Raw genomic sequence first — 263,410 nt, 5'->3', positions numbered from 1 at the left:
AGATCGAGAACATTCTGTTATCACTTTGAAAAACACCTGACTGTAACCTGTTAACTCTGAACCTTGTAACTAAAGATCACTGATACCAAAGTAATAGTAGGGGATCAAATTTAAAGTTAAACAGTCAAAATTCTGATATGTTTATGGATGAACGTTTACTTTTAACGCATTAAATCTGCGTGGTTACAGGGTTAGAATGAAAACAACTCAAAGTGTTAAGTTTAGGTATTCATTCCGAGTAAGGTTTGGGGATGGCTTACTACAAAATAATTTAAAACAACATGCTGTTTCCATCAAGTATAATCTATTCTCCTGGCTTGGTAGAGCACTATGAACTGCCATGGCGCAGTGGTCACAACAGCACGGGGCGAGCTCCGCCTCAAAGCATAATGAGTTCGGGCCAGTGGCAATAGTTTAACATTTTTGCGATGAGCCCTGTTCTCAGGACCTTTTCAGACGTCCGAAATCAGAGCCTATTTCTAGTGATCAGGCTGGTCTATTTAGTCCCCATGTTACACAATACATGTTTGTGTGCGTGCAAGAAGAAAACAAGCTAAGAGTATGTCAAGGGATAGGATGTGGGCCAGAGGCCATGCCTCCCAAGGGAGGGGTGAGTGGGATGCTAGCCAGCCAACACTGTCGAATCCCAGAAAGTTTTAGGTCAATAATTGTTCCCTTAAACCTCCATCTGTCCAAATATATGGGTACTCGTCCATAATATTCCAACCAAAAACATTCTGTGAACAGTGTACCAATGGTTTGGGTATCAATTGTATGTGTGTTGAACATCAAAACAGGATATAACGTAATATTTCCCTTTGACATATCCAATCCATTTTGGAACAAAATTCTTAGAACAGCTTCAAATAATACCTAAGCATATTATTCTACCGTTAAGTTGAGTTGAATCAGTTTGATAGTTAGGTGAGGTCCCCTTGTGCTCGCACACACACACACACACACACACACCACACACCACACACCACACACCACACACCACACACCACACACACACACACACACACACACACACACACACACACACACACACCACACACCACACACACACACACACACACACACACACACACACACACACACTCACACACACTCACACACACACACACCTAACAAACTGTGAAACACCAGGCAGCTCACTTCACTGATTGGGAAACAAAAAAAGGAAGGTAAAGAGAGAGGCACATTTGAATCTTAAATTCTCTGCATAACTAACAATGTGAACAGTGCAGCAACGATTTGATATCAATTGCGTGTGTCTTGAACATTAAGACAGGACACAACATAATATTTTCCTTTGACCTGTTAGATCCATTTTGGACCAAAATTCTCATAATGCCTAAGCATATTATTCTAGCTTTACCACCCAAATAGAAGTCAGACAAAAACATTAGGTCCTCTTATTAAATAGGTAGGCAGTGAGACATGTTTTTCCATTTGAGGGTGAGACCCGCTCTAAAATGCCTCCAGCTGTTCTGTATCTGGTGCTCCGTTGGCCCGCCAGAAATGTAAGTCAAGCTTGGCGGGCAATGTGATGATTGGTCCTCCCCTGACAGCTCAGGGGCAACCGGATTGGGCACAGTTTTTTTTAAATGTGAGTTAAGTAAGTTTGACAGTTGGCTATTTTTGTTTAACTCACAGACAGCACACACAAGCAGCACACACACACATCCCACCCGTAACGAACACTGTGGAATGCCGGGCAGGTCACTTGACTAATTAGGAAATAAAACAGGAGGATAAAGAGTCACATTTAAATCTCAACTGCTGCATAACTAACACATACTTTGCTGTAATTAATATACATGGATAATCTAAACAGCTTTTCAAGTATAAAACATTTAAGTACTTAGAACATGATGGTTAGAAAAGTTGTGCTAGAGTGGTATGTGTGTGCTAGAGTGGTGTGTGTGTGCTAGAGTGGTATGTGTGTGCTAGAGTGGTATGTGTGTGCTAGAGTGGTATGTGTGTGCTAGAGTGGTATGTGTGTGCTAGAGTGGTATGTGTGTGCTAGAGTGGTATGTGTGTGCTAGAGTGGTATGTGTGTGCTAGAGTGGTGTGTGTGTGCTAGAGTGGTGTGTGTGTGCTAGAGTGGTGTGTGTGTGCTAGAGTGGTATGTGTGTGCTAGAGTGGTATGTGTGTGCTAGAGTGGTAAGTGTGTGCTAGAGTGGTGTGTGTGTGCTAGAGTGGTGTGTGTGTGCTAGAGTGGTGTGTGTGTGCTAGAGTGGTGTGTGTGTGCTAGAGTGGTGTGTGTGTGCTAGAGTGGTATGTGTGTGCTAGAGTGGTATGTGTGTGCTAGAGTGGTATGTGTGTGCTAGAGTGAAAAGTTGTGCTAGAGTGGTATGTGTGTGCTAGAGTGGTATGTGTGTGCATGTGTGAAAAGTTGCGCTAGAGTGGTATGTGTGTGCTAGAGTGGTATGTGTGTGCTAGAGTGGTATGTGTGTGCTAGAGTGGTATGTGTGTGCTAGAGTGGTATGTGTGTGCTAGAGTGGTATGTGTGTGCTAGTGGTATGTGTGTGCTAGAGTGGTATGTGTGTGCTAGAGTGGTAAGTGTGTGCTAGAGTGGTAAGTGTGTGCTAGAGTGGTAAGTGTGTGCTAGAGTGGTATGTGTGTGCTAGAGTGGTATGTGTGTGCTAGAGTGGTATGTGTGTGCTAGAGTGGTATTGTGTGTGCTAGAGTGGTATGTGTGTGCATGTGTGAAAAGTTGTGCTAGAGTGGTATGTGTGTGCATGTGTGAAAAGTTGTGCTAGAGTGTTATGTGTGTGCATGTGTGAAAAGTTGTGCTAGAGTGTTATGTGTGTGCATGTGTGAAAAGTTGTGCTAGAGTGTTATGTGTGTGCATGTGTGGGCGTGTGTGTTGACGTGCGTGCGCGCAGGTGTTCCAACCCTGTTCTCTTTCTCCCCTATTGTGGGTGATCCCCAGAGGAAATTACTTTGGTGGGAACAAAAGCTCCCCTCTGACTGACAAAACAAAAACAACTCTATGGAAACAGCCGATACCAGTGAGCTTTAAAGACCTGCACACACACACACACACACACAAACACTGGGTGGTGGAGCCAGTTGGACAGCGTAAAGCACTCTAGGCTTACATTATTGATAACCTCTCTCTTTCTCTCATTCCCCCCCTTCTCTTTTACGTTCGCTATCTCTTTCTCTCTCCCTCACTCTCCTGGTGGGCAAAACTGGTAAAAACGGGTTAAAAATTACACAATTATGTCATTTCAACCGGTTTCATGTTGCAATTAGTAATTTCAACTAATGTTTCCCGCTTGTCTCTTTCTCTCTCTCTCTCTTTCTCATTGGCAGTATTGTCTGCACTGCAGGCCATTCTCTTGTGACTAGTCTCAGACCCTCACCGTAACATTATCTTGGTTAGAGACCCTTCTTTGGTCCTTTTGTTTAAAAAGTCTGCATGATAATACATAATACATGATAATATGTGTACAGTATAATACAAGAGGATGAGGGCTGGGGAGTAACTGAGAAATCAGCTATATGTAATAAGCACATGTAATCAGCTATATGTAATAAGCACATGTAATCAGCTATATGTAATAAGCACATGTAATCAGCTATATGTAATAAGCACATGTAATCAGCTATATGTAATCAGCTACATGTAATCAGCTATATGTAATCAGCTACATGTAATCAGTTACATGTAATCAGCTATATGTAATAAGCACATGTAATCAGCTATATGTAATCAGCTATATGTAATAAGCACATGTAATCAGCTACATGTAATCAGCTATATGTAATAAGCACATGTAATCAGTTACATGTAATCAGCTATATGTAATAAGCCCATGTAATCAGCTGGTAACGGTTTTCTGTATGTGAAGGAGAGTCGGACCAAAATGCAGCGTGTAGATTTCGATCCATGTTTAATAACACAACGTAAACACGAATCAATACAAAAACTACAAACCAATAAACGTAACGAAAACCAAAACAGCCTAATTCTCGTGCTCATAAACACGGAACACGGACATAATGACACTAAGGACAATCACCCACGAAACACCCAAAGAATATGGCTGCCTAAATATGGTTCCCAATCAGAGACAACGATAAACACCTGCCTCTGATTGAGAACCACTTCAGACAGCCATAGACTTCACTAGAACACCCCACTAAGCTACAAACCCAACACACCACATACAAAAACCCATGCCACACCCTGGCCTGACCAAATAAATGAAAATAAACACAAAATACTTCGACCAGGGCGTGACAGAACCTCCCCCCCAAGGTGCGGACTCCCGGACGCACACCAAAAACCATAGGGGAGGGTCCGGGTGGGCGTCTGTCCATGGTGGCGGCTCCGGCGCGGGACGTGGACCCCACTCTATCAAAGTCTTAGTCCCTCCTCCTCACGTCCTAGGATAGTCCACCCTCGCCGCCGACCATGGCCTAGTAGTCCTCACCCAGAACCCCACTGGACTGATGGGCAGCTCGGGACTGAGGGATAGCTCGGGACTGAGGGATAGCTCGGGACTGAGCGATAGCTCGGGACTGAGGGATAACTCGGCACTGAGGGGTAGCTCGGCACTGAGGGGTAGCTCGGCACTGAGGGGTAGCTCGGCACTGAGGGTTAGCTTGGCACTGAGGGGTAGCTCAGCACTGAGAGGAAGCTCAGCACTGAGAGGAATCTCAGCACTGAGAGGAAACTCAGGCAGGTAGTTGGATCCGGCAGATCCTGGCTGGCTGGTGGTTCTGGCAGATCCTGGCTGACTGGCGGATCTGGAAGAGTCTGGTTGACTGGCAGATCTGGAAGAGTCTGGCTGACTGGCAGATCTGGAAGAGTCTGGCTGACTGGCAGATCTGGAAGAGTCTGGTTGACTGGCAGATCTGGAAGAGTCTGGCAGACTGGCAGATCTGGAAGAGTCTGGCTGACTGGCAGATCTGGAAGAGTCTGGCTGACTGGCAGATCTGGAAGAGTCTGGTTGACTGGCAGATCTGGAAGAGTCTGGCTGACTGGCAGATCTGGCTGCTCCATGCTGACTGGCTGCTCTGGCTGCTCCATGCTGACTGGCTGCTCCATGCTGACTGGCAGCTCTGGCTGCTCCATGCTGACTGGCTGCTCTGGCTGCTCCATGCTGACTGGCTGCTCCATGCTGACTGGCGGCTCTGGCTGCTCCATGCTGACTGGCGGCCCTGGCTGCTCCATGCTGACTGGCGGCTCTGGCTGCTCCATGCCGACTGGCGGCTCTGGCTGCTTCATGCTGACTGGCGGCTCTGGCTGCTCCATGCTGACTGGCGGCTCTGGCTGCTCCATGCAGACTGGCGGCTCTGGCGGCTCCTTGCAGACTGGCAGCTCTGGCGGCTCCTTGCAGACTGGCAGCTCTGGCGGCTCCTTGCAGACTGGCAGCTCTGGCGGCATCCTGCAGACTGGCAGCTCTGGCGGCTCCTTGCAGACTGGCAGCTCCTTGCAGACTGGCAGCTCTATGCAGACTGGCAGCTCCTTGCAGACTGGCAGTTCTGAACAGGCGGGAGACTCCGGCAGCGCTGTAGAGGCGGAAGGCTCTGGCAGCGCTAAACAGGCGGGAGACTCCGGCAGCGCTGAAGAGGAGGAAGGCTCTGACAGCGCTAGATAGGTGGGAGACTCCGGCAGCGCTGGAGAGGCGAGGCGCACTGTAGGCCTGATGCGTGGTGCTGGCACTGGTGGTACTGGGCCGAGGACACGCACAGGAAGCCTGGTGCGGGGAGCTGCTACCGGAGGGCTGGGGTGTGGAGGTGGCACAGGATGGGTTAGACCGTGAAGGCGTACTGGAGATCTTGAGAGCGGTGCTGGCACAGGACGTGCAAGGCTAGGGAGGTGCACAGGAGGCCTGGTGCGTGAGACTGGCACCATCTTCACCAGCCGACTAACACGCACCTCAGGACGAGTATGGAGCGCTGACCCAGGTGCCATCAAATCCCCGACACGCTCCGTCGGGCGAATTCCATGTTTAAAACACCAACACAGCAACTCCCTCATTACTCTCTCCTCCAATTTCCCCATTAACTCCTTCACAGTCTCTGCTTCGCTCACCTCCAACACCGGCTCTGGTTCTGGTCTCCTCCTTGGCTCCTCACGATAAACAGGGGGAGTTGGCTCAGGTCTGCTACCTGGCGTAGCCATACTCCCTGTTAGCCCCCCCCCCAAGAAATTTTTGGGGCTGACTCTCTGGCTTCCGTCCGCGCCGCCGTGCTTGCTTCGCCAACTCCATTCTCTGATAACCCTCCGCGCACTGCTCCATCGAATCCCAGGCGGGCTCCGGCACTCTCCCTGGGTCGACTGCCCACCTGTCTATTTCCTCCCAAGTCGTATACTCCCGACTTCGTAGCTCCTGCTGCTGCTGCCTGTCATCACGCCGCTTGGTCCTGTTGTGGTGGGTGATTCTGTAACGGCTTTCTTCGGTAGAAGGAGAGTCGGACCAAAATGCAGCGTGTAGATTTCGATCCATGTTTAATAACACAACGTAAACACGAATCAATACAAAAACTACAAACCAATAAACGTAACGAAAACCAAAACAGCCTAATTCTCGTGCTCATAAACACGGAACACGGACATAATGACACTAAGGACAATCACCCACGAAACACCCAAAGAATATGGCTGCCTAAATATGGTTCCCAATTAGAGACAACGATAAACACCTGCCTCTGATTGAGAACCACTTCAGACAGCCATAGACTTCACTAGAACACCCCACTAAGCTACAAACCCAACACACCACATACAAAAACCCATGCCACACCCTGGCCTGACCAAATAAATGAAAATAAACACAAAATACTTCGACCAGGGCGTGACACAGCTACATGTAATCAGTTACATGTAATCAGCTATATGTAATAAGCTAAAGTTACCTGTCCAAAATTGTAATCGGTAATGTAACTAGTGACGGATTACATTCAGAAAGTAACATACCCATCCCTGAAGAGGATGACTATACATGAATATGGTCAACTTCGAAACATAAACATCGGGATAAATTAATAGACATTTACAGGGAAGTTACTGCTAAATTACTTATCTTCAGGTTGGCGTGTGTGTGTGTGTGTGTGTGTGTGTGTGTGTGCGTGTGCGTGTGTGATAATCTGAGTGTACTGTCTTACAGCAGCTCTTGTACCAGGTTGTCAACCCTACCCTTCTCAGATGAGTTGACTACATCCTACCCTTATCAGTTGAGTTGACAACCACCCTACCCATATCAGATGAGTTGACTACATCCCACCCTTATCAGATGAGTTGACAACAAACCTACCCATATCAGATGAGTTGACAACAACTCTACCCATATCAGATGAGTTGATAACAACTCTACCCATATCAGATGAGTTGACAACAACCCTACCCATATCAGATGAGTTGACAACAGTGGAGGCTGCTGAGGGAAGGACGGCTTATTATAATAGCTTGAATAGAGTCAATAGAACAGTATCAACCACATGGAAACCACATGTTTGACACCATTGCATTGACTCCATTCCAGCCATTTTTATGAGCTTTCCTCCCCTCTGCAGCCTCCACTGGTTGACAACAACCTACGCATATCAGATGAGTTGATAACAACCCTACCCATATCAGATGAGTTGACAACAACCCTACCCATATCAGATGAGTTGACAACAACCCTACCCATATCAGATGAGTTGATGACAACTTACCCATATCAGATGAGTTGATGACAACTTACCCATATCAGATGAGTTGATAACAACCTACCCATATCAGATGAGTTGACAACAACCCTACCCATATCAGATGAGTTGATGACAACTTACCCATATCAGATGAGTTGATAACAACCTACCCATATCAGATGAGTTGACAACAACCCTACCCATATCAGATGAGTTGATAACAACCTACCCATATCAGATGAGTTGACAAGTTCACTTCCATCCAAGCATGCGAACATGTGGCATATAATGCCTTCAATTACTTTATTACCTCTTGCCAGGACAGGTTTCTCTTCCCTTCTTTCATCTGATGCTGTGATGCGCCTGCTTAGGTCTCCTCCGCACCTGCTCTCCCTCACACACACGCACAAGTACGCACACACCCATCTCATGTTAGCTCTGAATAATGTAAGTGCTGCCTCACACTACGCTTCTGCCTTGAGGGGAAACCAAATGACACAGCAGAACCGACATGTACAACACAGCACTGGGACCTCCGGGGGTTGCCTAGGGGATCTCTCTGCGTTTACAATTAGCTCGCCAGCTAATAGTGGTATGGATCCTTAGCTCAATAAAACTGTGTTGGGGAAAGAGGGGATTGTCTGAAGGGGTGGTTCAGGTTCTAGTCATTGTGATAGTAAGGGATTCTATTTAAATGTCTTCAACTTTTTCACCGCTACAAGTACTTTACAGCAGTGGTTCCTAACCTTTTTCGGTTACTATACCACCAACTGAATTTTGCTCTGCCCTGTGTACCCCTGAAGTACGCCCTCAAGTCCATTCTACTCTATGGTCTCATGAGTCTTCTCAAGTACCCTCTGTGCATAGGCCAAGTACCCCTGGTTGGGAACCACTGATTTACATTGTGTGGGTCACTCACCCCACCCACCTCCAATGTGTATAGCAGCCAACTTGGTGATTAGCAGCCATTTTGTACTAGAGTGCTCAGCAGTTGTCCGGTAGTCCAGTATCTGGGATAATTATTTGCTTAGAAATCACTAGTGCACCAGTACTCCAACAAGGGTTGTCGATGAAAGTCTCAGGCCAGTGAAATGTGAAGTATGCCACACTAAATAGTAATCACTTTCAGGGAGGTCCTCCTTATGTAGTATTGTGCTGGATACGGTTTAAAGTACTTTGAGACATAAGTACAAAGAGTTATATACTTAATGTATTATTTTTCAACTCCTAGTGGAGCGAAGGCCCTTCAAACCTCTAACATTTTAAAGTGCTTTATAAAGGCAGTATTGTTCTCACCAATGAAATGAGGTACCCATACATATGGTGTGAAGATTAATATAGAAGGTACAGTCCTGTTGCAGTCTTGCCAAAATGTTCTACCACCACAACATTCAGTAGTGAGGTTTAAGCCAAGCTACTGAATTCAACTGTGTTCATCTCACTGACCTTCTGTAGTGGTGAATGTATTTATTTATTCATAATAAAAACCCTGGTAAAATATGGGTTAAACATCAACAAAAAGTGGTGACTCAAAGGAAGTCTGGTTAAATGAGGACAATAGAAACATCCTGGAATAGAAACAAAGGACGGCAAGTCAATTTTCCCATGTCCTCGTTTTGGAAAATGTTCTCCTCCACCCCTTGAAAGTGCTTTTACTGTGTGCATTCTGGAGCTGCATCACAATGGTCAATCCCTGCACTCCTTGTTAGCATAGCCGTGGTCATACGGGTGTCTTTTTGATAGGAAGTAAATACCTATAGGAAGAAGAGAAATGTGAGATGGTCAAGCATTGCTAATACTAGGCAGGCAGCAGGTAGCCTGCAGGTAGCTGCATCACTAGGCAGGTAGCCTAGTGGTTAGAGCGTTGGGCCAGTAACTGAAAGGATGCTGGATCAAATCCCTGAGCTGACAATTTAAAAATATGTCGTTCTTCCCCTGAACAAGGCAGTTAACCCACTGTTCCTAGGCCGTCATTGCAAATAAGAATTTGTTCTTAACTGACTTGCCTAGTTAAATAAAGGTAAAATACAAAAATAATGGGTTACTTTAGCTGTATTGTAGTTCATTCATATCCACTGGAAATCTCCATTGCTTGAATTACAAATGTATATCTAATAAACTTGATGTGTCTGAGTTGCATACAAATTACTTATACATTTATAGACTGTGGGCATAGAAAATCATTCTCCAGTGAAACTAAACTACCTTGATGATTCATAGTTTATTTGGAAAGTTGTTGTAAAAAGTAAAGAACTTCAATACTGCATGTCAAGTTATTATGCCGGGTGGACTCTGTCCAAAGTCAACGCAAACCTCCTCCATAGCTGTCATCACCATGACTATCACCATGGTCGCCATCAGCTCTCTCCAAACAAAACAAATACTTCATAGCCTAAATCACATTCCACTGGATATTGGGACAGCATTGGCCTCAGGAACCCTCAGTTATTTCCCAATGATGAACATTTTAGTCATGTTTTGTTAATCTAATGTTTTCCAGGTCTACTATTAGCAATATATTGCCATTGTGTTATTCACATCTCTCTCTATCTCTCTCAATGGCAGTAAAAGTGCTTTGAGGGTGTTAACTTGATGCAGCCTGTACGCAATGTTTAGAGAATGATAGAAAATAACTGGTCTTAAAACTACTAGGGAAATTCTGATATGAAATAAAACAAAAGCATATTACAAATAAAATGTATGATTATTATTATATATGCAAGTGGACTTGAATGTTTTTTCAATCATTATTGTTGCTCTTCTTATTTCATCAATGCAGCCACTAATGTCAATAAGTTTAGCCTATTGATGACTCAATTATTTATTTTTTTATAGCCCCTTTACTATTTTTTACTTCACAAAGTATTTGCAGGTAATACAAAGATAATATCTGGCACAATTTAAATGTCATTCCAGTCATAAATTATATTTTCTTTTCAAACATATCCCATGATGAATTGCTATGACCTTCTTATAGTTTTATACCTAGCAAGCATTAGTTTCATGTAATGCATTGTTTCAAAAGTGAAGAAATGGAGGCAGCCTTATCAAACTTTTAACATGTTTTTACATTAAAATGTAAATCTTGAGTGCTGTTTGGTTACATTTTGTGTGTAGCAATAAACCTTGTTGGCCAGCTTCGCATTCAATGATACCACCTGCAAGCTTTCCTAGTTACAAAGAATACAAAAGTATCCCCAAAGTCCACGAACATAAAGAGCCCAAAGTGTCCCAGCGACTCTCCAATGTTTCCATTTCTGTAACCATTGACAACAGGTTACTATATCGTGAGAGCCAATCAAAACTAGGAATCAACTTTTGTTATCCAATGAAATAGAGTTGTACTATGATTGACGGGTGTTTAAACCAATAGCATTCATAATCTTCCGTTGCCACTGATTATAAATCAGTCCTCCGATTTTGAATCGCGTATACTTCTTTCTTGTTTCAGAGTGTATCCGACAGCGGCAGTTATACTTCACCTGTTTAAAAAAATAAAATAATAATTCACTCAAAATGAGGGAAATTGTGCATTTGCAGGCTGGCCAGTGCGGCAACCAAATTGGAGCAAAGGTTGGTTCAACTTTCAGACTATTTCACCCTTCATTAAAGCTCAGTAACGTAGAGCCTTGCATTGTCTGTAATTTATCTATCTAATGTTAGTTCTAAATAAATGATCTAGCTAGGCTACTACTATTAGGCTACATACGCACGTTTTCTGTATTGTAATTGCTCTGTATTTGATTCATTCCCTGCAAATTGCTTCGCTGGCATATCTTTTGGGATGGCTATGGGATGTGAGTTGGAGCTAACACCTGTTCCATTTCTTTCCTCTAGTTCTGGGAAGTGATTAGTGACGAACATGGCATCGACCCCACTGGCACATACCATGGGGACAGTGACCTTCAGCTGGAGAGAATTAATGTGTATTACAATGAAGCCACGGGTAGGTCCTCTATTAGCCTACTAGTTCTATATATTCTCTAGTCATTTAAACAAAATAGGGTTGTAAGTGCTGCTAGATCACATTTTTTCAATTTGAGAATAGGGGCCTACACGAAGCTGGTAAAAATATTTTTGGAAAATGTATTCTGATAAATAATGAATATATTATACTGTAAGAAACAGACCCCCTGCCTGTCTCGAACCCTCGACCTTCTAGCCCGCTATCGGCCGTGCTGCAAAATCATGCTCAAGCGGTAGAGTCGATATCCGTACTTATAAACCCAGGGTCGTTATAATACTAAATTACCACAAAAATAACCAAAACTAGGCCGCGTATGGGAACGCGCTGGGTGGCGAGCTCTTTACTGGTCCAACTTCGAAGCGCTCTGCGCACACTTTGAGCTGACCAAATCCCACCTAATAACAACTCCACAGACAGAACTACGAGAGGTTGTCCTCAACAGTTTGTTATGGACTTGGGACTCATGTACGACGCTGTCCGAGTGTCTTGTAAGATCGCATAATGAGTAGTATGCCTATTTTCAGTGGTGTACTAATTAAGTAGTTTTTTGGGGGTATCTGTACTTTACTTTACTATTTATATTTTTCACAACTTTTACTTCTCTACATTCCTAACGAAAATGATGTACTTTTTACTCCATACATTTTCCCTGACATCCAAAAGTATTTGTTACATTTTGAATGCTTAGCAGGACAGGAAAATGGTTCAATTCGTGGTTGGCAATTCGTGGTTAGCAGATGTTAATGGAGTGTAGCGAAATGCTTGTGCTTCTAGTTCAGACAGAGCAGTAATATCTAACAACTACCTAATACACACATCTAAAGGGGTGAATGAGAATATGTAAGTATATGGATGAGCGATTGCCGAGCAGCATAGGCAAGGGGCAATAGATAATATAAAATACAGTATATATGAGTAACGTAAGATATGTAAACATTATTAAAGTGGCATTATTTAGAGTGCATTGTATAAAGTCACTATTGATCCATTTATTAAAATGGCAGGTGATTGGGTCTCAATGTAGACAGCAGCTTCTCTGAGTTAGTGATTGCTGTTTAGCAGTCTGATGGCCTTGAGAGAAAGCTGTTTTTCAGTCTCTCGGTCTGTACTGACCTCGCCTTCTGGATGGTAGCATTGTGAACAGGCAGTGGTTGATGTCCTTGATGATCTTTTTGGCCTTCCTGTGACATCGGGTGCTGTAGGTGTGTCATGGAGGGAAGGTAGTTTGACCCCAGTGATGCGTTGTGCAGACCGCACCACCACCCTCTGGAGAGCCTATCAAGAAAACATCCTTGGTCATCCCTACTGCCTCTGATCTGGCGGAATTATATCTTAGTGTTGCAGTGTACCCCTGGCACACTGCAAAGAAAGAAAAATAACAAGAAAATGAGCGTTTGCTTAATATAATACATTTTAAATTATTTATATTTTTGATATTTAAGTATTTTAGCAATTACATTTACTTTTGATACTTAAGTATTAAGTATTTTAGACTCTTACTCAAGTAGTATTTTACTGGGTGTCTTAATTTTTTAGTGTGTGTGTGTGTGTGTATATGTGTGTAATATTTATTTATTTATTTATTATTTTTTCCCTTATTTAGGAAAGACATTTTCAGCACCAGTAAGCCCCTGCATTAATCTGGCCCTGCCTATGCTTTGATTGAAACAAAATACAAGGGTAATAGTTTAATACCATATACTCTAATTTGCTCCCGAAACAGTAATTCAAGAAGATCTAATCGCATATTCCTATTAAACTATTTGAGATCAAATGATTAGCATGCAGATGCCGTTTGGACATTTCCCTGGTAAAACGTGAATAATTATAAATAATTTTATGCATATTCAATAATGATATTAAATCTGTCGGTACAAACGTTGAGAAATTATGATGATTTAAAAAAATGTAAAAAAAAGTATAATTGCGCTCCCGCACGTAACACCACTGGGTGAACTTGATTAGAAAATTAGTGACCAATGCATTTGGTGGTCGTTCATGGTTTCGTGGGCAATACAATGCCTCAAACGTTTCTCTTTTGCTTTGCAGGAGGCAAGTATGTCCCCCGTGCGGTGTTAGTGGACTTGGAGCCTGGTACAATGGACTCTGTGAGGTCGGGTCCCTTTGGACAGATCTTCCGACCAGACAACTTCGTCTTCGGTGAGCCCTGGCTTTCTGCTTTTGAGATTTTGAGAATGATATTTGATCCAACAACTTGTATTCATGAAATCTACATCCTAAGGAAGAAGCGTCTTAATATTGCTACAATGGATATTGTATTGATATTGTATTAATTTGGGGCATTACTATATGTTGTCAAAAGACCTGGTCCCTTTTGTTTGTCTGCAGGCCAAAGTGGAGCTGGAAACAACTGGGCCAAGGGCCACTACACAGAGGGAGCAGAGCTGGTGGACTCTGTTTTGGATGTGGTGAGGAAAGAGGCAGAGAGCTGTGACTGTCTACAGGGTTTCCAGCTCACCCACTCCCTGGGCGGGGGCACAGGCTCGGGCATGGGCACCCTGCTCATCAGCAAAATCCGTGAGGAGTACCCCGATCGTATCATGAACACGTTCAGTGTAGTGCCCTCGCCCAAAGTATCAGACACTGTGGTGGAGCCCTACAATGCCACCCTGTCAGTCCACCAGCTAGTAGAGAACACCGACGAGACCTACTGTATTGACAACGAGGCTCTGTATGACATCTGCTTCCGTACCCTTAAACTTACCACGCCCACCTATGGCGACCTCAACCACCTGGTGTCAGCCACCATGAGCGGGGTCACCACTTGCTTGCGCTTCCCTGGCCAGCTCAACGCTGACCTCCGTAAACTGGCTGTCAACATGGTGCCCTTCCCCCGTCTCCACTTCTTCATGCCGGGCTTCGCCCCCCTGACCAGCAGGGGGAGCCAGCAGTACAGGGCCCTCACTGTGCCTGAGCTCACCCAGCAGATGTTTGATGCCAAGAACATGATGGCAGCTTGCGACCCACGTCACGGCCGTTACCTCACCGTAGCTGCAGTGTTCAGGGGCCGCATGTCCATGAAGGAGGTGGATGAGCAGATGCTGAACGTCCAGAACAAGAACAGCAGCTACTTTGTCGAATGGATCCCCAACAACGTCAAGACCGCTGTCTGCGACATTCCTCCCCGCGGCCTCAAGATGGCCGCCACCTTCATCGGCAACAGCACGGCCATCCAGGAGCTGTTTAAGCGCATCTCCGAGCAGTTCACCGCCATGTTCCGTCGTAAGGCCTTCCTCCATTGGTACACCGGGGAGGGTATGGACGAGATGGAGTTCACTGAGGCTGAGAGCAACATGAACGACCTGGTGTCTGAGTACCAGCAGTACCAGGACGCCACCGCCGAGGAGGAGGGAGAGTTTGAGGAGGAAGGAGAGGAGGAGCTGGCGTAAAGATGTGTCATGTGTACTTACTTCACATGCCTTACTGACATTTTTCAGTGTCCTGTTTGTCTTGTCTGTCCCTTTTCACTGTGGCCTTCTCAAGCTGTTAAATTCCAACTTTTGAACCAAATCTCTATTAAAGGCATAACTTTGATAGCATTTTGTCTCCTGTACTCTATAAGTCAATCCATCTCAGTGTTCAAATCAATTATACAACACACTTTAGGTACAATCATTGCAAATGGTCCACTTCCACATAGAAATGTGACTTAAGGTTGTAAAGGGCTAAAACCATAGAATGAGTCACCTGCAAAAAAATCTTGAAGTCTTGAAAAATTGAGTGCTAATTTAATTTGGAGGGTGGATTTTAGCTCATTTATGCATAACTAACTTTTAAAAAAATATGGAATTGTTACCACTTGTAAGCCTTCATATTTATTCAACAGTCAAACTTGCCTAGTATTTGTTTCCAGGTATTTTGCCAATTGCTTTTTATCTGTCCAAGCATAGAGGAAGACTAAGTGGACATGGCTGAAGGGCAAAATCATATTTAATTTCAGAATAGTTTAAAGTTGGGTTAGGGTTTGGTTAAGGTTAGTGCCAGTTAACAAATTCTTATTTACAATGATGGCCTACCAAAAGGCAAAAAGCCTCCTGTGGGGATGGGGAATTAAAAATATAGGACAAAACCCAAATGACATAAAGAGAGACCTAAGACAACATGGTAGGAACAACACATAATAACACAGCATGGCAGCAACACCACATAACATGATATAAACACAATATGGAAGCATGGTAGCAGCACAAAACATGGTACAAACATTATTGGGCACAGACAACAGCACAAAGGCAAGAAGGTAGAGTGCCACGTTATCGACTGTGTCAGACTGACGGATTGGTGGAGTTCGTTTTGCATGGCCCAGTGCCCCGAGTGGAAGGCGATTTCTCTTATAGACCAATGGAATAGTCTAAAATTCGCAAACTCCGCCCACCTGGGGCACCAGACCACGTCGAAAGAACTCGACCATTGCTATAACATATGTGGTTAGATAAGTAAAATACCTATCCAGCCGTTGTAAGATTGGCATGCGTCAGCCACACCTGGGCAGAGGAACGTGCCCCAAGATTTTGGATAGTTTCCCCTGCTCCGACGTTGCACGCAATAACCAATGCTTGCGTGCCATTTCATCGACTGACAGGTTGCTGTAACATTTGTGGTTACCTGATACTTAAAATTCCCATCCAGGCGTTGTAAGATCTGGCATGTGTCAGCAAATGGACTGGGGTAAGAAACTCCCTTGCTCTAGCATACCAATCCAATGCCTTATCAATCATTGCGGTAGGGTTAGCAAGTGCACATTTCTATGAGAAGAGTAGAGAATTGGACTGCAGCAGCCCCAAAGAAGTGTAGAGACCACATCCAGCAGATGGCGCCATCACAATGTCGAACTACTCCAGACAAGAATGTGAATAATGAAGACATTGAATAGAATAGCATCTCTTCTACAGTTTCATTGACTAATGGGTAGGGTTCTTATGATTGGGCTGTTTATTATCAGTTTTCTTTTAATCTGTTTTATTTTCTTTATTTTCTGTGAAATCTGCATATCCTTCTGCCTTCAAAAGTCTACCTATGCAGCCTCAGCTTTCTAAATCAAATCACATGATATTGGTCACGTACAGGGATGTAAATTACTTAAGTAAAAATACTTGAAAGTCGTTTGTTTTGGTATCTGTACTTTACTTTACTATTTATATTTTCAACAACTTTATACTTTTACTTCACTACATTCCTAAAGAAAATGATTCACTTTTTACTCCATAGATTTTCCCTGACACCCAAAAGTGCTTGTTACATTTTGAATGCTTAGCAGGACAGGAAAATGGTCTAATCCACACACTTATCAGGAGAACATCCCTGGTCATTCCTACTGCCTCTGATCTGGTGGACACACTAAACACATGCTTGGTTTGTAAATTATGTCTGAGGGTTGGAGCGTGCCCCTAGCTATCCGTAATTTTAAAAAAGAAGAAAATTGTGCCGTCTGGTTTGCTTAAGGAATTTGAAATTATTTATACTTTTACTTTTGAAACTTAAGTATATTTAAAACCAAATACTTTAACTAAAGTAATAGTGACTGGGTGACTCACTTTTACTTGAGTCATTTTCTATTAAGGTATCTTTACTTTCACTCAAGTATGACAATTGGGTACTTTTTCCACCACTGGTCACATACACATATTTAGCAGATGTTATTGCTGGTGTAGCGAAATGCTTGTGTTCCTAGCTCCAACAGTGCAGTTGTATCTAACAATTCACAACAATACACACAAATATAAAAGTAAAAGAATGGAATGAAGAAATATTAGAACGAGCAATGTCGGCGTGGCATTGACTAAATGCAGTAGAATAGAATACAGTATATACAGTTGAAGCCGGAAGTTTACATACACTTTTAGGTTGGAGTTAATAAAACTTGTTTTTCAACCACTCCACAAATATCTTGTTAACAAACTATAGTGTTAGTAAGTCGGTTAGGACATCTACTTTGTGCATGACACAAAATGACACAAGTCATTTTTCCAACAATTGTTAACAGACAGATTATTTCACTTATAATTCACTGTATCACAATTCCAGTGGGTCAGAAGTTTACATACACTAAATTGACTGTGCCTTTAAACAGCTTGGAAAATTCCAGAAAATTATGTCATGGCTTTAGAAGCTTCTGATCGGCTAATTGACATCATGAGTCAATTGGAGGTGTACCTGTGGATGTATTTCAAGGCCTACCTTCAAACTCAGTGCCTCTTTGCTTGACATCATGGGAAAATCAAAATAAATCCGCTAAGACCTCAGATAAAGAATTGTAGACCTCCACAAGTCTAGTTCATCCTTGGGAGTAATTTCCAAATGCATGAAGGTACTACGTTCATCTGTACAAACAATAGTACGCAAGTATAAACACCATGGGATGACGCAGCCATCATACCGTTCAGGAAGGAGACGTGTTCTGTCTCCTAGAGATGAACGTACTTTGGTGCGAAAAGTGAAAATCCGTAAATACTAGGAATAGATTGTCCACCATCTATGCGTTATCCAGACAGAAAAAAGAAATGGGCAAAATAACATTTCGATTTAGAGCAATAAAGAAATTGAATAAATTAACTGAGCAAACTAGAAACCTTTCAATATATAAGTTTAAACATTATTTAAAAACAATTTAAATATAGTATATAGAAATGTTGTGGGACTATAGTAGATGAAGAATCAATATTATTATAATACTTTTTTTAAATTTTAGATTGAGTATTTATTGGGTCATTATGCTAGTGTATTATGTATGTTTGTAATTGTGTTATATGTGAAAGTGTGTTTGTATTATAAATTGCATTTTAATGTTAAGGACTCTTGGAAGATTAGTCCAAATGGGGACTAAAAGAGATCCTAATAAAATCAAAATCAAATCAAATCAAAATCAATACCAGAACAACAGCAAAGGACCTTGTGAAGATGCTGGAGGAAACAGGTGCAAAGGTATCTATATCCACAGTAAAACGAGTCCTATATCGACATGACCTGAAAGGCCGCTCAGCAAGGAAGAAGCCACTGTTCCAAAACCGCCATAAAAAAAGCCAGACTATGGTTTGCAACTGCACGTCTGCACATTTTGGAAAAGCATTCCAAGTGAAGCTGGTTGAGAGAAAGCTTTGCACACTCTTGGCAATCATCAAGGCAAAGGGTGGCTACTTTAAAGAATCTCAAATAGAAATATATTTTTGAAGTCTTCACTATTATTCTACAATGTAGAAAATAGTAAAAATAAAGAAAAACCCTGGAATGAGTAAGTGTGTCCAAACTTTTGACTGGTACTGTATGTAAGATCCCATAGCAGACAGTGCATGTCAGAGCAAAAACCAAGCCATGAGGTTGAAGGAATTGTCTATAGAGCTCAGAGAAAGGATTGTGTCAAAGCACAGATCTGGGGAAGGGTACCAAAAAATGTCTACAGCATTGAAGGTCCCCAAGAACACAGTGGCCTCCATCATTATTAAATGGAAGACGTTTGGAACCACCAAGGCTCTTCCTAGAGCTGGCTGCCCGGCCAAACTGAGCAATGGGGGAGAAGGGCCTCGGTCAGGGAGGTGACCAAGATCCCGATGGTCACTCTGACAGAGCTCCAGAGTTCCTCTGTGGAGATGGGAGAACCTTCCAGAAGGACAACCATCTCTGCAGCACTCCACCAATCAGGCCTTTATGGTAGAGTGGCTAGACGGAAACCAGTCCTCAGTAAAAGACACATGACAACCCGCTTGGGTTAGACCATGAGAAACAAGATTCTCTGGTCTGATGAAACCAAGATTGAACTCTTTGACATGAATGCCAAGCGTCACATCTAGAGGAAACCTGTCACCATCCCTACGGTGAAGCATGGTGGTGGCAGAATCATGCTGTGGGGATGTTTTTTAGCGGCAGATATTGGGAGACTAGTCAGGATTGAGGAAAAGAAGAATGGAGCAAAGTTCAGAGAGATCCTTGATGAAAACCTGCTCCAGAGCACTCAGGACCTCAGACTGGGGCGAAGGTTCACCTTCCAACAGGACAACGACCCTAAGCACACAGCCAAGACAACACTGGAGTGGCTTCGGGACAAGTCTCTGAACGTCCTTGATTGGCCCAGCCAGAGCCCTGACTAGAACACGATCGAACATCTCTGGAGACCTGAAAATAGCTGTGCAGCGACGCTCCCCATCCAACCTGACAGAGCTTGAGAGGATCTGCAGAGAAGAACGTGAGAAACTCCCCAAATACAGGTGTGCCAAGCTTGTAGCATCATACCCAAGAAGACTCTAGGCTGAAATCGCTACCAAATGGGCTTTAACAAAGTACTGAGTAAAGGGTCTGAATACTTATGTGAATGTGATATAAGTTTTTAATTTTTAATAAATGTGCAAAAATGTCTAAAAACCTGTTTTTCCTTTGTCATTATGCAGTATTGTGTGTAGATTGATGAGGGGGGAAAATATGTTTAATCCATTTTAGAATAAGGCTGCAATGGAACTAAATGTGGAAAAGTCTAGGGGTCTGAATACTTTCCGAATGTACTGTATGCAGTGTTTACTGTGAATGCAGTCTCCGCAAACGCGGGAACATTGTCCTTCAATTTCAATCTCGCTATAGTGCTGAACTGTCGCGATACAGATCGAATTGAGCCCTTAGTCTCTGTTGTTTAAAGCTGAAGTCACCTTCTCACTGGAAAAAAGAAAACAGATACTCTTTAAAAACATTTTTATGATGTGCGGTCATGCCTTGAGCATGTTTCGATGACACACTGTTCAATACAATGACCATCACATTGAAATACTTAATGAGACACATCCCTGACAAGTTCTTCCAAAATCTTTCTTCTGCATCACAACAAACTAGTAATTTCCCTGTATAAAATATCCAACCTGCAATGATGGTTCATGCATGGTAACTGCAGAAATGGTAGTCTTGGTACCAGTCTGTTTGTACCATCATTCCACTGCTTGCCACTCCTTTGGCACACAAGGAGCTGAAATGACACAGATTTGGGATCAGGCTACAGAAATGGTTACAAACATATAGTAGTCCATGCTAAGCCTTGACCACTACTTTTCTGTTTTTGACAGTATCAGATGTGGGAGTCTATTTGTATTTGTCATCAGATGTCTCCTATTTCTCTAGCGATCACCAATCACCTGAGGCCCCTTAGTTTTAATCTTCCCAGTGTTAACACACACACTGTTCTGCTCATGGTGTCAAAGTGGAGCTCTAAACGGATGATGGATTGCTCTTTTAGTGCCAGAGCTACTTTGCTGTCACTACCACTGAGGAGAGAGAGAAGGAGAGAGAGATGGGAAGGGATGTTGGATGTGGAGAGCAGTGACAACAACGACAACAACAGCTAACATAAATTAGGAAGCGTTCCGGTGGACAGATGGGGCTTACCATCACCCCCTCTGCATGCAAATGCCAACGACCAAAGAGTACCCCCCACCCTCCCCTCCCCTCCTACATCCCCCTCTTCCTACCTCGCCATGGAAACGGCACTATGGATTATCTCCACCAATGAGAGAGGCCAGGATGGAAAATGATGCCCACTGCTCACAAATGCCAGTGTTGGTGTTCTTCTTGTTGGGTCATTTGCTTTTCTGGTTGTGGGGTTGTTTCCATTTCACTGTAGTCAGTTCAGGAGATTCATTTGAAATTCCTTTTCCATGATCAAAAAGTTGCATTGATTTTTTTATGAGGATTTTTAATGCCATTTTTTTATTCAATTATTGAATTGAAATCTGTTCTCAAATGGAATGAATAAAATGGAGTTGAGCCCAATCATGTTAGCAGTGCAGCATCCCTGGAGAAGAAAGGAATTACGTACCTTGCTCAAGGGCACAACGGCAGAGGACGGCATCTAGGAGATTGATGCCAGAAACCATCACCGGCTCACTGCCGGACCTGAGGATTTGACCCGCTCTAACCTTTCCACTACCTACCATTCTAAAGGAATGTGAAAGAAAAGGTTCATTTGTACATGAACAGGATTAAATGTCACACACTTACTGTACCAGTAAAAAGTTTGGACACACCTACTCATTCAATGGTTTTTATTTATTTTTACTATTTTCTACGTTGTAGAATAATAGTGAAGACATCAAAACAATGAAATAACACATATGGAATCATGTAGTATTTGAGATGCTTCAAAGTAGCCACCCACTTCCTTTATGACAGCGCACACTCTTGGCATTCTCTCAACCAGCTTCACCTGGAATGCTTTTCTAACAGTCTTGAAGGAGTTCCTACATGCTGCTTTTCCTTCACTCTGCGGTCCAACTCATCCCAAACCATCTCAATTGGGTTGAGGTCGGGTGATTGTGGAGGCCAGGTTATCTGATGCAGCACTACATCACTCTCCTTCTTGGTCAAATAGCCCTTACACAGCCTGGAGGTGTTCAAACCAGATGGGATGGCGTATCTCTGCAGAATGCTGTGGTAGCCATGCTGGTTAAGTGTGGCTTGAATTCTAAATAAATCAGTCAGTTTCACCAGCAAAGCACCCTCACACCTCCTCCTCCATGCTTTATGGTGGGAACCACACATGTAGAGATAATTAGTTCCCCTACTCTGCGTCTCACAATTTCCACCGGCCTAATGTCCATTGTTCATGTTTCTTGGCCCAAGCAAGTGTCTTCTTCTTATTGGTGTCCTTTAGTAGTGGTTTCTTTGCAGCAATTCGACCATGACAGCCTGATACACGCAGTCTCCTCTGAACAGTTGATGTTGAGATGGGTCTGTTACTTGAACTCTTTGAAGCATTTATTTGGGCTGCAATTTCTGAGGCTGGTAATCTCTAACTTATCCTCTGCAGCAGAGGTAACTCTAGGTCTTCCTTTCCTGTGGCGGTCCTCATGAGAGCCAGTTTCATCATTGCACTTGACGGTTTTTGCGACTGCACTTAAGGAAACTTTCAAAGTTCATGACATTTTCCGCATTGACTAACCTTCATGTCTTAAAGTAATGATGGAGTGTCGTTTCTCTTTGCTTATGTGAGCTGTTCTTGCCATAATATGGACTTGGTATTTTACCAAATAGGGCTATCTTCTGTATACCACCCCTGCCTTGTTACAACACAACTGATTGGTTCAAATGCATTAAGAAGGAAAGAAATTTCACAAATGAACTTTTAAGAAGGCACACCTGTTAATTGAAATGCATTCCAGGTGACGACTACCTCATGAAGTTGGTTGAGAGAATGCCAAGAGTGTGCAAAGCTGTCATCAAGGCAAAGGGTAGCAACTTTGAAGAATCTCAAATAGAAAATATATTTTGATTAATTTAACTTATTTAACTACATGATTCCATATGTGTTATTTCATAGTTTTGATGTCTTCACTATTATTCTATGTAAAAAATAGTCAAAAATAAAGAAAAGCCCTAGAATGAGTGTGTCCAAACTTTTGACTGGTACTGTACATTTTAAGTATCTTCCCATGCTTCTTCTGAAAAATAAACCATAAAATGAGTCTCTCTGAGGATGCAATCATGTAATATTCTGTACTAATTCTGTGAAAAAGTTAATGAACTGAGCTCACACTTCTTCGGGGTGTTACAAAAAGAAGTTGGAGATAATACGCTAAGTCTCTCACATGCGCTACTTGCATTGTTCTTGACACCTCACTTTTGACAGTGGAGCCCAGCGAAGCAGGCAGGCACGCAGGACTCAAGAGGCTCTCTCCTCTCCTTTCTCTTTCCTCTCCTTTTTCTCCACCGTTTCACTCCTTGCCGGCGGCGGCTGTGTGTGGCTGATGGCATCCGGCGTGCGGGGCGCCACGCGCAAAAGGGGTCCTGTCACTCACTCGCGGCGGCCATATGTGTGCCTGCGTGAGCTCCGAGCCAGCGGCGGCCGCCCCTGCCAGAAGACATTAGGGGAGCAGCGGGACGTCATTAAGGCGGCGCGATGATTGATTAACCGCGAATCGTGAACGCGAACCTCCCGCCTCAAACCCTCCACCACCTCCTCCCCGACTTGCCCCTTCAAAAACGGGGGCCGGGGCAACAGAGAGGAGAGAGAGCCCCCTGCAGATGTGGGGGTGTAATTGCATTAGAGCCCAGTAGGGACAGAATGAGCGGGTTTATGCTGAAATGAACCCAGTCTGGGGCCATATGAGCCATTACCCACACATAATTCTTTATTTTTTATTTTTTGGGGCTCCAGAGGGGCACACACAGTCATACACATACGGCTTGTGTGGTGGAGCGGCATATATTATCATATTATGCCAGGCTTGGCTGGCTGAAGCTGTCCTTTCCACAGTGACAAAGAGAGTTGGGAGAGTGGAAGTGGTTGAATAGGGTCGAGATTTCATTTGAACTTTTATTTTCAGGAGACACTGGAATCAAGCAGGGCACTTTGTTCCTGTGCTTCTTGCCAATAAAGTAAAAAAATAAATAATAATAAATAAACCCAAAGCCCTCCTCTACAATTGCCCTATTAGCCGTGGCCCCTTTGCTAATAGGGGTTGGAGAACCACTCTGTTTGGCTAAACAAGAGAGTACCTCAAAACAGCAACTGAGAGGTCCTGAGGTGAAAAACAATAACCAAAACTCAGGTTGAAACCAGCTCCAGGAAAGAAGAACACATTCTCCACAGAATTTTCTGGGATTTTCCCTATCGGTGAAGCATCACAGAAGGAGATTATCATCCTCTAATGGCCCCCTGCCCTCCATCTCTCCATACCTCCTCCCTTCCTCCTTCTCATCTCTCCATCTCTACCCCTCCGTGTCCCGGAGCCATGCGGAGCGTTTGTTCGCCACAGAGAGATGACTAATGAAATCCGTGGAGAGGGAAGCAGCCCAGGGACTCTCAGGCTAATGTTTTGTTTGGTATTAAAATGCGTGCGGCAGCTAAACTCCCACTGATTTGGATGAAAAAACATTTGGAATGGGCTCATCAATCAAGGCCTGCCGCACTGGAGCTGTCGAAATCCTGGGGTTCAGTGTGTGTGTGTGTGTGTGTGTGTGTGTTATGCCAGACGTCTGTATCATACAGAGAAGATGTTGTCCAAGGCACTCTCTCTTACACTGACACACTTTCAGATGCTTCACAAACATTCAGACATATGAACACTGTACACAAACACAGACATGCAGCGCAATGTCATACACTCCAAATCTTGCAAACACAAAAAGCCTAACACAAAAAGACTAAAAAACTGGAACAATATATTGCATTGTAAGGCTTACTGTAAGCGTTATCCTAGTTCACAACTCGTATACTAACCTACATAAATGCATACATGTATTCCCAATGCATTACACACAGTTGGTTGATAGAAAGTGTTACTGAAATGCCCATGGTGTCACTGCAAGATTGGGACTCATGGGAGTAGGAGATTAAGATGGGAATATTGTGACACTCAAGAGCTTCAGGCAGAAGACTGCTCTTTCAATCCCTTCGGGTTGAAACCCACCTCCCTCTTGTTCAGTCAATCAGAATCATTGAGGCTAATGCTGCGTTCTTGTGCTACTCGGGAACTAGGAAACTCCAGGGGTACACGACGATATCTGAGTTTCCTACTGATATTTACCACTTGGAAGCACAGTATAAACTAAACCATTAAATGGAGTACTTCGGGTTCTCCGTTTCCGATAGCACATAAACGCCCACATTCAATCAAATGCAGATAAAGCAAAATAGCACCATGGTTCACTTAGAACATTGGTCACCAACCGGTTGTTCGCAAGGCATTCCTAGTCGATCAACAAACGTTTCTGTAGAAAAGCCAACGAAAGCCTTGCACTCCTATTTTTTTTTATTCGTCTTGCGCTGTTGTAGTAGGCATGCACTTCATTCAGAAGCCATGGCCATTGGATACGAAAAGTGTTCCCATTTTTAACTATTTCATTTAACTAAAGGGACAAACTCTGCCTCCCCGGCAGACCAGGAGAGCTAAATCAAGTGCGCCTACAGTGCTGGCCAACCGAATAGCTCAAATCACGATGCCTACAACTTCCACGAATCCCACAGCAAAGTTTCACACTAGCCTACATAATATCTAATAACTTTTAAAACCATGATCAGAAAGACACTATTAAAGAATAGAGCAAAGAGCTGCTGTTTTTACAATTTAGTTAATATTTACATTTTTATTCAGCATTGCCAACGCTGTTTTTATTCAACACTTTTACAAAACTTAAAACGTGCTTTACCTACTTCCACTTGCGCTGCAGCTGCAATGATTGAATAGTTAAGTGTATCAATAGTCTTGCATTTTTATTAATAGCAGCTTGTTCTTCCCGTCTCACTTTAATATCGAGGAAAATGTCATTTTCTCTGGTCAGAGGAACAACATGAATTTGTACATGAGGCAGAAATAATGTGGTGCGACTCAAGTTTTACCATCAGGTGGAAGACAGTGTCCCCTATCTCTGGTCAGTCCTACCTGAGGAAAGGAGAGAACAGCACAGAGAGGCTGCTGCCTACAGACAGACTTGAAATCATTGGCCACTTTAATAAATGGACTGGAATAATGTTCACATATCTTGCATTACTCATCTCATATGTATATACTGTATTATATACTATCTACTGTATCTTAGTCTGTGTGCTCTGAAATTGCACATCCATGTATTTATATATTCTTATTCCATTCCTTTACTTAGATGTGTGTGTATTAGGTATTTGTTGTGGAATTGTTAGATATTACTTATTAGATAATGCTGCACTGTCGGAACTAGAAGAACAAGCATTTCGCTACACTCACAATAACATCTGCTAAACCCATGTATGTGACCAATACAATTTGATTTGATTTGAACAGGGACCTTGAGAGGCGGACCCTCTGCTGCTCTCTCCCTCCCTCTGCTGAGACTGACCATCAGATGCAGGTACCATCAGTCCAGTAACATAACACATTTCCCCCATTTATGCTCAGCTGTGCCTTGCAAGTGATACAACAACTGATCTATTTTGTTATTAATGCTAGTGTTTTGAAATATAATATGGTCTGAGAAGAACATTATTGTCAGGACAAGCATAGCCAATATGCTGTGATAATGTATTAGGTGTACTGCACAAACCTCATTCCTACAGAACCGTTTTTATTAGGTTGATGTTGCATAAGTCGTGTATAATAAAATCTGAGCGGTAGATCTCGGCTTGCTTTTTAGCTCTAAAAGTGACCACTGACTTGGAATGTCCACTCTGTATAGGAAGGGGCAGACATGTTACTATACAACCAACACTCCCAACAAGCGTTCCCCTTGTGGACATTGCCATTGGATATTGACGTGAAACCACACCTGTCTTTAGAATGCAAACATTCTATGCAAACATTCTGAGTAAGGCTGCAGTGTGGCTTTACTTTATCTATGGTTTTCGTGGGATGTGGCTTATCCCAGAGATGGTACATTTGGTTGAGGGTCTTTCAAACCGTATTCTGGTATTCAAGTTTATTCTGGTGTTGAAGGGGAATGACCTCTGCAAGGATGAAGAAAGTGTGTATGTCTGTGTGTGTGTGTGTGTGTGTATCTTCACACATTTTACTTCCTCTCCCCTCTTTTACTCCTCTCATCTTTTCTCACCTCCTCTTTCCTTTTTCTTCTCGCCCTCTTCCCCTCTCTCTTCTATTTTTCCCCTCTCTTCTATTCTGTCTTTTCCCCTGGAGCGGCTTGTCAGTCACACTCTCCCTGCTCTGCCCCCTGCAGTTGGAAGGAGCTCTAGTGGAACGCTCCATCTGTCTCCAGGGAGGGGGGGGGGGGGGGAAGCGGGGTCTGCCCATCTCATGAACCCTCCCACGCCACCATGAGAAAAGAGGGAGGAATGAAAGGGAGAAGCGAGGAGAAATGACCCGTGCTGTTTTCAGAAGCACTGATCTTCTCTCGCCCATCAGGGCTCATCATCCCTCCCTCCATCCCCTTTTCCTTCCATCCCTCGTGTGGAGATGGCACATGCCGTCTCAGAGCACATATTCAGACTTATGCAGATTTTAATGCTGTTCATCAAAACAAGACAAAGTAACCGTGGTAACCGCATGTTACCTCACAAAGCGAGATTTAGAAAACAGTTAGAACTGTTTTCAAATAAGTTTTCTCATACATGGAGACAAGCAGAGTGGAGGGGTTTAAATGCCGTTCAGGCATGAGTGTGCTGACAGTCAAAAGGTTGGGAGCAATTCCATCAACATTCCAGTCAATTGCTCTCCCATGGAGACATTCCTGCTGAATTGACCTCAACTCTATAGTGTGACTAACAGGTGTTTCTTCCCACCAGGGGGCAGTGAAGGGTTAGAGAGTAAGCTTGGACACATACAGTAGCTAAAATGAAGGGTTAGTTTGTTGTCTACAATACTACATAATGCATCTCTATGTTTTATATTTGAAACCACTTGTCTGTTTTACAGTTAAAACTCCCTAGTCCCTTATCAACCTAGTGGGAATAAATTGGTACAAACTATCACTGTTTTCATGGTGAAACCGGAAGTCAAAACATATAGACATAGGTCGCTCAAGGCCTATCTGTCTCTATATCAAACCATACAGCAATGAAACCATGCACACAACAAAATATTTATGGACAACTGAGGTCTCCCAATGTTACATGTGACCCATCCTGCTTTGGCGCGATGTCTCTGAGCCTCTGAGACCCAGACGCTTCCTGTCATATCTCCCTTTATGTGATTCCTCAGCCAGGGTCCCCAGAGGGACTGACCTGCCAGCAGTCTGAGAAAGAGCCATTTGACTGGGCTTTGACTGGGCTTTTGAGCTGCTTAGCTGTAATGTCAGTGGCTGGGTCTTTTCAGATAGAATGGAGGGGGAAATGTCAGAGGAGATGATATCAGCTGGATTCAGTGAAGAGCGTCTCCTAGGTGGCCACCTTTTGCGACTTTGCTCCGAGGTCGGCGGAGGTCGCAAAGGGACAGAAAAGGGGATGATAACTCAGACGAATGCGAACATCTTCCAATTTACTGTACAACCCTCCCCTGAGGAAAAAGTGAGGGAAGGAGGGAGGACCTGACAGACGGACAGAGAGAAAGATGTAAAGGAGATTTGCTATCGCTCCAAAAACTTTTAGGCTTTATTTCCTGTATTATATTACCTAGATGTCACTGAAATGTGGAAAGAAGATGGCCTGATTTTGTCACCTCGGCCCTACCACCTACAGTAGGCTACTGCAGTACTTCAGATACGAAAGGACTTGTTAATCGGACACAGGGATGGAAGCTTCTCTTAAGGTATTAGGGCATTTTTTTTTTTTTTTACTGTAACTTTGTATGATTGATGATCTATTTTGGGTTTGCTTCAGCCAAAATTGCAATTTGCATTGCTCTTCTCATGCCAATAAAGCTTGTTTGAATTTGAGAGAGAGAGGGAGAGAGACAGGGACAGGAGGGCAGCTCTGTCCCAACCCTAACCTCAAACCCTAGATCATCCTTGGCCCTTGGCCACTCACTAGCTCGCACTCCCACGCTGATTACTTCCTGGTCTGAAGCCCCTGCGGTTTAGAAATGATTTAAAAATGGTTTTCATTTCCTGTGCAGGAGCAGGGCGGGCAAAGAGGAGGAGGTAGGGAGAAGGGGGTAGGATTAGGGGAGGAGAGGGGGTTTTTGATATGGAAAACGTGTGGGCGACAAGGGAGAAGAGGGCTGGAGCCATGTTTAAAGGGTGTGTTGTTTTGTAGGGTATTACGAGGGCTGGCGGTGCGGTCTTTGCCTGCGGGGTCGTGCAACGTTTTGCGGTGTTCTATTACAACGCTCATTTCCGACCGTGGTTCAGATTGGGATCAGACAGGGTTCTAGAAGTTTCCCCCTTACTCCTCTTTCTCCTCTTCCACAACTCCCTAGATCCCTTTGGACCTCTGAAATCACACACTACTCTGTGTTGGATGTGTAACGAAAATGAATGATGTAACATACTCTCACTACCCAGTTTTCAACTTCTTTTCAACTTATAGTTCATCATTTTATGATCTGTTCTCGTGAAAAAAAAACGTCATAAACAAAGCAACAACAACCTCATTGTCATAACTAACTACCACAAGTGCAAGTCAGACAGTTCGTCTGACCAATAACACATTTACATTTTTACTCAACAAAAAAAACTATATTGTGCAGAGAGCCGAAGAAACAACCCGAGACCAAGTATTTCTCTGTTTATTGTGCGGCGTCCGTTGGTGTCTCTCAGCTGCACTTGCTCTCCATGGAAAATGGAAGGGTCGGTGTGACATCACAATGCTCTTCCTAGGTCGCCGGGGAAATAGGAAGTGATAGAGTTGATAAGGGAAGCGGTATCAGTGCTGCCCAAATGCACCATCCGGCATCTGTGTGGAGAGGGGGAGACAGATACTGTACTCTGTAGTGGCCTGATTGTGTGCTCCGTCTCCTTCTCCTTTGTTGACCACTCACAATGAACAAAGCAGAGAAAGAAAGAGAGAGAGAGAGAGAGAGAGAGAGAGAGAGAGAGAGAGAGAGAGAGAGAGAGAGAGAGAGAGAGAGATTGTGCTCCTCATTGACTCAAATGGCAAATACATTCAAGAGGGTAAACTTTTTCACAAACACAAAGTGGCTAAACTCTGGTGCCCAAACAACAAGGCATGCCTTGGAGCTGTTGTCAGAGGACAGACTAGGGTCCCCCAGCCATATCATAATTCACACGGGCACAAATGACCTGAGGGCCCAGCAGGAAAGGGTGGCAACAGCACCAATAAAGGGAGTGATTGAAAAAGCTTCTTCCACTTTCCCCAACGCAAAAGTGGTTATTTCCACCCTGCTACCACAAAAATACTTTCACCCTGCCACCATACAGCGGGTGAATGCAATAATTTTGTGAGACTGTGCCTCAAAACCTAATGTCTACCTGGCCCACCACTCCACCCTGGCCTTTACGACCAGGCCCATCTCTACAAGGCAACAATCCCAACTTTTGCCAGGACCCTGAAGGACGTCACCCTCAACTGTAGCCCCAGCTCTTCAAACAGGAGCAAAAGAGCAACAGACACCCCGCCCAGACCAGCGAGACACCCTCCCAGACCTGCAAGACCCCCTCTCGAAGGACCTGCACCGAGAAAACCCACGCCAAGAGGCCCTACACCCAGACCACAGCACCACCAGCCACACCCCAACCAGCTAAGGCCACCCCAAGCAAACGCCGGCCAGACCATATATAGGCCCCCCCATATCAGACCTATGCCCCTTCCGCCCACCCCATGCCCCCCGTGACAAGGACCTCAACATGACAGCAGGACATATGCCTAGGCCGTGAGCAGAGCAACAGGCCCCAATCCCCACTATTACACCCGCCCAAGCCCCATCCTGCAACCTATGAGGTATGTACAGTATCAGATGCTCAACATGCTCTGCTCACACCTACTGTGATCGTCCAGGCCTAAACCACACAAAAACAACACTAGACACTATGGAACACAAATATTTTACTATCTCATCCCGGAATATAAAGTCTGAGGTCATCTGCCTTTGGCCTAAAGAGCAGGAACCCAGACCTCATCAAATACATTAGAAATACAGACATTGTCATCCTACAAGAAACATGGTATAAAGGAGACGGACCCACTGGTTTCCCTCTAGGTTACAGAGAGCTGGTAGTCCCATCCACCAAACTACCAGGTGTGAAACAAGGAAGAGACTCAGGGGGTGTGCTAATTTGGTATAGAGCAGACCTAACCCACTCTATTAAAATATTCACAACAGGAACATTTTACATCTGGCTAGAAATTAATAAGGAAATGATCTCAAAAGAGAAAAATGTCCTTATGAGTGCTACCTTTATCCCCCCCCAATAGAATCCCCATACTTTAACGATGACAGCTTCTCCATCCTAGAGTAGGAGATCAACACTTTCCAGGCCCAGGGACATGTACTAGTCTGTGGCAACCTAAATGCCAGAACTGGACAAGAACCTGGAGGTGACAGCATTCCTTCCACCATATGTCCCCCTAGACACAACTACGACAACATAACCAACAAAAACAGGTCACAACTCCTGTAGCTCTGTCGGACACTGGATATGTACAGTCAACGGTAGGCTTCGAGGGGACTCCTATGGTAGGTACACCTATAGCTCATCTCTTGGCAGTAGTACTGTAGACTTTATCACTGACCTCAACCCAGTCTCTTAGAGCGTTCACAGTCAGTCCACTGACACCCCTATCAGATCACAGTAAAATCACACTCTACTTGAACTGAGCTATGCTCGATCATGAGGCATCAAAGCCAAAGGAACTGAATAATATTAAGAAATGCTACAGAGGGAAGGAAAATAGTGTGTAAATCTACCAAAAAACAAATAGGCAACAACAAATTAAATACATTCTAGACAGTTTCCTGGACAACAGGTTTCACTGTAATAGTGAAGGTGTAAACTTGGCAGTAGAAAACCTAAACAGTATATTTGACCTCTCAGCTTCCCTATCAAATCTAACATTTCAAGCAGACAACCTAAGAAAACTAACAACAATGATAAACGGTTTGATGAAGAATGCAAAAACCTAAGAAAGAAATTGAGAAACCTATCCAATCAAAAGCATAGAGACCCAGAAAACCTGAGCCTACGCCTTCACTATGGTGAATCACTAAAACAATACAGAAAACCTGAGCCTACGCCTTCACTATGGTGAATCACTAAAACAATACAGAAAACCTGAGCCTACGCCTTCACTATGGTGAATCACTAAAACAATACAGAAAACCTGAGCCTATGCCTTCACTATGGTGAATCACTAAAACAATACAGAAAACCTGAGCCTATGCCTTCACTATGGTGAATCACTAAAACAATACAGAAAACCTGAGCCTATGCCTTCACTATGGTGAATCACTAAAACAATACAGAAAACCTGAGTCTACACCTTCACTATGGTGAATCACTAAAACAATACAGAAAACCTGAGCCTATGCCTTCACTATGGTGAATCACTAAAACAATACAGAAAACCTGAGCCTATGCCTTCACTATGGTGAATCACTAAAACAATACAGAAAACCTGAGCCTACGCCTTCACTATGGTGAATCACTAAAACAATACAGAAAACCTGAGCCTACGCCTTCACTATGGTGAATCACTAAAACAATACAGAAAACCTGAGCCTACGCCTTCACTATGGTGAATCACTAAAACAATACAGAAAACCTGAGCCTACGCCTTCACTATGGTGAATCACTAAAACAATACAGAAAACCTGAGCCTACGCCTTCACTATGGTGAATCACTAAAACAATACAGAAAACCTGAGCCTACGCCTTCACTATGGTGAATCACTAAAACAATACAGAAAACCTGAGCCTATGCCTTCACTATGGTGAATCACTAAAACAATACAGAAAACCTGAGCCTACGCCTTCACTATGGTGAATCACTAAAACAATACAGAAAACCTGAGCCTACGCCTTCACTATGGTGAATCACTAAAAAATACAGAAAACCTGAGCCTATGCCTTCACTATGGTGAATCACTAAAAAATACAGAAAACCTGAGCCTATGCCTTCACTATGGTGAATCACTAAAACAATACAGAAAACCTGAGCCTACGCCTTCACTATGGTGAATCACTAAAAAATACAGAAAACCTGAGCCTATGCCTTCACTATGGTGAATCACTAAAACAATACAGAAAACCTGAGCCTACGCCTTCACTATGGTGAATCACTAAAACAATACAGAAAACCTGAGCCTACGCCTTCACTATGGTGAATCACTAAAAAATACAGAAAACCTGAGCCTACGCCTTCACTATGGTGAATCACTAAAACAATACAGAAAACCTGAGCCTATGCCTTCACTATGGTGAATCACTAAAAAATACAGAAAACCTGAGCCTACGCCTTCACTATGGTGAATCACTAAAACAATACAGAAAACCTGAGCCTACGCCTTCACTATGGTGAATCACTAAAACAATACAGAAAACCTGAGCCTACGCCTTCACTATGGTGAATCACTAAAAAATACAGAAAACCTGAGTCTACGCCTTCACTATGGTGAATCACTAAAAAATACAGAAAACCTGAGCCTACGCCTTCACTATGGTGAATCACTAAAACAATACAGAAAACCTGAGCCTACGCCTTCACTATGGTGAATCACTAAAAAATACAGAAAACCTGAGCCTACGCCTTCACTATGGTGAATCACTAAAACAATACAGAAAACCTGAGCCTACGCCTTCACTATGGTGAATCACTAAAAAATACAGAAAACCTGAGCCTACGCCTTCACTATGGTGAATCACTAAAAAATACAGAAAACCTGAGCCTACGCCTTCACTATGGTGAATCACTAAAACAATACAGAAAACCTGAGCCTACGCCTTCACTATGGTGAATCACTAAAACAATACAGAAAACCTGAGCCTACGCCTTCACTATGGTGAATCACTAAAAAATACAGAAAACCTGAGCCTACGCCTTCACTATGGTGAATCACTAAAACAATACAGAAAACCTGAGCCTACGCCTTCACTATGGTGAATCACTAAAACAATACAGAAAACCTGAGCCTACGCCTTCACTATGGTGAATCACTAAAACAATACAGAAAACCTGAGCCTATGCCTTCACTATGGTGAATCACTAAAACAATACAGAAAACCTGAGCCTACGCCTTCACTATGGTGAATCACTAAAACAATACAGAAAACCTGAGCCTACGCCTTCACTATGGTGAATCACTAAAAAATACAGAAAACCTGAGCCTATGCCTTCACTATGGTGAATCACTAAAAAATACAGAAAACCTGAGCCTATGCCTTCACTATGGTGAATCACTAAAACAATACAGAAAACCTGAGCCTACGCCTTCACTATGGTGAATCACTAAAACAATACAGAAAACCTGAGCCTACGCCTTCACTATGGTGAATCACTAAAAAATACAGAAAACCTGAGCCTATGCCTTCACTATGGTGAATCACTAAAACAATACAGAAAACCTGAGCCTACGCCTTCACTATGGTGAATCACTAAAACAATACAGAAAACCTGAGTCTACGCCTTCACTATGGTGAATCACTAAAACAATACAGAAAACCTGAGTCTACGCCTTCACTATGGTGAATCACTAAAACAATACAGAAAACCTGAGTCTACGCCTTCACTATGGTGAATCACTAAAACAATACAGAAAACCTGAGTCTACGCCTTCACTATGGTGAATCACTAAAACAATACAGAAAACCTGAGCCTACGCCTTCACTATGGTGAATCACTAAAACAATACAGAAAACCTGAGTCTACGCCTTCACTATGGTGAATCACTAAAAAATACAGAAATACATTACGGAAAAGAAGGAACAGAAATCAGCTCAATGTAAATTAAGAATCCATAGAATCTAATCAATTCTGGGACAATTGGAAAACTCTAAACAAACAACAACATGAAGCGTTATCTATCCAAAATGGAGATGTATGGATAAACCACTTCTTCAATCTTTTTGGCACTATAACAAAGAACAAATAGCAAAAACATATACATGATCAAATTAAAATCTTAGAATTAACTACCAAAGACTACCAGAACCCACTGGATTATCCAATTACATTAAATTAACTACAGGAAAAAATCCAAACCCTCCAACCAAAAAAAGGCCTGTGGGGTTGATGGTATCCTGAATGAAATTATAAAATATACAGACCACAAATTCCAATTGGATATACTTAAACTCTTTAATATCATCCTCAGCTCTGGCATCTTCCCCAATATTTGGAACCAAGGACTGATAACCCCAAATCCACAAAAGTGGAGACAAATTTGACACTAATAACTACCGGGGGATATGTGTCAACAGCAACCGTGGCAAAATTCTCTGCATTACCTTTCCTCAGTGAAAAACAATGTACTGAGCAAATGGCTTTTTACCAAATTCCTGTACAAAAGACCACGTATTCACCCTGCACACACTAACTGACCAAAAAAACAAACCAAAACAAAGGTAAAGTCTTCTCATGCTTTGTTGATTTAAAAAAAAAAGCTTTCGACTCAATATGGCATGAGGGCCTGCTATACAAATTGATGGAAAGTGGTGTTGGGGGAAAAACATACAACATTATAAAATCCATGAATACAAACAACAAGTGGGCAGTTAAAGTTGGCAAAAAACAGGGCCGGGGAGTGAGACAGGGATGCAGCTTAAGCCCCACCCTCTTCAACATATATATCAATGAATTGGCGAGGGCACTAGAACAGTATGCAGCACCCGGCCTCACCCTACTAGAATCTGTCAAATGTCTACTGTTTGCTGATGATCTGGTGCTTCTGTCCCCAACCAAGGAGGGCCTACAGCAGCACCTAGATATTCTGCACAGATTCTGTCAGACCTGGGCCCTGACAGTAAATCTCAGTAAGACAAAAATAATTGTGTTCCACAAAAGGTCCAGTTGCAAGGACCACAAATACAAATTCCACCTAGACACCGTTGCCCTAGAGCACACCAAAATACATACCTCGGCCTAAACATCAGCGCCATATGAAACTTCCACAAAGCTGTGAACGATCTGAGAGACAAGGCAAGAAGGGCCTTCTACGCTATCAAAAGGAACATAAATTTGACATTTTAGGATCCGGCTAAAAAATACATGAATCAGTTATAGAACCCATTGCCCTTTATGGTTGTGAGGTCTGGGGTCCGCTCACCAACCATGAATTCACAAAATGGGAAAAACACCAAATTGAGACTGCATGCAGAATTCAGCAAAAATATCCTCTGTTTACAATGTAAAACACTAAATAATGCATGCAGAGCAGAATTAGGCCGATACCCGCTAATTATCAAAATCCAGAAAAGAGCTGTTATAGTCTATAACCACCTAAAAGGAAGCGATTCCCATACCTTCCATAACAAAGCCATCACATACAGAGAAATTAACCTGGAAGAGAGCCCCTTAAGCAAGCTAGTGCTGGGGCTTTGTTCACAAACACAAACAGACCCCACAGAGCCCCAGGACAGCAACACAATTAGACCCAACCAAATCATGAGAAAACTAAAAGATAATTACTTGACACATTGTAAAACATTTACAAAAAAACTGAGCAAACTATAATTTTATTTGGCCCTAAACAGGGAGTACACAGTGGCAGAATACCTAACCACTGTGACTGACTCAAAATTAAGAAAATCTTTGACTATATACAGACTCGGTGAGCATAGCCTTGCTATTGAGAAAGGCTGTCGAAGGCAGACCTGGCTCTCAAGAGAAGACAGGCTATGTGCACCACAAAATGAGATGGAAACTGAGCTGCACTTCCTGACCTCCTGCTAAATGTATGACCATATTAGACACATATTTCCCTCAGATTATGCAGACCCACAAAGAATTTGAAAAAAATACAATTTTAATAAACTGTCATATCTATCTTATGTTTATTTATTTTCCATTTTATTCTTGAACTATTTGCACATCATTACAACACTGTATATATACATAATATAACATTTGAAATGTCTTTATTCTTTTGGAACTTTTGTGAGTGTAATGTTTACTGTACATTTTTATTGTTTATTTCACTTTTGTTTATTATTGATGTCACTTGCTTTGGCAATGTAAACATATGTTTCTCATGCCAATAAAGCCGCTTAAATTGAAATTGAGGGAGAGAGAGAGAAGAGAGAGAGAGGAGAGAGAGAGAGAGAAGAGAGGGAGAGAGGAGAGACAGAGGAGAGAGTGAGAAGAGAGAGAGGAGAGAGAGAGAGAGAAGAGAGGGAGAGAGGAGAGACAGAGGAGAGAGTGAGAAGAGAGAGAGGAGGGAGAGAGTATGGTACTGTTAGAGGGCATGAGAAAGTGCTTGGGAGAGAAGGAAGAGGGGTTATACACTGCCATGAGACCGTTATGATGCTGTATTAAGAATGTCATGTCACCTGACATAACATGTGATAGTAAAAGAAAAACAGTTATGTACGCATGGGAGCGTACATAACACTTTCACAAACTGTCATTTACCTACACTGTTTTGCTTTTGTCAGTTTTAGTGTCATGACATTCACGTCATGTTATGAACGGTCATAGCTTCTTATGGCAGCCCTCATGCCATCCTTATGTCAAGGTTACGAGTATAATATGTCAACAACAGAATTCCGTGAGGGTCTTGCTATAACATGGGAGTCTTTAACGCCAGCTCAGTGGCCCCACAAAACATAGACCCACCCAGGACAAGTTAGAGACACACCAAGGACGAGTTAGAGACCCGCCCAGGACTAGTTAGAGACCCACTCAGAATTAGTTAGAGACCCACCCAGGACTAGTTAGAGACACACCCAAGACTAGTTAGTGACCCACCCAGGACAAGTTAGAGACCCACCCAGGACTAGTTAGAGACACACACAGGGCTAGAGACACATCCAAGACTAGTTAGAGACCCACCCAGGATTAGTTAGAGACCCACCCATGACTAGTTAGAGACACACCCAAGACTAGTTAGTGACCCACCCAGGACAAGTTAGAGACCCACCCAGGACTAGTTAGAGACCCACCCAGGACTAGTTAGAGACCCACCCAGGACTAGTTAGAGACACACACAGGGCTAGAGACACATCCAAGACTAGTTAGAGACCCACCCAGGATTAGTTAGAGACCCACCCATGACTAGTTAGAGACCCACCCAGGACTAGTTAGAGACCCACTCAGGACTAGTTAGAGACCCACCCAGGATTAGTTAGAGACCCACCCAGGACTAGTTAGAGACCCACCCAGGCCTAGTTATAGACACACCCAAGACTAGTTAGAGACCCACCCAGGACTAGTTAGAGACACACACAGGACTAGTTAGAGACACACACAGGGCTAGAGACACATCCAAGACTAGTTAGAGACCCACCCAGGACTAGTTAGAGACCCACCCAGGATTAGTTAGAGACCCACCCAGGATTAGTTATAGACACACCCAGGACTAGTTAGAGACCCACCCAGGACTAGTTAGAGACCCACCCAGGACTAGTTAGAGACACACCCAGGACTAGTTAGAGACCCACCCAGGACTAGTTAGAGACCCACCCAGGACTAGTTAGAGACCCACCCAGGACTAGTTAGAGACACACCCAGGACTAGTTAGAGACCCACCCAGGACTAGTTAGAGACACACCCAGGACTAGTTAGACACACACAGAACTAGTTAGAGATACACCTCAGACTGGTTAGAGACCCACCCAGGATTAGTTAGAGACTCACCCAGGACTAGTTAGAGACCCACCCAGGACTAGTTAGAGACCCACCCAGGACTAGTTAGAGACCCACCCAGGACTAGTTAGAGACACACCCAGGACTAGTTAGAGACACACCCAGGACTAGTTAGAGACACACCCAGGACTAGTTAGAGACACACCCAGGACTAGTTAGTGACCCACCCAGGACTAGTTAGAGACCCACCCAGGACTAGTTAGAGACCCACCCAGGACTAGTTAGTGACCCACCCAGGACTAGTTAGAGACACACCCAGGACTAGTTAGAGACCCACCCAGGATTAGTTAGAGACTCACCCAGGACTAGTTAGTGACCCACCCAGGATTAGTTAGAGACACACCCAGGACTAGTTAGAGACCCACCCAGGATTAGTTAGAGACTCACCCAGGACTGGTTAGAGACCCACCCAGGATTAGTTAGAGACTCACCCAGGACTAGTTAGTGACCCACCCAGGACTAGTTAGAGACCCACCCAGGACTAGTTAGAGACCCACCCAGGACTAGTTAGAGACCCACCCAGGACTAGTTAGAGACACACCCAGGACTAGTTAGAGACCCACCCAGGACTAGTTAGAGACACACCCAGGACTAGTTATCCACCCATCCAGAGCATTTCCGGACCACCAAGAATTACACGGCCCTCTAAAAGTTTGTGTGAAGACCCATGGCGCAAGAAAAATGTGAAAGTCATTTGGAGGCAGAAACAGAAAGGAGCTGTGAGAAAATTGTGTGAAAGATGCTATCCAAAATAGACTCAAAGTGCCTCAAGCTGTTTCATTATATTCATTTGATACATCTCCACACTTGAAATCAACTTCACAAATCAATCAAATACTCTTCCATTGCCTTTATTTGATAAATGCTCATAATTGAAACCATAAGGGGAGTCTTTTATGAAGATAGCATCTTCACAGATGGAATATCCACAGATGGGGTCTGCTCCCACTCTTCGCCTTTTACCAACCACATTGTGTGCAGTGTCCCAATACAATACTAGAGTAGCTTCCTTCCCTCATTTCTGCTCATCACTACTGTTCTAAAAGGACGTAAAGTAAAGGACATTATTTATAAGTATTGGGACAGAGCCCTTCCTTGTCTCCCTCTCTCTTAACGAGACCATTTTATACCCGAGAGGCTGACTAATTAGCTAACTCTGCTCGTTACCACCCCTCCACACAGATGTAGCATATGCAAATAATGCCTTATCACTTTACAGCCATGGGGAGGAGGTGGGGTTGCAGCACATCCTGTGAAGTGAAGACACACACATAAATGCATGCATGTGCACACACACACACACACACAGACACACACACACACACACACACACACACACACACACACACACACACACACACACACACACACACACACACACACACACACACACACACACACACACACACACACATGTACACTTGCATGCACACACAAACACATCTAACTGCCAACTGGTATGCTAAAACAGTTTTTTGTATGCATGCACACCTACAGACACGGACAAAATATGCACCAAACAACTATGGGGTGTATTTCATGAGACAGACTGATATTTGGCCCTTGACCTGAGACCTATGACATTCACAACAGTAGGACAGAAATACAGTGCCTTGCGAAAGTATTCGGCCCCCTTGAACTTTGCGACCTTTTGCCACATTTCAGGCTTCAAACATAAAGATATAAAACTGTATTTTTTTGTGAAGAATCAACAACAAGTGGGACACAATCATGAAGTGGAACGACATTTATTGGATATTTCAAACTTTTTTAACAAATCAAAAACTGAAAAATTGGGCGTGCAAAATTATTCAGCCCCTTTACTTTCAGTGCAGCAAACTCTCTCCAGAAGTTCAGTGAGGATCTCTGAATGATCCAATGTTGACCTAAATGACTAATGATGATAAATACAATCCACCTGTGTGTAATCAAGTCTCCGTATAAATGCACCTGCACTGTGATAGTCTCAGAGGTCCGTTAAAAGCGCAGAGAGCATCATGAAGAACAAGGAACACACCAGGCAGGTCCGAGATGCTGTTGTGAAGAAGTTTAAAGCCGGATTTGGATACAAAAATATTTCCCAAGCTTTAAACATCCCAAGGAGCACTGTGCAAGCGATAATATTGAAATGGAAGGAGTATCAGACCACTGCAAATCTACCAAGACCTGGCCGTCCCTCTAAACTTTCAGCTCATACAAGGAGAAGACTGATCAGAGATGCAGCCAAGAGGCCCATGATCACTCTGGATGAACTGCAGAGATCTACAGCTGAGGTGGGAGACTCTGTCCATAGGACAACAATCAGTCGTATATTGCACAAATCTGGCCTTTATGGAAGAGTGGCAAGAAGAAAGCCATTTCTTAAAGATATCCATAAAAAGTGTCGTTTAAAGTTTGCCACAAGCCACCTGGGAGACACACATGTGGAAGAAGGTGCTCTGGTCAGATGAAACCAAAATTGAACTTTTTGGCAACAATGCAAAACGTTATGTTTGGCGTAAAAGCAACACAGCTCATCACCCTGAACACACCATCCCTACTGTCAAACATGGTGGTGGCAGCATCATGGTTTGGGCCTGCTTTTCTTCAGCAGGGACAGGGAAGATGGTTAAAATTGATGGGAAGATGGATGGAGCCAAATACAGGACCATTCTGGAAGAAAACCTGATGGAGTCTGCAAAAGACCTGAGACTGGGACGGAGATTTGTCTTCCAACAAGACAATGATCCAAAACATAAAGCAAAATCTACAATGGAATGGTTCAAAAATAAACATATCCAGGTGTTAGAATGGCCAAGTCAAAGTCCAGACCTGAATCCAATCGAGAATCTGTGGAAAGAACTGAAAACTGCTGTTCACAAATGCTCTCCATCCAACCTCACTGAGCTCGAGCTGTTTTGCAAGGAGGAATGGGAAAAAATGTCAGTCTCTCGATGTGCAAAACTGATAGAGACATACCCCAAGCGACTTACAGCTGTAATCGCAGCAAAAGGTGGCGCTACAAAGTATTAACTTAAGGGGTCTGAATAATTTTGCACGCCCAATTTTTCAGTTTTTGATTTGTTAAAAAAGTTTGAAATATCCAATAAATGTCGTTCCACTTCATGATTGTGTCCCACTTGTTGTTGATTCTTCACAAAAAAATACAGTTTTATATCTTTATGTTTGAAGCCTGAAATGTGGCAAAAGGTCGCAAAGTTCAAGGGGGCCGAATACTTTCGCAAGGCACTGTACCTTTGACCACTCTTTGACCGCACTGGGAAAAATCCCTTTTGTAGCGGTCCTAAAAAAGCTGATGCCTCAAAACTCAAATCTCACGGCCCAGTCACATCCTCTCTTTGGTCCACAATCTCCTTATGACACACACACACACACACACACACACACACACACACACACACACACACACACACACACACACACACACACACACACACACACACACACACACACACACACACACACACACACACACACACACACGCGCACACACACACACCACACACACAATCTCCGTACAACAGCCTCTGGACTTCCCCAGGATGCCTCTGTTTGCACTCATGCTCCAGGGAGGGCAGCTCTGCTTGACCCGCTCGTCCTGTGGACCGCCACCGCCACACCGGTCGAACCCTCTGCTTTTGTCCTGCTGTGCCCAACCAGTTGGCGATTTCCTCTCCACGTAGATCCTGCAGCAAATAATATTTAAAGTTTGTGAGATAAAAGTCCACCTCTAAATGTGTTGTCGGACTCTCTGTTGTTGAATGTTTTTGGGTAAGTGTATGTGTGAGCATAAGTGTGTTATTAAAAGATGATTCCTTAGCTCGTCAGCTAGCCCTGGTTAGGTCCACTGCTAAAGTTATGCAGAAGTACTTCCAGAACAACTGGCTTTGCAATGTATTGTGGGATCAGTCGAAATGGACAATGAGTAACAAGGAGTGCATATCAAAACTGTGCATTGCAGTTAATGACCCCAAACAACAAAGACAAAACGCTTCCATAAGTAAACAAAAAAAACTGATTCCATGTTCTGGGCTGGAGGAAAGGTCTTCCTGAGACCTGCATAGGGTACTGGGTTAATTTAGGATGTCCTGTATGCACACTGCTATAGTAGACCTCTAGAGGGCGATAGTGCCGGAACTTACAATGGAGGGAACCTTCCACCACACAGGCACAATGGCCTCAGTCAGCCAGCCAGGGAGAAAGTGGGTGTATCTCAATAGTCTACAAACTCAGTTCCTTGGGTCCCCCCTGGGTGCACGTTTAGGTTTTTGCCCTAGCACTACACAGCTGATTCAAATAATCAACTCATCATCAAGCTTTGATTATTTTAATCAGCTGTGTAGTGCTAGGGGGGGGGGGGGGGGTTACCAGGACGGAGTTTGGGAAACCCTCAATCTTATGTATCTTCCTCTCCTTTCCTAAACTACTGTAAAAAAAACAACAAAAAAAATGTCTTGTTGACCGCAAATACCTGGTATGGATCCACCACATTGCCTTCACATATTCTGTTGTTATATCGGTGCAGATGAAAGAGAGAAGACGAGGAGAGAGAAGCCAGTTTAGACTATTGGGACGCACCCTGTGACTGTGTGAGTGGGTAAGAGAGGGAGCAGGATGGGAAAGGGAAAAGAAAGTGGGGGCCTTGGCTCCTCTCCTCTGGGCTTGATCAGCGTGGCTCAGTGGTAATCACACACGCGCTGATTAACAAGCTGCGCAAACACACCCAGCCTGATTGAGCTGCCCGGGTAAAGAAAATAACAGGCAATCTGCGAGGACGCCTGTGACACTAACCCCCCAAAGACCCCTCCACCACTATCACCCCATCCCATCCAGCCAGCCGTGGGCAGGCAACACCACATACAGATACAGACAGACCATCCCATCCAGCCAGCTAGCAGGCAACACCACATACAGATACAGACCATCCCATCCAGCCAGTCGTGGGCAGGCAACACCACATACAGATACAGACCATCTTATCCAGCCAGCCAGCTAGCAGGCAACACCACATACAGATACAGACCATTCCATCCAGCCAGTCGTGGGCAGGCAACACCACATACAGATACAGACAGACCATCCCATCCAGCCAGCCAGCAGGCAACACCACATAGAGATACAGACCATCCTATCCAGCCAGCCAGCAGGCAACACCACATACAGATACAGACCATCCCATCCAGCCAGTCGTGGGCAGGCAGCACCACATACAGATACAGACCATCCCATCCAGCCAGTCATGGGCAGGCAACACCACATACAGATACAGACCATCCTATCCAGCCAGTCGTGGGCAGGCAACACCACATACAGATACAGACCATCCCATCCAGCCAGCCAGCAGGCAACACCACATACAGATACAGACCATTCCATCCAGCCAGTCGTGGGCAGGCAACACCACATACAGATACAGACAGACCATCCCATCCAGCCAGCCAGCAGGCAACACCACATACAGATACAGACCATCCTGTCCAGCCAGTCGTGGGCAGGCAACATCACATACAGATACAGACCATCCCATCCAGCCAGTCGTGGGCAGGCAACATCACATACAGATACAGACCATCCCATCCAGCCAGTCGTGGGCAGGCAACATCACATACAGATACAGACCATCCTATCCAGCCAGCCATGGGCAGGCAACACCACATACAGGTACAGACAGACCATCCAGCCAGCCATGGGCAGGCAACACCACATACAGATACAGACAGACCAGAAAGCAGAGGGCAACACAGACCCTCCACTCTTTGGGACATCACTCGTCAGTGCATGCACAAGGCCTTCTGTCTGTGTCTCTCTCTCTCTCTCTTTACTCTCTCTTTTTCTTGCCAGGCCACGAAGCCATCGTCTCTCTAAACAGCTCAAGAGAGCATACATTACACACACACACACAGCGGCCATCTCCTGGAGGATCCTTCTGCAGGTTGGGGAGAGCGTGCCGTTCTGCTCAGTCCTCAACTCACCGAGGTGGGGGGGCTTTATAATGAGAAGGCCGCTCTGTTTTCAATGGCAGAGGCCCAGGCCTATCATCAGCCCTATACCCACCTCTGTTTCTCTCCTTGTCTGTCTTCCCCACTGTCTCTGTTTACCTCAGTCTCTCTGCCTCAGTCTCCCTGCCTCTCTCCTGTCTCCGTTTGTGCTTCTGTCTCTCTGCCTCTGTCTTTGTCTCTTCTACATCTCTCTGCCTCTCTCCCTATGCCTCTCTCCTGTCTCCGTTTGTGCTTCTGTCTCTCTGCCTCTGTCTTTCTCTTCTACATCTCTCTGCCTCTCTCTCTACCTCTCTCTCTGCCCCTCTCTCTCCTAATGTCTCTGTCTTTCCATCTATTCCTTTGTCTCTGTCTGCTTCTCTCGTCTCTGTAATGGTCTCTCTCTAGGTATCTGATAAGCCAGTTGGTTGCCACCACTCACAGTCACAAAGTAGATGACGTCTCCACACACGCACAGACCCTATGGTGGGCATGTGTGCAGAGAAAAAGCATGGATAGGGTTAAACTCAGCCCCCCCCCCCCCCCCCCCCCTGCCTCCGAGCTGCAAATTAAACCAGATGGACTCATTTATAGCCAATTAGCTCCAGCTCTATAAGTGGAGCCTCACCTACGCAATTAAATAGCTTTATTGAAACCTCCCAGCAACTCTCCAACACAACATTTCAATGTGAGAGCCCACGTCTGCCCCTAACCACAGATCTAGGATCAGATTACCAAACGCCCCAGTCCTAACCTTAACCAAGTGGGCTGGTGAAAAAAGTGCGGTTAAGGTACCTTCTATCTATATTCCCTCACCCACAAGGAGTATACACACCCAACAAAACCACACACTCACTAGTATGCATACAGGCACACTACATAAACACTACATAAACACTACTAGCTCAGGAGGTAGGTGGCACCTTAATTGGGTAGAATGGTCTCGTGGTAATGGCTGGAGCGGAACACGTGGAATGGTATCAAATCCACCAGACACATGGCTTCCATGTGTTTGATGCCATTCCATTTGTGTCGTTCCAGCCATTATTATGAGCCGTCCTCCCCACAGCAGCCTCCACTGACTACTAGGGCTGTCACACACATGCACACACACCTACCTGTGTAAAATTTTTTTGAGGTGTGCTCTCTCTCTCGCTCGCTCTCTCTCTCTAAGGGTTAAGGGTTTCAAATTTGGAGATATTACACTCTCTAATTGTTTTATATTTTGACATTTTGTCAGGAAATGCAGCTCCGTTTCAGGTTGTGTTGTTGTACAGTGGTTGTACAGCCTTTCCTCTACAGGGAGCCAGGTTGTGTTGTTGTGCAGTGGTTGTACAGCCTTTCCTCTACAGGGAGCCAGGTTCTGTTGTTGTGCAGTGGTTACACAGCCTTTCCTCTACAGGGAGCCAGGTTCTGTTGTTGTGCAGTGGTTGTACAGCCTTTCCTCTACAGGGAGCCAGGTTCTGTTGTTGTGCAGTGGTTGCACAGCCTTTCCTCTACAGGGAGCCAGGTTCTTTTGTTGTGCAGTGGTTGTACAGCCTTTCCTCTACAGGGAGCCAGGTTCTGTTGTTGTGCAGTGGTTGCACAGCCTTTCCTCTACAGGGAGCCAGGTTCTGTTGTTGTGCAGTGGTTGTACAGCCTTTCCTCTACAGGGAGCCAGGTTCTGTTGTTGTGCAGTGGTTGTACAGCCTTTCCTCTACAGGGAGCCAGGTTCTGTTGTTGTGCAGTGGTTGTACAGCCTTTCCTCTACATGGAGCCAGGTTCTGTTGTTGTGCAGTGGTTGTACAGCCTTTCCTCTACATGGAGCCAGGTTCTGTTGTTGTGCAGTGGTTGTACAGCCTTTCCTCTACATGGAGCCAGGTTCTGTTGTTGTGCAGTGGTTGCACAGCCTTTCCTCTACATGGAGCCAGGTTCTGTTGTTGTGCAGTGGTTGCACAGCCTTTCCTCTACAGGGAGCCAGGTTCTGTTGTTGTGCAGTGGTTGCACAGCCTTTCCTCTACAGGGAGCCAGGTTATGTTGTTGTACAGTGGTTGCACAGCCTTTCCTCTACATGGAGCCAGGTTCTGTTGTTGTGCTGTGGTTGCACAGCCTTTCCTCTACAGGGAGCCAGGTTTTCCTGTGTCTACCCTTTTAATGGCAAGGCTGTGCTCACTGAGCCTGTACTTTGTCAAGGTTTTTCCAAGGTTTTGACCAGTAACCATGGTCAAATATTTAGCCACAGTGTACTGTCGATTTAGGGCCAGATAGTACTGCATTTTGCTTTGTGTTTGTGCTTGTGTTTCCCAATAAGCAATGTAGTTTTGTTTTGACTGTGTTGTAATTTGGTTTATTCTGATTGATTGGGTGTTCTGGTCCTGGGGTTTCAGTGTGTTAGTAGAACAGGTTTGTGAACTCAGCCCCCGGACCAGCTGGATGGGGGGACTCTTTTCTTTGCTCAGCTCTTGGTATTGCAGGGCTTGGTAATGATATGAGAGGGGGTCGCTGTATTTTAGATGTTTCCAAAACTGAATTGCTATTTTTTGAGTTTTTATTATTAGTGGATATTGGCCTAATTCTGCCCTGCATGCATTGTTTGTAGTTTTCCTCTGGACATGTAGGGGAATCTTACAGAACTCTGCATTCAGGGTTTCAATGGGATGGTTGTCCCATTTGGTGAAATCTTGTTTTGCAAGTGGACCCCTCACCTCAAGTGCAATTGGTTCAATGACATATTCAATTCGTTTTAGCCAAAGTTTAATAGGTATTTAAATGTATATTTGTTTTTTAATGGCGTAGAATGCCCTGCGTGCTTTCTCTCTTAGTTCATTCACTGCATCATTAAGGTGTCCAGTTGAGCTTATTTTTAATTTTAGTGTGTGCAGTACTCTATATATTTTGTACCAATTGAGAACTTTGGTCTAATGCCCTGAGATCTGAATCTTCTCTGGAAAATTATTATTTTTGTATTATTGGGATTTACTGCCAGGGCCCAGGTCTGGCAGTACTGCTCTAGCAGGTCCAGGCTCTGTTGTAGGCCATGTGCTGTGGGTGACAGCAGGCATAGGAATTGTGGAGACTAACACAAAACCAGGGGCTGAGGATTTTTCTAGAATTGTGGCCAATTTGTTTATGTAAATATTGAAGAATGCAGGGCTCAGATTGCAACCCTGGCGAAGGCCCCGCCCCGGTTAAAGAATTCCATTCTTTTCTTGCCAATTTTGATGCTGCACATATTGCCAGTATACATTGATTTCATTCTGTCATATGTTTTACCCCCTACACCACTTTCAATAACTTTGTAGAACAGTCCTGTATGCCAAATAAAATCAGATGCTTTTTGGAAGTCGATAAAGCAAGCATACATTTTGGTGGACATGTTTATCTATCAGGGTGTGTAGGATGTAAATATGATCAGTCGTGCGATGTTTTGGTATAAATCCAATTAGGCTTTTACTCGAGACATTGTACTTATTAAGGAAGTTTAGATTTATATACTATAGAAAACCTTCCCCAGGTTACTGTTCACACAAATGCCTCTGTAATTGTTAGGGTCAAATTTGTTTCCGTTCTTAAAAATTGGGGTTATGAGTCCTTGATTCCAGATGTCAGAGAAATAACCTACACTCAGGATCAAATTAAACAGTTTTAATATAGCTAATTGAAATGTCACACTAGTGAGTTTGAGCATCTCATTTAGGATGCCATCAGGTCCGCATGCTTTTTTAAATTTGAGGGCCAGAAGTTTCTTATAGAGCTCCTGGTCAGTAATTGGGGAGTCCAGTGGATTTTGATTGTCCTTTATAGTTTTTTCTAATCCATTCAAACTCTCATGAATGTTGCATTGTTCTGCGTTCGTGTCAATTTGAACGGTGTTGTAGAGTGTTTTACAATGGGTTGTCCATATGTCACCATTTTGTATCGCTAATTCCTCTTGTTTTGATTTGTTTTGTTTCTTCCAATTTTGTCAGAAGTGGTTTGTGGACTCCTCAATTAGTGTCAGCTGCTTGCTGTTGTACTGTGCTTTTTTGGTTCTGAGTGTACGTTTATAGAGTTTTAAAGGCGTAATTCACCATTATTTGGGTCTCTTTGCTTTTGGTTGGATAGTGTTCTAAGTTTTTTCCTTATAATTTTACAATCTGCATCAAACCAGTTGTCATCTGTGGTCTTTTGTTTTGTTTTTGACCAATTTCAGTTGTGCTTCTTTTGCCGTTTGCCTGAATATATAGTTGTACTGCTAGATTGATGCCTTCTTTACTGTGAGTGAATGTGGTATCCAGGAAGTTATCTAAGAGTGTTTGGATATTTTGGTTACTGGTAGCTTTCTGGTATTCTTCTGTGCTGTTTTGGGCCCATCTGTATGAATTTCTGATGTTGTACAGCTTATTGGGCTGTGAATGTGTGGTTGTTTCCATGTTTGTTCTTTTGAGGAACAATGTAATTTGAATGTGATCAGACAAAGGTGTTAGTGGCTTGACAGTGAATGAGCTGAGAGAGAAAGGGCTAATGTCTGTAATCATATAATCTACTGTACTGTGGCCAAGAGGTGAGCAATAGGTGATTCTCACCAAAGAGTCCCCCCGTAACCTACCATTGACAAAAACCCAGGCTTCGACAGAGCTGCAACAGATCCCTTCCGTTTTTGTTGACGGTGCTGTCACTGCTGTTTCTATGGGGAGATGAAGACAGAAACAGTATGGCCTGTAATAAAGCTGTCCCCTCGTGTGCTCGTTAGATCAGGTAGTGTTCCTGTGCGCGCATTTGTGTCCCCACAGATGAGCACATTTCCCTGGGCCTGGAAATGGCACGTCTCTTCCTCAAGGGTGGGGAAGATCTCCTCTGAGTAATATGGGGATTCTGGGGGGGGGGGGGGGGGGGAAATCTCCTCTGAGTGATATGGGGATTCTGAGGCGGGGGGGGGGGGGGGGGGGGGGATCTCCTCTGAGTAATATGGGGATTCTGAGGGGGGGGGGGGGAAGATCTCCTCTGAGTGATATGGGGATTCTGGGGGGGGGGGGATCTCCTCTGAGTGATATGGGGATTCTGAGGGGGGGGGGGATCTCCTCTGAGTGATATGGGGATTCTGAGGGGGGGGGGGGGGGGCAGATCTCCTCTGAGTAATATGGGGATTCTGAGGGGGGGGGGGGGGGAGATCTCCTCTGAGTAATATGGGGATTCTGTATATTGCAAAGGAACACATATTTTTCTGTCAATACAAGTTATTTTTTCAGTTTTAACCAAATGTTTTGAGGGGATCAATTAAGTTTTGTAGTTCGGATTTGTACCAAATGATCAGTCCTCCAGAGTCTCTGCCTCTATTGACAGAGCTCGTGTTTCTGTGATGGCACATTTACCTCTCTCTAGCCTGTGGGACAGTGAGTGACAATGTCTGCCTTACACCATGTCTCCTGCAGAATGATGACGTCAACATCTTTAAGATTTTTGTTCAACTCCAGTGCTAAACTCTTCAGTACAAAGGTTTTATGTTTTTAGACCCTGAACGTTCCATGCTAACTGATAATGATTTCATTTTGCAAAAAGAAAGAATAGCAGTCAGAAATACAGTAACTAACAATTAAGAGTGAGATAAACCGGATAATAGCAACAAAAAAATATGTTATATATATGTATATATGTGTGTGTGTGTGTGTGTGTGTGTGTGTGTGTGTGTATGCGTGTATGTGTATGCGTGTATGTGTGTGCATGCATTTGTCCATGTGTGTGCGTGTTTAGTGCAGTTTAGTGCAGATGTATTGGAGGCGCTGTTTAATCTCACTTAATCCTACAGGGTTCTCCTGTCCTCTGACGACCTCTGTGTAGCTGCACTGGTCCTCCTGTTGGGCCCTGTGGAGTGGAGGGGGGCCAGGTCTGGACCGTGGAGCTGCCTCTCTGGTCTGGTAGAGGTGGTGGTCTGGTGCGGGGTAGAAGACTTGGCCCGGTCCAGCCAATGGAAGTGGTGATGCTCTGGTGGTGGGTGGGGCCTGTGGGGTGCGCTGGGTCTGGTGGGGTGTTGAGGGGGCCTGGGGCTCCTTGGTGGTGCAGTGGTCTGGTAGGGGTCTCTGGGTGGTCCTCTGTCCAGTGCGGCATGGGGTGTTTATCTACCAAGTGCCACGTCCTTTAGAGACTTAGCAAACATCCCTACTGTCTGCTTCCTCAGGTGGGAGTGGTCGTGCAGATGCTCTGGGGTGGGTCAGGGGGGTGGTTAGGGGTGGTGAGGGGCTGCAGCTTCTCTCTAGGAGTCTCTACAGCCTGCTCTCTGTGCTGCAGCACCCTCTTGATGACAGACAACTCCTTTGCCATCTCCTCCTTTACCTGCACCAGCTCTCTCCTCATGGTGGCCTTTACCTCCTCAAGCGCTGTGGTAAGGCTCTCTCTCAGCTCCAGAGTTCTTCAGCTGGGTCCTTGCACTGGTTGATCTGGTCCTGTAGAAGCTCTGTTTCTGGGCTGGAGGTGGTGTAGCTGAGGGGCTGCTCCTTCAGCTCAGTAACCCATACCTCAATCAGAGCCAGCCTGTCTCTCAGCAGGCTGATGGTAGTGTAGCTGGGGGGCTGCTCCTTCAGCTCAGTAACCCATACCTCTATCACAGCCAGCCTGTCTCTCAGCAGGCTGATGGTAGTGTAGCTGGGGGGCTGCTCCTTCAGCTCAGTAACCCATACCTCTAACAGAGCCAGCCTGTCACTCAGCAGGCTGATGGTAGTGTAGCTGGGGGGCTGCTCCTTCAGCTCAGTAACCCATACCTCTAACAGAGCCAGCCTGTCACTCAGCAGGCTGATGGTAGTGTAGCTGGGGGGCTGCTCCTTCAGCTCAGTAACCCATACCTCTATCACAGCCAGCCTGTCTCTCAGCAGGCTGATGGTAGTGAGGTCTTGTCTCTGGTGGTTATAGGCAGGGGGGAGGATAGACCTGTTGTGTGGGTGTAGGTCCGGGCCTGGGCCTGGGCTTCTGCTGTTGGGTTGCCAGAGGTGAGGGGAGAGGTCGGGATGCTGTCTTTTTTTGTTTCCCCTATCTTAATTAGGGTGGGGAAAACCTGCACAAAAGAGCTGAGTGCAGCCTCACTGCCCTGGACCATGACAGTGCCGTTCTGGTACATGTTTACCGTCAGTAACCTGTTTTCCTGGTCCTTCTCGCTGTGCTCAAAAATGTGTATTTGCCTTCCCTTGCAGATGCCTTTTTTTGTCATATAGCTGAAATGCCTGGTTCCAGCTGTGTGCCAGGCAGTAGTGTGGTCTGTGTAAAATAACAGGTTTGTTACCTGTCGTGTGAGAAGTCGGCAGATAAAGTTTTCGGGTTCTCCCTCAGAAGTCTGTGTTTAAAATGGATTCTTCCCTGCTCTGATTTGATTTCTGCTGGAAATGTTAAAAAAGCAGGGGAAAGTCTCTCAGCCTCTGCTGCTGCTAGCGCTGCCTCAGTGACCATGTTGCTATGGTTAGCACCAGTAAACAGTTGGAGCTAGACGGTTAACTAGTTGATAGATTTGAATTTGGCTAGCTAGCACGATTAAGATTGGTCTTTTACCTCACTCTTTGTCAATCTTTTCTTCCTGTTTATCTTCAGGTGTACAATTTGATTACCTATAAATGTTTTGCTAATTTAATCGTGCTAATCTCACTCTCAACAACCAGAAAGTTATAACAAGTCAGGTGCTGTTCTTCAGCATGACTTCTCGCTCTCTCTGTCTCTCTCACTCTCTCTCTACTGCGATTGTAATGTTATTGAGATACCCTGATTACTTTGGCCACACTGGGAGACCGCCAACAGACAGAGATTAGGGATGAAATGAAGTCTGAGGCTGGCCAATCCTCTAAAGTGGTTTCCTATCCTCTGCTCTTCCTTACCCTTTACCTGATATGACTGAAGAGGCAGATGACATTTGTGTGCTTTGTGAAAACATTGCTAAAGAGTGTTGTATTGAAATCCAGGCACCCATAGAATAAAGACAAGGAAGACAGTTTGTGGTTGATAACACAGTTACGTTATAACCCAATATTCCCCTGGACCGGTAAGAGGTTAAAGAAACATAATCATGGACTGCGTTCCAAAGGGACACCCTATTTCCCTACATAGTGCACTACTTTTGACCAGAGATCAATGGGTCAAATGTAGTGTACTATAGGGGATAGTGTGCAATTTGGCACAGCGGTCTACTGCATTGCATCTCAGTGCTAGAGGGGTTACTACAGACCCTGGTTTGATTCCAGGCTGTATCTCAACCGGCCATGATTGGGAGTCCCATAGGGCGGCGCACAATTGGCCCAGCATCGTCCGGGTTAGGGTTTGGCACGGGATAGGCCGTCATTGTAAATAAGAATTTGTTCTGAACTGACTTGCCTAGTTACATAAAGGTTAAATATTATTCTTATAATTTTTTTTAATGTAACCGACAAGAAACATTGTGGGAACCAATAACAGCTAGCCGGGGCGAGAGACAGAGGGACGCATTTCAGCACATCTCACATCAACTTTACACCTGCGTTATTGAGCTGAGGAGAAATGGTATAAATCTGAGAACATGTTGTAAATCCTTCAGGGACGCTCATTTATAAGTCCCTTGGGACGTGGCTAGGTGTGTGTGTCAGAGAGAGAGAGAGAGAGAAGGGGAGAGAGAGAGAGAGAGAAAGAGAGAGAGAGAGAGAGAGAGAGAGAGGGAGAAAAACAGAGATAGATGGAGTGTGAATAAGGGGAAGTGAGAGACAGATGTGACCCTGAACATACAGGCTTAGGAAGGGGAAAGGGACAGAAAGAGAAAGGGTTATGGAGAGAGAGAGAGAGAGAGAGAGAGAGAGAGAGAGAGAGAGAGAGATAGAGAGAGAGAGAGAGAGAGAGAGAGAGAGAGAGAGAGAGAGAGAGAGAGAGAGAGAGAGAAAAAGAGAGAGAGAGAGAGAAAAAGAGAGAGAGAGAGAGAGAGAAAAAGAGAGAGTATGATGCTGGAATGCTACAGGAAATTTGGGGATTATGTGTGAAGTGAGCTGCAGGAGTGGGCCTAAGCGGCCTGACGTGTGTGTGGCCTCTGAGGACATGTGTTTGTGTATGTGTGGTAGAGTCACTTAGCCATAGAATACCAGGCCAGACTTTTCAGTTGGACGCTGTCAGCGGTCTGTAATGAGATGGCCATGAGGGTCAACCATGTCTGTGTGTTTACGTGTGTGTTTACGTGTGTGTGTGCGTGTGTGTGTGTGTGTGTGTGTGTGTGTGTGTGTGTGTGTGTGTGTGTGTTCAGCCCTGGACCCAGCCCACTCTACTAGATTGAGCTGGGTTTCGATGCACTGTTATGGTTTATTTTCCGCTGTCTCGTAATCAGAGCCACATGTTCACAGATTAAGATCCCTTTTGTTCTCTCTCTATAATACTCATTTAAGAAGGCTCACTGTCCCCCTTTCCCCCAAAAAACAACCTGTCCCACCCGTATGACCTGTCCTTAACAAGGTTTGTGAAAGCAGAGTAAAATAGAAAGTTGTCCTGTTCTCAAAACTTTGAGAGATGGACAAAAACTGAGAGAGAAAAGGCAGATGGATAGAGGAGTGAACTGGGTGCATTCTAGCGAGCCTACTTTATTTCCTTTGCCCTCTCTCTCGCCAGTAATCCCTCTCTCCATCACTAGTCTCTGTGATGGTCTGCTTGTCGTGGATCAAAAACAACTCTGGCGTCTTTCACGCTTCACATCAACAGAGAGGGGTGCAAAGTTGAAAGGTAGATTCAGGTATTCCCTGGTCCAGACCTATTGGTACCAATTGTTTTGAGAATCTCTTCCCATTGTCCATGGCGACCATTCATGAGGGTGGGAAACATGGAGGACGGATCATCACTCAAAATTATTGTTTGGACTTTTAAGATGAGGCTTCCGCTGGCAGCAATACAATCAGACATAACAAAATGGCAAGCGAAATGGCAATACTTCATTGTGTGCCTATTTCTGTTAAACATACCATGACAATAAAGTTTGAGATGATTGATTGGCTTATTTCTCAACTCTGCCCAGCCTCTTCAAATGTGAGATCATGGAGAGTATCCCCAGAAACTTTACTCTTTCTAGCTGTTCTGATCTAACATACTTTGTGAAAAAGTACAGATAATGATGACAATATACCGATATATCAGCATTCACCTAACCAACCACATACTGTAAACCATAAGAAGGACAACACAGGAAAGATATTCACCCATAACAAACTTTCAACTTCAGCAATTGTTTGTGGTGACGTTGTCATCGGACATTGGGGCCAAGAGATTTCCATCCCTGTTGCATCATGTCCCGTAGGCTGATAATGGCGGCTGGGGTTATTTTGGGTGCTCAGATTGCTGCTAATTGTCCCTGCAATGCTAATCAGTTCCGCCAACCCCAGCTGGAGCGGAAAGACGGAACACTTTCCATGTTACAGCTCATGCAGATCGAGGGAAAAGAGGAGGAACTGTGAAGGGAGAGAGGAGTTGGCAGAGATGTCTGTCGACATAAATGTCTCGTAAACACACACAGGTATGGCTTAACTGACTAACATGTACTTGGATTAGGCCCTGTCTACATTGGTCAGTCCTGAGCTCTACAAAGAATGTTTATACAGCATAAAATACTAATAATATACAGTATAAAAGATACATAATATACAGTATAAAAGACTAGTAATATACAGTATAAAATACTAGTAATATACTGTATAGAAGACTAATATACAGTGTAAAAAGATATGAGGATATATGAGGATGGATGTAGATCACTTAAAATTATCTTTCAGAGCCAAACTGTTGATGATATTTGAGGAGAAGTGAGGGATTTTTTTATGTTTCAGTGCGTTTCAAATCGTCTTGCCCCCGGTGAGAAGGGGAAAATGAAAGGAGGTATACATTAGATGGAACTCTACTGGCGTTAATACCTTCCTGAGCCGCCATCTCATCTGTTCAACCAGCTGGGTTTTCCCCCAAGGCCTCCGCAGGTTTTGATGCTGGTGAGCAATTTCCTACAGATGAATATCACATTACATTAAATCAAATTGCATTACCTCACACTCAATGAAGTGGTTTATTTACCCAACAGACGGTCTTATCCCAGGGAAATTGGGGGATGCAGACCGGCTTTGAATCGTACAAGTTTCATCATTTTTACAGCTATATTCCATAGGAGTCAGTGTGGATCAAATGTCTTACTGAAGGCAACACATGCAAAGCAGTTAACTCTGCAGTCCAGAAAAGTAATTATGCTACGACAGTGTTGATAGTGATGAGTTTTACACAATTTTGTAGTTTTGTAAGTTTGGACTCCATGACTGTTGAGCTGGAGTTGTTGAGGTGGAAATACTTTTCTAAAACATGAAAATAAAGTAAGGTAAATAGATAATGACCCACTTCTGACATCATGTACAGTAATGATAGGGCGGCAAGGTCCCTAGTGGTTAGAGCGTTGGACTAGTAACGGAAAGGTTGCAAGTTCAAATCCCTGAGCTGACAAGGTACAAATCTGTCGTTCTGCCCCTGAACAGGCAGTTAACCCACTGTTCCTAGGCCGTCATTGGAAATAAGAATTTGTTCTTAACTGACTTGCCTAGTTAAATAAAGGTTAACAATTGTTTTTTAAATGATAAGGAGACGAGACACCATTTTGTTAGTTTAATTAAGAAAGTATCTTTACGAAGATAAAAGTGGATGTCTTGTACAGAGCATTATGGGTACTGTAGTAGTACATTATGTTACAGGGGTTCTTTTCTGGCTGGCAAATGTACAGTTGGTGGTGTTCTTTGGTTTTAGAAGTGGGACGGACATAATTATTATACGTTTTAGATTTTTTTTTATCCGATCGGATAAACACTCCAAACAGCCTACCCGAACGCTCGGAGGTGTCCACATGGTCCTAAAGCACACCGTTGCCTCGTTTTGTATCACATTCCAATGATAAAACTGGGGGGAGGACAAAAATTATTGTTGTCGTGGCAGACATCTGACAGTGAGCTGCTTTTCTTCAGAAATGTATTCTATATATCGTGGCTTTGAAAAGGGGTGAAATATTTATCCAAAACATTTTGCACCTGGCTTTGAAAGTTATCAATGCTGAAAGTTTATAATGCCTGTAGTAGCTGTAGCAAAACAAGGAAAGTCTTAATGCAAGTTACAGTCACGTGTGGCCTATGGACTTCTTCCTAGGGTAAGAAAAAAATGGTGGAAAATCCTAACAATTTAGTGGGCTATCCATGGCTTGACGGATATCAGAAGCTGACATTGTGGAAAGAGAGACAAGACTACTGTCTGTACACATGTTACAGAATTTTGATGAGAACAAGTCCAAACTTTAATGGGGAGCGCAATGGGAACTATCCGGTATTAGGTTTAGCTGGGGAGCAATCAGAGGGATCTTAATGTATTGCTATTTACTCTGTCACTATAGTGAATAGGCTCTTTGTGACATTTTGCTTGTTCAGCCAGACTCCAGTTCTGGTGCTGTGTCTCTCTGAAGTGTTCGGTGGCCAGACATGGATCCTGTCTGGGATTAGAGTACTGCTGACCAAATGGAGTCTGGCCAGATAAAGACACAGATAGTCGGCAAATGAAGGAGGGGGAGAGAGGGGGCGGGGGGCTGTTGGCCAGATATCCTGTTATCTCTCTCTAGCGCTCTGTCTCTCTACTTTTAGACAGTTCAGTGGAACAGCTGTCTGAAGCAGCAGTAACCACAAAGCACTGAAGAACAGGCAGAGGAAACTGCCCTCAAATGTTTTAAGAGAGATTGAGGGAGACATTGGCACTATAGACCTCAATTGAATTAAGTTGCAGATATAGGAAAACCACATTGTAAATGTTTATGTTGTGTTTAAAGGACATGTCTTTCTGAGTCCATATCCAAGGAAAATGTCGACGAGAGGAATAGCTTGTGGGTTGTGTGGTTTAACATGGGTGACAACTCCGATACAATGCAAACTTTTGAAGCGAGCTTTTCCTTTATCTGCAATTTATTGAATCTTTGTAGGTACATCTGTAGAGGTGAACCTCAAAGAGCTTTCAGATCAACTCAATTCAACCCATTAGCGGGTTACCTCATCCAGACAGAATTTGGAGTGGAGTGGAACGTGACACGTGGACTTCAGTAGACGGCAGAGGGAGCACGCCACTATCCACATCAATGGGACCGCAGATTAGAAGGTGAAAAGCTTCAAGTTCCTCGGAGTACACATCACTGACAATCTGAAATGGTCCACCCGCACAGGCAGTGTGGTGAAGAAGGTGCAACAGCACCTCTTCAACCTCAGGAGGCTGAAGAAATTTGGCTTGGCCCCTAAGACCCTCACAAACTTTTACAGATGCACAATTGAAAGCATCCTGTATCACCGCCTGGTATGGCAACTGCACCGCCCGCAATCGCAGGGCTCTCCAACGCATCACCGGGGGCACACTGCCTACCCTCCAGGACACCTACAACACCCAATGTCAAAGGAAGGCCAAAAAGATCATCAAGGACATCAACCACCTGAGCCACTGCCTGTTCACCCCTCTGGCATCCAGAAGGCGAGGTCAGTACAGGTGCATCAAACTTGGACTGAGAGCCTGAAAAACAGATTCTATCTCAAGGCCATCAGACAGTTAAATAGCCATCACTAACCGGCTACCACCCAGTTACTCAACCCTGTACCAACCCTGCACCTGCTGCCCTGTGTAAAAAAAGACATTGAATCACTGGTCACTTTAATAATGGAACACCAGTCACTTTAATAATGTTTACATACTGCTTTACTAATTTCATATGTATATACTGTATTCTACTGTATTTTAGTCAATTCCATTCCAACATTGCTTAACCTAGTATTTATATGTTTCTTAATTCCATTCTTTTACTTTTGGATTTGTGTGTATTATTGTGAATTGTTAGATACTACTGCACTGTTAGAGCTAGGAACACAAGCATTTCGCTACACCCGCAATAACATCTGCTAAATATGTGTATTTTAGCAATAAAATTGGATTTGATTTGATTTTCAATATCTCACTTAAGCCCCATTTCCACTGGCACTTAAAATTAGGGACAAATTCGAGCTGCGTTGAGGGAAACCCGGGCCAGCGCAGCCCAGTTTCAAAACTGGTGCCAGCTCAATTAGAATTGGGGCTGGTGACGCTGTTACTATGCAACCACCAAACTGATCACTGCTGGATACTGGCACAACGTTTAGATAATCTGGGCTTGTTGCTGTAAGCTAGCACATGGACAAGCAGTACAACATTAGTCTGACATGATACAAATTACCACCATAGCTGGATCCTTCATTCATTTTTGCACTACACAATACACTTTTATTAGAACAGCCAACACTCAAATGCTAGCTACCTAACGTTAGCTAGCAGTGTGGTGCCAGGACAACAACTTCTTCCTCAACGTGGGTAAGACAAAGGAGCTGATCGTGGACTACAGGAAAAGCAGGGCCGAACACGTCCCTGCGTAGTATGGCAACTGCTCGGCGTACGACCATAAGGTGCTACAGAGGGTAGTGCATACGGCCCTGTACAACACAGTGCCTTGCGAAAGTATTCGGCCCCCTTGAACTTTGCGACCTTTTGCCACATTTCAGGCTTCAAACATAAAGATATAAAACTGTATTCTTTTGTGAAGAATCAACAACAAGTGGGACACAATCATGAAGTGGAACGACATTTATTGGATATTTCAAACTTTTTTAACAAATCAAAAACTGAAAAATTGGGCATGCAAAATTATTCAGCCCCTTTACTTTCAGTGCAGCAAACTCTCTCCAGAAGTTCAGTGAGGATCTCTGAATGATCTAATGTTGACCTAAATGACTAATGATGATAAATACAATCCACCTGTGTGTAATCAAGTCTCCGTATAAATGCACCTGCACTGTGATAGTCTCAGAGGTCCGTTAAAAGCGCAGAGAGCATCATGAAGAACAAGGAACACACCAGGCAGGTCCGAGATACTGTTGTGAAGAAGTTTAAAGCCGGATTTGGATACAAAAAGATTTCCCAAGCTTTAAACATCCCAAGGAGCACTGTGCAAGCGATAATATTGAAATGGAAGGAGTATCAGACCACTGCAAATCTACCAAGACCTGGCCGTCCCTCTAAACTTTCAGCTCATACAAGGAGAAGACTGATCAGAGATGCAGCCAAGAGGCCCATGATCACTCTGGATGAACTGCAGAGATCTACAGCTGAGGTGGGAGACTCTGTCCATAGGACAACAATCAGTCGTATATTGCACAAATCTGGCCTTTATGGAAGAGTGGCAAGAAGAAAGCCATTTCTTAAAGATATCCATAAAAAGTGTTGTTTAAAGTTTGCCACAAGCCACCTGGGAGACACACCAAACATGTGGAAGAAGGTGCTCTGGTCAGATGAAACCAAAATTGAACTTTTTTGCAACAATGCAAAACGTTATGATTGGCGTAAAAGCAACACAGCTCATCACCTTGAACCCACCATCCCCACTGTCAAACATGGTGGTGGCAGCATCATGGTTTGGGCCTGCTTTTCTTCAGCAGGGACAGGGAAGATGGTTAAAATTGATGGGAAGATGGATGGAGCCAAATACAGGACCATTCTGGAAGAAAACCTGATGGAGTCTGCAAAAGACCTGAGACTGGGATGGAGATTTGTCTTCCAACAAGACAATGATCCAAAACATAAAGCAAAATCTACAATGGAATGGTTCAAAAATAAACATATCCAGGTGTTAGAATGGCCAAGTCAAAGTCCAGACCTGAATCCAATCGAGAATCTGTGGAAAGAACTGAAAACTGCTGTTCACAAATGCTCTCCATCCAACCTCACTGAGCTCGAGCTGTTTTGCAAGGAGGAATGGGAAAAAATGTCAGTCTCTCGATGTGCAAAACTGATAGAGACATACTCCAAGCGACTTACAGCTGTAATCGCAGCAAAAGGTGGCACTACAAAGTATTAACTTAAGGGGGCTGAATAATTTTGCACGGCCAATTTTTCAGTTTTTGATTTGTTAAAAAAGTTTGAAATATCAAATAAATGTCGTTCCACTTCATGATTGTGTCCCACTTGTTGTTGATTCTTCACAAAAAAATACAGTTTTATATCTTTATGTTTGAAGCCTGAAATGTGGCAAAAGGTCGCAAAGTTCAAGGGGGCCGAATACTTTCGCAAGGCACTGTATATTCTAGGCAGTGTCAGAAGAAGGCCCAAAAAATTGTCAAAGACTCCTGTCAACAAAGTCATAGACTGTTCTTTCTGTCAAGTATAGGTCTAAAAGGCTCCTTAACAGCTTCTACCCCCAAGCATAAGACTGCTGAACAATTAATAAAATGGCCACCCGGACAATTTACATTGACCTCCCCATTTTGTTTCTACACTGCTGCTACTCGCTGTTTATTATCTATGGATAGTCACTTTAACCCTACCTACATGCAAAAATTACCTTGACTAACCTGTACCCCCCGCACATTGACTCGGTACCGGTAAATAAAAATAAAATAAAAATTAACACAATAAAATAACAATAATGTGGCTATATACAGGGGGTATATAGCCACATTATTGTTATTTTATTGTGTTAATTTGTATTTTATTTTTATGTAGTAAATATTTTTTAAACTCTTATTTCTTGAACTGCATTGTTGGTTAAGGGCTTGTAAGTAAGCATTTCACGGTAAAGTCTACACCTGTTGTATTTGGCGCATGCGTCCATTACATATATTTTTTAGTTGAAAACAGAGTTGAAACAAGCTACTTAGCTAGCTGGCCAGGTCGTATTGAAAGCTATCTAGCTAGCTACATCATATCAAACCTCTCGTCTGGTTTGCTTGGTTAGCTAGCTAGCTAATAGCCAATCATGGCAAACAAGGTAGGAATTAAGCCAGCTAGCTAGCCTGTTATGTTGATGACGAGTCTGGCTGGCACTGGCAACCTGGGTTAACTTCAAAGTGCCAGTAGAAACGGGGGTTTAGTCTGAATATTGGGTTACATGAACATCATACAAGATACTCCCTGAGGAAGGTCAAAATGTTGGTGTAATTTACATATTAACCATACAACAAACATTTCTGATTTACATGAGTGGTTGATGATAGCCTTCAATCTGCAGTGGCTGGCTGAACTGACTGTAGTACCGATGATAGGGTGGTGTGTTTGTGTGTGGATGGGGGCACGGTTTGAGTCAACAAATGACTACAACGCTATTCTCAGCGCTACCTCCTCATTAAAACATTCCCCAAACTGGCCACGTCTCCCCATAAAGTCCCCTTCCTTTATTTTTAGGTGTCTAATTAGGGCCCTTGGCTTGGATTCTGTGTGTCGACTTTAACGGGGCAATTAGTGATATTGTGTCTGGACTGCCTCCCTCCTGCTACAGGAGATTTGGGGAAAGGGGTGGAAGGGTGCGGGCAGGGGGGAGTGTGTGTGTGTGAGTGAGAGAGAGAGGGGTGGGTGGTGTAGGGTTGCGGGCGTGTTGGCACTGGCTCAAGGAGGCTGGTGGTACAGGGCAACACAGACCCACCCAGTTTCTATGATTAGTCAGGATAAGAGGGATTCTAAGAATAAAACTATTTCCATTACAGCATTACAAAGTTGATGCAAACATGTATTTTGCAAGAGCTTAAGGGAATTTGTTTATTGTGAGCGAAATCAAACAGCACAGGTGTTCCATCTGAAATGGTGTTGGGGTGAAAAAGAGTTCCACTTGACTGTTAGAGCAAGGTGTTGTCATACTCATTTTCAGTCAAGATTATTTTCTCAGTTGATCTCAACTTAAATATGAGCATGATAAGCATTCTGTCATGTGATGTGGAATACTCATAAGGGAATAATCCATCTCAATAGTCAAGTTTTTGCGTACAAGCTCTTACTACACTGTCTTTCAAAGGTTTGGCAAGTAAAGATAGTTGTTCCATACGGGGCATCGTTTGTAACATGCTACATTTTGTGAAAAAGGCATCACATAATCCAAAAGGTATGCTAACCATACGCAAATGATTTAAAATGATATAAAACCCTGTAATACCTCCAGGTTTTGAGCAATTTATCAAGCCAGGCATGTACTGTAAAGCACATTTTTGGGGTATTTTATATTTTATTAGGATCCCCATTAGCTGTTGCTAAAGCAGCAGCTACTCTTCTTGGGGTCCACACAAAACATGAAACATGACCTAATAGAGAACTTTAATAGACAAGAACAGCTCAAGGACAAAACTACATCAATTAAAAACTTTATTAAAAATGCAAACGTAGCCTACATATCAATACATACACAAAAACTATCTACAGTGCCTTGCGAAAGTATTCGGCCCCCTTGAACTTTGCGACCTTTTGCCACATTTCAGGCTTCAAACAAAGATATAAAACTGTATTTTTTTGTGAAGAATCAACAACAAGCGGGACACAATCATGAAGTGGAACAACATTTATTGGATATTTCAAACTTTTTTAACAAATAAAAAACTGAAAAATTGGGCGTGCAAAATTATTCAGCCCCCTTAAGTTAATACTTTGAAGCGCCACCTTTTGCTGCGATTACAGCTGTAAGTCGCTTGGGGTATGTCTCTATCAGTTTTGCACATCGAGAGACTGACATTTTTTCCCATTCCTCCTTGCAAAACAGCTCGAGCTCAGTGAGGTTGGATGGAGAGCATTTGTGAACAGCAGTTTTCAGTTCTTTCCACAGATTCTCGATTGGATTCAGGTCTGGACTTTGACTTGGCCATTCTAACACCTGGATATGTCTAATTTTGAACCATTCCATTGTAGATGTTGCTTTATGTTTTGGATCATTGTCTTGTTGGAAGACAAATCTCCGTCCCAGTCTCAGGTCTTTTGCAGACTCCATCAGGTTTTCTTCCAGAATGGTCCTGTATTTGGCTCCATCCATCTTCCCATCAATTTTAACCATCTTCCCTGTTCCTGCTGAAGAAAAGCAGGCCCAAACCATGATGCTGCCACCACCATGTTTGACAGTGGGGATGGTGTGTTCAGCTGTGTTGCTTTTACGCCAAACATAACGTTTTGCATTGTTGCCAAAAAGTTCCATTTTGGTTTCATCTGACCAGAGCACCTTCTTCCACATGTTTGGTGTGTCTCCCAGGTGGCTTGTGGCAAACTTTAAACAACACTTTTTATGGATATCTTTAAGAAATGGCTTTCTTCTTGCCACTCTTCCATAAAGGCCAGATTTGTGCAATATACGACTGATTGTTGTCCTATGGACAGAGTCTCCCACCTCAGCTGTAGATCTCTGCAGTTCATCCAGAGTGATGATGGGCCTCTTGGCTGCATCTCTGATCAGTCTTCTCCTTGTATGAGCTGAAAGTTTAGAGGGACGGCCAGGTCTTGGTAGATTTGCAGTGGTCTGATACTCCTTCCATTTCAATATTATCGCTTGCACAGTGCTCCTTGGGATGTTTAAAGCTTGGGAAATCTTTTTGTATCCAAATCCGGCTTTAAACTTCTTCACAACAGTATCTCGGACCTGCCTGGTGTGTTCCTTGTTCTTCATGATGCTCTCTGCGCTTTTAACGGACCTCTGAGACTATCACAGTGCAGGTGCATTTATACGGAGACTTGATTACACACAGGTGGATTGTATTTATCATCATTAGTCATTTAGGTCAACATTGGATCATTCAGAGATCCTCACTGAACTTCTGGAGAGCGTTTGCTGCACTGAAAGTAAAGGGGCTGAATAATTTTGCATGCCCAATTTTTCAGTTTTTGATTTGTTAAAAAAGTTTGAAATATCCAATAAATGTCGTTCCACTTCATGATTGTGTCCCACTTGTTGTTGATTCTTCACAAAAAAATACAGTTTTATATCTTTATGTTTGAAGCCTGAAATGTGGCAAAAGGTCGCAAAGTTCAAGGGGGGCAAATACTTTCGCAAGGCACTGTAGGTCAAATAGGGGAGAGGAGATTTTTTATTTTATTTATTTCACCTTTATTTAACCAGGTAGGCAAGTTGAGAACAAGTTCTCATTTACAATTGCGACCTGGCCAAGATAAAGCAAAGCAGTTCGACACATACAACAACACAGAGTTACACATGGAGTAAAACAACCATACAGTCAGTAATACAGTAGAAAAATAAGTCTATATACAATGTGAGCAAGTGAGGTGAGATAAGGGTAAAGGCAAAAAAAGACCATGGTGGCGAAGTAAATACAATATAGCAAGTAAAACACTGGAATTTATGATTTGCAGTGGAAGAATGTGCAAGGTAGAGATAGAAATAATGGGGTGCAAAGGAGCAAAATAAATAAATGAATAAATACAGTAGGGGGAGAGGTAGTTGTTTGGGCTAAATTATAGATGGGCTATGTACAGGTGCAGTAATCTGTGAGGTGCTCTAACAGCTGGTGCTTAAAGCTAGTGAGGTAGATAAGTGTTTCCAGTTTCAGAGATTTTGTAGTTCGTTCCAGTCAATGGCAGCAGAGAACTGGAAAGAGAGGTGGCCAAAGGAAGAATTGGTTTTGCGGGTGACCAGAGAGATATACCTGCTGGATCTCGTGCTACAAGTGGGTGCTGCTATGGTGACCAGTGAGCTGAGATAAGGGGGGATTTTACCTAGCAGGGTCTTGTAGATGACCTGGAGCCAGTGGGTTTGGCAACGAGTATGAAGCGAGGGCCAGCCAACGAGAGCGTACAGGTCTCAGTGGTGGGTAGTATATGGGGCTTTGGGTGACAAAACGGATGGCACTGTGATAGACTGCATCCAATTGATTGAGTAGGGTATTGGAGGGGCTAACGGAGGGGCCAGTTGGATAACTCCCTCGGGCAGATAACGTCCGTAGTCCAGTCGTAAAGGCCCGGTGGGACTCCGCATTGGCAGTAAAACGGGTCCGGATAGGTGATTGTAGCCCAGGAGTGGCTGATGGAACTCTTCAGCTGGCTAGCTCCGGAATAATTGATGTTTGCTCCGGGACCGACGTAAGCCAATAGTCACACGGATAGCAGATAGCAGCTGCGAGATCCAGGTGTAAATGTCCATAGCTTGCGGTTGAAATCCGGGGATATGGAGAGAAAAATAGGTCCGGTATGTTCTGGTCTGAGTCGCGTTGTACAAAAATGGCGATAGATTTTCAAGCTAAAGGATAGCTGATGACCACAAACCGTGGTTAGCTGAATATTAACGTTAGCCAGTAAACTGGCTAGCTTCTGGCTAGCTTCTGGTTAGCTTCTGGCTAGCTTCTATTGTGGATTTCAGATTTGAGGTAAATAATACTTTTTTTAAATTGGTGAGGCGGGTTGCAGGAGAGTGTTTTGGAGTTGAGTTTTTGGAAAATAAAATATATAAAAGATATGCGAAGAAAGGTGTAAATATATATATATACAGGACATGACAAGACGAGGACAAAGGACGTCTGACTGCTATGCCATCTTGAAAGTTGTTGAGTTGTGCCGTGAGGCGTTGTCACGTTCTGACCTTTATTTCCTTAGTTTTTGTATTTAGTTAGTATGGTCAGGGCGTGAGTTGGGTGGGCAGTCTGTTTGTTTTTCTATGATTTGGGTATTTCCATGTTTCGACCTAGTATGGTTCTCAATCAGAGGCAGGTGTCATTAGTTGTCTCTGATTGAGAATCATACTTAGGTAGCCTGGGTGTCACTGTGTGTTTGTGGGTGATTGTTCCTGTCTCTGTGTTTTGCACCAGATAGGGCTGTTTTGGGTTTTCACGGTTCTTGTTTTTGTTAGTTTGTTAGTGTGAAGTGATTTATTAAAACATGAGTCAAAATAACCACGCTGCGCTTTGGTCCGCCTCTCCGTCAATGGAAGAAATCCCTTACAGGCGTTGCTTTATCTGCTTTTTGAAACCCGGTTTGCTATTCATTTGAGCAATATGAGATGGAACGGAGTTCCATGCAATAATGGCTCTATATAATACTGTATGCTTTCTTGAATTTGTTCTGGATTTGGGGACTGTGAAAAGACCCCTAGTGGCATGTTTGGTTGTGTGTGTGTGTGTCAGAGCTGTGTGTAAATTGACTATGCAAACAATTTGGGATTATTCAACACATAAATATTTCTTATAAAAAGAAGAAGTGATGCAATCAGTCTCTCCTCAACTCTTAGCCAAGAGAGACTGGCATGCATAGCATTTATATGAGACCTCTGATTACAATGAAGAGCAAGATGTGACGCTCTGTTCTGGGCCAGCTGCAGCTTAACTAGATCTTTCCAGCACTTGACCACACGACTGGATAATAATCAAGATAAGACAAAAGTAGAGCCTGCAGGACTTTCTTTTTGGAGTGTGGTGTAACGCCAAGTAATTTAGTCTCCTCAACTTGTTCAACAGCCCACCATTCATTACCAGATTCAGCTGAGGTTTATAACTTGACTTGTACCAAATGATTTGTACCAAATACAATGCTCTTAGTTTTAGAGATGTTCAGGACCAGTTTATTACTGGCCACCAAAACAGACTGCAACTCCTTGTTAAGGGTTTCAGTGACTTAGCTGTGGTTGCTGATGCATACAGTGGGGAGAACAAGTATTTGATACACTGCCGATTTTGCAGGTTTTCCTACTTACAAAGCATGTAGAGGTCTGTAATTTTTATCATAGGTACACTTCAACTGTGAGAGACGGAATCTAAAACAAAAATCCAGATAATCACATTGTATGATTTTTAAGTAATTAATTAGCATTTTATTGCATGACATAAGTATTTGATCACCTACCAACCAGTAAGAATTCCGGCTCTCACAGACCTGTTAGTTTTTCATTAAGAAGCCCTCCTGTTCTCCACTCATTACCTGAATTAACTGAACCTGTTTGAACTCGTTACCTGTATAAAAGACACCTGTCCACACACTCAATCAAACAGACTCCAACCTCTCCACAATGGCCAAGACCAGAGAGCTGTGTAAGGACATCAGGGATAAAATTGTAGACCTGCACAAGGCTGGGATGGGCTACAGGACAATAGGCAATCAGCTTGGTGAGAAGGCAACAACTGTTGCCGCAATTATTAGAAAAGGGAAGAAGTTCAAGATGATGGTCAATCACCCTCGGTCTGGGGCTCCAGGCAAGATCTCAGCTCATGGGGCATCAATGATCATGAGGAAGGTGAGGGATCAGCCCAGAACTACACGGCAGGACCTGGTCAATGACCTGAAGAGAGCTGGGACCACAGTCTCAAAGAAAACCATTAGTAACACACTACGCCGTCATGGATTAAAATCCTGCAGCGCATGAAAGGTCCCCCTGCTCAAGGCAGCGCATGTCCAGGCCTGTCTGAAGTTTGCCAATGACCATCTGGATGATCCAGAGGATGAGTGGGAGAAGGTCATGTGGTCTGATGAGACAAAAATATACTTTTTTGGTCTAAACTCCACTCTCCGTGTTTGGAGGAAGAAGAAGGATGAGTACAACCCCAAGAACACCATCCCAACTGTGAAGCATGGAGGTGGAAACATCATTCTTTGGGGATGCTTTTCTGCAAAGGGGACAGGACGACTGCACCATATTGAGGGGAAGATGGATGGGGCCATGTATCGCGAGATCTTGGCCAACAACCTCCTTCCCTCAGTAAGAGCATTGAAGATGGGTCGTGGCTGGGTCTTCCAGCATGACAACGACCCAAAACACACAGCCAGGGCAACTAAGGAGTGGCTCCGTAAGAAGCAAGGTCCTGGAGTGGCCTAGCCAGTCTCCAGACCTGAACCCAAAAGAAAATCTTTGGAGGGAGCTGAAAGTCCGTATTGCCCAGCGACAGCCCCGAAACCTGAAGGATCTGGAGAAGGTCTGTATGGAGGAGTGGGACAAAATTCCTGCTGCAGTGTGTGCAAACCTGGTCAAGAACTACAGGAAACGTATGATCTCTGTAATTGCAAACAAAGGTTTGTGTACCAAATATTAAGTTCTGCTTTTCTTATGTATCAAATACTTATGTCATGCAATAAAGTGCTAATTAATTACTTAAAAATCATACAATGTGATTGTCTCGATTTTTGTTTTAGATTACGCCTCTCACAGCTGAAGTGTACCTATGATAAAAATTACAGACCTCTACATGCTTTGTAAGTAGGAAAACCTGCAAAATTGGCAGTGTATCAAATACTTGTTCTCCCACTGTATATGGTTGAATCATCAGCATACATGGACACATATGCTTTGTTTAATGCCAGTGGCAGGTCATTTGGTTAAAAATAGAAAAGAGTAGAGGGCCTAGAGAGCTGCCCTGCGGTACACCACACTTTACATGTTTGACATTAAAAAAGCTCCCATTAAAGAAAACCCTTTGAGTTCTATTAGATAGATAGTGTCTAACCCTGATCTGTTTCTCCTGTCTTTGTGATTGCCTCCACCCCCCTCCAAGTGTTGCCCATCTTCCCATCTTATACCTGTGTTCTCTGTTTGTCTGTTGCCAGTTCATCTTGTTTGTCAACTCAACCAGTGTTTTTGTGTCTCAGCTCCTGCTTTTCCCAGTCTCTCTTTTTCTCACCCTTCTGGTTTTGAGCGTTGTCTGTCCTGACTCTGAGCCTGCCTGCCTGACCACTCTGCCTGCCACTGACCCTGAGCCTGCCTGCCGACCTGTACCTTTGCCCCACCTCTGTATTATTGACCTCTGCCTGCCCTGACCATGAGCCTGCCTGCCGTCCAGTACTGTTGCCCTACCTCTGGTTTACTGACCCCTGCCTGCCTTGACCTGTCTATTGCCTGCCCCTGTTGGATTTTTAAACCATTGTTAATTCGACGTTGTCTGCATCTGGGTCTTACCTTCATACCTGATAAGATAGCTCTGAATCCACGATATGGCAGAAGTTGAAAAGCCATAACAAATACGTTTTTTCAACAACAGGTTATGGTCAATAATATCAAAGGTTGTACTGAAATCTAACAGTACAGCTCCCACAATCTTCTTCTTCTTAATTTATTTCACCCAATCATCAGTAATTTGTGTCAGTGCAGTACATGTTGAGTGCCCTTCTCGATAAGCATGCTGAAAGTCTATTGTTAATTTGTTTACAGAGAAATAGCGTTGTTTGGTCAAACACCATTTTTTTCCAACAGCTGGCAATAAGCTGATAGGTCTGCTGTTAGAACCAGTAAAGGCTGCTTTACCACTCTTGGGGAGCGGAATTACTTTGGCTTCCCCCCAGGCCTGAGGTCAAAGACTTTCCTCTAGGCTCAGATTAAAGATATGACAGATAAGAGTGGCTATAGAGTCAGCTACCATCCTTAGTAGCTTTCCATCTAAGTTGTCAATGCCAGGAGGTTTGTCATTATTAATCGATAACAATATTTTTCCACCTCTCTCTCACTAACTTCCCAAAGTTCAAACTTGCACTGCTTTTCTTTCTTTCTTATTTTTTGTATGCATGACTATGATGGCTCACTATTCAAGTTTGCCCACTTTGCCAATGATGTAATCATTAAAATAATTGGCAACATCAAATGGTTTTGTGATTAATCTGATTCGATTACCATCTGATTAGATGAAAGATGTAGTTGAATTAGTCTTTCCGCCCATAATTTCATTTAAAGTACTCCAAAGTTTTTTTCCCATCAGTCTTTATATCATTGATCTTGGCTTCATAATACAGTTTCTTCTTCTTTTTGTTGAGTTTAGTCACATTATTTCTCAATTTGCAGTAAGTCAGCCGGTCAGACGTGGAGCCAGACTTATTAGCCACTCCTTTTGCACCATCTCTTTCTACCATACATATTTTCATTTCCTCATCAATCCATGTAACCTTAACAGTTCTAACAGTCAGTTTCTTAACAAGTGCATGTTTATCAATAATTGGAAGAAGCAATTTCATAAATTCATCAAGTGCAGCATCTGGATGCTCCTTATTAATTACATCAGACCAACAAATATTTTTAACATCATTTTATTTTATTTTATTTCACCTTTATTTAACCAGGTAGGCTAGTTGAGAACAAGTTCTCATTTGCAACTGCAACCTGGCCAAGATAAAGCGTAGCAATTCGACACATACAACAACACAGAGTTACACATGGAATAAACAAAACATACAGTCAATAATACAGTAGAACAAAAGAAAACAAAAGGTCTACTATATACAGTGAGTGCAAATTAGGTAAGTTAAGGAAATAAGGAGCAAAGGAGCAAAATAAATAAATACCAGTATGGGGATGAGGTAGGTAGATAGATGGGCTGTTTACAGATGGGCTATGTACAGGTGCAGTGATCTGTAAGCTGCTCTGACAGCTGGTGCTTAAAGCTAGTGAGGGAGATGTGAGTCTCCAGCTTCAGAGGTTTTGCAATTCGTTCCAGTCATGGGCAGCAGAGAACTGGAAGGAAAGACGACCAAAGGAGGAATTGGCTTTGGGGGAGACCAGTGAGATATACCTGCTGGAGTGCGTGCTACGGGTGGGTGCTGCTATGGTGACCAGTAAGCTGAGATAAGGCGGGGCTTTACCTAGCAGAGACTTGTAGATAACCTGTAGCCAGTGGATTTGGCGATGAGTATGAAGTGAGGGCCAACCAACGAGAGCGTACAGGTCGCTTTGGTGACAAAACGGATGGCACTGTGATAGACTGCATCCAGTTAGTTGAGTAGAGTGTAGGAGGCTATTTTATAGATGACATCACCGAAGTCGAGGATTGGTAGGATGGTCAGTTTTACGACGGTATGTTTGGCAGCATGAGTGAAGGAGGCTTTGTTACAATATAGGAAGCCGATTCTAGATTTAATTTGGGATTGGAGATGCTTAATGTGAGTCTGGAAGGAGAGTTTACAGTCTAACCAGACACCCAGGTATTTGTAGTTGTCCACGTAGTTGTAAACAAGTCAGAGTCGTCCAGAGTAGTGATGCTGGACGGGCGAGCAGGTGCGGGCAGTGATCGATTGAATAGCATGCATTTAGTTTTACTTGCGTTTAAGAGCAGTTGGAGGCCACGGACGGAGAGTTGTATGGCATTGAAGCTCGTCTGGAGGTTAGTTAACACAGTGTCCAAGGAGGGGCCAGAGGTATACAGAATGGTGTCGTCTGCGTAGAGGTGGATCAAAGAATCACCAGCAGCAAGAGCAACATCATTGATGTATACAGAAAAGAGAGTCAGCCCGAGAATTGAACCCTGTGGCACACCCATAGAGACTGTCAGAGGTCAGGACAACAGTCCCTCCGATTTGACACACTGAACTCTATCAGAGAAGTAGTTGGTAAACCAGGCAAGGCAATCATTTGAGAAACCAAGGCTGTCGAGTCTGCCAATAAGAATGTTGTGATTGACAGAGTCGAAAGCCTTAGCCAGGTCGATGAATACGGCTGCACAGTAATGTCTCTTTTCGATGGCGGTTATGATATCGTTTAGGACCTTGAGGCTGAGGTACACCCATGACCAGCTCTGAAACCAGATTCCATAGCGGAGAAGATACGGTGGGATTCGAAATGGTCGGTGATCTGTTTGCTAACTTGGCTTTCAAAGACCTTAGAAAGGCAGGGTAGAATAGATATAGGTCTGTAGCAGTTTGGGTCTAGAGTGTCTCCCCCTTTGAAGAGGGGGATGATCGCGGCAGCTTTCCAATCTATGGGAATCTCAGACGATACGAAAGAGAGGTTCAACAGGCTAGTAATAGGGGTTGAAACAATTTTGGCAGATCATTTTAGAAAGAGAGGGTCCAGATTGTCTAGCCCGGCTGATTTGTAGGGGTCCAGATTTTGCAGCTCTTTCAGAACATCAGCTATCTGGATTTGGGTGAAGGAGAAGTGGGGGAGGTTTGGGCGAGTTGCTGTGGGGAGCGCAGAGCTGTTGACCAGGTGGAAAGCATGGCCAGCTGTAGAGAAATGTTTATTGAAATTCTCAATTATAGGGGATGTATCGGTAGTGACAGTGTTTCCTAGCCTCAGTGCAGTGGACAGCTGGGAGGAGGTGCTCTTATTCTCTATAGACTTTACAGTGTCCCAGAACTTTTTTGAGTTTGTACTTCAGGATGCAAATTTCTGTTTGAAAAAGCTAGCCTTAGCTTTCCTAACTGCCTGTGTATATTTGTTCCTAACTTCACTGAAAAGTTGCATATCAAGGGGCTATTCGATGCTAATACAGAACACCACAGGATGTTTTTGTGCTGGTCAAGGGCAGACAGGTCTGGAGTGAACCAAGGGCTATATCTATTCCTGGTTCTAATTTTTTTTGAATGGAGCATGCTAATTTAGGATGGTGAGGAAGGCACTTTTAATGAATAACCAGGCATCCTCTATTGACGGGATGAGTTCAATGTCATTCTAGGTCGATTAGAAAGGCCTGTTCGCTGAAGTGTTTTAGGGAGCGTTTGACAGTGATAAGGAGTGATGGTCGTTTGACCGCAGACCCATTACGGATGCAGGCAATGAGGCAGTGATCGCTGAGATCTTGGTTGAAAACAGCAGAGGCGAATTTGGAGGGCGAGTTAGTTAGAATGATATCTATGAGGGTGCCCGTGTTTACGGATTTGGGGTTGTACCTGGTAGGTTCATTGATAATTTGTGTGAGATTGAGGGCATCAGGCTTAGATTGTGGGATGGCCGGGGTGTTAAGCATGTCCCAGTTTAGGTCACCTAGCAGCACAAGCTCAGAAGATGGATGGGGGGCAATCAATTCACATATGGTGTCCAGGGCACAGCTGGGGGCAGAGGGTGGTCTATAGCAAGCGGCAACGCTGAGAGACTTGTTTCTGGAAAGGTGAATTTTTAGAAGTAGAACCTCAAATTGTTTTGGTACAGACCTGGATAGTAAGACAGAACTCTGCAGGCTATCTCTGCAATAGATTGCAACGCCGCCCCCTTTGGCAGTTCTATCTTGGCGGAAAATGTTATAGTTAGGGATGGACATTTCAGGGGTTTTGTTGGTTTTCCTAAGCTAGGATTCAGACACGGCTAAGACATCCGGGTTGGCAGAATGTGCTAAAGTAGTGAATAAAGCAAAGTTTGGGAGTACCAAGGCTTTTACGGTTCCAGAAGTCAACAAATGAGAGCACCTGTGGAGTATGTGCAGCGTCATACCCAAGACAACTCAAGGTTGTAATCGCTGACAAAGGTGTTTCAACAAAGTACTAAGTAAAGGGCCTGAATACTTATGTAAATGTGATATTTCAGTTTTGTATGTTTAATAAATGTGCAAACATTTCTAAAAACCTGTTTTTGCTTCATCATTATGGGATATTGTGTGTCGATTGATGAGGGGGAAATTATGTAATCCATTTTAGAATAAGGCTGTAACGTTACAAAATGTTGAAAAAGTCAAGGGGTCTGAATACTTTCCGATGGCACTGCATATTAATAAGTGGCATTTTCAGCCCTTTCATGGGTAGGTTATCAGAGATAGACATACTATGGAAAAGAACAAACAAAGTAAGATAAAAAAAATATACATTCAGCAGTCCATTAATCAATTGGTGTGTGTGTGCTGCTCGGTTGAAGCTACGAATCCATAGGCTTGGCTTTCTCATCTCTTCCAGACTTCTGAGAGGGAGGGTGGACAATGAGCCTGTCATAGCGGATGTAAGCAATGTCCCCACACGCTTTGGCAGCTTTCATGGCTGGGATAAGTTCTTTCCTTTTCTGGCGCACAGCTTCAGGATAGTCCTTGTTGAGGAAAATATACATTCCTCTCAAGTTCTTGGCTCTTTCCAGAACAGCTACCTTGTCCTTGAACCTCAGGAACTTGACCACTATCGGCCTGGGCCTGTCACCTGGGCCGGTGATGGGTTTTCCAGTCCTGTGGGCACGCTCCACCTCAATCTTCCTGGGGGCTGTCTTCAATTTCTCAGAGATCATTTCCTTCACTTTGTCCTCAGACTCTGTCCAGGTCTCATGTGGAGATTCTGTAATTCTGTCCACAACCATCTTGTTCCACCTAGATTGTCCGTCAAGATTGTCTGATTTATCCATCATTGTTATCATGGATACATACACAGAACTGATGTCCTCTCTCAATGACTTACAGATTGCTGTCATCTTGCCGTTCTTCTGTTTCAACTCATCGAGCTGACCCTGGGAGAACTGCAAACTGTTCTTCAGGCCCTGGACCTCTGTGGTCAGGTCATCCATTCTTTTATTAGTTGAATCGCCCAGTATTTGGACAAAACACTTGAAGCTATTTTCTTGTAACAACTCTTTTTGTTTGTTTAAAGGATCCTTCACCTGTGATAGAGAGACACCACTGTCCTCAACGGTACTCCCACTGGCTTTGGTCTTTGTCATGGTACTGTAGCTAGCAACGTACATTACGCTGTTACTCCTCGCAGTTCCAGACAGGGCAGGTCACAGTGAAGATTGAAAACAACAAACAGCATGGATACAAACAGCCACAAATCCGGGACAATCAGCTGTCCCAGCCACAATGGCTAACCACATCGTGGGCTGCGTTCAAGCCCTCAAGAAACCCCGCTAGCTAGGCTAGCTGCTACACCAGCTTCTCATACCTGCTACACTAGCTTCTCATACCCGGCCTTGGTCTGCAGGATCACTGACACTGGACACAGACTAGCAGGCATAGCAACTGATGCCAACTGCGTGGCAGGATCCAAACTAAAAAGTTAGCTAGCTACTAAGAAACTTTCCAATACACTTTCAAAACAACAACCTTTCCAAAACAACAAACCCCCTTGTTCCGCGTGAAATCAGGAATTTAAAAAAATCTATTTCAGGACTGATCTGAGTTCACATCATATAACGAAGACAAATGTTGACCTCGGCTGCCTTGAGCTACATTGACAAATACCAGCCAAATAGCCCAAGTAGAAATATGACATAACTAAATGTTGATATCTTTATTTTCCTCAGCAGGAGCTGTTTCTGAAAACCCAGATAGAAATCCTTGGAATTTCCTTTGAATTCCCACAGGGATGTCTGCTGCAGCTATACATTACAACCCCCTACACACACACACACACACACACACACACACACACACACACACACACACATTCATCCATTGTCTGGGTAGGCAGCTGTCATGCGGTTTGGCAATACTCTATTAGCATATGAAAACATAAACATAGCAGATCAATGCAAGATTTCGTTAACTAGGACACAATAGTTTAAGAGGTTACAGGCATTCCTACTGTATAGAAATACTGGCAGTGGAGGAGGAAGAGATGGTGTGGAAAGGCGGTTGAGGGAAATTATAGAGGAAAAAAAAGAGAGAGGAGGGAAAGAGCAGAGGGAGAGCAGCTCATTCTAATCAAGTTGGAAGTTTTCTTAATTACACATATGGCTCGGAACTGTGTACGCGCAAGTGTAAAGCTAGCGTGTGTGTGTGTGTGTGTGTGTGTGTGTGTGTGTATGTGTGTGTGTGACAGAGAGGGTTACAGGGGGAGTGTTTCAGTTTCAAAAGTGAGAAGCGTTAGAAAGTGTGGAGTAGAGAGGATATGACAGAAATAAACAGAGAGAGGGGAGAGAGCAGTGGTGGAAAAAGTACCCAATTGTTATACTTGAGTAAAAGTAAAGATACCTTCATAGAAAATTACTCACGTAAAAGTGAAAGTCACCCAGTAAAATACTACTTGAGTAAAAGTCTAAAAGTATTTGGTTTTAAATATACTTAAGTATCAAACGTAAATGTAATTGCAAAAATATACTTAGGTATCAAAAGTAAAAGTATAAATCATTTCAAATTGCTTATTTTAAGCAAACCAGACGGCTCCATTTTCTTGTTTTTTTTAAATGTGTGGATAGCCAGGGTCACACTACAACATGCAGACATAATTTACAGGCGAAGCATTTATGTTTAGTGACTCTGCCAGATGAGAGGCAGTAGGGATGACCAGGGATGTTCTCTTGATAAGTACGTGAATTGGACCATTTTCCTGTTTTCCAAAAATATAAATAGTACAGATACCCCAAAAAACTACTTAAGTAGTACTTAAAATGTTTGCCTAAAATGACATACCCAAATCTAACTTTCTGTTGCTCAGGACCTGAAGCAAGGATTTGCATATTCCTGATACCATTTGAAAGCAAATTTGTAAGATGGCACCGGAGAAGAAGGCAGACGTTTTACGTGTCCCCATCCGATTCTGTTTTTTTGTTTGTTTATTTGTGTTGTTTGTAACTTATTTTTTAAACTTATTTGAACATAATGTTGAAGCTACCGTCTCTTATGACCGAAAATAACTTCTAGACATCAGGACTGCGATTACTCAACACGGACTAGCATAATACTTTTTTCCTTTCATGACTCTGACGAGCCCGACGTGAAGGATATAGAGCTTCCTCGGGAACAGGCTCCGATCCCTGTGATCTGCATGAAAAGAAGGCGGAGAAAGATTAAACTACCAACGGGACATTTAAAAACTGTAACATCTTATACTTCACAGAGTCGTGGCTGAACAACGACACTATCAACATACAACTGGCTGGTTATACACTGTACCGGCAGGCTAGAACAGCGGCGTCTGGTAAGACAAGGGGCGGCGTTCTATGTAATTTTGTAAACAACAGCTGGTGCACGATATCTAAGGAAGTCTCGAGCTATTGCTCGCCTGAGGTAGAGTATCTCATGATAAGCTGTAGACTGCACTACCTACAGAGATAGTTTTTATCTGTATTCTTTGTAGATGTTTACATACCACCACAGTCAGAGGCTGGCACTAAGACAGCATTGAATGAGCTGTATTCCGCCATAAGCAGGGAAACTTAAATCCGTTTTACCAAATTTCTATCAGCATGTTAAATGTGCAACCAGAGGAAAAATAACTCTGGGCCACCTATACTCCACACACAGAGACGCATACAAAGCTCTCCCTCGCCCTCCATTTGGCAAATCTGAATCCTCCTTATTCCTGCTTACAAGCAAAAATTAAAGCAGGAAGACTTGTTCAATAAAAAAGTGGTCAGATGAAGCAGATGCTAAGCTACAGGACTGTTTTGCAGCACAGACTGGAATATGTTCCGGGATTCCTCCGATAGCATTGAGGAGTACACCATATAAGTCATTGGCTTCATCAATAAGTGCATCAATGACGTCATCTCTACAGTGACCGTACGTACATACCGCAACCAGAAGCCAGGGATTTCAGGAAGTATCCGCACTGAGCTAAAGGCTAGAGCTGCCGCTTTGAAGGAGCGGGACTCTAACCCGGAAGCTTATAAAAAATAACACTATGCCCTTCGATGAACCATCAAACAAGCAAAGCGTCAATACAGGACTAAGATCGAATTGTACTACACCGGCTCTGACGCTCGTAGGATGTGGCAGGGCTTACAAACCGTTACACACTACAGACGTGTACTGCGAGCAAGCGCTGCCCAACTGGCAAGTGTCTTCACTGACATTTTCAACCTCTCCCTGTCCGAGTCTGTAATACCAACATGTTTCAAGCAGACCACCATAGTTCCTGTGCCCAAGAACACTAAGGTAACCTGCCTAAATGACTAGAGACCCGTAGCACTCACGTCTGTTGCCATGAAGTGCTTTGAAAGGCTGGTCATTGCTCACATCAACACCATCATCCCAGAAACCCTAGACCCTAGACAAGTTGCATACCGCCCCAACAGATCCACAGATGATGCAATCTCTATTGCACTCCACACTGGCCTTTCCCACCTGGACAAATGGAATGCTATTCATTGACTACAGCTCAGCATTAATAATTAGCTCATCAATAATCTAAGGATCCTGGGACTAAACACATCCCTCTGCAACTGGATCCTGAACTTCCTGACGGGCCACCCCCAGGTGGTAAGGATAGGTAACAACACATCCGCCACACTGATCCTCAACACAAGAGCCCCTCAGGGGTGCGTGCTCAGTCCCCTCCTGTACTCCCTCTTCACTCATGACTGCACGGCCAGGCACGACTCCAACACCATCATTACATTTGCAGATGACACAACAGTGGTAGGCCTGATCACCGACAACGACAAGACAGCCTATAGGGAGGAGGTCAGAGACCTGGCCGTGTGGTGCTAGGACAACAACCTCTCTCTCAATGTGATCAAGACAAAGGAGATAATTGTGGACTACAGGAAAAAGAGGACTGAGTACGCCCCCATTCTCATCTACAGGGCTGCAGTGGAGCAGGTTGAGAGCTTCAAGTCCCTTGGTGTCCACATCACCAACAAACTACCATGGTCCAAGCACACCAAGATAGTCGTGAAGCGGGCACGACAAAACCTATTCCAACTCAGGAGACTGAAAAAGATTTGGTATGGGTCCTCAGATCCTCAAAAGGTTCGACAGCTGCACCACTGCCTGGTATGCCAACTGCTCGGCCTCCGACCGCAAGGTACTACAGAGGGTAGTGCGAACGGCCCAGTACATCACTGGGGCCAAGCTTCCTGCCATCCAGGACCTCTATACCAGGCAATGTCAGAGGAAGGCCCTAAACATTGTCAAAGACTCCAGCCACCCTAGTCATAGACTGTTCTATCTGCTACCGCACGGCAAGCAGTACTGGAGTGCCAAGTCTAGGTCCAAGAGGCTTCTAAACAGCTTCTACCCCCAAGCCATAAGACTCCTGAACATCTAGTCAAATGGCTCCCCAGACATTTTGCAGTGCCCCCCCCCTCTTTACACCACTGCTACTCTCTGTTGTCATCTATGCATAGTCACTTTATTAACTCTAAAGTATTTTACACCACTGGGAGAGAGAGAGACAGAGAGAGAGAGGATATGACAGAAAGAAACAGAGAGAGAGAGAGGGGAGAGATAGGGGAGAGCTAGAGAGAGAGAGGGGAGAGATAGCAACAGAGAGAGAGAGGGGAGAGATAGAGAGAGTGGAGAGAGAGATAGAGAGAGAGTGGAGAGATAGAGAGAGAGAGGGGAGAGATAGCAACAGAGAGAGAGAGGGGAGAGATAGAGAGAGAGATGGAGAGACAGAGAAAAACTGAGACAGACAGGGGAGAGAGAAAGAAACAGAGAGAGAGGATATGACAGAAAGAAACAGAGAGAGAGAGAGGGGAGATATAGAGAGAGAGAGAGAGGGGAGAGATAGAGAGAGAGGATAGAGAGAGAGAGGGGAGAGATAGACAGAGAGAGAGGGGAGAGATAGCGACAGAGAGAGAGGGGGGAGAGATAGAGAGAGAGATAGAATGGAGAGACAGAGAAAAACTGAGACAGACAGGGGAGAGAGAAAGAAACAGAGAGAGAGGGTGTAGAGAAAGAGAGAGAGAGAGAGAGAGAGAGAGAGAGAGAGAGAGAGAGAGAGAGGAGAGAGAGAGAGAGATGAGACCCGAGCTGTGTGTGTGTGTGTTTGTTGAGGGCCCCGTGCTGCAAATTGCATCTGTTCCTAATTACAGAGTGCTAATGAAGGCCTGTGTTCCTGGTGGGCCCACTGAGAGACAGCCTGGCCCCAGCCTCTGTGTCATAGCATAGAAGAGAGAGATAGGAGAGGAGGGGGAGGGAAAGAAAGAGAGGGGGAGAGGGGGGAGTGGAGACAAGCAGGGGGAGAGAGAAAGAGGGGGGAGGGAGAGAGAGGGGGGAGAGAATACAACCCATATGTATGTTTATTTGTTTTCCCTTTTGTACTTTCACTATTTTGTTCGTTACAACACTGTATATATACATAATATGACATTTGAAATGTCTTTATTCTTTTGGAACTTCTGTGAGTGTAATGTTTACTGTGTTAATTGTTATTGTTTATTTCACTTTTGTTTATTATCTACTTCACTTGCTTTGGCAATGTTAACATATGTTTCCCATGCCAATAAAGCCCTTGAATTGAATTGAGAGAGAGGGGGGAGAGAGGGAGGGGGCAGGGAGAGAGAGAGGGGGGAGAGAGGGAGGGGGCAGGGAGAGAGGGAGACAAGGGTTTGCTAGTTAGCCGTTCACTAACAGGAAAATTGGTGAGTGATAGTTTGATTTGGTTAGATTGGTTTGGTTAGCTTGGTTTGGTTAGCTTGGTTTGGTTAGCTTGGTTTGGTTAGCTTGGTTTGGGGTTGCAAGAATGTTGATTGTACACCACATACATGTAGTCAATTAAACACAACACACACTAGCTTACCCTCACTTTAGATGTGACCTGTATCAAACAAGTTCTCATTTGCACTGTATGCCAGAGGTCTTAGGGCCTTGGCCCAGTGTGTGTGTGTGCGTGTGTGTGACCCTAATGAAAGCAGCAGGCGTAATTAGCAGGGATTTCTCAGCTAACGAGTTTTCTCCCCGCAGCCAGGGGAGTGGTACTAGTGGGGTGGCCCGTGTACGACATTCCCACACCCTACTGAGAGGGCAGGTGGCCTCCACACTCACCCCATCCACCCTCCCTTCTTCCATCCTCCCTCCCTTCCTCCCCCCTCCTTCCATCCTCCCTTCCTCCCCCCTCCATCCTCCCCTCCTCCCTCACTCCCTCCTTCCCCATCCTTCCTCCCTCCCCCCTCTTCTCATCTTCCCTCCCTCCTTCCATCCTGATCTCCCTCCTTCCCCCTCTTCCCTCTCTTCTCCTTCCCTCCTCCCTCCTTCCCTCCAGCCCAACATTTGTGAAAACCACTCCTTCCTTTGTCTCAGTTCCCTGATGTCTGCAACAAGTTTGCAAAACATTTGTTAGCAGCAAGTCACAAGAAATTAGATGTTGCTTAGTCCTTTCAAGTGTCTGGCAGGTCAGTGTTCATGAAAGAGAGGAGACAAGGAAAGGAAGCTATTTAGCGAAGCTTTTGCATTGATCTGTGGACTTGAAAACCATCAAACTACCTTCAATATATCCTCTACCCTTAATATACCCTCTTCATGTTTTTATTTACTGTAGTGTGTAATGGTTCTAAGATACTCTGCTAGATAGTGCCAAGACACCCCCCCCCCCCCTTTTGGTCTCCAAGGTTACACATATTCCGACCACTGTCATTCGCCAGCCTGTCTTCATTTCCCAGGACCCTCCGAGTACCAAACCGTAGAGGAGACACATGCTCTGTGTAATGATGACAGTGTGTGTGTGACATACTGTCTCTCTCCCCCCACCCCCATTTGACAAAGGGATCAGCCTGTATCTTATCCCCCCTCCCCTCCAATTACTTGGGGTAACTTGTGTAAACAGACCCCCCCCTCCCTCACTTCATACCCCTCCCGGGCTCAGCTGTCATGCTCCTTTGATCAGGACCCCCGGCTCATTAATGCCCTTATCTTTAGCCTTAATTAGCGCCCAGGGTCACTATGGCCTCTAGAAACAGACGCGGGACCTGCTGCGCGGCGCTGCCGTCCCTCCGTTAGACTGTTAGACTCTGATCCCAGCCGATGGGGTCATTGACCCCGGGTTAGCGTGGTGGTGTGGGCTGTGGGTGGGTGTCATGTTGACAATAATGATGATGATGCGGTGGCCAACTGAGAAGCGATTGGCTGAGAAGTGCAGAACTCCAAACTTCAAGTCAGGGTAGGTCATTGGTCATAATTCAAAAACTCTGCTTTGGCTGTAAAAGGTCTTGCTTTAACTGATCCCATTACTTCTGTGATTGCTTCTGGGAAGGATGAATGGATGATGGATGGATAAAAACGGTTGTATGGGAGGGACACTAGAGGAATAACACTGTCAGACCCCAGCATGGCTCTCATATACCACTAAAATCAAATCAAATTTGATTGGTCACATACACATGATTAGCAGATGTTATTGCAGGTGTAGCGAATAGCTTGTGCTTCTAGCTCCGACAACATCTGACAAGTAATATCTAACAAATTACACAACATATACCCAATGCACACAAATCTAAGTAGGAATGAATTAAGACTATATACATATAGACAAGCGATGTCAGAGCGGAACGGACTAAGATACAGTAGAATAGTATAGAAAACAGTATATACATATGACATGAGTAATGCCAGATATGTAAACATTATTAAAGTGACTAGTGTTCCATTCCTTAAAGTGGCCAGTGATTCCTAGTCTATGCCTATAGGCAGCAGTCTCTAATGTGATAGTGATGGTTGTTTAACAGTCTGATGGCCTTGAGATAGAAGCTGTTTTTCAGTCTCTCAGTCCTAGCTTTGATGCACCAGTACTGACCTCGCCTTCCGGATGATAGCGGGGTGAACAGGCAGTGGCTCGGGTTGTTGATGTGCTTGATTATCTTTTTGGCTTTCCTGTGACATCGGGTGCTGTAGGTGTCCTGGAGGGTGGGTAGTTTGCCCCCGGTAATGCGTTCGGCAGACCCCACCACCCACTGGAGAGCCTTGCGGTTGCGGGCGGTGCAGTTGCCGTACCAGGCGGGGATAGCCCGACAGGATGCTTTCAATTGCGCATATGTAAAAATTTGTGAGGCTTTTTGGTGACAAGCCAAAAAATGTTTGCCTCTTGAGGTTGAAGAGGCTCTGTTGCACCTTCTTCACCACGCTGTCTGTGTGGCTGGTCCATTTCAGTTTGTCAGTGATGTGTACGCCAAGGAACTTGAAGCTTTCCACCTTCTCCACTGCGGTCCTGTCGATGCAGATAGAGGGGTGCACCTTCTGCTGTTTCCTGAAGTCTCTATTACTGTTGTGTCATCTGCAAACTTGATGATTGAGTTGGAGGTGTGCTTGGCCACGCAGTCTTGGGTGAACAGGGAGTACAGAAGGGGGCTGAGCACGCACCCTTGTGGGGCCCCAGGATTGAGGATCAGCGGAGTGGAGGTGATGTTTCCTACCTTCACCACCTGGGGGCGGCCCATCACGAAGTCCAGGACACAGTTCCACAGGGCGGGGTTCAGACCCAGGGCCTCGAGCTTAATGATGAGCTTGGAGATACTATGGTGTTGAATGCTGAGCCATAGTCTATAAAAAGCATTCTTACGTAGATATTCCTCTTGTCCAGATGGGATAGGGCAGTGTGCAGAGTGATGGCGATTGCATCATCTGTGGGTCTATTGGGGCGGTAAGCAAATTGAAGTGGGTCTAGGGTGGCAGGTAAAGTTGAGGTGATATGATATGATCCTTGACTAGTCTCTCAAAGCACTTCATGATGACAGAGGTGAGTGCTAAGTCATTAAGTTTGGCCTTCTTGGGTACAGGAACAAAGGTGGCCATCTTGAAGCATGTGGGGACAGCAGACTGGGATAGGGAGAGATTGAATATGCCTGTAAACACACTAGCCAGCTGGTCTGCGGATGCTCTGAGGACACAGCTAGGGATGCAGTCTGGGCCTGGCAGCCTTGCGAGGGTTAACACGTTTAAATGTTTTACTCACATCCGCCACGGAGAAGGAGAGCCCACAGTCCTTGGTAGCGGGCCGCGTCGGTGGCACTATGTTATCCTCAAAGCGTGCGAAGAATGTGTTTAGCCTGTCTGGAAGCAAGACATCAGTCTCGGCGACATGGCTAGTTTTCCTTTTGTGGTCCGTGATTGTCTGTAGCCCCTGCCACATACGTCTCGTGTCTGAGCCGTTGAATTGCGACTCCACTTATCTCTATACTGAAGTTTAGCTTGTTTGATTGCCTTGCGAAGTGAATAACTACCCTGTTTATATTCTGCCATATTACCAGTCGCCTTGCAATGATTAAATGCAATGGTTCGCTCTTTCAGTTTTGCGTGTATGCCACCATCTATCCAAGGTTTCTGGTTAGGGAACGTTTTAATAGTCACAGTGGGTACTACATCTCCTACACACTTCCTTATGAACTCAGTCACCATATCCTTGTATGCATCTAGATTATTTTTGCAAGCTACCTGAAACATATCCCAGTCCACGTGATCAAAACAATCCTGAAGCGTGGATTCCAATTGGTCAGACCAGCGTTGAATAGTACGAAGCATGGGCACTTCCTGTTTGAGTTTCTGTCTACAAGATGGGAGGAGCAAGATGGAGTCATGGTCAGATTTGCCGAAAGGAGGGCGGGGGAGGTATTCCGGAAGCAATGAATATCAATGGTCGAGAGTCTTAGTAGTGCGAGTAGGACAGTCGATATGTTGATGGAACTTTGGCAAGCTAGTCCTCAGATTTGCTTTGTTAAAATCCCCATCTACAATAAATGCAGCCGCAGGATATGTGGTTTCCAGTTTGCATAGAGTCCAGTGAAGTTCTTTGAGGGCCGTTGAGGTTTTGGCTTGAGGTGGGATGTAAACGGCCATGGCGATGACGGAGGAGAATTCTCTTGGGAGATAATATGGTTGGCATTTAATTTTGAGGTATTCTAGGTCGGGTGAACAAAATGACTTGTGTTCCTGTATGTTCCCTAGAATTACACCATGAATTGTTAATCATGAAACACACCCCTCTGCCCTTCTGCTTCCCGGAGAGATATTTATTCCTGTCTGCGTGATGTACTGAGAATCCTGCTGGCTTTACCGACTCCAACAGAGTATCCCGAAGGAGCCATGTTTCCGTGAAACAAAGTATGTTACAGGCCCCGATGTGTCTCTGGAAAGAAATCCTCAACTCCTCAACTTTGTTATCCAAAGACGGAACATTAGTGAGTAATATACTCAGAAGCGGTGGGTGGTGTGCGCCTCCTAAGTCGAACCAGCAGGCCGCCTCGAGTGCCTCTCCTTCGCCAGCAATGTTTTAAATCGGCCTCTGGAATAAGATCAATTGCTCTGGGGAGAGTGAACAAAGGATCTTCTCCAGGGCAGTAGTATTCCTGGTCGTAATGCTGGTAGTTCTGGTGAGTTACCGCCACTCTAATATCCAATAGTTCTACCCGGCTGTATGTAATGACACAAAACATTTCCTGAGCTAATAATGTAAAAAATAGTACATAAAAAATAAAAAAAAATACTGCAAAGTTTTCTTAGAGCTAGTCGCTATGCTGCCATCTCCGTCGGCAACTGGCTCTGCTGTAACTTCAGGGTCAATTCAATTCAAGCATAGATTAGGTCCTGAGAAAGGCCCCAGAGTATTGCCTTGGAAGACAGAAGCTGAGAAAGGCCCCAGAGTATTGCCTTGGAAGACAGAAGCATTGGAAGACCCACAGTTAGGGTCTACGGTGGAAATATATTCCGTTTTCTCATTCATTAGTGATCGTGAAATAAAATAACCAGGAAAGAAATGTTTGTTGTTACAATGTATCTAACTTATTGCTATGACAAGAAAAACCATAGTGGTATGGACCAGCCCGACACAACAGAAAGAGAAATGTAGAGATCCATACTCACTTTCTCTCCACCCCTTTCATTTTGTAACGTCACCAGTATCAAGAGACCTGAGTGAAGAACCAATTAATTTAATATGCAAATCACTCCCTTGTCAGTCCGTGCGATTTCTGTTAATTAGTTTCCAGGATCCCCAGATTGAGATGGAAAGGAAGGATAGGGGGCAGAAGGTTGGTTCCCTGGAGGCAGATTGGAGAGAAGTGGAGGTGGTGGATCCTGTGAATGGAAAGGGGCCCAATGAGAGTATCAGAAACAACACATGTCAGGTCTAATTGGTACAGGTGTGTCCCAATAGTCTATAGTGGCATCCTCTCCTTGTCTTTTCTCCTTCGTGTGTACCTCATTTGAGGTCACAGGAAAGGGAGAGCCATTTGCTGGATGCATACCATGTTTTCCATACCCAAGCATGTTTCTATGTTTTCCATACCCAAGCAGATGAAGGAATGGAGACAAGGAGAGGAAGCCATTTTAGACTATTGATATGCACCCCTAGAAAAAAATGTGATAGCATTAGTTAGTGAAGGAGAAACGTCTTCACTCTCCTAGAAAAAAGTAGGAGAGTCCAACGGGAGGGCAGACTGATTCTCGCCAGACACACCGACAGACACATCCGTACCCCCGAACCATTTATCATACTCTCCAGTGAGTGTGCAGTGTTGCATCCTAGCATTTTTTAGGATACATTAGTAACTGCCAAAGCCCTCTGACAGTGTGTCAATAATGATTCATTTCATTAACAGCAAATGTGTTGGAATGGAAAGGTGTATGTGTGTATGCAAGAGAGAGAGAATGAGGGTGTGTGTGTGTGGAGTTATTTGAGAAGAGTGCACTGTGTGGGAGGTGGGGTGTAAAAATCAAGCGGGGACCCTCAATGTTGCTAATTCATTTACAGATTTAATTAGATGGATGGAGCCCTTGCCGTTATTAAAACAGGGGGGAGAGAATGTTGCCAGCACTACAGCACTTTTTAATTACGACTCCACAGCCCCGCGTGCTGACGTCTGGGGAACCAGTTAATTAAAATGCTCATTATTTTACTTTTAATTAGTTCCCCCCTCTTTTGTTTCCTCCCGCCATATGGCCATGTTCCGTGGTCAAATCAACTTAATTGAGCTAATTAAGTTGATCAGTTTAATTATTCAAAGCGCTCTGATTGGATGGAATTGTTACCCCATACCCCCCTCGCTCCAAACCCCTCCCCACCACTCCCACCCCCTACCCATAAAGTTGACGGTGGAATATTGGTTTTCTGTTGCTTACTGATAGTTTGGCGCATCTTATCGCCGCAGTGCATTCACGTATGGAAATAGAAACGTAATAAGTTCAGTCATATCTATTGAGCACAAACAAAGCTCCTTCAGCCGAGAGGGCCCATTAAAATATGAGAGTTTTGGCCCACCGTCAACAAATCGAAAGGCAGCGGCCCCATAAGTTTTGTCCTTACCGCTGACCCTAAACAGTGCTGACATATGATACTCTTTATTGATCCTTCGCCAATGTTATTAGCTTAGCGCTACGCTGTCTTGCTGCCTGATGACTGAGGGCCCACTAGGCTAGCTGCATTCATTAAGCTGCTTTACAGGGTCAGTCTCTCCTCTGGCTAGGCTAATGACTTACGTTAATGAGAGCTGATTCATCCCAGTCTGTTGCCAACAACACCTCACAACTTTCCTCTCTCACCACCTCGTTTGTTTTTCCGTCTACAATAAAAAACATAATGTGTATTTTTTAAATCCACCCTTTCTGAGCCCGGGACATGCAACCACTTCCTCACAGGCCTGGACCGTGACCTTTGGCGCAGTAACTACGGCAGCACCTACCATGGTAAGACTCCTCAACCCGGGCAACCCGACTTCAGATAGACAGCCCTTACCACTCTCTATCTAGATTCCTCGCTTCCTCTTTTTCCATTTTCCTTCCAAAGTTTTTTTCTTTCTTCTCTCTAGCCATCATTTCCCATCTTCCCTTGTCTCTCGCTCTCTCTACTCATCTTTCCTAATCTTTCTCTCTACTTGTTCTTCCCCATCTCTTCTCCTCCTCCCTCTCTCTCTCTGTGGCAGTCTTTGGCACGGCCATTCATTTCCACTGTTGCGGCCTTGCGGGAGCCAAACAGCTGTGGGAAAGGGAATGAAAAGCCCAGCTGGTATACTACACTAGTAACACTGGTGTGAGGTGGGAGGTCTACACAGACTAGCCTCCATTTACCACAAATGAGTAGGGGGTTTTGAAACAGGGTGACACAGGGAGTTACTACTACTGAACTTGTCCAATAAGAACAAAGATTGTTTTCCATTGTTAAAACGTTTTGCTGAAGATAACCCATGCTTCGCCTCACATGGACCCAAACAGACAGAGTAAACGCTATGACTACAGCATCTTGCAAGGGGTTATGTCATTAAGCAGGATGAATGATTGAACCGGCTAGCTTTCATACACTGAACAAAAATATAAATGCAACATGTAAAGTGTTGGTCCCAGGGCGGCAGGTAGCCTAAGAGCGTTGGGCCAGTAACCAAAAGGTTGATGGTTTGAATCCCTGAGCTGACTAGGTGAAAAATCTGTTGGTGTGCCCTTGAGCAAGGCACTTAACCCTAATTGCTCCTGTAAGGCATTCTGTATAAGAGCATCTGCTAAATGACTAAAATTGAAATGTTTCATGAGATGAAATCAAAGATCCCAGAAATGTTCCATATGCACAAAAAGCTAAGTTCTCTCAAATGTTGTGCACAAATTTGTTTACATCCCTGTTAGTGAGCATTTCTCATTTGCCAAGATAATCCATCCACCTGACAAGTGTGGCATATCAAGAAGCTGATTAAACAGCATGATCATTACCTTGTGCTGGGGACAATAAAAGGCCACTCTAAAATGTGCAGTTTTGTCAGACTATACAATGCCACAGATGTCTCAAGTTTTGAGGGAGTGTGTAATTGGAATGCTGACTGGAGGAATGTCCACCAGAGCTGTTGCCAGAGAATTTAATGTTAAAACTGTCAGAAACCTTCTCAGGGAAGCTCATCTGTGTGCTCGACGTCCTCATCAGGGTCTTGACCTGACTGCTGTTCGGTGTCGTAACTGACTTCAGTGGGCAAATGCTCACCTTCAATGGCCACTGGCACACTGGAGAAGTGTGCTCTTCACGGATGAATCCCGGTTTCAACTGTAATGGGCAGATAGCAGACAACGTGTATGGTGTTGTGTGGGCGATCGGTTTGCTGATGTCAACATTGTGAATGATCAACTGCATTTTATCGATGGCAATTTGAATGCACAGAGATACCGTGATGATCTGAGGCCCATTGTCGTGACGTTCATCCGCCGCCATCACCTCATGTTTCAGCATGATAATGCACCACCCCACGTTGCAAGGATCTGTACACAAATCCCTGAAGCTGAAAATGTCCCGGCCTGCATACTCACCAGACCTCGATGTCACCCATTGAGCATGTTCGGGATTCTCTGGGTTGAAGATTCACACAGTCATTGAAGAGGAGTGGGACAACATTCCACAGGCCACAATCAACAGCCTGATCAATTACAGTGCCTTGCGAAAGTATTCGGCCCCCTTGAACTTTGCGACCTTTTGCCACATTTCAGGCTTCAAACATAAAGATATAAAACTGTAAGGCGCAACATCCCCTTAGGAGGCTGAATACATTTGGCTTGTCACTTAAAACCCTCACAAACTTTTACAGATGAACAATTGAAAGCATCTGAGACTATCACAGTGCAGGTGCATTTATACGGAGACTTGATTACACACAGGTGGATTGTATTTATCATCATTAGTCATTTAGGTCAACATTGGATCATTCAGAGATCCTCACTGAACTTCTGGAGAGAGTTTGCTGCACTGAAAGTAAAGGGGCTGAATAATTTTGCACGCCCAATTTTTCAGTTTTTGATTTGTTAAAAAAGTTTGAAATATCCAATAAATGTCGTTCCACTTCATGATTGTGTCCCACTTGTTGTTGATTCTTCACAAAAAAATACAGTTTTATATCTTTATGTTTGAAGCCTGAAATGTGGCAAAAGGTCGCAAAGTTCAAGGGGGTCGAATTCTTTCGCAAGGCACTGTATATGCGAAGGAGATGAGTCGCACTGCCTGAGGCAAATGGTGGTCACACCAGATACGGACTGTTTTTCTTATCCACGACCCTACCTTTTTTTAAAGGTATCTGTGACCAATAGATGCATATCTGTATTCTCAGTCATGTGAAATCCGTAGATTAGGTCCTAATGAGTATATTTAAAATGACTGATTTACTTATATGAACTGTATCTCAGTAAAATCTAAGAAATTGTTGCATGTTGTGTTGATATTTCTGTTCAGTGTAAATATTCTGAAATAACTGCCCATTTCAGAGTTCGTAAAGTGAGACTTGAGATAGGCATGGTGTAACGGACTCCACACCCCGCATATAAACAGTGTAGTTATTCCCTCCGCAAGGCAATCAAACAAGCAAAATGTCGGTATAGGGACAAAGTCGCTATTCAACTGCTCAGACACGAGCCGTATGTGGCAGGGTCTACAGACAATCACGGACTACAAAAAGAAAACCAGCCACGTCACGGACACCGACGCCTTGCTTCCAGACAAACTAAATACCTTCTTTTTCCGTTCTGAGGATAATACAGTGCCACCGACGTGGCCCGCTACCAAGGGCTGTGGGCCCCCCCTCTCCTTCTCCGGGGCCGAGGTGAGTAAGACATTTAAACGTGTTAACCCTCGCAAGGCTGCTGGCCCAGACAGCATCCCTAGCCGTGTCCTCAGAGCATGCGCAGACCAGCTGACTGGTCTGTGTTTACGGACATATTCAATCAATCCCTATCCCAGTCTGCTGTCCCCACATGCTTCAAGATGACCACTATTGTTCCTGTTCCCAAGAAGGCAAAGATAACTGAACTTAATGACTATTGCCCCGTAGCACTCACTTCTGTCATCATGAAGTGCTTTGAGAAACTAGTCAAGGATCATATCACCTCCACTTTACCTGCCACCTTAGACCAACTTCAATTTGCTTACCGCCCCAACAGGCCCATAGATGACGCAATCGCCATCACTCTGCACACTGCCCTATCCCATCTGGACAAGAGGAGTAACAATGTAAGAATGCTGTTCATTGACTACAGCTCAGCCTTCAACACCATAGCACCATCCAAGCTCATCAATAAGCTTGAGGGCCTGGGTCTCAACCCCGCCCTGTGCAACTGGGTCCTGGACTTTCTGACGGGCCGCCCCCAGGTGGTGAAGGTAGGAAACAACATCTCCACTTCGCTGATCCTCAACACTGGGGCCCCACAAGGGTGCGTGCTCATCCCCCTCCTGTACTCCCTGTTCACCCATGACTGCATGGCTACACACTCCTTCAACTCAATCATCAAGTTTGCAGATGACACAATAGTAGTGGGCTTGATTACCAACAACGACGAGACAGCCTACAGGGAGGAGGTGAGGGCACTCGGTGTGTGGTGTCAGGAAAACAACCTCTCACTCAACGTCAACAAAACAAAGGAGATGATCGTGGACTTCAGGAAACAGCAGAGGGTGCACCCCCTATCCACATCAACGGGACAGCAGTGGAGAAAGTGGAAAGTTTTAAGTTCCTTGGCGTACACATCACGGACAACTGAGATGGTCCACCCACACAGACAGTGTGGTGAAGAAGGCGCAACATCCCCTTAGGAGGCTGAATAAATTTGGCTTGTCACTTAAAACCCTCACAAACTTTTACAGATGAACAATTGAAAGCATCCTGTCGGGCTGTATCACCGCCTGGTACGGCAAATGCACCGCCCGCAACCGCAAGACTCTCCAGAGGGTGGTGCGGTCTGCACAACACATCACCAGGGGCAAACTACCTGCCCTCCAGGACACCTACACCACCCGATGTCACAGAAAAGCCAAAAAGATAATCAAGGACAACAACCACCCGAGCCACTGCCTGTTCACCCCGCTACCATCCAGAAGTTGAGGTCATAACAGGTGCATCAAAGCTGGGACTGAGAGACTGAAAAACAGCTTCTATCTCAAGGCCATCAGACTGTTCAACAGCCATCACTAACACAGAGAGGCTGCTGCTTACAAACAAACTCGAATCATTGGCCACTTTAATAAATGGATCACTAGTCACTTTAAATAATGCCACTTTAATAATGTTTACATATCTTACATTACTCATCTCATGTATATACTGTATTTTATACCATCTATTGTATCTTGCCTATGCCACTCAGTCATCACTCATCCATATACATGCATTCTTATTACATCTCTTTACATTTGTGTGTATTAGGTAGTTGTTGTGGAATTGTTAGATTACTTGTTAGATATTACTGCACCGTCAGAACTAGAAGCACAAGCACTTCGCTACACTTGCATTAACATCTGGTAAACCATGTGTATGTGACCAATAAAATTGGATTTTATTTGATGATCATGAGTAGTTCTGCTTTGTGATGCACCCCTTTGCTGGCCTCAAATCAAGCTATTTCTCCAGAAACCTGGAGAATAGTTAGAATTTTTCGCACGTGATCTGGCCCTTTTGGGATAGGCACATTGCATAATTGACCGGAAGGGATGTTTTATAGGTAGAGATTTCGCGACAGAAAGATCACTGTTTGTTGGCTTGTAAAAATAGTCTCATACTAGACAGTCTATACAAAATCCAATTTACTTGACATCTTCACAGTTCATTATCTGCTATAAGCAAGTTCACACTATCGAGCTAGTTACAGATTTTCACACTTGCACCTCAATAGTTAGCTAGCTATAGTTTTGTCTGTCACTGGCAATAACGTTGCATTATACCTAGAGCTACAGCTACTCCTGGCCTCCAAATTGTATCTGCAGAATGGGAGAAAGCTCTATGAGTTAGCTAGCATTGTGTCCTTGGTTAACCAAGGCGTATGCTGGCAACAGGATGACAATGTCAGATACATTCATGATTTTACACCATGATATTGTTTAGCTAAGACAATACATGGCATTAGCCTTGACTGTCTGTGTGTTCAGATAGGAAAGGCATTGACTCTGTCAAGGAAATTGCATATGAGCTCTGTCATGTAGACAAAAGATGCCAGGAGCTGATATTTGGTTATTGCTCTACCTCTGAATAGCTTTTGTATAACTCCAAGGACACCATTCCTAATTAACAGGATGTTAAGAATCATACAGTGCCTTGAGAAAGTACTGACACCCCTTGACTTTTTCCACATTTTATTGTGTTACAGCCTGAATTTAAAAATGATTACGTTTAGATTTTGTCTTACTGGCCTACACACAATTACCCATCATTTCAAAGTGGAATTATGTTTTTAACATTTTGTACAAATTAATACAAACTGAAAGGCTGAGTCAATAAATATTCAGCCCCTTTGTTATGGCAAGCCTAAATAAGTACAAGAGTAAAAATTGCTTAATAAGTCACATAATAAATTGGATGGACTCACTGTGTGCAACAGTAGCGTTTAACGTTATTTTTGAATGTCTACCTCACCTCTGTACCCCACACATACAATTTTCTGTAAGGTCCCTCAGTCGAGCAATGAATTTCAAACACAAAGACCAGGGAGTTTTCCAATGCCTCGCAAAGAAGGGCACCTATTGGTAGATGGGTAAAAACAAAACAAGCAGACATTGAATATCCCTTTGAGCATGGTGAAATCATGAATTACACTTTGGATGGTGTATCAATACACCCGACGCTGGACCAATTGTGCGCAGGCCTATGTGACTCCTGATCACGGCCGATTGTGATACAGCCCGTGATCAAACCAGGGTCTGTAGTGACACCTCTAGCACTGAGATGCAGTGCCTTAGACCCCTGCCCCCACTCAGGAGCTCTAATACTAACATGTATTGACTCAGGGGTGTGAATACTATGTAAATGATTTATTTCTGGCTTTCATTTTCAATATATTTGCAAACATTTCTAAAAACATGTTTTCCCTCTGTTATTATAGGGGATTGTGTGTAGATGGGTGAGAAAAAAACATATATTTAATACATTTTGAATTCAGGCTGTAACAACAAAATGTGGAATAAGGGGTTTGAACACTTTCTGAAGGCACTGTATGCCCTCATTTCCCAGAGTGCCATGTGAAGGCCTGGAGCATTTGGTGCAAGGCTTACATTGGTCTTAGAAATGTGAATTACATCCGACGGATTCCCTGATAAATTGAAGGGATGTCGTATGTAAACTCAGCAAAAAAAGAAATGTCCTCTCACTGTCAACCGTGTTTATTTTCAGCAAACTTAACGTGCAAATATTTGTATGAACATAACAAGATTCAACAACTGAGGCATAAACTGAACATAAACTGAACAGACATGTGACTAACAGAAATGGAACAATGTGTCCCTGAACAAAGGGGGGAGTCAAAATCAAAAGTAACAGTCAGTATCTGGTGTGGCCACCAGCTAAATTAAGTAGTACTGTAGTGCATCTTCTCCTCATGGACTGCATCAGATTTGCCAGTTCTTGCTGTGAGAAGTTACTCCACTCTTCCACCAAGGCACCTGCAAGTTCCTGGACATTTCTGGGGGGAATGGCCCCAGCCCTCACCCTCCAATCCAACAGGTCCCAGACGTGCTCAATGGGATTGAGATCCGGGCTTTTCACTGGCCATGGCAGAACACTGACATTCCTGTCTTGCAGGAAATGCACAGAACGAGCAGTATGGCTGGTGGCATTGTCATGCTGGATTGTGTCAGGATGTCAGGATGAGCCTGCAGGAAGGGTACCACATGAGGGAGGAGGATGTCTTCCCTCTAATGCACAGCGTTGAGATTGCCTGCTCAAGCTCAGTCTGATGATGCTGTGACACACCGCCCCAGACCATGACAAAACTGTGACTCGTCAGTGAAGACCACTCTTTTTGCCAGTCCTGTCTGGCCTAGCGACAGTGGGTTTGTGCCCATAGGCGACGTTGTTGCCGGTGATGTCTGGTGAGGACCTGCCTTACAACAGGCCTACAAGCCCTCAGTCCAGCCTCTCTCAGCCTATTGCGGACAGTCTGAGCACTGATGGAGGGATTGTGCGTTACTGGTGTAACTCGGCAGTTGTTTATGCCATCCTGTACCTGTCCCGCAGATGTGATGTTCAGATGTACCGATCCTATGCAGGTGTTGTTACACGTGGTCTGTCACCTCGAGGATGATCAGCTGTCTTAAGCATCTCACAGTGCGGACATTGCAATTTATTGCCCTGACCACATCTGCAGTCCTCATGCCTCCTTGCAACATGCCTAAGGCACATTCATGCAGATGAGCAGGGACCCTGGACATCTTTATTTTGGTATTTTTCAGAGTCAGTAGAAAGGCCTCTTTAGTGTCCTAAGTTTTCATAACTGTGACCTTAATTGCCTACCGTCTGTAAGCTGTTAGTGTCTTAACGACCGTTCCACAGTTGCATGTTCAATAATTGTTTATGGTTCATTGAACAAGCATGTTTAAACCCTTTACAATGAAGATCTGTGAAGTTATTTGGATTTTTACGAATTATCTTTGAAAGATAGAGTCCTGAAGAAGGGACGTTTCTTTTTTTGCTGAGATTATGTACTGTAGGGATTGTGTTACAAATGCAGGAAAACATCTGCAGATAGGATTTGTTAAGAATGCACTTTGGAAGGTCAGCTTTCTATGGTATTGGGTCTCGCCTCCTCAAAATGCATTGTCTCCTCCCGGGGACCTTTTCTTAAATGTGCTTTGAAAAGGAGGAGAGAGGAATCGAGGAAAGGCAATTGAGGAAGAGCAAGGTGTTCCATCTGTGTGCTGTGTGGCTGATAGTGAGCCTGCAGGCCTCACACTCTGCTGGTGGCATCACCTCTCTCACCTGGTCCCTGCGGTGAGGGGCAGGTCTATTGGACATCTGTCTTTCTCGCTCTGGCATCAGGTAAAAATATCTTCGCTGTTCCATTGCTTCCCTGTTTTTTTCTTTCTTCACACAACATGAGGTGACGAAACAATGCAATTACACCAATTTGCATGTGTTAATTTGATTCATTAGTGAATTGAGGAAAGAGAAAAAAAAGTGAACTTCACTTCTCTCGAGGAAGGAACATTGCACATTGCAAAACTGTGCACCTGAAAACTTTTCTTGTTCCAGCTCAGCTCAAAAAGAAAACTGTTCTTGTTCCAGTTCAGCTCAAAAAGAAAACTGTTCTTGTTCCAGCTCAGCTCAAAAAGAAAACTGTTCTTGTTCCAGCTCAGCTCAAAAAGAAAACTGTTCTTGTTCCAGCTCAGCTCAAAAAGAAAACTGTTCTTGTTCCAGTTCAGCTCAAAAAGAAAAGCTGTGCACCTGAAAACTGTTCTTGTTCCAGCTCAGCTCAAAAAGAAAACTGTTCTTGTTCCAGCTCAGCTCAAAAAGAAAACTGTTCTTGTTCCAGCTCAGCTCAAAAAGAAAACTGTTCTTGTTCCAGCTCAGCTCAAAAAGAAAACTGTTCTTGTTCCAGTTCAGCTCAAAAAGAAAAGCTGTGCACCTGAAAACTGTTCTTGTTCCAGCTCAGCTCAAAAAGAAAACTGTTCTTGTTCCAGCTCAGCTCAAAAAGAAAAGCTGTGCGGCATAGAAGCTATTTGAGAGACCCGTTAATTGGTTTTTGAATATGTTGAGCTAATTAGTTATATGCAGATTAGGCTTGATTGGTTTGAATGCAAAGTGTAACTTGCACCACAGAGGGGGATTGGTAGATTCCCTCCCCCCTTTTACTTATCAAGATATAGAGATAATTGCAATTAGGGTCATTTGCATACGTTAATGAATTTGTCTGATGCTTCTCAAAATCACAGACGTGGGATAAATAATTGATACCATATCAGCACTTCAGCACATGGGCTGGGGATGTCAAGCTGTCACCCTGCAGAAGGGTGTGGAGCTACAAATAAAACCTTGCCTTCACTGACTGACTGACAATTGCTACTCATTATCTCTGGCAGATATATTGAGTCAAAGAATTGCAAATCAGCAAAAAGTGTTTATTTATGGAATCCCCTGTGAATAAGATACCGATAATACAATTGCTTCAGTTTCTTGATCATTTTCAGTGTCTTTAAACCTAAACTGAACAGTTAAGAGAAATGTTCTGATAAGTTGTCCATGTATTTTGATCAAGCTACTGGATCAAATGGTCATTAGACTAGGTATACAAATGAAACATTGGGTGCCACATTGGTTAGAACAGGTATAGAGACGGATTGTGTGGCTGTTATCAGTATGCAATACTCCTACGTTTTAAAAATGAACTGATTTTAAAACATCCACACTGATCTAAAATGACTGGATAGGTACCTCCAATGCGATAACAGGTTCTACAATATGTCAGATAGGTGCTTCTGTAGGTGTTCTTATATATATTGGGTATATTGCTTTCTCTTACGTAGTTCTTTCAGATCAGGTTTATTCTGGTTATTATGATTGAACCCCACTTGTGTCTATGGAAGTATGGGAGTCTAATTAGAAACAAACTGAGGAATGCCCAAAATACCTTGACAAAAACGTTTTTTTTTTTTAAGATTTGAAACTCATGCTCAGGTTTGGATTATGTTTGAAGAACCCGAGGAATGTGTTCATCCTTTAAAACCATTCTACATCATTACCAAAGAAATGCTTTGAAATCCGGCCATTAAAACACTCATTGTTATTTTGAGTGTGAACCTAATTGGCTAACCCTAAAAGAGGAACTGCTGAGGCACCGACACACACCACAATGCTTATGGTAGAGTTTTCTCTGGGAACATTCATTTGAAAAGTCACAGCTGGCTACTTCAGTGTTTTTTTTCTGTCTTCTTTGTAGGCCTATTGCATGTTTGGTTTTAATTTCTCTCTGTAGAAAAGTCACGGAATAAGAAATAAAAGAAGATCATAAAAGCTGACTGTGATTTCTAGGCCAAAGGTACCTACCTATAAGATGGAAGTTTAATTAGCTAATTAAATAAACAAGATCTGGGGGGGGGGGTTTCATGTAGAGGCCCTATACCCTACTATATGTAGAGGCCCTATACCCTACTATATGTAGAGGCCCTATACCCTACTATATGTAGAGGCCCTATACCCTACTATATGTAGAGGCCCTATACCCTACTATATGTAGAGGCCCTATACCCTACTATATGTAGAGGCCCTATACCCTACTATATGTAGAGGCCCTATACCCTACTATATGTAGAGGCCCTATACCCTAACTTCCAAGTAAAGAACTCAACAAAGAAGTGAAAATGTCAAATTCATACGCAGTGAAAAAAAGAAAAGTTATATGGAGTTATAGGTAAGAGAAAAAGGGTTGGCTTATTTATTTCAGTTTGTTGTTGCATTGTGAGCACTGTAAAGTCAACAGCTGGACTGCTCTACTCAGCACCCACAGGAAAGGGGTCCCTCCCTTTTAATTAGGCCAGCTCACCAGATTAGGCCTCATTAGACTCCGGCACAGGACTTCAGCTAAAGCCTTGGCCTCCAGCGTATCCCACTTTAATTGCTTCTGTAATGGCCCCAGCTCAAGCCTTTGAAATTCCATTCCTGAGGGTAATCGGCCATGTTTGTCTGAGTCCGGGAGCTTTACCTTTCGGTGTGAAAGCGCTATTTGTCACACCTCGCTACACACGCGCACACAAACGGCAGGTAAATATTATCCAAACACTCATTACAGACACGACACAGGTGACTGGCAATATTATGATTATTATAGTTATTTAGAAAGTACTTTTTTTCTCCATATAGATGTTTTAGGCCACACAAAGACGCAATTCAACCATAGACCACAATACAATAATAGCACTAGAAAAGGTATGTACAGTTATTACATCTCTCCATCCCAATGCCGCTCTCCTCTTCCCTCAACCTGGGTCGTGTTCATTAGGTACCAAACGGAAAAAAAAGGCCTGAAACAGCGAGGGACTACATGGCCTCTCCAATAACAAACACTTATTTCTGCTTTCTATCTACAGTGAGCCCTACTCAACACGACCCTGGTTATATGTGGACCAGTTCAACTTTGACCTTGTCCTCTTCCACCACCACATAACAACAATACATTAAGACGTATAGAGCACTGCTGCAAAGTCATGTTGGAATAACAATTCTCACCGGCCAAATTTTTTAAACAACAATTACAAATGCATATTTGTATGTTCCCATAAACAGGAGTACATTTACTAACCCCAGGAACCATCTTCACCTGAAAACATAACTAAATATCGAAGACAATCGAGAAACACAAGGCAACCACTCGCAGTACAAAATAATCATGGGACTAAAAGGTATGTTTTGATGAATATTCTACAGGCATTCTTCATTTAGTACACAGAGAGTATATTTTTGAAAGTAGACGAGACATCCAGGCAGGTGTATTTGATCATTCCTCGTTCGGCCTAACTCGACAGTTCGAGTGAGCCAATGAGAGTTCAGGAATGAGAGTTCAGGAACGTCAAGGGGGCAAAAGCTACGGTCGCATAGCACTACAACCAAAGTATTTCCTGTTTCCCTCAATCCGACACATGAAAGGGCCTAGAGTCTGAGCTCAGAGAGTGTGTGTCTGTGTATTCATGTGGCGATCTTGTTTTGAACACACTCTTCGTGTTTCGGGAGTCATTAAACTGTAGCTTGGTTGAAACAGCTCCGGACGAGAACCAGTTTATATTTATTGGTCTGTGGCATCTCCCTCTCCCTGTAGTTTTGTGCTGGCTAGGGAAAGGTGCTACATCAAGGATGGTCCATCACTGGAAATGCCATAGTCCTCTCAGGGCATTACAAGTCAGTCTTATGCAAGTCAGTCACCAATGGACTTACCGAAAACAGACACTGGTTTGACAGTATAAATCATCCTCTTCCATCATCAACAGTCTTTCCCTCCTCCACATCTTTCCCTTGAAGCAGGAGACTTCAATTATGTCAAGGTTGAGAACATTATTCTCTATGACCAGAATAAACATTATTTTGGGGGAAATGCCGTGTTACTGGGAAAGCTAATGGGACACTGGCAGCAGTATCTGGAGTACGGATATCGGAATATCTGAAGGATGGGATGGATGGTGCAGGACAAACTTATGGGTGGAAAAGGAAGAAGAGCAGGAGGAGGAGGAGGCGGGGGAGGAGAAGGCACACGTTGCTTTGTCACCCATTCTTCTTCAGCAGACCTGAGATCAGGAGAAAGAGGTGATTATTGGCACACATTGATTATGCATAAATACAAGACTACAAGAACAAAGACAGCAAGAAGACCACAGTCCAACACCACTTTGAACAGCATTTCTAAAAAAAAGCACTCTTGGAGATGTCAGAATCCACATTCATTAATTAAATCACATGGATTGGACTATCAACCAAGGGCTGTGCGGTTCTATCAGAACTCATCCCTTCACCTTCTGGTCGGGCATCATGCCGTTCCCCTGCAGCGAGGTCAGGTGACTGCTGAGCAGGGCGCCCCCTGGCCGGTCGTGCTCACAGAAGATGGTGCCATTGACATAGTGGAAGCGGTCGCCCGGCACCAGCCGGTTTCTACAGGTGGCACAGGTGAAACACTGCAGAGAGCGAGGGACATGAGGAACTTTAAGAAAGAGCAACAGAAGCATGGGTTTCTCGCTGAGTCATATTGCTGTGTTATAAAGGGCCTCTGTGGCTTCTGTTGGCATCCCACTGGGCTAAGACGTCAATTCAACGACTAGTTTTGATTTACATTTGGTTGAGTTGTCAACTAATGTGAATTAAACCCAAAACAATCCCCATCATTGGATTTTGGTTAAAAGGTGAAAAAAATCTGAAATGCCCTTACGTTGATGACTTTTTGCAAATCCAATCAGTTTCCCACGTTGACTCAACATCATCACATACATTTTTTTGTTGTTGTTATGAAGTGGAAACAACGTTGATTCAACCAGTTTTTGCCCAGTGGAATGAGTCTTTTACTTTTAGGCTGAAGTTCTTCTTACCTTGAGGTGGTACACATTGCCCTGTGCCCGCATCACCATCTCACTGGCAGGGATGGACTGGCCACAAGCGCTGCATGCCCCGCTGTGCCCGAACAGCCTGTGGATGAACAACCCGTGTCAGACCACTGCAACCACTCACACCACAAACACTTCAACACATTACCCCTCAGACCAAGTCACACCTCATTTTCACAATGAAAGCAATGCTGTTGTTCAGCACCACACTTCTTATATCTGATTCTGAATCAGCTCACCCTTTGCCAATCCTAAATAGAAATATCTCGAGCAATAAAAGGAAATACGTCCCAGACCAGTGGTTGAAGTCATGAATAAAGTCAAGCATAGGTCTAGATTCTAATACAGGGCTGTCAAACTCGTTCCATGGAAGGCCTAGTGTCTGCAGGTTTTTCCTGTTTTTCCTTTTCAAGACTTAGACAACCAGGTGAGGGTAGTTCCTTACTAACTAGCAACCTTATTTCATCAATCAAGTACAAGGGAGGAGTGAAAACCCGCTGACACTCAGCCCTCGATGGAATGAGTTTGACACGTGTTCCAGCAGGACTGAAAGGGAGGGATGCAGCATTGAATAGTGTTGGTGGTGATGCTGAGACATGTGACTCAGGTCTTATGAGTGCTCAGCCGGCGGCCACAGATTCCATGTGGGGTTTGAGCTGCAGATGAAGTCCGTGACAGGCTACTGGGAGAGCCAGGAAGTATGTTACAGCTGATACTGGTGAAGAACCCTGATGAAGGGCTTTTTCTCCACAAGTCACAGATGACCTTCTGTAGATGCTGGTGATGTCATTGTTTGGTGTAAAGTGTAAGACAAAGACTACGGTCCACTACATTCCTTTAGGTGAAGCAGACATTGCGTTGCCGATGTCGAACAGTTAGCCTCATTGTTAGAGCATGACCAGGTAAGTCCATTTTGTGAAACTTCCACACCACATTTGGTAGACTACCCAGAGCACATTAGCCCATCCCTCAGAGAGCCTAGTGTGTAGACAGTTCAACTGTTCAGTCTCAATAGAAAGCCTCTCAACCGCTCTCACCTTTATTACACCCCCTCCTTGTGACACCTACCAGACTGGTTTGGCTGCTATACCCCCCCCCCCTCCGGTTCCCTATCAGTGTCCCAGCTCTGACTGCACACTGTAATGAATTTTTGATCTTAATCCAAACAGTAATTTAATAAGCGAGCGCCCGAGAGGAACCCTGTTCTCCCTAATTAAGGCTCCCTCTCTCTCTCTCCCTCCCCTCTCTCTCTCCCCCCTCTCTGCCTGTATCGGACTCAGCGGCACAGCGCCACTCGGCAATGAGAGCCTTGCCCTTTTCCACTAACTGTATTATACATTTGATAAGCTTCGTACTGAGTCCCGTTCTGCATTAGAAATATCTGCGAGGATGGACCTTGAGCGTACATGGACACAAGGTGCTGCACTATGTTAGACCATCGTTTACATGGACACAAGGTGCTGCACTATGTTAGACCATCGTTTACATGGACACAAGGTGCTGCACTATGTTAGACCATCGTTTACATGGACACAAGGTGCTGCACTATGTTAGACCATCGTTTACATGGACACAAGGTGCTGCACTATGTTAGACCATCGTTTACATGGACACAAGGTGCTGCACTATGTTAGACCATCGTTTACATGGACACAAGGTGCTGCACTATGTTAGACCATCGTTTACATGGACACAAGGTGCTGCACTATGTTAGACCATCGTTTACATGGACACAAGGTGCTGCACTATGTTAGACCATCGTTTACATGGACACAAGGTGCTGCACTATGTTAGACCATCGTTTACATGGACACAAGGTGCTGCACTATGTTAGACCATCGTTTACATGGACACAAGGTGCTGCACTATGTTAGACCATCGTTTACATGGACACAAGGTGCTGCACTATGTTAGACCATCGTTTACATGGACACAAGGTGCTGCACTATGTTAGACCATCGTTTACATGGACACAAGGTGCTGCACTATGTTAGACCATCGTTTACATGGACACAAGGTGCTGCACTATGTTAGACCATCGTTTACATGGACACAAGGTGCTGCACTATGTTAGACCATCGTTTACATGGACACAAGGTGCTGCACTATGTTAGACCATCGTTTACATGGACACAAGGTGCTGCACTATGTTAGACCATCGTTTACATGGACACAAGGTGCTGCACTATGTTAGACCATCGTTTACATGGACACAAGGTGCTGCACTATGTTAGACCATCGTTTACATGGACACAAGGTGCTGCACTATGTTAGACCATCGTTTACATGGACACAAGGTGCTGCACTATGTTAGACCATCGTTTACATGGACACAAGGTGCTGCACTATGTTAGACCATCGTTTACATGGACACAAGGTGCTGCACTATGTTAGACCATCGTTTACATGGACACAAGGTGCTGCACTATGTTAGACCATCGTTAGGCAGCAGTGCATAAGTACCATATACCCCTTAAAAAATATGAATGGTGTCATTCCATATTGATGACTAATTAACAGCGCACTTTTTGGGGCAAAAACACCTTTATATTTTTTCTTGTGCAATTCCCATTTATTCATGCTGGTTGCAACCATTGTAATGAGGAGTTATTAGAGTCAAGGTGATTTTATGCAATACATAGCTAGTAGACCTACATTCAATTTGCAACCATACATCTTTCAGTAGATCACATTGTAGGGAAGTAGAAGTGTGCTATTTATTCTGGTGGGAGTGGCTTTAAATCCTCTGTATTCTTAGTGAGCTGATGTACAGTGCCCAGTGTCTCTGCTCTACCCAGCAGGCCTCCCTTCGTGCGGGCGTTCTTGGGCTGTGTGGGTTTCCAGACTGCGCCGGATCTGCCCCAGTGTTTGCCCTGGAGAGCACCAGTGCCTGAGAAGTGCCAACGCAGGCACACACACACAATCCCAGTCTGTGTTGGACCAGCCAGCCTCTCGCTCACTCTCTCTCTCACACACACATAGTCCAGACTGGGCAAGACATTATTAAGGCAAACAGTGTAGGAGCAATGCTGTGGTGATGGAATTGGCTAATGTGCAGTCTTTTCCCGGTTTCCCCTCATCTTACGCAACTCCTTAGGTTTTGTCATTAAAATGTGCAAAAAGTAGTGAAAGACAGAGTTGGTCATGTCTTGAGAGGATAGAGTAGCTGTCAGAATCTCCTTGTTCCCCCAGACCCACACCCAACCCTGCTGTGAGCATATACCTCTTTCATAACAGCCTCCGGTTTCTGATATCCTGCCACACCCTACCTGACCGCATTCACACCTAAACACCTGGTGCCTTTATGCGTGCATAGAACAAACAGAGAGAAAAGGACTTGACAAATTCCTCCACTTTTCCAACTGCTTTCAGAGCTGTCTGTGCTTGTCTGACCTAGCATTAACAGACTCATCAGGCGGGATCAGTTGTGGAAAGTGGATTTCCGTTGCACTCCGTCACTATTAACTCCTTATTGAAGGAGAAGCTCACTAAAATTGACTTTAGGTTGTAGGCTAACCATCTCTCAGCTGTTTTAGTTATCTTCAATGATTTTTCACCTGGGCTGTGTTGAATATTTAAAACACTTTAATTTAACTTTGTCAACATAGCCCAGGTCCAAAATAGTTGCTGTTACCTAAAACATTTGAGAGACCGTTAGCTTACAACCTATGGTAATTTCAGACTATATAACATAGGCAAATCATTTCCCCATGTACTTCCCCTTTCCCCACCCCTATGTCACCGTAGTATGGTAGCTTCCAATCAAATATTTTTCCTCCATCTGCATGACCAATATGGAGGCAGACACTACACCTGCCTACAAGACGGTGAGGTGGAGCCATTATCGTGCTGCATCCACCCCCACCCAGAGTCCTTTCTGATTTGAATGCTGCCTTCCCTGAAGCTCACCTGATGTAGTCGTTCTTGCAGAGGATCATGCCCCCTTTGCTGTAGCAGGTGGTGCCAATCTCGCCCAGCTGGGCGTGGCAGCAGGAGCACTTGAGGCAGCGCGTGTGCCAGTAGCGCTCCATGGAGAAGAGCAGGAAGCGGTCGGCGATGCGCCCACCACAGCCCGCGCATGACCTGCCTGCCGAGCCACCGCCGCCCCCTGTCACCGCCACGGCTGATGCCTCCACCCGGCTGTTCACCATGGTTGGCCTGGAGAGAAGAAGGGGGGGGTGAGAGATATAATGTCACCCTGAGTAAGGATGATAACAACAAGGGTGGGCGAATGGAAAAGTGTCTATTCAGCAGTACGAGAATGTTTGAGCTTAACATGGAGAGATGGAATGATATTTCTGTTTTAAAGACATTAACAGTCTAGGAAATAACACCACTGACACCTTTATTAACAGGCTTTATTTCAACTTAGGGTATTTGGTAGATGTTTACCACAGCTTCTACATTCTATTCCGGAAACCCACGGAACATTCAGGAAATCAAGCTTCCTCTCGGTCATCCCCGTTATCATGGTTATCCTAAATACATCTGTGCCATACCGTACTTTACAGCCATCTGGAACGTACCATACTGTACACCCACTTGGAACGTACCATACTGTACACCCACCTGGAACGTACCATACTGTACCCCCACCTGGAACGTACCATACTGTACACCCACTTGGAATGTACCATTCTGTACCCCCACTTGGAACGTACCATACTGTACACCCACCTGGAACGTACCATACTGTACACCCACCTGGAACGTACCATACTGTACACCCACCTGGAACGTACCATACTGTACACCCACCTGGAACGTACCATACTGTACACCCACCTGGAACGTACCATACTGTACACCCACCTGGAACGTACCATACTGTACACCCACTTGGAACGTACCATACTGTACACCCACTTGGAACGTACCATACTGTACACCCACCTGGAACGTACCATACTGTACACCCACTTGGAAAATACCATACTGTACACCCACCTGGAACGTACCATACTGTACACCCACCTGGAACGTACCATACTGTACACCCACTTGGAACGTACCATACTGTACACCCACCCGGAACGTACCATACTGTACACCCACTTGGAACGTACCATACTGTACACCCACCCGGAACGTACCATACTGTACACCCACTTGGAACGTACCATACTGTAAACCCACTTGGAACGTACCATACTGTACACCCACCTGGAACGTACCATACTGTACACCCACCTGGAACGTACCATACTGTACACCCACTTGGAACGTACCATACTGTAAACTCACTTGGAACGTACCATACTGTACACACCAGGGGTAGGTAACTGGATTCAGCTGTAGGCCGATTTTTGTCAGAGCAGATTGTCGGGGGACCGAAACATAATTATAATAATTTGTACACTGTAAATGAACCACAACCAAGCCCCAAAAGAGATTGTATTTGAAAATAACATAATTTAATACCTTAATTAAATTGCGACACGATCACATACATCTTGCTGGTGATTTTAGTATTTTTTGGACAAAAACTAAAATCCCCCCAAAAAACAAATATTATGACTTTGAGGAGGGTCAAAGAAAATAAAAAATACTTGTGGGCCGGTTTTGGCCGTGGTCCGAACTGTACTGTACATCGACCTGGATTGTCCCAACTGTACTGTACATCGACCTGGATTGTCCGAACTGTACTGTACATCTACCTGGAATGTCCCAACTGTACTGTACATCTACCTGGAATGTCCCAACTGTACTGTACATCTACCTGGAATGTCCCAACTGTACTGTACATCTACCTGGAATGTCCCAACTGTACTGTACATCTACCTGGAATGTCCCAACTGTACTGTACATCTACCTGGAATGTCCCAACTGTACTGTACATCTACCTGGATTGTCCCAACTGTACTGTACATCGACCTGGATTGTCCGAACTGTACTGTACATCGACCTGGATTGTCCCAACTGTACTGTACATCCACCTGGAATGTCCCAACTGTACTGTACATCCACCTGGAATGTCCCAACTGTACTGTACATCTACCTGGAATGTCCCAACTGTACTGTACATCTACCTGGAATGTCCCAACTGTACTGTACATCTACCTGGAATGTCCCAACTGTACTGTACATCTACCTGGAATGTCCCAACTGTACTGTACATCTACCTGGAATGTCCCAACTGTACTGTACATCTACCTGGAATGTCCCAACTGTACTGTACTGTACTACCTGGAATGTCCCAACTGTACTGTACATCCACCTGGAATGTCCCAACTGTACTGTACATCTACCTGGAATGTCCCAACTGTACTGTACATCTACCTGGAATGTCCCAACTGTACTGTACATCTACCTGGAATGTCCCAACTCTACTGTACATCTACCTGGAATGTCCCAACTGTACTGTACATCCACCTGGAATGTCCCAACTGTACATCTACCTGGAATGTCCCAACTGTACATCTACCTGGAATGTCCCAACTGTACATCTACCTGGAATGTCCCAACTGTACTGTACATCTACCTGGAATGTCCCAACTGTACATCTACCTGGAATGTCCCAACTGTACATCTACCTGGAATGTCCCAACTGTACTGTACATCTACCTGGAATGTCCCAACTGTACATCTACCTGGAATGTCCCAACTGTACATCTACCTGGAATGTCCCAACTGTACTGTACATCTACCTGGAATGTCCCAACTGTACATCTACCTGGAATGTCCCAACTGTACATCTACCTGGAATGTCCCAACTGTACTGTACATCCACCTGGAATGTCCCAACTCTACTGTACATCTACCTGGAATGTCCCAACTGTACTGTACATCCACCTGGAATGTCCCAACTGTACTGTACATCCACCTGGAATGTCCCAACTCGACTGTACATCTACCTGGAATGTCCCAACTGTACTGTACATCTACCTGGAATGTCCCAACTGTACTGTACATCCACCTGGAATGTCCCAACTGTACTGTACATCCACCTGGAATGTCCCAACTGTACTGTACATCTACCTGGAATGTCCCAACTGTACTGTACATCTACCTGGAATGTCCCAACTGTACTGTACATCCACCTGGAATGTCCCAACTGTACATCTACCTGGAATGTCCCAACTGTACTGTACATCTACCTGGATTGTCCCAACTGTACTGTACATCCACCTGGAATGTCCCAACTGTACTGTACATCTACCTGGAATGTCCCAACTGTACTGTACATCCACCTGGAATGTCCCAACTGTACATCTACCTGGAATGTCCCAACTGTACTGTACATCTACCTGGAATGTCCCAACTCTACTGTACATCTACCTGGAATGTCCCAACTGTACTGTACATCCACCTGGAATGTCCCAACTGTACTGTACATCTACCTGGATTGTCCCAACTGTACTGTACATCTACCTGGATTGTCCCAACTGTACTGTACATCTACCTTGAATGTCCCAACTGTACTGTACATCCACCTGGAATGTCCCAACTGTACTGTACATCCACCTGGAATGTCCCAACTCTACTGTACATCTACCTGGAATGTCCCAACTGTACTGTATATCTACCTGGAATGTCCCAACTGTACTGTACATCCACCTGGAATGTCCCAACTGTACTGTACATCTACCTGGAACGTGGGTGACGAGGAGAGAGAAGCCCCACAGACAGGAAAGAGCGAGGCCTCGGATTCCCAAATGTGAGTTTTGGCACGGTAACCAATCGGTTGGCTCTGGGATTCGTTGGCAAAGAGAGCTTAGGCCTATTCATTTAAGGGATATGGCGGGGGGGGTACAGTTTCCTGAAAAATATGCGCCTCAGAGGCGACTGGCACCCTGGAAAGCAGCCGTCCCACGACAACCTCCACACAAACCTCTTCTTACTAACCAAAGCCGCACTGTCTTTGAGCCGGCTGCAAATATAACCTCTCATTGCAACTTGATAATGTGTCCCAGAAGAGAGGTCTTTGATGTTGCAGAGTCCTGCTCATTGAATAATGTTGTTGGGTCTTCTGTGTTGTTGGGTTGCACTGGGTGAGTAGACTAGTTGACAGAGGTTTTTTGAGTGATTACAAAAACTTTCGTTAGGGTTACGGAGTTGACATTCCGGTATACCAGTATATAAACCTTCTTGTGGTGTAACGGAGATGACATATGGAGTCCCATATCCTTTGAGACACCAGACAACCAATGGTAATCTACATGATGTCTCCACATTCCAAGTGTGCCGTTATCAGTTCATTTCTACTGTATATCCGAACTTCCCACTTTTACGTTTCAAAACTGAACTGATTTCATGCACAGCTGGGGATAATATTGCTTTCAAATCACACTAACAAGAACCATACCAGCGCGCAACTCAGCAATGAGTCAGCCATTGCTTTTCACCAGCTTCATGATTCATAATTATGGCCAACAACACTAAATAATTGCAGCGACGGATTTCATTTTCCAAATTAACAACAGCGTCCTAATTTGTCCTCCAGTGCTTCTAATTTAAATGAGGGCATGTTTTGCTTTACGAGTGCCCTTCCCACAAGACATTTCAGTCCGCCGCTGGTCCACCACAGTTATGCACTCTCTGCTTCGGACACCTGGCTCCAATCAAGGAGAGCTGAGCTCCATAAGAGAGGCCTAGGGCGACGCTGGACTGACCCCAACAAAGTGCCTTCACATGGGGCACCAACCCTGCATCTCAGGACCCATACAGAGGAACACGACAAAGAGCTGAGGGACCAAACCCTGGCGGTAAAGCTTTTTCCACAGTGCTACTCTGCAGTATCTAGTTCAATAGATGCATGTGCTACGTTCACTACAGACTCTTTACATGTAGCTGCTGTAACCAACCCATCTATTGACATTTGGACAGTTGAGATATTTTTTACATAGGTCAGCACTTGACTTATCACAGGCCTATCAGTACGTGCACACACACGGACACACACACACACACACACACAGACACACACACAGACACAGACACAGACACACACAGACACACAATATCAATCCGATCGTGAATATCAGCACAAGACATTTCTCCGTTTGATTGATGACGTTACGCTAAGCTGTTTCCACAAGCCCCTTTTAAAAAGGCCGCTGTCAATTTCTCTGTGGCTTTGAGAGTCCCTGAACCAGGCAAGGCTGTTGGAAGAAAGGGGGAAAGCTTATACTGTTGCCTTAAATCCAAGGTATTGTATGAGGGGGAAAGAGGGCTTGGCGTATGCATGTGGGGGATTGCCTGCCATCTGGGACTCTATCACGTTATTTCCTCTAGCTGTTCTTCCACCGAGGTCAAGAGGCAACAGACAAGAGATGCCCTGGGGAGTTCAAAGGTCATCCACAGAGCTGCTCTGATTGGGGATGTCAATCGGGGGTCGCGGAGGGCCAAGTTACCACAGGAAGGCAGTGTGACCCCTTCCTGGAAGGGGGCCATCCCGGGGCACATTTCAGCCTTTACCAGTCGGTTTGAAATGCCAGCTGGCAATGTGCTGTCTCAGAGTCAGGGTCAAAGGCAACCCTGACAAACTGGAGACCAGAGGCAGCAACTTGAGAACATTTTTTTTCAAAAATACCTGGGGGCAACAACATTGTTTTCCAATTTACTCCTCGCAATGGGTCCCACAGCTGCATCATAGGATGTGGAATTGAAATCAAATTGAAATGAAAACACTCGATGCCAGATTTGTTCGGGCAATGTGGGGCATCATAGTTGAGGGGATGGACTATCCCACCTAAGGAACAGTAAGGGAAACATTTAACAGTACTGTGCAGGGGGGCAGAACCTTCTGCAACTATCATAATGGCATATAGCTATAAACCATTATGCAATTAGTGCAATGAGGTCATTGTGTATGATGAATACACAGCTTGTCTAGTGAATTTACAGTTTGGAACACAAGACACCTTACATGGCCCATTTCTGCTTGCTGCTTTGCAGTCCGTTTCCTGTGTTCAGAGCCAGACGCCTCGGGCAGTGAATTACCAGCGTGAAATCAATTACTATACCCCGAAATACAAGAGCCTCCACCCTCGTGAAATAAAAAGAGGAATTCTGGTCAAATCTAGGAACAGAGGCGCCAATGTGACCTCCATTTCTCTTCCTCTCTCTCATAGCTCTCATAGACATGCACTTGAGTAGGAGCTATACCCTGTTTTTCTCTTTTAAAAGAAGGACTGGATAGTGTCTATATGGTATGGAAACATTTCCTCTTGACTACAATATGTCAACAAGTTCTAAGCCTCAATGCTTTTTCTGGCCATCTGGCAATTTGCCTGTAGAACCAGTTAGTCTCCCTTGACTCCAAACAGATCATAACATGTACCGTAAAGCCACGGCAGACCAAGTACAACCCAAGTGGAGAAGAGGCTAACCTTAAATGAATGATTATTTCCCTGTTTGTTTGGCTTCCTACTGAAGTCTCAGAAGAACTGCTGCAGTGCAGCCACGTGAAAGTCTCAAATGGGTGCAGAAATACTACTCGCTTTTTTTGCATTCCTCACCGTACCTGCGACAAGTTGTGGCAGCACAGCGAATGCAATCACACAGCCACACACCTGCAGAAGCCTCAGCCGTAAGCGAAGACGAGCCAAAATAACCTCACAAAAAAAACTCACTGATCTCATGAAAATGCAAATCCTACATTTAATCATCTTTCGCAGCACACGGCAAACTCTGAGACAATACCTGAGCCATGCCCTGGGGAATGTCATCAGCATCAGAGGGGGAGCCAGTGAAATTTCAATGCAGAGCAAGCCCCAACAATTACATTACCCTAAAAGGGACTTAGACAAGCTTATCCCCCCGCTGAACACAGTAGACACCCACCTATTTTGGAGGGCGCAAGGACTTAGTGTTCCTTCTTATCAACACCCTGCAGAACTTTGGTGAACGCCATATCTTCATAACGCTGATTTGTAACCAAAGCCTATCGCTAAAAACAAGCTAGGGCATTTCTCCTGGCAAAGGAGCATATTGGCTTTCTAAATACAAAGAGAAAAGGGGGTTAGGAAAGTCTATGCAAGCCAGATAGATGAACGAGCGGCACACAATGAGGACAAAGTTTAGAGGGGGTGACGGAAAGAGTTATTTTTGTTGAGATGAGTTTTGGAGACCGCCCGAGTCTGTCCTTGACTAGGCTACTACTTACGCTCCTTCCATTGATAAACTGGAGTCCTTGTTGAGTGATAAGAGTCTGTGGGCTCTGATTTGTAATAAGCTCGGTCTCCGCTGCTGCGTTTAATGATAAATGAATGATCAGGCAAAACAAAGGTTAGCGAGGAGGAGAGACAGCTGTGTTCCGCTCTAGTAATAGACTGATTGATGAAATAACCATTAAAAACAGAGGCTAATGAGGAGGAACACAATACCTTGGCTGTCTGAGGACAGACTGATGGATTGCATGTGGTTTCGGGTTGACAGAGCAAATAATGGTTCACTCGCCATTAACCAATTGCATTTGGCTCTTCTTCATTGAAATACTCACTTGTTGGTGATAAATACATTGTCAGCTCCCAATCATTTAGTCTTCTTGTATTGTTATGCTTCTTTTGGATAGGAACCTACATAGATAGCATAGGCCTAATAGGCTGCATTTACACAGGCATCCCAATTCAGATTTATTGCCCAATTATAAGCAAAAGAGCGGATCTGATTTGTCTAAAAGACCAATTAGCGGGGAAAAAAGTCCGAATTGGGCTGCCTGTGTAAATGCAGGCTTATAACCTTATTTTTTCAACATATGGTGAATACTAAACTGTGTTTTTATAAGACCTCTAGGTATTTTTAGGCTTGGGCATAGTTTCTTTATCTTGTTGATGTGCATCAACAAGTCCCATATCTCACCAAAGTGGCTCGGATCAAATTTCACATTACACCAGTCACTTTGTAGAGAAGTATTGCTCCCTGTGCCTTTGGTAAACCTACACTAATTAAAACCTGTCAAAGCCCAACGCCCATCCCCCCCCCCCCCCCCAGTTTAAATTAACAAATAACCCCGCTCACACAAGCAAGGGGAAGTCGTTTGTAATTAAAATAAATAAGCCTGACTGCACCATTAACAGCCACTATAAATAGTACAAATAGTACAGTGAGCAATGGTCAGGCCCGCTTGGCACCAAGGCAGATTAGCAATATATCCTTCTCTTTTAATAATGCGCTCAGGGGCCATAACTACACGCATCGCTGTTTCATTAAAACGGGTCTCTTTTAATTAACACTACGGCCGGCGCACAACTCCCCATTGTACCAGGGCTGCCTTGATGCAGAGAGCAGAGATGCAGTCAAGATACCGACGAAGACCCCCCCCCCCAACAACAAAAGCATGGACGAACGGTTAAGAAATGTGTGCTATGATAAGGGGTAAAAGTAAGTCATGTTTCACCACTGGATAGTCAGAGGGAAATGTTGAATCACGGACGAATAGCTTGCGCTCAATAATTGTTCGAACATGACAGACAGAAAAGGGGACCAACATTTTCTGCCAATAATACCCTACCGTTCATTACTGTGTAATTACACATCTATTAGGCTGAAACTTTAAACGATATGGGACTATTGTTAACAAATGTGTGGAAAAATGTGACGCGCTGCGGTGCTCACCTTGCCGTCGTGGTAGTTTAGGTGAAGTAACCGCGAGGAAATGATCACGATGGTGGTGCGCGCTACCACGAGACGTGCGCAACTTCAACCAAGTCGTGGACTGCGGCTTGCAATGGTAAATTGTTGCCGTTCTCAAGATGTAACAACTTCAAACGGTTGTTATATATTCCGATTGGAGAGCTTGCAAACTAGTCCAGAAGTAGTCTAGGCTAAATCTTCCTCTTCTTGTTTCCTTATTTTATACTGCGTTGGTCGACTTCATTGATTTCCTATAGACATCTGAAACAGTAAACTTGGTGATGAAGTAATTCTCTCATATCAGATAGTCACAGCTCGGCTAAAGGAATTTGGTTCTTAGTTCTTGTTCATGGACATACAACGCTACTATTTGTGAGAGGAAAGGCGGCTACTCCAGTTCAAAGCCAAGAGGGAATACACATTTAAATCACTCCTCCTATGACGCGTCGAGGTTCAGCCCCCGCAGCCATTGAACAGCAAGGGGGGTGTGGCATTTGACATAATGATGGATGTCTGTTTAAGGAACTTTTGCCTATTTGTGGCTGTTTTAAATAGGCCATAATCACCACCGCTGAACAATGTTGAAAAAGCAATTCATTAATCCTTAACCCAGCCCCCAACCTCCCTAAGGCAGAAGACGTCCTGTTCCAATTTCTTTTAGGACTGCGCTGACTCAGGCATAACTGGACAGTGACCCTTTCTTAACTAATGAAACGCCTTATACTGTACTAGCCTAGCCTGTATGCCTACAGTTACAATTAATACATTCACATTTTGGCCATTAGCAGACGGTCTTATCCTAAAGCAATGTTTTACTTACGGTATGTTTATTTGCGGTAGCTATAGCAATGAATAGAATAGAATATCACATTTAGTAGCTTATTATATCTATATTATTCATTTACCAGTGCAGAAATCACAAGTATGTTTTAAATATATATATATATATATATATATATATATATATATATATATATATATATATATATATATATATATACGTGTGTGTCTATAAATATTATTATTATTTGATTGATCATTTTATGTTTGACACGGATGAACAATCCAATAATAATGAGGACAATTGACTTTGTTTCCCATGCCTACAGAGAACTGCTTCGATTGAAGTGAGAGTGAGGTAGTGAGAAAATGAAATGCACCGGGAGGTATTGTGAGTGCCAGTGGTGCTAAACGCTGGGCAACTCACTCAACATCAGGAACAACATCTGGCCGAGAGAAAGAGACAATTACCTTTGTGTGGTAAACTCTAGTTTCACTCGACAATCAAAACAGCAGCATCATTTAACAATTACAGCATGGAGTGTATGGGTAATCAACGCATTCTCTTTGAATTGCACCCCCCATTATTGGTTAGTGAGATGAATTTTGGCATAACACGTGCGTGCTGCACATGTAGTGCTCTGAACTTTGGCGCAGGACATGTAGTGATGTGTGCATGTAGTGACATGTAGGCATGGTCAGCCTACATGTCACTACAATTTGGTTGTGCATCAGCAGTGTTCCTTAAGTTATGGTTATGTCAGTCAATGACAGTCACTCAATGACATTTTTTAGGTTGTTAAGTTAGTCTAGCCAGCTATCTAAACGTGCAGTAATCATGGCCACATTACCATCCGGGCATAAAGGGCACGTACCCAGGGGGCCCTGACCTCTAGGGGGCCCTGACCTCTAGGGGGCCCTGACCTCTAGTGGGCCCTGCCCTCCAGGGGGCCCTGACCTCTAGGGGGCCCTGACCTCCAGGGGGCCCTGACCCCCATCATTTTGTTAGCCACTCTCACTCAGATATAATTTTAACATGGCATGAGTCATGGAAAAATGTGTAGAATCAGGATATTAGCTTTAAAACTGCTAAAAATCTCTAGCTTTTTGGGCCCCCAAAAGGTTAGAGCCGGCTCTGCTTGTAGGACTTCATTGCTAAGAACAATGTGGGATTCAACTGGAACGAATAGCGGGTCCTGTGTGGACCCCTGTCAGCGCCTTTAATTATGTGGTTATTTATATACCTGCTCCTTCTCCTGGCCTAACTAAAGCCCGTGCCACAGCCATACATCACAACACCTGCAGAGGCACGTAACAACTACAGCAAATGTTTACTTTCTGTGAGAGTCCAGCTTGGGGACCACGCGTCCGAATGGTTATTTGGTTGTGTGTTATTTTTATAGGCTTATTAACCACATTTGCGAATGCGTCCAATTCTCAATATGCCTTTTGTCAATTTAAACATAGCGGTGCGCAATTATACACAGACTTTCAATTGACCAAGGGCTTAAACAGCTATTTTTATTTGATTTATTTCACCTTTATTTAACCAGGTAGGCAAGTTGAGAACAAGTTCTCATTTACAATTGCGACCTGGCCAAGATAAAGCAAAGCAGTTCGACACATACAACAACACAGAGTTACACATGGAGAAAAACAAACATACAGTCAATAATACAGTAGAAAAATAAGTCTATATACAATGTGAGCAAGTGAGGTGAGATAAGGGCAAAGGGCAAAGGCAAAAAACAGAACAAAAAGGCCATGGTGGCGAAGTAAATACAATATAGCAAGTAAAACACTGGAATGGTAGATTTGCAGTGGAAGAATGTGCAAGGTAGAGATATAAATAATGGGGTGCAAAGGAGCAAAATAAATAAATGAATAAATACAGTAGGGGGGGAGGTAGTTGTTTGGGCTAAATTATAGATGGGCTATGTACAGGTGCAGTAATCTGTGAGGTGCTTTGACAGCTGGTGCTTAAAGCTAGTGAGGGAGATAAGTGTTTCCAGTTTCAGAGATTTTTGTAGTTCGTTCCAGTCATTGGCAGCAGAGAAATGGAAGGAGAGGCGGCCAAAGGAAGAATTGGTTTTGGGGGTGACCAGAGATATACCTGCTGGAGCGCGTGCTACAGGTGGGTGCTATGTTGGTTGTCCCTTGATCAAATATACTGTACCTTATGATGATTGTGACACACTGTACACTCACTTGGCTATGGATTAGTTATTATTCTTGTGTTTAAAATGATTTCCCCTCAATTGATCATTTTGTTTTATTGTGCTGATAATAACTCCGTGGACATTTTTATGGTGACTCTGGAGGATGAGCATAGTTATTAACATTTTCATTTCATAGCTTAATCCAAACATTTTTCTTCACACCAATTACCAGTTCATAAACTAACTCAGGTTTAGCTCTGTCGAGAGTCAGTCATTTGTATTGGGCGACACCTTGTGGATATATTGAATTCAAAGAGGTTTTATTGGCATGGGAAACATATTTACGTTGCCAAAGCAAGGCATAGAGATCTCACAAGTACTCCTCCTAATTCAGCAATCCGATGACAAGATATAACATGTCAAATATTATACTAGCTCAATCACACAATCGAACACGTCTACAGTAAACATGTTGTCCCTCATGAATTATGTAGCGCTCCTCCTTGTCAACTAGTGAAGATTTTTCCAACGTATGTTGTGTAGAGTTATGAGAGAGAGAGAGAAAAATGAATTAAGTTTTTGCACTCCTCATAAGCAGTAGTCCTCCATAGGAATGGGGAATTTTGCGGTATTTTAATGTAAGGTTTTGAGGACAATATTGCATCCATTTAAGTAGTTATTTGTTGTAATGGGGACAGGAACATAAGTACTCCCTGAAATATAAAAAAATGTTTGTATGTTTGTGTGTGTATATCGGGGACTTGCTTCCATTCAGCCACAAGAGCATTAGTGAGGCCGGGCACTGATGTTGGGCGATTAGGCCTGGCTCTCGCAGTCTGCGTTCCAATTCATCCCAAAGGCGTCAGATGGGGTTGAGGTCAGGGCTCTGTGTAGGACAGTCAAGTTGTTCGACACCGATCTTGACAAACCATTTCTGTATGGACCTTGCTTCGTGCACGGGGGAATTGTCATACTGAAACAGGAAAGGGTCTTCCCCAAACTTTTGCCTCAAAGTTGGAAGCACAGAATCATCAATCATGTCATTGTATGGTAGCATTAATATTTCCTTTCACTGGAACAAGGGGCATAGCCCGAACCATGAAAAACAGCCCCAGACCATAATTCCTTCTCCACCAAACTTTGCAGTTGGCACTATGCATTCGGGCAGGTAGTGTTCTCCTGGCATCCGCCAAACCCAGATTCGTCCGTCGGACAGCCAGATGGTGAAGTGTGATTCATCACTCCAGAGAACGTGTTTCCACTGATCCAGAGTCCAATGTCGGAGAGCTTTACACCACTCCAGCCGTCACTTGGCATGGTGATCTTAGGGTTGTGTGTGGCTGCTGGGCCATGGAAACACATTTCATGAAGCTCTTGATGAACACTTCTTGTGGTATATAGATATACATGTATATACAATTATTAGACAAATTGTTTTCCTCAGGATTCATTTTATTGTTTAACAAACACAATGCTCTCAGTCAATCCAAAATGTTATTGAACCTCAAGCCTGAATGTTTAACAAAATAAAAGTGAGTTTAGTCTTTCTCAGGAGAATATTTAAGTGTGCATAAGTATTAGGCAACTATTAGTGTGCAGAATTATTAGGCAACTAAATGTAAAAAAAAAAAAACATTCTCCCAACTCACTTGTTTATTCTAAATTTTTGTTGAGTAAGTGTAACCAATAAGTAACACAAAATGACAATTAAATAACATATTTGGCCTTTCAAAAAATATTCAGGGACCATTATAGCCACCCTTCTTTTCAATAACTGACATGAGCCTTCCATCCATGGAGTCTGTTTCTTGATCTGTTCAACCACAGCCTCCAAAATATTGTTCAAATAGGTGTATTGTCTTCCCTCTCTGTAAATATCACATTTGAGAAGGGCCCACAAGTTATCAATAGGATTTAAGTCAGGCGAGGAAGGGGGCCAGGACATTATTCGGGCATCTTTGAGGCCCTTGCTGGCTAGCCAAGCAGTGGAGTACTTGGATGCATGTGATGGAGCATTGTCCTGCATAAAGATCATGGCCTTCCTGAATGCTGAGGACTTCTTCCTGTACCACTGCTTGAAGAAAGTATATTCCAGAAACTAGCAGTAGGTTTGGGAGTTGAGTTTCAGTCCATCTTCAACCTGAAAAGGTCCAACAACCTCATCCTTAATGATAGCAGCCCATACGAGTACCCCTCCTCCACCTTGCTGGCTCCTGACTCAAAGTGGTGCCCTGTGTCCATTACTGATCCAACCACGGGCCCATCCATCTGGTCCATCAAGAGTCACACTCATTTCATCTGTCCATAAAATCTTTGAAAAATCTGTCTTCAGGTATTTCTTTGCCCAATCTTGACGCTTCAACTTGTGAATCTTATTCAGTGGTGGTGGTGTTTCAGCCTTCTTGACCTTGGCCATGTCTCTGAACACTTGACACCTTGTACTTCTGGACTCTCCAGGTAGGTAGCAGTTCTGGAATATGGTGCCACTGGAGGATAATGGGTTCCTGGTAGCTTGATGTTTAATTCTTCTCAGTTCTGGAATATGGTGCCACTGGAGGATAATGGGTTCCTGGTAGCTTGACATTTAATCATTCTCAGTTCTGGAATATGGTGCCACTGGAGGATAATGGGTTCCTGGTAGTTTGATGTTTAATTCTTCTCAGTTCTGGAATATGGTGCCACTGGAGGATAATGGGTTCCAGGTAGGTTGATGTTTAATTCTTCTCAGTTCTGGAATATGGTGCCACTGGAGGATAATGGGTTCCTGGTAGCTTGACATTTAATCATTCTCAAGTCTTTTGCAGTTCATTTGTACCTTTTCTTCTCCATGTGTTTTTTGTGCCCCAGTTGACTATTTGCAACAAAACGTTTGATTGTGGTCACGCCTCAATACTTTAGCTATTTCAAGAGTGTTTCATCTGGCAAAACACCAATCTCAATGTCAAAAGTGAAGATGCGACTCCAGGATGCTGACCTTCTAGGCAGAGTTCCTCTGTTCAGTGTCTGTGTTCTTTTGCCCATCTTAATCTTTTCTTTTTATTGGCCAGTCTGAGATATGGCTTTTTCTTTGCAACTCTGCCTAGAAGGCCAGCATCCCGGAGTCGCCTCTTCATTGTTGGCGTTAAGACTGGTGTTTTCCGGGCACTATTTAATGAAGCTGCCAGTTGAGGACTTGTGAGGCATCTGTTTCTCAAACTAGACACTCTAATGTACTTGTCCTCTTGCTCAATTGTGCACCGGGGCTTCCCACTCCTCTTTCTATTCTGGTTAGAGCCAGTTTGTCCTGTGCTTTGAAAGGAGAGGTACACAGCGTTGTACGAGCGCTTCAGTTTCTTGGCAATTTATCACATGGAATAGCCTTCATTTCTCAGATCAAGAATAGACTGATGAGTTTCAGAAGAAAGGTCTTTGTTTCTGGCCAATTTGAGCCTGTAATTGAACCCACAAATGCTGATGCTCCAGATACACAACTAGTCTAAAGAAGGCCAGTTTTATTGCTTCTTTAATCAGAACCACAGTTTTCAGCTGTGCTAACATAATTGCAAAAGGGTTTTCTAATGATCAATTAGCCTTTTAAAATGATAAACTTGGATTAGCTAACACAATGTGCCATTGGAACACAGTGGTGATGGTTGCTGATAATGGGCCTCTGTACGCCTATGTAGATATTCCATTAAAAAATCTGCCGTTTCCCGTTACAATAGTCATTTACAACAATAACAATGTCTGTACACTGTATTTCTGATCAATTTGATGTTATTTTAATGGACACATTTTTTGATTTTCTTTCAAAAACAAGGACATTTCTAAGTACCCCAAACTTTTGAACGTTAGTGTATATACTGTACCATCTATTGCACCATTCCTATGCCGTTCATCCATATATTTATATGTACATATTCTTATTCCTCGATTTAGATTTGTGTGTATTAGGTAGTTGTTGGGGAATTGTTAGATTACTTGTTAGATATTACTGCACTGTCGGAATTAGAAGCACAAGCATTTCGCTACACTCGCATTAACATCTGCTAATTATGTGTATGTGACCAATAAAATTTGATTTGAATGTTCCTGAGTGGCCTAGTTAGAGTTTTGACTTAAATCGTCTCGAAAATCTATGGCAAGACATGCAAATGACTGTCTAGCAATGATTAACATCCAACTTCACAGAGCTTGAAAAATATTGTACTATCCAGGTTTCGCAAAGCTCTTAGAGACTTACCCAAAAAACTCACAGCTGTAATCATTGCCAAAGGTGATTTTAACATGTATTGTCTCAGGGGGTTGAATACTTATCAAATCAAAATATATTCGTGTTTTATTTTCTTTCTTTTTTAGAAATGTTCTTCCACTTTGACAATAGAGTATTTTCTGTAGATTGTTGATAAATAATGACAATTTATTTCAATCCCACTTTGTAACATTAAAGTGTGGAAAAAGTCAAGGGGTGTGAATACTTTCTGAAGGCACTGTTTGCTTCTTCAAAGTTTGGAATTTCAGTTGTTTACTATAGCACCCCCCTTTGGCCAATCAGTGCATTTTTTTACATTTTGGAAATGCGGGATCTCTATGGCAAGTTGCATCATTTATCCAAGTTTAGTCAAAATCAGGCCAATACTGTCGAGATATCGCATGTGACGAACGTACAGACACAGCTCCACAGTCCCCTCATCGATTTCATCGTGGGGGACAACTAACACCTCCAATAATTCAACTGAAATGCAAATCCATTATCATTTGCATTCATCCAAAAATAGAATGTCAAAGCAGGTTCAATGGTGTGTCAGAGAATCAAACAACATTTTAAATGTTTCTTCTTTCCAAAGTATAATAAACAGATGTTTACGTGTGTAGAAACAATAATCAAACGCACAGGCATGTTATTAGGCTCTTAAGTCATCTTATTGTCATTTCATGATTGGTTTACTTTCCACGCCACTCCATGCACATGCAAGTATCTCCCGCTGGCTCCGGGCTTCTCCATCCATCCCATAATTAACATGTATATTACCTGCTCAGGGGTTATACAGTGGTCACCATGGACCCCTCTGAAACTCCCTTTCTCCCGTGTGTCATTGGTGTTGGTTTCAAAGAGGAAGACAGCAGTTTGTGATTGTATTCAAATCCCCTCCTGCATACAAAGGCTTCAAACATGCCCTCACTCTTTCCCTCAAAGCCCCAAGGGTGATCACAACCAATCCCTCTTTGATGGTACACAAGAGTCCCCACCCCTCTCACTGATTGTCAGGATGAATGGAGGAGAGGTCCCCCTTATTCTGATCTTTGATCCTCTTGAAGTTGATACCATACCCGAGCTAGAGTAATAGTGACATGGGAGGAAGACAGTTAAATAAGAGGGAGAGAACTGCAAAATGTAAATGTAGAGGGTGTGCCCTGTGCCAAGAAACAAAAACTATTTAAATGTAGAGGGTATGCGCTGTGCCAAGAAACAAAAACTATTTAAATGTAGAGGGTGTGCCCTGTGCCAAGAAACAGAAACTATTTAAATGTAGAGGGTATGCCCTGTGCCAAGAAACAAAAAAAATGTAAATGTAGAGGGTATGCCCTGTGCCAAGAAACAAAAAAATGTAAATGTAGAGGGTATGCCCTGTGCCAAGAAACAAAAAAAATGTAAATGTAGAGGGTATGCCCTGTGCCAAGAAACAAAAAAAATGTAAATGTAGAGGGTATGCCCTGTGCCAAGAAACAAAAAAAATGTAAATGTAGAGGGTATGCCCTGTGCCAAGAAACAAAAAAAAGGTCAATGTAGAGGGTATGCCCTGTGCCAAGAAACAAAAAAAATGTAAATGTAGAGGGTATGCCCTGTGCCAAGAAACAAAAAAAATGTCAATGTAGAGGGTATGCCCTGTGCCAAGAAACAAAAAAAAGAGGAACAACTTGTGTCTGGTGTGCAGGGAGCCCATCCAGGCTTTGGTGCTCACATATCTCAGCAAGAGTGCTAGGTTCAATTGTGTTTGAGAGCATTTTTTTTACTCTACATGGTTAAAGTTGTGAGAAATGGATGCAATTGTTGCAATAATTTGTAAGTGGGCAACATAAACTAATATGGGAATCCTGCACCGAGTCGCTCTGCCTCAGCATGGTAGCTAAATTGGCTAGCTTAGCTAGATACAATATTACCCTAAATACTAATGTGTATTTCACACTATGTTGAGGTAAGAATCGGAGTATGATGCTTGTATGGATGTCAACCCCAACACATGTTCATGTCATTGTCACCAATCAACTGCATAACAGTTTAAAAAAACTTTGACTTCAGACTACCACCACCGATTTCTGTATGCTAGCTATGCTAACCATCTGATACAAACGGGAGTTAACAGTAAGCAGTCACTTCTTCTAAACCTGAAAAGGGACAACTTCCAAATGTAATGCAGCAAAAACGGCCCAATATATCCAAAGTAACTACATTGTGGGCCTGTTACAATACATAAATCATGACGGATTTGACAAATATCCACTTTGTTAGACCAGATTTGTTGAATGTGCGCCAATCTGTTACCGGATCTATAGCTAGGAAAGAATAGGGTAGGGCTTGAGATGCGACTGACATTTTGCGAGTGGGGTGAGAGCGAGAAAGGATGGGGGAGGAGGCTTGGAGCGCTGGGCATCTTGTTGTTTTATCTGAATTCTTCTTCTCGAATAAAAAAAATCTCTCTCCCTAATTTCTGAATCCCATTTGTAACGTCAATAGGCTACTAGACTGCATTTCTGTGGGCCTGGGGCAGGTTGCCTACACACACACTGACTGGCAGAGATTTTCAGCTGGCAGGCAGGCATACAGTGGAAGTTTCTGAGTGACTGAGTGAGGGCTTTGCATAGGTGCTTTGTTTAGCATTTTTTTGTGGGGATGGAAAAGAAATACCTGGAAGGTATAAGAACGTTATTAACCTGTTCATATAAAATAATGGTTCTGTTCTGGAACTGTATAGACATTACCGCGGGAAGTAGGGGTGCTGAGAGGGCTGCAGCACCCCCTGATAAAACAAAACTGATAATTCCCAAAAATGTGTGAATTTGATCAGAAGGCCAGCATCCCGGAGTCGCCTCTTCATTGTTGGCGTTAAGACTGGTGTTTTCCGGGCACTATTTAATGAAGCTGCCAGTTGAGGACTTGTGAGGCATCTGTTTCTCAAACTAGACACTCTAATGTACTTGTCCTCTTGCTCAGTTGTGCACCGGGGCCTCCCACTCCTCTTTCTATTCTGGTTTGTGAAGACGTTGTACCAGATCTTCAATTTCTCGGCAATTTCTCACATTTCTCAAAACAAGAATAGACTGACGAGTTTCAGAATAAAATTATTTGTTTATGGCCATTTTGAGCCTGTAATCAAACCCAGAAATGCTGATTTAAAAAAAAATGTATTGAACTAGGTAAGTCAGTTAAGAACAAATTCTTATTCACAATGACAGCCTACCAGGGAACAGTGGTTGACCTGCCTTGTTCAGGGGCAGAATGACAGATTTTTTATTTTGTCAGCTCGGGGATTCGATCCAGCTACTTTTTGGTAACTTCCCAACACTCTAACCACTAGGCTTCCTGCCGCCCCAGGATACTAAGCTACCTGATGCTCCAGATACTCAACTTGTCTAAAGAAGGCCCGTTTTGTTGCTTTTTTAATCAGAACAACACTTTCAGCTGTGCTAACATAATTGCAAAATGGTTTTCTAATGATCAATTAGCATTTTAAAATGATAAACTTGGATTAGCTAACACAATGTGCCATTGGAACACAGGAGTGATGCTTGCTGATAATGGGCCTCTGTACTCCTATGTAGATATTCCATAAAAAATCAGCTGTTTCCAGCTACAATAGTCATTTACAACATTAACAATGTATACACTGTGTATTTCTGATCAATTTGATGTTGATCACTTGAGTATCGTACCTATTTTCAGATGATCTCATTTTGCAATCAGTTTGTCTCCCCTCTTCTCCCTCCTCTCCCCCACAATTCTTCAATTCCTCCTCTTCCCTCCCCTTTTTCTCCTTCCCTCTCCCTCCTCCCCTCTCCCTACCCCCTTCACCCCTTTCCTGTCTGTCTATCTGTCTACCTCTCCATTTGTTTGTCAATCAGCCTCTTGTATATCTCTCTGTCTTTCTGTGCCAATCAGTTTGTCTCCTCCTCCATGTTCTGTTTGACTGTTACAGCATACCGTTCATTTGAGAGGACTGTTGAAAAAGGAAGGAGAAAAGGAAATTGCTGCTTGTTTTTTATCCAGACATTCGGCAGCTCTCTCAAAAGTATTGAGAATCTCTGGTTAAAAAGTCAAGTAAAACTGGATTCATGTTTTTGAATTGTTTTATCCAGATCTTCAGGAGAGCTGCTCATTCCAGGATCTCTTTTCTTAAAACAGACAAAGAAAAGATACTGATGGTTCATGGTATGTTTTAAGTGCCTGTGTTTAATAAAACAACAATTTTAATTTAGCATTGTTTTCATCAATTATTCCACTGAACAATCAGATAAACATAGTATTATTGTATATCTAAAACAATTAGCTAAACAAAAGCCGATAGAACGTTTTACTGTTGTTAATGCAATTTCCCTTTGATTCAGGTAGGGAAACACTGGCTGACTGGTAAAACAAGAAAACACTGGTAGACTGTCTGTTTGTGTCATATGTGCATTACCCTGTTAACAATGTTTTCATTTATTTTACCTTTATTTTACCAGCAAGTCATACTGAGACTCTTTTACAGATGAGCCTTGAATACTCATTTACTTTCAGATATACAGAAAATACAATACATTCCCAATCATGGCATACAAATCACATACAGCCATTAGATCGAAGGTCAGCTTCACATTTCCCCCTCTAATGGGGAAGTCGGGTTTGTGGATGGGTAAGATGTCCCTAAATCTGCACGTAATGGGCAACTTTGATATGGCGAGTGTATCGCCATAGTTGCAAATAATAAAGCCTATAAAGGAGACAGAAGTTCCACTAGGGACCAATTCCAAATCAACTTCTAACCCTTAAACCCTATGCGTAAGTTTGACAGGTACGGACAGTACGCTGCTTATCACTGCAAAGTGATGGGGTGAAGTCGGACAACCTGTCCCAATACACTCCCTACAACTTCTCCTTGGTCCGAACCCTTCAATGTTTGTAGATCTGTAAGGTGGAGGCAATATGGTGGAAGCTACTGATTTGAACTATTCACACCTTTCAGATTTGTAAACATTGAAGGGTCACGGCTAAGGGGAAGTGGTAGGGAGTGAATTGGGATGGGGCTACAGGGGTTTTAAAAAATGGGTAAGTATTCACTATTTTGCCGTTTTCACAGACACACTGCACAGTAAGCAGAGTGACAGGTAGGGGTGAGGAAGGGTGAGGAAGGGTTATGTGCAGACAGCTCAAGGCGTGCTTCGGGCGCCACTTGGCAGAGGGACGTGTAGTGGGCTTCTCCCCCCGATTGCGGGGCATTCTCCATGGGGTTGTGCTGAGACAAAGTCTGGGTGTGAAGCTGGCTCTGGGTCTCTTCACTGCATCACATCAGGGCCTGGAGCACTGAAGGCAGCTGGAGGGGGAAACATAAGACAGACATGCTTTAACCCACGAGGGTCTAAGCCCTGTCTAAGCTGGGGGGGGGTTCTACTTAGCTGTTTTGAATTGTTTTAAGGTCATATCAAGGATAAATTTGCTATTTGATTTTGAATTTTAAGACCCCTTGAAGTATAAAAAAAAATATATGAAACAATTATTTGATGAAAAAATATTTTTGTCCTTACTGCTATTAGCCCATACAAAGGCATTGAATAACAGATTCACTACATAGAACAACAGATAGTTCCTCCCAAAAATCTAAAGAGAAATCAGAAATCCCAGGTAACATTATTATTTTTATTTTTATTTACATGTGATTAACCCTTTATTTTTGGCACAAAACAGTCTCCATATATACTTCCATAAATGTTTTCAACTGGTACCGGGGGACCTTCAGACGAGTCTTGTGAGGCATGTCTTGTGAGGCACCCTAGAGCAAAACAACCGACATGTACAGTACCAGTCAAAAGTTTGGGCACACCTACTCATTCAAGAGTTTTTCTTCATTTTTCTTATTTTCTACATTGTAGAATAATAGTGAAGACATCAAAACTATCAAATAACCAAAAAAGTGTTATTTTATATATATATATATATATTAAATATATTTTATATTTGAGATTCTTCAAAGTAGTCACCCTTTGCCTTGATGACAGCTTTTCACACTCTTGGCATTCCCTCAACCAGCTTCATGAGGTAGTCACCTGGAATGCATTTCAATAAACAGGTGTGCCTTATTAAAAGTTAATTTGTGGAATTTACTTCCTTCTTGATGCATTTGAGCCAATCGTTTGTGTTGTGAAAAGGTAGAAGAAGATAGCTCTATTTGGTAAAAGACCAAGTCCATATTATGCCAAGAATAGCTTAAATAAGCAAAGAGAAACGACATTCCATCATTACTTTAAGGCATGAAGGTCAGTAAATGTAGAACATTTCAAGAACTTTGAAAGTTTCTTCAAGTGCAGTCACAAAAACCATCAAGCACTATAATGAAACTGGTGTTCATTAGGACCGCCATAGGAAAGGAAGACCCAGAGTTACCTCTGCTACAGAGGATAAGTTAATTAGAGTTACCAGCCTCAGAAATTGCAGCCCAAATAAATGCAACACAGAGTTCAAGAAACAGACATCTCAACATCAACTGTTCAGAGGAGGCTGCGTGAATGGGGTCAAATTGCTGCAAAGAAACCACTACTAAAGAACACCAATAATAAGAAGAGACTTGCTAGGGCCAAGAAACATGAGCAATGGACATTAGACCGGTGGAAATCTGTCCTTTGGTCTGATAAGTCCAAATTTGAGATTTTTGGTTCCAACCGCCGTTTCTTTGTGAGACGCAGAGTAGGTGAACAGATGATCTCCACATGTGTGGTTCCCACCGTGAAGCTTGGAGGAGGAGGTGTGATGGTGTGGGGGTGCTTTGCTGGTGACACTGTCAGTGATCTATTTAGAATTCAAGGCACACTTAACCAGCATGGCTACCACAGAATTCTGCAGAGATACGCCATCCCATCTGGTTTGCGCTTAGTGGGACTAGCATTTGTTTTTCAACAGGACAGTGATCCAACACACCTTCAGGCTGTGTAAGGGCTATTTGACCAAGAAGGAGAGTGATGAAGAGCTGCATCAGATGACCTGGCCTCCACAATCACCTGACCAACCCAATTGAGATTGTTTGGGCTGAGTTGGACCGCTGAGTGAAGGAAAAGCAGCCAACAAGTGCTCAACATATGTGGGAACTCCTTCAAGACTGTTGGAAAAGCATTCCAGGTGAAGCTGGTTGAGAGAATGCCAAGAGTGTGCAAAGCTGTCATAAAGGCAAAGTATGGCTACTCTGATGAATCTAAAAAATATAATATATTTTTATTTGTTTAATAATAGCTTTAGCTTTCTTTGTGACCTATGTACAAATTATAATTAGTTTGATAGCAGAGCATAAGAGAGTTGCCACATCAATGTTACACTGAGTTAATTATTTAAATTATTGTTAATAAATGTTATATTCCAATGTTATTTAATGTTTTTAGTTATATTCCGTTCCAATATTATATTCCAATTAATATGATTTTTTATGAATTAAAAACAACTATTGAAAACAACTTTAGTTCTCGGTTTTCAAGATTTTTTAAACTCGATCCACAACACACATCGCTGTTGTTTTCTATTGCCAGTAGAGGGGAGTATTTCCATTGCCTCCAAAGATCCAGGATTGGGGATGCGCAAAATTATTTCCTATAGAATACAGACTGTTCTATTGTGGCTGTGTTCTATGATTTCGTACGTGAAAATTCTGAAAAAATCTGCCATAATCTAGAAAACCTGGCATAAATTACCAGGCTTTTCTTGATTTAACAAAGTGGTATGCATGGTGCTTGTATCATATGAACATTTGTGTTTGATTACTCTGTGACCTCTCCAACCCCTTCCTTCCCCTGTCAATCCCGCCACATCCCACCTGCGAGACCCCAGGCTTCCGACATACAGTGTTTCCTGTTCCTCCGTCAGGGCCGTGCTAACACTCACAGCTCTCTGCAAGCGAGGCCGCCCTACACCTGGGCCTTCTTGTCTGCTCTCACAGCCAATGTACACTCCGACAACGCAGCGCAAGACACTGGAAAATCCATTAGTTACACACAATTCTACACATTATACCAACTCACACACCCACAAAGGATTCCAGCTGTACAATCCCACCCTTCTCCTCCCCCTTGTACGTTCTTTTCCTGAATTGCATGCCCTTGGCCAACTAACAGCTTATAACATTCTTACCGTTTTTAAAAAATAAAGTTGATCATAATGAGGATAATAGTGCATTTTATTCATATGTATAGTGTTTTTAGAGGTCCCAAGGGCATTAATGCATCACATTGATCATTGACATGAAAGGTCTATGAAAATCCAAGGTGAAAGTATTTTGCTAAATTTGGTAACAGTTGCAAATGTAAGACTTTCTACCTCAATATTGACAACATGAGTCTTGGACAAAAAAGGGAATGCCACCCTCATATATAAAAAAAAACGAATCTAGTTTCTGTAAAAACATAAGTGCCTCTTCTCACAACACTTTAAGGTTAGACTTTAAGGTTTCCTGGTAAATATTTAATTTATTCATAGCAGTAGTGAATACCACCAATATTTCTACGACCACTGCTACAATATTTTGTTAATGCTGTTGCTCTTGCAGTATGGGTGGGTAGTACCATGCTAGTAATTGCAGCAGAGGTCGTGGAAATCATGGTGGTATTAGTGGCATGCAGTAGTAGTGGCAGCAGTATTAGTGGCAGCAGTATTAGTGGCATGCAGTAGTAGTGGCAGCAGTATTAGTGGCATGCAGTAGTAGTGGCAGCAGTATTAGTGGCATGCAGTAGTAGTGGCAGCAGTATTAGTGGCATGCAGTAGTAGTGGCAGCAGTATTAGTGGCATGCAGTAGTAGTGGCAGCAGTATTAGTGGCATGCAGTATTAGTGGCATGCAGTAGTAGTGGCAGCAGTATTAGTGGCAGCAGTATTAGTGGCATGCAGTAGTAGTGGCAGCAGTATTAGTGGCAGCAGTATTAGTGGCATGCAGTAGTAGTGGCAGCAGTATTAGTGGCAGCAGTATTAGTGGCATGCAGTAGTAGTGGCAGCAGTAGTAGTGGCAGCAGTAGTAGTGGAAGCAGTATTAGTGGCATGCAGTAGTAGTGGCAGCAGTAGAAGTAATCATCCTTGGCATCACGGCTGACATCAAGTATGCATCGGCATGGTGTGGGGAGGTCAGTGTGGATAGTTAGTCACAGAGCGCGGGGGAGAGTGTCGGGTCTGAGAAACAAGGATACAGTGTGTGGTATTTATGAGACGGCTGCAATGTTTGCCATGTGAAACTGGGCCTGGGCGCTGTGTACTAACCTACAGGAACTTGAACCGAGGCCTTAACCCTAGTCCACAGTTCCACAGCAAATAACACTGTCAGGCGGGTCTCTCCGTCCTCTTATTGAAACCTTCCTCTGTCCGTCCCCCAGTCAGCTTAAGGGTGTTCCACCTGGCTCTCTTCTGGGTCTCATTATAAAAATCTGATTCACTGATTTGTGATTGACAATGGAGACTATATCATATTTGTACACAAATATCTAGTAATGATATCTATACAAAATAATACCTTTAATACTGTAGAGTAATCGAACCAAATCACAGACTAGGTGTGTGGGTGTGTGTACTGGTAAACAGAAAAGTGGGACACAAATTATGGGGACAAAATATCACGCACATTTGTTTTTGTAGAAATACATATATTTTCATGGCGTTTGCAATTTTTTTTTACAAGAGGCACTTTCATTATAAGACATTTATTGAATATATTAATCAAAATAAAGTGATATAAATTAACATATTACATTCTCGGTCCACTATTGTTTATATTCTGTGCACCTCGAAAAAGGAGGTAATATCCAAAACATGTCACTCCATCGTTAAGTGAAGTCTGTACAGATAGAGACAATACGAAACAGACATATATACCTAATGACAAACAAATCAACATTGCCTAACTGTACAAAGTATAGTAAATACATATTTACAAGTCATCACTACAATAATTAAACATGAATAACTTACAAAAGTCCATTTAAAACCTCTGTGTCTATAACAATGATATTTCATATTTCAGAGTGTAAACCATGAACACCGGTGCATTTATATTCTTGCCCATCAAATTTGATAGGAGGTCCACTGACAGAGGTCATTTGTAGAATGCACACAATCACCCACAGATCTGTCACTTACTGAACACAAGCAAAACAGACAAGTGAAAAGGGCAGTAAGGCTATAAAGGCGTTTGTCAGAAGGGATGCTACGCAAATGTCTCTGTGAGATTGCCTGTCTGATATTCAGATATTCTAACCTTTCTCATTGGGTAGTTATAAGTACAGTCCCACAGAGTACAATTCACCATTCCAAACTACAGTAACACAGAAGCACCCCCAATTGTCTTTTAAATTCAGTCAGTCAGTCCATCACTGAAGTTATATGGAGGTGCTGATTTTCGGGTGTGAGTGAAGACCAAACCAAAACCGTTGGATTATGGGGGGAGTTACCACCAGTGAGAGAATGAGAGAGAGAAAGTGTTGGGTACACAATTAGGCAGCTGTAAGAGTAAAACAGTTCACTACATCGCATCAGTGTCCTTCCCCCAGCTGATGGAGCCTTCTGTATGGGGTGAGGGCAGACTGGAGGCAGGGTCAGGGGGGGTCCTGGGGTAAAGGAACACAGACTGGAGACAGGGCAGGGGGGGGGGTTCTGGGGTAAAGGAACACAGACTGGAGACAGGGCAGGGGGAGTTCTGGGGTAAAGGAACACAGACTGGAGACAGGGCAAGAGGGAGTCCTGGGGTAAAGGAACACAGACTGGAGACAGGGTCAGGAGGAGTCCTGGGGTAAAGGAACACAGACTGGAGACAGGGTCAGGGGGAGTCCTGGGGTAAAGGAACACAGACTGGAGACAGGGTCAGGGGGAGTCCTGGGGTAAAGGAACACAGACTGGGGTAAAGAGGCTACGGCAGCAATAAACCCTGGGGTTAGGGAACAGGAAACGTTTTTGGAATGAGGAAAGGAGACAGTGAGATTAGGGCAAGGGTGAACCCTAGAGGTGAGGGCCAGAGTCAGGTCAAGGGCATGTTCTTGTGGCGAGAAATGCTAGTGTTTAGACATGGGGCTCAGTGGGAGAAGGTATGGATGTCGTTAGGCAGACTGAGAGAGCCCGGGGAGGCAAGCCCTTGACTTTGGCAGCTCTGGCTGCACCGGCAACGCTGGATCCACATGACGCTACGGGTAAAGTCCTGCCTGCCTCCGGGACAGCGGAAGTGAAGGTTCACCGTGCGCGTCAGAGAAGGAGTGCAGCAGCTGCCGTCGGCACACAAGCCACAGGAACGAGGACGATACTGGCGCGCTGTAGAGCAGCCGGTGAACTTGATCCGGACAGGTTTGCGAGGACGTATTGTGCGTTGGCACTTCTTCCCTTTCTGTAAGAGAAATGGGGTCACAGGTCAAAATACATACACCCTGACAGCACAGGAGGTTGGTGGCCCACATTAATTGGGGAGGATGGGCTCGTGGTAATGGCTGGAGTAGAATTAGTGGAATGGTGTCAAACACATGGTTTCTATTTCATTAACTCCGTTCCAGCCTTTATTATGAGCTGTCCTCCCCTCTGCTGCCTCCACTGCTTGACAGGAGGACAGCTGTGAATTACACATGGTACAATTCCATAACCTGTCGAGTGGTCAATTTATAGTAGTGTAATTCCCATTTGATGATCCTGGACCATTGTGTTTCTTCTCATTGAAAAAGTGTGCCCACACGTTGTCCATGTCTTACCTTGGGAGAAGGGGTGAGGGCAAGATCACACTGTCGGATCTGGCACAGTCGTGTCTCTCTGGCCAACCGACACTCAGCGTTGCTACTGGTTACTCGGCTGGACACACCCATCCCACACGTGGCTGAGCAAGGCGACCAATCAGTGGTTTGCAGGAAGCAGGTTGAGGGAAGTAAGGCATGGGACTGGGGGGAGGAGATCCACTCTGTAAGAAGAGAGGGCCAAACATGAGCCATGAGGAACACCATTCTCCTCTGACTGATACAAAACATTACAAATGTATATTTCATTACAAAAAAGAGAGTATGATTATGTACCTTGATATGACGCTCCAGCACTTGAGTCCCAGGGGGTGGGAGCCATGAGCAGCTCATTGCTGGCAAGATCAGGGTGCTGGGGTGGGGAAGGAGGTGGAGCGTGGTCCACCTCTCTGGAGTCCTCCTTGATATGGTTGTCATCGTCACAAAGCCACTCCTCGCAGCAGCGTCCTGGCAGCCTGGCCAGCCGGGGCCGGGAGCAGTGCCAACCTGGTAGTGGTACCTGGTGTGGGCACAGGGGCATGCAGCCCACCACGCCGTCCATACAGCTGCACTGGTGCTGGCAGCTGGGCTGGAAGTCCTCCCCGTGTTGGTAGACCCGGCCGTTCAGCTCACAGGGACGACCCATGGCCTCAGCTGGGACAGGAGCAATGCATTTTTGTACAATCATTGTCGCTTTTGTGTATATCATTATATTCATTAGAGTTAGCATTGTCAATAATATTATCAGTGCCAATCAGAAGGTGGATAGGAAATGTCAATCATAGCATAAGTATGTCCCACCCTAAGCCATTTCGATGTCCATGCCCTTACCTCGACACAGTCCTGTCGCCGGGTCTCCTCCAGACCCTAGGTGGCAGTGCAGGCCCTTGATGTGGTCACAGGGCTGGCTAGGGTTGCAGTCCTGGTTGTACTGCCTGGCACACACCTTACAGCAGCCGCAGGAGTCTGTCACCCAGCTGACACCTGGTGGGCATGAGGGCGGTGAGGTGGGGCACGAGCACTGCCGCGGGCATCCACCCTGCACCTGGGAAGCACAGCGAGAGGATTGAGAGTTAGTGTGTATATGTTCACTGCAGGGCACAGGGGAAGGGCATCCGTTGGTGTTGGAAGCCCCCACAGAAGAGGGATTGTACAATGCTTGAGTAAATATCCGGAGGAGAAAAAATGGGGGAATCAAGTGTATATCTAGAATAAGGTTACCCAAAGATCTAAAGTCCTCTTAGTTATCCACAAGCAAAAACTCTTACTGGTATTTCAGATACGTTCATTTACAGTGTGCAGGTCAAATATCAGCTAACACTCAGCACAAATTCCTCTCCAAATTCTCTGATTGTGTACCCAAATATCCAAATAATTAAACTGTGATTGTACAAAGGAATTTGATTTAGAACAATGCTTTCATTCAAACCGGCACCCTGTTCTAATCTGGTTAGGACACATTTCTGCTTCTACCTTTCTGAGCATGATTGTTACACATCAGCCTGGAGCGACACAGACTAGATCATCAAGCTCAAAAGTATCAAACAAGCCCTTAATTCAAATGTATCTATGGAGATGAGTTTATTAATTTGTTCAAAGATCCCGGTCTCATTATTTCAGTCAATAGATGGACAATATAATATGCATCATTTGAAATGAATTTGACCATAATATATACTTGCAATTTCTCAATTTGAATATTAAAGAGATTACATTGTATAGTTTTTAAGAGCTTATGGTGAAGTATGTAGAACCCGATGATGTAAAGACACTAATTTGAATGGAGAGTGGTAAAAGCACACATATGAAACACTTTAAAAAGTACTTACCAGCATGACAGTGCAAGATAGAAACACCACCGAGGAGATGCTTGCTTGTCGCATCATTGTCCACAAAGAAAACGTGATTTTCATGGGTTCGGGAAAAAAATGAATACAAAGTTTTCCCAATATGTCAGCTAGACTCGTCACTCTCAGGGCTAGCAGTGTCGAAAGACGCAGTGATCAAACCAATGTGAAGAATAGGAGCTGTTCACTGCTTTCAAATGATATCTCCTTGTATCTTCTCATCTATCTGAAGGAGATGTGGGTGAGCCTGTATGTTTTGGTGTTTTCTAAGGAGAAAATTCAAGTCCAACTTGATCCGTTTCTATGGAGGTGGAAGTAGTCAGCACAGCTCAGCTCAACTCAGGCTCTTCGCAACTTCATTAAGAGATTTTCACAGTGGCTCCCCCTTTTATAGAGACCAGACGTCCCTGTGTGACATCATCACAAGCCCTCTCTCAGATGCTAGAGAGGGCAAAGGGGGGCAGGGAGATGAGGACAGACGGACAGACAGAGAAGGGAGCAGGGAGGAAGACGAGGGAAGACAGAGAGGGACAGGGAGGGAGACGAGGGCAGGCAGGCAGAAGGGAGCAGGGAGGAAGACGAGGGCAGACAGAGAGACAGAGGGGGACAGGGAGGGAGACGAGGACAGGACAGGACAGGACAGGACAGGACAGGACAGGACAAGACAAGACAAGACAAGACAAGACAAGACAAGACAAGACAAGACAAGACAAGACAAGACCAGACCAGACCAGACCGAGGGAGATGAGGACAGACAGATAGAGGGAGGGGTATAGGAGGGCAGCCAGACAGACAGAGGGAGGGGTATAGGAGGGCAGCCAGACAGACAGAGGGAGGGGTATAGGAGGGCAGCCAGACAGACAGAGGGAGGGGTATAGGAGGGCAGTTAGACAGACAGAGGGAGGGGTATAGGAGGGCAGCCAGACAGACAGAGGGAGGGAGGGGTAGAGGAGGACAGACAGACTGAGGACTTGGACAAATGTCAGATGGTGGGAAAAGAGCAAGGTTGTAGTAAAGCAACAGGAAAAAGGCCATATTGAGATGATGGTATCTAAAGAACCTTGTAATGCATTTTCCTACTAATGGAGGCTCCTCGTTTGTTTCTAGAAGACAGAGGTTAAAATGGCAATGAAAGTGTTCTAAAAGTGATGGTGAGTGGGTTGTAGGAGAGCAATACGCAATACACAATATATATCATTTGATAGCATACAGGAAGTACCCTCCAAAGGGGTTCAGTCCCCTAAAAACCCTTTTTGGTTGCAAGTAGAACCCTCTGTGGAAAGGGGCATGGAACCCAAAATGGTTCTATCCGGAACCAAAAAAGGTTATTCTATTTACATTTTAGTCATTTAGCTCACAGTAGTGAGTGAATACATTTTCATTAAAAACAATGTCAAACCAGTCCCCAGTGGGAATGGAACCTACAATCCTGGCGTTGCTCTACCAACTGAGCCACATGGAACCCTAACCCTGGCATTGCTCTACCAGCTCTACCAACTATCAATGGTTACAATGACTTTGGAAATTAGGAAAGGAAGCCAAGTATGTTCTGTATGTACACTGACACACAGCTATGCACACAAACACGTTCCAGGAAACAAAGATTCCCTGGCCTTAAAGTCTGCTTGTTTACACAGGGCCAAAAGAACATCTCCATTGTCAAACCTGCGGCGACGTTACCTAAAAACTGCAAAAAAAGTGTTTATGTTTGACTTGAGCAGGAAGTCCTAGCGTCAGTCAGAGCTTGGGTAGTCGCTGTTATGAAACACAGGAAATGTAATTTAGCACATCTCAGTCAGGAGAGCTGCTGAAAGGCACGGTCGGTTCCTCTGACTAATGCCTCTCACCGTGGATGCAGACAGTCTGTCAGACTGGGCCCTCTCTCCAACAAACCACCGGGACATCACACACACACGATACATATCTCCAGCTTGGGCCAGTGACACGCTCGGCCTGGGATCAAGCCTCAAAATATGAGAGCGGAGTCCTCGCGCTAAGCGAGAGTGAGAGGGAGAAGATATGTTAGAAAAAAATATGATAAATGTGCTGTGGTGTACATGACAAAATGAGGTCACAGTAGAAGCTAGTTGAGTGAATAATACCATGGTAGTACAGTACTTGTAAGGTAAGGGGTGAATATGAATCAATGATGTGGATAGATCTACACACGAAGGATAATCGTCACGTGCAGACACTATCACATCATCCCTTAACATCCAGCTGGATAGAAAAATGCAAGTGACTTGGCAAGTCTAAAAACCCTGAGTCTTGGGAAGGCGGAGGTGAGTGTTAGACGTGTGGGTCAGATGCACATGCTGAACAATCCATCACCCATAATCAATCCAAGCAGGAAAGGAGGGGGGGGGGGGGGTTCTGTTGGGTGTGTTTGAAAGACAGACCATGTGTTGCCAGTTCAACCAATGATATGTATTAACCTTAGATGAGTCCCAGGGGGCGCTGTTTTGAAGCTGCCATGCAGCCATTTTGGTACTTTGGATTTTGAATGCTATAGAAATGCATGTATTAATTTCTACATTTGTTTTTGAAAAGTATATTATATTACAAACGCCTTAATACATACTTTAAATTATAGAGTATATAAAAACCTATTCCTTAAAGTAATTTTTTAGAGTACTAATGATACTCTCCCCACTTTTACAAATAAATACCTAAATACATGTAATTTCGTCCTAATTTTGTCATTTATTTGAAATACTGTAGAATTCCATTACTTCCTATGGAGGACTGCTCCTTCTGAGGAGTACCAATATGGCCAACCAGTGGCTTCAAAGCCTCTCATTGGACAATCCAGGGTTTATTTACATCATTGATTTCAACACACTCATACATAGTCAGCCGTCCAGACAGACATATCCAGGGTGACAGCCAGTCCAGGTCAGGAGGGTCGAATCCATACATCACCAAGAGTTTCATAAGCCTCAAAGCTGAGAGATGAACCACCTGCACAGTGTGAGGATCGAAGACCAGGTGGACGCATACCTGTGTGTGAGTGTGTGTGTGTGTGTGTTTAAAGACCTCTTTTAGTGCTTGCATACCGGTGTGTTCACATGTGTGTTTTGTCTATGTACTTGTGGATAAAGGCTTGGGTGCAGCACACTAAGAATCTACTGACTTTATTTTCTGGGCCACAATTTAACAACCTCGCAGCGTTGTGTCACAACCACTTGTTTTCTATGTAAATGTTCCACCCCCACAAAAAGCTAATTCCTTCTCCTCTGTTTTACATCACAATACAAGTACAACAACAAAACAAATGGGTGTGAAATTACCATAGAAACCACTGACTGACAAGTCTGGTCGGTGGTGCTACCAGTCAAAGGACGTATTCGTGACAGGCACAATAACCCCCCTCCCCAAAAGAAACAAAAAACGCCCTCAATCAAATGATTTCAACACGGTTTGTGAGATGGAGCGGTTAGGAACCAGCCAGGAAACAGGCTGTTATGTTTAGGATGTGGAAAAGAGGGCCTTTCAGTCTCCCTGATGCTGACCTTGGTTTGAGTGGCACTCTTCATGTGTAGATAAGGTACTGGAGTATTTTTGTGTAGATAAGGTATTGGGGCCTGAAAAACAGCGACCTGGCTCTACGTATTTTAATGGGTTGTGACTCACTGACACCGCCCCCAGTCAGAGGGGAATAAAGCAACCCAAGAGTTAACACACACAGGAACTTTATTCACACACACACACAGGAACTTTATTCACACACACACACACACACACACACACACACACTGAGGAAGATGAACATGGGATGTACATTGGGAATGGTAGTGGAATGATTGTTTCTGTCCATTACAGAACCACTGAGATAATGAATACACACATACCAAATGAATACACCAGGGAAAGAATGCACAGATATATTACGGCTTTATTCTGTAAGCTTATGTATGTCAAATGACTGTATAGATTGCATATGCCACCTGCAGAGTATTACACAACACAGTAAACTCAGAGGGTCAACATACAATAGGCAATAGTAGAACAATGTACAAATGTCACACAACTCACTTTGGGCACGCACACCATCCCACACGTCCAAAGATATGAGTGAGTCCAGTTGTTGATGGGCAGAGACAGAGATGTTGCGCTCTACCACTGCTTGAGGGTGACTGACAGTACTGACAGTGTGACCTGCAGAGTCAAGAGGACAGGCAGATGTCCAGCCCACTAGTAACCTCCCTAGCAACCTACTGTATCAGGGCACAGGACACATAGGTCAGGGTGAGTTTGAGAGGCAGGTTTATGGTTCCCCTGAGACTCTCAGGCTCCGGTCCTAGAGGATGGGCAGTGGAGTGTGCAGCTCAGGGTTGTGAGGTGCTGCTAACAGTCATAGGCAGGGAATTTGTAACAGCCACCCCTAGAACTGTTGGAGCTAGGAAAACAACATTTCACTACACCCTCAATAACATCTGCAAAATATGTGTATGCGACCATTGTGTCCATTGCTTGGGAGGAGAGAGGAGAGCACCCCCAGCGGCGGCAGCTCCCCAACTGAGGCAGGCCAGGCCCCAGCAGTGGAGAGCAGGCACGCGATGTGCTCTCAGTGCAGGAACCTGAGGAGGGCCCAGGGCAAGCCTTGGAGCAGGCACCAACGGAAGATCCAGGGTCAGGGCCAGATTAGGAGGCAGTGCTGGTAAATCCAGGGCAGATGGTGGATCAGCTTGGACCCCAGGAGCAGGAATGGGTCGTGCCTCTGGGACAGGTCACAGGGTGATGTCTTAGTGGTCACCCCGGTAGATTTGGCTGGTGATGATCTGGTGGTGGTGAGAAATAGGGTCCAGTCAGCAATATAGGCTCACTATCGTGTGGCGATGCTGCAGGAATCTCATAGGCCGCCCAAGTTGGGGAGAAGGTTCCCCCAGACTCCTCGACAGCGGAGGGGGGGGATCGGGAATGATATCTGGTGTGGGCTCAGTCTCTGTAGCAGGTGACTCCTCAGGACCAGAGGGGGCCGAGGTCCCTGCCCGGTCTCAATTGCAGCCGTGTCTGACCACGGTGCCGGGGCTGGATAGACAATATAGTCACACCTAATAGTCACAGTCACACCTGGCAACGGTTCCGGGGCAGATGAGACAATAATAACCAGTAGTACAATAATAACAGGACTGTATCTAATAACCAGTAGTACAATAATAACAACAGGACTGTATCTAATAGCCAGTAGTACAATAATAACAACAGGACTGTATCTAATAACCAGTAGTACAATAATAACAACCGGACTGTATCTAATAACCAGTAGTACAATAATAACAACCGGACTGTATCTAATAACCAGTAGTACAATAATAACAACCGGACTGTATCTAATAACCAGTAGTACAATAATAACAACCGGACTGTATCTAATAACCAGTAGTACAATAATAACAACCGGACTGTATCTAATAACCAGTAGTACAATAATAACAACCGGACTGTATCTAATAACCAGTAGTACAATAATAACAACAGGACTGCATCTAATAACCAGTAGTACAATAATAACAACAGTATAACCATACAGTGAGGCTATACAAATAGGCAACATAAATAGCAATTATTACACATAGAAAGTACACTAAAAGGTAATAATAGCCAATACTAACAACAACTTCAGCATATAACATTGTAATATCTACATAGTGAAATTCAAATCAAAGCTAAACAACAACTTACTTTGTGGCACACATCCCATGTACATAACTCCACCCATGATCACACGTCAAGCTCAGGGGAATATTTATACACTTTGAAGAGCATTCAACGGTCCCGACTGGCCAGTGCTGAGCTAGATATGAGCATCTGACCAATCACAGGATGCATGGGCAAAATGTGGGGTGCATGGGGACAGTCTGATTGGCTGAAGCCATGAGCTGGAGGTGATCAAAATCTCTCACGTGAGGGGGAGAACTAGACTAGATAGTGCCAGCCAGACATAAACAGCAACACACACGCTGGAAATTAGTCCCACAGCGCCCTTGGCAGGGAAATTCTGTAAGAGGGCCTCTCTGCGTCGATAAGGTACTGGGGCCTCTCTGCGTCGATAAGGTACTGGGGACTCTCTGCGTCGATAAGGTACTGGGGACTCTCTGCGTCGATAAGGTACTGGGGACTCTCTGCGTCGATAAGGTTCTGGGGACTCTCTGCATCGATAAGGTTCTGGGGACTCTCTGCGTCGATGAGGTACTGTGTCCTGGAGAGGGAGAGAGAATGCAAAACTAAACGCATGCTCTTCAAACGATCACTGCCCACACCCGCCCGCCCGTCTAGCATCACTACTCTGGACGGTTCTGACTTAGAATATGTGGACAACTACAAATACCTAGGTGTCTGGTTAGACTATTAACTCTCCTTCCAGGCTCATATTAAGCATCTCCAATCCAAACTTAAATCTAGAATCGGCTTCCTATTTCACAAGAAAGCATCCTTCACTCATGCTGCCAAACATACCCTCGTAAAACTGACTATCCTACTGATCCTTGACTTCTGCGATGTCATTTACAAAATAGCCTCCAATACTCTACTCAGCAAATTGGATGTAGTCTATCACATTGTCACCAAAGCCCCATATACTACCCACCACTACGACCTGTATGCTCTTGTTGGCTGGCCCTCGCTTCATATTCTTCGCCAAACCCACTGGCCCCAGGTCATCTATAAGTCTTTGCTAGGTAAAGCCCCGCCTTATCTCAGTTCACTGGTCACCATAGCAGCACCCACCCGTAGCACGCACTCCAGCAGGTATATTTCCTCCTTTGGCCGCCTTTCCTTCCAGTTCTCTGCAGCCAATGACTGGAACGAATTGCAAAAATCACTGAAGCTGGAGACATATCTCCCTCACTAACTTTAAGCATCAGCTGTCAGAGCAGCTTACCAATCATTGCACCTGTACATAACCCATCTGTAAATAGCCCACCCAACTACCTCATCCCCATATTATTATTTTTTTTGCTCCTTTGCACTCCAGTAGCTCTACTTGCACATTCATCTTCTGCACATCTATCACTCCAGTGTTTAATTGCTAAATTGTAATTATTTCGCCACTATGACCTATTTATTGCCTTACCTCCCTAATCTTACTACATTTGCACACACTGTATATAGACTTTTCTATTGTGTTATTGACTGTATGTTTGTTTATTCCATGTGTAACGCTATGTTGTTGTTTGTGTTGCACTGCTTTGCTCTCTTGGCCAGGTAGCAGTTGAAAATGAGAACTTGTTCTCAACTGGCCTACCTGGTTAAATAAAATGTGAAATACATTTTTTTTTAAAAAGGAGAAAGGGAGAGAGAGATGGAAGGAGGAAGGGAGGGATAGAGAGAGAGAGATGGAAGGAGGAAGGGAGGGATAGAGAGAGAGATGGAAGGAGGAAGGGAGGGATAGAGAGAGAGAGATGGGAGGAAGAGAGGGATAGAGAGAGAGAGATGGGAGGAAGAGAGGGATAGAGAGAGAGATGGAAGGAGGGAGAGAGGGATAGAAAGAGAGATGGAAGGAGGAAGGGAGGGATAGAGAGAGAGATGGAAGGAGGAAGGGAGGGATAGAGCGAGAGATGGAAGGAGGAAGGAAGGGGGGATAGAGAGAGAGAGATGGGAGGGAGAGAGGGATAGAGAGAGAGATGGAAGGAGGGAGAGAGGGGATGTGTCCCCTCGTGAAGCTGTTAGGCTCGACTGTGAAGGACTGAAGGCCCCACAATTCCCAATGAGTCCCTCATTAAGTCTCACTTCAGGGAAGAAAACACATTCGCGGAGTAGGAAAACTATTCTAAGATGGAAACAGCTTCACAGCAAGCTCCAAAATTAACTCCTTAAAATATGGATCTTCATTGAATCACCTTCAATTTCTAAACACCCCGACCAGTCTTGCATCAGTAACGGTGGTTCTATGATATTGTTCAGAGGTGCACTGATGTGGAAAATATGTGGCGCTCCCGCCAAGACAACTGAGCAACCGTTTCTTCACCGGAATTTCAGAGGTCACTTAAAATACCATCGGCAGATACCGGAGATAACTCAGGATCATTAAGGAAACTCTGGCGTATTGTAAGCAACGTTTGCTCCATCTTAATTTATGTGATGTGCTCCTGACCATAAAAGTATTGTTCTAGAGAAGTGAGTGCTCTATCGAGTGTTGATCCCTTTTTTACAATGTTGACGCTGGGATAGGTCACTGGGCTTATCGAAGACTCAATAGGAACTCAAGTAAACTGTGTGAGTACGTGTGTGTATGTATCAGTGGAGGCTTCTGAGGGGAGGACGGCTCATAATAATGGCTGGTACGGCGCAAATGAAATAGCATCAAACACAAAGAAACCATGTGTTTGATATCATTCCACTTATACAGCTCCAGCCATTACCACAAGCCTGTCCTCTCCAATTAAGGTGCCACCAACCTGCAGTGGTATGTATGTTACACAAACCTGCATGTGTACATGCATGACCTTCTATATTCCTGTCTGAGTATTATTCACTCATAGTTGTGTTCATATGAAAGGGTATGTAGCATCTATGTATGAAAATGTCCACATGCCATCTCAGTATCTCTATTTATTGGGGATCCCCAGGAGTCTGCAAAGCTGTCATCAAGACAAAGGGTGTCTGCTTTGAAGAAGCTCACATATAAAATATATTTTGATTTGTTTAACGCTTTTTTTGGTGACTAAAAGCAGACCTCTTGGTCTCTGTTGGGTTTCAGATTCTGCCAACATTTTCTTCCTGTGGTGCTATCCTCATGCCACAGAATCAACAACAAAGCTTAATTCACTCAGTCATTCACAGACTGAGTTAAACCATGAAATAAACAAATGGAATAATGTATTATGTCTTCACTATTATTCTACAATGTAGAAAATATTAAAATTAAAATAAAAAACTTGAATGAATAGGTGTGTCCAAACTTTTGACTGGCTCTGTACGTGTGTGTCGAGTACGTTCCATAAGGTACTGTATATATTTTTTAATCTGATTTTACTGCTTGCATCAGTTACCTGATGTGGAATAGCTCGTCATCAAGCTCGAGACCCTGGGTCTCGACCCCGCCCTGTGCAACTGGGTACGGGACTTCCTGACGGGCCGCCCCCAGGTGGTGAGGGTAGGCAACAACATCTCCTCCCCGCTGATCCTCAACACTGGGGCCCCACAAGGGTGCGTTCTGAGCCCTCTCCTGTACTCCCTGTTCACCCACGACTGCGTGGCCACGCATGCCTCCAACTCAATCATCAAGTTTGCGGACGACACAACAGTGGTAGGCTTGATTACCAACAACGACGAGACGGCCTACAGGGAGGAGGTGAGGGCCCTCGGAGTGTGGTGTCAGGAAAATAACCTCACACTCAACGTCAACAAAACTAAGGAGATGATTGTGGACTTCAGGAAACAGCAGAGGGAACACCCCCCTATCCACATCGATGGAACAGTAGTGGAGAGGGTAGCAAGTTTTAAGTTCCTCGGCATACACATCACAGACAAACTGAATTGGTCCACTCACACAGACAGCATTGTGAAGAAGGCGCAGCAGCGCCTCTTCAACCTCAGGAGGCTGAAGAAATTTGGCTTGTCACCAAAAGCACTCAAACTTCTACAGATGTACAATCGAGAGCATCCTGGCGGGCTGTATCACCGCCTGGTACGGCAACTGCTCCGCCCTCAACCGTAAGGCTCTCCAGAGGGTAGTGAGGTCTGCACAACGCATCACTGGGGGCAAACTACCTGCCCTCCAGGACACCTACACCACCCGATGTCACAGGAAGGCCATAAAGATCATCAAGGACATCAACCACCCGAGCCACTGCCTGTTCACCCCGCTATCATCCAGAAGGCGAGGTCAGTACAGGTGCATCAAAGCTGGGACCGAGAGACTGAAAAACAGCTTCTCTCAAGACCATCAGACTGTTAAACAGCCACCACTAACACTGAGTGGCTGCTGCCAACACACTGACACTGACTCAACTCCAGCCACTTTAATAATGGGAATTGATGGGAAATTATGTAAATATATCACTAGCCACTTTAAACAATGCTACCTTATATAATGTTACTTACCCTACATTATTCATCTCATATGCATACGTATATACTGCACTCTATATCATCGACTGCATCCTTATGTAATACATGTATCACTAGCCACTTTAAATATGCCACTTTGTTTACATACTCATCTCATATGTATATACTGTACTCGATACCATCTACTGTATCTTGCCTATGCTGCTCTGTACCATCACTCATTCATATATCCTTATGTACTTATTCTTTATCCCCTTACACTGTGTACAAGACAGTAGTTTTGGAATTGTTAGTTAGATTACTTGTTATTACTGCATTGCCGGAACTAGAAGCACAAGCATTTCGCTACACTCGCATTAACATCTGCTAACCATGTGTATGTGACAAATAAAATTTGATTTGATTTGAATAGAGTTCCATGTAGTCATGGCTCCATGTAGTACTGTGAGCTCCCCATGTCTGTTCTGGACTTGGGGATTGTGAAGAGACCTCTGGTGGCATGTTTTGTGGGGTATTTATGGGTGTCCATGCAAACCCTTGCATTCAGCTTGTCAACACTTCTTACAAAAACAAGTAGTGATGAAGTCAATCATCAGTCTCAACGTCAACAGTGAAGAGGCGACTTCAGGATGCTGGCCTTCTAGGCAGAGCTGCAAAGAAAAAGCGATATCTCGGACTGGCCAATAAAAAGAAAATATTAAGATGGGCAAAATAACACAGACACCGGACAGAGGAACTCTGCCTAGAAGGCCATCGTCCCGGAGTCGCCTCTTCACTGTTGACGTTGAGACTGTTGTTTTTCAGGTCTATTTAATGAAGCTGCCAGTTGAGGACTTGTGAGGCGTCTGTTTCTCAAACTAGACACTAATGTACTTGTCCTCTTGCTCAGCTGTGTACCGGGGCCTCCCACTCCTCTTTCTATTCTGGTTAGGGCCAGTTTGTGCTGTTCTGTGAAGGGAGTAGTACACAGCGTTGTACGAGATCTTCAGTTTCTTGGATTTTTTTTTGCGTGGAATAGCCTTCATTTCTCATAACAAGAATAGACTGACAAGTTTCAGAAGAAAGTACTTTGTTTCTGGTCATTTAGAGCCTGTAATCAAACCCAGAAATGCTGATGCTCCAGATACTCAACTAGTCTAAAGAAGGCCAGTATTATTGCTTTTTTAATCAGAACAACAGTTTACAGCTGTGCTAACAAATTTACAAAAGGGTTTTCTAATGATCAATTAGCCTTTAAAATTATAAACTTGGATTAGCTAACAACGTGCCTTTGGAACACAGGAGTGATGGTTGCTGATACTGGGCCTCTGTACGCCTATGTAGATATTCCATAAAAAAAAGAATCTGCCGTTTCCAGCTACAATAGTCATTGACAAGGATGACATACCCAAATCAAACTGCCTGTAGCCTAGGCCCTGAAGCAAGGATATGCATATTCTTGGTACCATTTGAAATGAAACACTTTGGAGTTTGTGGAAATGTGAAAGGAATGTAGGAGAATATAACACATTACATCTGGTAAAAGATAATACAAAGAAAATAAATATGTTTTTTTGTATTTTCTTTGTACCATCATCTTTGAAATGCAAGAGAAAGGCCATAATGTATTATTTCAGCCCAGGTGCAATTTAGATTTTGGCCACTAGATGGCAGCAGTGCATGCACAAAACTTCAGACTGATCCACTGAACAATTACATTTCTGTAAAAAAAAATGTATCAAATCAAATGTATCAAATGTGCCTAATTTGTTTATTAATAACTTTTCATGTTCAAAACTGTGCACTCTCCTCAAACAATAGCATTGTATTATTTCACTGTAATAGCTACTGTAAATTGGAGGGTGCAGTTAGATTAACAATAATTTAAGCTTTATGCCAATATCAGATATGTCTATGTCTACATTTTCTTGTTACTTACAACCTCATGCTAATCGCATTAGCCTACGTTAGCTCAACCGTCTCGCAATCCTGAAGAAGTTAACAATGTCTACACTGTATTTCTGATCAATTTGATGTTATTCTAATGGACAATTTTTTTTGCATTTCTTTCAAAATGAGGAAATTTCTAAGTGACCCCAAACTTTTAAATGGTAGTGTCTGTCTGCATGTACAGTATATGCAGAGTATATAGGTCCCATTTGGCTGAGTTGGTAGAGCATAGCTCTTGCAATGCCAGGGGTTGTGGGTTCGATTCCCATGGGGGACGAGTACAAACAATTATGAAGATGTGCATTCAGAAAGTCTTCAGACCCCTTGAATTTTTCCATATTTTGTTTCGTTACAATGTATTAAATGTATTAAATGTATTAAATTGTATTTTCCCCTAATTAATCTACACACAATGACGCAAAAACAGGTTTTATAAATTTTTGCAAATGTACTAAAAATAAAAAACTGAAATATCACATTTATATAAGTATTGAGACCCTTTACTAAGTACTTTGTTGAAGAACCTTCGCCAGCGATTATAGCCTCACGTCTTATTGGTTATTACCCTACAAGCATGGCATACCTATATTTGGGGAGTTTCTCCCATTCTTCTCTGCAAATCCTCTCAACCTTAGTCAGGTTGAATGGGGAGCGTCGCTGCACAGCTATTTTCAGGTCTCTCCAGAGAGGTTTGATCGGGTTCAAGTCCGGGCTCTGGCTGGGCCACTCAAGGACATTCAGAGACTTGTCCCAAATCCACTCCTGCGTTGTCTTGGCTGTGTGCTTAGGGTCGTTGGAAGGTGAACCGTCACCCTAGTCTGAGGTCCTGAACGCTCTGGAGCAGGTTTTCATCAAGGATCTCTCTGTACTTTGCTCTGTTCATCTTTCCCTCGATCGATCCTGACTAGTCTCCCAGTCCCTGCCTCTGAAAAACATCCCCACCGCATGATGCTGCCACCACGCTTCACAGTAGGGATGGTCAAAGGTTTCCTCCAGACGTGATACTTGGCATTCAGGCCAAAGAGTTCATGCCAATCTTGCTTTCACCAGACCAGGGAATCTTGTTTCTCATGGTCTGAGTCCTTTAGGTGCCTTTTGGCAAACTCCAAGCGGACTGTTATGTGCCTTTTGCTGAGGAGTGGCTTCCGTTTGGCCACTCTACCATAAAGGCCTGATTGGTGGAAGGCTGCAGATGTTTGTTCTTCTGGAAGGTCACCTCCCTGACCAAGACCCTTCTCCCCGGATAGCTCAGTTAGACCAGGCGGCCAGCTCTAGGAAAAGTCTTGGTAGTTCCAAACATCTTCCCTTTAAGAATGATTGAGGCCATTGTGTTGTTGGGGACCTTCAATGTTGCATACATTTTTTGGTACGCTACCCCAGATCTGTGCCGACACAATCCTGTCTCAGAGCTTTATGGAAAATTCCTTCGACCTCATAGCTTGGTTTTTGCTCTGACATGCACTGTCAACAGTGTGACCTTAGTGTGCGCCTTTCCAAATCATGTTCAATAAATTGAATTTACCACAGGTGGTCTCCAATCAAGTTGTAGAAACATCTCAAGGATGATCAACGGAAACAGGAAGCACCTGAGCAGAATATCTCATTCAAATCTCATGGTAAAGGGTCTGGGGACAATAAAAGGCCACTCTAAAACTATGCACAGTTTTGTCACACAACGCAGATGTCTCAAGTTGAGGGAGCGTGCAATTGCCATGCTGACTACAGGAATGTCCACCAGAGATGTTGCCAGATAATTGAATGTGAATTTCTCTACCAAATGTCATTCGAGATTTTGGTGGTACTTCCAACTGGCCTCACAACCGCAGACCACATGTATGGTGTTGTGTGGGCAAGCGGTTTGCTGATGTCAGTGTTGTGAACATGGTGGCTGTGGGGTTATGGGCAGGCATAAGCTACGGATAATTGCATTTATCGATGGCAATTTGAATGCACAGTGATACCGTGATGAGATCCTGAGGACCATTGTTGTGCCATCCATCCGCCACTATCACCTCATGTTTCAGCATGATAATGCACGGCCCATTGTGGCAAGGATCTGTACACAATTTCTGGAAGCTGAATATGTCCCAGCTCTTCCATGGCCTGCATACTCACCAGACATGTCTCCCATTGAGCATGTTTGGGATGCTCTGGATTGATGTGTACGACAGATTATTCCAGTTCCCGTCAATATCCAGCAACCTCAAACAGTCATTGAAGAGGAGTGGGACAACATTCCACTGGCCACAATCAACAGCCTGATAACTATATGGGAAGGAGATGTCACGCAGCATGAGGCAAATGGTGATTACACCAGATACTGACTGGTTTTCTGATCAGCACCCCAAAAACGTTTAAGGTACTTCTGACCAACAGATGCATATCTGTATTCCCAGTCATGTGAAATCCATAGATTAAGGCCTAATGAATTTAGTTCAATTGACAGATGTCCTTATATGAAGTGTAACTCAGTAAAATCTTTGAAATTGTTGCATATTGCGTTTATATTTTTGTTCAGAATACATGAGTCAGTGTGTGAGTACGTGTGTCAGCATGTAAATGGTTGAGTCTGTGTCTCCATGTAACAGCATAGTTGGGGAACACAGGTGCTGTCTGGCACACACAAGGCTTTCTGTATTCACAAAAATCTCTACCATGAGAGGCTAATGCATCAAAGCTCTTCCACAGTAACTAGGGAAATGTCTGGATTCACAGCGCCTCAGAACGGGACTTGACTGGAAATCTGTAGCAGCAGCAGACGAAGCAACCACAGGTTGCAGGTTTTAAAACACAATTACTGTACAAATGGGAATTTACTCAAGTTTATACCAGATTAATTCAAAGCCCAAATCGCTTGCAGCCAATAGGATAGCTGCTGTACCATTTCACCAGGTTAACCTGAAGATCCGCAGAGGGCAGCAATAAGGGCAACAATGTCCAATCCAAGCACATTAGTATTTATAGCGGTAAGGCTAAATTCACATCATGCAGGGATGTCACCTTCCTGAAACCTGAAGTACTACCATGGTTCTGATGGGACGCTAGCAGTGAAGAATTATTATTCAGTAATGTCCATAGCTTTGTGGAGTTCATTGTGTTTTTGAGAACGCTGGTTCAAATCTCAGGTTCGCCATGGCAGTGGTGAATCACCTTCTCCAGCTGATGACACCTGCCTTGTCCAACCACACCTAGAGGTCCTCCTCCTCATAGCCTTCCAGGTGGGACTAGCACACGAGCACCTGAGGGTACAATGGAAGCCTTCATTTAGCCTCTGTCCTCCAATCCTTTCCCAATGAGAGTTTTTTTTAAAGTGATATGACACTGCAAGTTAAACTGTAGGCTATACATACCTTCACCCATCTTAATGTAAGCGATGAAAGCTGAGGGGTGGTGAAAAAGCTTCCTTAAGTCCCCAACTTTCCCACCCCTTGCATGGCCATAGACTCCCTATTGTGGGGTGAACGTGCCCAGGTGTGCTCCTGCAGCTGGTTCATTAGTTAAATGGACATTCCATCAAGCGTTTAAGTGGCATGGTACAAGATGAACGACCACATTGGAAAAATAATAATGAGTTTGAAGAGCAAGATGGAGGAGGACAGAACAGTGACAAGGTAATGGAAAGGATTGTCAAGTGGGCTACCCATGGATGCCAGTATCCTGTAAAGGGTTAACTCTGCAATGGTCAAGCTCAAGGACCCAGATGTATAACCTGCATTGTGGCCATATCGTTTTCTCAGTAAAGTAAGGTGAGGTGTACCTTGTTTACTTGGAGGTGTACCTGTGGATGTATTTCAAGGCCCACGTTCAAACTCAGTGCCTCTTTGCTTGACACCATGGGAAAATCAAAAGAAATCAGCCAAAACCTCAGAAAAAAATGGTAGACCTCCACAAGTCTGGTTCATCCTTGGGAGCAATTTACAAATGCCTGAAGGTACCACGTTCATCTGTACAAACAATAGTACGCAAGTATAAACACCATGGGACCAGACAGCCATCATACCGCTCAGGTAGGAGACGCGTTCTGTCTCCTAGAGATGTACAAAAGTATCTATATCCACAGTAAAACGAGTCATATATTGACATAACCTGAAAGGCCGTTTAGCAAGGAAGAAGCCACTGCTCCAAAACTGCCATAAAAAAGCCAGACTACGGTTTGCAACTGCACATGGGGACAAAGATCATACTTTTTAGAGAAATGTCCTCTGGTCTGATGAAACAAAAATTTAACTGTTTGGTTAGAATGACCATCGTTATGTTTGGAGGGAAAAGGGGGAGGCTTGCAAGCCGAAAAACACCATCCCAACCGTGAAGCACAGGGGTGGCAGCATCATGTTGTGGGGGTGCTTTGCTGCAGGAGGGACTGATGCACTTCACAAAATAGATGGCATCATAAGGTAGGACAATTATGTGGATATATTGAAACAACATCTCAAGACATCAGTCAGGAAGTTAAAGCTTGGTCGCAAATGGGTCTTCCAAATGGACAATGACCCCAAGCATACTTCCAAAGTTGTGGCAAAATGGCTTCAGGACAACAAAGTCAAGGTATTGGAGTGGCCATCACAAAGCCCTGACCTCAATCCTATAGAACATTTTTGGTCAGAACTGAAAAAGTGTGTGCGAGCAAACCTGACTCAGTTACACCAGCTCTGTCAGGAGGAATGGGCCAAAATTCACCCAATTTATTGTGGGAAGTTTGTGGAAGGCTATCCAAAACATTTGACCCAAGTTAAACAATTTAAAGGCAATGCTACCAAATACTAATTGAGTGTATGCAAACTTCTGACCCACTGGGAATGTAATGAAAGAAAGAAATAATTATCTCTACTATTATTCTGGCATTTCATATTCTTAAAATAAGGTGGTGATCTTAACTGACCTAAGACAGGGAATATTTACTAGGGTTAAATGTCAGGAATTGTGAAAAACTGAGTTTAAATGTATTTGGCTAAGGTGTATGGAAACTTTCGACTTCAACTGTATACTGCTCCCCATTCACTCTTACTGGACTAAATTTCCCCCCAAACACAAACAAACACAGACACACCAAAAGGTGAAAGGACTTAAAGGGTTGGAGCTGATGGTGAGGTTGGTCAACAGAGGACGTTATGTTAGAGGGAGGGAGAGATGAAAGAGGAGTATCTACTTACCGGAGTCTGCCTCTGTGGGTTTGGCTGAGAGGGCAACATGGAGCTCTGAAGCACTCATTAGCATGAGAGAGAGAGCTTGAGAGTGGGATGCAGATAGAGAGAGAAAGCACCTACACAGGGGAACATAGAGCTATCCTCTACTACTGATCAACAAACATACCAGCACATAATATAAACCTTCCAAAACCTCAGTTACCAACTGCATACAATGTAACGTATAATGGGCTCCCGATCGAAGCAGTGGTCTAAGGCACTGCATCTCAGTGCTAGAGGTGTCACTACAGACCCTGGTTTGATTCCAGACTGTATCACAGCGGTCTAAGGCACTGCATCTCAGTGCTAGAGGTGTCACTACAGACCCTGGTTTGATTCCAGACTGTATCACAGTGGTCTAAGGCACTGCATCTCAGTGCTAGAGGTGTCACTACAGACCCTGGTTTGATTCCAGACTGTTTCACAGTGGTCTAAGGCACTGCATCTCAGTGCTAGAGGTGTCACTACAGACCCTGGTTTGATTCCAGACTGTATCACAGTGGTCGAAGGCACTGCATCTCAGTGCTAGAGGTGTCACTACAGACCCTGGTTTGATTCCAGACTGTATCACAGTGATCTAAGGCACTGCATCTCAGTGCTAGAGGTGTCACTACAGACCCTGATTCCATTCCAGGCTGTATCACAACCGGCCATGATTGGGAGTCCCATAGGGCGGCACACAATTGGCCCAGCGTCGTCCGGGTTTGGACGGGGTAGGCCGTCATTGTAAATAAGAATTTGTTCTTAATTGACTTGCCTAGTTAAATAAAATTTATAAAAACATACTTAGTATGTTCACCTTAAAAATATATCATGTTTTGGATGGAGTAATTCAAACAATGTCAAGGATGACATGAAAACAGTAAGCATATACACTGGTATATTAAACACACAAACATGTATTTTTGTCCAGCATGTTGAAGTCCTTCACTACCTCGCAGCCCAACTTGGCACCGAGGGAGAGGGCAAACGTGAAGCTGTTGTTCCGCGCATCAGCAGGGGCAGCCAGGCATCGGTGGGCATCGTCGATTGGTTTGTTTGTTTAGTATTTCAGAGAGAGGGCCAGCGCCCCACCTACAGTCCAGTACGGAACACAGATGTCCCATTCACTCGCCGGGGGATTAAAAAGCGGAGAGTTTGTTAACACCAAACACTCGCTTTTCTTTGAGGGCACTGCTAAGCTCAATGTCTCTCTGTATGGCCTTGGGACTTCTCATTAGGGGAGAAGAGCAAGCACCTTTGACTGGGGCTACAGACGACTTCCTTGGATCAAAACATTGGAATGTGTCTCAGAGACACTCATACACATACACACGACCCCCCACTCGTTCCCAGGCTCTGGTGGGGTTTCTAGGTCGAGGGTCTTGAGGAGTATGTGTGTGGTGGGAGGATTGTAAGAGGGGACTGTGCTGATGGCATCACTCCTGCTGTAGTTCCCCTGCTAACTGCCTTGTAAACGCTGTTGCCTTAGTTCAATATGCCACCTGGGGAGGCCTCAGGACGAGGCAGATATGGACTTTGACGTATGTTTCACATGAACTTGTCTTCTCAGCCATCACATTTAATATGCCAAAATCAATGAACGGCTAGATGGATGGGTAGGGGGATTGATGTCACCGATGTACTCCAACCAACATCCTACCGGCAAGTTTCACATCTTCTACACACAAAAGCCTCACAATGTGGCCCAGGGGGTAACAGCTTACCTGCACCAGTGCAACTGGACTGGCCAAGTGGTCATGTTTACATGGAATATTCATTTCACATTTGCTCTTTAATGCTTGGCTGCCTAAGCCTGTGATGAAGCCTGTTCCAAAATGGACATGCTCCAATACCAGTTGGACTGGGTCCTCGCAGTGCCAAGCTGTGTGGTGCCCTCTCTGTTTGTCCGCTGACACCCACGTCAACCATCCCATCCGGAGGAAAGCTAAATGTTTGTGTGGCGCTGCGATACACGCCAAGACACGGTAAAGGTACAAGGCTAGGTTGACCACAGGACGTCCAGAGCATTCCGCGAGGAAACCCGCAGCGAGAGGCCTTTACCTTTCAACAGGAAAAATAACACTCTGGTGTAGCTCTGTGTAACAACATACAGTTAAAAAAGGGCAACCTTGTTTTCCCATTAGAAACAATAGTTGTTTAAATGTAAATGTTTTCTTTATTAGACTGCCAAGCCAGCTTGAATTGCGCTCGGACATAAATTAATTTTGAAGAGATCGATTTTGGCTAGCGTCTTCGCTGTTCACTCAGATTGGTGAACAACAGCATACAGTGTAATCTCATGCTCCACTTTCTCAAGACAGCTGCCGCTATAGGGGAGAATTTAATGCACAGGCAAGTTTGGCTGCGATTTTATGGGTTTCAAATTGTGGTAACCAAAAGAAAATACTTCTCCTCCATCTTTAGGACAGATGTTTGGCCCCAGATCAGCCTTGAAGTTTGGCCTAGTTCAGCCTTGATGTTTGGCCCAGTTCAGCCTAGATCAGTGTCATACAAGATCTACTCTAGTGATGTGCAGTTTCAGCACAATTATTATTATTTTTTAACACTTTTTCAGTTCACTTAGAGATTTGAAAATGCTCCCACCAGACAGCCATTTAAATATTCAAGTCATACACATCAACAGTACATGTTGTCTACAGATAGTATTTCCAACCACAACCTGCTGGTTTGAGGTGGCTTGAAAGGTCTCACGGTCACTGTTTCTCTTAAATCAGCTGAAATGCATAATATTTCTCCCTGATGAACAAAGTATCTTTCGGTGGCCATTTTGTCTTCGTTGTCAGGGTGGGCCTTGAAAATCCTTTATTTGACCCCTCTGGGATTTCCGCAGCAGATATTTTACGCCAGACAAATGTACAGACAGTAACGAGCTTATTTAGGATTTTTGTTCAGTCAGCCCGCGTCCTGAGTATATGTATTGAAGTTGGTTGATGAACAGATCTTCCTGTTTCTATTCAATCTAGTCTCTGCAGAAGGTGGGGGAGGAAGTGATTTCAGACTTCCTTTCTCTCCTGAGGAATGGCTAGACGGGAGAGAAGGTCAAATAAGCAGGCGGGCGAAGTTAAGATGATACAAAGATGTTATTTCTAGGTTGGGCTTATTTTATCTTCCTCAAATCAACACTAATAGTGAGTAATATCACAGTAATATCAGTAATATAATACAATTCCCTCTCCATGCACGTAATCGATCAAACGGGTCTATACATCTAACTTAGTATACTGGTGTAAGATTATTTAATGAGTTGTTATTTAAAACCAGCTTCCCTGTAGGCTATTCTGATTGGATAGTGCAGTGCCTACCGGGTAACTCTACTGATGTCATCTACTATAACTCAACTAATTCATGTATTGCTGATCCAGTCACACTGAATCATTCAGTCAGAATGACACAAAACCCTCCAACTACACTAGCATAAATCATTGGACTTAATGAGAATAACTACAAGGATCGTATAAAGCTTTTTGGTTTTAAAGAGGCAATTCTAAAATCATCAGGCGGTTTTGGAATGACAATTTAAACACTGGTAGGGCACTCCCCAATTTTTCCATTGTTCCATATTGAATATAATCATCAAAGGAAGACTTAAGTGACCAGCATTGGGCTTTTATTGTGGAATCTCGTAACAATTTACGAGGCGTAATTACCATTGTTTTCTAATTATGAAATAAATAAAGGAGGCATGGTGGAGGCATTAAACTGGTGGCAGAGGCTTCATAAAAATGTTCTCCATGTTGTCACTTAGTTGACATACCCCTCCCTTAGTTCAAAGCACTGGTTCAAAGACTCAACATAAGCTCAAGGAACGATCATTAGTGTGTGTGTGTGTGTGTGTGTGTGTGTGTATGAGAGAGAGAAAGAAAATTAAAGCATACTTAGGGGGGTTTGTTTTGAAAGGCCTATCCTCACTCAATGGTGCATTGTGGGTACTGAGGGTGCAGGGGAAAAGGTAGCATTGTGGTGAAAAAGGAGGGAAAAGTTTACATCATCCTGCTTGAGACGTTACTGCAGTTAGGATGGGTCTGTGAGAGAGAGGAAAAAAACAGCAGGAGGGAGGACCTCTTGATACTGTTTGATGGAAAACCTGTTAAGGGCTGTGGTTTACTAAATGGTTCCCAGCAGCATCCAGGGCATGGAAAGCACGTGTGGAGCAATGATCTGAGGTCCTCTTTGTCCTGCTGGACAATTCCACAGGGCAAGGCATTGTGAGTGCTCAACTTTTGTTGAACCAGAGGAGGATGGCAACTCCCCCCCTCAAACATCTTGTTCCTGCAAGGGTTTCTTCCTTATTTTCCATAGCAAAGATAAGCATATGAAACCCTAACAATCTAGGTTATTACTATAGGAGCTGGGTGGAATAAGATCAAATCTAAAAAAAAATAAAGGTATGGGAGAAATATAGTGCCACTTTCAAAATGTGCAATGTACAGTACTTATGAATGCTGTTCACAGAGTGCCTGTCATTGAATCCTGAATACATTCTGTCTAGAAAATAAGCCCATCCCTTCTAAACAGCTTTGAGTCTATGATAAAGTACCATAACATGTCACAACACTCAAAACGTCACTGAGCCCACTGTATCTAAGTGACATAATAAGGAGTGGACTTGAGTTAGACTAATCACTAAACGAAGATGCAATTTGTGTTGTTGGTTTGTTTACAGACTCACTCTGCGGTCATTAGGACAGTTGCTATGGTGATGCCACTGGCACTTTGCTTGAATTCCCCAGGAGGAGTAGAGAACATTATTTTTTTTCATAAAATGACAGAAGACATTAGCACAGACGTTTCTCCTCAAATGTGCTATGTAAACCAACAGAGATCTATGCTTCACGTCAGGACCATTTCATTTCCAGTAGGGTGTAACACACATACTACCTACTCATTGCTACTTATTCTTGGGTATTGGTAGATTGTAAAAAAATATATATGTAAAAAGATGACTGTGGGTAAAAGAAGAACATTAGTCTATACATTTACGAGTGCACCTGTTGTTTATAAATGTGTCTGTTTTCTGCATTTCACAGCTATAGTTTACAACATTATAGCCTGCAGTAGGGTGGATTTGGGACTGGCAGTTACCATGGTCCCGTAATTCTCAGATCCCCTTTGCTTCCAGTCATTAGTGACACCTGGTGTTGTCATCTGGAATGATGTCACTCAGTAACAAGATGTACCCAAACACAACCAAATCTGTAACAGACATAGGTCTCACTGTATTTCATCATTCACAAAATGCATTTGCAACTAAATGTATGAACATAGAAAAAAATAATGGTACAGGTCTCCCACCTGTACCATGTACATATTAGTAATTTAGCAGATGCTCTTATCCAGAGCAATTTACAGTAGTGAGTGCATCCATTTTTATACTTTTTCCCCCATACTGATCCCCCTTGGGAATCGAACCCACAATCCTGGCATTGCAAGTGCTTTGCTCTACCAACTGAGCTACACGGTACCACACAGACAGACATAATTACCAAAGGACTTCAATCATGGCATGTGATATTAATTGTACAGAGTTACTGTATATCCCAGCTAGAACAAAATGTTCAAAAACAAACTTACACAGAACAGCAAGAAAACATTGTGGTACCTTTCTGTGAATCAAATTTATTTGGGATGGCTCTTTGCCTCTACCAGCCTTTTCCTCACATGGGGAACAGAAGAAAACCATTGAAGGTGGTTTGTAGGTCATAACCAATGACATGTGTCCTGCTAATTAAGAAAGCATAGATCTGTTCCCCAAACTCAACAACACGGTTGGTCACCAATCACCCCCGCCAGGAGCACTGTGATCATACACACCAGCAACGGCAACTCCGTCCTTCATCACACATTCATTATGTGGTCATTGTGTTTGAAGCAGCTTAAGGTAAAGCAATAGATTCCTCTCACTGGTGCTCTGAAGTTGCCTATCTCAGTGGGAAGAATTGAGAGATTAGGATTGGCATGCATACGTGTCCACACACTCACAAACATACACAAAGGTTAGCGGAGACTGCATTTATGGTAAACGCTGCAGAGACTAGCTTCAATGCCATACAACTCTCCTTCTGTGGCCTCCAACTGCTCTTAAATGCAAGTAAAACTAAATGTATGCTCTTCACCCGATCGCTGCCTGCACCTGCCCGCCCGTCCAGCATCACTACTCTGGACGGTTCTGATGTAGGTATTTGTAGTTGTCCACATATTCTAGGTGTCTGGTTAGACTAAACTCTCCTTCCAGACTCACATCAAAGCCTCTCCAATCCAAAATTAAATCTAGAATCGGCTTCCCATTTCGCAACAAAGCATCCTTCACTCACGCTGCCAAACATACCCTCGTAAAACTGACCATCCTACCGATCCTCGACTTCGGCGATGTCATTTACAAAATAGCCTCCAACACTCTACTCAGCAGATTGGATGCAGTCTATCACAGTGCCATCCATTTTGTCACCAAAGCCCCATATACTACCCACCACTGCGACCTGTATGCTCTCGTTGGCTGGCCCACGCTTCATATTCGTCACCAAACCCACTGGCTCCAGGCCATCTATAAGTCTTTGCTAGGTAAAGCCCCGCCTTATCTCAGCTCACTGGTCACCATAGCAGCACCCACCCATAGCACACGCTCCAGCAGGTATATCTCACTGGTCACCTTCAAAGCCAATTCCTCCTTTAGCCTCCTTTCCTTCCAGTTCTCTACTGCCAATGACTGGAACGAATTACAAAAATCATTGAAGCTGGAGTCTTGGAGCAGTTTACAGATTATTGCACCTGTACATAGCCCATCTGTAAATAGCCCACCAAACTACCTCATCCCCATTTTTTGTTGCTCATTTGCACCCCAATATCTCTACTTGCACATTCATCTTCTGCTCATCTATCACTCTAGTGTTTAATTGCTAAATTGTTATTACTTCACCACTATGGCCTATTTAATGCCTTACCTCCCTAATCTTACTTCATTTGCACACACTTTATATAGACTTTTCTATTATGTTATTGACTGTACGTTTGTTTATCCCATGTGTAACTCTGTGTTGTTTGTGTCGCACTACTTTGCTTTATCTTGGCCAGGTCGCAGTTGTAAATGAGAACTTGTTCTCAACTGGCCTACCTGGTTAAATAAAAGTTAAATAAAATGTCAGCTCAATCTGAAATGAACTGACATTTCTATCACGCAAGCTAACATGTCAGTGATACAGACTGCATTGAGCCCTTATATAAAATGTGTGAGACAATCAATAGGGTTTGACTCTAAATAGATTTTTGTATGAATTAAATAAATACTACTGATGATTCCTTGTTCCTTTAGTGGTAGTATGCTTTTATATACATATGTAACTGGGATACATACAATACACTCACATTGATTATTTTTCTTCAGCTGGTCCATCTCATTCACTTGAACTGTAATGAAATGAACACCAATGGTTGAAAACTATTCAAACTTATTCTGACTACTTCTCAGCAAACCCAAAATGACTACATTATCCTACCCTTAGTCTCTCTCTGCAGGGATACCAACTTGGAATCCAACAGCTTCAGCTTCAATTCCAGAACTACAAAAATATAAGGTACATCAATCTATTGTCATGCCCTGACAGTAGAGAGCTTTTTATGTCTCTATTTTGGTTTGGTCAGGGTGTGATTTGGGTGGGCATTCTATGTTCATTTTTCTATGTTTTGTATTTCTTTGTTTTGGCTGGGTATGGTCCTCAATCAGGGACAGCTGTCTATCGTTGTCTCCGATTGGGAACCATACTTAGGCAGCCCTTTTTCCCACCTGTTTTTGTGGGAAGTTGTCTTTGTTTGTTGGCACTATAGCCTTTAGCTGCACGGTTGTTTTTTTGGATTGTTTATTGTTTTTTGTCAGAGTCATAATAATAAAAGGAATATGTACGCTCACCACGCTGCACCTTGGTCCAGTTCATTCGACAGCCATGACATCTATTCTAAGACCAATCCCCATTGATAACAACAATTCATCACTTTGAAGTCATAGCCACATTGGTACCTGATATTCAATTTGACATTACCTGCATTGTCATTCTTTAGATGTTATTCTTCATGCTTTGTGTCCTCGGTGGCTACCATGTCTGCCATCTTAATCTGCATCGCGATGATGTCTTCCAGGGAGATTGTTTTTCCTGCTCGGTTCGTCAAGGGATCGATTAGGACACCCATGTTGTCGAGGGATTCACTAAGGATTTAATTTCCATTGTTGTCCTACGCCTGCACAACATTGGGCCCAATGACTCAGACAAGAGAGCCCAGTCACACAACTACCAAGAGAAGGTTGATGTTTATTGTCAGGAGTCTGTCCTGGAGGAAGAACTGAGTGATTTCCCCTTTGATAGGAGAGCTGCAAAGTCAAAATTGGCTATATTGTAAAAATTAATTAAATGTAAGGTTACACTCTTAGGAAAAACGGTTCTTCGGCTATCGCCATAGGCGAACCCTTTATGGTTCTTGGTAGAACTCTCTACATTGAACCCAAAAGGGTTCTATCTGGAACCAAAAAGGGTTCTCCTATGGGGATAGCCAAAGAACATTTTAGGTTGTAGATAGAACCTTTTTTCTAAGAGTGTACGTTTAAAATCGAACTATACGACTTTGTGGCTAGTGACCACTCTGCAGCGCTGCCGCCAGAACAAGTTTTATAACGAAAAAATGCTAACCTGCACACCAAGACTGCCATTCCGCTATCTGTGTTTTCTTCGCTGTTGCTGTGCCTCAGCTTTTACAGTCCAAGTTCCTGTTTATCATAGATATTTGTCTGAAATTATCTCAGAGTAGTAAGGAAGTATCAGCCCTATTCATCTTTACAGGCAAAATGTAATGTTTTATCAGCTTCATTGGGTTACTGACTAATCATGTTTGAACCGTTGATCCTTTATTGAAGTTTTAGTACGTTTGTTTCACTGGATTTTTGATTATGAGTACAATAAAATCAACATAAAGAGATCATATGAAGGAAAACAGAAGAAAACGGAATACATTTACAGAGGTTCAGGGGAGTGTGCTTAGTCCCCTGACGGATCAACACAGGGGCCCATCAGGGGTGTGTGCTTAGTCCCCTCCTGTACTCCCCGTTCACCCACAACTGCATGGCCATGCACATCACTGACAACGAGACAAGTTCAGACCTGGTAGTGTGGTGCCAGGACAACACATCACTAAGGATCCATCAGGACCAAACACACCAACACAGTTATGAAGAAGGCACGACAACACCTCAAATCATGAAGACAGCCCTCCAATCCTCAAAAGGTTCTACAGCTACACCATTGGGAGCATCTTGACTGGCTGCATCACCGCCTGGTATGGCAACTGCTTAGCATCTGACCGCAAATGCTACAGAGGTTAGTGCGGATGGCCTATTACATCACTGAGGCCGAGCTCCCTGCCATCCAGGACCTCTATACCAAACGTGTCAGAGGAATTCTCAAAGACTCCAGCCACCCAAGTCATAGACTGTTCTCTCTGCCACCACACGGCAAATCGGTACCAACGCACCAAGTCTGGAAGTAACAAGACCATGAACAGCTTCTACCCCCAAGCCATTAGACCTCAAAATAGTTAGTTGACCAAATAGCTACACTTACAATCTGTATCGCCCTTTTTCACTAACTCTGACTCATCACATACACCGCTGCTACTGCTTGCAATCTGTCATTTTATTCCTAGCTATATGTACATACAGTTGAAGTCGGAAGTTTACAAACACTTAGGTTGGAGTCATTAAAACTCGTTTTTCAACCACTCCACAAATTTCTTGTTAACAAACTATAGTTTTGGCAAGTCGGTTAGGACATCTTCTTTGTGCATGACACAAGTAATTTATCCATCAATTGTTTACAGAGATTATTTCACCGTATCACAATTCTAGTGGGTCAGAAGTTTACCTACACTAAGTTGACTGTGCCTTAAACAGCTTGAAAAATTCCAGAAAATTATGTAATGGCTTTAGAAGCTTCTGATCAGCTAATTGACATAATTTGAGTCAATTGGAGGTGTACCTGAGGATGCATTTCAATTCCTACATTCAAACTCAGTGCCTCTTTGCTTGACATCATGGGAAAATCAAAAGAAATCAGCCAAAACAATTGTAGACCTCCACAAGTCTGGTTCATCCTTGGGAGCAATTTCCAAACGCCTGAAGGTACCACGTTCATCTGTACAAACAATAGTACGCAAGTATAAACACCATGGGACCACGCAGCCGTCATACCGCTCAGGGAGGAGACGCGTTCTGTCTCCTAGAGATAAAAGTACTTTGGTGCGAAAAATGAAAATCAATCCCAGAACAGCAGCAAAGGACCTTGTGAAGATACTGGAGGAAACATGGACAAAAGTATCTATATCCACAGTAAAACGTGTCCTATATTGACATAACCTGAAAGGCCGTTCAGCAAGGAAGCTCCAAAACCGCCATAAAAATGCCAGACTACGGTTTGCAAGTACACATGGGGACAAAGATTGTACTTTTGGAGAAATGTCCTCGGTCTGATGAAACAAAAATAGAACGGTTTGGCCATAATGACCAGCATTATGTTTGGAGGAAAAAGGGCTTGCAAGCCGAAGAACAACATCCCAACCGTGAAGCACGAGGGTGGCAGCATCATGTTGTGGAGGTGCTTTGCTGCAGGAGGGACTGGTGCACTTAACAAAATAGATGGCATCAAGAGGAAGGACAATTGTGGATATATTGAAGCAACATCTCAAGACATCAGTCTTGATGAAGTTAAAGCTTGGTCGCTAATGGGTCTTCCAAATGGATAATGACCCCAAGCATACTTCCAAAGTTGTGGCAAAATGGCTTAAAGGACAACAAAGTCAAGGTATTGGAGTGGCCATCACAAAGCCCTGACCTCAATCCTACAGAATTTTTTTGTGCAGAACGTGTGTGTGAGCAAGGAGGCCTACAAACCTGAGTCAGTTACACCATCTCTGTCAGGAGGAATGTGACAAAATTCACCCAACTTATTGTGGGAAGCTTGTGGAAGGTTACCCAAAACGTCAGACTGAGGTTGAAATTGTTTAAGGCAACGCTACCAAATACTAATTGAGTGTATGTAAACTTCTGACTGGGAATGTGATGAAAGAAATAAAAGCTGAAATAAATTATTCTCTCTACTATTATTCTGACACATCACATTCTTAAAATAAAAGTGGTGATCCTAACTGACCTAAGACAGAGAATTTTTACTAGGATTAAATGTCAGGAATTGTGAAAAACTGAGTTTAAATGTATTTGGCTAAGGTGTATGTAAACTTCCGACTTCAACTGTATCTACCTCAATTACCTCGTACGTTTAGCCAAGTTACTCATTGTGTATCTATTACAGTTTTTCCTCGATTACTTAAAACACAAAAACTGGTTCCATTAGCACAAAAACACACACCCTTACATCATTACCAAAAACGCACACACATTTCCCATAACCATAAACACTATTCACCCATTTCCACACATTTCAATATTCAAAACGCTTTCTGCAAAACCTTACACAAAGGTGGCCAAATAAATCATTAATTGTACTATATTCAGCAAACACGTGCTCTCAATATAATTTACTCAAGTCATCACAACCTAAACTCAAAGAGCACACCTTTCTCCAGGTGCACACACTAATCCTCAAAATGATTAACACACCAATCAGAAGTAGGGCCTAGAGGCATGTCCATGTGCTTCGGAACAATGGATCCTAACAATGCCGAAGTTGAAAGACAACAGAGGAAGACAACAACAACAAGTAATCTCAGATGAAATCCATGCCACCCTAGTTCATCATGTGCTCATACATGTGAGGACTACGACAGAAACTGGACAGCTAGTGGAACCCAACCTAACCCATTACACGGTTACATCCATTGTCCGTACTTTCAGAAGGGAAAACAGGTCATTTGCCTTGTTGTTACATGTAATGTTGTAGTGCATATAGACTGAATCTCCACTTTGTTCTCAGGGTAGTTTTTTACCACAGTACTGGATGAACGTAGGTCAGTAATGGATGACCATTGGTCAGTAATGGTCAAATCAAATGTTTTGCAGAACTGAGAGGTGGCCATCTATTGGAGGTTGGCGGAGACTTCTCACAGCTGAGCAGGAGACTGCCCTGGGGAATATGGTGATTATTGGTAATAACGTCCTCTGTTAGAGGTCAATTCAAACCCAAATAGTTGAAGACCAGGTAGTGTTCCAAGGAATTGACAGCATCAGCATTTCCACCATTGACCGGATCATTCAGAAGAACCACATAAGGACAACCGCGTGCCTTTTGAAAGGAATTCAAACAGAGTTAAAGAGCAACGATTCCAATATGTGCAGGTAATTGCTATACTGTAGACTTTTTACAGTATGTTGAGTATGGACCATCTATCCAGCATATCAATACAGTACTGTATAGTAATGTGATACTGTAACTGCAGTACACAATCTTTCATTCCAGTACAGTTGTACACTACAGTAGTGTATTTGTAGTACAGTAAAAACAAATGTTTTACTTCTGTAGAGAATCTTTGAGCTGGATACCATGGCAGACCCACAGGAGTACACCTTTATCGACGAGGTAGGGTTCAACCTAACAAAAGGCGGTGCATTCATCACCGTGCTATCCTACAAGTTCCTTGCCAGGAGGCAACGTCACCCTATGTGCAGCCATCAGCAATCGTGACGTCCTCCACCGCCATGTCAGTGGGTCCATGCAACACGGCACAACTCCTTCAATTTCTAGATCAGCTGCACAATAACATTCCTCAACAGGAAGGGGAGCCAGGGCAACCAGAGCAAGCCCAAGATGTTGTAATTTGGGATTAAGGGAGTTTCCATTGGTCTGCTCTGGTTGGCGCCTTGTTCAATGACCACCCCAGGTTCACAGTTCTTATTTTGCCAGCATATTCCTCATTTCTCTCAGTATGGCGGTGGAGAATGTATGACAGCAACCCCTATGCACAGCAAAACCTCCTGGACGTAATGGTGGACACCTGTGGTGATGTCTGTGGAGTCTATCCAGGGTTTTCTAAGGCACACAAGGGCATTTTTCCCACGCTGCCTGGCAAGAGAAAACAATGTGTGACGTTGATGAGATATTATGGCCGGACCCAGACCTGAGACGCTGAGTAACCTGTACATTTGGAAATAAAGCTTTTGGAAATTGCGTATTTTACTGTGCATGGACTCTTCCTTACATGTTTCGTCAGTGTGACATTTCAAAGGTCAGGTTTTTGACCAAAACAGCATATCCAGTAGTATTCCCTTATCCACTAATGTAAGAGGTATTTATTACAGTACTGTTTAAAGTTCTCTCGCCAGGGTGTTCCTGAAAGGGTTATCTGGATAGTCAGTGCTGTGACTTTAAAGTTTCAAATTATTTATCTGAAAAGCTATTCTAAACATTTTGGTAGCAGTGTTTTGAATGAATCCCTCCAGTGTGTAACAAACTGTCATGTAGTCTGCGTTTGACAGCTTGTGTGTGTTGTCTGAGGGCAAAGTTTGAATTGGGACCCAGAAGTTAGATGTTTGTACCGTTGGGTGAGTTAAAATTGTGTGTGAAGATTTGAGAAAATGGTGAGTAGTTCCAGGAATTGTGTTTAAGCTATTATTATGCGTTTTCCTTAGAACATGAACCTTTAAAGATATACTCTTGCATGTATTAAACCCATATAATAATGTATGCATCCTTCCTTACATATCATCTAGAATTATACTGAAAAATATAAAAACGCCACAATTTTAAAGATTTTACTGAGTTACAGTTCATATGAGGAAAACAGTCAATTGAAATAAATGCATTAGGCCCTAATCTATGGATGTCACATGACTGGGAATACAGATCTGCATCTGCTGGTCACAGATACATACATTTATTTTTGATTTTTTTAAATGGGCCTCACAATGGATCTCCTCACTGTATTTTTGTGCATTGAAATTGAAATCGATAAAATGCAATTGTGTTCATTATCCGTAGCTTGCCAGTATCATAACCCCACCGACACCATAAGACACTGTTCACATCAGCAAACTGCTCGCCCACACGACGCGGTTGTGAGGCCGGTTGGACATACTGCAAAATTCTCTAAAACAACGTTTTAGATTTAAGGGGTCTCCAACACCATAACATTGCCACCTGCAACAGATGACAGATGCAAAAATGTAACCATATGTTTTCACAAGCTGAATGGCCATGATGTGCTAAACCATTTTGACAGCAAAGCAGAATTAAAGAGAGAGGTGGTTAACAGTGCAGTCTTAATGTTCTCAGCCACACTTACTGTACAACCAAGCAAGGCTGCTTTGCACTTCACCATGACATCACTTCCCTGCCATTGACAGAGTGGAAAAAAATGACTACATCAGCTCAATAAAACATAGGGTTAAATATGATCATTGCATTCTAAGTAAATATATCACATTAACCTCAGGGCTTTTGGATAAAGGGAAACTTTGAAAAACTATTAAAAATAAAAGGTCATGGAAATTCATGATACTTACCACAAGTAAGTGTTTGAGGTCATGTAAATAGTAAAGTGTGTTGCTTGAGCGCAAATGACACAACGGCCCTTTGTTGCTCGTTTTATTGCAATGTGTAGATTAGATTTCTTGTGAAAATTCCACATGCAAATTGTTATGAACTCTTAAACTTGGGGTAAGGCCACACACAACTTGAGATCAGAGTTCAAAGCCTGTACTAGTAAATGAGGTAACTCTAGAACCATATATGGAAGAGCAGTTCGTTTTGGGAATAGAGGAATAGTTGCCGGTTTGAATCCCAGGGCTCATGAAGAACCTGGGAGAGTAAGCTGGCAATGGGAGGGTTGCTGGCATCAGAACCTCAGGTGCCACTGACTGTCATTGTGCCCTTTAAGCAAGGCACTTAACCCCAAACCTGCTCTGCAGCTGCCACTGTGCTGCTTCCAGCCTCGTGTGTGTGTGTGTGGGGTCCGGGTGTAAGGAATAAAAATAAAAGACCGCAAAAATGACTATTTCCTGATAATAAAGTCTCCCATCTTTAAAGGATCTAACATTCAGGTGTGCATGTGTTAAAGCATGTAGTCTACAATGTAATGATATTATAACCAACACAGCCCTTTCCCTGTGCTGCTTTCTCACAAAATAAATATATACATTCTTGAGTTCATTTTCAAAGTTATTTCAGTACAAGACGTTTAACATTTAACTCCATCTTGAAATTAATTCCCACACAGGCAAGTACGGTTCAGACATTTCCCAAGAAGGATCAAAGACATACCCTCATTATTGACACTAATGCAGTTGGCAGTCTGTCCCACTAAATTAAGATGCGATTGATTGATGCTTATCATTAGACACAGCTGGAGAGAAAAGTGTGTTAATCTAAATATTGCCACAGTTGGACTCCCAGATGATAATCTTGGTAAGTGTACACACTAACACTGCTGAGGCTTGCCAGCATGAAAATAAACACAATGGTTGAGGGGAGATATAGAATGGTAAGAATTACTGGGGAATTTTCTGTTGGAACTTTCCCCTAGTCTCTTTTTACAACCTTCTCAGAATTACTTGATTCACATGCTCAAACAGCAGCTTGATATATTTCGGTCCACACAGTTAGCAGACCAGTTTTATAGCAATTAAATGAAAATGGAACACCCATAAGTAATTCTTATTGTGGGCAAACACCTCATTTTGTTCCCAAAATAACATTCTGGCTTCCCTGCTGAACCAAAGCTTTACCCCCTCTGTCTGCCACAAGCCCAGGATATACACCGTTGGAAATTTGAGACAAAATATCCACAGGAAAGTATTATTAAACCAACTTTTCAAAATTCTGATACTGACGGTTGTCTCCATCAACGGAGCCTTGCGTTGTAAATACATGCACAAGACGTGGTTAACAATAGCAGAGCTTGTGCACCTGTTTACATTGCGTGTGCGTGTGAGATCAGTACCAGCGTTTTTAAAAGTTGGTTTAATAATGTTTCCCTGTGGATATTTTGTCTTAAATTTCCGACTGCATAAGGACGAACCAAGCGTATGTAACGGATGTGAAACGGCTAGCTTAGTAAGCGGTGGTGCACGCTAAATAGCGTTTCAATCGGCGACGTCACTTGCTCTGAGACCTTGAAGTAGTGGTTCCCCTTGCTTTGCAAGGGCCGCGGCTTTTGTGGAACGATGGGTAACGATGCTTCGTGGGTGACTGTTGATGTGCACTGGGAATGTGATGAAGGAATAAAAGCTTAAATAAATCACTACTATTATTCTGATATTTCACATTCTTAAAATAAAAAGTGGTGATCTTAACTGACCTAAGACAGGGAATTTTTACTAGGATTATATGTGAGGAATTGTGAAAAACTGAGTTTAAAATGTATTTGGCAAATGTGTATGTAAACTTCCGACTTCAATTGTAGCTGCTACTGTATTTTTATTTTCAAAATAAACGTTTCCATACCCCCATATCACACACTCCCAAACGAAAAATAATTACATGTGTACAATTAATTGGTTAGGTCTCAATTACATTCATTTGTATCCCCTGTAGCTTTAGAATCATGGTAACGTGGTTTCCCTTTTAGTCACGTCTTTGGTCAGTTTCACGTGAGTCATCTAAAAACATCCTAATAATTGGTTGACAAATAGTGCCTTCTACCATGTAGGTGATGGCTGCATGGTGCAGTTGGTGAGAAGCAACTTGAAGGCGACTCCATCAGAAACCGCTTGACCTGTGATAATTTTTTATCCCCATAATGCACGTGTCAAACTCATTCTACGGAGGGCAGTGTGTCTGAGGGATTTCGCTCCACCGTTATACTTGACTGATTAATTAAGGTCACTAATTAGAAAGGAACTCCTTCTGGTTGTCAAGGTCTTAATTGAAAGGGAAAAAATACTAAAACTTGCAGACACTCGGCCCTCCAAGGAATGAGTTTGACACCCCTGGCCTAGACAAAATTGATCTAATCTAAGGCACCCAACATGTTCAGTCAATTTACCGTATAAAATAAGGGTAAATAAAGACTGACAGCTTTTTTTAACAGGCTCTCAAAACACTAAGAGGAAAGCAGATAAGACAAAACACATTCACGTTACCTGTAATTAAGCGTGCACTGAAATTCTTCGAATTTGCTGTTGGTAGCCAACCATCTTTATTCATAGCAGTGGTCCACTTTCTTTCGGAAATCTAAAAACTTGGTTTATAGTTTGTTGCAGGTCTCAACGAACACCCGTAAACACAGCAACACGAGCCTTTCGATGACCTCATCTTGATATTCAAAGTTGAATTCATTGTATCACAGTAGCTGGCGTTCTCTACAACTGTTTGACTGTGCTCACTACAACCAAAATAACAAAAATATGCCTGGGCCGCCACACAACGGTCTGGTCAAGGGTCCAAGATTCCACCCGATTAGACAATCACCCCATTAAAAGGAAATCATTTTACCAATCACACCTTTCAATGGGGTGATCGTCGTCTGATCGGGTGAAGATTTAAAAGGGTCTATAGCGCATGAGCAGTGTGTCACTGTTTCCTGGTTTTGACAATGTAGATACAGTCAAAACTGACCAGAATTGACTTTTCGTAGCAGGTTAGAATTTTTCGCGGCAGGTTGGGATAATTAACGTAGCAGGTTAGGAACATTTGGTTAAGGTTAGCAAAAAATAAATTGTATAAAACTTTATAGACGTCAATTTGACAAACGCATCTAGTCATTTCTTCCCACCAACAGCTAAATACTTCTTCTTAAAAATAAAAAAATAAAAAAATAAAATATATATATATATATATATATATATATATATATATATATATATTTGCACAAACAACGTTGCACAGAGGCGGTATGCGCACAGTCAAGTTAAATATATATATATATATATATATATATATATATATATATATATATATATATATATATTTATAAAGGTCAAAGTTGAAAGTTGACAGGAGAATCACGTGGTTGGAAGATACGCGCGAAAGAGTAATCTCAAAAACAAATGTGACAAAAGAGTTCTGATCTTGCTAGCTTGGAAGTTCGCGTGTTATTAAAGTAAAATTGCTAGGCTATTCAGTTCTGGACAGAGTGAACAAGCTTATGTTACACGAATACCTTATTTGTTGCAGTTGTCTTTTTTTTGCCGGGACATGATAGCTAGCTGGCTAGATTATTTTGCTAACGTTAATTCCATTGTAACGTGCTAGCTATTTTACAGTTCAAGACGACTTTTCTCATATTTAGGGGAGAAAGAGCGAAGGCTGCCTTGCAACAACTGTATTTAGTTCGTTTTGTTAAAATACGCGTAAGCTAGCTAACTAACAAAGTAATGGCAGAAAGACCCGAGGACCTCAATCTGCCCAATGCTGTCATCACGCGCATCATCAAGGAGGCGGTGAGTGCGCACATTTTCTACAGATTTTTGTTTCAATAGGAGCATACTGGTAAATCAACAATGGGAAAAATGCCTGCCATTCCCATGACCTTTACGAAGCTACATGGCATATATACTCAATGGCCAGTTTATTAGATACACCCATCTAGTACCGGGTCGGACCCCTCTGTAGTCATGAAGGGATGCACCTGGTCAGCAACCATGTTTAGATGCGCTGTGGTGTTCAAACGTTGCTCAATTGGTATCGCGGGACCTAACGTGTGCCAGGAAAACATTCCCCACACCATGACACCAAACAGGATGCGGCCATGGACACATGCTTACGCCAAATCCTGACTCTGCCATCAGCATGACACAACAGGGCCCGGGATTCGTGGGAGCTTTTTAAGTTTTCCACGCATCAATTGTTCAGTGTTGGTGATTGTGTGCCCGCTAGAGCTGCTTCTTGTTTTTAGTTGATAGGAGTGGAATCCGATCTGGACATCTGCTGCAATAGCCCATCCTTGACAAGGACCAACGAATTGTGCGTTCCGAGATGCCATTCTGCACACCACTGTTGTATTGCATTTTAATTTTAATTTTGACTGTTTTTGGCCCAACTGTTAGCATGCACGATTCTTGCCATTCTCCTTTGACCTCTCATAAACAAGCTGTTTTCTCCCACGACTGCTGCTGACTGGATGTTTTTTGTTTGTTGCACCATTCTCAGTAAAAGCCCAGCTGTTTCTGAGATACCGGAACCAGCGCACCTGGCACCGATCATTCAGTTAAAGCGAACAGTAACTGGATGCCTGTCTGCCTGCTTTTATATAGCAAGCCACAGCCACGTGACTCACTGTAGGATGAACCATTTTTGTGAACAGGTGGTGGTGTACCTAATAAACTGGTGTATGTGTGTAAATAAATTCTGTATCATAAAACAACCATGGATGGAGTAGCTAGTGTTTTTGTGGGTACCTACAATGTTATTATAGATTCATTCTGAACCTAGCCTATACCCACATCTCAGTCTTGTGTGTTTATAGCCCTTGATCATGACTCAGTTCCACATTACACAAGTCATTGGACCAAGGCGTCTTCTGTACGGGGGAGTTTTGTTAGTAGCCCCGACGCTCTGAACATTAACACGCATAAGTAGCTTTCATATCAGCAAGAAATAATAAATACAAAAAATATACCTATTTATAGGGTCTGTGTTCCCACACGGCCATATCTCCATGTTAGTGTTTGTTTACGGAAAACAGACGGAAGACAGTTGACTATCTGTGTGAACATGTTTGTGGTGTCAGTCTTCTGTTTAATCACTGAAAAATACTCTCAGCTGCAACTGTGTTAAAACAGTACACACTGTGTTTAAAAAATATATATATATAATTTTGATGTGATATGAAAGTAGAGGGATATATGCTTTTAGAACCGTCCTGCAATTAAATCAATTCACCTTTAGCTGGGGTATTTGTGAGGTTTTCAGAGCCAATTCAACCCTTTTTTAAGGTCGTTGGACTATAAGGAGCAACGTAAGGCTCCTTTTAATCCACTTTCGGCTCGTGTGTATAGTGACAACTCAGGCTTGCAAATGACAACACTGCCAGCTAATCTAGTAACACTACTCTCACTATTTTATTGTAAATAGCTCCCAGATGGGGTGAACGTGTCAAAAGAAGCCAGGCGAGCCATATCTCAAGCTGCCAGTGTATTCGTCCTCTATGCAACATCATGGTAAGAGAAACTACACGTGCGGTGCAACAGGTTTATGCAATAAACGCTTATTAATTGGCCATTTTATAATACATACCTCCATACAGTCAAGTGCTTTCAGCACCTGGAATATATACATATAAAGGTATCTTTCTGAGTGCAACAAATAATATTAATTGAACCCCCCCTTTGCCAACAGTGCAAACAACTTTGCCATGAAAGCCAAACGGAAAACTCTAAACGCAACAGATGTGATGTCTGCGATGGAGGAGATGGAGTTTGAACGCTTCCTGCAGCCTCTACGTGAATCTTTGGAGGGTAAATGTTCAAATGATCATCACCGATCAACATTGAATTTCTTAACAGCCTGTGTGTTTTGGAGACATTGGCCGTGTTTGAGCGCATCAATTATAATCGGTCGCTAATCATCGACTGAGCAGACGGACAGATCTACACTAAATAACAACTTATTATGATTTGTAGATTGGTCTGTCTGCTCAACAGCAACTGATCAGTATTGACACTCTCAAACATGGCCATTGGCTGGCTTGGCCTGAAAATGGCCCAGCAATGCATTGTGGTCAGTTCTTGCAGAGTACTTGATGCATTTTAGCCTATTGGAACAATGTTCTGAGTTAATGGGAACACTTCTTGTTGTATTACATTGTGTTTTGATTAGAGAACCTGACACATTTTCCCATTTTAATTGTGACTGCCACCACAGAGGATTATAAGTAGCAGAGGTTGCTGGGTGTAGGCCCAATTGTCCCATTTAAACCTCATTTATCTAATTTCCCCTTCATTGGAACAATGCACTTTTTTTCCTATTATGGGGTGGATATTTATAGCCCTCTATAAAGCTATGGAAAATTGTGGCCAGTGTCGACTACAATTGTCCACCTTGCTAACCACTGACTTATTAAGTGAATGCTGTTTTTATAACAATGTTGTTCCAATACAGCTTACAAGAAGGGCCAGAAGGGGAAGAAAGAGGCATCGGAACAAAAACGCAAAGATGCAAAGGAGAAAAAGAACGATGTGGAGGAGAACGACAAGAGCAGGGAGGAAGAAGAGGAGGAGGAAGAGCGCATGGATGAAGACCAGGAAGCAGAGAATGAGGTTGAAGAGGAAGAAGTTGAGAATTGATAACTGACTTATTCTTTATGTAGTAGAGCACTGATCAGAACACAGATGTGAAGGCAGGGGCCCTGTTTGAGTATTTGGAAAAGGCACACTAATATGTAAATATAATAGTCTCTTGGTTTGACCATTTTTAAAACGCATGAACATGTTCCAGCCAGCAACAGATACTCTTCTACACAGCATTCACAGATTCAGTTGTCAGATCAGTGATTTTATTTTGATGAAGGGTGTTTTTTCAAGGTAAACAAATAGTGCCTTGGCATTAATGTAATAGTTCTATTCTGTTGTCTTCCAGCCACTGGCTCACTCTGAATAAAGGGAGTAGTATTTAGACCAACAACCATCTCCATCAGTTATTTGCTGGAATAAAGCACAATGCAAACTTGCTGTATTCTGATCAGAAAGGCCTTATACCACAGTTCTAAGACCATTATTGATATAATTTGTTGATGTTCTCAGAAGTACTCATTATCCCAATGTAGATTTGATAGCAACGAAGTTACTCGTGTTTGGTAGACTTGGTGTCGACTGACTCTCTCCGTCCTCACTGAACTCAAAAGATTTGTGTACCTGACATCCAAATATTAGTCTTTGGCACAAATGAGATCAGCCATGCTTGACCTTAAAAGAATGATGCAGAGAATGTAAAAAATGTTCATAGGCTGTGTGGTTGTTGGTCATGACTCAAACTCTGGCTTTGAAATGAATGATTTGGTCTGTCTGGAATCTTGGGAGATGACAAACTAGGATTAAGGCGTTCAAAATCAGCCATGCAAGTAACTATCATGTCCGTGTCAGGCTACAGATTACCAAAGTGAGCTATTATATGTTGTAGGTGAATAACTTTTCTTTTGAACAGAAGGCCTCCAGTGAAGACTGTTTTCAGGGGATTAACTGTGTGCTTTTGTAGTGTTGGATACTGTTTTTTCAATAAAGATTTTTGTAGAAACCACTGAATTCCATTAACTGCAAAATTACTTGTGAAGTTAGCTCATCAAAAAACCCTTCCCGGTGTCCACTACCCTTGCCACCACTGCTGAAAAACTGGGGCAGGGGTGTCAAACCTACTCCATGGAAGGCCTAGTGTCTGCACGTTTTGCAAGTTGACTCACCGAAAAAGGCTACCATTCTTGGGTATTATTTCCATTACCTTCTACAGATGCTGACAAGTGAACTCTAATCCAGATTTTTGTGACTCAGTTTGGGTTAGACCAATGGTGATTTGCACTGGATAGGCTACTATGACAAGAATATTAGCAGCACTGAAAGATGTTTTCTATCAGTGGGAAAGACACGCCGCACCAGGCACACACAGCCCACATTGGGCAGGCAGGCTCCAAACTTCTATACGAAATTGAAAACTATACTAGTTTAATATTAAGTCTCGCTATTTCTCTTTCTCTCCCCTTGAGAACAGAAAAGTAGCCTGTTTGAATGTCATCTTCCTCTACCCTCCCACTTTTCCCCTGCATCCCATAGCAAAGTTCTGACAGGTCCCTTTAGTTTTCATTTTGCAATAAACCTACACACATAGGAAATTACAACAAAAAAGTAGCTGAGCACCTGACTTCGCCATTCATTTATGTAGTAAAACAGAGTAGAACTTGAGGTAGTGATGAATAACATTTGTTTTCATTAGGGAGCGGCAACTAGAAACAAATGCCTAATTGTTATAAATTGGACTCAACTAAATCATTGGTGACTGACTCAGACTCAACTCAAACACAGGGGACTTGGGACACTAAGTGGACAATTTTAGAAATATTGGTGCCCAATTTTCTACACTTCAGTGCACTCCACTTATAATTAAATGTCCCACAGTTCCAATCATTGGGGTAAACACAGATTAAATTCTTAAAAGGGACAATTCTCCCAAATTACAAAATTACTTTCCTTGAAGCAGATTTATGCTTGACCTGACAATGTGGTCCAGAGGCTCAGTACAGAGGGTGTGAAGCAATTTGGAAGCCTCCAGAGGCTTGTGGTCAAATGAAATGCTGTACACCTCCCAAATGTAACAAATACAGAGGGGCCCCCGAATAGCTCCACATTGATGGTAGGTGGGGGGTGGGCAAGTAGTGTGAACACCCTGATTCCTGCAGAGGCCACAGTGCAGTAAATACTGTCTGGTCAATGCAGACGCCAGGAATTCCATAAACCATCCAAACCCTCACGTATCTTACATTTGTGTAGCGCAGGTTACCTTAAGATGTGGACAAGCACAGAAGGGACATGTACCACTAACTTCCATTGAATTTGTGCCACAGACTAGAATTTGGGCATTTGCTTATAGTGCCAGGTTTTTAAAGCAGACTGCTCACAGGGCCAGAAACTATATTCCCCTATATTTAGAAGTGGCCCACCACTGCTACATTGTTGCCAATACAGCACAAACGACTTAAGGGTTTAAAATATTTATCTGTTGAGACAGGCTTTTGAATACTTTGAGGCAATATCTAGCATGCCATTTTGCCACTGCTTAGTACCCTTGCCCAAAACCCCTAGGGTATGACAGATTCAGTTATTTCACCAGGTAGACCACTACACTGACCTGGATGAAAAGTGGTGAGGGCACTTTGTGCAGAAAAAAAAAACCATACTAGGGGAAATGCAGGTTAACTAAAGATTACCTAAATGATCAGTCAAAAATAAGTTTGAACCTAATGCACAGCCAATTTCTTTTTAAAAGGCAATCCAATGTGCGCAAATGAGAACACTATTGCAGTTAGCCACGACAGCCTTAATCGAACACTTTAAACCAACACCTAAATATTGCACGTGGCGCAAAAAACAGCTTTAAGTAGAAATAGAATGAAAATGTAATTACATTTTTGCTCTATTATAGTGGCCACTAACTACAAATGCACAAGGCTACACGTGTGCAAAAATAACATTCCGAGTAGAACATGTGAACACGCCTAACTCACAAGTAACTTCCAAGTTGGACAATATGTCTGCACATTGTACAATTTGCCTGTGGACATCTGTTCGACAGTGTGCCAGCAGCAGAGCATGATACCCTTCGTTGGCATAACCTCTTACAGGCATAGACTTGGCATCGCTTTAGCCACTATTGAAAAAAAGTGTTATATTCACCTCCAGTGGCATCCTGCTTAAGCCAGGCCCAGCTTCACTTGTTAAACCAGCAATGCCCAATTAGGAAAATTAACCAAATACACCCGTTTAGATAGGTAGTTAACATTTCAAATTGCTTACTGTACTACATTACTGTACTACAATTCATCAAGAACAAGGGAGGAAATGAGAACCTGCAGGCACTCAACCCACTGTGGAACACATTGGCTTCTCTGGGGGCACAGGTGCAATCTGTCCGTTGGGTGAACTCTTATGTATAATTCAAGGTCAAACATTAACGCTGTTAACCAGCAAATAGAAACACTGCCCAACACGAGTTCACAAAACACATACAAAGTGTGTAAATAGCAGGCTGACAGAAAGGTAAATAACTGACAACCATAAAATACAACAAAATGAATATTCATGTTTATTTATTTATCCATTTGATGCTTTACTCAGATGGGCACTCCACCTTGCCACTGTTGATGTCATCAATGACATCATGGGGAGGACGGCCATCGATGGTGCAACCCACAGACTGGGCAGTTCCCAGAATCTCCTTGATAGTTCCTGAGAAAATAAAGACATTAGGACCAGCAGGGGACAATAGTTTCTATTGTATGAATAGGGGCAACTTTGTTCCAGACCTTTCGGCACAGAGCTTCCCACTGTCTGGGCAGCCCTGTTTCCTAGAGCTGGGTCCATCTTCGCCTCCACTGGACTACACTCAGTCACACAGACAGGCAAAGTGGCGGGAGGCGGAATCATAACAGGTGATTCAGTGACCCTGAGAAGATAGGGGCTCTTACCAGAAAGCTCCCTGGCAATGGAGCGGGGCCTCATCGTGCGGGCAACTGTCACAATCTCATCGAAGGTCACGCTACCGCTGTGCTTGACTGGAAACAAAGACAGCATGCTTAGATGCGTACACTGGATCTATGAATCATTGCTGGTTGTAAAAACAGATGGGACAGCTATGTTACTAGATAAGTTGTCCTTTTGGCACAGTTGTTCCAGGCCTTTCGGCACAGAGTTACCCACTGTCTGGGCAGCCCTGTTTCCTAGAGCTGAGTCCATCTTAGCCTCCACTGGACTACACTCAGTCACTCAGAAAGACTGGCAAAGTGGCGGGAGGCTGGAATGTGCCCCCACTACAGGTTAAATTGAAAGCCACATGTTTGAAGTGGCATTATACAGGAAAAAGCACAGGGCAACTTACTGTTCTTGACCTTCTTCCGGTCACGAGGGGGCTCCTTTAGGGCCTTGATGATCAACGCTGAAGCAGAGGGCACCACCTCGATCTACAATAGAGCGAGAAACCACGTTAATAACAGATAATTGATAAACATTCAGTGGCCAAACATTTTCAGGGACTACATTTGGGAATAGACTTGGTACGTACCGCTGCCTGCCTGTTCACAATGGTCAGCTTGACAGTGATCCTCAGGCCCTTCCAATCTCCGGTGGCCTTGGCGATATCGTCACCAACCTTCTTAGGAGACTAAATGCCGAAACAAGGAATGCACAGGTTTAAAATAACAGAAAAGGCATCAAGAGTCAAACTGCTCAATAGTGACAATATTGGCAATTGTTCCAGGCCTTTCGGCACAGAGATGCCCACCGTCTGGGCAGCCCTGTTTCCTAGAGCTGGGTCCATCTCTGCCTCCACTGGACTACACTCAGTCACTCAGACAGACTGGCAAAGTGGCGGGAGGCTGATCTGTAGACAATGGGTAATCAAACCACACCAATCATATTAAATTGGGAGGAATGTAACACTTACCAGACCCAGGGGTCCAATCTTTGGGGCCAGCGCTGAGGTGGCACCAACTTCTCCTCCTGTGCATCGCATGTACACTACATGGGATAAAACAGGATAAACTGGTTATTTTTGAGGGGGAAGAAACATCCGTACGGCTTGAGTTATAGCCCCATGCTGGTTCACCAGACAATAGTTATAGAATTCACAAATGACAGAAACCTCCGTTAGTATGAGGGCACCATTGTTCCAGGACTTTCGGCACAAAGTTGCCCACCACCAGGGCAGCCCTGTTTCCTAGAACTGGGTCCATCTCTGCCTCCACTGGACTACACTCAGTCACTCAGACAGACTGGCAAAGTGGCGGGAGGCTGAATCCTAATAGCGGGCAATTCATTGACTGTCCCAATGTTATAGAATTTGCCTCTGGGGTGCCAATGAACGAAAAAAAATACCCCATCACACGTATTGAATACGGTAAATACTGGATTTCTGTGACAAATGTCAACCATCTAATGCATTACTGTGTAAGAGGCAAATATGACAAGACACATGTGGACCACAATCAGAATACGGTCAATGCATCCGAGTACAATAAACGTCACCTATTGAAATTCTGCTGTCAACGCCAAATGCCTATGAACAACAAGTACCCTTGTAGGTCCGTGCAAACGTTTACATAACTAGGCCACCCAGGCAGAAATTTACAAAAGACCTGCCTCAAATCAAAATGCGTCACCTGCTAGGTTGCTACATTTGATTTGCATACCAAATTTAAAGTGGCAAAACAGATTGTAGTTGCTTTAAAATGTTATATGCGAGCCTGTAGTCTATCCAGCCCATGTCACACGTCTTTCAAATTAATGGGAATTTGATGATTTTGGTAGCCAAACTAAAATAAAGTATTTAATTTCAATATCCTTCACTTTACAATTTAGACGCGTCAGAAAGTGTTACTTGCAACCACGTGGTGGCAGCTACTTGGCTAGGCCAACATCATGGATATGAAATGGGCTATCGTTGGTTACATAGCGGTAACACAAAAATAGTTAACAGAATATGTTCGTTAGAACGCATCACGAACATATGTAATTTAGCATTTACATTCAAGAGATATTAGCTGTTCATCCTAACTAACGTTACCATTTCATCAGCTCATTGCTGCCCCTGCATGGACGCGCCAGACAGAAGTCGACTCCATTTTGCCATTTTGGATCTCATCTGAAACAACAATTTTACAGTAGATGCCACACATACCAACTTTAGTCTCATTGGGGTCGAATTTAGGAGGCATGGTGCTGCAGTAGAAGTTGAGCTCAGTTCAGCTTGAGTTGGTGAGGGTGTCGGATGAACCCGGATTCGGGACGACCGATTACTGTTGCACCTTCACCGCTAAAGTGATAAAGGAAAGAACGAAAATAGGGTGCGTGACATTTTATAGACCGAGAATAACGCGAGACTTGGCCGAAATAACGCGCTGTCATGTCTGTACGTCATTCACACAGTTGATGAGCAGAGGCACCCGTTTAGACAACAATCACCCAGTCAGTACTATACGGAATACTTGGGACGTCTCTACCCTAAACCATGCGTTTACTCTTACTGCTGGCTGAGATATTAGCCTTACTACTTGCAAAAAGAATGAAAGAAGTCCTGGATGCAATTATTGATGAAACACAGTCTGGATTTATGAGGAACAGACATATTTCTAACAATGTCAGACTAGTATTAGACATACTTGACTACTCAGACCTAATAACTGAGGATAGCTTCCTATTATTTTTTTGATTTTTATAAAGCATTTGACACAGTAGAGCATCAGTTCCTCTTCCACTCCCTTGAGAGACTTGGCTTTGGGGATTTTTTCTGTAAGGCTATTAAGACTCTCTATGCAAATGGTAACAGCTCTATCAAATTGAAATATGGCACCTCGCCTAGATTTGAGTTAAAGAGAGGAATTAGGCAAGGTTGCCCTATCTCTCTGTACCTGTTTTAATTAATCACCCAACTTCTTGCAAATTCTTTAAATAATAGTCCTATACAAGATATTTCCATAGCTGGTAAACAAATTATTGTAAGCCAGCTGGCTGACGATACTACATTTTTTCTGAAAGATGCTAACCAAATTCCCATATCGATCAATGTGATACAATCATTTTCCAAAAGGATTTTAACCCTCTTAACTAAATTTTAACCCTCTTATTAAAAAAACGCAGAAGAAGCTAAATCAATGGCTACAGAGGGACTTATCTTTAAAAGATAATAACCAAGGCTGAAGGTATCTCTAGACTAACATATGGCGCTCTATCTTTATATCTTGACAGTAAAATAAACAAGGAGATAGACCAGATGCTTTTCAACTTTCTGTGGAGAAACCGTACCCATTACATTAGGAAAACTGTTGCAATGAATACTTATGAGAATGGTGGGCTGAATTTTCTGAACTTTACTACCTTAAATAATACTTTTAAGATCAATTGGATAAAACAATTCCTAAGAAGACCCACTTCTATCTGTAATTTTATTCCTCATCATGTCTTCTCTAGTTTTGGTGGCCTTAACTTCATGTTGTTTTGCAATTATAATATTGACAAAGTTCCAGTGAAATGTTCTGCTTTTCATCGGCAGGTTTTCTTGTCATGGTCCTTATAATTTATTGTCACGACTTCTGCCGAAGCCGATTCTTCTCCTTGTTCGGGCGGTGTTCGGCGGTCGACGTCACTCAGTCACAACACAAGTGCCTGGCTGCAAAAGTGCATTGTGAGCAGCAGGCGGCGGCAGCAGGCCACCTGGTAGAATGGTTTCGACGAGCCTAGGCCAATGAATATAGTTGGTCACGTATGTTTGATCTTGAACAGAATTTACAACATCAATCAACACGTCTCAATCAAAATTGTACAGCCAGAAGAACAGAAAATAGTGGGAGTCTGTACCTGAACAAATGTCAAATCATATTTTTCGCTGTGTTGGCCAGTCAATTTGAGTAACGTTATTGTGTATTCTACGTAATGACGCAGTTTTACGTTATCACGCAATGACATCACAACGTCATTTAGCAACTTTTAGCAACAAATCAACCTGCCTCTAAATTGGCAACACTGCTCCAGTCTAGTAGGTGGCGGTAATGCAAGAAATTTGGTGCCAACCGCCGTTAAACCTCATAGAAGAAGAAGGTGTTTCCACTCACTACCAAGAAAGCCTAGTGGTCGGCAGTGGGAGAAGATGGAACGAGATGGATTTTGGACGACATTATGCACATTTTCTCATCGACGAAACATTTGATCTCAATACAATTTTCTGTTCCCAAAACTAAAATATGTTATCCACAGAGTGGACTATGTTTTGTTGAATTTACCCTTTGCCAAAGTTTTACAAAATTGTGTTATTTAGGAGTGACAAGTCGAATTGTGTTATTGCACACGCGCACTTCACAGAGTATACGTTCCCTAACGGAAATATGCACATAGAAATATGTTTACTAGAACATGCCAATAGGATGTCGCTAGGCTCTGCCCACCTCCTTGCTTGTTTTGCTCACTATTTGTTCCAATTTGAAACGACGGGCTGTGGTCTATCTTGGTTTAGTTATACAAATCTTTGTCCTTATCATAATCCGATTTGTAACCCTTACAATTTAAAATGTCAACTTCAGTGGCATAGGGACGTCTGAAGGACTCCGGATAGCACGGACCCTGGACCAATGACGCATTGGTCTGGCTTCTGTGTGGGCTCTTAGACCGCGCGGTCTAAGGCACTGCATCTCAGTGCTAGAGGCATCACTACAGACACCCTGGTTCGAATCCAGGCTGTATCACAACCGGTCGTGATTGGGAGTTTCATAGGGAGGCGCTTGTCAGGGTTTCTAAATCCCCGTTCAAAGCCACTGCGAAGTCGGCTCAAAACAACAATGACTTAATTACTATTATTCTGTGTTTTCCCAAAACGCTTATATGCCTTCCCAATGAAAAATAGATAGACAATTCAAAAATGTATTTAATGTAAAAGAGATCTATGTTTATGGACGATGCACCATATTGACAAAATGACGGAGCGATGCAGATTACTGTTCGATTTGAGAGGGGCGCGCCTCTCCCCGTTTTGGCCCGGTAACGTGACCAGCCTATGCCCGGTGCCCAGCGGTTCAGCAGAATCGAATCCGCCCATTGGGCAGGACTCATTTTGACAACGGGAACACTAAACAAAAACAGACAAACAGAAGAACCATCAAATAAAAACAGCAAACTATGTCTCTATCGGAATATTGACCTGCGTACTCAACGTTATATTCAGACTCCAACTCGGATTTATCCCAAAACTAGTCGTTTCTAGTTAAAGGTTTGTCCAAAATGACTAAGCCGAAAGCTAACGTTAGTTAGCCAGTTAAATCATACATTAGAAAACTGTGGTAACTTGTTAGCTAGCTAAGGCTTGCTTACTTTAAGCAGCTAGCATACATCATTGGAAGAATTTGCTCTGTCAACCGGATTGTTGCTAGCTAAATTAGCTAGCTATACCATACAGAGGCATTCAGCTGGTTAAACTAGCTAGCTAGAAGTCCTTCTAACCTTTAGATACGACTGTAATGTTTTGTTGATACAGTAGCGTATTTTGGCAACATCACATTTTTTGTGATTTTGTTGGTTTGTGTGTTTCTGTGTCTTTATATTGTTCTTAGGCCTAACTTATGTATTGACAATAACTCCTAAACGAGAGTAAGCTGAAAACGGGTTATGTGAACCTTAACAATGTATTTTTCTGTTCTACAGTATTGGTGAGACTGATTTCTCCACACTGGTCATTTCAAACCTCAAGCCATCTGCCCTCTGCTCGGAGTTCAATACCCGAGAGGAGGGGGCACCAATTCAGCCTCATACAGACAGACAGATATATAGACAGACAGACTGGCAGAAGGACAGACAGGCATCAGGATGCCTCTGTTCTTCAGAAAGAGGAAGCCCAGTGAGGACTCCAAGAAGCGTCTGGAGTATCAACTGTGCCTGGTAAGGAACTTTATCTCTCTGTGTATGTGAGTAATCCGGGTATTGAAGTCAGCAGCACTTTTGGTTTTCATGCTCCCCCTCTTGACAGGGTCTGATTCCGACCTGGGTCACCAGGGCCTGAATTTACAAAGTGTCTCACAGTAGGGGTGCTGATCTATGATCAGGTCCCCCATGTCTTGTTCATTATGATCTAAAAAGCTGAACCGTTTCAAGTTGTTTTATAAAAACTTGAAAGGGGGAGGTGCCTTTACAAGCCTCTCTGGGTTTTCTACCTCTCCTGCACATGCTCTGTTCATTTTTCTTTAAATTCTCATCATATTGTTATGTTTTCTCTTGTGTGCAAATAAATAAAATAAAACTGATCCAAGGTCAGTACTCATACATTGTGAATATAGGCCCTGGTAAGTGGACTCTCTAACTTGGAGGGAGAAAAGAACTAGCAGTACTGCATTCCTTGAGGCCTAGATCCAAATATCACAAAAATAGGGTTTTGAATGCACATCAAACATAATAACAGTAGCTGGACAAAAGGAATGCATACAAAAAAGGGAATGTCCAAACTGCCGAAGACGATGTGGGGCAAAACATTTTTTTTTATCACCTTAAAATTGATTGAACTATCACCTTTTGGGGAGGCAAAACAATGAGTGGACATGCCCTCTTCTATGCACCAGATCAGAATACCCTCCTTGATCCATACTGACATCTTGCATTGACATCTTCTTTGTTTTGGCAGTCTAAAGAAGTAGGGGCTGGTGACATTCTGGACATCTCCGCTTGTGAGCTCACAGAGGTAAGTGTGATGTAGGTCTACAAATTTGCATAGATGTGTAGTATAGCAGGTATTAATGATAAATTAACGCTCAAGTCATGTTGTAAATGGAGGACAGGAGAATGTAAGAATCTTTTTGTGGGCTATCTTGTAGTCTAGTCAACACTAAAACTTCCACGTGTGCCTTTAAGTATACCAAGTTCTTCAAAGTAAAATCTAATCTCTGAAATGACAGCAGTACTATCAGCATCATGTAGCTATTAAAAAACATAAAAAAACATTGACATGAAGAGGAAAATATATGTCTGGTGTCCCCTCTGCTCAGGTCCCAACCAGTGCGTTCTCCATATGCAAGGTGCTACAGAAGAAGGTAAGACTACCAATTATATGTGGAAGTCTGGGTCGATAAAGGAACTTGATGAATTTAATTTAATATCACTTTCTGAATTTACTGAATGGAATTGACCTAATCTCAAGCTTGTATGTTACAAAGTGCAGAAGTGTTGCTCTTTAGAACACTGGTAAGCCAATAACATCCCTGTGTGTCTCTTTGATCTACCAAGGTCTTCATTCTCCATGGAAACCAGCTGAAGTCCATGGTGCCCAAAGGCTGTTGCATCAACTTTCTGGTCACACTAAAGGTTTGAAGACAAAACATGGCATTGGACAAAGTAGGCATTACCTAGCCTGTATAGGACACATTAGGCCTAAGCATTGCATAGGACAAAAACATCACTAAAGAAGCGAGGTATGGACAATGGGAGCATTACATTAGACACTGGTAGTATTAGATAGGGCAAGACATGTACTGGATGAGCACAAAGGACAAATCATTACGTTGGGGAAAAAAAAAACATTAGAAATTCCATTCAGTCTTTTTCAAAATGAATACCTGTTATTAGTTGATCACTATGTACATTTAGTGATATTACGAGTTGAAGGCACTAGTATTTTTTTGTTGACTAGATTTACATTTGATGAGTTGTGTTTGACCTAATAAGCATAAGGGGTTAGTTAGTCAATGACTTAACCATAATTACCTGCATGATTCAGCAAACATTCAATCGGATGACTCCTTCCAACGAGGTACATCCTTACCCTTCCCGCTCTCCCTGTCCATTTCTCATAGGTGTTGGATTTGCACGAGAACATGCTGACCGCCCTCCCTGACGATATAGGGCAACTGGCATCCCTGCAGGTCAGATCATTATACATATAATAGCCTTTCAAGCTAGAATCCTTAAATGAAACATTAAGAAATTGTGCTCCCATCCCCTGTTTCGCTAAAAAGCTGAGTGATGGTGCTGGAGAAATGTAACCACTCTCACAGTCATAGACAGAGCTATGGATGCAAGGAATGACCATCCATGACTATCAAATGTATAGTTTTAACCATAGTTTGAGGCTTTTATTCAGTGTTTGTTTACATTTACGTTGCTTACAAACATTGGAGTTAAACAAGCGTATATTTTGTGTTCCGATAGGGTACGACAGTTGAACTAAACTAATGAGGCATTTAGAAGTTATTCTTTAAGCCATTAAGGATTCTAGCTTTAATAACAGAAGGATATCAATGGAAACATACTGTACCTAAATGGATGCTCACCCGCTGCCATTTTGAATCCTCCACTTAGGTGCTGAATATAGAAAATAACCAGATCAAGGCCCTGCCGGACTCCATTGGGAATCTCAGACTTCTGCAGACCCTCAATGTGAAAGGTTTGTTTACCTTTGGTCTGAATGGGGTAGCTTTCCAGGGGAAGCCAACTTAGGAAGTATATTTTATTCAGGAAAAGGATGCATGGATTTTGACTTAGTTTGAATAGGATATGGATTTGTTGGTGTATGTGTCTGTCGGTATGGCATTGTGTGTGTGTTTGTAAAGTACTTTATCTTCCTCCATAGGTAATTGTCTAAGTCAGCTGCCTACCTCTGTGGGCCGTATGAGCAGCCTGCGCACACTTGACCTGAGTGAGAACAGTGTGAGGGAGTTACCCCGGGACCTGGCTCTGGCACGCACTCTAGAGGTGTGTGTGTGTACTTGTACATTGCCAGAAGGAATGTTGCTTATTGTAATTATAGGTCGACCGATTATTATTTTTTTCAACGCCGATACCGATTTATTGGAGGACCAAAAAAAGCCGATACCGACTAATCGTCCGATTTTAATTTAAAAAAAAAAAAAACATTTTTTTTTCAATGTTTTATTATTATTTATTTTTTTGTAATAATGACAATTACAACAATACTGAATGAACACTTATTTTAAATTAATATAATACATCAATAAAAATCAATTTAGCCTCAAATAAATAATAAAATATGTTCAATTTTGTTTAAATAATGCAAAAACAAAGTGTTGGAGAAGAAAGTAAAAGTGCAATATGTGCCATGTAAAAAAGCTACCGTTTAAGTTCCTTGCTCAGAACATGAGAACATATGAAAGCTGGTGGTTCCTTTTAACATGAGACTTCAATATTCCAAGGTAAGAGGTTTTAGGTTGTAGTTAATAAAGTATTTATAGGACTATTTCTCTCTCTACCATTTGTATTTGATATACCTTTGACTATTGGATGTTCTTATAGGCACTTTAGTATTGCTAGTGTAACAGTATAGCTTCCGTCCCTCTCCTCGCCCCTACCTGGGTTCGAACCAGGAACACATCGACAACAGCCACCCTCGAAGCATCGTTATCCATCGCTCCACAAAATCCACGGCCCTTGCAGAGCAAGGGGAACAACTACTCCAAGTCTCAGAGTGAGTGACGTTTGAACCGCTATTAGCGCGCACCCCGCTAACTAGCTAGCCATTTCACATCGGTTACACCAGCCTAATCTCGGGAGTTGATAGGCTTGAAGTCATAAACAGCGCAATGCTTGAAGCACAGCGAAGAACTGCTGGCATAATGCACAAAAGTGCTGTTTGAATGAATGCTTACGAGCCTGCTGCTGCCTACCACCGCTCAATCAGACTGCTCTATCAAATATCAAATCATAGACTTAATAATAACACACAGAAATACGAGCCTTTGGTCATGAATATGGTCGAATCCGGAAACTATCATTTCGAAAACAAAACGTTTATAATTTCAGTGAAATACGGAACCGTTCCGTATTTTATCTAACGGGTGGCATCCATAAGTCTAAATATTGCTGTTACATTGTACAACCTTCAATGTTATGTCATAATTACGTAAAATTCTGGCAAATTAGTTCGCAACGAGCCAGGCGGCCCAAACTGTTGCGTATAACCTGACTCTGCATGCAATGAACGCAAGAGAAGTGACACAATTTCACCTGGTTAATATTGCCTGCTAACCTGGATTTCTTTTAGCCAAATATGCAGGTTTAGAAATATATACTTCTGTGTATTGGTTTTAAGAAAGGCATTGGTGTTTATGGTTAAGTACAGTCGTGCAACGATTGTGCTTTTTTTCGCAAATGCGCTTATGTTAAATCATCCCCCGTTTGGCGAAGTTGGCTGTCTTTGTTAGGAACAAATAGTCTTCACACAGTTCGCAACGGGTCAGGCGGCCCAAACTGCTGCATATACCCTGACTCTGTTGCAAGAGAAGTGACACAATTCACCTAGTAAAATAAATTCATGCTAGCAGGCAATATTAACTCAATATGCAAGTTTAAAAATATATACTTGTGTATTGATTTTAAGAAAGGCATTGATGTTTATGGTTAGGTACACGTTGGAGCAACGACAGTCCTTTTTCGCGAATGCGCACCGCATCGTTTATATGCAACGCAGGACACGCTAGATAAACTAGTAATATCATCAACCATGTGTAGTTAACTAGTGATTATGTTTGATTGATTTTTAAAGATACGTTTAATGCTAGCTAGCAACTTACTTTGGCTTCCTACTGCATTTGTGTAACAGGCAGGCTCCTCGTGGAGTGCAATGAGAGGCAGGTGGTTATAGCATTTAACTAGTTAACTGTAAGGTTGCAAGATTGAATCCCCGAGCTGACAAGGTAAAAATCTGTCGTTCTGCCCCTGAACAAGGCAGTTAACCCACCGCTCCTAGGCTGTCATTAAAAATAAGAATGTGTTCTTTAACTGACTTGCCTAGTTAAATAAAGGTGTAAAAAAAAAAAAAACTGACCAAATCGGTGTTCAAAAATACAGATTTCCGATTGTTTTGAAAACTTGAAATCGGCCCTAATTAATCGGCCATTCCGATTAATCGGTCGACCTCTATTTGTAATAACACTAATTTACATTCTGTATGCTGTTAACAACCGGTCTGTGTTTTCTCACACCAGAGCCTGACCCTGGACGCTGCTCTCATGTCCTACCCCCCTGCCTCGGTGTGCACCATGGGGACTGAGGACATCCAACGGTTCCTCTGCACTGGTGAGTTAGAAAAGTACTATTAGTATAGTGTTACTCAGACAATTTTGGTGGAATTGCAATGTAGACATATGGTCCCTACTGTACTATAAAACAGTGCAGTTATTCCAGAATTTCAGGACTTCTGATTCAGACACCCCAAACAAACTTGCTCAGTTTCCAAGAAAATGGCAACAGAACATGACATAAGTATAAGGAAGTCCGTAGTCAGGCAAGAGGAAATTCAGTCAATACTCTCACTTCTACCCACTCATTTACACACTTTGTCTCATCTGTCTGTCTGTGTGTGTGTGTGTTTTGACAGAGCTGGGGGAGGAGTACTGCCCCTCGTCTCAGTTCCTGCTGCCCGTGCTGGAGAGTGACTCAGGGAAGCAGAGCCCGGACGATGTGGACAGCCTGGAGGGGGCCTGGCAGGTGAGTGCTGGCCTGGGCTGTCACCTTGCAACCATCTTAGTTCTGTGGAGCAGCAAGGGACATTTTAGAGAGGAACATGCACCAACCTTTCACAGAGCAATGAAGGAGCTCTCTCTTTCATTCTTTTACAAACAAGCACATATGAAAGCACGCACACACACCATGAGATGGACCCACACACCATGACAATCTCAATGTAATGATTTATTTTGATTATTGTCATAACTGTCTGACTGATTACACTGCTTGTTTCCCTGTCTCCATTTGCAGAGTAAGTTCAATGACTTTGAGAAGAGAAAGGTACTGTAGGAGACTTTTTAATCACATTTTATCGTCACTCAATGGTTGGTGACTCAGAGTTAATGACCGTCTCTATCACTTTCTTTCTCTGTCTCTCACACACACACACGCACACACACAGGAGCAGAAGCACCAGGAGAAACTGGCATTTGAGCGTCAGCTGGAAGAGAAGCAGAAGGAGCATCACCAGCTCATCCTCATGAACAACTCCCACAAGGAGAACATCCTGCTGTCTGTCAGACAGGTGACTGCTGGGCTCACACACACACGCACCACACAGACACAAAAGCTCTAATATAGCAACCATCACAGTCATTGTAAAGACCCTTGGAAAGCCCAAAATAATCTTTAGCGTTCAGTGGCAACCTTCATTAGAACTTCATTTAGTATAAGACTACATATTCCTTACTACAGTGTTATTCAGAGTCGGGGTCTTGACCCCTAATGGTGTGGCACAACAATATATACAGTGTCTTCGGAAAGTATTCGGTCTGATGAAACCAAGAATGAACTCTTTGGCCTGAATGCCAAGCATCACGTCTGGAGGAAACCTGGTACCATCCCTATGGTGAAGCATGGTGGTGGCAGCATCATGTTGTGGGGATGTTTTTCAGCGGCAAGGACTGGAGACTAGTCAGGATCGAGGCAAAGATGAACGGAGGAAATTACAGGGAGATCCTTGATGAAAACCTGCTCCAGAGCACTCAGGACCTCGGACTGGGGCGAAGGTTCAACTTCCAACAGGACAATGACCTTAAGCACACAGCCAAGACAATGCAGGAGTGTCTTCAGGACAAGTCTCTGAATGTCCTTGAATGGCCCAGCCAGAGCCCGGACTTGAACGCAACCGAACATCTCTGGAGAGACCTGAAAATAGCTGTGCAGCAATGTTCTCCATCCAACCTGACAGAGCTTGAGAAGATCTGCAGAGAAGAATGGAAGAAAGTCCCCAAATACAGGTGTGCCAAGCTTGTAGTGTCATACCCAAGAAGACTCAAGACTGTAATCGCTACCAAAGGTGCTTCAACAAAGTACTGTTGTGTCTGAGTACTTATGTAAGTTTGATATTGCAGTTCATAAATTAGCAAAAATGTCTATAAACCAGTTTTTGCTTTGACATTATAGGGTATTGTGTGTAGATTGATGAGGGGGGAAAAAACGAATACATTTTATGATAAGGCTGTAACTTGACAAAATGTGGAAAAAGTTAAGGGGTCTGAATACTTTCCGAAGGCACTGTTTATTGAGTAAATGTATTTATTGGTTTCTTTACATTTTGATAAGAGATGTTATTTGTTGACGTAAAATCGAATTGTACCGATTTTTAAGATTGTGTCATTAGATTTGGGGTGAAGTCGCAAGAAATTCTTGGGGGAAAAAATGGGGTCACTAGAACTCTAGCAGAAGAAATGGGTTCCCTGCTGAAAAAGTTTCAATATCACTGCCCTATTACTATATGTCAGATAATGTTGAGTTGAGCTGGCCAATCCTTTACTCCCTGCCTCGGCACTTCTCTTCCCCTCTACAGGTCATATCTTGATGAAGGCATTTGCTGAAACGTGTTGGGTTTAATAATGTTTTTTTTTTTTTTCAAAGCAGACTTCCATTGTCCTATTAAAAGTTGACATACACGGCCGCGACCGGGAGGTCCGTGGGGCGACGCACAATTGGCCTAGCGTCGTCCGGGTTAGGGAGGGATTGGTCGGTAGGGATCTCCTTGTCTCATCGCGCACCAGCGACTCCTGTGGCGGGCCGGGCGCAGTGCGCGCTAGCCAAGGTTGCCAGGTGCACGGTGTAGCCTCCGACACGTTGGTGCGGCTGGCTTCCGGGTTGGATGCGCGCTGTGTTAAGAAGCAGTACGGCTGGTTGGGTTGTGTATCGGAGGACGCATGACATTCAGCCTTCGTCTCTCCCGAGCCCGTACGGGAGTTGTAGCAATGAGACAAGATAGTAGCTACTACAACAATTGGATACCACGAAATTGGGGAGAAAAAGGGGTAAAATTCAAAAAAAAAGAAGAAGAAGGAAAAAAAAAGTTGACATACAATAATTGATTTATTTGGTGCATTTCCCCAGATATTATTTATTTTTGCTGTCACAGTACACAGCAGCGCCTCTGTAGCACTTCAGGGTAAAGTGCCTTGCTCAAGGGCACAACGGCGGTAGGTAGTCATGTCTTCTCCCCCTCTCCAGGAACAGGAGCGTCTGGAGCTAGGCGTGTCAGTGCAGCAGAGGTTCCAGGAGGTTGAGAGGCAGAGGATTCTGGGTAAGGTCCGCCAGGCCGAGACGGGCATCGCTAACCGCATCAACAACCTGCTACTGGACAACAAACGGTGAGGACTAGCGAGAGAGAGCGAGGAGGAGGGGGAGTGGGTTGAGCACGTTTGCCAGGTTTACTCGTAATAAAAGTGGACAATGAGATGCAGAAAAAGGAGACGTGTTCAAGATTCTAAAAATAATGGATGATGACATTTGTTGACATGTATCATTAATCTTGATCTTGTGGTCTTGGTCTTGAGACCACATAAATGCAGTCTGGGTCTCCGTCTCAGTTAATGGTCTCAAACAAGACCATGTTGTTGGTACTAAATTTTACCCAATACATATTTTTGTCAGTGTTCTGTGGCTAAATAGGGGTGACATAGCACACAATTGCCAGGGTACCTTGGTTCACTAATGTGGCAGCTGGGCACTAGGCTCTGCATCCAAATGGCACCCTATTCCCTATGTAGTGTACTACTTTTGACCAAGAGAAGTGCACTATATAGGGTGCCATTTGGACTGCAACTTGGGTCTTGAGGCTGGGCGTGGGTCTCAAGCGCTCTAGGCTTAACTCCCATCTCTGATTGTTTGTGTGTGTCTTTTCAGACAAAGAAAGAGTTCAGAGTTTCTCCAACAGTTGGAGCAGGACCGGTAAGTGGGAGAGAGCCTTTCTTATCGATCCACCCTTACTGGATCAATCCATCTATGATCCTAGAAGCTAAAAAGATTACAGCTCTTTCGCTGACTGAGGTACTCTACAATCTGACTCATATTCCAAATAGAATGACTATTTACGAACAGTGCCAAATGGAAGCTGCAGGCCAGAATTTCCTTCTAGAATACATATTAAAATTTCAAAAAATATTACAACGGAATACTGCTGAAAAAGAATTGTTGCAGTGTGAGATGTCTTTTTTTTCCATTATTCTGTGCAGTATACGGATGGAGCATCTGACGGCCATCACACAAGAAGAGACCAACTCACTCAGGAAGAGAGAGGTAGCAGGTGAGCATGGGAAATGTAGTCTCCAAGAAAAAGTCCAGAGCAAGTTTGGAAGGAGGGCAATGTGGATTGAAGCTATAACCTCTGAACGGATTGCAGTTAGCATAAGGAATGGGGTCTCTCAAAGTCTTACCTTTGTTTTTCCTTTGTCTCCTCTCTCTCTTGTCTCTCTTTCTTTCTCCAGTGGCCATGCAGAAGATGTTGTCAGAGAGCTGCTCTATGCGTCTGATGCAGGAAGCCAGTGACTCACGCAGACAGAGTCTGGTCTCTGAGGCCTGCAGGAGGTCAGTACACACAGACAGACACACACGTTTGTTTTACTATCCTTGTGGGGACCAAACAATTGATTCCCTTCCAAAAATCTATTTTCCTAATCCTAATTTTAACCCTAACTCTTAATTCTAATCCTAACCCTAAACATAACCCCAGTCTAAAATAGCTTTTTTTCCTTGTGGGGACTAGTGAAATTCTAGTCAGAATTTTTCTTGTTTTACTGTCCTTGAGGACTTCTGGTCCCCATAAGGATAGTAAAACCAAAGCACGCACACACACACCACATGCTTTATCAATGAGATATTGTTTGGTGTAGTTCTCTTTGAGCACTTTATTTTTGTAGGAGGTTCCTGATTAGAAACGCATTTCCACCTTGCTTCCTCTCTCCTCTCGTCGTAGTCTGGAGAGTCAGGACAGGAAGTTCGATCAGGTGCTTTCGCTCCAGCAGCTAGACAAATCCAAAGCCATCGCTTGTATCCTACAGGAGGTAAAATATATATTTACTGCTCTGTGCATCACAAACCGATAGATAGTAAACAAAGATTTACAATGTTTTCACAAGCTAGTGAGAATGTCTAGTGTTACATGAAACACTTGGTACTGACATCGCACTTTGGTAAGGTTGGATCATACGTTGGAAAGAGTATAGAAACAGGTAGCCGACTAAACTCAACTCCACGATTTAGAGTTGAGCGGTGACTGGTGGTGGTCAGGCTGGACATTGTCCTGTGTAAATGCAGGCTATTCTTTGGTTGCTGAAAGTTTTTGATAAAACAACATCATTCTATGTGATGTTACATCTCTAGTTTGCCCACACAAGTTGCCACTCAACTCCATTGTAAATCGTGGAAAACAAGGAAACCCAGCCCAGTTGAAATAGCTGACATTAGTTACTCTCTGTGGCCCTCTACAGGAGGAGATGCAGAAGGCAGCCTTCCAGGCACTGCAGCTGCAGAAGGACAGTGTGCACGGCTACATCCAACAACAGGTACCTGTGGTAACACACCGTCAACATGCATTCAGTATGAATTCACTGTCATTCGATATACACAGATCTATAGACCCTGGACGACATTATTTATTTGTAATCATTTTTGGACATCTCCACTATGACGTCTGTATCATTCAATCACACACGTTGAATATCAAGGTTTAGACAAACTTTAGGCTGTAGAAACCAACTGGGAGTGCAGGCTTTTGTTCCAGCCCATCACTAACTAACAGCTGATCCCTCCCAGCCTTTTCTGTTGTTTTTATGTTTGGGGAAGACTGCATGTCTGAAGGTAGAATCATGCGGTTTCCATTAATCCCAGTGCTTTTTGCATTACATGCCATCATCCCCCTACCGAGTTTGCTGCCGGAGCCTCCAGCTCACCTCCCTGTTATGTTCATATGTTTCTAGATCAGGCTAATAGAAGGAGAGTTAATGCAGCTGACTAAACTGGAGGTTAAGAGACACAATCTGGACGCTGAGAACCTGCAGGTACGTCATAGATATAAGCAAATAGTTTGACATCACTGACATGTAGCCTAGCGGTTAAGAGCGTTGCTGGTTGCAGGTTCGAATCCCTGAGCCGACTACGTGAAAATCTGTCGATGCCCTTAAGTAAAGCACTTAACCCAAATTGCTTCTCTAAGTCGTTCTAGATAAAGAGTGTCTGCTAAATTACGACATTATGTCATGACTATTTTACATACACTACAAAACTAGATCCCCCTCGCTTCTATCCGGTCCCTACCCCGGCTTCTATCCGGTCCCTACCCCGGCTTCTATCCAGTCCCTACCCCGGCTTCTATCCTCGCCCTACCCCGGCTTCTATCCTCGCCCTACCCCGGCTTCTATCCGGACCCTACCCCGGCTTCTATCCTCGCCCTACCCCGGCTTCTATCCTCGCCCTACCCCGGCTTCTATCCGGACCCTACCCCGGCTTCTATCCTCGCCCTACCCCGGCTTCTATCCTCGCCCTACCCCGGCTTCTATCCGGTCCCTACCCCGGCTTCTATCCGGTCCCTACCCCGGCTTCTATCCGGACCCTACCCCGGCTTCTATCCTCGCCCTACCCCGGCTTCTATCCTCGCCCTACCCCGGCTTCTATCCAGTCCCTACCCCGGCTTCTATCCTCGCCCTACCCCGGCTTCTATCCTCGCCCTACCCCGGCTTCTATCCTCGCCCTACCCCGGCTTCTATCCGGACCCTACCCCGGCTTCTATCCTCGCCCTACCCCGGCTTCTATCCTCGCCCTACCCCGGTTTCTATCCTCGCCCTACCCCGGCTTCTATCCTCGCCCTACCCCGGCTTCTATCCTTGCCCTACCCCGGCTTCTATCCTCGCCCTACCCCGGCTTCTATCCTGTCCCTACCCCGGCTTCTATCCTGTCCCTACCCCGGCTTCTATCCTGTCCCTACCCCGGCTTCTATCCTGTCCCTACCCCGGCTTCTATCCTGTCCCTACCCCGGCTTCTATCCGGTCCCTACCCCGGCTTCTATCCGGTCCCTACCCCGGCTTCTATCCGGTCCCTACCCCGGCTTCTATCCGGTCCCTACCCCGGCCTCTATCCGGTCCCTACCCCGGCCTCTATCCGGTCCCTACCCCGGCCTCTATCCGGTCCCTACCCCGGCTTCTATCCGGTCCCTACCCCGGCTTCTATCCTCGCCCTACCCCGGCTTCTATCCGGTCCCTACCCCGGCTTCTATCCGTCCCTACCCCGGCTTCTATCCTCGCCCTACCCCGGCTTCTATCCTCGCCCTACCCCGGCTTCTATCCGGACCCTACCCCGGCTTCTATCCTCGCCCTACCCCGGCTTCTATCCTCGCCCTACCCCGGCTTCTATCCTCGCCCTACCCCGGCTTCTATCCTCGCCCTACCCCGGCTTCTATCCTGTCCCTACCCCGGCTTCTATCCTGTCCCTAACCCGGCTTCTATCCGGTCCCTACCCCGGCTTCTATCCGGTCCCTACCCCGGCTTCTATCCGGTCCCTACCCCGGCTTCTATCCGGTCCCTACCCCGGCTTCTATCCGGTCCCTACCCCGGCCTCTATCCGGTCCCTATCCCGGCCTCTATCCGGTCCCTACCCCGGCCTCTATCCGGTCCCTACACCGGCCTCTATCCGGTCCCTACCCCGGCCTCTATCCGGTCCCTACCCCGGCTTCTATCCGGTCCCTACCCCGGCTTCTATCCTCGCCCTACCCCGGCTTCTATCCGGTCCCTACCCCGACTTCTATCCTCGCCCTACCCCGGCTTCTATCCTCGCCCTACCCCGGCTTCTATCCGGACCCTACCCCGGCTTCTATCCTCGCCCTACCCCGGCTTCTATCCTCGCCCTACCCCGGCTTCTATCCGGTCCCTACCCCGGCTTCTATCTGGTCCCTACCCCGGCTTCTATCTGGTCCCTACCCCGGCTTCTATCCGGTCCCTACCCCGGCCTCTATCCTGTCCCTACCCCGGCCTCTATCCGGTCCCTACCCCGGCCTCTATCCGGTCCCTACCCCGGCTTCTATCCGGTCCCTACCCCGGCTTCTATCCGGTCCCTACCCCGGCTTCTATCCTCGCCCTACCCCGGCTTCTATCCTCGCCCTACCCCGGCTTCTATCCTCGCCCTACCCCGGCTTCTATCCGGTCCCTACCCCGGCTTCTATCCGGTCCCTACCCCGGCTTCTATCCGGTCCCTACCCCGGCTTCTATCCTCGCCCTACCCCGGCTTCTATCCTCGCCCTACCCCGGCTTCTATCCTCGCCCTACCCCGGCTTCTATCCTCGCCCTACCCCGGCTTCTATCCTGTCCCTACCCCGGCTTCTATCCTGTCCCTACCCCGGCTTCTATCCGGTCCCTACCCCGGCTTCTATCCGGTCCCTACCCCGGCTTCTATCCGGTCCCTACCCCGGCTTCTATCCGGTCCCTACCCCGGCTTCTATCCGGTCCCTACCCCGGCCTCTATCCGGTCCCTACCCCGGCCTCTATCCGGTCCCTACCCCGGCCTCTATCCGGTCCCTACCCCGGCCTCTATCCGGTCCCTACCCCGGCTTCTATCCTCGCCCTACCCCGGCTTCTATCCTCGCCCTACCCCGGCTTCTATCCGGTCCCTACCCCGACTTCTATCCTCGCCCTACCCCGGCTTCTATCCTCGCCCTACCCCGGCTTCTATCCGGACCCTACCCCGGCTTCTATCCTCGCCCTACCCCGGCTTCTATCCTCGCCCTACCCCGGCTTCTATCCGGTCCCTACCCCGGCTTCTATCTGGTCCCTACCCCGGCTTCTATCTGGTCCCTACCCCGGCTTCTATCCGGTCCCTACCCCGGCCTCTATCCTGTCCCTACCCCGGCCTCTATCCGGTCCCTACCCCGGCCTCTATCCGGTCCCTACCCCGGCTTCTATCCGGTCCCTACCCCGGCTTCTATCCGGTCCCTACCCCGGCTTCTATCCTCGCCCTACCCCGGCTTCTATCCTCGCCCTACCCCGGCTTCTATCCGGTCCCTACCCCGGCTTCTATCCGGTCCCTACCCCGGCTTCTATCCGGTCCCTACCCCGGCTTCTATCCGGTCCCTACCCCGGCTTCTATCCTCGCCCTACCCCGGCTTCTATCCTCGCCCTACCCCGGCTTCTATCCTCGCCCTACCCCGGCTTCTATCCTCGCCCTACCCCGGCTTCTATCCTGTCCCTACCCCGGCTTCTATCCTGTCCCTACCCCGGCTTCTATCCGGTCCCTACCCCGGCTTCTATCCGGTCCCTACCCCGGCTTCTATCCGGTCCCTACCCCGGCTTCTATCCGGTCCCTACCCCGGCTTCTATCCGGTCCCTACCCCGGCCTCTATCCGGTCCCTACCCCGGCCTCTATCCGGTCCCTACCCCGGCCTCTATCCGGTCCCTACCCCGGCCTCTATCCGGTCCCTACCCCGGCTTCTATCCTCGCCCTACCCCGGCTTCTATCCTCGCCCTACCCCGGCTTCTATCCTCGCCCTACCCCGGCTTCTATCCGGTCCCTACCCCGGCTTCTATCCTCGCCCTACCCCGGCTTCTATCCGGACCCTACCCCGGCTTCTATCCTCGCCCTACCCCGGCTTCTATCCTCGCCCTACCCCGGCTTCTATCCTCGCCCTACCCCGGCTTCTATCCTCGCCCTACCCCGGCTTCTATCCTCGCCCTACCCCGGCTTCTATCCTCGCCCTACCCCGGCTTCTATCCGGTCCCTACCCCGGCTTCTATCCGGTCCCTACCCCGGCTTCTATCCGGTCCCTACCCCGGCTTCTATCCGGTCCCTACCCCGGCTTCTATCCGGTCCCTACCCCGGCCTCTATCCGGTCCCTACCCCGGCCTCTATCCGGTCCCTACCCCGGCCTCTATCCGGTCCCTACCCCGGCTTCTATCCTCGCCCTACCCCGGCTTCTATCCTCGCCCTACCCCGGCTTCTATCCTCGCCCTACCCCGGCTTCTATCCGGACCCTACCCCGGCTTCTATCCTCGCCCTACCCCGGCTTCTATCCGGTCCCTACCCCGGCTTCTTTTCTTGAATATTCTACCTTGGTTTAGCCCCTCCATGTCATTCTGCCATGAGTACATTTCATGCCTCTTATTTGAAGAGGACAGGGTGTGGGCATTGAGCATGGATAAGATATTACACAGCATTATGCATGACGGTATGTGACTAATTATTCGTATAGATTGGGATTATTATACAAATATTATCTTATTTTCTCTGGTGAACTCTATTAGGCAGGTTAGTGAGGTTTAGACAAACTTGCATGAGAAACTGCCAGTGTCCTCTGACGTGTGCGTGCACGCAGGAGGTGCTGTGGGAGCAGCGATCGGCTCTCAGTGACCTGCTGCAGCAGCTGCTGAAGGAGAAGGACCAGAGAGAGGTGGAGCTGAGACAGGTCCTCCAGGAGATGGAGCTGAAGAGTGACTCCAACCAGCAGAACTACTGGCTGATCCAGTACCAGAGGCTGCTGGACGCCAAGCCTCTGTTGCTACGCATGCAGGTAGGTACACTACCTTATACCACCATAATACACCACCTGTGTGGCTGTTGGTAGAGCATGCACTTGCAGCACCAGGGTTGTGGGTTCGATTCCCGCTGGGGCAGCCCATTCAATAAAGTCGTGTAGCATCTGCTAAATGGCGTATGTTATTTTTATATTACCAAAAATTATACATGGAATAAATTCCAAAGCATTGAGTTTTTTTAATGAAGAATAATGTCCCTGGATAATTTTTTGAATGTTGTCCCCCTCCTCAAAGATATTGAATTGACCTAAACTCTTCTTTCTCTGTCTCAGGAGGTTGGTGTGGAGAGTGACCTTGTCAGTCTGCTGTGTAAGCTGTCAGCCCAGCACTATCTCCCCATCATGGCCCACCACAGAGTCACTTCCGAGGCCCTGCGCCACATGACCACCAAAGACCTCCGCAAGGTGTGTAAAAATGAAGTTTGTGTCATGGAATCAACACAGACATGGCAATTCCATAACATGGCAATTATTTTCACAAGCATTTCGCTACACTCGCATTAACATCTGCTAACCATGTGTATGTGACAAATAAAATTTGATTTGACATGTTTTAAAGGTGCTACACATAGGATATTTCTGCATTGTAATTTCAGAAAATGTCCATAATATATCTGTAGTTATAGTGGAACGATAGTGTTTCACAGTATTCCTTACCTGCCAGTGTTGTGATTGGCTGTGATATTTGCCTATTGATTTCTCCTGCCGGAGTGGCATCTGTTGTCAAACTGGGAAAAATGTTCTGACTTTGAGGCTGTGTTATCTAGTGGAATTGGTCATTTCCTGGTTGCTAAAATTCTACACTGTTCTTTCAGTTTGTGAGAAAACGATCACAGAATAGTGTAGGGAGTCATTGTACCATCTAAATCGCTGTGAAACATATTTAATAACAAAAAATGTGTTTACAGCTGGTGGACTAAAACTGTAAGCAACTTTTGGTTTTGGTTCACCAGCTTCAAAGAGCTGTAAAAACACTTTTTTTGTTATTTAAAAGATATTACACTGCGATTTAGGTCGTACACTTCAGTGCTTGTTCTCTCAAACTAAAGTTGAGTGAACAGTGTAGAATTTTGAAACATTTTCTGGAGAAAAAAAAGAATGTGTCGCACCTTTTTAATGTCAGTGTGTTCATATGATTGTGTCCCCCCCCCCCCCCCTCTGCTTTTCTCCCAGCTGGGAATCAATGAGATGGGTATCCAGAAGGCTCTTCTCAACTGGGCCAGGGAGCAGCCCACCACGCCTTCTGAAGGTACGCACACTCTGCTTTAAACAAGTCACCTACTGCACTATTGGGTGATAGAATGTGCTACAAATGCATTTGTTATCCATTACTGTGTCACCTAATTCTCTCCCTCTCCCCCAGGGGCCTGCAAGGCCGATCCTCAGGAAGAGGAAGCTGTCCCGTCACCATCTTCTCTGCCCAGCGCCCCCGGCGAGACACCCACCTCCACCCCTCCACTGACCCCCATCAACCCCTCAGCCCCCAGCCTCATAGATGGCCCGGGTAGCTCAGAGTGTGTGGTGTGCATGGAGACAGGGGTAAGCAGGCAGACATTCAGACACTCCAGTTATTGTATTCTGTCTCCCTCTCATTGTGTGTCTCTCTCTCAGTCTCAGGTAATCTTCCTGCCCTGTGGCCACGTGTGCTGTTGCCAGATGTGCAGCGATGCCCTCCAGACCTGCCCCTTGTGTCGCAGCAACATCGCCCAGCACCTACGCCTCTACCACGGCTAAAGGGACCTTCTTTCCAACCCTCTGAGGCCTCAATGTGGCCTTGGAGAGCCACAAGCACTCTACCTGCAGGCTTTTGTTCCAGCACTCACTTCGTCTTATGCCTGGCAATATCTGCAACTCTTATCATACAAGTCTAGGAAATAGCCTGTTTTCTCATCTTTAACTCTGTCTACCAAGTCACTTTTTTATTCACATTTTGTGACCCAAAAGGGACAAGGTCAATCAATGACTGTTAGGTGTGGTGGGGGGTAGATGTCTTGCCTTAGTGAAATAACTGTCTGAGGGACTGTACCTTTGCTCACTCCTCTCTTCATAGTTGAAATAGTGGTTGGCCACCCTTTAAAATGCATCATCATACATATCTATGCGCATCCATCCAATGGTAACCAATGACACTTTTCTGATCTCTCTCTCTTTCTCCATTCAAGTGCTCTTATAGTCAGTCATTTGTAAACATAGCATGCTACAGGTTATAGGAAACGTATATTGTACGGAATGATACCATCAAACAATCTGAGTGTTAAAAATATGCTGAATATGAAGACATTTAATGATATTCAATTCGAAATTGTAATGTTGTGATGTAAGTGTTATGTTCCTTTGCTGGTTATGTGATCACTTTCAACTTGTGTGTGTATTCAGCTTCTGAATGTGTTCTCTTGGTTGGTTCAATAGACGCTATCATACTCTCTCCTAGCATTTGCCACAGTAGATCACCTATATGTACTGTCAATGGCTTTTCACGCACTGAGCCGAGCTGAACTGGGCTGGGCCCGGTTTCCCAAAATCATCTTGTGGCTAAATGAATCGTAAGAACCTTCGTAGGAGCGTTGTTTCCCAAAACCATCGTTACTAAAGATGCACTTAACGCTTGTTATTTAACGGTAGCCTCAGACCACTTGTAGAACAGCTAAGTGCGTCGTAATTTTTTTTTGCCCTTTCAGTTTATACACGATCTACGGATGTTTACCTGTGACCGCCGATAAATACAAAGTTGCCAATGTCTTTGCAATTGTTACATACACGCGAATGATACAAATTAAAACCGAGATGTGTTGGCTAAATAGGCCAATATGTAAATCAATTTCATGTTAATTCCATCGAGTTATATTTTGCTCATTTTAGTGCTGTCTAATTTTCCTCCATTGAATGTATAACGTGCGCACTGATGTTCCAAAGCTACGACTGTGCATTATTATAGGATAGCCTCAACATTGGAATAAGCCGTCTCAATATTTGCAGCCATATGGTGATATTTCGGAGCTGATCCGTCGTCGTATTGTGGAACAATTTGAATGGAGAAAGCTGATCCAAGGGCAGCACTGCCTTTGTTTCGACACCACCAGTATAAAAAAATGCTCCAACGACGCACTTAGTGAATGTTCCCAATGTAGTGCTTTGGGAAACATGAGATTTCTTCGGTCGTTATAGGAACGATCCATCGTTAAAAACATTCGTAAACTTAAATTGCATCGCTATCGGGAAAACCCGGGGCCTGGTCTGGTTAGGCGTCTACCATGTCATAAGAAAATCTCTGGTTAGGTTTGGCAAACTTGTGTGAAAAGAGTATCAGTGTCAGGTACATGATCACTTAAAGCTGCTCTAGAATGTAAATATATACAGAAAAATGTATAGAATATATCCTTTAATTTGTATGCAGTCAAATATAATAGTTACACTGCAAACAATAGCATGTTATACACACCTGTTTAATATTTACTTATTGCATAGATTGATATACACTATTGGAAGGAAACTGAACAAACGAAATGGGCAGATAAAATATATGTGGGTGTCATTTGATGCAGTGGGCATAGCCTGGCACCTAGCCTCGATGGAAACCATATCGCTAATTTAAGATTATCACATGGTCAGGCTTCCAGCCTCAGATTTATGCCTGCATCGCTCTCGGTCTTCTATGCATTAAATGCTGAACTTTCTAGATGTTAAACCACTTCAGTCTATTTCATGTATACTTCTTTCATTCCAGTGTTGGTAAGTATGGGTTGTCATCACTTAGGTAACACTCCGTATCCTGCTATAATGACCATAGGAATTCATGCATTAAAAGAAGGCATGTTTATATAGCCTTGCTTATATTGAATTATTTCATGCCATGCATGTCACTTTATGACAATGTTATTGCAGGATACGTGGAGTAACGGTTACCGCCACTTCTCTTCACTGGTAGTTTGATGGAAAAACCCTATGCAAATAAAATCTGCTCTACCATTTTCTTGGTTTGTGATTTGACAGTGCATTATCTTAGTCGCTTAATGCACTGACATTTATTTAATAAAATGTAAACTACATTTTGATAGTACTCTGGTTGCAAATCAAACATGCGAAAGTTCGTTTTGATCATTTAATTCAGACATGAATTCCTGAACTACAAGACGAAAAACAAATGTTTTATGAAGTTGTAGGGATGAGGCTTGTAAAACAAATATTTTGTAGCTGCCCAGAACATACGGTGTTATACTGTCCAAGAAAATCTCACTTTCAAAAGTTAATATTGTTAACTCAAACCAAAATAAGGTGTAGTCTAAGGCACTGCATCTTAGTGCTAGAGGCATCATTACAGACCCTGGTTAAATTTCAGGCTGTATCACAACTGGCCGTGATTGAGAGTCCCAATTGGCCCAGCGTCGTTAGGGTTTAGCCAGGGTAGGCCGTTTAAATAAAAATGATTTTTTAAAAATGAATAAACATGGTATAAAACAAATGTGGACATTAATAAATGCATTTGTATAGCTTCCAAAATCTTTAAAAAAAAAACAATGGTGGGGGAGATACAACTTCCAACTACTTTGATTGGTCAATTTGGACTGCGAGAGGCTGTACTTGACAAGACATTTCCTCAATAAGAACCATGAGAGATGATGGTGTTGGGCCATTCTCTGAGCCAGACTAAGCCTTAGAAGGTGTTTCTTCTCTGGATGTACTTGGTGTGTCTTCAGCCTTGTTTTCTAGGCCTTCCGAATTGATGGACTCTTCCTCCACTTGAGCCTCAGACCACAAGGACCTAACAATAGAGGTCCAGGCTGTCTGAGTAACTCCACTGTCCTCTTCTTCTTGTATTGATCCATCTCTTTATCATCATCCCTCCTATTTTACTCCACAGCTCTTGTCCATTTCTCCTCCTCTTCTACCTTTTCTTCTTCCTCTGGATTGTGGGCTGTTAGCAGTTCCAGGGTGACACTCTGTAGGATGGGGAGCGTTAACACAACATTTTCCTTGTTTACATTAACAACATGCTCAATGTCATACTCTGGATTCAAATTACTGGTGCAGGACAACCCATGGTGTTAAAAGGATTATCATGGGCACCACCCGTAAGCAGCGATTATCAACTGTTGGTGCAGCCTCACTATCTGCAGGGCAATGTGAAATGGAAACACCAGGTATTGGTTGCACTGTACCTTGATGGTGCTAAGTATGACTCCTAGGACATCGCTTCCTTGGTATGACTGGTGCAGGCCGAACTCCCCTCTCAGAGAATGGAACACTCCGTTCATCACTCTCTTCACCTGGAGGGAACACACGTAAACCATTGAAACAATCACTGATCAGAGAGATGTAGGAATGAGAGCAATATAGAAGGTGGAAGTCAATTTCTCTTGGTGTTGCTCATTGGAGTAGTTTGTTAGAGCAAAGGTAGATTTTTAATTTAAACACCCACCCACCAAAAGTCTGCTTTCTCTACTCCTGTATTTCTGGGGACATTTTAGTTTTTGCCCAAGCACTAAACACCTGATTCCACTAATTAAAGGTTTGATGAGGTGATTAGTGGAATCAGGTGTATAGTGCTAGGGACAAACTAAAATGGTGGGTCCCCAGGACCAGGATTAAGAAACACTACTCCAATCATGTACAGACTAGTCTGAGGTGAATGTTGGAACACTCACCTGTTCTGCCATTGCATCCTGATTGGGCTGCTGGGCATGCCTCTTCTCCTGCTCAACCAATAGCATTTCTAGCTGCTTCCTGGTGGTTTCTGCCCTGCTCTGTGCTGCCATATACTGAGAGCGAGAGAGCATTGGAATTCAACTGTTTGAATCGTTTACATTTCCTAATGTTTAGGGAGTGTGTACACTCAGTATGTCCTTCACCTGTTCCTGTAGTTCTGACAGTGTCCTGGCCAGAATGTCTCTCTGCTGTGTGATTTCTGCTAGCTCATGGCTATGTAGTTCCTTCTCATACCCACCTTGCTGCCCGTCCACATCCAGAACCACCTTTAGATAAACACACGTTTAAAGCCTGCAGGTTTTATGCTTTATATAATGTTAAGCATTATTATATGCAAATAATTATTCATAATAATGTTGTGTATGTAGCAACATTTCAACTGATATGGCTGGTATTTAGTCTGGATCATTGTGTGTGTGTGAGAGAGAGAGTGTGTGTGTGTATACCTGTTCCCCCTGATCTACTTCTCCTCTCCTGGCCCTCAAGTGGTCAGTTTCCTTCTGGCTGCTTCTCCTCGCCTCCTCCACCTCCTCAGACAGACGCTGATGCTCACACTGCCACCTCCTCTTCCTCTCCGACAGCATCTGACAGAGACCGACAGTGTTACAAGATCAAGACCAAAGTGTAATTCCCATTCTCTTCCGTGCAGTGTGAGGGGGACTCCGACAGAGGTTATACCTCTTCCCACTCAATGAATTAAAAACATTGGATTAGTATGAATGAGGAGTGAGTGAAAGGGAGCACACTTTGGGAACAAGGGGTATATTCAGAATTGGGTAAGTGTACTATATTCTATAGAAGAAATGTCAGGGGATTATTTTTTATACCAAACAGTTATTAGAAGAATACTGGCACCATGTGGGACAGTGGTATTGCAGCCTGATAATACCCATTGGTCCAGCCTGCTCATCTCCAAAGACACACACCTTGTCCAGGTTGCCTTTCCCAGCCCTCAGGTCCTGTAGCTCCTCCTCCGTGTTGGTGATTGTCAGCTGAATCTCTTTATGTTTCAGTTTCTCTGTATGCCACTGGGCCTGCACCCTCCCCTCCCCCTTCCTTAGCCCTGTACGGACACACACACACACACACCTCTTTAGTTAGCATGGTGTAATGACCCAATAGAACATTCCCAAAAGTTTAAACCCTGCCCACCCAGCACGCTGGACACAACTCAAAAGATATTCAAAATTGTGTAGTCTCTCAAATAAACAGATCCAAGTGCAGTGGTTCTGCCAGTCCTGTACCTTCTACTAGTCTCTCTAATGAGCTGAACTGAGTACAGTGGCTGTCCCTGTCTTGCAGGACTTGGCTGAGCTGGGTCTGCAGGTCAGAGACAGAGCGCTGCAGAGAGGACGACTCCAGCTGAAGCTTGGAGACCAGGGTGGAGGAGGCGGCTAGGTACTCTGTCAGGTGCGGCTGAGATGGAGAGAGAGGTGGGGGGAGGGACTTAAGTGTGTGTGCATATGAGACTCTCCTGCGCTGTGTGAGTGTAGTAAGTTTCCTCTGTTCTTTCCTACCTTGTCCTGCTCTGCCTCCAGCAGGCTGGTCTGGTCCTGTTGGTTGCTGGTCTTCAGCACGTCTTTCCTCTGTTCCATACACCTGTCACACACACCATCTTGTTTATAGCTCAGGATGTCTACAGATTCACATTCTATCTTCCCGTTGTTTTATTTGCTTGGAAATACTGTGTAACCTTACCCTAGCATTCACAGCGGCTAAGAAATGCATTGCCATTAATTGGAAGGCTGGTTTCCTCCCACAATGGGAAGGTAGAAATGCCATGACCCACTACATTTGATTTATTACCAGATTAAGAGTATACCAGGTGACTTTCATAAGGTGTGGAGGCCTTGTATTGAATACCGTAAGACAAAAGGAGTCGGTATTAAAAACATACCCATGTCAGGGTGGATACCTCTTTAGGCCACTCTGTCCTGGCCCCGGGGGTCTACCGTCCTGTGGATTGTCACTCTGGCTCTGGCCTAGTACACATGTTTCACTAAGATCCTGAAGTGTGGGTGTGTTAGGTTTGGGGTGCTGCATGGCGGTGGACCCCTAGGGACAAACTTCTATTGGTGTAAGTAATGAGAGTTCTACATTATCCTCATGAGATGAATCATATGGAGGTGGAGGTGTTGATGTGTGTACATGTAAACTATGAGTATGTTTATTTTTTTTCAACTTTGGTTTCCAAACCTTTTCCTTGGCAAATTATAAATAAATTGACTGTGATATGTATGAATTGTAATATATTTCCTGTTAAAATAAAATATTTTTATACAGTACCAGTCAAAAGTTTGTACACACCTACCCAGGATTTAAAAAAAATATATATTTTCTACATTCTAGAATAATAACACATATGGAATAATGTACTAACCAAAAAAAGTGTTTAACAAATCAAAATATATTTTAGATTTTTCAAAGTAGCCACCCTTTGTGACAGCTTTGCACACTCTTGGCCTTCTCTCAACCAGCTTCATGATGTAGTCACCTGTAATGCATTGCAATTAATAGGTGTGCTTTGTTAAAAGTAACATTTGTGGAATTTCTTTCATTCCTAATGTGTTTCAGCCAATTAGTTGTGTTGTGACATGGTAGGGGTGTTATACAGAAAATAGCCCTATTTGGTAAAAGACCAAGTCCATATTATGGAACAGCTCAAATAAGCGAAGAGGAACTACAGTCCATCATTACTTCAGGACATGAAGGTCAGTCAATCAATCCGTAAAATGTCAAGAACTTTGCAAATTTCTTCAAGTGCAGTCACAAAAACCATCAAGCGCTATGATGAAACCGGCTCTCATGAGAACCGCCACAGGAAAGGAAGACCCAGAGTTACCTCAGCTGCAAAGGATAACTTCATTAGAGTTAACTGTCTCAGAAATTGCAGCCCAAATAAATGCTTCACAGAGTTCAAGTAACAGACATCTCAACATCAATTGTTCAGAGGAGACTGCATGAATCAGGCCTTCATGGTCAAATTGCTGCAAAGAAACCACTACTAAAGGACCCCAATAAGAAGAAGAGACTTGCTTGGGCCAAGAAACACGAGCAATGGACATTAGACGGGTGGAAATCTGTCCTTTGGTCTGATGAGTCCAAATATGAGATTTTTGGATCCAACCACCGTGTCTTTCTGAGACGCAGAGTAGATGAACGGATGATTTCCACATGTGTGGTTCTCACTGTGAAGCATGGAGGAGGAGGTGTGATGGTGCTTTGCTGGTGACACTGTCTGTGATTTATTTAGAATTCAAGGCAAACGTAACCAGCATGGCTACCACAACATTCTGCAGTGATATGCATCCGGTTTGCGCTAAATAGGTCTATCATTTGTTTTTCAATGGGACAATGATCCAACACACCTCCAGGCTGTGTAAGGGCCATTTGACCAATAAGGAGAGTGATAAATGCTGCATCAGATGACCTGGCCTCCACAATCAACCGACCTCAACCCAATTGAGATGGTTTGGGATGAGTTGGACTGCAGAGTGAAGGAAAAGCAGCCAACAAGTGCTCAGAATGTGGGAACTGCTTCAAGACTGTTGAAAAAGCATTCCTCATGAAGCTGGTTGAAAGAATGCAAAGAGTGTAAAAAGTTGTCATCAAGGCAAAGGGTAGCTACTTTGAAGAACCTCAAATATAAAAATATATTTTTTATTTGTTTAACACTCGTTTGCTTACTACATGATTCCATATATGTTATTTCATTGTTTCTTCACTATTATTCTACAATGTAGAAAATAGTAACAATAAAAGAAAAACCCTTGAATGAGTAGGTGTAAACTTTTGACTGGTACTGTATATACACTGCTGAAAAAAATAAAGGGAACACTTAAACAACACAATGTAACTCCAAGTCAATCACACTTCTGTGAAATCAAACTGTCCACTTAGGAAGCAACACTGATTGACAATAAATTTCACATGCTGTTGTGCAAATGGAATAGACAACAGGTGGAAATTATAGGCAATTAGTAAGACACCCCCAATAAAGGAGTGGTTCTGCAGGTGGGGACCACAGACCACTTCTCAGTTCCTATGCTTCCCGGCTGATGTTTTGGTCACTTGAATGCTGGCGGTTCTTTCACTCTAGCGGTAGCATGAGACGGAGTCTACAACCCACACAAGTGGCTCAGGTAGTGCAGCTCATCCAGAATGGCACATCAATGCGAGCTGTGGCAAGAAGGTTTGCTGTGTCTGTCAGCGTAGTGTCCTGAGCATGGAGGCACTACCAGGAGACAGGCCAGTACATCAGGAGACGTGGAGGAGGCCGTAGGAGGGCAACAACCCAGCAGCAGGACCGCTACCTCCGCCTTTGTGCAAGGAGGAGCACTGCCAGAGCCCTGCAAAATGACCTCCAGCAGGCCACAAATGTGCATGTGTCTGCTCAAACGGTCAGAAACAGACTCCATGAGGGTGGTATTAGGGCCCGATGTCCACAGGTGGGGGTTGTGCTTACAGCCCAACACCGTGCAGGACGTTTGGCATTTGCCAGAGAACACCAAGATTGGCAAATTCGCCACTGGCTGTGCTCTGTGCTCTTCACAGATGAAAGCAGGTTCACACTGAGCACGTGACAGACGTAACAGAGTCTGGAGATGCCGTGGAGAACGTTCTGCTGCCTGCAACATCCTCCAGCATGACCGGTTTGGCGGTGGGTCAGTCATGGTGTGGGGTGGCATTTCTTTTGGGGGGCCGCACAGCCCTCCATGTGCTCGCCAGAGGTAGCCTGACTGCCATTAGGTACCGAGATGAGATCCTCAGACCCCTTGTGAGACCATATGCTGGTGCGGTTGGCCCTGGGTTCCTCCTAATGCAAGACAATGCTAGACTTCATGTGGCTGGAGTGTGTCAGCAGTTCCTGCAAGAGGAAGGCATTGATGCTATGGACTGGCCCTCCCGTTCCCCAGACCTGAATCCAATTGAGCACATCTGGGACATCATGTCTCGCTCCATCCACCAACACCACGTTGCACCACAGACTGTCCAGGAGTTGGCGGATGCTTTAATCCAGGTCTGGGAGGAGATCCCTCAGGAGACCATCCGCCACCTCATCAGGAGCATGCCCAGGCGTTGTAGGGAGGTCATCCAGGCACGTGGAGGCCACACACACTACTGAGCCTCATTTTGACTTGTTTTAAGGACATTACATCAAAGTTGTAATAAGAATATTTCATTCATTCAATATTTCATTCATTCAGATCTAGGATGTGTTATTTTAGTGTTCCCTTTATTTTTTTTGAGCAGTGTATATATATATATTTTTAAATCTACAGAACTCATTGAACAAGCACACACACACACAGTACTGTACACTCAAACCTCTGGTTCTGCTCGAGGAGTTCTCTGATCTTCCAGTTCTGCTCCTCCACTCGGGTGCTTTTCTCCAGAACCTCCTTCTTTAGGAACAAGTTCTCCTGTGGAACCCAAATGGAGAAGTTATGCCGTTCCATGCAATGGTCAATGCCTATCAGGTAATTGCTTTCACCCGTCCTACTTTTCCCCACACCAGTGCAGTTGAAGGACAGTAGACCAGGACAAGAATCCTTTTGATCAGACTAGTGCAGAATGAGGGAGAGCAGAAAAGGAGGAGGACACTGTAGATTAGTGGGACAGATGACTGACCTGGGTGATTCTCTGGATGTTGTGCAGGATCATGGCTGTTTCCATGGACACCGAGGACAGACCCAGAGAGTTGCCGCCACCATGCTTCTGGAGCTCATCCACCTGGTATAAAATATGTTAACATGACTTACAACTATTACAATTCTTTGTTACTTGTTATGAGCCCTTATAATGTCTCAGTTTGACAGGGTCAGTTTGACAGGTTTATGAGATTAAAAGAAATGATGAGGTCATACGCAAAAAACAATGCAATACAAGAAAGTGTTACCAGAACTACAAACAAGTCCACTGCTGACCTTGGAGACCAACAGATTGATTTTATCTGCCATTTTCCCCACAGCCTGTCCGATCTCAGTGTTGTGCTGTCGCACCTCTGTCATCAACAAGGAAGGGACATCACTAGGTGCTAGACGGGTCAAATGTTGTTTTAGATAAAAGCTTGAAAACATATTACAATAGTATGTCTGCTATACTGCACTTAGACAAGGTGACAGTGAAAATTGTATTTTCATTACCCTGGTATGAAACTGCATGATGAGGGTGGAACTGACCAAGGTAGGACGGACCAAAGGCAGACTGAAAGGATGGGTATGGCTGTGAGGGAGGGGGGGGGGGGGGGGGGGGGGGGGGGGGTAAGCATATTGTATCATTTCAAATTTCCCCTTTGGAGATCAATATTGGTTATTCAATTCAAATTCAATACCTGGAAGGAATGACTGCTCCCACCACAGTCCACAGCCTGTGGGACCACTGTCTCCATAAACACTGGTTGCTGGGCAGCAGTTGGCACAACGACCTCAGGCACTGAAACAGAAAATATAACCCTGAATATAAGCAAATGACTGGTGGATCTACCAAACATATGGACGTGAATGGATACTGAACTAGAGGTCTTACCTGCATGGACAGGGGGTGCAGCTGATATCTGGACGGGCTGGGGGAACAGACAGTGATGTGAAGGGTGAGATTCACTTGGGTCCTGCAGGGTGACACAGATACAGACACAGAAGAATATTAACAGGTCAGTGGCACTGTCATGGGTGTCAAACATGACAACGGTTTGTAGGTTGTTCTCCTTTTCCAGCATACCTGGCAAACGGGTTCCAAAGTAAAAGCATTGACTTAGTCAAAAACTGGAATTGTGGGAATGCACAATTCTATACAGAACAGAAGGTGCACACACACACACACACACACACACACACACACACACACACACACACACACACACTATGGAGCCCACCTCTGTCTTGGAGTCACTGTGGTCTAGCTGGGCGGAGATGGCTCCTGTTGGGAAGGGCAGCATGGGCTGACCCATCTTGGCCATATGAGAGATCAACTTGGCTTTGGCTGTATCCGACAGCTGTATGTAAGATAATATGGTTTGAGAGAGATTGTGTCTGATTGACTGTGAGTGAGTGAGTGAGTGAGTGAGTGAGTGAGTGAGTGAGTGAGCGAGCGAGCATGTGTGCGCAATTGTGAGTGAAAATGTGTGTGTGAAAGCATGCAAAGAAGTTAAACTAAATGAAAATAACACTCACCATCAGTTGCTCATTTATTGAATTGGATTTCACATTCAGAGGCTTTCCCCTGTTGGCAGAAAAGTCAAATAGTTAACCTGACATCTGACCCCCAAATAAAAAAAGCCTCCTAACTCCCCCACTGAGGAACAGTGAAGGTAGTGGTACATACCTGGGCTCTGCTGGGATAGAGCTGGGGGGCTGAGACTGAGGGGACATCCCAAAGCCCAGACTGTCCACACTTGGGGAGGTAGAGTTGGTGGTTAATCCCCCACTCTGTCGCTCCGACCCACTGTCCTTAGCAAACTTCACCTAAATACATCCCACAGAGTTAGAACATCTAGACAGCCATCTTTAGCCAATTACGCCCTCTAGCTTCGGTACACAAACAGTTCCACATGGCTACAGTGAGGTACTGTTTGACTTTTGAAACTGAATGTGTGAGTGTGTGTGCGCCCACCCGGCGGATCTCCACATTGTAGACCAGTGTGCTGGAGGAGGGGACGTGGTTGGGGATGCCCTTTGACCCATAGCCTAGGGTGGGGGGCACAACATGGAGGCGACGCCCAGTTTTCTGCATCCCTAACATCCCGTCCTCCAATCCCTAAAGAGAGAGAGATAGGAGAGAGAGAGAAACATTCATTTTTTTCTGTAAGCATGAAGTTGCCTCACTATGTGTGGTGATGTCATATTGCTGAGTTGACCACTACACCAGTGGAGGCTGGTGGAAAGAGGTATAGGAGGATGGGCTCATTTTAATGGCTGTAATGGAATAAATGGAACGGGGTCAAACAGGTGGTTTCCATACGTTCCATATATTCCATTCCAGCCATTACATTGAGCCAGTCTTCCTATAGCTCCTCCCACCAGCCTGCTCTACAACCTACCTTAATGGCTTTGCCGATGCCAAGTTTCACTCTCAGCAGCTTGTCTTTGCCCACGTTGGAGTCAAACATCTGACACACAGAAAACAATATAATACATTCAGCTGAATGGTGATCAAATTGGCATTGACATGCACTGTGAAGAGGATAAGTGAGTGAGTGAGAGAAAGAGAGAAATAGGACAGTCACACAAAACACATTCACTAAAAAAAAAATATATATATATATTGTTTTAAAATCCATGTCATTTAGACTCTCTCCAGTTAATAGTAAACAAGGTGGGAGGGAGTTCAGCCATGTAAAGGGTGAAGTGCTCAAGGAAGAGAAAAGTGGGTGGGAACAACAATGTTCTATTAAACTTCCCTGCAAAGAAGAAAATCTAAAGATTTAACTAGGCCTCGTCTACTCCTCTCTGATAAAACATTTACTAGGGTCAGCCTTTTCTGGGCCTCTTGAAAGCAGAGACATTCCCAACAGAGGTGAGACGGATTTTCCCAAACTCTATTGCTTGCCTCATATGTTTAAGGCCCTGTGATATACACAGCTATTTTTTAAATTATGAATTATATACATTATGGCCGCTGATTCATGATAACTCGATCATAACCCAAAATATAAGGTTGCTTTACTCCATTGTTTGTAAGCTATGTCATAAACATACATTAATGTACAGCTTCAAATTGTCTAGAAACTATCATGTTGACCTCGTCCTTTTGTTTTTTTTCCATATAGTAGATATAATTTGGTGGGTAAATTTATCCAGCCCCATCCCTCTGTTCTATAGCATTTTGTGGTTTTGTCAATGAAGACCCATAATATGAATATCTAGAGGATGTGCACAATGTTGCCCTGTAAAGGTAAAACCATGCTTTACAATTGGTTAGGATCCATGTGTCACGATTTGTTACGGTCACATAGGAATCGTAATATCGTACCATGTTAACCCAAACTGAAATGATCTCGAACTGACTGATAATGGTTTCACCTTTGGTCTCGGTTAAGATATGGCCGCCTCCGGCAGTCTGCTGTCTGAGGAGCACTTCCTGTGCTCTACGTGTCTGGATGTGTTCACTGAGCCAGTAGCCATTCCATGTGGACAACTTCTGCATGGCCTGTATCAAAGAGTACTGGGATACTAGTGACCCTTGCCGGCGTCCCATGTGTTTGGAGAAATTCGACAGGAAACCGGAGCTTTGCATCAATACTCTCATTTCTGAGATGGCTACTCAGTTCAGGAAGTCAGTTCAAGGGAAAGCCACCAGCCTAGACCAAGGACCTCACCCAAGGCCCAGCCCAAAGCCCTGCTCAACCTCTAGAAGTTTCCTGTGACATCTGTACTGGGACAACGCTCAAGGCCCTGAAGTCCTGCCTGGTATCTGACATCTTTCCGTGAGACTCACTTGGAGCCTCAGAGAGTCACCGGTTTAAAGAGACAAGCTGATCGACCCTGTGGAGAACCTGGAAGACAGGATGCGTAAGAAGCACGAGAGACTCCTGGATCTGTTCTGTTGAAGTGACCAGACATGTCTGCATGTGTTTTGCTTGAAAACAGACCACATGACACTGTCCCTCTAAAGAAGAGTATAGAGAGAAAATGGCTAAACTAGGAAAGGTTATGGCAGAGGTAGACCAGAAGATGCTTACAAGATAGAGTAAGGTTGAGGAGATCAAACTCAGATCTCAGCAAGAGAAATGGAAAGAGAGAGACAACGTGCAGGTCTTCACTGCTCTGGTGCGTTCCATTGAGAGAAGCCAGGTAGAAATCATTGATTGAGGTGATTAAGAAGCTGGAGCAGGAAATCGCTGAGCTACAGAGGAGAAGCAATGAGCTGGAGCAGCTCGCACACACTGAGGGCCACCTTCAACTCCTCCAGAGCTTCCCATCCCTGTGCAGCCCTCCACCCACCAAGGACTGGTCTGAGATCAGTGTTCACAGTGATCTCTGAGGAGAGCTGTGTCTCAGCTGGAGGAGACACTTATGAGTGAAGTGAAGAGGTTTGGTGATGTTGAGCTGGAGGGGATTCAGCAGTAGATGTGACCCTGGACCCTGATACAGCACCTCCTTACCTCATTCTGTCTGAGATGGGAAGCAAATGAAAAACAGAAGCAAAGAACATGATCTCCCAAACCACCCAGAGGTTTGATTATTTTGTCAATGTCCTTGGAATTAAGGGCTTCTCTTCAGGGAGATTTTACTATGAATGTTATGGTTACAGGCAATACTGAGTAGGATTTAGGAGTAGCCAGTGAGTCTGTCATCAGGAAGAGGGATATACCATTAAGGCCTCAGAATGGATACTGGACTATGCAGAGGTATGGGTGTGAGTACAAAGCCAGTGACACCTACCCTGTCCCCATCTTTCTGAGAGACACACCACAGAAGGCAGGGGTGTTTATGGATTGGGAGGAGGGTCATGTCTCCTTTTATGATGTGGGGGCCTGGTCTCATATCTACTCTTTCACTGACCGCAAATCCATACCGTGGCCCAAATCCTAATGGTGAAATCTTCCCTCTCATCATCTCTACATTCAAAGTCACGGACTCTTAAATTCCCAAATTGTACAATGGAGTGGTTATTCTCATTATTATCAGCATTTGTCAGTCTGTTTGACATGATGAGTGTAGGACCATACTAGGCTAAGCTACTGGTCAGAATGTTTGAGTCATAATTTCTGCCAACACGATGCTCATTAGGTAAACTAATGAGCACCGTGCGAGGAAGGATGCATTGTGAAAATATAGGATCCAGCAAGGATTGTTTTAAGATATGGTTCTTCTGTTGCAGTCATGCGCAATGTTCTTGGTTGGTCATCAATCATTAAGATAATTGAAAGGAACACGCTTATTTTATTTCAGAATATACATAATTTAATACGGCCAAGTTCTATTCACAACGATATTCAGTTGGTTAAGAGACAGACATTCCGTAAATACTAGGAATAGATTGTCCACCATCTATGCGTTGTCCAGACAGAAAAGAGATATAGGCAAAATAACATTTCGATTTAGAGCCATAAAGAAATTGAATAAATTAACTGAGCAAACCAGAAACCTTTCAATATATAAATTTAAACATTATTTTACAACGATTTAAATATAATACATATAAATGTTGTGGGACTATAGTAGATGAAGAATCAATATTTTTTTAGATTGAGTATTTATTGGGTCATTATGTTAGTATATTATGTATGTTTGTAATAGTGTGTTATATGTAGAAATGTGATCGTATTATAAATGGTATTTTAATGTTAAGGACTCTTGGAAGATTAGTCCAAATGGGGACTAAAAGAGATCCTAATAAATCAAATCAAAAGCACCTAGAATGTCAGTATATTGTCAATGTTTGAATATATTCTGATCTTTTGTATTTAAAAAATAAATTAATTATAAAGCCACAAATCAAATTGCCCAATGCTCTGAGCTTTTCTGAGCCTTTATTCATTTTGTCACAAGCAGTTCATTTTGTCAGAACCAGTTGATTTTCTCCAAATACAGCACAATTATTTTGGCTGTATTCTGAGTTATTTGTCACCTGTCCGATGTTGTGGTTCTGTAGAAGCCAGCCTGTGAAGGCCACCTCTACCGTGTCACCATAGTCCACTGCCTGTCCCTCTCCTAGCAGCAGGTCCTGGGTCAGTAGTGTATCTACAGTGGTCTCACTGTTCCATCTGGCCACACACAGCTGTAATGGTGGGTAAAGATTAAACATTAAAAAAGTCTATGGATTTTTACTGTGTGCAAATAACTCAATAAAACAACTATCCATGTGTCTACCCATCTGTTTCTCCAGAGCCATATATAGAGATCTATATACACAGTGTACAAATCATTACGCACACATGAATCCAGGTGACAGCTAAGATCCCTTATTGATGTCACTTGTTAAATCCTCTTCAAGTCAGTGTAGATTAAGGGGAGGAGACATGTTAAAGAAGGATTTTTAAGCCTTGAGACAAGTGCCTTTGAACGGGGTATGGTTGTAGGTGCCATCCCTGTGGAATGCTTTCGACACCTTGTAGAGTTCATGCCCTGACGAATTGACGCTGTTTTGAGGGTCAAAGGGGGGGTGCAACTCAATATTAGGAAAGCGTTCGTAATGTTTTGTACACTCCGTGTATATCTGTCCAGTATGAGAAAAAAAAAATAATTCCGTCATTCACCTCTTTGCAAAAGTCCACTCCAGCTTTCTCAGACTCAAACATCAGGGACCAGTTGTGCCTCAGGTCATCGTAGAATGTTCCATAGTTACCTGGCTGAACCTGAGAAGTCAAATCAGACATAGCCTAGTTAAACACACCACACAGTTAAAACGGATATAGTCTAGTTAAAACACATCACACAGTTAAAACTGATATAGTCTAGTTAAAACACACCACACAGTTAAAACTGATATAGTCTAGTTAAACACACCACACAGTTAAACCTGATATAGTCTAGTTAAAACACACCCCACAGTTAAAACTGATATAGTCTAGTTAAAACTGATATAGTCTAGTTAAAACTGATATAGTCTAGTTAAAACACACCACACAGTTAAAACTGAATTGGTCTAGTTAAACACACCACACAGTTAAACCTGATATAGTCTAGTTAAAACTGATATAGTCTAGTTAAAACACACCACACAGTTAAAACTGATATAGTCTAGTTAAAACTGATATAGTCTAGTTAAAACACACCACACAGTTAAAACTGATATAGTCTAGTTAAACACACCACACAGTTAAAACTGATATAGTCTAGTTAAACACACCACACAGTTAAACCTGATATAGTCTAGTTAAAACACACCCCACAGTTAAAACTGATATAGTCTAGTTAAAACTGATATAGTCTAGTTAAACACACCACACAGTTAAAACTGATATAGTCTAGTTAAACACACCACACAGTTAAAACTGATATAGTCTAGTTAAACACACCACACAGTTAAAACTGATATAGTCTAGTTAAAACACACCACATAGTTAAACCTGATATAGTCTAGTTAAAACACACCACACAGTTAAAACTGATATAGTCTAGTAAAACACACCACACAGTTAAAACTACACAAGCATGTACACATCATGGGAAGATGTACTACTCACTGTGAAGATGAATCCTAGATGGATCTTGGCAGTTGTGATTGGTTTCTGTTCGCTGCCATAAAGCAGGATCATGTACTGAAGAAAACAATCAAGACGAGAGGAAGCAGACAGACAAATGACTTGGCAAACACAAACGTGATGTGTGCATGAACAGAATAAACTTGGGTCCCACTTTACAATAACATGTATTTATGTGGTAGTTACAAAGGCAGATTTACATTATGTTTTACACAACACTTTTATACAAAAGTTTGTATCACTGCCATAGATTTATTACTGTATCAAGACAAATTAAAACCATTTATCATGAGCCTTTTTCACTCTACACTAAAACAGCCTAGAGTATCTCAAGATCATACAATTAACTGAGTTATATATTTCTTATTAAGTGGTTAGAGCAGAATACAAGACCCTTCATTAACTGAGTTGGAAAATCATATGATTAAATATAAACAGTGCATGACTTGGGGCGGAGCTCACAAGCACCTCAAATGTTCTACTGCTTGAGTTCCGGCACCTCTTACAGAATATTCACTTTAAAAACATTGCAGAGCTCCAGCACCTAAATAAAAACAGCACTCAAAATGAGTACCAGCACCCATTTCAGTCCAAGCACTGAATGTAAAGAGATGGAGACTTCCTCTTCACATCACCTGGAGTTTGTTTATTCTTAATGGAAACCAGTTTTACATATCCTTCACAGCTCAAGTACCTCTCTGGTTGGATGATTTCCCAGGATAGCAGCTCCCACCTTCCCCTGTTTTGTGTACTGGCCATTCACACTGCAAACACAAAACCATGACGACAAGATCAAACAGGACCTGTGAACACAATAACAAACACACGCATATTCTCTCACGCACGCGCCACCTCAAGCACACTAATAATGGACATACTCACATACACATTCAACTCTGAGACATATCAACTCTATCTAGTGATATGGATTTCAGGTGCTTGTTGGTGGACATACTCACAAGCGGAATGCATGAACAGCAGTAGCCAAAAGGACAGAAGGAGTTGGTGCAGGCTTTTGAGGAGATGGGCCTTTGAAAACGCACACAGAGTTAACAAAAACCACGCAGACCATATTCAAACACTTCCATAACGTGAACTTTTGCACCAATCCATTAATGGATGTATTGGAAGAATTTCATTAGCATTTACACGTGGTCTGAAGTCTGTTTAAACTGTACAAGCCACAATACTGAAGAAATGCATCCTTCCTGCTGTCTAGAGGAGTCATAACCTTTCTCTATCCAATCATGTCGGATCAGTGTTTACGTCAAAGGGAGGAAGGACAGAATGGATTTCACCAGTGTTTATACAGGACCTCAGATGTATCTTACTCAGAGCGGTGGGGGTTTTCTTCGGCTGTTTGGGGGCTCTGAACTGGAAGGACTCGTTGCCCTGACTGGCAGCCTGATCCAGATCAAAGAGAGAGGCTAGCTTTGCTCTGTCAACACACAAACACAACGATACTGTATATGGGTAATTCCAAAATATCAGAATTGCACTGAGACTGATTTTTCACTTTAAAAATGTATGCCAAACAAAAACCGTTGAATTAAAAAGTTTAACAAACCACACAACTATGCACAAGGCGTACTTTTAACAATTTACACAGAACATTTTACAGAAACACTTTTAATGGAAGAACTAGGCAGATGCAAAGTTTGGTAACAGTTAGTTTTTTTATGCGTCCAGGTTTTTCCAAAACTCTGTTAAATCCATGTACAGTGTCTTCATGTACAGTGTCTTCATGTACAGTGCCTTCATGTACAGTGTCTTCATGTACAGTGTCTTCATGTACAGTGTCTTCATGTACAGTGCCTTCATGTACAGTGCCTTCATGTACAGTGTCTTGGGGCGGCAGGGTAGCCTAGTGGTTAGAGCGTTGGACTAGTAACCGGAAGGTTGCGAGTTCAAACCCCCGAGCTGACAAGGTACAAATCTGTCGTTCTGCCCCTGAACAGGCAGTTAACCCACTGTTCCCAGGCCGTCATTGAAAATAAGAATTTGTTCTTAACTGACTTGCCTGGTTAAATAAAGGTAAAAAAAAAAAAAAAAAAAATGTACAGTGTCTTCATGTACAGTGTCTTCATGTACAGTGTCTTCATGTACAGTGTCTTCATGTACAGTGTCTTCATGTACAGTGCCTCCATGTACAGTGCCTTCATGTACAGTGTCTTCATGTACAGTGTCTTCATGTACAGTGTCTTCATGTACAGTGTCTTCAGAAAGTATTCACATCCCTTTTCACATTTAGTCATGTCACAGCCTGAATTTCATTTATTACATTTAGAAGAAAAAAATTGTCACTGGCCTACACACAATAGGCCATAATGGCAAAATGGAATGATGTTTTCCAAATTAATAAAAAAGTTTGAGTCAATAACAAAGTCTTGAGTCAACCCCTTTGTCATGGCAAGCATAGAATTCAGGAGTAAGAACTTGCTTAACAAGTCATAATACATCGCATGGACTCACTGTGTGAAATAATAGTGTTTGACATGATTTTTTAATGACTACCTCTGTATCTCTGTACCCTACACATCAAACTATCTGCAAGGTCCCTCAGTCAAGCAGTAAGGTTTTCCAATGCCTCGCAAACAAAGGCACCTATTGGTAATGGCAAAAAACAAACATTGAATATCCCTTTCAGCATGGTGAAGTTATTAATTACACTTTGGATGGTGTATAAATGCACCCAGTCACTACAAACATACAGGAGTCCTTCCTAACTCAGTTGCTTGAGAGGAAGGAAACCGCTCAGGGATTTCACCATGCGGCCAATGGTAACTTTAAAACAGGTAGAGGTTACTCCACAATACTAACCTAATTGACAGAGTGAAAAGACAGACATCTGTACAAAACATGCATCCTGTTTGCAATAAGACACTAAAGTAAAAGTGCAGAGAATTTGGCAAAGAAATTAACTTTATGTCCTGAATACAAAGGGTTATTTTTTGGGCAAATCCAACAACACGTCATTGAGTACTAGTTCATATTTTCAAGCATTGTGGTGGCTGCATCATGTTGGGTCATGTGTATGCTTGTCATCGGCAAGGACTATGGAATAGAGCTAAGCACAGGCAAAATCCTAGAGGAAAACCGGGTTCAGTCTGCTTTTCAACAGACACTGGGAGACAAATTCACCTTTCAGCATGACAAGGACTTAAAACACAAGGCCAAATACAGACTGGAGTTGCTTACCAAGACGACATTGAATGTTCCTGAGTGGACTAGTTACAGTTCTGACTTAAATCGGCTTGAAAATCTATGGCAAGACTTGAAAATGGCTGTCTAGCAATGATTTTTATTTAACTAGGCAAGTCAGTTACGAACAAATTCTTATTTACAACGATGGCCTACCCCGGCCAAACTCGGACAACACTGGGCCAATTGTGCGCTGTGATTGGAACTCCCAATCACGTCCGGATGTGATGCAGCATGGATTCAAACCAGGTACTGCAGTGACGCCTCTTGCACTGAGATGCAGTGTTTTAAACCACTGCACCACTCGGGAGCCCAACTTGACAAAGCTTGAAGATTTTGAAAATAATAATGTGCAAATGTTGTACAATTAAGGTGTGCAAAGCAATTAAGGTGTCATAGCTGTTAAATCCATTTTAATCCCACTTTGTAACAACAAAATGTGGAAAACGTCAAGGGGTGTGAATAGTTTCTGAAGGCCCTGTGTGTGTGTATTATTATTTTTTACATTTTACCCCCTTTTCTCCCCAATTTTGTGATATCCAATTGTGATCTTGTCTCATTGCTGCAACTCCCCAATGGGCAAGAGAGAGGCGAAGGTCGAGTCATGCGTCCTCCGAAGTATGACCCCGCCTAACTGCACTACTTAACACCCGCCCGCTTAACCTAGAAGCCAACCGCACCAATGTGTTGTAGGAAACACTGTTCAACTGACAGCCGAAGTCAGCCTATAAGGCACCTGGCCCGCCACAAGGAGTAGCTAAAGCGAGATGAGTCAAGTAAAGCCCCCCCGGCCAAACCCGGACGCTGGGCCAATTGTGCGCAACCCTACGGGACTCCCGGTCACGGCCAGTTATGACACAGACTGGGATCGAACCCGGGTCTGTAGTTATGCCTCAAGCACTGCCTTAGACCACTGCGCCACTCAGGATGTCTGTATGTGTATTTTCAGTAACATAATTTCAAGGCACAAGGCAATGTTTGTTAAACTTACAGAAGGCAGAATAATTTCACCAAAACTAAATAGAAGTGTTGATATTAGTTGGCAGGGGTCTTCACTTCAACATTGTGTTTTGATGCATTTCTAACACCTGTTCAGACTTTTTCCTGGTAGATGTTTTCTGAGACCCCTTTTCCATCTGTTTGACCATAAATCAAAGTCTTTCCAAATTCCAATTTTTTGGGATGGATAATGGTTGAAAAATGCAAACTTCTCAAAATGAGTCCCGTAGCTTTCATTTGACATTCTCCTATGAACTTCACATGTTGGTGCTCATGGACATGTTGGTGCTCATGGGCCCATTAAGACATGCTGGTGCTCATGGACATGCTGGTGCTCATGGGTCCATTAAGACATGCTGGTGCTCATGGGTCCATTAAGACATGCTGATGCTCATAGCTCCATTAAGACATGCTAATGCTCATAGGTCCATTAAGACATGCTGGTGCACATGGGTTCATTAAGACATGCTGGTGCTCATGGGTCCATTAAGACATGCTGATGCTCATAGGTCCATTAAGACATGCTGATGCTCATGGGTTCATTAAGCTGGTGCTCATGGGTCCATTAAGACATGCTGGTACTCATGGGTCCATTAAGACATGCTGGTGCTCATGGGTCCATTAAGACATGCTGATGCTCATAGGTCCATTAAGACATGCTGGTGCTCATGGGTTCATTAAGACATGCTGGTGCTCATGGGTCCATTAAGTCATGTTGGTGCTCATGGGTTCATTTACATGGAAATTACCATATGTGTATGGCAACAATACATACAAGTTTTAATGTGCATGTATGGGAACTTACACAAGCATGAGTATGTTTTGATCACTTCATCACAATGCTTAGCTTGGAATGACACAATCTAGTCAAAACAATGCAATCCACTCACAGCCCAATGAAGAGGTAGCAGAGACAATGATGGCATCAACACAGGGTTAAATACTTGTATCATGATTTGTATCATCACCATTCAGTCACTTAGTATCTGTTTGGATGTAAACAATTCTATCACAGCTTGCTTATCATCCTAACCTTACTTCCCGGGGTAGAGAGAAGAGACAGCATAGCTTTCTAGTTGTTTGCTTAGGTGATTGATTCAATTCGCTCACATTACATTTTGAATAGAAGCCAATATTAACCAGAGCAACATAAAATATAATAGACAGTCAGTGCCCAGTATGAATGTTTGCATGAAAGTTAAGTTGAACAAGTATTTTCTGGTATAATGTGATGTGCTACCAGACAATAGGCTACAAATGAACATGATCTCTACAATGCAAAACATTGAAGCCTATCCACTCTCTATAGAGATCAGCATCCCATGACATAAACACGACATCCCCAGGCAAGCCTATCCACTCTCTATAGAGATCAGCATCCCATGACATAAACACGACATCCCCAGGCAAGCCTATCCACTCTCTATAGAGATCAGCATCCCATGACATAAACACGACATCCCCAGCCAAGCCTATCCACTCTCTATAGAGATCAGCATCCCATGACATCTATTTAACCCACCCTTGGTGGCCACTTCCTCAAGAAAGCTAAAACATATTTTTAACTACAGCAGCACTCAAAGCAGTGAACCTTTGGTTAAATAAACTCAACACTCAACCAATAGACAAGCAGCCAGTCCCCCCATGTTTACTTACAGGATAGGTTCTCTCTAGTCTCACACTCCAGACCTCTGTGCACAATAGCCTAGGGATGAGGTTAGGTTCTCTCTCAAAGAACACATGTACACAGAACATACTGACCCATGGAACTCCCACCAAAGGTAGTCAGTATGCCACACTACAGACATGGTCGCCAGTTTGTAGCTTCTGACAGAGGCCCTGTGCCAGATGAAGAAGACACTGAGAAGGGGAGGGCAGGTAGGAGAGGAGATGGCTGGCAAACAGATTGTGTGCCCTGCCAGGTCTCTCTCTGATCCTCTCCTCTCGGTTCCATACAGTTATGACAAGGGACCATTTAGCAGTACGGTCCATGCTGCTATGGTGCCATACCAGAAAACATTGCGAGAAAGCATAGGTGGTCTAATTGGTATATTCCCATTCATTGTTTTCCCTACCATTGCACCATCAGCCTAGCTCTGTCACATCCCAAGTAAGCGATAATCAACCAGGGGCTATGAGTTAATTATTTTCCAGAGTCCCTTGTTGATTATCCCTTACACAATCCATTGGTTTAAATTGAATAGTTTTTGTTTTAAAAGGAGGCCCTAGATGTTGATGTGGCGGCTTTTATAGCACTCCTCTTGGAAATATTTGAAGGGAAACACTGTTGACACTTCTTGGAAGAACACACATAGGCAAGTAGTAACAAACATTATACACCACATATTTCAGTGGAGGTTTGTTTAGCCTACCCAAGCTATGAGGCTCTCACACATTCCACCAAATTAATTTCCCCAAAATCAATAATGCTACCTTTGACTAAGTCCATAGGGCACCCCTGTTTCAACATAGCCACTCCAGACTCAAACACAAATTATAGTTAAGATTTATCCAATGCACGTGGTTAAGGACTGCAAAACAATTTGGGAGGAAGATGAGATAAATATCTAAATCACTATTTAATTCTATATTATTTTTAGGCTTGCTGCACTACTTTTCAATTATTTGAATTATTTTCATGCATCCCTAAATATAGTCTGTAGCCTAATAAACGTTGATACTGTTAGTTACATTGTAACACATTGTTTAAAAAAAGAAACAACGTTTACAATGAAAAAAACATGACTTTTCCCTCTTCTCAGTGTATGAAGAATGATCCAATCAAAAGCAAATAAAAAACAACTGCACATGCGTTTAATTTTTCTCTGTAAACTCACCCGCCTTTAGGCAACAGAAAATCCCCTTCTTGATATCCACAAAACATGTCTAGAAGTCTGTGTCGTACCCTTCGAATAGAAAAATACAGGGGGTATTTTATGTCTAGCGAAACATCACACACAAACAGCACGTTCAAGTGATACACTTCAAATATGCCTCCATCCTTCATTTCATGTAGAATGGCCTCAGCTGACTAGTCAACTTACTGTCGTAAAACGGCCCAGTAACCAATCAAAACTCAAGCTCTGCAGTCGTAAAGCGCAAACACAACAACACGCTGGAGGAAATGTAGTCCTAGTCGAAGAAAGGAGTTTTTCAGTATTATTAGATTCACTTTCGAGATTGTCAAAGACCCCTAGGATAATCTGTTATAGCTACCTTAGGTGAGCATCTTGAACTGAGCAGGGCTGTTATCCGGCTTTTATGAATGTATTTCGTGAACGAGGGATCTGTCACGTATCCACTAGTTAGTTAACTAGCCACTGGTACTGCTCGAGAGGCTAGCTAGCCCATTCAAATAGACTGTAAGCCATCTTGGGCTCCATTCTCGAGAGCTAGAGGTTAGCTAATTAACTAAATGAAACTAACAGTTAGGTGAAATTGATGGCAGATAATTCTGCTATCTCTTTCAGCCCTTTGTCGGACCTACGACCCTGCTCGCATTGGGTTTACAGGAGCAGGTTGGCATTTATTGTCATGAATCTTGACCTGGAGGAAGCTCTGCAGGGGAGTGGGTATAATTTGTGGAACGTTCCAACAGGGATCTGTTTCAAAAACTTCGTAAATAACAAGGTTGCCAACAAACAACGCATACAAAGTAGCATGATCAATTCACCTAGCTAACTAGCTGCCGAATAGGCATCAACTCACACGTAGCTTATTCTTAACGTTTATCCATAGGCTACCAGAGTGAGGACAGACATTTTTTGGATAAACGTGGTGAGTGAAAAACTTAATGAAGTAGTCCACTCCATACCCGGTATCTTATTCTGCCGCTATACAACTTTGAATGCGTTGTTTGTTGTCAACCTTGTTATTTACGAAGTTTTTGGAACGTTCCACAAATTATACCCACCCCTCTGCAGAGTGGTCACTAGCTAGTCATAAAATCTGATTTTAAACCTAACCTTAACCACAATCCTAGCCCTAAGACCAAAAACACTTTTTTTGTTTCGATGCATTTTTATGAATTTGCAGCTGGCCCATCTAGCCAAAATCACTCAGTTCTGCCTCCAGGGCAAGATTCATGACAATAAACGTCAACCTGCTTTACAGTAGCTCAGTCTCGGCCAAGAGGTCTGGACCTTTACGGCACTGGAGGTAGTGTAGTAAACTTTACCTGTGGTGGTCCTGATAAACTCCAGCTGAGTTTTGTAACAGTAACTCATTCTGCAGATAACCATGCTCCGAGTCTGATTGTAACTAAGGCTGTGTAAACAGATAACCTTGGGTGCAACTTACATATGTATTTGTCAATACCTAAGTAAATTGCCAAAAGAGTCCAGACAGACTAAAGACAGCTAGGTAATTTTCAAGGATGTCAATATCATATCAAGTGTCCATTGTGTAGGCCATCAATGGGATGCTTCTTTAAGTTAGCTATTCTGTGTGTCTTGACACACTGCTGTTACAGTAGATCCAACATGTCGGATTAGTGTGTACAGCCTGCTATATTGGAAGAATCATAATTTAAGTGCCCATCTTTATCCACAGTGAGAATGTCAGCCCCAAAGCTGTTGATTCTATATGGGAGCCAGACGGGCACTGCCCAGGACACGGCCGAGCGGATTGGACGTCAGGCGCAAAGGAGGCGAATGCAAGTCAAAGCGGAGGCTCTTGACAGTTACAATGTGGTCAGTTAGCAAGCGAGATAAGAGAGCCACACAGTGCCTAAATAATTAAAACATACAGCACTACTACTATGAAAAATAAGTATTCTCCATCTGCTTGGCTTGTTAAAGCTGAATACACTGAATATACAAAACATTTATTTTATTTTTTCACCTTTATTTAACCAGGTAGGCTAGTTGAGAACAAGTTCTCATTTGCAACTGCGACCTGGCCAAGATAAAGCATAGCAGTGTGAACAGACAACACAGAGTTACACATGGAGTAAACAATTAACAAGTCAATAACACAGTAGGAAAAAAAAGTCTATATACATTGTGTGCAAAAGGCACGAGGAGGTAGGTGAATAATTACAATTTTGCAGATTAACACTGGAGTGATAAATTATCAGATGGTCATGTACAGGTAGAGATATTGGTGTGCAAAAGAGCAGAAAAGTAAATAAATATAAACAGTATGGGGATGAGGTAGGTAAAATTGGGTGGGCTATTTACCGATAGACTATGTACAGCTGCAGCGATCGGTTAGCTGCTCAGATAGCAGATTTTTTTGAAGTTGGTGAGGGAGATAAAAGTCTCCAATTTCAGCGATTTTTGCAATTTGTTCCAGTCACAGGCAGCAGAGAACTGGAACGAAAGGCGGCCAAATGAGGTGTTGGCTTTAGGGATGATCAGTGAGATACACCTGCTGGAGCGCGTGCTACGGGTGGGTGTTGCCATCGTGACCAGGGAACTGAGATAAGGCGGAGCTTTACCTAGCATGGACTTGTAGATGACCTGGAGCCAGTGGGTCTGGCGACGAATATGTAGCGAGGGCCAGCCGACTAGAGCATACAGGTCGCAGTGGTGGGTGGTATAAGGTGCTTTAGTAACAAAACGGATGGCATTGTGATAAACTGCATCCAGTTTGCTGAGTAGAGTATTGGAAGCTATTTTGTAGATGACATCGCCGAAGTCGAGGATCGGTAGGATAGTCAGTTTTACTAGCGTAAGTTTGGCGGCGTGAGTGAAGGAGGCTTTGTTGTGGAAAAGAAAGCCGACTCTAGATTTGATTTTAGATTGGAGATGTTTGATATGAGTCTGGAAGGAGAGTACACAGTCTAGCCAGACACCTAGGTACTTATAGATGTCCACATATTCTAGGTCGGAACCATCCAGGGTGGTGATGCTAGTCGGGCGTGCAGGTGCAGGCAGCGAACGGTTGAAAAGCGTGCATTTTGGTTTTACTAGCATTTAAGAGCAGTTGGAGGCCACGGTAGGAGTGTTGTATGGCATTGAAGCTCGTTTGGAGGTTAGATAGCACAGTGTCCAAGGACGGGCCGGAAGTATACAGAATGGTGTCGTCTGCGTAGAGGTGGATCAGGGAATCGCCCGCAGCAAGAGCAACAGAGAAAAGATTCGGCCCGAGAATTGAACCCTGTGACACCCCCATAGAGACTGCCAGAGGACTGGACAGCATGCCCTCCGATTTGACACACTGAACCCTGTCTGCAAAGTAGTTGGTGAACCAGGCAAGGCAGTCATTAGAAAAACCGAGGCTACTGAGTCTGCCGATAAGAATATGGTGATTGACAGCCTTGGCAAGGTCGATGAAGACGGCTGCACAGTACTGTCTTTTATCGATGGCGGTTATGATATCGTTTAGTACCTTGAGCGTGGCTGAGGTGTACCCGTGACTGGCTCGGAAACCAGATTGCACAGCGGAGAAGGTACGGTGGGATTCGAGATGGTCAGTGACCTGTTTGTTGACTTGGCTTTCGAAGACCTTAGATAGGCTCTTTCCGTGACAGACTGACCAGGTGAATCCAGGTGAAAGCTATGATCCCTTATTGATGTCACTTGCACTTGTTAAATTAATTTCAATCAGTGTAGATGAAGGGGAGGAGATGGGTTGAATAAGGATTTTTAAGCCTTGAGACAATTGAGACATGGATTGTGTATGTGTACTATTCAGAGGGTGAATGGGCAAGACAAAAAAATTGAAGTGCCTTTGAACGGGGTAATGGTAGTAGGTGCCAGGCGTGCCGGTTTGTGTCAAGAACTGCAAATCTACTGGGTTTTCCATGAACAAAAGTTTCCTGCGTGTATCAAGAATTGTCTATTACCCAAAGGACATCCAGCCAACGTGACACAACTGTGGGAAACATTGGAGTCAACATGGGTGAGAATCCCCGTGGAACAACAAATTTAGGCTGTTCTGAGGGAGGGGGGGGCAACTCAATATAAGGAAAGTGTTCCTCATGTTTGGTATTCTCAGTATATAGCTATGCTATTTCTGAGGCTGAGCTATGTGCTTTAAATAGGATTTGTTAAGTTGACAAGGTTAGAGCTCAGCTCAATTAAAGAGGGTGTTGTATTTGGCATGCATCTGAGGGTTGTGTTTCTTCAACAGGCTAACCTCATCTCTGAGTCCCTGGTTGTATTTGTGTGTTCCACCACTGGCCAAGGAGATCCACCAGACAACATGAAGGTATCAGATAATAGTGCCCAAACTGTGTGTGTCTGTGGTAAAAGCTGCTGTGTCTCTATGCTTCTCTCCCAATTTGCATTTAATAATATATGGCATTTGGCAGACACTTTCATCCAAAGTGACTTGGACGTTTTTATGTATCATTTTTTCTTCACTTCCTTTGTAGAATTTCTGGCGGTTCGTGTTTAGGAAGTCTCTCCCCGCTGGATCTCTGTGTCGCCTAGACTGTGCCGTGCTGGGCTTGGGTGATTCCTCCTATCCCAAGTGAGGAATTTTGTCAAAAACGCAACCACATAAATAATTTGAAATCCCTTTGTCTATACATGCACACCATTGAAATCTATTTACGATGGTAGTGAGTTACCAACCCAAACATGGATCACGTCACGCATGTCAATGACTGGAAGAGAGATTAAGTGAAATTTGATTAATTAATCAAAACTTCCCCATTGTTTTTCTATGTGGACTTCTACGTGATGTCCCTTCCCGCATTGACTCAATTTAAATGGAAACGGTACCCTGTACCCTGTATGAGGCACTATCTGGAAAATAACATACCCTAGCTTTGAATAATACAATTAGATTTTCACTTGTAGGTTCAACTTTGTGGCGAAGAAGCTTCACAAGCGCCTTATGCAGCTGGGGGCCAGTGTGCTGCTGCCTGTGGGACTGGCAGATGACCAGCACGACCTGGGGTGAGAGACCGTTGCATGGGGTTCCTCAGGGATCTGTCTTTGGCCCGTTAAGTCTTTCCTCTATTGGTTTTAATACTCTGTATTCTTCATAATGCCATGTTAGCTCAATATTGTAACCTGTAAAGTCAGTACATTATATCACTTAATTCTCGTAACTTTTGTTGACCGTTTGGACTGTTCAACCATTGTGTTCAACAGCGCAGATGGGGTGATTGACCCCTGGCTCACGTCATTCTGGGAGAGGGCGCAAGCTCTATATCCAACACCTGCAGGCCAGAGTCTTATCAGTGTGGATGAACCGTAAGTCTCCTTTACTTGACTGTTGACAAATCAATGTGTCTAATATTATGTCTGAATATGCCCAACTCCCATGATGTACTGTAACTGTACCCTTACCGTTGTTCGTTTTACAGACTCCCTCCGAGGTACGTTTTCAGATTTCTGGATGACGTCACTGAGAATAGGGCGGATAGGCGAAGAGTGCCAGAGCCGCCGATCTCGCCCTCTCAGACACACACCTTTCCAGGCAGGGTGGTGTCCAATAAAAGGGTTACGCACGCCTCCCACTTTCAGGATGTTCGACACATTGAGTTTGACATCACAGGCTCAGATATTGAGTGAGTGCTCTAATGTACTGTGCCTTAAGAAATTGCTACCATGTTTATTGACCGATTTCTTGAAATGTAACTGTCTAAAATGTATTTTGTGATGGTGAACCATCTTGCTCTGAGGTTGTTAAACTGTGCTTAAAAAGGATTTGACTTTAGATGATAATGTTTAACTGGTTGACTGAAGTGTGTGTGTCATTGGCAGGTTCACTGCTGGGGATGTGGTGATGATGAGACCTTGTAACACCCCTGAGGACGTGGAGCAGTTCTGTCAGCTCCTGAGACTGGACCCTGATCGCCAGTTCACCCTCAGCCCCACAAACTGCGACACAGGTTTGTGCTTGTCACATTTGACTGCCTGTATCGGTGTACGTGAGAGACGGTCACATCCATACACCTAAGCTCCCACTTCTATACACCATACTTAAACCACATAATGTCCCTCTTTTACCCCCTCACCCTCTCCCCTGTCTCCCCAGATTCGGTCCCAGCCCGCCTGGCCCAACCTTGCACGGTTCGGCATCTGGTGGAGAGCTTCCTGGACATAGCCGCAGTGCCTCGTCGCTCCTTCTTCGAGCTCCTCGCCACCTTTGCCACCAATGAGCTGGAGCGGGAGAAGCTGTCTGAGTTTAACTCTGCCCAGGGCCAGGACGAGCTGCATGCCTACTGCAACAGGCCGCGACGCACCGCCTTGGAGGTTAGAGGGACCTGTAATGATGTGATTATGCTGCCACTTGGGGGCACAGGATGGAAGTTCAGTTGATCCCACTTCTTACAACAATAATCAATATTATGTTCAATAGATTTGGTGAGCCAGGTCAAAGGTCAATACGACAGGGCTGCGTCCAGATTCCCACTCCCTGTGTGTGTTTGTGGGGTTGTGTGTGTGTGCGTGCATGGTCCTCAGGTGTTGACCGACTTCCCCCACACGACAGCAGAGCTGAGTGTAGACTACCTACTGGACCTGTTCCCTGAGATTCAGCCTCGCTCCTTCTCCATTGCCTCCTCCCTGCTGGTGAGGTTACAGCACTGAAAGGCCCCATGTCAGGGTTGGGCAATGATGTTCCCCAAGGGCTGCTGTGGGTGCAGGCGTTTATTCCAGCCAAAGCACTAATGCACCGGATTCAACTGATTGTCTTCAACCAAGACTTTGTTAGTTGAATTAACTGTTATTGGTTTGGCTGGAGCAAAAACCTGCACCTACACTGGCCCTTGGACCATTCTGTTTTCTCTCCACACAGGCACATCCCAACAGGATCCAGATACTGCTAGCTGTGGTGCACTACAAAACCAAGATGCACCTGCCACGCAAGGGTCTGTGTTCCTCCTGGCTAGCCTCACTGGACCCCACACAAGGTCTGTTAGCACTGTCTACTACATGGTTTTAGCAATGGTGGCACTCTAATGCAGTATGCAGGTAGCTAGTAGCTACTGAACGTTCAGTGTTTTGCCAAGCACATTTTGGGTAAATAAAGTCTTGTAAATTGAATTTGAATTAATATCAAATTCAATTAGAAGAAATGGTATTAACACAGTAGCTATATCAGCTGTCATATCAGTCAATTTGTTGACTCTTCCAATTTGCAGGGGACGTTTATGTGCCTTTGTGGGTGAAGAAGGGGAGTATGAAGTTCCCTAAGGACCCCTACTCCCCTGTGATCATGGTTGGGCCTGGAACGGGAGTGGCTCCTTTCAGGTCTGCTCTGCAGGAGAGGATAGCCCAGGGCAAGACTGGTGAGTTACCCTTGGATTGGCTTTACCCTCCACTCACCACTCCTGTACCGTGTTATTTTAGATTTAGTCTTAGTCATTTCATCCTTAGTTTTAGTTAATATCAGTCGACTAAAACTCTGGAAGATTTCAGTCTACTTTTAGTCACATTTTTACTGGTAACTTCCATGATGTGCACGTTAAGATAGCCTTGTCCAACTAGGCCTACTTTCCTTCATATAGCTGGCACATACAGTGGGGCAAAAAAGTATTTAGTCAGCCACCAATTGTGCAAGTTCTCCCACTTAAAAAGATGAGAGGCCTGTATTTTAATCATAGGTACATTTCAACTATGACAGACAAAATGAGAAAAAAAATCCAGAAAATCACTTTGTAGGATTTTTAATGAATTTATTTGCAAATTATGGTGGAAAATAAGTATTTGGTCACCTACAAAAGTTTATCTCAATACTTTGTTATATACCCTTTGTTGGCAATGACAGAGGTCAAACGTTTTCTGTAAGTCTTCACAAGGTTTTCACACATTGTTGCTGGTATTTTGGCCCGTTCCTCCATGCAGATCTCTTCTAGAGCAGTGATGTTTTGGGGCTGTTGCTGGGCAACACAGACTTTCAACTCCCTCCAAAGATTTTCTATGGGGTTGAGATCTGGAGACTGGCTAGGCCACTCCAGGACCTTGAAATGCTTCTTACGAAGCCACTCCTTCGTTGCCCGGGCGGTGTGTTTGGGATCATTGTCATGCTGAAAGACCCAGCCACGTTTCATCTTCAATGCCCTTGCTGATGGAAGGAGGTTTTCACTCAAAATCTCATGATACATGGCCTCGTTAATTCTTTCCTTTACACGGATCAGTCGTCCTGGTCCCTTTGCAGAAAAACAGCCCCGAAGCATGATGTTTCCACCCCCATGCTTCACAGTAGGTATGGTGTTCTTTGGATGCAACTCAGCATTCTTTGTCCTCCAAACACGACGAGTTGAGTTTTTACCAAAAAGTAATATTTTGGTTTCATCTGACCATATGACATTCTCCCAATCTTCTTCTGGATCATCCAAATGCTCTCTAGCAAACTTCAGACGGGCCTGGACATGTACTGGCTTAAGCAGGGGGACACGTCTGGCACTGCAGGATTTGAGTCCCTGGCGGCGTAGTGTGTTACTGATGGTAGGCTTTGTTACTTTGGTCCCAGCTCTCTGCAGGTCATTCACTAGGTCCCCCGTGTGGTTCTGGGATTTTTGCTCACCGTTCTTGTGATCATTTTGACCCCACGGGGTGAGATCTTGCGTGGTGCCCCAGATCGAGGGATATTATCAGTGGTCTTGTATGTCTTCCATTTCCTAATAATTGCTCCCACAGTTGATTTCTTCAAACCAAGCTGCTTGCCTATTGCAGATTCAGTCTTCCCAGCCTGGTGCAGGTCTACAATTTTGTTTCTGGTGTCCTTTGACAGCTCTTTGGTCTTGGCCATAGTGGAGTTTGGAGTGTGACTGTTTGAGGTTGTGGACAGGTGTTTTTTATACTGATAACAAGTTCAAACAGGTGCCATTAATACAGGTAACGAGTGGAGGACAGAGGAGCCTCTTAAAGAATAAGTTACAGGTCTGTGAGAGCCAGAAATCTTGCTTGTTTGTAGGTGACCAAATACTTATTTTCCACCATAATTTGCAAATAAATTCATTAAAAATCCTACAATGTGATTTTCTGGATTTTTTTTCTCATTTTGTCTGTCATAGTTGAAGTGTATCTATGATGAAAATTACAGGCCTCGTGTTTTTAAGTGGGAGAACTTGCACAATTGGTAGCTGACTAAATACTTTTTTGCCCCACTGTAACTATTGTGGCAGATTGTAACCAATGCAAGCCATGATTTACCATATAGGTTACAAAGCCTTGGCTACAGGTTAAACAATTTAGGCCTACAGCTCTGATTTGCTCCCCATCCTAGCCTTGTGATGGGGTACATAAGTGACAAAGGGGGAGAATCTGACCTTTCTAACAATGCCAGAAGTATTACTGTATGTCAAATATTCAGCAAATAGCATGAGTATTTCCAATCGGAAAAAAGCAACTGCACTCGCAGTAGTGGACCGCGAGAACGGAAATACTGATGAATAACAGTGCACATGGTAATAGGCTATATGAAAGTAAGAGAGAGTAAGGATTTTTTCTAGTTGAGGTTTGTTACAATGGAGTGTCCTGGCTGCCTGCGCATTTAGGTCAAAAGATTGATGAGTGACTGAAGTGACCTCATGGGAGTTGTGTGGGAGATTGGGCATATCAGCTCAATAAGCCAATAGCTAGGTTTCATGTGAATATTAAGAAATCTGCATAACGAAAATATGCATATTTTCCCACCAGTGGTGTTTCCACCAAACATACGTAGCACACAAAATGTACTTTTTCATATAACGAATAAAAATCTAAAGTTCAATGTATTTGCATCGCATTTTCAACTCTACCGATAGTTTTGTCACAAAAAAAAACTGTTGAGTTAAATAGCAAATGTGTCGATATTATGGAGCTAATTTGGAATATTTTTCGGCGTTTTCGTGACTGCAATTTCCGGGCGATTTCTAACGAAATTTCCGGGCGATTAGCAAAAGGCTAAGCTGTGTCTCAATATATTTCACTTGTGATTTTCATGAATAGGAATATTTTCTAGGAATATTTATGTCCATTGCGTTATGCTAATTAGTGTCAGTCGATGATTACGCTCCCTCATGCGGGATGGGTAGTTACTAGAGGCTAGCCAACAGCTCGCAGATACAGTTCGGGTTGGCTAGTCAACATGATGAGATTATTATAGATAATAGCGAGAATATGTTTATTTGTTAAACGGCAGTCAAGCATCGATCATCTTGTCACCAGAATAAGACCCTCGATATGTAGGGCGGAAGATAACCTAGCGGTTAAGAGCGTTTGGGGCCACTAACTGAAAGGAAACTGGATTAAATCTCTGCACTGACTAGGTGTAAAAATGTGTCTGTGCCCTTGAGCAAGGCACTTAACCCTAATTGCCCCTGTAAATCGCTCTGGATAAGAACGTCTGCTAAATGACTAAAATGTAAATAATATATATTTATTTGAAAGGAGCATCAAGATCACTGTATAATTTGACCAACCTGTAAAGCTAATTTATTGAATGTGTAGCCTAATAACATGCATGTTTTCCAGATGAGTCGTAGTGAGAGGACCACACAACACAGTCCAAGTTTACTTCGATATGATGGTTATTATTTCAATATTTTTGCTTAAAGGCATTTCCACCGCCATTTCTCGCTTAATACATTTTACCAACACAAAAAAAAATCCCACCTTGTTAACGAACAAATTATCTGTCGGCATTTATAAAATTGTACGGAAACTTCCAGCACAGCTTTCGTGATTAATCTTTTTAATACGGTAGGAATTTAATCTCATAAAAACATGGTTACTGGGAGGATTGCATTATACCGGTATACCTTTTCATCCATGTTGATTGGACAACATCGATGAAAAGGTTCACGTCACATTAACTGTCCAGTAGTCTCGTGGAATTCTCGTCTCGTTACATTTGTTTGTCGGTTTAAATTAAGTTATTTAATGGTTATCGTTTTTTTCAGGGCATCTCGATATGTTCATTAGTTTGTCAGGAAAAATAGGTGGTTGGCGAAATGTTTTTTTGTTAATGAAATTAACATTACTCCTCTATCACAACACTGTACATTTACTGAATTAAATATGGCCCCAATTCCGAACCAATCCTTTCTAGCAGGGGAGAAGAACTGCCCCCTCTCTCAGCGACTGGAACGAGCTGCATAAAAAGTACTCAAACTGGACAGTTTATCTCTTCATTCAATCATGGACAGTCTTACTGACAGTTGTGGCTGCTTCGTATGATGTATTGTTGTCTCAACCTTCTTGTCTTTGATCATGTTTGTACCATGTTTTGTGCTGCTGCCTCCATGTTGTGTTGCTGCCATGCTATGTTGTTGTCTTAGGTTTCTCTTTCTGTAGTGTTGTGGTGTCTCTTGTGATGTTTTGTGCTGCTCCCGCCATGTTGTGTTGCTTCCATGCTATGTTGTTGTCTTAGGTTTCTCTTTCTGTAGTGTTGTGGTGTCTCTCGTGATGTTTTGTCCTATATTATTATTTTTAATCCCAGCCCCCGTCCCTGCAGGATGCATTTTGCCTTTTGTAGGCCATCATTGTAAATAATAATTTATTCTTAATTGACTTGAATAGTTAAATAAAATAAAATACACATTTGAATCCACGGTAGTTCAAGGCAGACCGAAGTACTGCAGGCATTGTTAGCAGAAAACAGGATCCCCCATTATAGTGAATCCCCACGAATATCGCAATTTTTCCAATCTTCGTATAGATTTAAAAAATACATGTTTCACAGACGATCATGGTATCAATAGTTACTTCTAATACACTTAGATGTACACTACCGTTCAAAAGTTTAAAAATGTCCTTGTTTTTGGTCCATTAAAATAGCATCAAATTGATCAGAAATACAGTGTAGACATTGTTCATGTTGTAAACAACTATTGTAGCTGGAAACGGCTGATAAAAAAAAACTAATGGAATATCTACATGGGTGTACAGAGGCCCATTATCAGCAACCATCACTCCTGTGTTCCAATGGCACGTTGTGTTAGTTCATCCAAGTTGATCATTTTAAAAGGCTAATTTCAGCTGTGCTAAAATACTTTCAAAAGGGTTTTTCTAATGATCAATTAGCCTTTTTAAAATGATAAACTTGGATGAGCTAACACAACGTGCCATTGGAACACAGGAGTGATGGTTGCTGATAATGGGTCTCTTAACGCCTATGTAGATATTCCATAGAAAATCGGCCGTTTACAGCTACAATAGTCATTTACAACATTAACAATGTCTACACTGTATTTCTGATCAATTTTTTTATTTTAATGGACCAAAAATGTGCTTTTCTTTCAAAAACAAGGACATTTCGAAATGACCCCAAACTTTGAAACGGTAGTGTATGTCCTTCAACCTATTTTTTTATTTAAAAATCGCACAGAGAAGTTAAGGATAATTTACAGTGAGCCTTAAGAAAGTATTCATACACCTTGACATATTCCACATTTTGTTATAGCCTGAATTCAAAAATGTATTAAAAATATAATTTTTCCTTACCCATCTACACACTCCATAATGGCAAAGTAAAAATATATATTTTAGGATTCTTTGCAAATATATTAAATGAAATACAGAAATATCTCATTTGCATAAGTATTCACACCAGAGTCAATACTTTGTAGAAGCACCTTTGGCAGCAATTACATCTGTGAGTGTTTCTGGGAAAGTCTCTAAGATCTTTCCACACCTGGATTGTGTAACATTTACCCATTTATTATTTTCAAATTTCTTCAAGCTCTGCCAAATTGGTTGTTGATCATTGCTTGACAACCATTTTCAGGTCTTGCCATAGATTTAAGTCAAAACGGTAACTCAGGAACATTCACAGTCTTCTTTGTAAGCAACCCCTTGTGTTATAGGTTATTGTCCCGCTGAAATGTGGATTAATCTCCCAGTGTCTGGTGGAAAGCAGACTGAACAAGGTTTTCCTCTAGGATTTTGTCTGTGGTTAGCTCCATTCAGTTTATTTTTTATCCTCAATGCGAGGGGGCAGCACCTTGAGCCTGCAACGTCACTTCCTGGAGTAGCTCAAACTACACATGTTGTCTCCATGAGATGCAGTCTTGGCAAGCTAAAAACCGACTTCCTGGGCTTCAAATGTGCTGTTGACTCTTCACATAGGAGTGAATGGTGTCATGTCATCGATGGCCTTGTCAATGATTTATAGTCATAGCTTTCTCCCCACTCTCGTCAATAATTTCCTGTATGAGTTAGTCAATGTGTGTTCTACCTAGTAACAGACATGTGTACCTTTGTTGCTATACTTGTTCCCTTCTGTTTGTATACCGGTTAGTAAATTGAATCCTGTTTCTCCACTTGTATATCAGCCAATGTGCTGTATTTTGGCTGCCGGTCCCAGTCTAAGGATTTCTACTGCAGCTCAGAATGGGAGGAGATGGAGAAAGCAGGGCAGCTGACACTCTTCACAGCTTTCTCCAGGGATCAGGTAGGTAGACCAGGCTTCACACACACACACACACACACACTTCACTCTAATGGATGGGTATGTTTCTGTGTGATATTTTGCAGGAAGACAAGATTTATGTGCAACAGCGTGTGCAGGAGCAAGCTGAGCTGCTATGGGACCTGATCGCCAATAAGAACGGCTACTTTTACATCGCAGGGTGAGTATACTTCAACGTGCTGAAATGTGTGCTACATTGATAACATGCTGCTTGGTAAATGTGTGGGCATCTTACCCTGGTCGTGTTCAGTAAACACAAAATGGAATGAAATACAGAGCCGAATGTTTTCCCAATCAAAATGTGCATGGTGTGCCCTAATGAGCACAGCCCCAGATTAGGTCTTTACTGATGCATATCTTCTATCATTCGTATCCAGCAATGCCAAACAGATGCCGACGGCAGTGTGTGACGCCCTGAAGGAGGGCTTTCAGAGCCAAGGGGGCGTGTCCTCTGCCGAGGCGGACGAGATGCTGGTCGCCATGGAGAGGGCAGGCCGATTCCAAAGCGAGACCTGGTCCTGATCACATGGCTACAGAGTGGTGCTATTCAAACGCAGCAAGCTTTATCAGTATACTGCTCCAAGTGCTTTCATTTGACAATCAGTGGTGACTTAACTGCAGAGGAAATCAACACCATACCATGGTTTAGGTATCAGCTTAGAAAATGTGTCAAATATTACTAGATATTATACTATTGCAACACTGCATAGCGCTATTAAATGTTTCCAAAGTGTATTTGACAGTCTGACATTCATTACTTTGATTGCCATGCACTTAATGAAAAACAATATGACATGTACATACTATCTGTAAAATTGCAGCTAATAAATAGATGCAAAAAAAAAAGTTTAAGTTGAGACACTGAAGGTCCTAACATTTGAATTGTCCCAAATATAGGGTCCCTTTAGTGGACCAATTGAGATAGAATATATACATTGATCTGACCATTATCTATCTTGATGTAAATAAAGGTATCAAAACTACTAGACCAAAGATTCATCACACCCCCACAACCAGTAACATAAACCACAAAACAATGAGATTTCCTGAAAAGTTGTTTAATTTGACATTCAAACCCTCATGGGAAACATACAGTACTTAAATTTCATCAGTATTTGCCACGTCTTACAAACAGCCAATCTATGTATTCTTGGTACTGTGAATAAATGACATAAACGGGTATGTGGAGGGATATGCCAGTGATGGGAAACTCTGTTCCTGATTTGTTGCTCGATCTAATTCCGACTTGGGAAAACAGATGTGACCAGATACTCTGAGCATTCAGTGACATGAATTAATTGTGCGTTAGGCAAAAGTGAGAACCTGGGTCATTTACAATAAGGTACGTGAACTTGACCAAATACGTTTTTGTGTAGTTTCCATTGCAAAACTGTGTGCCCTACGGAACATGACCCTGAAAAGAATTGCTCATCCCTGTCCTATGTGAACTCAAGTGCTGTAACTCATGTCCTCCAGTAAAGAATTGACTCAGAGTGGCATTTGCATTTCTGAGCCTTACCTGATATGCCCCCATACAGTACATCCATAATTCCTAAGGGTGATCCCAGAATCAGTCACAATTATCCTTTAGTAAATTACACTGACGATTCATAAAACCGCTACCTGATGTATTCACACAGAGTGGGTCATATATACGCCATTAGACAAACACGCCTACACACTAAGCTGGACTGTCCAACTTTCAGTGGACAGGACATGTGGACATGAAAGTCCCATGGCTTGAGCATGGGCAGCAGCATTTTGGCATTGGCACCCATCCTCCACACCTCTACTCCCGTCCGTCTCCATCTCTGTCCCTATCGGAGGGCCAGCTGGTGGACCTGGTAGATCTCGTCCGGAAAGTTCATCTGTTGCTCTTCACAGACGATAGTGAGGCCTGCCCGGGTCACCAGGCTCTTCACCAGAGCCAGTTCCCGGCACACGCTGCTGTCGACGTCGTCTGGGATCACGCCCTCATAGGCCACGTTGTCCTTGATGACAATTAGTCCCTCAGGGCGGAGGCCGCCGCGGCAACGGTGCAGGAACTCCACCAGGTGGTCGTCAGTCAGGTGGCCTGAGGTGAGGGGAAGGAGGGAAGGGCGGCTAGCTCTAGCTTAACAGTCTGGTTTTATTGCATAATGTTGTACACATTTGCAGCTGAAAGCTGAATTGCAATTTGCCTAAGTAAAATAAATACAGAACCTACTGTATTACAAAGCTAATCAAAATAAAAAAAATGATTAAGTCTGAGAATTAAGCAAGTTAAACATAGAGCTGTCTTACAGTATGTCAGTTATGTCAGTCAATTTTAGAATTGTGAGTTGAGAGGACTCACCAATGACCCACTGGATCCAGATGACGTCGTAGCGTCTGTCCTGTGGGATAAAGTCCTGCAGGCCGAGGCAGAAGTAGTTCTCCACCCGTTTGCTGTCATCGCCCAGGTAGACCTTAGCCTGGTCCAGGAACTCCTGAGTCACGTCCACCAAGTCCACAGTGTTGAAGAGGGGCAGCAGCAGTCGCTTGGTGATGCGCCCTATTCCGGCGCCACAGTCCAGGGCGCAGCCATTGCCGGTCTTCCCTTCACCCTGCTTTTAGTGCCAGGAGGAAGAGGTTAGAGTGGGTTTCTTGACATGTCAGCACCAGATAACTGCATAAGAAGTACGTCAATGCTCTATACTTGGCCCATCATTTTTCTGAAACGTTTTAAGCCATGTCCCCCCCCCCCCCCCCCATTAGGTTTCGTTATGTGTGCAAACAAAGTATGCATGCAAATAAATAGCCTAACATGATGCGCTTTAAGTGTTTCTACAGAGAAGTTTGGAAACTGTTTCTTACGCCAAGGAATTTCTGCAGGAACTTCTTGGAGCCGTCAATGTCAATGTTAGAGATCTTGCCGTAGCCTCCTAGCATGCCATCCACGGTGGGCGCCACTTCTCTCCAGTAGTTTTCAGCCTTGGAGTAGAAAACGGTCTCATTCTGCACACCGTCACCCATCCTATCTGAAGAACCCAAGGGGCTGAGGTAAGTAGGACTGCCCACATATGCATCATTATAAACTGGGTGGTTCGAGCCCTGAATGCTGTGGTATATCAGACTGTATACCATAGGTATGATTTTTTTTTATTTTATTTTTTTTTACACATTGGTAACCAGTTTATAATACCAATAAGGCAGGCACCTCTGGTGTTTCTGGTATATTGCCAATATACCACGGCTAAGGGCTGTATCCAGGCACTCACATGTTGCGTCGTGCATAAGAACAACACTTAGTAGAGGTATATAGGCCATATACCACACCCCCTCGGGCCTTATTGGTTCATTATAAAGTTGATTATTATGACTAAAGCTAAAGTCACACAGAGTGAAAGAATAACAAAGCAACTAGTAGGTCTGACCCATGACTTTGGAGAAGGTTATTTAGTCATTTCTCCTTATTGCGAGCAATGCAGGGAACATGCCACATCTAGGTTGACTTCTAGTTAATAAGTTTCTGGCTACCTGACCATCAGATTTTTTGCCTTAGTAGGGCCTGCACCTTGTGTTACGTTGGTTGAAGCAGTGCCTACTCCCCTCCCAGGCTTCTTCACTCCTCTCCGAGACGCCGACTTGATGTTATTCATGATGGTATGATTAGCTGATGTCTTGTATTCTCTCCAGCATGTGTCCCCGGGAAACCCTAGGAGACACGTTTAACCTTACTCCCAAGTCCTAGTGATGACGTGAGAGGTCTGCATTTATCCTCACCTGTCACACACACACACACAGAGTAGCCAAATGTGGCCCAACTTGGCCCCAGTTCAGCACTCATCTTGTGACCAGGGTTATTGTGGGGCATGGCAGAGAATTAACCAAGTACACTACATGGCCAAAAGTATGTGGGCACCTGCTCATCAAACATCTCATTACAAAATCATGGGCATTAATATGGTGTTGGTCCCCCTTTGCAACTAATTAGTAGAATCAGGTGTGTTAAATTACGGTTGGACTGAAATCCCACAGGACCGTAGAGCTCCAGGAAGAGGGTTGAGCAGCCCTGTCCTAGACGTTTCCACTTCACAATAACAGCACTTGCAGTTGACCAGGCAGCTCTAGCAGGGCAGGAATTTGACGAACTGACTGACTTGTTGGAAAGGTGGCATCCTATGACGGTGCCATGTTGAAAGTCGGGCAATTCTACTGACAATGTTTGTCTATGGAGATTAATGGTGGTGTGCTCGATTTTATACACCCTTTAGCAACGGGTGTGTATGATATATCCACTCATTTGAAGGGGTGTCCACATACTTTTTGCAAAGTAGTGTAGCTCGCTGGTCTAACTGGGAGGGCGACCCTCCGCAGATCAGGCCAGGGTCTATGATCAAACCAACCGTAACAAAATGTACAAGGCAGACACGACTAGTGACATGCACCAATATTGAAGAAAGTTTACTGGGTTGAAAACAAATCTAACTAGTAACCAATGTGCACGTTGACAATGAACATGGGGGTCAGGTAGCCACAAACTGCCATGTTAGCTAGCCGGGAGCTAGCTTGTTTGTTGAAGTGCAATGCCAATGGTTTTCTAGTTTGGCTATCTGGGAGGTTAGCAAGCAAAGTGGTTATGACAGCAAGGCACTTTACTTTAAGGATCTATTTTTGGAAGCAGACAGTTGTCAAGGACTGATAACCACTGACTTAGCCACCAATGATGAAAAGTAGCTAGCACGTAGTAGCTTTAGCTAGCTACCGGTAGGTAGCATGTTGAATCAGTGCGTTGACAAGGCTGTAAAGTTGAATGCGCCCAACATCTGACCCCAATCAAAACTAATCTTTACAAACTGGGATGCGGCAATTTACCTTCACGTACGTCTTAGTCCTAAATCACCAAACACCTCGATCATGTCACAAATCAAGTGCCAACGTGCTTTTTTCTGCTTGCCGAAAGCATCCCTGTACACCACACTGCCAAACGCCTTGCAGTCCACGCAATTTCCTTATTTGGTTTGCGCTTGTGGCATGAGATAGTTCACTGTCTCCACTCAGTGGTTTATCGCGGAATTACAGATAGGCTATGTGTTGGGCTACAGTATGTGTGTGCATCAGCAGAGATCATAATTCATGAGAATTTGGTTGTGTCGTGAAGAAGTTGGGTTTGTCTGGCCTGTCTCGCCTTACCCTTCTCTACCTAGTCCCCCCATTACCCTCTCATATGGTCATCTCTCCCTCTATCAGTCATTACATCCATATCTTCTTTCTACTATAACTGTTTACTTCTCTTCTGCTTCTATTCCACCTCCCTCTTTCTCTTTCTGTCTCCCGCTATTCTCACCCTTTTCTCCACCCATTCCCTCTGGTCCATTTCGCTGTTGTCTATGCTCTCCACCACCCCTCTCCACTTTATATCAGCCTCTCTTTCTCTCTCTTGGTTTCTCTCTCTCTCGCTCGCTTTCTCTCTTGCTCTCTTGATCTTGCTCTTTCGCTCTTTCTCTCTCTCTCTCGCTTGCTTTCTTTCTTTTTATGCCTCTCAATTCAATTCAAAGGGCTTTATTGGCATGGGAAATGTTTACATTGCTCAAGCAAGTGAAATAAACAATTCGCTTTCTTTCTCTTTCTATCCCTTTCTCTCTCTGAATTTCCTCTGTCTTGGTCCTCACTCTCTCCGTCACTCCCCCTGCCTCTCTCAATTGAATTTCAATTCAAGGGGGCTTTATTGGCATGAAATCTGTGTTTATTGCTAATTTTAACTGCACACTTGTTGTTTGTGAACATTGATTTTGTAATGTCATATGTTTTCCCCCCCAACACGCTTTCCATAAATGTCTATAGCAGACTGTCATGCCAAATTGAGTCAAAACTTTTTTGAAATCAACAAAGCATGAGAAGAAGACTTTGCTTTTGTTTTGTTTGTTTGTCAATGGGTGTGCAGGGTGTATACATGGTCTGTCGTACATCTATTCATCTATCCATCTATCTCTCTTTCTGCTTCTCTCTGTTTCTGCCTCTCTCTCTCTATGTCCTCCTCACCAGCTGTTGGCGGTGCTCACTGATGACTCAGTGCAATGCTTGCCTGTCAGGAAGTTGGACAGCCCCAAGTCAGTCGATATCTAATCTGATCTGCTCTCTCTGTCTCTGCCTGACACTCTCCCTGCTCATTAGAATTACAAAGCAGCAGCAGGGAAATGGAGAGGAAATCAACACTTTTATCAGATAGTCCTTAGTCAGCAACGCCAGCCTGAGAATCCCTTCCCTACCTTCATCTCTCCACGCTTTTCTCTACCTCCACCATCTCTCCGTCTGCTCTCTTGACAGACTTCCTCTTCAAATAATTGTCCTTTCTTGTGTCCTTCTGTGCCTCCTGTTGTCTCGCGGTGTCTGTCTTCGACTTGATTGTTTGCATCTTCCATGTCATTTTATAGGTGGATGCTAGTATATTTCTGTACTGTACGTCCTGAATTAAATTGAAATTATGTGACTTATTGAAGTTGTGTGACGAAGATTTAGGTCTGGGCAGATCAACATGCTAACAAATCAATCTCAATGTGAGATTCTGCGATCCCTTCCTGTCCTTGCCTCCTCAACAGTACTGGAAGAGAAGGTCCAAGGTCCCACCTCTCTTTCTATGCATTTTGAAAAGGAGGTGAAGAGAGATGATGCAAGGAATCGAGGAAAGATGAATTGAGAAAGAGTACTTTAACAAGGAACTTCTCCAAGGTCACCATCTTTAGAATGCTAGTAGTGGGATTGGGAGGTGACAGATGGAGAGAAGGGGGTTGGGTAGGGGGTAGCTGATGGGTAAGCTGGTGCTCACTAGGGGTTGAGGTCAGTCGGCAACACTCATCATCCTAATCACATCCGGACCTTCGCCTCATCCCCACACCATCCACATAAGCACAAGGTCACAGCCTTGCCGGGCCATCATCTACATACCGTACATGCTTACAAACGCACACTCGCTTACACAGGAAACACTTCCATACGAAGCCGCCACTTCACAGGGCAGATGCATACCAACATGCCAAGACTGCTAAGCGCCTGCCCCACACCTTGCTGAATTAATGTGATTGATGTTAAGCTTTCTATTACTACAGAATACAATTTTTTCCCCAGGTGTCATATGCCCCATTGTGACTCACTCAACCCTCGATTTGAGGATTGGAATCCAAAATGTAAGTATTTTGTTTTTGTTGATAAATAAATCAACAATAATTAGGTATAAATCACAGTATTTCTAGTTGCACACTCATTTCAAATCCATTCTTTGTCTGTAGTATACCCCGTAGTTAGACGAATTTTGGGCTCAGACTGTATTTAAATATTACAACAGGCAAAATAAATTCCAACCCAAGGGTATTACCAATATCATGGAGCCAAATTTACATGAGAAAAATACTAGACTCCCATATATGACACGAGAAGTATATCTGAAATATAAACCAAAGTGCTGCCTTATGGTTTACGTGACTATCAAAGCAGTGTGAAATACGTGTGAAATGCAGAGGCCTCATCAATATAGGTGACACTTATTTGTGTCTCCTCCATATAAAAATCTCATTACACTGAGCTTTGACAGATCTACAGTCTCGTTGCTTGAGATCTGGAAGACGTTCAATTAGAGGGAAGCAGGAAAACTCTGAGCCAATCAAACTTAATGGCAAAGAAGTCTGTCTGCCAATAAAGGGCCTGTTCGGGAGGGTGAAACGTTACAGAACGTTCAGAAAGAAATGCATATGAACAGATAGGATTGACTGACATTGTGCCATATCTATTACAGTTCTTTCTGCAACATTCTCAATATTTCAACTCTGAATACAGCCCAGGTTAGTATGGCAACCCAACAATAACGTTATCTTAATGTTGTAATAAAGCCATGACCTAATTCTGAGATATTAATATTTTAGAAATGTTTTGCCAACATTGTGGTTGCAGGACATAACTGTGGTCTTCCTAGGTGTCATTTATTGTACAGTATTGTGGGACTGTCATCTAAATGTTCTCTGAAGGCATTTCGGTAACTCCAAGAAGACGATCTAAACTGGTTAAATCCAAAATCTACAAGATTTTCTGCTGTTCAACGGTAATTTGATTCTTGAAGAATATAACTTATGAATGAATGCCTTAGAGTTTCGTACAACTGTATTATCCTAACATAATCCAGTATCTAAGTCTGTTCTAGTCCATTGTCTTGTAGCTGGGCTAAATTCATAAATCTTACTGATGTCTGTCAGTCAAAGTCCAACACCCTAGCTGCTACTCCAAGAGGTCTGCATTACCTGGGACCGTTTTCATGAAGTGCCTCGGAGTAGGAGTGCTGGTCTAGGATCAGTTTAGCATTTTAGATTATAATTAATAAGATTATATGGACAGGAGGGACCTTATCCTAGGTCACCACTCCTATTGTGAGAAGCTTTATGAATACAGGCCTAGGTCTATCAGACGAGGATGTCCCAACTACCGACCAGCCCTAAATCTGATTGGTCCCTCTGAAGGGTTGTGCTGTGTCACTGTTACTGTGGAGGGGACTGCTTCTAGCAACACCTGACACACATGAACTGAAGTGAGCTACACAGAAATGTTGCTGCACCTCTTTGAATTGAGAGCTTGATGTGGAATATCTTTTCTTAATTTTGTGGCATTTCGAAATAATAAAACCAAAAACAATTCCATTCAGTATCAGAATTCTTAGTTCAGTATTATCACACAAGGATACCTGTATGTTCTATGTGAAGAGATAATATCAATGAAATGAAATGTATAGGAATCTGCATCAATTCACTAGCTGATGCCGCAGTGAAGACCTCATTGAGATTCTACCATAGCTCTTTTAAAAAAACAGCACTGTCCAGGCTGGAGTTAGACTCTTTCAAGCTATGTGATTGTGACACATTTGACTTTGTGACAAGGAAGAGGATGAATTGTAAACAACAACAAAAAAAAGAGGGATATGGATGGAACTTTTGAGAGCAGACAATGACATAAAGTAGATCAGAGAACACTACAGGCTTATATCTTTAATAGATAATAACAACCTATCTGCTTTCTTCCAGGCTACCGCTAGATGGCAATGTTGTGCTTCATGCAGTTGGTATTCTCGGTCCATGCATCCCTGGTGTCTACTAGAGCTTAATCTAGAGTTAGTGCACTGAATGTTGAATTTGGGACATCTCAAACATTGGAGGCTTGTGGGAGGGGCTATAGGAGGACGGGCTCATTGTACTGGTTGGAATGGAGTTAATGGAACGGTATCAACCACATCAAACATATGGAAACCACATGTTTGACTCCGTTCCACTATTCCATTCCAACCAGTACGATTAGCCCTTCCTCCTTCCACCAGCCTCCACTGATTGTAAACTGGTAATACTGTCTTCTCCCATTGAAAAAGAAGAACTGAACCATTTATTGTGTACATCTAAAAGTCACTTTAGTGTCTGTAGCCTATTGAATATAGACCTATGCTTACATGTGTCAAATAGGTTTTAAGACTCCAAAACCTATTTCCTAAATGTATCGATTTGCATGCTTTTGGTAGGCTACATTAAACATCCCCCTTTTGTCCCACTGAAGAATGAAAAAGTCTACGAACACCCAATTAAAAGAAGTTGTGAGGCGATCACTTTCAGTTTTCAACCTTCACATTTTTACAAGATTTTCAATCCACCCACAATAGCCATCAGAGGGCAAAGGTCAACATCATTAGTAGTTGTCCGTGGTTCATTGAAACTTAGGAGTGTATATTAGTACTATCTATTATTCTCGGTAATGAAAGTGCTTGTGTTCTACCCCTAGATTGCTGTAAGGCCATTGTAGTGAACAAGTCACTGGTGGGGGAACAACAAGTGCTTATCAAATCAATGTGAGGAGAATTGCACTTTGGCAAATGGGCCAGGTGAGGGCACTGAAACGTAGCACTGCCCTCCTAAGTGATTTTCTAACTTTCAGAAGTTTTAGTCATAACCACCATAATTGTGAGATATTACACATTTTCCATGTTGGCTAGACATGGCTAAATCCCTTTTGGACCAAATTTAAATGCTAATTTAGGCACCACTTTGGATGCACTGTTGACGTTTTTACCTGGAGGACTTTGAAAGGACAGGGATATTCATTCGGACCACTATACAGCTTATTTATCTAAGATGTGTAAGGGGCATACACTAGAAAGGCTAAAAGTCTACCACACAACAGAGGAGGCTCATCCAGGGAGGAAGAGGAGGATGTCCTTCCTCATAAAAAAAAGTCAAATGTGTATCTGTCATACAGTGCCCTCAGAAAGTATTAACATCCCTTGACTTTTCCCACATTTTATTGTGTTACAGCCTGAATTTAAAATGGATTAAATTGATATTTCGGTCTACACACAATACCCCATAATGTCAAAGTGGAATTTGTACAAATTAATAAAACATAAAACACGTAAAGGTCTTAACCATTCAACCCCTTTGTTATGACAAGCCTAAATAAGTTCAGGAGTCAAAATGTGCTTAACAAGTCACATAACAAGTTGCATGGACTCACTCTGTGTGCAATAATAGTGTTTAACAGGATTTTGTTTAATGACTACCACATCTCTGTACCCCATACATACAATTATCTGTAAGGTCCCGCAGTCGAGCAGTGAATTTCAAACACAGATTCAACCACAATGACCAGGGAGGTTTTCCAATGCCTCGCAAAGAAGGCATTTTTGTTTGTTTTAACAGACATTGAATATCCCTTTGAGCATGGTGAAGTTATTAATTACACTTTGGATGGTGTATCAAAACACCCAGTCACTACAAAGATACAGGAGTCCTTACTAACTCAGTGGCCAGAGAGGAACGAAATTGTGATTTTAAAACAGTTACAGAGATTAATAACAATGTCAAGAGAAAACTGAGGATGGATCAACAACATTGTAGTTACTCCACAATAATAACCTAAATGACGAAGTAAAAAGACGGAAGTCTGTACAGAATAAAAATATTCCAAAACATGCATCCTGTTTGCAACAAGGCACTAAAGTAATACTGCAAAACATGCATCCTGTTTGCAACAAGGCACTAAAGTAATACTGCAAAACATGCATCCTGTTTGCAACAAGGCACTAAAGTAATACTGCAAAACATGCATCCTGTTTGCAACAAGGCACTAAAGTAATACTGCAAAACATGCATCCTGTTTGCAACAAGGCACTAAAGTAATACTGCAAAACATGCATCCTGTTTGCAACAAGGCACTAAAGTAATACTGCAAAACATGCATCCTGTTTGCAACAAGGCACTAAAGTAATACTGCAAAAAACATGGGAAAGAAATTAACTTTATGTCCTGAATGCAAACTGTTATGTTTGGGGCAAATCCAACACAACACATCACTGAGTACCACTCTTCATATTTTCAAGCATGATGGTGGCTGCATCATGTTATAGGTGTGCTTGTCATCTGCAAGGACTGGGAAGTTTTTTTTAGGATATAAAGAAATGGAATAGAGCTAAGCACAGGCAAAATCCTAGAAGAAAATGTGGTTCAGTCTGCTTTCCAACAGACACTGGGAGACAAATTCACCTTTCATTCACCTTTCAGCAGGACAATAACCTAAAACACAAGGCCAAATATACACTGGAGTTGCTTACCAAGATGACATTGAATATTCCTGAGTGACCTAATTACAGTTCTGACTTAGATCAGCTTGAAAATCCATGGCAAGACTTGAAAATGGCTGTCTAGCAATAATCAACAATCAATACATTTGCAGAAATTTCTAAAAACTATTTTCAGTTTGTCATCATTGGGTATTGTATGTAGATAGTTGAAAAATATATATCTAATCCATTTTGAATTCAGGCTGTAACACAACCAAATGTGGAATAAGTCAAGCAGTGTGAATGCTTTCTGAAGGGACTGTATGTCATAGGCTATGTATACATTTTCTGATATCATAGCATATGAATGATAATAAGCTACTGCTGGGGATGTGAATTGAATGGGAGTTGTGCCTGCATTTTTTTATACACTTCGTCTTTATCATTGATGTACGATGGAAATATCACTCTGTCATAAGCAATTCCATGATTGCTTATTACCTAGTTTTCCAACTTTTGACTAGCTTCACAGTGCCATGCTTTACATTGGAAAGGCGTATTAGAATGCTGCCGTGGAACAAGGCCTACCCTGACGACAGTGTAATATGCAAATGGAGGCCAGTTACCTGTAACATGGGCTCCCGAGTGGTGCAGCGGTCTCAGGCGTCACTACAGACCCTGGTTCGATTCCAGGCTGTATCACAATCGGCCATGATTGAGAGTCCCATAGGGTGGCGCACAATTGGCCCAGTGTCGTTAGGGTTTGGCCGGGGTAGACCGTCATTGAAAATAAGAATTTGTTCTTAACTGACTTGCCTAGTTAAATAAAGGTTCAATTTAAAAAATGTAATTGTATTTTTTATTGAACCTTTATTTAACTATTTCTAGTTAAATCAATGATTGGTTCAATGGGGGAACTCATGTTCACAATCACCCAACTGTCCCCTTGCTACGGGTGTGTGTGTGCTCCTACGTGTGTGTGTGTGTGCTCCTACGTGTGTGTGTGTGCTCCTACGTGTGTGTGTGTGTGTGTGCTCCTACGTGTGTTTGTGTGTGTGTGTGCTCCTACATGTGTGTGTGTGTGTGCTCTTACATGTGTGTGTGTGCTCCTACGTGTGTGTGTGTGTGTGCTCCTACGTGTGTTTGTGTGTGTGTGTGCTCCTACATGTGTGTGTGTGTGTGCTCCTACGTGTGTGTGTGTGCTCCTACATGTGTGTGTGTGCTCCTACATGTGTGTGTACTCCTACGTGTGTGTGCGTATTTGTACTCCTACGTGTGTGTGTACTCCTACGTGTGTGTGTGTATTTGTGCCCCTACGTGTGTGTGCTCCTACGTGTGTTTGTGCTCCTATGTGTGCCTGTGTGTGCTCCTACGTGTGCCTGTGTGTGCTCCTATGTGTGTGTGCTCCTACGTGTGCCTGTGTGTGCTCCTACGTGTGCCTGTGTGTGCTCCTACGTGTGTGTGCTCCTACGTGTCTGTGCTCCTACGTGTGTGTGTGCTCCTACGTGTGTGTGTGCTCCTACGTGTGTGTGTGCTCCTACGTGTGTGTGTGCTCCTACGTGTGTGTGCTCCTACGTGTGTGTGCTCCTACGTGTGTGTGTGCTCCTACGTGTGTGTGTGCTCCTACAAAATATCTGATTTATAAAATAGCCTTTACTGGCCAGCAAAACAAAACAACATCTGTGTCCACTGTATCAAAACAACGTGTGTAGTGATAACTGACAAGTTCAACAAGTATGTGTGTGCTCCTACATGTGTGTGTGCTCCTACGTGTGTGTGTGTTCCTACGTGTGTGTGCTCCTACGTGTGTGTGTGCTCCTACGTGTGTGTGTGTTCCTACGTGTGTGTGCTCCTACGTGTGTGTGTGCTCCTACGTGTGTGTGTGTTCCTACGTGTGTGTGCTCCTACGTGTGTGTGTGCTCCTACGTGTGTGTGTATGTGTCTTTGTCTGTGCTTTCACATGTGTATTCAACCATGCCTGCCCAGTCATTAGACATGCTACTGTGTGCGTGTGCTGTACAACAGTAAAACCATGTGTGTGTAGGGTGAGTGTGTTTGCTATTCTTATGACGTAGAGGGGGAGTGTGTGCTCCTCTTATGAAGCTAGAGGGGGAGTGTGCGCTCCTCTTATGACGTAGAGGGGGAGTGTGTGCTCCTCTTATGAAGCTAGATTGGGAGTGTGTTCGCTCCTCTTATGATGTGGAGGGGGAGTGTGTGCTCCTCTTATGAAGCTAGAGGGGGAGTGTGTGCTCGTCTTATGACGCTAGAGGGGGAATGTGTGCTCGTCTTATGACGCTAGAGGGGGAGTGTGTGCTCGTCTTATGACGCTAGAGGGGGAGTGTGTGCTCATCTTATGACGCTAGAGGGGGAGTGTGTTCGCTCCTCTTATCTACCCTGATTGATTTGATTTTGACAAATGTTCCACATAAATATTCTGCGGTTGGTGTTTTTTGTAATGATTTAAGTGACCATTGTGCTGTTGTTGCTGTTAGAAATACTAAGGTTCCTAAGACAAACCCACGTTTTATTTGTAAGATAAATTTGAAGTGTTTTAATGAGCAGGCTTTCTTTCATGATTTGTTTTATTTTGACTGGAGCAGATTGAGTTTATCCCTGATGTGGAAACTGCCTGGAAATTCTTTCATGGTGGTTTTTTCCAAATAGTAAACAAACATGCCCCATTCCACAGGTTCAGGGTTAAAGGGCAAGATAATCCATGGTTTTCCTCTGAGCTGTCTTGTATTACTCACGACCGTAATCTAGCCTGATGCTGATTGGCTTATTTTTAGGCAGTTACGAAACAAGTCTTCTTTTCTTCTCAGGAAGGCCAAGTCTGAATATTTTATGTCTGTTACCACTGATAACCTGAATGACCTTAGAAAGTTTTGGAAGACTATTAAGTCTTTGTCTGGTAACAGTCATGTTAATGAATATATGTATATGACAAAACTGAAATGCTGAATTGTTTCAATAAGCACTTTGTATAATCTGGTAGGCTGTTTGATTCAGTGTCCTCTGTCTCTGTACAACCCTGTGTGGATGAACCAGTGAGAGCTGCTCAAACTTGTAGCTTTTTGCCATTCTCAGTGCAGGTGGTACATAAAGCCCTGAAATCCTTAGATCAGAGAAAGCCTGCAGGTCCTGATCTTTTGGATCCCTGCTTTTTAAATCTGGCAGCTGATTTCATAGCTGATCCACTTACATATCTATTCAATTTAATCTTGGAATGTAATGATGTTCCAAAGATCTGGAAATCAGCATTTGTCCTACCACGTTTAAAAGGGAGAGATCCAACTCTTTTAATAAATAATTATAGGCCAATCTCAAAGCTGTCACCACTGGTGAAAATACTTGAAACCCTTGTGAGTGAACAGCTAAAAGAGTTTTTATTTACTAACTCTATTTTGTCAATGTACCAATCGGGCTTCAGGAAGAAGCATAGCACAATTACAGCAGCCATGAAGGTTTTAAATTATATCACAGAAGCCCTTGAGAAAAAACAGCACTGTGTCTCACTTTTTATTGATCTCTCTAAGGCTTTTGATACAGTTGATCATGCTATACTAAGGCAGAGATTGTCGAGTGTAGGTCTTTCGGCGCATGCAGTTGCATGGTTTGCTAACTGTCTGTCTGATAGAATTCAGTGCACTCAATTTGATGGGCTCATGTCTGTTAAATTGTCTGTCTGTAATGGTGTGCCCCAAGGCTCTGTACTTGGTTCTCTCTTATTCACTATTTATATAAATAATTTAGACAAAAATGTCCAAAATGCGCAACTTCATTTTTATGCTGATGATACTGTTATTTACTGTTGTGCCTCGTCTCTTACAAAAGCTTTCCAGAACTTTTTATAATGTTCAACATACCTTGTGTCAATTGAAGCTTATCCTCAATACTGACAAAACTAAACTAATGGTGTTTTCTAAAGCAAGAAATAGACCTCTGAACCTTTCACCTATTACTACCTGTCAGGGCATTGAGATTGAGGTTGTAACCTCATATAAATATCTTGGAATTTTAATTGATGACGGCCTCTCTTTTAAATTGCATATTCAACAACTTACAAAAAGGGATTTTATTTTAGGAACAAGGCCTGTTTTTCTTTTGAAGCCAGAAGGAGGCTAGTATCAGCTACATTTATGCCTTTACTAGACAAAGGGGATATTTTACATATGATGCTTCCGCTCAGTGTTTGAGATCAATTGACACCCTTTACCATGGCACTTTGAGATTTATTTTAAACTGCAAAACCCTTACGTACCACTGCACTTTGTATACCAGGGTTGGCTGGCCTTCTCTAGTCCCTCGTAGGCTCACAAAGCCATTTTGGGTTTACTACCTTTTTATTTGGGCATTTTTATTGTTCATAAATGTGGTGGGTACTCTTTTCGTTCGCTGCACTTTATCCTGCTAACTGTTCCAAATGTCCGAACTGAATTTGGTAAAAGGGCTTTTATGTACTCTGCGCCATCGTCTTGGAACACCTTACAAAATACTTTTAAACTGGAAGAACTTGTCCCGATTGGTGTTTTTAAATCACTGATGAATGATCTTGAGACTGATTCCCTGACCTGTCAGTGTTTTTAATTAGCTGTTTTTGATTTTGTTATACTCTTGTGAATTCTATGGTTTTTACTAGATTACTTATAGTTTTTCATGTTGGTTTGTCTGTAATTTTTGTAATGACTTGGTGCTGCCTATCTTGGCCAGGAAGCTCTTGAAAAAGAAATGTTAAATCTCAATGAGCCCTTCCTGGTTAAAAAAAATAAAAGAACAATAATAATGATGAGAGAGGGGGAGTGTGTGCTCCTCTTATGATGAGAGAGGGGGAGTGTGTGCTCCTCTTATGATGAGAGAGACAGGGGGAGTGTGTGCTCCTCTTATGATGAGAGAGGGGGAGTGTGTGCTCCTCTTATGATGAGAGAGGGGGAGTGTGTGCTCCTCTTATGATGAGAGAGGGGGAGTGTGTGCTCCTCTTATGATGAGAGAGGGGGGAGTGTGTGCTCCTCTTATGATGAGAGAGGGGGGAGTGTGTGCTCCTCATCATGAGAGAGGGGGAGTGTGTGCTCCTCTTATGATGAGAGAGGGGGAGTGTGTGCTCCTCTTATGATGAGAGGGGGGGAGTGTGTGCTCGTCTTATGACGTAGAGGGGGAGTGTGTGCTCCTCTTATGACGCGAGAGGGGGAGTGTGTTCTCCTCTTATAACGCGAGAGGGGGAGTGTGTGCTCGTCTTATGACGTAGAGGGGGAGTGTGTGCTCGTCTTATGACGCTAGAGGGGGAGTGTGTGCTCCTCTTATAACGCTAGAGGGGGAGTGTGTGCCCCTCTTATGACGCGAGAGGGGGAGTGTGTGCTCGTCTTATGACGTAGAGGGGGAGTGTGTGCTCCTCTTATGATGCGAGAGGGGGAGTGTGTTCGCTCCTCTTATGATGCTAGAGGGGGAGTGTGTTCGCTCCTCTTATGATGCTAGAGGGGGAGTGTGTTCGCTCCTCTTATGATGCGAGAGGGGGAGTGTGTGCTCGTCTTATGACGTAGAGGGGGAGTGTGTGCTCCTCTTATGATGCGAGAGGGGGAGTGTGTTCGCTCCTCTTATGATGCTAGAGGGGGAGTGTGTTCGCTCCTCTTATGATGCTAGAGGGGGAGTGTGTTCGCTCCTCTTATGACGCTTTATGGGGAGTGTGTGCGCTCCTCTTATGATGCGAGAGGGGGAGTGTGTTCGCTCCTTGCATGACGCTAGAGGGGGAGTGTGTGCTCCTCTTATGATGCGAGAGGGGGAGTGTGTTCGCTCCTCTTATGATGCTAGAGGGGGAGTGTGTTCGCTCCTCTTATGACGCTTTATGGGGAGTGTGTGCGCTCCTCTTATGATGCGAGAGGGGGAGTGTGTTCGCTTCTTGTATGACGCTAGAGGGGGAGTGTGTGCTCCTCTTATGATGCGAGAGGGGGAGTGTGTTCGCTCCTCTTATGATGCTAGAGGGGGAGTGTGTTCGCTCCTCTTATGACGCTTTATGGGGAGTGTGTGCGCTCCTCTTATGATGCGAGAGGGGGAGTGTGTTCGCTCCTTGTATGACGCTAGAGGGGGAGTGTGTGCTTGTCTTATGACGTAGAGGGGAAGTGTGTTCGCTCCTCTTATGATGCTAGAGGGGGAGTGTGTTCGCTCCTCTTATGATGCTAGAGGGGGGGTGTGTTCACTCCTCTTATGATGCTAGAGGGGGAGTGTGTTCGCTCCTCTTATGATGCTAGAGGGGGAGTGTGTTCGCTCCTCTTATGATGCTAGAGGGGGAGTGTGTTCGCTCCTCTTATGATGCTAGAGGGGGAGTGTGTTCGCTCCTCTTATGATGCTAGAGGGGGAGTGTGTTCGCTCCTCTTATGATGCTAGAAGGGGAGTATGTGCTCCTCTTATGATGATCCTGAGTATATTTATGTGTGTGGGTTTGTGTGCTCTTCTTTTTATGTGTGTCAAAAGTAGGACATGTGTGCTCAACCAGCCGCTGGCAAGGGAAGGCAATGGAGAGGGTACGGTGTCTGTGTGTGTGTGTGTGTGTGTGTGTGTGTGTGTGTGTGTGTGTGTGTGTGTGTGTGTGTGTGTGTGTGTGTGTGCGTGCGTGTTAGTGATGGGCGGGTTGATTTATAACCCGCAGTCCCGTCGGTTGTATCTGCGTGCTTGGCGGGTGTAGGGTCATGATACATTGTGTGGATGAAGGGCGGGTGGGTGGAGGTCAGGTTGATTAAAGAGAACACAATACATGTGCAATTCAGATCTCTATAGGCTACATTTGAGGTTTTTCTTTAATTATTTTTAGGCTATCTGGCATTAGTGCATGAGCCTAAAGGCGTCTGCATGCTTACCAGCCCAAACAGGAAGAGTTCATACATATATTATCCCACCATTTTGTGATGTTTTTGTTTGTTTTGGACTTCAGTGAGGTTTTAATTTCGGCTGTTTGGGCACACAATTTTTTTTATGGAGGCAAGCCAAGCAAGCCGAAGTTCGGAGCCGAAGTCTACGCCCCTTCGTCGGTGATTGGTCAACAGTAAGGATTCTTCAATAAAGTCTTTGTTGTCATTCAACGAGAAACGACTCGTTTTCATGCACATTTTTTTATTGAAAAATACTGCACTAAACGTCTTAGTTGCGCGACTAAAATTGTGCGACTAAGATCTCTTCGTCAAAAGTGTAAAAATGACAGATTTCTTGAGTTATCTTATATTAATTCGGACTATTTAGAGGAAGTTCATACTGGTTACGGTGTCTCAAAATGGACAAACAGTACTATTTCTGCTTTTAAGGAGTATGCGTGCACACTCGTTCGGGTCGGCTAGGCACCAGCCGAACTGAAGCATGCTGACGCCTTTAGTTTTATGCCCTGTTATCATTGTGAAGTATTTCATTAAGCCATACATCATCTTCACAGTCTTGTGAAGCTACTGAATGGAGAAGTGTAGTGTTTGGAGGAGAACATGTCTCATCAGAGATTGCATTTGTTTTGAGATATTTCAAAAAATGACTTTTTCATTCAAGGCAGGATAATGATAATGATAATAAAACATGTTGGTTTTCCACAACTTGTTTCTATGACTTTGTAGCAAGTCAAATTGGCTTGCATTGCAGAGCAGCTAGCCTAGTAATTATACTAAAAAAACAAACGTCATTTCCATCACAATAAACTTAAACGGGAGGCGACAGTCATATAATATAATTGGCATAACAGCCAATGTATATGATTTAACATTACTATTAAAATAGTACTAACGTATAGGAATAGGTAATTGTTAACAAGTAGCTAGCTATCCCATAAAGCCATGACTGAAAACCACCACATTCATCTTCTTCTGTGGTTTGGTAACTTCCTGTTCTTTGATGGACTCTGGCTGGACTGAAGACGAAAATGTCAAAGTATGCTGCGTCGGTCTCACAACGGAGCCTTCAACCGCAAGGGGGAGTTGCGTTTCCACTCCGCTGTGGACGTTCCCATTGAAATGCATGACATCTGGCACAATATAATGGAGGGCTAATCTGTAATGTGAACGAGGCTTTAGAGCCTAACTTTACCTACTCCAAATAGCCTACACGCCAATCGCCAAATGCTTTTGGGAACAGGCAGAAAAAGTTCATGTTGATCCACTGAGGCAAAAAGGATAATGTATGAATTTAATTTGAAAAGAGAAGAGCTGTATAATGAAGAGTTTAAAATAAAGAGGGAGGGCCTGAAAAGTAATGTTTAGAAAAGATTTGGTGAAGTGGTAAAAGAGGATGATAGCAATGCCTCTGTTATGTGTGATGATTGTCAGGCGCTATACAAATTTGACAGTCACAAGACTGCATCTTCAAATAGGCTTGCATTTTCTCCCTGGTCCCTAAACGTTTTTGCTGCCTGAAGGAAACAGAGATGACAGAGACATTGAAGCATTCATTCTATCATTTATGACATTATTCTGGTGAACAATGGTTTATTTAGTCTTCTAGGGCAACATATAATGAATGACAGAAGAGAAGCTGCATGCATCTAATTATAGACATGTTGACTAACAAATATCCTGCCAAAATCTTGGAAACTATAAGCAGAAACATTAGGCAAAACAATATCCTGCACCCACTGTCAAAAAAATGGCCACTGTTTCTGACTATAGCCTACAGCGCATTTTCTATATTTGCAGCTTAGGTCGGGTATGGGCCTCAGATTTCCACTTTATCACAAAGTCGGGCGGTTGCGGATGGGTTATTTGCAATTGCGGACGGGTGCAGGTGAAGAAACAGCTAACCCTCCCACCACTAATGTGTGTGTGTGTGTGTGTGTGTGTGTGTGTGTGTGTGTGTGTGTGTGTGTGTGTGTGTGTGTGTGTGTGTGTGTGTGTGTGTGTGTGTGTGTGTGTGTGTGAGAGAGTGACAGAGAAAGAGAGAGAAATAAAGAGATATGGGAGAGGAACAAAATAGACATTAACCGAAATAGAAATCCTCTCATTATACATCTAGTCTGTTTGGATAACAACAACATATTAATTTTGATTGATTGAGTTTATAAGATAATAAGAACTCAACATTATATCAAACTGTTCTCCACATCAGATATTTTTCTAAGCATAACACTTCTAATGACTGTTGATGGCCTATGTTATGTCACTATGACAGGGTTACAGTATATAGGCCTCCTTATGGGGTTTCAAGGAAACAAATGCAAAAAAATGTGAAATGAAGACAATTGAACATGCTTCAAGACTATTCAAAATGCTTCAAGACAATTCAAAATGCTTCAAGACTATTTAAAATGCTTCAAGACAATTCAAAATGCTTCAAGACAATTCAAAATGCTTCAAGACTATTCAAAATGCTTCAAGACAATTCAAAATGTTTCAAGACAATTCAAAATGCTTCAAGACAATTCAAAATGCTTCAAGACTATTCAAAATGCTTCAAGACAATTCAAAATGCTTCAAGACAATTCAAAATGTTTCAAGACAATTCAAAATGTTTCAAGACAATTCAAAATTCTCCAAAACCATTAAAATGTATATATTGCTGCATATTTACTTGGCCAATCTATTTACTACATGCATAGACAATACACCCACATACATGAGAGAAGTATGAAAGTATCAAACATTTTAGCACTGCTCACACACAAGAAAGCTGGCAAATCACGGACACACTGCTACCCTCCCACACAAACTACATAGAATGAACAATGTAACACACACACACACACACACACACACACACACACACACACACACACACACACACACACACACACACACACACACACACACACACACACACACACACAGGCACACACACAGTCTATCAATTTACAGCTGAGCACAAACAAATCAAGTCTGCAGCACATAGCATTTTGAGTCTAGAATGTTCCCTCTCTCTTCCCACACAATATAGAGCTGTTCCACTTTGCCTCTGTAGGCTCTATACAGCTACAAGCTGACATTCTATGGCAGGATTTAAATAGACACCATTTTATCATCCACATAAGATGTTTTATTATCAGTGTATAAAAAGGGAGTGGGAGTAGAATAGCAAAATACATTGGCAGACATGTTCAGACATATTTATTTGTATATTGTTCAGTAACTGTTACTTTTATTGATTCCCTGTCATGAATCTGTCTATGCACTGTCATTACCATGACATAGTTTATGAATATTATCCAAACGCATCAGAATCTCTCATGGCTTCACATTGAAAACAAATTACTATCCAGTCTTCTGATTTTCTTTAGGAATGTTATATTTTCAAAAAACTAAAAGTATTTTTCAGGCCAGTTAGTACATACTAACAACCAAGAACAAATCACCTTAAATTAAAGTTATTAATTACACTTTTGGATGGTGTATCAATACACTCAGTCACGACAAAGATACAGGCATCCTTCCCAACTCAGTTGCTGGAGAGGAAGGAAACTGCTCAGGGATTTCATCATGAGGCCAATGGTGACTTTAAAACAGTTACAGAGTTTAATGACTATGATAGGAGAAAACTGAGGATGGATCAACAACATTTTAGTTACTCCACAATACTAACCTAATTAATAGAGTGAAAACAAGGAAGCCTGTACAGCAGGTCATGAGGTGTGGACTCGTGACTTTCGAGTCACATGACTTGGACTCGAGCCTTATGACTCGATCTGACTTGATACCCTTCCCAAGCCCAAATATTAAAAATGATGCTATTAAAAAAAAGTGTGCAGCGCATCAACTCTTCATTTAACGGGTTACAGTTTGAATCGGACAGCAGCCAATCAAATTGTGCCAGCTGAGAAAAAGTTGTACGTGGCAGTGCAGAGGAACATTGGCGGGTGAATTCAGATGGAGCCCTTGGAAAGATGATACCCAAAATAATTATTTTCGGATATAAAGACGACACTGTATCAACAAAAAACGGATTGCAACTTGCAAAACATGCGGGAAGAAAATTACAGTTGGAGGCGCAACAATTTCCAACTTTGTTTGACATTTGAAGCTGCACAAAGAATGGTAAGTCGTGGCTAATATAGCCGACAGCTTTATATTTTATGACTTTACTTGTCATGGTCGTCATAAAGAGGAGACCAAGGTAAGTGAACATAACTCTTTAATAAAAGAGAGAACACTGAACAGAACTAAACAAAACAAACCGTGAAGCAATATGGCTAGTGCAGAACAGGCAACTAAACATAGAATAACAACACACAAACTATCCAAGGAATATGGCTACCTAAATATGGTCCCCAATCAGAGACAACGATAAACAGCTGCTTCTGATTGAGAACGAATCTAGGTAACCATAGACATATAAACACCCAGACTAGAACACCCCATAAACATACAAAAACCCTAGACAATACGAAACTACACAAACCACCCTTGTCACACCCTGACCTAACCAAATAATAAAGAAAACAAAGATAACTAAGGTCAGGGCGTGACATTACTAGTGTATCATGTAGGCTAACCTAACGTTAAATCAATGAGCCTCCACACAGTCAGTCAGTGCAGGAACGTGATCATTGCACCCAAGATTGAGCTACAACCAACTAGGCAGTCGGTAGCCTAAATCCTGCCTGATGTTACTGCTGTTCCTTTAACCATTGACATACGTTAGCCTACTGTAACCACACAGAGAGAGAGAGAGAGAGAGAGAGAGAGAGAGGGAGAGTGTGTGTGTGTTAAGGTTGGGCGATTGTGTACAAGCCTACATCGCTCGATTGCACCCTATAGCGATCCTCGATAGTCGATCACTATTGGGGGGGGGGGGGGGGGGGTGTCTTTCTCATGGCTACCCATGTATTTCCATGGAAATATAACATTTATTTGGAAAGTAATAAATTCATAGATATTTTTAAAAGCATTCATGATTTGCGTAAATGTCATATACCAACTATTACTCTTGTTAAAAATATGAAATGGTATTACATTTGGTGAAGAGCACATATTGACTTGTTTAGGACTCGAAACTCAAAGTTTAGGACTTGATACTTGATGGTCTTGACTTGAGACTTGACTCGGACTTGCGTGTCGTGACTTGGGACTTGACTTGGGACTTGAGTGCTAAGACTTGAGACTTACTTGTGACTTGTAAAACAATGACTTGGTCCCACCTCTGCTGTACAGAATACAAATATTCCAAAACATGCATCCTGCTTGCAACAAGGCACGAAAGTAATACTGCTACAAATGTGGCAAAGCATTTAGCTTTTTGTCCTGAGTTCAAAGTGTTATGTTTGGGGCAAATGCAATACAACACATTACTGAGTACCACTCTCCATATTTTCAAGCAGAGTGGTGGCTGCATCATGTTATGAATATGCATGTAATCAATAAGGACTGGGGAGTTTTCAGGATAAAAAATCAACATAAGGGAGCTAAGCACAGGCAAAGTCCAAGAGGAAAACCTGGTTCAGTCTGTTTTTCACCAGACACCGGGAGATGAATTCACCTTTCAGCAGGACAGTAACCTAAAACACAAGGCCAAATCTACACTGGGGTTGCTTGCCAAGAAGATAGTGAATGTTTGTGAGTGTCCGAGTTACAGTTTTGACTTAAAGCTGCTTGAAAATCTATGGCAAGACCGGAAAATGGTTGTCTAGCAATGATCAACAACCAATTTGACACAGCTTGAAGAACTTTGAAAATAAGAATTGGAAAATGTTGCACAATCCAGGTGTGGAAAGCTCTTAGAGACTTACCCAGAAAGACTCACAGCTGAAATCACTGCCAAAGGTGCTTCTACAAAGTATTGACTCAGGGTTGTGAATACTTATGTAAATTATATTTTTCTGCGTTCAGTGTCGCAGCCCCCACACCTCTCCAAAACATGCATGTGTGTCTTTCAGAAGGGTTAGGTTAAAAGCGTAAGTCCTTGGAACTTGTGTGCAATTGACCAATAATAATAATCTTAATTTGATTTGTATCTTAATTACATGCTAGCATGGTTAGTGGCTAACATTAGCCAGCTTGAGCTAGCTAACTAGCATACAAACTCGGTAGCACAGAGTAGGTCCTCCATATGATGTTAGTGCATTGTGGGTAGTTTAGAAGATATCCGGAAATAAGTTAATACATTTCCAATAACCCCAAAAACAGAACTATGTTTGTACTTATAGCCAACCAGATCGTGACTACAACTAAGTTATTAAGTCTTTGACCACACTGTGTTGTTACTTTGGTGAGTAAAACATCATGCTACTTTCCCTTTAATGATCGAAAGCTCAATAGAAGTGTTGCTTTTCATGTTAATGGTCCAAAAAGAAATGGCTGTAGGCCTACCCACTACTCCACAGCCTTACCAGCTTATCTAAACCAACATAGTAACCCAACTCCATTCTTCAGAGTAGAGGACTGAGTGTGTGTGCCTGCGAAAACATGCGTGCGTGTACTTTGCCTGCCTGCCTGTGTGTGTGTGTGTGTGTCAGTCTCAGATCCCCCCACGCACAGTGTCTGGGCAGGTCTGCGGCGCCTTGAGCTCGTTTGATGTGCAGCATTACCGTGACATTACATCATGGCTGAGTGGAGGGGGCACCTGGCCTTGGTGCTGTGGAATGGGGAGGAATAACAGGAAAGGAATGTGGTACCAAAGAGGGAGAGAGGGATTCAGAGGGTATTCGCTTGGCGGAGAGAAATTATATACGAATGAGTGGGGTTGTGTGTGTGTGTGTGTGTGTGTGTGTGTGTGTGTGTGTGTGTGTGTGTGTGTGTGTGTGTGTGTGTGTGTGTGTGTGTGGGTGTGTGGGTGTGTTTTAAGGCATGTGTGGCATTGTCTGTGCTTGTGTGTTTTGGGGATAATATGGGGTTGTGGGGGATAAATGTGTGTGTAGGCGTGTGTGTGTGTCAGTGGAGGCTTCTCAGAGGATGAAGTGGAGGACCATCTTCTTAAGTGAATTTCATATTTTCACTTAGGAAGATGGTCCTCCACTGGGGAGTACACCACATCAGTCACTGGCTTTATCAATAAGTGCATCAAGGACGTCGTCCCCACAGTGACTGTACGTAAATACCCCAACCAGAAGACATGGATTACAGGCAACATTTGCACTGAACTAAAGGGTAGAGCTGCCACTTTCAAGGTGCGGGACTCTAACCCGGAAGCTTACAAGAAATCCTGCTATGAACCATCAAACAGGCAAAGCGTCAATACGGGGCTAAGATTGAATCATACTACACCGGCTCCAACGCTCGTCTTATGTGGCACGGCTTGCAAACTATTACAGATTACAAAGGGAAGCACAGCCGCGAGCTACCCAGTGACACAAGCCTACCAGATGAGGTAAATCACTTCCATGCTTGCTTCGAGGCAAGCAACACTGAGGCATGCATTCTTTAAAATGTATTTTACCTTTATTTAACTAGGCAAGTCAGTTAAGAACAAATTCTTATTTTCAAGGAATAGTGGGTTAACTGCCTGTTCAGGGGCAGAACGACAGATTTGTACCTTGTCAGCTCGGGGGTTTGAACTTGCAACCTTCCGGTTACTAGTCCAACCACTGGGCTCTAACCACTAGGCTACCCTGCCGCATGAGAGCATCAGCTGTTCCAGACAACTGTGTGATCACGCACTCCGTAGCCGGCATGAGTAAGACCTTTAAACAGGTCAACATACATAAGGCTGAGGGGCCAGACGGATTACCAGGACGTGTGCTCCGGGCATTTGCAGACCAACTGGCAGGTGTCTTCACTGACATTTTCAACATGTCCCTGATTGAGTCTGTAATACCAACATGTTTCAAGCAGACCACCATAGTCCCTGTGCCCAAGAACACAAAGGCAACCTGCCTAAATGACTACAGACCCGTAGTACTCACGTCTGTAGCCATGAAGTGCTTTGAAAGGCTGATAATGGCTCACATCAACACCATTATCCCAGAAACCCTAGACCCACTCCAATTTGCATACCGCCCAAACAGATCCACAGATGATGCAATCTCTATTGCACTCCACACTGCCCTTTCTCACCTGGACAAAAGGAACACTTATGTGAGAATGCTATTCATTGACTGCAGCTCAGCGTTCAACACCATAGTACCCTCAAAGCTCATCACTAAGCTAAGGATCCTGGGACAAAACACCTCCCTCTGCAACTTGATCCTGGACTTCCTGACGGGCTGCCCCCAGGTGGTGAGGGTAGCCAGCAACACATCTGCCATGCTGATCCTCAACACTGGAGCTCCCCAGGGGTGCGT

At 43.6% G+C, this 263,410-nt stretch overlaps 9 protein-coding genes, 1 long non-coding RNA gene and 4 other non-coding genes across 26 annotated transcripts; 4 read left to right on the top strand and 10 right to left on the bottom strand.

Moving 5' to 3' along the window:
• Positions 1-11,074: 11,074 nt before the first annotated feature.
• On the top strand, positions 11,075-15,186 carry zgc:55461 (beta-tubulin family protein). The gene is made up of 4 exons (XM_021601756.2): positions 11,075-11,232; positions 11,497-11,605; positions 13,676-13,786; positions 13,976-15,186. Exons 1-4 carry the CDS (start codon positions 11,176-11,178, stop codon positions 15,034-15,036), a joined length of 1,338 nt encoding a protein of 445 aa, XP_021457431.1. The 5' UTR covers positions 11,075-11,175; the 3' UTR covers positions 15,037-15,186.
• Positions 15,187-96,530: 81,344 nt separating this feature from the next.
• On the bottom strand, positions 96,531-113,498 carry lmo4a (LIM domain only 4a). Its single transcript, XM_021601755.2, has 5 exons — positions 113,063-113,498; positions 104,414-104,662; positions 100,490-100,586; positions 99,923-100,081; positions 96,531-99,697 (listed from the first exon to the last, which is right to left on the bottom strand). The coding sequence occupies exons 2-5, from the start codon at positions 104,653-104,655 to the stop codon at positions 99,689-99,691; spliced, it is 507 nt and encodes a 168-aa protein (XP_021457430.2). The 5' UTR covers positions 104,656-104,662; positions 113,063-113,498; the 3' UTR covers positions 96,531-99,688.
• A 16,337-nt stretch (positions 113,499-129,835) lies between these two features.
• Positions 129,836-134,186, bottom strand: ccn1l1 (cellular communication network factor 1, like 1). The gene is made up of 5 exons (XM_036976828.1): positions 133,786-134,186; positions 132,788-133,001; positions 132,254-132,610; positions 131,939-132,141; positions 129,836-131,583 (listed from the first exon to the last, which is right to left on the bottom strand). Exons 1-5 carry the CDS (start codon positions 133,867-133,869, stop codon positions 131,278-131,280), a joined length of 1,164 nt encoding a protein of 387 aa, XP_036832723.1. The 5' UTR covers positions 133,870-134,186; the 3' UTR covers positions 129,836-131,277.
• A 3,356-nt stretch (positions 134,187-137,542) lies between these two features.
• Positions 137,543-168,637, bottom strand: LOC118964562. Its single transcript, XR_005051642.1, has 2 exons — positions 167,998-168,637; positions 137,543-140,005 (listed from the first exon to the last, which is right to left on the bottom strand). It is a non-coding gene; the product is annotated as an uncharacterized LOC118964562 (long non-coding RNA).
• A 200-nt stretch (positions 168,638-168,837) lies between these two features.
• Positions 168,838-173,089, top strand: pole3 (polymerase (DNA directed), epsilon 3 (p17 subunit)). Its single transcript, XM_021601753.2, has 4 exons — positions 168,838-169,296; positions 170,930-171,015; positions 171,194-171,312; positions 171,956-173,089. Exons 1-4 carry the CDS (start codon positions 169,231-169,233, stop codon positions 172,138-172,140), a joined length of 456 nt encoding a protein of 151 aa, XP_021457428.2. The 5' UTR covers positions 168,838-169,230; the 3' UTR covers positions 172,141-173,089.
• Positions 173,090-175,619: 2,530 nt separating this feature from the next.
• On the bottom strand, positions 175,620-178,462 carry rpl12 (ribosomal protein L12). Of its 2 annotated transcripts, none has more exons than XM_021601750.2 (6): positions 178,232-178,462; positions 176,999-177,072; positions 176,618-176,716; positions 176,435-176,516; positions 176,025-176,111; positions 175,620-175,785 (listed from the first exon to the last, which is right to left on the bottom strand). In XM_021601750.2, exons 1-6 carry the CDS (start codon positions 178,266-178,268, stop codon positions 175,667-175,669), a joined length of 498 nt encoding a protein of 165 aa, XP_021457425.1. In that variant the 5' UTR covers positions 178,269-178,462; the 3' UTR covers positions 175,620-175,666. The 2 variants fall into 2 exon arrangements, with proteins under 2 accessions (XP_021457425.1, XP_021457427.1); XM_021601752.2 differs by having other exon boundaries at positions 178,118-178,405.
• On the bottom strand, positions 175,850-175,971 carry LOC118964768. Its single transcript, XR_005051961.1, has one exon. It is a non-coding gene; the product is annotated as a small nucleolar RNA SNORA65 (small nucleolar RNA).
• Positions 176,222-176,347, bottom strand: LOC118964766. Its single transcript, XR_005051959.1, has one exon. It is a non-coding gene; the product is annotated as a small nucleolar RNA SNORA65 (small nucleolar RNA).
• Positions 176,802-176,927, bottom strand: LOC118964767. Its single transcript, XR_005051960.1, has one exon. It is a non-coding gene; the product is annotated as a small nucleolar RNA SNORA65 (small nucleolar RNA).
• LOC118964769 lies at positions 177,217-177,342 on the bottom strand. The gene has a single exon (XR_005051962.1). It is a non-coding gene; the product is annotated as a small nucleolar RNA SNORA65 (small nucleolar RNA).
• Positions 178,463-180,650: 2,188 nt separating the features above from the next.
• On the top strand, positions 180,651-201,327 carry lrsam1 (leucine rich repeat and sterile alpha motif containing 1). The gene is made up of 24 exons (XM_021601737.2): positions 180,651-181,309; positions 181,741-181,974; positions 182,711-182,767; positions 183,072-183,116; positions 183,310-183,387; positions 183,876-183,944; positions 184,381-184,465; positions 184,652-184,773; positions 187,023-187,113; positions 187,415-187,524; positions 187,795-187,824; positions 187,946-188,068; positions 190,018-190,157; positions 190,693-190,737; positions 191,022-191,092; positions 191,274-191,373; positions 191,762-191,849; positions 192,276-192,350; positions 192,765-192,845; positions 197,141-197,335; positions 197,633-197,764; positions 198,533-198,608; positions 198,723-198,898; positions 198,971-201,327. Exons 2-24 carry the CDS (start codon positions 181,903-181,905, stop codon positions 199,091-199,093), a joined length of 2,184 nt encoding a protein of 727 aa, XP_021457412.2. The 5' UTR covers positions 180,651-181,309; positions 181,741-181,902; the 3' UTR covers positions 199,094-201,327.
• fkbp15a (FKBP prolyl isomerase family member 15a) lies at positions 201,208-223,917 on the bottom strand. 5 transcript variants are annotated; one of them, XM_036976825.1, is made up of 27 exons: positions 223,626-223,917; positions 223,247-223,315; positions 217,541-217,647; positions 217,169-217,238; positions 216,904-216,973; positions 216,192-216,266; positions 215,262-215,360; positions 214,634-214,783; positions 211,101-211,169; positions 210,674-210,817; positions 210,386-210,525; positions 210,235-210,283; positions 209,937-210,056; positions 209,591-209,672; positions 209,397-209,497; positions 209,209-209,287; positions 208,990-209,099; positions 208,694-208,795; positions 208,391-208,485; positions 204,580-204,661; positions 204,307-204,478; positions 203,989-204,125; positions 203,509-203,646; positions 203,206-203,328; positions 203,002-203,115; positions 202,516-202,623; positions 201,208-202,296 (listed from the first exon to the last, which is right to left on the bottom strand). In XM_036976825.1, exons 2-27 carry the CDS (start codon positions 223,291-223,293, stop codon positions 202,207-202,209), a joined length of 2,673 nt encoding a protein of 890 aa, XP_036832720.1. In that variant the 5' UTR covers positions 223,294-223,315; positions 223,626-223,917; the 3' UTR covers positions 201,208-202,206. The 5 variants fall into 5 exon arrangements, with proteins under 5 accessions (XP_036832720.1, XP_021457411.2, XP_021457409.2 ...); XM_021601736.2 differs by lacking the exon at positions 223,626-223,917 and adding an exon at positions 223,454-223,559; XM_021601734.2 differs by lacking the exon at positions 223,626-223,917 and having other exon boundaries at positions 223,247-223,430.
• Positions 223,498-237,443, top strand: ndor1 (NADPH dependent diflavin oxidoreductase 1). The gene is made up of 15 exons (XM_021601739.2): positions 223,498-223,630; positions 224,961-225,100; positions 227,487-227,564; positions 227,731-227,828; positions 228,161-228,259; positions 228,458-228,559; positions 228,673-228,876; positions 229,073-229,200; positions 229,347-229,564; positions 229,775-229,882; positions 230,109-230,223; positions 230,455-230,601; positions 236,572-236,690; positions 236,774-236,868; positions 237,086-237,443. The coding sequence occupies exons 2-15, from the start codon at positions 224,966-224,968 to the stop codon at positions 237,228-237,230; spliced, it is 1,791 nt and encodes a 596-aa protein (XP_021457414.2). The 5' UTR covers positions 223,498-223,630; positions 224,961-224,965; the 3' UTR covers positions 237,231-237,443.
• A 307-nt stretch (positions 237,444-237,750) lies between these two features.
• ntmt1 (N-terminal Xaa-Pro-Lys N-methyltransferase 1) lies at positions 237,751-241,701 on the bottom strand. 8 transcript variants are annotated; one of them, XM_021601744.2, is made up of 5 exons: positions 241,545-241,701; positions 240,244-240,384; positions 239,544-239,707; positions 239,044-239,296; positions 237,751-238,782 (listed from the first exon to the last, which is right to left on the bottom strand). In XM_021601744.2, exons 2-5 carry the CDS (start codon positions 240,326-240,328, stop codon positions 238,526-238,528), a joined length of 759 nt encoding a protein of 252 aa, XP_021457419.1. In that variant the 5' UTR covers positions 240,329-240,384; positions 241,545-241,701; the 3' UTR covers positions 237,751-238,525. The 8 variants fall into 8 exon arrangements, with proteins under 8 accessions (XP_021457419.1, XP_021457421.1, XP_021457418.1 ...); XM_021601746.2 differs by having other exon boundaries at positions 239,044-239,293; XM_021601743.2 differs by having other exon boundaries at positions 239,044-239,293; positions 241,555-241,696.
• Between the last annotated feature and the right edge of the window lie 21,709 nt (positions 241,702-263,410).

Source organism: Oncorhynchus mykiss, chromosome 5 (assembly GCF_013265735.2).
Source record: "Oncorhynchus mykiss isolate Arlee chromosome 5, USDA_OmykA_1.1, whole genome shotgun sequence".
NCBI classification, from domain to species: domain Eukaryota; kingdom Metazoa; phylum Chordata; class Actinopteri; order Salmoniformes; family Salmonidae; genus Oncorhynchus; species Oncorhynchus mykiss.
The sequence above is the reverse complement of the archived record's forward strand: the minus strand, read 5'-3'. Positions and strand labels throughout refer to the sequence as shown.

Bases quoted from the DNA above. Each gene is read 5' to 3' on its own strand.
- pole3 (XM_021601753.2), top strand. From the start codon at position 169,231: ATGGCAGAAAGACCCGAGGACCTCAATCTGCCCAATGCTGTCATCACG. The intron at 169,297-170,929 runs GTGAGTGCGCAC...TATTGTAAATAG, and splicing joins CGCGCATCATCAAGGAGGCG to CTCCCAGATGGGGTGAACGT. The intron at 171,016-171,193 runs GTAAGAGAAACT...CTTTGCCAACAG, and splicing joins GTCCTCTATGCAACATCATG to TGCAAACAACTTTGCCATGA.
- fkbp15a (XM_021601734.2), bottom strand. From the start codon at position 223,416: ATGAAGGATGGAGGCATATTTGAAGTGTATCACTTGAACGTGCTGTTT. The intron at 209,498-209,590 runs GTAAGACCTCTA...TTTCTGTTTCAG, and splicing joins TGCACCCCCTGTCCATGCAG to TGCCTGAGGTCGTTGTGCCA. The intron at 209,288-209,396 runs GTATTGAATTTG...CCTCCCTCACAG, and splicing joins GGAGCAGTCATTCCTTCCAG to CCATACCCATCCTTTCAGTC.
- lmo4a (XM_021601755.2), bottom strand. From the start codon at position 104,655: ATGGTGAACAGCCGGGTGGAGGCATCAGCCGTGGCGGTGACAGGGGGC. The intron at 100,587-104,413 runs GTGAGCTTCAGG...GTTCATCCACAG, and splicing joins TGCAAGAACGACTACATCAG to GCTGTTCGGGCACAGCGGGG. The intron at 100,082-100,489 runs GTAAGAAGAACT...CGCTCTCTGCAG, and splicing joins GCAATGTGTACCACCTCAAG to TGTTTCACCTGTGCCACCTG.
- ndor1 (XM_021601739.2), top strand. From the start codon at position 224,966: ATGTCAGCCCCAAAGCTGTTGATTCTATATGGGAGCCAGACGGGCACT. The intron at 229,201-229,346 runs GTTTGTGCTTGT...CTGTCTCCCCAG, and splicing joins CCCCACAAACTGCGACACAG to ATTCGGTCCCAGCCCGCCTG. The intron at 229,883-230,108 runs GTGAGGTTACAG...CTCTCCACACAG, and splicing joins CCATTGCCTCCTCCCTGCTG to GCACATCCCAACAGGATCCA.
- rpl12 (XM_021601750.2), bottom strand. From the start codon at position 178,268: ATGCCTCCTAAATTCGACCCCAATGAGACTAAAGTTG. The intron at 176,717-176,998 runs GTAAGTGTTACA...TTCGGCATTTAG, and splicing joins AGATTGGACCCCTGGGTCTG to TCTCCTAAGAAGGTTGGTGA. The intron at 176,517-176,617 runs GTACGTACCAAG...GCTCTATTGTAG, and splicing joins TTGTGAACAGGCAGGCAGCG to ATCGAGGTGGTGCCCTCTGC.
- ntmt1 (XM_021601742.2), bottom strand. From the start codon at position 241,588: ATGATCGAGGTGTTTGGTGATTTAGGACTAAGAC. The intron at 239,708-240,243 runs GTGCAGGCCCTA...TGGGTTCTTCAG, and splicing joins TTCAACCAACGTAACACAAG to ATAGGATGGGTGACGGTGTG. The intron at 238,783-239,043 runs GTGAGTCCTCTC...CCCTCACCTCAG, and splicing joins CTGGATCCAGTGGGTCATTG to GCCACCTGACTGACGACCAC.
- zgc:55461 (XM_021601756.2), top strand. From the start codon at position 11,176: ATGAGGGAAATTGTGCATTTGCAGGCTGGCCAGTGCGGCAACCAAATT. The intron at 11,233-11,496 runs GTTGGTTCAACT...TCTTTCCTCTAG, and splicing joins GCAACCAAATTGGAGCAAAG to TTCTGGGAAGTGATTAGTGA. The intron at 11,606-13,675 runs GTAGGTCCTCTA...TTTGCTTTGCAG, and splicing joins GTATTACAATGAAGCCACGG to GAGGCAAGTATGTCCCCCGT.
- ccn1l1 (XM_036976828.1), bottom strand. From the start codon at position 133,869: ATGAAAATCACGTTTTCTTTGTGGACAATGATGCGACAAGCAAGCATC. The intron at 133,002-133,785 runs GTAAGTACTTTT...TGTGCTTCCCAG, and splicing joins TATCTTGCACTGTCATGCTG to GTGCAGGGTGGATGCCCGCG. The intron at 132,611-132,787 runs GTAAGGGCATGG...CTCCTGTCCCAG, and splicing joins GGCGACAGGACTGTGTCGAG to CTGAGGCCATGGGTCGTCCC.
- lrsam1 (XM_021601737.2), top strand. From the start codon at position 181,903: ATGCCTCTGTTCTTCAGAAAGAGGAAGCCCAGTGAGGACTCCAAGAAG. The intron at 188,069-190,017 runs GTGACTGCTGGG...CCCCCTCTCCAG, and splicing joins TCCTGCTGTCTGTCAGACAG to GAACAGGAGCGTCTGGAGCT. The intron at 198,899-198,970 runs GTAAGCAGGCAG...TCTCTCTCTCAG, and splicing joins TGGTGTGCATGGAGACAGGG to TCTCAGGTAATCTTCCTGCC.